Source organism: Leptonotus elevatus, chromosome 14 (genome assembly GCF_054856555.1).
Source record: "Leptonotus elevatus isolate MCC_2025b chromosome 14, RoL_Lele_1.0, whole genome shotgun sequence".
In the NCBI taxonomy this organism is placed as follows: Eukaryota; Metazoa; Chordata; class Actinopteri; order Syngnathiformes; family Syngnathidae; genus Leptonotus; species Leptonotus elevatus.
The window spans coordinates 471414-752213 of record NC_141252.1 but is presented as its reverse complement, the minus strand read 5'-3'; the positions used below and the strand labels follow the sequence as shown (position 1 = coordinate 752213).

The 280800-nt window shown below is 41.5% G+C and overlaps 22 protein-coding genes and 1 long non-coding RNA gene across 33 annotated transcripts in view; 9 read left to right on the top strand and 14 right to left on the bottom strand.

Annotated features, from left to right (window-relative positions):
- Positions 1-13180, bottom strand: part of galnt16 (UDP-N-acetyl-alpha-D-galactosamine:polypeptide N-acetylgalactosaminyltransferase 16) — a 21366-nt gene extending 8186 nt beyond the window's left edge. The window contains exons 1-8 of the mRNA XM_086094838.1: positions 12744-13180; positions 9246-9427; positions 8184-8282; positions 8033-8100; positions 2787-2852; positions 2065-2186; positions 299-386; positions 59-143 (exon numbers count right to left, since the gene is read on the bottom strand). Of these exons, the coding sequence (XP_085950964.1) occupies positions 59-143; positions 299-386; positions 2065-2186; positions 2787-2852; positions 8033-8100; positions 8184-8282; positions 9246-9427; positions 12744-12953 (920 nt within the window). The 5' untranslated portion in view covers positions 12954-13180. The remainder of the gene's footprint in view (positions 1-58; positions 144-298; positions 387-2064; positions 2187-2786; positions 2853-8032; positions 8101-8183; positions 8283-9245; positions 9428-12743) is intronic.
- Positions 13181-18098: 4918 nt separating this feature from the next.
- Positions 18099-35346, bottom strand: vps39 (VPS39 subunit of HOPS complex). Its single transcript, XM_086095673.1, has 24 exons — positions 34635-35346; positions 33876-33941; positions 33433-33497; positions 33315-33357; positions 33121-33215; positions 32934-33032; positions 32765-32857; positions 31720-31903; positions 31388-31508; positions 30484-30604; positions 30015-30144; positions 29087-29229; positions 28579-28719; positions 27792-27933; positions 26769-26855; positions 25603-25676; positions 25189-25405; positions 24538-24666; positions 23826-23928; positions 23683-23728; positions 23436-23585; positions 21689-21823; positions 20604-20695; positions 18099-19131 (listed from the first exon to the last, which is right to left on the bottom strand). Exons 1-24 carry the CDS (start codon positions 34705-34707, stop codon positions 19053-19055), a joined length of 2628 nt encoding a protein of 875 aa, XP_085951799.1. The 5' UTR covers positions 34708-35346; the 3' UTR covers positions 18099-19052.
- Positions 35347-35890: 544 nt separating this feature from the next.
- LOC147162416 (Golgi-pH regulating cation channel-like) lies at positions 35891-46340 on the bottom strand. Its single transcript, XM_086094639.1, has 20 exons — positions 46134-46340; positions 45546-45603; positions 45137-45234; positions 44958-45074; positions 44384-44431; positions 44253-44294; positions 44060-44186; positions 43921-43982; positions 43637-43820; positions 42558-42657; positions 42305-42398; positions 41023-41094; positions 40812-40920; positions 40121-40179; positions 39923-40026; positions 39770-39849; positions 38122-38186; positions 37991-38043; positions 37294-37324; positions 35891-37212 (listed from the first exon to the last, which is right to left on the bottom strand). The coding sequence occupies exons 1-20, from the start codon at positions 46272-46274 to the stop codon at positions 37171-37173; spliced, it is 1686 nt and encodes a 561-aa protein (XP_085950765.1). The 5' UTR covers positions 46275-46340; the 3' UTR covers positions 35891-37170.
- ganc (glucosidase, alpha; neutral C) lies at positions 45328-58393 on the top strand. Of its 2 annotated transcripts, none has more exons than XM_086094638.1 (24): positions 45328-45500; positions 46729-46822; positions 46984-47046; positions 47782-47884; positions 48419-48546; positions 49848-50027; positions 50108-50129; positions 50205-50265; positions 51031-51127; positions 51329-51500; positions 52039-52159; positions 52646-52881; positions 53229-53435; positions 53660-53803; positions 54749-54845; positions 54913-55014; positions 55099-55273; positions 55357-55425; positions 56134-56198; positions 56280-56356; positions 56419-56493; positions 57636-57749; positions 57962-58074; positions 58142-58393. In XM_086094638.1, the coding sequence occupies exons 2-24, from the start codon at positions 46794-46796 to the stop codon at positions 58365-58367; spliced, it is 2676 nt and encodes an 891-aa protein (XP_085950764.1). In that variant the 5' UTR covers positions 45328-45500; positions 46729-46793; the 3' UTR covers positions 58368-58393. The 2 variants fall into 2 exon arrangements, with proteins under 2 accessions (XP_085950764.1, XP_085950763.1); XM_086094637.1 differs by lacking the exon at positions 45328-45500 and adding an exon at positions 46156-46303.
- Positions 58394-59518: 1125 nt separating this feature from the next.
- Positions 59519-70767, top strand: capn3a (calpain 3a, (p94)). 2 transcript variants are annotated; one of them, XM_086094543.1, is made up of 22 exons: positions 59519-59947; positions 60230-60299; positions 60951-61069; positions 61171-61304; positions 61523-61691; positions 61990-62073; positions 62145-62239; positions 62320-62397; positions 62517-62677; positions 63419-63588; positions 63934-63945; positions 64045-64253; positions 64501-64581; positions 65072-65108; positions 65396-65473; positions 66191-66248; positions 66864-66937; positions 67863-67931; positions 68011-68089; positions 68224-68340; positions 68445-68503; positions 68632-70767. In XM_086094543.1, the coding sequence occupies exons 1-22, from the start codon at positions 59696-59698 to the stop codon at positions 68656-68658; spliced, it is 2232 nt and encodes a 743-aa protein (XP_085950669.1). In that variant the 5' UTR covers positions 59519-59695; the 3' UTR covers positions 68659-70767. The 2 variants fall into 2 exon arrangements, with proteins under 2 accessions (XP_085950669.1, XP_085950668.1); XM_086094542.1 differs by lacking the exon at positions 64501-64581 and having other exon boundaries at positions 66864-66928.
- Positions 70768-70934: 167 nt separating this feature from the next.
- Positions 70935-88338, bottom strand: znf106a (zinc finger protein 106a). Of its 2 annotated transcripts, XM_086095486.1 has the most exons (21): positions 88204-88338; positions 86810-86889; positions 86607-86668; positions 84689-84883; positions 81232-82854; positions 80123-80525; positions 79959-80028; positions 79112-79269; positions 78791-78851; positions 77192-78107; positions 76105-76142; positions 75901-76016; positions 75695-75829; positions 74752-74868; positions 74487-74678; positions 74322-74384; positions 74084-74203; positions 73915-73986; positions 73766-73837; positions 72427-72570; positions 70935-72349 (listed from the first exon to the last, which is right to left on the bottom strand). In XM_086095486.1, the coding sequence occupies exons 2-21, from the start codon at positions 86861-86863 to the stop codon at positions 72296-72298; spliced, it is 4665 nt and encodes a 1554-aa protein (XP_085951612.1). In that variant the 5' UTR covers positions 86864-86889; positions 88204-88338; the 3' UTR covers positions 70935-72295. The 2 variants fall into 2 exon arrangements, 1 of the variants encoding a protein (XP_085951612.1); XR_015097156.1 differs by lacking the exons at positions 70935-72349; positions 72427-72570; positions 73766-73837; positions 73915-73986 and having other exon boundaries at positions 74133-74203; positions 74322-74399; positions 74488-74678.
- An 882-nt stretch (positions 88339-89220) lies between these two features.
- Positions 89221-94066, bottom strand: pacc1 (proton activated chloride channel 1). 2 transcript variants are annotated; one of them, XM_086095077.1, is made up of 8 exons: positions 93835-94066; positions 92962-93061; positions 92504-92713; positions 92047-92201; positions 91840-91979; positions 91264-91405; positions 90375-90482; positions 89221-89933 (listed from the first exon to the last, which is right to left on the bottom strand). In XM_086095077.1, exons 1-8 carry the CDS (start codon positions 93862-93864, stop codon positions 89772-89774), a joined length of 1047 nt encoding a protein of 348 aa, XP_085951203.1. In that variant the 5' UTR covers positions 93865-94066; the 3' UTR covers positions 89221-89771. The 2 variants fall into 2 exon arrangements, with proteins under 2 accessions (XP_085951203.1, XP_085951201.1); XM_086095075.1 differs by having other exon boundaries at positions 91840-91982; positions 93835-94065.
- Positions 94067-94921: 855 nt separating this feature from the next.
- Positions 94922-97758, bottom strand: LOC147162411 (nucleolar and spindle-associated protein 1-like). Of its 2 annotated transcripts, none has more exons than XM_086095773.1 (11): positions 97554-97758; positions 97380-97445; positions 97140-97286; positions 96905-97073; positions 96739-96828; positions 96554-96657; positions 96321-96460; positions 96087-96214; positions 95884-95994; positions 95715-95820; positions 94922-95291 (listed from the first exon to the last, which is right to left on the bottom strand). In XM_086095773.1, the coding sequence occupies exons 1-11, from the start codon at positions 97626-97628 to the stop codon at positions 95204-95206; spliced, it is 1224 nt and encodes a 407-aa protein (XP_085951899.1). In that variant the 5' UTR covers positions 97629-97758; the 3' UTR covers positions 94922-95203. The 2 variants fall into 2 exon arrangements, with proteins under 2 accessions (XP_085951899.1, XP_085951900.1); XM_086095774.1 differs by having other exon boundaries at positions 96905-97052; positions 97554-97755.
- Positions 97759-97970: 212 nt separating this feature from the next.
- Positions 97971-100700, bottom strand: LOC147162410 (protein GVQW3-like). The gene is made up of 4 exons (XM_086095775.1): positions 100111-100700; positions 99966-100031; positions 99729-99846; positions 97971-99050 (listed from the first exon to the last, which is right to left on the bottom strand). Exons 1-4 carry the CDS (start codon positions 100183-100185, stop codon positions 98695-98697), a joined length of 615 nt encoding a protein of 204 aa, XP_085951901.1. The 5' UTR covers positions 100186-100700; the 3' UTR covers positions 97971-98694.
- Positions 100701-101228: 528 nt separating this feature from the next.
- On the top strand, positions 101229-110188 carry fbxo30a (F-box protein 30a). The gene is made up of 4 exons (XM_086094460.1): positions 101229-101440; positions 102949-103351; positions 103810-105315; positions 106161-110188. The coding sequence occupies exons 2-4, from the start codon at positions 102977-102979 to the stop codon at positions 106362-106364; spliced, it is 2085 nt and encodes a 694-aa protein (XP_085950586.1). The 5' UTR covers positions 101229-101440; positions 102949-102976; the 3' UTR covers positions 106365-110188.
- Positions 110189-111298: 1110 nt separating this feature from the next.
- Positions 111299-115173, bottom strand: stx11a (syntaxin 11a). The gene is made up of 2 exons (XM_086094466.1): positions 115027-115173; positions 111299-112913 (listed from the first exon to the last, which is right to left on the bottom strand). Exon 2 carries the CDS (start codon positions 112905-112907, stop codon positions 112020-112022), a length of 888 nt encoding a protein of 295 aa, XP_085950592.1. The 5' UTR covers positions 112908-112913; positions 115027-115173; the 3' UTR covers positions 111299-112019.
- Positions 113827-128432, top strand: LOC147162406 (uncharacterized). 2 transcript variants are annotated; one of them, XR_015097047.1, is made up of 7 exons: positions 113827-113916; positions 118392-120387; positions 121494-121652; positions 122149-122321; positions 123327-123436; positions 123942-124034; positions 126196-128432. It is a non-coding gene; the product is annotated as an uncharacterized LOC147162406 (long non-coding RNA). The 2 variants fall into 2 exon arrangements; XR_015097046.1 differs by having other exon boundaries at positions 122146-122321.
- Positions 116526-122787, bottom strand: marc1 (mitochondrial amidoxime reducing component 1). The gene is made up of 7 exons (XM_086094463.1): positions 122182-122787; positions 120170-120340; positions 119931-120093; positions 118409-118552; positions 118214-118275; positions 117572-117643; positions 116526-116926 (listed from the first exon to the last, which is right to left on the bottom strand). The coding sequence occupies exons 1-7, from the start codon at positions 122427-122429 to the stop codon at positions 116800-116802; spliced, it is 987 nt and encodes a 328-aa protein (XP_085950589.1). The 5' UTR covers positions 122430-122787; the 3' UTR covers positions 116526-116799.
- kcnk3b (potassium channel, subfamily K, member 3b) lies at positions 123759-128562 on the bottom strand. Its single transcript, XM_086094462.1, has 2 exons — positions 128150-128562; positions 123759-127124 (listed from the first exon to the last, which is right to left on the bottom strand). Exons 1-2 carry the CDS (start codon positions 128430-128432, stop codon positions 126256-126258), a joined length of 1152 nt encoding a protein of 383 aa, XP_085950588.1. The 5' UTR covers positions 128433-128562; the 3' UTR covers positions 123759-126255.
- Positions 128563-130431: 1869 nt separating this feature from the next.
- On the bottom strand, positions 130432-139287 carry ezra (ezrin a). The gene is made up of 12 exons (XM_086094461.1): positions 138401-139287; positions 137322-137405; positions 136059-136154; positions 135530-135804; positions 135358-135441; positions 134245-134391; positions 133613-133709; positions 132463-132757; positions 132233-132393; positions 132055-132147; positions 131706-131951; positions 130432-130788 (listed from the first exon to the last, which is right to left on the bottom strand). Exons 1-12 carry the CDS (start codon positions 138410-138412, stop codon positions 130624-130626), a joined length of 1755 nt encoding a protein of 584 aa, XP_085950587.1. The 5' UTR covers positions 138413-139287; the 3' UTR covers positions 130432-130623.
- A 158-nt stretch (positions 139288-139445) lies between these two features.
- On the bottom strand, positions 139446-140964 carry nenf (neudesin neurotrophic factor). The gene is made up of 4 exons (XM_086094467.1): positions 140781-140964; positions 140651-140711; positions 140043-140146; positions 139446-139889 (listed from the first exon to the last, which is right to left on the bottom strand). The coding sequence occupies exons 1-4, from the start codon at positions 140922-140924 to the stop codon at positions 139713-139715; spliced, it is 486 nt and encodes a 161-aa protein (XP_085950593.1). The 5' UTR covers positions 140925-140964; the 3' UTR covers positions 139446-139712.
- Positions 140965-141889: 925 nt separating this feature from the next.
- ndufaf1 (NADH:ubiquinone oxidoreductase complex assembly factor 1) lies at positions 141890-144835 on the bottom strand. 2 transcript variants are annotated; one of them, XM_086094464.1, is made up of 5 exons: positions 144595-144835; positions 143799-144314; positions 143545-143730; positions 143378-143452; positions 141890-142131 (listed from the first exon to the last, which is right to left on the bottom strand). In XM_086094464.1, exons 2-5 carry the CDS (start codon positions 144285-144287, stop codon positions 141991-141993), a joined length of 891 nt encoding a protein of 296 aa, XP_085950590.1. In that variant the 5' UTR covers positions 144288-144314; positions 144595-144835; the 3' UTR covers positions 141890-141990. The 2 variants fall into 2 exon arrangements, with proteins under 2 accessions (XP_085950590.1, XP_085950591.1); XM_086094465.1 differs by having other exon boundaries at positions 143799-144311.
- Positions 144836-145783: 948 nt separating this feature from the next.
- Positions 145784-153235, top strand: rtf1 (RTF1 homolog, Paf1/RNA polymerase II complex component). Its single transcript, XM_086095680.1, has 18 exons — positions 145784-145953; positions 147069-147179; positions 147258-147408; positions 147731-147932; positions 148302-148419; positions 148645-148756; positions 149031-149175; positions 149259-149436; positions 150254-150336; positions 150597-150684; positions 150768-150875; positions 150978-151055; positions 151282-151403; positions 151485-151542; positions 151621-151698; positions 151797-151898; positions 152211-152325; positions 152416-153235. The coding sequence occupies exons 1-18, from the start codon at positions 145870-145872 to the stop codon at positions 152520-152522; spliced, it is 2040 nt and encodes a 679-aa protein (XP_085951806.1). The 5' UTR covers positions 145784-145869; the 3' UTR covers positions 152523-153235.
- A 320-nt stretch (positions 153236-153555) lies between these two features.
- golga5 (golgin A5) lies at positions 153556-161666 on the top strand. 2 transcript variants are annotated; one of them, XR_015097167.1, is made up of 14 exons: positions 153556-153792; positions 154551-155195; positions 155895-156104; positions 156179-156398; positions 156470-156593; positions 157160-157363; positions 158594-158764; positions 158861-158989; positions 159074-159172; positions 159936-160161; positions 160252-160351; positions 160432-160495; positions 160991-161053; positions 161150-161666. XR_015097167.1 is itself a non-coding variant. In XM_086095683.1 (13 exons), the coding sequence occupies exons 2-13, from the start codon at positions 154559-154561 to the stop codon at positions 161228-161230; spliced, it is 2265 nt and encodes a 754-aa protein (XP_085951809.1). In that variant the 5' UTR covers positions 153557-153792; positions 154551-154558; the 3' UTR covers positions 161231-161666. The 2 variants fall into 2 exon arrangements, 1 of the variants encoding a protein (XP_085951809.1); XM_086095683.1 differs by lacking the exon at positions 160991-161053 and having other exon boundaries at positions 153557-153792.
- Positions 161667-162045: 379 nt separating this feature from the next.
- Positions 162046-183312, top strand: trip11 (thyroid hormone receptor interactor 11). Of its 2 annotated transcripts, none has more exons than XM_086095464.1 (20): positions 162046-162444; positions 163446-163522; positions 164625-164735; positions 165085-165384; positions 166253-166321; positions 166409-166574; positions 166797-167164; positions 167224-167322; positions 167605-167808; positions 168578-170077; positions 171104-172420; positions 172513-172653; positions 173627-173820; positions 173901-174064; positions 175014-175117; positions 175199-175298; positions 176761-176842; positions 177714-177828; positions 179784-179906; positions 181093-183312. In XM_086095464.1, exons 1-20 carry the CDS (start codon positions 162306-162308, stop codon positions 181417-181419), a joined length of 5700 nt encoding a protein of 1899 aa, XP_085951590.1. In that variant the 5' UTR covers positions 162046-162305; the 3' UTR covers positions 181420-183312. The 2 variants fall into 2 exon arrangements, with proteins under 2 accessions (XP_085951590.1, XP_085951589.1); XM_086095463.1 differs by having other exon boundaries at positions 163443-163522.
- A 200-nt stretch (positions 183313-183512) lies between these two features.
- Positions 183513-193734, top strand: fbln5 (fibulin 5). 2 transcript variants are annotated; one of them, XM_086095674.1, is made up of 11 exons: positions 183513-183645; positions 183718-183772; positions 184655-184703; positions 185050-185415; positions 188886-189008; positions 189375-189491; positions 189766-189882; positions 191569-191691; positions 191794-191920; positions 192005-192200; positions 193293-193734. In XM_086095674.1, exons 1-11 carry the CDS (start codon positions 183599-183601, stop codon positions 193452-193454), a joined length of 1482 nt encoding a protein of 493 aa, XP_085951800.1. In that variant the 5' UTR covers positions 183513-183598; the 3' UTR covers positions 193455-193734. The 2 variants fall into 2 exon arrangements, with proteins under 2 accessions (XP_085951800.1, XP_085951801.1); XM_086095675.1 differs by having other exon boundaries at positions 191859-191920; positions 193293-193441.
- A 714-nt stretch (positions 193735-194448) lies between these two features.
- tc2n (tandem C2 domains, nuclear) lies at positions 194449-203896 on the top strand. The gene is made up of 12 exons (XM_086094910.1): positions 194449-194556; positions 195037-195108; positions 195661-195834; positions 196523-196702; positions 197233-197297; positions 197402-197471; positions 197673-197767; positions 198162-198278; positions 198446-198637; positions 200596-200710; positions 200785-200987; positions 202133-203896. Exons 2-12 carry the CDS (start codon positions 195039-195041, stop codon positions 202235-202237), a joined length of 1386 nt encoding a protein of 461 aa, XP_085951036.1. The 5' UTR covers positions 194449-194556; positions 195037-195038; the 3' UTR covers positions 202238-203896.
- An 8830-nt stretch (positions 203897-212726) lies between these two features.
- Positions 212727-276588, bottom strand: hs6st1a (heparan sulfate 6-O-sulfotransferase 1a). The gene is made up of 4 exons (XM_086094830.1): positions 275719-276588; positions 217423-217645; positions 215782-216030; positions 212727-215700 (listed from the first exon to the last, which is right to left on the bottom strand). The coding sequence occupies exons 1-4, from the start codon at positions 276216-276218 to the stop codon at positions 215347-215349; spliced, it is 1326 nt and encodes a 441-aa protein (XP_085950956.1). The 5' UTR covers positions 276219-276588; the 3' UTR covers positions 212727-215346.
- Positions 276589-280800: the final 4212 nt, after the last annotated feature.

Sequence of the window (280800 nt, the reverse complement as noted above, 5' to 3'; positions counted from 1 at the left end):
ACAGTTAGCAAATTAGCATTTTGTTTCCGCCACCGACTCAGCTCGCCGCCATTCGAACCTGATTGGCTGCGTGGGGTCACTCCTGGCCATTTTCTGCTCAATGGGAATCTGCTCCCATTTAAAATGGAGACTCCAGTCAAATCCTTGTGAGAAACAACGAGAGACATCCGTCACACAAACGTTGCGTATCATTTTGGTTGATCATTTAAGTGAGACGAGAGGGAACTTCCTCCTCCTCGCCAGCTGCGCTCGCAGCTGTTGCGTTACCGCGCTGGGGGATTTCAGCGTATCCTCTCACCTCCTCTCAAGTCGGCCGAGGCGGCCAAGTAAGCGAAGTTGTCCAGGCTGATGACATCGATGATGGGGCTCACCACTCGCGTATGGTCCTGCAACAACACGGGCATCGAGGCTTAGTAGCTGTTCCTAATATTTTGACCTGCGGTAAGGGGTGCTCGGCTGCGGTTCCATGCCCAGCTGTCTCCACTTGCGCCTGCTGTTGCATTGTTTGTATGAGACCACAATCCTATTGCTCTCAAGGAAAGTGCGTCTCATGGCACTTATAAACATGATGTGCTCAATGCGGATGACATGTTGCACTCTGCTTCTCGTTAACATTCCCTTTACAAAAGCGGGATACATTTCGAGTCGAGGGGAATATATTGACATGGGAAAGTACTGGTACCGGGCCCCGGAAGAAAGCATTTCTAAATCATTATTCACAAGCCAGTTAAATCATCAGTTCATTCTGAGGGGTTTTTCATGACCGAAAAGACACAGGAGGTTTGTCATTTTGCCTTGAAATGCACATTTAAGACAGGCAGCACGATAGAGGACCCACAAAAAAAATAAATCTCAAGAAACCATGAAGGCTGCCATTTTGGTACCCATTTCGGCTTGTTAGCAACTTCTAGAACTTTTTTTAAATTATTATAATTCAGCCTCCTATGCTACTTCACTTTGTAACATAAAATTTGTCCGACTTATCGAGATCCACAAAAAAAGTGTGGAGAAGACATGCCTGAAAAGACAAAAGACTGCAATTTTAGTTCCGTTCGGCCATTTTAGTCATTTCAACCAGTTTGTTTGACCTGTCCTTTAACTCATTCACTCCCAGACATTTTCACTGAAGCAACCCCCTTCGCTCCAGGCTGTTTTGCTGGATTCTGACAGATTTTGCAAGGCCCACAGAACATTGTGTTCTATTGCTATAAAAACATGGAAGCTACCAAAAGAAAGATTAGAGTCTCTTCTTTCATCAGGATTTTTTTTATATTTCTATCAGTTTCCGTTTTGCAGCAATTAGCATTAGAATATAGCTAAGTTTCATCATTATTCACAAATCTGTTTAAAACAGTGGGGAAAGAGCTTTTTTTTTTCAACATCACCCTGGTTGATCTCTTATACTCTGCTGCCACCTGCTGGCCGTTTTTCTAATAACTACTATTGCTTCAACCATTCTCTTCAGTTGAGAAGCTGCACTAAAGCCTTCTGTATGCGCTAGCATAAAAATAAAAATAAACGTAAAAAATATATAAATACGTCTTTGGAAGCATGGTAAAATTTAAAATAGAACGTATTTATCCGTTTTTGGGAGCAAATGAGTTAAGAATCGATGAATTTGTCCTTGGGATTTCCAGCCAGTGCATGGAATGTGCTGTACAGTCTTCCGACTTCCACGGCTCTCACACATGAACTACACAAACCCCCCCCAGGAAGTTCTCTGACAACAATCCCTTCAGAATAACCAATTTAAGCCGTTTCTCCATTTGTTTTGTGGGCATGGACTGTGTGTGAGTGCGTGGGGGTGTGTGTGTGGGTGTGGGTGTGGGGGTGGGGGGGTGTGTGTGTGTGTGAATGTGCTAAGGGGGAATGTCGTTCCCTGGCGGTTTGCCTAATCCTATTGGTGGGAATCTTTCTGCTGCATTACAGAAAGACCGAAATGAAAAATAACATGCAGCCTGCAGGGATGTGAACTCTACATCACTAAACAACACAAATCACGACAACGGAAGACAACGTCGTCTATGTGTGTGTGTGTGTGTGTGTGTGTGTGTGTGTGTATACCTCTTTGACGCGCTTGATCATTGGCTGCAGCCAATCAGTGTTCACCTCACAGTGGCTGTCCAAGAAAGTCAAGATGGGGGCTGAGGCGGAGTTGGCTCCTCGAACGCGGGACCGGATAAGTCCTAAGGGGACGGAGGTACAAGTGTTTTGTTTTGGACAAATTTTGTATTTTTGCTTCTCACAACGTTATCATTTTGCTCCAGAGAATGAAATTTCGCTTTTTCCCCCCCCGCACCTTTCTTACCCGTTCAAACAAGTTAGCAATTTGTTTGTTTATTGAACATACAAAACAAGCAACAGAATACATTTTGCTCAAAAGTAAAAAGAAAGATTTTAAGTTATCATTCCGTTTTTTTCCTGAAATAATTTAAAAGTAAGAACGAAAATGGTGTCTCTTACTCAACTTTCCGCTCACTAGCGTCTTGAGAGGTTTGGGGTGAGGGTGTGACAACTCTGTGGAGATGTCGAAGGGGCCTGCATGTCTTAAGCAGCTCAGGGAAAATTTGCTGTCAAGTTGCGAATATTTGGTCCATGATGTGCTTGTGTGTGTGTTCGTACAGCACCGAGGCCTCCGGCAGCGCTAACACGTGCTGACATGCCGTTACCTCTTGTTTGTTCTACGTTACAGCAGGACAATTTTTGACACCTTTCGACACCTTTTTCGCATCATCAGTGACACGGCGTTGCTAAAGTTGCGTTCCATTAATTACGCACACACTTACCCTCTCTCCTGCCATTCCTCAGGCAACGCACTTTGGGGATCTGAGCAAGCAGCTGGCAGTCGTCGGCTGAGGAAGACAAACAGATTGTGTCAAGGCGGAAGGCAGACACGCACTGAGAAAGCTGGATTGAACACCACTTAATTGTATACAAAATGTCTGCCAATTTGGTTTGAAGCGGACATTTTTGGCTCAGTTTTGCACTCTAGAACAGGGTCAAGCAGCGGGCAGGGACAATGGAGCGTATCCCAAAAAAAAATCTCCCGTTCCCACAGTCAGCATTTTGTTCACAACGTTAGACTTTTGTTCATAACAAAATTAGCAATTTGCTTTCTTGTGGACACATTTTGAATGACAAAGTTAGCATTTGGTTTCCTTGTGAACACCTTTTGAAAAACAAAGTTAGCATTTTGTTTTTGACAAAATTAGCATTTTGTTTTTGACAAAATTAGCATTTTGTTTCCCGACAAAGTTACATTTTTTCCGACAAAGTCAGCTTTTTGTTTGGGCAGCAGTTAGCATTTTGCTAACAACAAAGTTAGACTTTTGTTCATACAAAGTTAGCATATTGTTTCTTTATGCACACATTTCGAAAGACAAAGTTAGCATTTAGTTTTTGACAAAATTAGCATTTTGTTTCTCGACAAAGTTAACAATTTTCTCCCGACAAAGTCAGCTTTTTGTTTGGCCAACAGTTAGCATTTTGTTAAGGAATACAAGACTTATGAAAAACGAACCAGCTATTCTGTGATGTGGTTAATTTCAACTCTTCCCTGAAAAATAGTAAATTTATGTTGAGCGATGATGATTTCATAGCACTTCTTATGAATATTTTTGCATTAAGTACAGTATCAGCCATTTTGGACAGTCACGTGATCATCGTGACGTGTCGCGTGCGTAAAACACGCATATATGACATGGCCGCTAATGACAACAAAGCCACTCACGAGGAATGATTGCGTCCCACAGCGGTCTTCAAAGGTGGAATTACGCCCTGTAGCAAAGAAGCACTTCTTCAAAAGCAGTACAGCCACGGAGGACTCGCCAAAGATTTGTATCCAGCCGAAAGCCGGATGAAAGTGGCCGACGCATTCAGTTGGCCGGCTCATAGCAAGTCGAATTTGGGGAACGTCTACAAGTTGTATGTTACAGAGGCTCAAATTACCAGTCAAGTCACCGTTGACGTTGTTCACTCTGGAAATTTAATTTATGGACGGTCCCTAACCTGGACTGTAAACATCCGGGTTACTTTTACTCTGCTACTGCTAAGCATGCTTCAGCCCACATTAGGAGAGGCCACCCCCACACGGAATGACATGAAACGTGATGTGCTTGAGGATTTTACTCTGATCAGAATTGGCGCAGTAATTTGGATAGAAAAAAAAAAGTAATTTGGATAGAAGACGGCCTTTTTTCCCCCCCATTACGTCAGCAAAGTCCCATTGAAATAAATGAAGGCGGCTTTTGTTTACGCACGGGAGATACGTCATCGCGATCACGTGACCAGGATAATGGCGTTCACCATGGTAAGTTCTTATTTTGATAAATGATGAATGATTTTAAAAGAAAATTCGGGGAATAAGATGCCAGAGATTTTTGCACTTTTACTCTTTGTACACAATGCCTAATCCAATACCGGAAAATGAGTTATAAGTCTTGTATCGCTTTAACAACAAGGTTAGGCTTTTGTTCATGACAAAGTTAGCATTTTGTTTCCTTGTGAACAAATTTTGTCTGGCAAAATTAGCCGTTTGTTTTTTACATAATTAGCAGTTAGCTTTATGACAAAGTTAAAAAGAAAAATTTCTCCTGGCAAAATCAGCTTTTGTTTGGTCATGAACTGTGAACACACTTTAAACAGCAGTTAGCACTTTTGTTTACTACTACTTTTGTTTTTGACAAAGTTAGCATTTTGTCTCCTCCATGAACACATTTTAACAATAGCATTAGTAGGCTATTTTGTTTTCAGCAAATTTTGTATGAACAGCAGCGTTAGCATTTTGTTCACAACAAAGTTAGCGTTTTTGTTTTTGACCAAGTTAGCATTTTGTTTCCTCATGAACAAATAAAAAATTACACATTTAGCAACATCATTTAGCAGTGTTTTGTGTAACTTTGTTGTGGTAATTCCCGGAATACCTAAAAAAAAAAAAGGCTCACTTTCTGCATGAGTCTTTCGTTCAGGCATAAGAACAGACGCACACAAATCAACGCACACACGCGCACAAGCAGCTTAGCATTAAGAGAGAAGCAGCTGATGCATTGTGGGTATGTCCTCGTGTCCTCGTCCTCCCTGCAAGCGATACGTCCATCCACACTTGTAATCCTCACTGATTGAATGAGATGTACGCACACTACTGCTTTTTTTTAATTTTTTTTTTTAAATACTGCTTATATCAGACGCGCGTGTGTGCGCGCATGAGACAGGAATGGAAGCGTACTCGCGTCGCAGCGATACTCCATAAGTTTGTGTGACAGCTGGTGATGTGTGTTCTTGTACACTGCTGCTACACGCAGCCTCGTCACATTCTTACTCTATCGTGTCACTTCATAAATAGTACATAGCTCGCAAATACTGAAAAACCGCAAGTAATTGACAATGTGCTTTAAAGTTATTGACTATATTAATAAATTAAAATCGTAACACACCGCAAATTCTGTAATGGAAACTGTTATATCCCCAACTCAATAGCATTTCAAACTCATCTTACATTACCCAAACTAGGCTCAACTTAGCTCCTCGAGTTCAATCATCTTTCGCTTGAAATTAATAATAATTCCTATTAATCCATTCCACTCCCACATAAACACCAAAGAAAGTAAAATTAGCACTCTACAATATTGAACTTTTGTAAAATTATACAGTCTTAACCTAACCAAAGAGAATGTGCACACAAAAAAATCAATATTTTGTGTATCATGATTTCACTGGCCATTGACAATGTGCTCCTTCAGGTGTATAAACATTGACCACCAGGGGGCAGTATAATACAGACAGACATAATACACAAAGAAGAGTTTCACAGTAAGCTGCAGTAATACTAGTCATTTTCCAAAGAGGATACAAAAACAAAAAAAATATTTTAAATTATATTTTTGGGTGAATTCACGAATCGGAAAATGCCAACGTTTGACAGCAAAGACATTAAAAAGTATTTTTTTCAATACAAAAAGTCCCCTGAAAACGATTTTCAATTTGATAAAAAAAATAATAATGCAGGTAAGTAAGAGGAATTCTACGAATGGAATGATAAAAAGTCATGATTATTTTTACACTCGCATTAAACCAAGTGTTGCTGGTTTTAATCAACATCAGCTAACAACGTGAAGAGCCCGAGGCGCGTCAGTCTCGTTGCCGGTGGACGGATCGCGACGGTGTGCTAATTAGTCCTCTCTGCATTAGTTGAACGTGAGCTAACGGTTCACACGCCCTGTAATGGCCTCTGCGCGCATGCCGTGTGTGCAGCTGAGTTACAAGCGCACACGCTGAGAGGTAACACAGCCAAACACACGTTTAAGCACAATTGTGCATTTGCAGCTCCGATTAATGCCGGGTTTATATGGAAATAGCAACCTAGCCAAAATACCAAAGGACTAGCAATACAACACTCACTACTGTGACTACTGTTGTTGTTTAATTCCAATTTAAGCATAAGGGAGACGGTCGTTAACTGCACTCGGTACTTTTCCCGATTCATCATTGCAACACTGGGCCAACCTCCATTTCCAAGATGACCGCTGTAACATCCCAGAAAGTTGAGTTTCAGAGCTCGATAGAAGACTCAGAAAGTAAGTGGTGCTTCAGCTTGGTCGTGTAAGTGGATGTTATTTATCGCCTTTCATGAAATATTCATAGTTTAAGGTAGAGTATCGATTCAAATTTCCTCAATCGATTCGATTCACAAGAGCTCAGTTCGATTCGATCCAATTCACTTCAATTCGATCCGAAATTGATTAAATATGGCACATCAATTCTTCTTAATGTCAAGGACATGATAAAAAACTCCATAAATATTAAATTCCAAAGTAAGGCAGGAACTGGTTAAATGAGTTAGTTTATAACGTGTTATAATCACTTAAGTGTTACACAAACATTGACATCAGCAAGGATGAGATGAAAATATTTTCATAATCTATTTCAATAATTGTAAATATAAATAAAAAAAATGTCTGGTCTTTCATACATTTAAGGAAATACTTGGAAATTCATAAGAACAGTCAAATTTCAAGAAAAAAATTGGCCTTTAAAATTCTATTTTCTTGAGAATTTATGCGAAAAAAAAGAGATATATAAAATAATCGATTCATGGTTTTATGAATAGATATCGGGCCTGAAAAGGAAAATCGATTCGATATAGATTCTTATTTTTTTTATTTTTGTTTAACCTAGCCCTAAGTTTTGACATGTTTATGGACTTGGACCACTATTGCACTAAATCATTTGTGTCGCCTACTGTGCATGATGCCGACTGAAATTCCAAAATCTGAAGAAAGTATCCAAAATTTGTCATCATTGCCAGATAAATCACCAAAATATAAAGTTGTCATTTTAATGATTTTAAAAATGATGTCGTTTTAATGTGAAATGTTGCACCATGTGAAGTATATAATGTGCACTGCAGCTAATAATGCTGTATTTGAATAATTTATCATGAACATTATAAAAAAAAAAAATGTAAATAATGTCATGATAAAATTTAAAAAGTGGTCATTTTTCATAATTCCTTTGACTATAATTATATTGAAGGTGAATTTTCATCCCATATTTGCCAGCCCTGAGAGTCCATGGCGCCTTTAGCATCTGCCTAGCTTGCCTGGCGGGTGGCGCGGCCCTGCTTTATAGCGAAAGGACAGGGAGAGTTGGTCGCTGAGCTGATGTTGATGAGATGTGAGCGGTGGAAGGAAAAAAAGATGAGGCAATAATCCTGTTAAGTCTCCACTTAAATCACTAGGCGGCCAAATCCAAGATACATGCCTTGCCCTCACGGTGCACACATTAGGAGCTACATGCTAACTTTCTTAAATAGTGGCCTGTATTGAATCCTGGGTGTGGTAGAAAGTGAACAACAGCTATTTGTTGATGTTTTTCACAAATAAATAAAGAGAATAAAATATAAAACATAATCTATAATCACTCCACTCCAAACTTGTGCTTTACACCAACACCGAGCCGTTTCTGCGGTTATCAGACACGAACCCCCGCCATGCTCACTGAGCTGAAGTCTTGACGGGATTCGCTTCAAACTCACCGTCGGCGCTGAAGTCGTCGATCAGGATGATTTCGTGAATGAGCTGCGGAGGACTCCGCATCAGGACGCTGCCGGGGAAACGAGGAGCAAACGTTGGCCCATGCAAATGGCTGACGCGGCTAATGCTAAATGCTAATTGAGGCGCTATTACCTCTTGACGGTGCGCAGCAGGGTGGAGCGGGCCTCGTTGTGGAAGGTGATGATGACGCTGGTGGCCGGAAGGTCGTCGTCATAGTTGAGGGAAGCGCACCTGTGGAGGGGAAATTAATGAATTACTTTCTATGTCTATATTAGATATAACTTGCAATATGAGATGTTTCATCTCTAATTGATTGTGCTGCCATTGTTGTCATCTAATTGGAGTCTTCACTGTTGCCTGGGCTTCTGTCGCCACGTCGATGAGAAAATGTCTGAGAAAATGTCCGCTTTAAAATGTCATCTGCTTCCGTAAAAATATGGGGGGGGGGGGGGCGGGTTCTACTAACATACAAACTATTGCGTCAACTCAGCTTTACGCATTATAGAAGTGTTTATTTAATTTTTATATAAAGAAATAAACACATTTCATTTCATTCAAATATTTTAGGAAAAATACACAATTAATAAATTACATTATTGCATTTATTTTTTTAAATATATGAATGAAATTATTTATTTTAATGAATCTGTTATTTTTTTAATAATGAAGTAGAAGAAAAATGCAATTAATTTAATTTCAACTTTTTCTCCAATTATTTCATAATTGTTTGATATATGTGAAAATGTGCCTAGTTTACTAATTCCATGCTACTATTCACACCAATTAATAAATGAGATAAATGGATTAACAATCTATTTTTTTAAATATTAATAAATTTGAATGTTGTTGAACCAAATGTAGGGAAACTATAATGCAATTGATTTAATTTAAATTATTTTACCAATAATTTTATATTTGTAATGTACATTTTTCATTTGACTAATTACATGCTGTCATTAACAATAAATTCACTTACCAATCTATTTGATGGCTGAATAAAATACATTCTAATAATAAATATCCATTTAAGCGACAAATAACAAATACGACAGCACTCCTGCTAATGAAAATGCTCGGTGGCCGGATTAAAACAATGCAGTGGGCAATGCCCCCCCCCCCCCCCCCCAACCACCCTGCACTTTCGACACGATTGATCTGAAGCGTGATGAGCAGGTGCAGCGCGGCGTGTGTGACCTGTAGTGTCTGGTGTCCCTGAGCGGTCGCTGCGCGCCCAGGCGGTGGCTCTCGATGAGATTGAAGGCGTGCTCCCTGTACGGGTCGTCTCCGGGCCTCAGCTGCTTGGCGTCCAGGTATTTGTTCTCGTCCAGGCTGCCCAGCAGAAGGTCCTGATGCTCGCCACGCGGGGGCTGGCTCACCTGACCGCAGCACGGGCGCAGACACACACATGGAAATAAAAGCTTTTAATAAACTGACCACAGCCCGAATGGAAAGTAGAAATGTGTGCAGGGCGGGCAGACGACCGCGGTGTATCCCAGCGGGTATCCTCCAACTGTTTACAAGCTAAACAAAAAAAACAAAAAGAAGACATTTTATACAAGTGCATGTGTCGTTAATGGAACCTGGAGAAAAAAATAATAATAATAATCTGAAAAAAACCAACTTAACAAGCAACATATTCACAAATTATCTAACTAATCAATCAACGGCTAAATGAACCAAATAATAATTGTTTCAAATTAAGTAACCAACTAACGTGCAACTAACTGACTGACAGACTGACAAACTCACTAATAAATGGAAAAGTAACAGATATACACACACTAACAACTAACTGGCTGGCTATCTAACTCATAAATGGACGAACAGACAAAGAAATTGATACACTAACTAACTAATTGGCTAGCTGACCTAACTGGCTAACTATTCTGGCTGATTATCTAATAAATAGATGAATGGAAAAAGAGATGAATACACTAACTAAGTTAGACTAACTAACGAACTAACTGGCCAGTTAACTAACTAACTAACTCAGAATTCAACAAACTCAGTAGCTAATTAGCCAGCTAAATAACTCACTCACTGTCTAACTAACTGACTAACTAAAACAGTAACTAACTAACTGGATGGATGGCTGACTGACTGACTAACTGGCTAAATCATTAATAAAGGGATGAACAGGCAATGTAATGCATACACTAACTAACTAAGTTAGACTAACTAAGTGACCAGTAAACTAACTAAGTAACTAGCTAATTAGCAAGCTAAATAACTCACTCACCCACTGACTAACTAACTGGCCAGTAAATTAACCAACTAACTCAGAATGTAACAAACTCAGTAGCTAATTAGCCAGCTAAATAACTCACGTACTCACTGTTTAACTAACTGACTAACTAACTAACTCAGAATTTAACAAACTCAGTAGCTAATTAGCCAGCTAAATAACTCACTCACTCACTGTTTAACTAGGCACATGTAATTAATTAACGAATGGACGGACAAATAAAATGAACAACTAACAGACGAATCAACCAACCAACTGCCTGACTAACTCACTCACTCAAAGGTAAACTACTGTAAAACAAACTAAGTAAGGAGGTAGAGATGGAGGTGGAAAATGAGTGGATGGATGGATTCTGTTCGTACCGCCTAATTTTCAGAATGTTTTCATTGATTTTCACATGAAACGTGATTTGCATAGAAAAGCATCTCCGTGATAATGGTTGTTGTCTTTCACGATAATGCAGCAAAAATAAAAGAATACTGTATGGACAGATACAGCCTCATCAAAGTGATAGTATAAAGAAAATACCGACGTCGCAACTTCAGTATTTTCAAATTCAGCAACATCTAAATACCCTAAAACCGTTGAAACCTTCTCGGCACCAAAATGTGTTGACCAGCGTACTGCAACCGCTCGGTGGACCGAATGAAAGAACAGAGTGGGCATTATGTGACCTTGCCCGCCAGTTCAGGAGCTCAGCAAAGGCACAAAGTGATCGACTTTCCGTGCGAGTCCGAACTGACTGAATGCCATTTGTCTTTTTCAGACCACTTGAAAGCAGACAGCGTCTTCATGTTTCATTCATGCCAACTGAAAAGTGGCCGACGGCCTCGCCGAGATGTTTTTTTAGGAGGATGGGTGACGCTTTTCTCAAGGTAGTGAGACAAAGGTGAAGGACCTTGCGGTGGAGAGCAAAGCGAGCGTGCTCGCCTTCCAAAGGGCAGCTGTGGTTGCGTAAGGTTTTGCACACATTCCAAGCAGCTTTGTGAACGGGAATATTTTTGGAGGGGGTTCGGTTTTCCCTTCCCTTAAATTGTAATGCACAAACTGTTTCATGCTATACATTCTATGCAATTATGTTACTATTTTTTCTTTTTTTAAATAGAGTACAAAATTATAGAGGACGGGGGCGAGGCTGGAACAGATTAATGGCATTTCTATTCATTTCAATGGGGAAAAATGATTTGATATTTGGGCTTAAGAGTTTTTACAAATTAAAATCATATCTCAAGGTACCACTGGAGTGCTGCCTATATGTTAGCATCCAAGTGATTAATCGGTCGAAGTGCTTTTAAAAAAACTTTTTTTTCAGATGTTTACCAATTTATTCATTTTATTTTTACATATTACAGCTTAATAGATAACATTAAAACATTCCTCTGCAACCCAATAAAATTGACAAAAAAAGAAGGCCGATTTTTCTCTCTCTGTTGTTAAGTTAAACAAATACTAAAGTATTGCAAAACAGTCAAATCTGCCTGTAATTTATATATTTATTGTTTTTTTATTGTCGCAACTGAATTAATAAATTAACTCAATTCACTGCCATTGACGGCTACAGACGTCAAAAATTCATTTGAACTATTTCATTTATTTATACAATACATACATACATTTGTACAATATACATTTTTTTTCACTTTTGTTAAGAGTATGAAAACCTAGAAAAAATATATATTGTACGTTTAGAACAGATATAAAGTTTGTGATTAATCGTGAGTTAACTAGTTAAGTCATGTGATTAATTACAATTAAAAAATGTAATCACCTGATGCCCCTAATAAAAAAGAAAGAAAAAATTATTAAAAATTAGGGGCGTCAGACCATTAAATTTTTTTATTGTAATTAATCGCATGACTTCACTAGTTAACTCACGATTAATCACAAATGTTATATCTGTTCTAAATGTACAATTTAAAAATATATAGGTTTTCATACATTTGTTAACAAAAGTTAAAATAAAAAAAATTAAGTGAAACTAATGGAAATAGTATTAATATTGAATTTTTGACGTCAATGGCAGTGAATGAGTTAATTAATATACCGATTAAAATGGTTTTTGGAATTGCATTCCGCCAAAAATATATATTTTTAAAACAAAATCCTTATCGGTCAAGCCCGATATGTGATATGTATGCATTTTTGGCCGTTGCAACACTTGGGCTTGTTTCACCGGGGCCGAAGGTGCGTTCACGGACACCTGACTGCAACGCGACACGGGGCTAAACAATCCACCAGCTGGCTCTGCGTGCAACCCGAGAGGCGCCCACCACAACAGCGCCGCGTAACACCACGCAGGCAAGACTTAAGGGAAAGCCTCTTATGCAGGTGCCGGCGGGAGGCAACATGCACTTACCGCAACAAATAAACAAATACAAACATCAATCACCATCATGCATGCAGCACGCACTTTCCCGCAGTACAACCCCAATAACGCACGGACTCACTATGAGCGGGATGGTCCTGTCGTCCCGGTGGATCTCCAGGCGTCCACCTCCCTGGCGGTGGTGGTTCCCGGCTGACGAGGGCGCAGACGCCGCCGCCGCCGCCGCCGCCGCCCCCGTCGCCGGCTTGCTGTCCTGCCACAGGTAGTAGAAGGTGCCCAGGATCCAGGCGACGGTCAGGATCGCGATGGCGTTGGCCCGAATCCTGCGCATGGTGAGCCCATATAGGGGTGGGGGGGGGAGCGCGGCGCGGTGGGGGGGGGCCGCTCCGGACGAGGCGGGCGTACCTCAGGCTCCTATTTAGTCCAACTCGACAATAGAGGGAAGGAGAAGAGGAGCGTCGATGGCGATGAAGAAAGGAGAAGAAGGGGGGAGAAGAGGAGGACGACGCTCGCTGCCTCCCTGCCTGGATGGAAGGAAGGCGGCTGGATGGGGGCGGGTTACGCGGTCCTAGCGCCGACGGGTTCAGGCGAGATGTTCGAGCGGTTATGATGGAAGTCTTCGCGTCCAATCCTTGTTCAAATGCCAGGTTTTTGCGGTGTTAAAAAAAAAGACAAAGATTGACTTATTTTTGATTAATAATTCCCCCCGCACCAGTTCTAGCTGAAGAAAAACAGCTCCAATGGAAAAAAAAAACTAAAACATTCAAGGCAACAAACTTGGCTATAATTTTAAATTGGACAGTCGAACAAGTTTTTTTTATTTGAAAAATGAGGTCAAGCATGTGACGACAGAAGCATCAGGAAAAGCAGACTAGAAGGTGAGCTTTATTTGAGGTTAGTCAGAACCACTCCCAGGTTGTTTTTCTTCCGTTTGTGGGACTTTTATTCATTCAATGTGGAGGGAATTATGAACAGTTCCAAGTAGCGCATCACAGTGTCAATATTTGATCCAGCAGAATCAGTATCACTATCTTTAATGCATAACAAGATAGAACTAAAATCAATATTGGCCCAGTTGTATCTGCAAGAAATAGCGATTGAATTGCAATAGAAACATTTGATGGAAATGAACTGCAGGCGAAGCTTTTTTCCTTTGTCAGACGGTTCAGGCGCAACTTATGAAGTGTCTGGTGACCGCTTTACATCTTTCCGCACAGCAGATGAACTCGTGTCAGAAGAACACTTTATCTCCTAACTTATCACTTGCATTTATTAAAAAAAAAAAAAAATACCTCTGTTGATTTATCTGTGGCTTGGCAGCCATCTGCAGAGCTTGCAGAGGTCCTCAGTGCACATGCAGCTTAAAATGGCATATTTCAGACGGCCAGATTTTACGCTCTGTGAGGAATTGAGCCGCTGAGAACTGACGCTGAATTGGCGAACTCCCATCCGTGTCATTTTGCAGAAGATCGATTTAAAGAGAGAGAGAGTCATTTGTGTGGAAATGCTGACTTGTTTGGGATGTTTGTTTTTTACAGAAATGGTGGTTTTCCTCAGATTTGAACAGAAATGTAACGATTTCGAAGCCATAGCCGCAACTGAGGTGCCGTCTGTTGATCGCGGTTAGCATCATTCTAGGTTGCCTAAAGGAAAAAGAAACAAACTTGGATTAGAACAAAAGCTTAGTGCAAAATCCAAATAGTATACAAATCTATCACTATATCATGAAAGATGAGAAATGACGTGTATATATATATATATATATATATATATATATATATATATATATATATATATATATATATATATATATATATATATATATATATATATATTTTATATATATATATATATATATATATATTTTATATATATATATATATATATATATATATATATATATATATATATATATAAATATATAATTTTGAGTTAATTTAAAGTTCCTTTAACGCCACTCATTTTTTTTAGCGCACGATTAAATACCGCCCCTTATTTGGAAAGCCGGTGCTGGTGGAATTCCAGTCGCAACGCAGCAGACACATCCACATCAAAATTTTGCAGTATGAAATGTAATAATAATGCATATATTTGTGGAGACAAATGTGCAGAATTTCACAAGTTACTTTGTGTTAAAGATTAGATAGCTCTTAATAGGAAAAATAAAAAATGCACTGAGCTGTCACCAATGTCTTACAAATGCAATTATGCCATCTAGTGGCAGAAAAATGACCTCGACACAAATCAATAACACACTCGTTTTTACAGTACAGTGCATCTTTTTTTTTTTTTTTACTCATTTTTATGAATTATTATGAAATGACTGTATCACTTGACTAAAAGGTGCAGCCATATTTCTATTAGTTAAAAAAAAATCACATTTATATTAACAAGATTAGAAAAAACAATTTATTGTATGTTTCATTGTACATTTAGGACGTTATAAGATTTGCGATTAATCGTGAGTTAACTATTGAAGTCATGCGATTAATTAAGATTCAACTTTTAATCGCCGGACAACCCCTAATATATTTATTTATGTATTTATTAGTGTCAAAAACCAATTTTGAACCACCCTTCAATCACATCACAGCCCATGTTTCGAGATACTTATCGAAGGAAATACAATATATACATATACAACTATCTATTCATAAAACAGTACATTTTTTTGTTTGTTTTAAGTTAAATGAAGTTTTCAATACAGTCTATCACGAAAACACGTACAGTCGTGCACGAGGCTTGCATGTCGCGTTTCGACACATCGTCAGGGTTGTGGCGCTGGTCGAAATCTCCCAATTTAAACTCTCACAAAAGAAAAAAAAAGAGAAAAGACAATAAAAGCAGCAGCGGGCAGCGAGGGCGGGACAGGAAGGAAAACCAAGACGTCCCGCTGAAGATTACGGGGTGCACACTTGTGCGGTTTGCGGCGTGCAAAAAGAAACAAAAAAAAAAAGTTGTCCATTTTGTATTTGAAAAGAATGCTGGCGACGAAGTGGCTCGGACGCTTACCACACTTCCTCCGATGCTTGTTGCTGGGCAGATTTTTTATTTTTTTTGTCTGTTAGCAAAAACGTAACCACTAACAACAAAAAGCTGATTTAAAAAGTGAAACATTGGTACGCGCACACACACGCGCGGAGGCTGACATGGAATTCCTGCATGATAACAGTGCAGCTTGGCAATATTTACAAGTTCAGTCTTGTGTGTGTGTGCGTGTGGGTTACACTAACAACAGTGTTGTCAAAGAGCAAGCACTAATATTTGGACACACACGATTGTGTTTTTGTTTTTGGGGGGGGGGGGGGTCGGTTCCATGCTGTGATGATTTAGAGTGTTGACACCGAGAAGACATTTCTTTAGCAAGTCCTCTCGAGCTGACGTCAAAGTGTGACATTGGAAGGCACACCACAACCAGAAGGACACGCATACACATGCACGCACGCACGCACGCACTTTCTCCATTGGAAACAATGGGAATGTAACTCATTTGTACAGACAGCAATAAAAAACAACAAAAGACAAAAGATGGCCCATTCGGCCAACTACATTTTTTAAAATTATTATTAAGAAATAAAACCAACAACCCCAAACAACATGGCCAAATTAATCCAAAACAAAAATGTGGACTATTAATTTTTTATTTTATTTTTTTAATCATACATTTTTGGATTCTATTTTCCCAGACGTGTTTTAAAGCGATCGGCACATTCCCGCGTCTGCTGCGTGAAAGCGGGTGGAGGATAAAAAAAAGAGCTGCCGCATGACTGTGCGCACTCACTTCTTGTATAAAAAAAAGAAAATATTTTTTTTATTATTAAAAAAATACTTCAATACTTCACACACAAGGGCGTGATGTCGTTAAAAGCCTGCTGGGACACATCAGATGTTAAATTGTAGACCTGGATTACAGTGGATATAAAAACGCGACACTCCCCTGATCAAATGCCAACTTTTTTGTGATTAACATTTTAGCTGTTCACAATGGGGATACTCGTCGTTTTCAGACTGGATTCGGGTTCTACTAATAAAACAACAACAACAAATGTTGCCACTTTTTGTTAAATGAAGATGACATCACCTGCGCTGAGGATAGGTAACGACCAATCATGGCTCAGCTAACCAAACTCAGAAAACAGGCGAGCCGTGATTGGTCGTTAACTATTTCCCCAGCACAGGTGATGTCATCTTCAATCGACAGCAAGTGGAAAACTGTGTTTTTAAAGTTGTCAATTGTGCATGAAACATAATGAAGTTCTCAAATTACATCTGGACAAAATATTCACTTTTTTTACTTTTGAAAATGGCTTAATGAGTCAAGTTTCCCTTCAATGTGGAGCGAGTTGTGAACGGTTCTAAATAGCAGTTAGTAATAACACAAAATATGGAGGCTCCTGCTCGAAAACAATATCGGAAAAGGCCTCCTAAATCAGCTGTAATTTAAAATGGTGGCAAATTTGAACATTCCCATGAGAAAAGCATTCACATTCAAGTAGCTTTTAAAAAAAAAAAATCACCCTGCCACACTTTTCGCTCATTTTGTTCCCATTCCAAATTGATGACAAACTCGAAAGCAGACACGGTTGTGGCAAAATCTCGCTTTTTGCTGGGCTCTATGTGAAAAACACATGCGGGAAAATCCTGGCTGTCTCGCCAATTGTATGGAAAGTGTGTGAACGCATTTGTTGAGGGAACGACTATTGAGGCAATCCGGTGAAAGATGGGCCAGTTTTAACACGCGTGGAAACAAACTCCCTGTCTAGACACGCACACATTTACACACCTTTTCCCGCTTGTGAGCATCTGAAGGGCACCTGCTGCTTTGTACAGGACAGACGGCAAGACGTCAGATTCCACGCGAAGGCACCAGTCGGCAGGAAGTGACGTCATCGGTTGCCGGGGAGTCCAGCGTGTTTATGTGTGCGGTGGTGGCGGTCCAGCTGGCCTGCCTCGGTGACAGCTGCGTGTTTTCCTTTGAAACCGCCACACCGCGACGGTTATAGCAGACTGTTAGAGGAACGTGCTGACTCATGGGAATCACGTTTACTTTCGAAGCGACGTTTTCATCGAGTATGAATAAAAAAAATAAAAAAAATAGAAACGTTTTTGTAGTTGGTAAATGGGGTAGATGCCACGGACTTCCGAATTTTATCACATCAGCGCAGTTTCCGGCCACTGTTGGCCGCGTTCCAACACCCTCACCACCAACCGCTCGTCTGAAATGCTCCGGACACTGAGACAGACACTAACTACACACTCGCAGCCTCGTACCAGTCGACGGGAACGCGCAACCGAGGGGCACAAAGGCGGAAGCGCAAGTACTGGGACGTGGCCCGCGCGTTGCAAACCGGAAACGGAAACAAATTTGATGGGTGAAAACCCGGAAGTCCCGCCTCCTCTGTGGCATATAGTCCATTGAGCAGAAACAAAAAAAAACGCTGAATTATTTAAGAATTTAATAAAAATGATCAAAATGCTCATTTACAATCGAAATGCTTTATTAAAAATAAATTAGCATTAACATACACAAATTTACATAAAAAAATACTGGTGCTACCAAGCTAGCTAGCATTCCAGCTAGATAGCCAGACAAAGAGCAATGCATAATTCAGGACAATTTCCTTCTAAAATCATCCACATATCACTCGAGTAAAACTCAAAACAAATTTTTTTTTAGGTGCATTTTCACATGAACAGCACTCTGTATTTGCCATCGATTTGCTCTGTTACTTTATTGAGTCTGGAGGATAACAGTCAAACATCCTGCTGCAAAATGTTTATTAGAAATTAAAGGCAGACAAACACGCTTGAAAAGAAGATACAAAAGTAGAGCAGGACGTGTGCAAACATTTACCGTAGGCGTGTCGGATGCGGTGAAGCGGTTCAAACAATTCAACGACATTCAGTGCTTGTAACAGTGTTTTTGTTTTGTTTTGTTTTACATAACAATCACACACAAAAGCACAAATTAAACATTAGTCATTCAGATTCCGAGTACCTCTCTCCAAGCAATAAATAAACCTCGTAAAGTGCTGCACTTGAATGATCCCGCCGTTGGGGTTTCCTTTGCAGACGTTCCAGGGGGGGAAACGTACAATTGTCTCGAGGGTGAACACGATGGATGAAAACTGTTAGCAGGTCTGGAAATTAAAACGCAGCAAAAGTTGATTCTTCATGCTAGCAGAAAACAAACTGCCTCGCGTACAATCTTGAGTCAGGAAAAGGCGGTAACAGTCGAGCGTCCTTATTCACGTCCGTGGCGTCCATTTTAAGTCACTATCCTTTTCCTTCCTCTTGTTGTACGGCTACAAATGTCCGCTTCAAAAAAAAAAAAGTCTCGTTCCATGAGTGTTTCCAGGCGGGCGGTGTTGGCAACGGATATTTGATTCCATTTCTAAGTTGTTGTGAAACGGGAGAGTGCGTTCGGATGTTACTCGGTGGGACATGCGCTGCGGTCTTTACAGCAGAAGTAGTGCACCACCACGCCGTTGGGATATCTGGCAAACGCGCTACGAGACACAAAAGCAGCCGTTGGGCAATGTTGCTTGCAGAGAAGTGGATGCGTCGTTGCAACGGACATTGATGAAAAATTGACTTTTTTTTAATGTTTGTGTACGAATAGTTGGGTAAATGGAGTGCCTGCCCAACCATCAAGCGTGAAATGAAAATATCAAGTCAAATCTTCAGTTATCTGCTTATTTCTGAAAATGTGTCAGTGAGAATTTATGCACGTCCACCTCAATGCTACCAAACACTCACTCGCTACATAAACAGAATAAGGAGGGCCCAGACAGGGTTACAATAGTTTGGGACTTCTCGTTACAGTTGTTTTTTTGTTTGTTACTTTTTTGTTTTTGTTTTGGACTTTTCATTAGATTTTTTTTCTTCCCTTTTCACTTTTGTTTTTAAAATGTAGTTTTGGACTTTTCATTACAGTTTTTCTTTTTTTTTTTAACCTCCTAAGGCCCAAGCTGGTTTTTACATGCAAAGTGCTATCCACGTATGTGGCCACTAAGCCTTAGGAGGTTAAAATGTAGTTTTGGACTTTTCATTACCATTTTTCTATATATATTTTTTTACTTTTCTTTTTTAAATGTAGTTTTGGACTTTTCATTACAGTTGTTCTTTTTTTATTTATTTTTTTACCTTTTTTTTTATGTAGTTTTGGACTTTTCATTACAGTTTTGTGTCTTTTTTTTAACAATTTTTTTTAAAATGTAGTTTTGGACTTTTCATTACAGTTTTGTGTCTTTTTTTAACAATTTTTTTTAAAATGTAGTTTTGGACTTTTCATTACAGTTTTTCTTCTTTTTTAACTTTTTTTTTTAAATGTAGTTTTGGACTTTACATTACAGTTTTTCGTCTTTTTTTAACTTTTTTTTTTTTTTAATGTAGTTTTGGACTTTTCATTACAGTTTTTCTTCTTTTTTAACTTTTTTTTTTTTTTTATGTAGTTTTGGACTTTTCATTACAGTTTTGTGTCTTTTTTTTAACAATTTTTTTTAAAATGTAGTTTTGGACTTTTCATTACAGTTTTGTGTCTTTTTTTAACAATTTTTTTTAAAATGTAGTTTTGGACTTTTCATTACAGTTTTTCTTCTTTTTTAACTTTTTTTTTTAAATGTAGTTTTGGACTTTACATTACAGTTTTTCGTCTTTTTTTAACTTTTTTTTTTTTTTAATGTAGTTTTGGACTTTTCATTACAGTTTTTCTTCTTTTTTAACTTTTTTTTTTTTTTTATGTAGTTTTGGACTTTTCATTACAGTTTTGTTAACTATGAACTCCTGCTCAAAATCACATTTAGCTAACTTGGTTGTTTACAGTAATTCACACTTGACAGGTAGGCAAGCACTCTAGAGACCCAACTACTTGCAATACAAGTAATTAAAAAAGTCACCAAGACGAGTCCCTAAAGACGTAATTTGTCATCAAGTGACCATGAAATATTATTGCATTTGAATATTTTTTAAAAAAGTTTACCTATTTCCTATCTTCTTCTTGCACACTCTGCACGTCTTCTCCTCCGTGATGACACATTTGACCTGCTGGTGGAAGATGCGCTCCTCCTGCACCTGAAACACAAAAAACAAAACTGTCATGTTCAGTTCTTAGTTAAATGGCAGTGACAAGAAGCTTTTTTTTTTCTACTCAAAACGTCCCATAGGACAGTCTCAATATGATCGTAAAACTTACATTTAAATGTTTCCCCATTGGAAAACATGTAATGGAACTAAATCCTTTCTGTGGGCATTTAATATTGCGTAACTGTACCTGTATTGTTTAACTCATTCACTGCCATTGACGGCTATAGACGTCAACATTTCTTTTTAACTATTTCTATTAGTTTAACATTTGTTCTCACTTTTGGTAACAAGAGTATGAAAACCTAGATTTTTATTTTATTTTATTAGAACAGATATAAAATCTGTGATTAATCGTGAGTTAGCTAGTAAAGTAATACGATTAATTCCGATTACAAATTTTAATTGCCTGACGCCCCTAATTTTTAATAATCTTTTCCTTATTAATATATATATTAAAAATATTTAAAATAAGGGGCATCAGGCAATTAAAATTTGTAATCGGAATTAATCGCATGACTTCACTAGTTAACTCACGATTAATCACACTTTTTATATCTGTTCTAAATGTACAAAAAACAAAATCTAGGTTTTCATACTCTTGTTAACAAAAATGGAAAAATATGTTAAACTAATTAGAAATTGTTCAAATGAGTTTATGTAAGAAATTGACATCCTTAACTGTCAGGCAAGCATAAAGGTCATGTATAATATACCAAAAGTAAAGTAGAAAATACTCACATAAAGCTTGATATTAAGTCTGTCAGCAAAAAACAAAAAACAAAAACAAAAATCGAATATGCTTTTTAAAAAGCATTCCCAGAACAATTTATTTAGAGAAAATAAAAATGGATTAAAATCCTAAATCACACTTGTGATGAAAAAATATTGGACTTTTTATTATAAGGCCATAACGCACAGCCCTGGGTTCCATGGAAATGAACAAAAGAAGATCCTCAATGGTAGAAGCTGGTCCACGCTTACCCTGAGGAACTCCGCCTGCAGGAGACTCTTGAGCACCTGGTTGCAGCGTTTCCTCTGAGCCTTCTCCTCAAGGACACTCTCCAGGAAGCCTCGGATCTCGAGGATCTGAGTGTTGGCTGGCAGCAGGTTGATGGCCTGGACAAGAACAAATCAAATAGGAGTCAAATATTTCATGACACGCCTCAAAGTCAGAGTTTTTCCTCACTTGAAATTATGCTGGATTGGGGATTTTGTGAAAGACTCTCTTGAAAGTTTTTTGTCCCCAAACAAAAGTAACAAAGCCGAGTGATCTGTTGTCATCCTCTTACGGCATTTTATTTATTTTTTGTTGAATCAAGAGCAGATACTGACCCATATTTTCACTGCTATGGAAAGCAGCGGAATGCTTTAGGTAAAATTATATTTTTTTAAATACATGACATTTAATTTATTTGAATGAAAAAAGTTATTCTTTAATTTAAAAAAAAATATGCTAATTTTTTTTAAATGTTGCCACAAAATATGAAAAAAAAAAAAACTACATCAATCTGTAACTTAATTAACTTATTCACTGCCATTGACGGCTATAGACGTTAAAAAATAATTTGAACTATTTATTAGTTTAACATTTTTTCACACTTTTGTTAACGAGAGTATGAAAGTATTTTTATTTTATTTGATCGGAACAGATATAAAATCTGTGATTAATCGTGAGTTAACTAGTAAAGTCATGCAATTAATTACAATTAAAAATTGTAATAGCCTGACGCCCCTAATTTTTAATAATCTTTTCCTTATAAAAAAAGATGATTACAAATAATATAAAAAATATTAAAAGTTGCCGGAAGGTCTCTGTTGAAATCGTGACTTAACTCATTCACTGCCATTGACGTCAAAAAATCATTTGAACTATTTCTATTAGTTTAACATTTTTTTTCCACTTTTGTTAACAAGAGTATGAAAACCTAGATTTTTTAAAATTGTAAATTTAGAACACATTTGTGATTAATCGTGAGTTAACTACTGAAGTCATGCAATTAATTATGATTAAAAATTTTAATCGCCTGATGCCCCTAATTTTAAATAATATATATATTTTTTTAAATTGCAATAAATTTTTTACGTCTATACCCGTCAATAGCAGTGAATGAGTTAAAATACATTTCAATATAAAAAAATAATATATATATATATATAATAATTATATTTAAAAGTAATTAAAATATTATTACATTTACATCTAACACATAAAAATGTAATATACATAATGGAATAAATAAATAAAAATATCTGACAAACAATATACAGTATTAAAAAACAAAATTTAAAAATAATTTGGAAAAACTATACAACTATATCTTCCACAAAAAGACACTCAATTCAGTTCAAAGTGAAAGATTTAAAAATTTCATTGTACTATTTTTTTTTAACTCAAACCATTTAGGCCTGCTGTACCCTGAGCAACGTTGGCAAATAGTGTGTGGGGTTCGGCAACTAGTTTTCCTAAGATTGCTCTCCGTTTGATCGCTGAAACGCAGTGGGAAGTCAGTAAATGGTGATTGGTCATTGCCAACAGCCTTTCAAAATATCCACAACCATTCACTGCCATTTCCTCTTCTTTGTTGCCATCTGTTTGTTCCTTGACAACTGCACCATGTTTTCCCGGTTCAATAAAAACTAATCCAGCGCATCATATTCTAAGCAGATAGAGTCAAAAGTTGACACCCGCATGAATAAACACAAAAACGCACATTTCCACATGTTGTACCTTGGTGGTGTTGAGCTTGCTGTGGTGCAGTTCCAGGACCTGCAGGGCGGCCTGGAGGTTGGCCTGTGGTTCCGACAGCTCCATCTTGATGGGCCCCAGGCAGTGCGCGTCCGGGGGGGACAGATACATCCTCAGCAGGGACAGATACACCTGCAGGGCACCGAGCGCAACTTCGTGAAAACCTCCTTTTTTGTCATATTGGATCATTTTTAGTACAATCCGGAACTGAAATTTAAAATCAACCCACGTCTTTATCGGCTTCCACAGAGCTGCTGTAATGGCTGTGACAGTATCTGTGGAGAGGAGACCGAAAATCTCTCATTATTTCTACAAAGTCAGCATGTGTGTGTCTGTGTGTGTCTGTGTGTGTCTGTGTGTGTGTGTACTCACTCCTCAGCCATGCGCGTGTCCTTCAGGATGTGCACGTAGATGAAGAGCGCCTGCTCGTGCTTTCCCATGCGACCCAGCAGCAGGGCGCGTTCCTCCAGGAGACCTTGGGCGAGATCATACATATTGTCCATGTCGGGCGGAATCAGCTCCCATATTCAAAATGACTACTCTTCAAATAATAATAATAATTAAAAAAAGAAACGCATCTTGCATGAGTTACCAAACACTTTGCTCTTGTGCACCAACATCAACAACGCCACCCCAATCGCTAATTTAAAACACTAAAAAAAAATTTTTTTTTATATAAATGGATAAAATGACTAAGCAGCTAACTTAGCCTCGTGGCTAACAAGTTCCGTCTGACCCAAAATATGACAGCTATCCATTTTCAACAAAACAGATGTATCTAAGCTACCTATTTTCATTTGTTATGCATAATAAAAAATAATAAAAAAATCCAGACTTTCAAACTTGAGGCCACAAAATACTGCACAGCTCCGGCGGAGTAAACAAAGAGGCGGAGTTTTAAACACTTCTCAGACAATTTGAGTTAGTTCCCAAGACTTTAAATTTGTTAATTGAGTGTAAAAATTACAGACCAATAATTTTGATGAACCATATTTGGGCATATGATTCTCACCAACAGTGACCATGTTTTCCAATACTTTAGTCCATGTTTTTTTTGTTCATGTTATTTTCCCCTTTTGCTTACCGTCAAAGGGGAAGTCGCTGATGAGTTGTGCCGGCTCGTAACTGGTGGAAATATCCAGAAAGGACAGCAGCTTGTTCCGGAATTCTCCCAGCTCACCTTTCTCCATCCCCGCCGCCACAGCTGCAACTCCTGACATTGAATTATATTCAAATGTTAAAAAGTTTAAACCTATCAACTGTGTATCAAGTGCATTATCCTATTTTAAGTGTGAACGGTAACTTTGTGGTAATTTATTAACTCATTCACTGCCATTGACGACTATAGACGTCAAAATTTCATGTGAGCGAGTTCTCCAAGTTTAACTTTTTTTTTCATTTAATTTTTTATGAAAACCTAGATTTTTTTATTTTATTGTAAATTTGTGATTAATCGTGAGTCAACTATTGAAGTCATGAGATTAATTATGAATACAAATTTTATCTTAAATTAGGGGCCTTTTTTTTTTTTTAAATCGTAATTAATCACATGACTTCCCTAGTTTACTAACGATTAATCACAAATCTTATATCTGTTCTAAATCTAGGTTTTCATACTCTTGTTAGCAAAAGTGGGGAAAAAAATGTTAAACTAATAGAAATAGTTCAAATGAATTTTTGACGTCTATAGCCGTCAATGGCAGTGAATGAGTTAAGTCACGATTTCAACAGAGACCTTCCGGCAACGAGTTGAGGTACTGCTTCATCAGGCCTTGAACCCTCTCCAGGTAGAGCTGAATGAGGGTGTTGTGAAACTCGGGGCCCTTATCGTCCCACACGTAGATGATGTGCTCCAAGTACGGGATGGCCAGCTCCTTGAAGCCGTCCTTCAGGAAGTTGAGCACTTTATCCCGGGGCAGCGTCTCCACCTCGGTCAGGTCCTCCGTGAAGATCTGGGGCAGAGAAGATGCTTGCTTGTTAGGATTAGCGGAGCTTAACGAACGGCGCTACAGTTACATCTTTTTTTAATTTTTTTGGGATGTCTGCATTCAGTTTCATCCCAAAAACATAAAAATGACAAAAATGGACATAAGTGTTTTTTTACATAGCAGCGACGATATGCTGTACGTCCAAGTTGAATAAAACGTACCTTCAGCCCGTCTTCAGGACAGATCTTCAGCACCCAGGGAGCAAACTCAAAGATCATGGCCAGATTTTCAACTCCTGTGACGGGAATCACAGGAAAAAATGTTCCAGGTGTCTTTCAAACACAAACTTGTCCCATAGATTTTGTCCTTTTACTATCAACTCTTCACTCGCAGCCATTTTCACTGAAGCAACCCCCTTCGCCCCCAGTTCTACTGGATTTTGAATGATTTTGCAAGGCCCACAAAATATTGTGTTCTATTGCTATAAATATGAAACCTACCAAAAGAAAGATTAGTCTCTTCTTTCATCAAGAAAAAAACTTATATTTATATCTGTTTCCACTTTACGGCAATTAGCATTAGAATATAGCTAAGTTTCATCATTATTCCCAAATCTGTTTAAAACAGTAGGGAAAAGAGCTTTTTGCAACATGGCCCTGATTGATCTCTTATACTCTGCTGACACCTGGCCGTTTTTGTAATCCTTCCGTATGCTCTAGCATAAAAAACGTATCAATACGTCTTTGAGAGCATGGTGATATTTAAAATAAAACGCATTGATACGTTTTTGCGAGCAAATGAGTTACATTTGATCCACGTTTTCAAAGATGACAGAGAGGCTAGGTTAAATTGTGAAAATGTTGACTTTGTGTTGTATTTGTGTATTTTGCATGGCAGCAAAATTGGATGACTCACAAACTTATGTAGCTGTAGGAAAGTGATCCAAGTCAAAAACATGCCAGCTGAAATTTGTACCATTCCAGCACGCAACTTATTAGGACATTAAACAGTTCCAACTCTATGAAGTGCTCTTGCCAAACTGAAAAAAAAAAAAAAATCCCCACTCAGTCACTGCTAACGCTTTCAATTCTGCCAATAACTTGAATGCATGCAACAGTAGTAACAAGCTGGATAGGATGGAAACCGATGTAATGGAAAATGTTACATTTGTTAATAGCAAAACTGTGAGATAGCCACACTTGCGTTAATTCAATCATTCAAAGTAAGACGGAACATTTATTATTAAATATAAATCAATGAATAAATAATGAATCATTTATATATATATAGGTCTAAAAATCTTGCTGCCTGTCACTATGTTGACTGCCTGACTTCTTTGAGAGTCATTTTTTTGCAAGTCATTTTTTTTTTTTTCCAAGACGCTCACCCAATCTCTGGAGGTACTGCACGGTGCGCTCGTGGCCCTTCAGAGGGGAGTTGGCCTTGGTGGACTGGTCCAGCAGAACCTGCAGAGCTGAAGAGGAGGCCGACGAGAAGTGACATTGGTCATCTGCTTCCCATTACACGACTAACTGTGTAATTGGTGCAGATGGTTCGAATCAGTGGCAGGGTGGAGTAGCGGGTCTCCAGAGGAATGACGTCACACGATCACAAGCAGGGGGAACAAAACGCTTAACATTTTTAATTGTAATTAATTGCATGACTTCAATAGTTAACTCGCGAAAAAAGAAAAGTTTATTAAAATTATTATTTTTTAATTAATAAAAAAAAGAAGAAAATATTATTAAAAATTAGGGGCGTTAGATGATAAACATTTTTTGTAATTAATCGCATGACTTCACTAGTTAACTCACGATTAATCACACATTTTATATCTGTTCTAAATGTACAATAAAAAAAATTCTAGGTTTTCATTGTCTTGTTAACAAAAGTGGAAAAACATGTTAAACTAATAGAAATAGTTTAAATTAATTTTTGACGTTTATAGCCGTCAATGGCAGAGAATGAATAAAAAAAGAAAACATTAAAAATTTGGGGCGTCAGGTGATTAAAATATGTAATCATAATGAATCGCATGACTTCACTAGTTAACTCACAATTAATCAAAAATTGTATATCTGTTCTAAATGTACAATAAACAAAATTCTAGGTTTTCATATTGTTAACAAAAGTGGAGAAAAAAATGTTTAATAAATAGAATTAGGTTAAATGAATTTTTGACGTTTATAGCCGTCAATGGCAGTGAATGAGTTAAATGCAATTAACTGAAATTTCAGATTAAGGGTCACTGTGCTAGTAAAAAAATAAAAAAACAAAAAGTCTAGAAACCTGGCAACCACTGTTACTGTTACTGTTGGGTACACTTCTGTACCGTAGCGAAAAAAATCCAAATCCAAATCCACATAGCATTTACACACTGACGGTGTTGTCGCGTGCTTGAGTTTGATACCTTTCTGGTGCAGGCCTTTCTTCTCGTAGAGAATAATGAGCTCGCTGTACTTGTGCGCCTTCTTTAGGACGTACTCGCTCTCTTCGATGTGGCAATGGTTGTTCTCCAAGCGCAGGAGGGGCGAAACCAAGGCTACGTTGGTCTAAAACACAAAACAAAAACGTCTTTGTCTGAACTTTTTCACATCCTTCACCTTTAATTAAGCTAAGGCCACTGACGATACCGATTATTAGTAGTCAAGGAGACCGAGAACTCATATTTGGGGCCAGTATTTGTTTGCAGTAGAACATAAAATTGTGGCATAAAAATGATTGTTTGCATCACTCATGGCTCTAAGATCTTTTTTTTGTGCGGGGGGGGGGGGGGGGGGGACTTTGTAAAGATAATGAACCACAGTTGGAGTCTAGGAAATAAAAATAACCGGCGGGCCAGCGGTTTGGACACCCTCGCCTTCGGGTGTTCCACCTCCCAGAGTGGAAGCAGGTGACTTCTCTGATTGCCTCACACAGTGTGCTGCTTGTTGTCTCCATAATCAGATGCAGACTCCTGACGCAAGCCTCCAGTAGCCCCCGGCCCGTCCCCCCTGATTAGATCGGACTTTGTGAGTCTTTAATGGGAATCAACTTGGATTCCATTGCGCATTGACTTGTTGACAACAACTGACGAAAGATCCCTGTATCCGATGTCCGGCCACATTATTAGGTACACATCCATGGAAATCAACACGACAGCCGTTCGGGGAAACGCCCGCAATTCCCGACGGCCAGCACGAGCCTCTGGGACTTACGTGCAGGTAGCACTTGAGCAGCGTGGTGTCGATGATCTGCAGCAGCTTCTTGCGGCTCTTGATGGTGGGCGTGCCCTCCATGAGCGGCGATGTGGTGGACGGGTCCGGGTCGTTGAGCTGTTTCACCAGGTGGCTACGTTTCTAGCGGGGCAGGACAAAACCAGATTGAATGACAACTACGTAGAACTGGCAGATATTTTTCACTAAAATCCAATTGTAATCTATTTTTTCTCCCTTTACTTATTTGGGGGGGGGGGGATTAATGACACCTGCATACTTTCACATTTTTTTCAATATATATATATTTTTCACCATTTCCCCGAATTTTTCATGGAAAACATATGTTGACTGTTTATCAGGCTTTTTTATTTTTGGGGTTTTCTTTTTTATGCCCCCAATACATTTCAATGATCATTAATTACACACAGATTTTTGTTATTCACATGCCAACAAATAGCTAAGGTCCAATGTACGCAAGTTTTGCTTTTTGTTTTCGTCCCCGTCACACCTGGGTGAGGTAATCGATGAGTGCCAGGTGAGCCTTTTCCAGCTCGGCCCCTGACAGCGCCGGCAGAGGGTTGGGGTAGTGCAGCTGCCTGCGGTAATCGGATGGCAACAGGTCTGGGTAGAGGCCGATCACGTGAGTGGGATCTACACGACATATATAGAGGAGAAAACATTTGGAATGGTTTGCCCTTCGGCAAGTTTGAAATAAAACTTCAAATTGATTAATTAATTGTTCAATGTAAGGCCCGGGGGGGACCTTCATTGAGAGGTTTTTAACTCATTCACTACCATTGACGGCTATAGACGTCAAAAATTCATTTGAACAATTTCTATTAGTTTAACATTTTTTCTACTTTTGTTAACAATTATTGATGATGATTAAAATTATTGATTAATTGTGAGTTAACTATTGAAGTTATGCAATTAATTACAATTTTAAAAAATTGTCACCTGACGCCCCGAATTTTTCATAATCTTTAAGTCACGTCAGGCGATTAAAATTTGTAATTAATCACACATTTTATATCTGTATTTCAAAAAAAAAACATTCTAGGTTTTCATACTCTTGTTAACAAAACTGGACAAAAATGTTAAACTAATAGAAATAGTTCAAATTAATGTTTTATGTCTATAGCCGTCAATGGCAGTGAATGAGTTTTAAAAAAAACATTAAAAAAAAAAGAAATTAACCTGAATATATCAGATTGTTAAAAATATATATACATTACAAGATCATGCAACTTTTAAATTAAATAATGTAAAATATTGCATCAATACTTTAAAAACTAGTAACCTACAGCATTATGTTTTTTTTGTTTTGTTTTTTAGCATGCTTTATAAAAACAAGGTTACATGGGCCCCTCTGTCATCCTATTTTTCTGCATGTGGCCCTCAGTGGAAAACCGAGTTAAATCACAAGTCCCACCCACCTGTGCCCAGTTTGGCAAAAACCTGCATGGAGTCGTCAAATCGCTTCTGGCAAAACAGATTGAAGGCGTACAAGTTCTGGATGTGATGGATCTGCTGCTTCTTGTCACCGTCCGAGTCGTCTTTCATCATCTGGCGGGAAGGAAAAGGAAAAAACTGAATTCAAGCTGGTAGTGGTGATGAACGGGCCATAGCACCCCTTTTTCATGGCCAATCCAATTTGCTTGCTTTGTTTTGGGCATACATACATCCTCGAGATTTTTTTTCGTGCTTCCTATTATGACAAACACGAGACCTCATTTTGAGTAAAATCGGTAAAACCGGAATCCGACTTGGGTCAATTATTTTCTAACTTTCCAGTGGCCCACACACATTTCTTAAATTTTACTCTGCCTAGCAATATACGTAAATCTCGATCATCAGGTCAGATGCGATGAATGAGTCCGAAGACAAATGGGTTTGTTCACTCACTGCCAGCTGAAGCGCCAGTTCGAACTGCTTGTCCTCCAGCAGCTGCCGGATCTGCGTGGCGATGGACACAGGCAACAGGCGCCACACAAAATGGTTGCTGGCCACGTACACAACGTTTGGACTAAGAAAGGGGCAACAAACAATTTGGAAAAATAATCGAATTGTGTGGTTTTTTTCTCCCTCAAAAGTGCGATTGTGATTCAATGTTCAATCATATTTTCAAGGTCCTCTTCATATTAACTTATTCACTGCCATTGACAGCTATAGACTCTTTTTTTTTTTAACTATTTCTATTAACATTTTTTTTTCCATTTTTGTTAACGAGAGTATGAAAACCTAGAACATTTTTTTGGTACATTTAGAACAGATATAAAATTTGTGATTAATCGCGAGTTAACTCATGCGATTACAAATTTTAATCGCCAGATTTTTGATAATCTTTTCTTTTAAACAAAAAAAATAATTGTGTTAAATTTTTTTATCCTTTTTTTTTAAGAAAAGATTATTAAAAATTAGGGGCGCCAGGTGATTAAAATTTTTATATCTGTTCTAAAACAAAAAAAATATATATTCTAGGTTTTCATACTCTTGTTAACAAAAGTGGGAAAAATGTTAAACTAATAAAAAAAATTCTAATGATTTTTTTACGTCTATAGCCGTCAATGGCAGTGAATGAGTTCATCTGTATTATAATAAACAACATGAGATTTATTGTACATAAATGTCTTGATCTCATGGGTTAGCAGAACTTCACAAAATACCACCAGGGATTCCCCCAGCGTTTTATTAGCCTGGCAGCCCGCCGGGCTATGCCCCGCCCCCGCCCTTCGACAACTAACCTGAAAAGCTGACTTGAAGCTTGATTTTTTTCCCTCCTAATATTATTTTCTGAGGTGCAACTTACCCGGCGGACGTGATGAAACGAGGCCTCTGCAGCTCCACGCTCTGCACCAGCAGCCGGGGCTCCAAGGTCCGGATCTCCACATAGCGGGGCAGCACCGCGATGATGTACGGAGGCTGGTGCTCTGGAGTCGGGAACACACACTAGTCAAACGTGATAAGGTTCCACTGTATATTATTGATCCTCTACAACGATGACGACGGTAGCAAATTAAACTCTCATTTCAAGGCACCACTGTACGCTTTTAACATTTCACATCAGCTTATTTGCATTCCCCCTCTGCCATAACCCCACACTGGGTCTACGGGGCTCCAAGTGTACTGATGTCTTCTTACCCATAGCTATGGGGATATCGGTCCAATTCAGGGCGCACTTCTGGGTGCAAGTGCCCTCCTCGTTCAGGACCACAGTGAGGTGGTCCTGCCCAACGGCGACCTTGCCGTCGGCCAGCGGGGTGACCAGCGGCTCCAGCTGTTTGCCGGTAGGAAAGAGCTCCTTGATGGTCCCGCGCCCGTCCATCTGGAGACAACCACGTCGTTTGATTACAAATATGAACGCTAGGGCTCGGTGAGTATTCGTTTGAGTTTAATTTGTCAAAATGATTTTTTTTTTTTTTATCATTTAGCGGCTTCTGTAGCTCAAAGGATTTCCCAATTGAGTCAATGTCGCTCACAATATTCATTGACTTTTATCACCCAAGTATTTTTTTAATGCTGAATTAGGGCTGTGCAATTAATCGAAATTCAATTACAATTTAAATGATTACACTCCACGATTAAAAAAATCAGCATGATCGTTAAAAAAAAGATTACTAATACTAATTTTGAGTTGTTTAAATTTATACATATGCACCTTTTTATTTTATTTTAAAATAACTAATTCAATAAATTTAGTTTCATCCAAAACAAACTTGCTTGATTATAGTGTTTGTTATTTTTTTTGCGTTTAAATATTTTCTTGTTTTGTACCCAAAATTAAATAATCGTCCCAATCATGATTTAAATTATTATCAATATAATCGTGATTAATATATTCTTAATAATCGAGCAGCCTTATGGCTGAATGTCATTACCTTTATGTTGAAATGTGTAAAAACAAATAAAAAAAGAGCTAATAGGTCAGGCCCCAATATGAAACAAGACATGCTACTACTAAACAACTAATTTTTTATATATATATATATATATATATATATATATATATATTGTTAAAAAAAAAATGGGGGGGGGGCAGCAGGATTATTTATTTATTTATTTTTAAGGCAAAATTTGTTAAAAACAGAAACGTGTTTGGGTTTTTTTTATGAAAAAACTGTGGAGGCTTTATTCGATTTTGCCCAGCCCTAATGGACACAATGGAAGTAACTTTATTTATGCATACCCGGATTAGATAATAGTCTCTTTTGAAGCCAACGCAGATCGAGTTCTCACACCAGGCCATGGACTTTGGAATATCTGGAGCACCAAAGTCGCCCTGATTGCCAAAAAAAGAAGAAAGGGTCAGTCGGAAAAGAATCTTAAAACAACCAGCGACACGTTTCACTTTCTACCTGCAGCTCGTGGAACTCTCGATCCTTCCAGTAGTACATCTGCAGCCTCTTCTTCACGGCGACACACATTCTCAGCGTTTCCTCTCCAGAGCTGCTTTGCTGGAAACCAAAAGTCCCCCCCATTCGAATCCTGCTAGCAGTTTCATAATTGCAAAATCCCCCCTTTTTTTCCGAAAATGTAACTAACCTGCAGGTCACATACAAAGAGCGTGGCTCCCTTTGCTTTGGACAGCACGGTGATCTGCTGGAACGTCAACAGGTCGTGGACGTGGATGTTGTTCTCTGCGGGAAAACATCGACAGAGAAATAGAAGCGTCTATCAATAATCAAAACTACACGACAAGAAATTCAAAATGGAAGGTGGGTTTCGTAGTGTCTTACCCAGAAGACTGACAAGTATTTTGTACTGCGAGACGACGTAGAGCTGCCAAATGCAAAATAGCAAATGTAAGATCAGATCAACTCAGGCTACATTATTGAGGCTTCAGCATATCGCTACCTGTTGGATTTTCTTGGAAAAGTTTTTGTTGGATTTCTCAAGTGTGACTTCGAAGAGGTTGGTGGCTAGGAAGAAAAAGAGTTACAATCAATTAAGCATTTTTTTGAAGGAGAAATATACTTTTTTTTTGCTCTTGTATATCAGTAGTCCCCAACCGCCATTTTGGCCCACAAAAAGCATGTGCTAAGCATTTGTGTTTGCACCACTGTTGCATACAAATAGTTGGGTCTCAGGAGTTTTAAAATTAAACAACAAAGTACATATTTTGTTAGGACACAATGGAAGGGACTTTATTTATTTCTTAAGTTAGAAAGATAACAGTGCTCCATGACAATGCCTGTGGTTGTCATGGTAACGAAGATACTTGGGATCAGTTCCCAATATTGAAAAAATATATATATATACTAACATTATACATCTTTAATAAACGTTGGCATTCCTACCTGGATCCTTTTTAATCCGGTACAAAAGGAGATGCCCTGGCTTGGTACCGACTAGCAGCCAGTCCTCTGTAAAAAAGAAAGCGAAACCACCTTGGTCATTTCACTCATTTTCCAGGAAAATTCAAACAATTTTTGAGCAAAATTTCCAACCTTTACCACACAGGTAAATTAGACATTTTAAACTCCAGTGGCACCTTCAGATACAAGTGGCCAGCTTTATTTCATACAAATGGTTGCACATACCTTTGCTCCCCAGGTAACAAGCCAAGTATTTTGTATTTTACATATGCAATATTTACTATTTTATGTTTGCATACACATCTTTGTGGGATGATGCATGACAGAGCCGCCTCTAAAATGAGCCAATATCACCCTTTCAAGATATAGGTTTTAACAATGTCAATAACTTTTAATTCTTGGTGTGAGGTTCTTTTTTTTTTTTTTTGTTATTGTGAAATAGTGCATAGCATGGCATGGTGGACGAGCAGTTAGCTTGTGGAGTTTCCATGTTCTCTCTTGCTTGCGTGGGTTTTCTCCATGCTTGTTTGTCTAGAAGTGCCTGTGACTGACAACCAGTCCAGGGTGTACCCCGCCTGGAGTCTACTGGCATAGATTCCTGCTCACTCAAGACCCTGGATAATAAGCACTTTAAAACACTGAATCTCAATGGTAAAGCCCTACTTATATATATATATAAAAGTCTTCCCAGCACCATTTGATTTGTATAGGTGTGGTTCTGTGGTTGAGGGGGTAACTCACCCCAGGCCGCCATACAGTCGATCTGGAGAGGAAGCTTCTCCAAAATCGGCACCGGCTCGTAGGCGTCGTGCATCTTGACTGACAGCGGGGCAGCCCGTCGATTCCAAGCCGGGAGTAAGGCGAGGCTCGATGGGGGAGTGCTCCACTGGGTGGCCCCTGGTCACGGTGGTATTGGTGCATTCATCAAACAACCGGAGTAGTTTAGCGTTCACGAACACACCGGAATAGTTTGAACGTCCCACAAAAGTACGTCAAAAAGACACAAAAGGAAGCTGGGGTTCGTCTTGGCTGTCAACTATGTGCAGGACCAAAACAACTGTTAGCTCCCGAGCTAAGAAGTTGCAAAAATACTAGCACTTCGTTCCAACACCTGCAACAACATTAACTCAGTCCACGAACTTATGTCTAAAACTACGACCACGAGTGAAAAACTTAACTTGTCAATAAAAATGAGCGAGACTAACGTTGGTATTAGCTGGCTAGTTAGCCGTGTTAGCTCGGAGCTACTTCCTCCTGTCTTCAGCTGACTGGAAGCTGCACGTGACTCGCGTCACATCTCGCTCACGAGGAGCGAATTAAAGACGCAGGTTAAACACACGAGCTGGTTTTGACGTCAGTATCTGTTTCAAAATGACATTGTTTTGTGAAATAACGATAAAGCTGAAAATGTTTTTATTCCTTGTTTGGCATGTTTTCTTTAGTTGTGTCTCAAAACAAGCCTTTTTTTTTATCTCGCGATAAGCGCCGGAAAGGCATTTAGTACGGTGGCCCTGAAGTGCAAAACGCAAAACCAAAAAGCGGAACACTACAGCAAACAAAATAAAAACGAAACACTACAGCGAATCAAAAACCAGAAAGACAAATAACTACTTAAAACACACACAAAAATCGCTAACACAAATCAATAAACACAAAAACATAACATAATCACTTACCACTCAAGTGAGTCCAAAACTTTTATAAATAAATGAATAGAATTTAGTACGACCTAGGCTACTAATGTAGACAAACACAAGTTATGTATTTTCATTTATAAAACAAAACAAAAAACACATCTATTGCAAAAATACCCAGACAGACATCTCTCAAAATTTCTAATACATTATGGATAGATAGCCTTTTAGTCCAAAAATACTGGATTATTTTTCTTCTTCTTTTTTTTTTTTTTTTAAAGATTCCCAGTTTGCTAGCACTGCAATTCAGTTCTTGTCATCAGTCCTTGAAAGTGCATACTACAAAAAAATAGACACACTTAATTTAAGTCTTTCAATAAAAACTTTATTTGCTGGATATTTACTGCTTGACATTACACATTGCAGACCGGCATCCAGAAAGTTAGGTTTTAGACAAAAATAAATGATTTGAACAAGATAAATAAGCATAAATGAAGTCATTTGTGACACCCATATACACATATGCACGTCAGTAGATTGCACAGGGGTGTGATTGGTTCAGACACATAACAGAAAACCCCAATGTCATACTTTATGACAATGCTGATGTGTGAAATTAAAAATGTAACATTATGTGCAGTACATCTGGATTTGAGTACCACAAAAAAAAAAAAATCCGTATGTTATAATAACATGTGAAACATATTTGACTTCCATTTCAGTTTGTTTTATGGGGGTTTTGTGAGGGAGTGAGTACAGGAGTGTCAAGGGTGGAGCTTACTATGTTATGGAAAGCCATTAGAGCCGTTCTTTCAACATCCTTGACATCCATTTTAAGGTCCATGTACTAGTACGCTTTTTTGCTAGTAGGACATCGTGGGGGGGAAAGAAAGCATGTGAGCTTTGTGAATGAATTTATCCGTTAGCCTTGATATGTAGGGCAACTTGGGCATTCTATTAAGACAACTATGTTACTCATAAGGCAGAACCGCGCACGAGTCGACAACTGCATGCTACTAGTACTAGAAGTGATGCCCAAATTTTCGACTAGTTAACATCCATCTTCACTAGTAGTGTTAGCAGCACGTAACTGTCAACTAGTGCAGTTTTGCCACACTAGAAACATGTAAGACGCATATGGAGAATTATGAATACTCTTACTAGTAATATATTTGTCCACAATTGCCTTACACCGCTGTATGACATTTCTGCACACTCGTTGGACAACTTTGGGCTATTATCAAGGATATCGATTAAATATTCAAATGGATGGCCATACCGTGTGTGATGATTTCAGTGATACGCTTCAAGTATGGAAATACAGTAACTGATTACTTGTGGGTAATGTAGTGCATTTATTTACTTTATTTAAACATTGCTCCCTTTAGTTTGACCATCTGTAAAATCAATAAAATGGCTGGAAACGTCGGCTCATTTGTACTGAATAATATAATCTAATCTTGTGCGTTTCCGCTTCACCTGATTTTTTTATTTGTATTTTTTGGGTTGGGGTGGAGGATGGAAGGGTTGGAACGTGGCAGACGACTGTAGCGCAAAGTCAAAATGTACACACGGACACATTCCAGATGGCTTTCCAACCACTTTGGGTCACTTTGGAGAGAGTTTGTCATGTCCTCCTGTCATCACTCCATTTTGGATCGCTCCATCTTCGTTTTCAGGATTTCCTGCAAGAGCAACTCGGGTTGGTGAGTGATGTCAGCGCAGAGAAATATTATAGAGGGAACACTGGGGTGTGCATGCATTACCTCCTCCTCATCCAGCATGGCAGGGAGAGCTCTGCCGAAAGAATAAGTGGCGATAAATCAAAGGCAGTAACCGATAGATTCACTTAGTAACACTGTGATACACTGACTCTCTTGCCTTGCTAAAATTAGCCCATTTTGAAGTGTGACGACTAGCTCACGAGTGTGGGAAATAAGCAAGCGCAGTCAAAACAGGGATTGTATTTTCCTTTGTGTGTGCAGCACTTCATCACTAAGCGCGCCCCAAACTAGACACTTCAAGTAAGTCAGTGTCGTGAAACCTGAGAGGACACATTGCCAGAGATGTAAATCTCGTTACAGAAGTGCCTTGAGATAGCGAGGGGCCCGGCAAAGATGATACATGCTAATAGGAAAGTAGTCATTGTTAATTTGACAAAACAAGCCGCCAACCAGCTCAGTGGCCTTGTGGTAGAGTGTCCGCCCTGGAGCTGGGAGGTTGTGGGTTCATACTAAAGACAAAAAATGGGACCAATGCCACACATGGGTTGGAATTGGGGGGTTAGATCACCAAATGATTCCCGAGCGCGGCCCCTGCTGCTGCTCACCGCTCGAATTTCGAATTAGCTGGGTTTCAATTCCATCTATCCATTTTTATTCAAATTTTCAAGCAATGCAAAAATAAAACTGAATGGAAACGCTAGAAATGAGGAAAGGAAAATGTGAATTTTAGCGAACTTACACATCAGCAACTGTTGTTGGAATGTTCTCCTCGACCCATTTCAGGTCTTCATCCTAGTCGTGGTAAAAACAAAAATGAGTTTAAAAAAAACAAAACAGTCCAAACGGAACGAAACATGAGTTATGACATACCTCTTTACTCAAGAGCTTCTGAGAGCTGTTGGCATCTTGCTTGGGTCCTCTCATCTTCATCCCCTCTTTGAACAGTCAGGGAAAAAAAAAGCACAGTGAGATCTAAAGCATGGTATATTTAAAATCATCTGGTGGCCACGTTTCGACATTGTCGGTAGCGTCAAGATGCGCAGTGCGACAAAACTGGTGCGGGCCAGAATGTCTGATTGTTCTCAGACGGGAACATGTTTTCAATTGGCGACTCCAGTCTTCTCTGGAAAATGTCGTTGGCGCTGTTGCTCATCAAAACGACGGCAGTGAGGACTGCGGGATTAACTTGACGAGTCCGAGCTACAGTTAATCCGCAAATGATTTATAACCTGTTGATATTCAAGAGAATTTTTCTGTGTCTTCTATCTTGAGATGACACATGAAAGAAGGGGGAAAAGGGCAAGATGACGGCAAGTTCCACCTCCAAAATGATTCTCACTATTGTCGAACCTTCAGATGCCTTTTGTTTTCAGGAATGCGAGTAGCTGGCTACCCGAATTTGTCTTCTTAATCAAGAATTAGTAAATATGCTGACCTTTACTATTTTATTCAGTTTTTTTTTTTTAAACGGGAAGTCAATCCACAAAAATATTTTTGGGACAATATTACTGTATGTGACATGTGACCTCACTAGTCTAAACATGACATTATGATTAATATTAAATTTGTGGAATATGAGTTAAACAGCAAAATCTAGTCATTTTTATCCACAACCAATCACAGCTCAGCTTCAGTAAACAGGTGAGCTGTGATTGGTCGTTGCCTGAGCCCTGAGCAACACTGATGTCATCTTCAGTCGACAGCAACTGGCAAAATGGCCGCCCTCTGTGATGGATAAAAAACTGCTGGATTTTGCTGCATAACTCATATTCCACAAATGGAATATTAATCAGAATGTCATGTTTAGACTCGTGAGGTCACATATAACATATTATTGTCAAAAAATGTTTAAGGTTGACTTCCACTTTAAAGCTACATCTGACAAATAACAATAATAATGCTATTTTAGCATTAAAAATACAATTAAAGAGCTTCTACATGGGGCTGTATTAACTCATTCACTGCCATTGACGGCTATAGACGTCAAAAATTAATTTGAACTATTTATATTAGTTTAACATTTTTTCCACTTTTGTTAACAAGAGTATGAAAACCCCAAAAAATAAAATATACTGTACATTAAGAACAGATATAAAATTTGTGATTAATCGTGAGTTAACAAGTTAAGTCATGCGAATAATTACAAAAAAAAATTATCATCTGACGGCCCAAAATTTTTATAATATTTTCTTCTTCTTTTTTTATAATTAAAAAAAAACTCATTTAAAATTTAATTTTAATAAACTTTTCCTTTTAAAATAAAATAAAAGATTATTACAAAATTAGGCGCATCAGGAGATTAATTTTTAATCATAATTAATCGCATGACTTCACTAGTTAACTCACGATTATTCACCAATTTTATACCTGTTCTAAATGTAAAATAAAATAAAAAAATTCTAGGTTTTCTCAATAGTGGGAAAAATGTTAAACTAATAGAAATAGTTCAAATGAATTTTTGACATCTATAGCCGTCAATGGCAGTGAATGAGTTAAAAACAAACATCATAGGTCTTACCAAAAGCTTCGTTCAACATGGGTTCTTTGACCTCCTCCTCGTCTTCATCCTCATCATCGATCAGAGGCGAATGGGAGAACCTGCGAGGAAGGAAGCGTGAAAAAAAGAGACATGATTATGAGATTTCATCCAACTATGAGGAATAAAAGTGACCTCTGGTTGTTGGCGGAGGGCCGCAGCAGCACCATGATGACGAGCAGGATAGTGGAGAAGAGCAGCCGCCAGAAGGCGTCATCCACCCATAAATCCCTCCAGCTCTGGAAGGCGACAGATTATTAGCAATACTTGAACTTTATTTAAAAACAAAACAAAAAACAAAAAACAGTTAGGGTTACTACCAGTTACACAAACCTTCTGGCAGTCCACCAGCTTGAAGACTTTGGTGGTCCAGATGATGAAAATGATGGAGGCTGTGGACGCGTAACAGTTCAACAACTTTAATCTTTAAATACTGTTCATTTTCCTTGGAAAATGTTCTGGGCCACTTTGCCCAAGCCAAGAATAACCTCCTAATTTGTCAATCAAATTATGAACTCATCCACTGCCATTGACGGCTATAGACGTCAAAAATTAATTTGAACTATTCATTAGTTTAACATTTTTCCCAATTTTATTAACAAGAGTATGAAAACCTAGAAAAAAAATGATTGTACATTTAGAACAGATATAAAATTTGTGATTAATCGTGAGTTAACTATTGAAGTCATGCGATTAATTACAATTAAATAAATTAATCGCCTAACGCCCCTAATTTTTAATAATCTTTTCTTAAAAATATATATATATATATTTTAAAAAATGTCTAGGTTTTCATACTCTTGTTAACAAAAGTGGGGGGAAAAATGCTAAACCAATAGAAATAGTTCAAATGAATTTTTGACGTTTATAGGCGTCAATGGCAGTGAATGAGTTAATAGCATGTCTGAATTGCTGAATGGATTATTAATATTCGAGAAATTACAGACCATTAAGTATATGTTTATTGCTAGCAAATTTGAAAATATGACCCGAACAGTCTGTAACAGCCAAAGATGTGCCTCACCCAGCATTGAGAAGATGAGCGTGTTGGTGAAGTGCTGGTACAAAGAGAGCTTGACCACATTCCGGCGCAGCTTCAGCAGCCGAGTGGTTTGCGACAGGCTGATGAAGATGTGGATGGACGCAAGTTATGGAGAACATTTAAAAAAAATGAAACAGCATAAATATTCATTCTTGAGCGAGGACCCGCTCTTGGGGCTTGTCTGGAAGGATATCCACCACATGACACAGGAGTCAATGAGGGAGAGACTGAGGTTGGCCACTAGAGCCACCGTACCATAGAAACCCTGGAGAGAAAACATAAGATTGCAACAATAACTCTAAAATATACACAAAAGGAGACATATAATTAGGGATGTAACGATAATGGGAGTATTGCGATATCGCGATATTAAAATTGTCACAATGTCGTCGTCGTCATGTCACGATATTAAAAGCAGCATATCTGTTAAAAAAGTCAAGTTGATTTCCATTTGCGCAGTTCTAGCACTCTCTGGTGGCTAGTTTAAAAAAAAGTGCAGTTTAATTTTCATAAGGGATGTTTTGGCCCTTCTATGTTTAAAATCCACACTAATGGTCAGATGAAGTGGAACGTAATATGCTCGTGAAGCGAGTCAATATGTGGAGGAACTCAATGTGTGCGTGCATTAGTAAGTGCCTCAATATTATTAGTAGTTATTAGAGATCGTGGTGGTTTAAATGTATTGCTGTAATGTACAAAGAACATTGTTGTTGTTTTTAGTATGAGTTTGTTTTTTGTTTTTTTTACAATAGTTTTTTTATATCACCAACAATAATAATAATTATCGTATCGTGAGCTTCATATTGTGATAATATTGTATTGTGATGTTTGCATATCATTAGTAATGATCCATCCATCCATCCATCCATCCATTTTCTTAACCGCTTATCCAAACATAATGTAACGATTCATTACACCCCTACATACAAGTAATTTAAAAAGTCACATTACATTCCTATATACAGTATGAAAAAAAAATACAACAAAACAAATTTAAAAAATTCCCTACATAGAAAACTAAATGGACCTTAAACGTTACCCTGAGGAACTCCTCCAAAATGATGTCTGACTGATTGTTACCGAGGACTAATGCGGGGTGTATACTATACTAAACGTACTTAGTATATTGCATTATGTGGACCAAGAACAAAAACTAAGACTAAAACAATTAATCAAATAACTTGATACCAAAAACAGCCGCAGCAAAATCTCTGCTTCAAAGCTTCACGCCAAGGCTCCCTTCTATTGGTTATTTTATCTGTCTTTTCGAAAATAGATTCTTGAAACTTTTTTGGCGGGTCTCTGACGATAGACAAGCCTACCCAGATTTCATGTTCCAATTCAAACTGGCTTTGTTGCGCGGATTTTCAAGAAAGGCCACCAAACGTAGATTTTCGACAAAGAAATACCACAATTTGAAAATAGTGAAATAAACTATTAACTATTATGTACACAAATGGAGTTTGGACACTTACACCCGTCACCCTGAGAACACCTTCCACAGATGAGAAGAGCAGGTAAAGCAACCCGACGGCAGCCAGCCGGTGCACCGTGGTACCCAACCTGGGCCTGAAGGAGAGACAAATATGCAAATTAATTAATTAATTAATCAAATGAGCTTGCTGCTTCGCCATGTCTAAAAACGTTATCATCTGTTTTGGTCAATTTCCATTACACAAATAAGCAAAATAGTGCGCGTTTGTTACATTGTCTTTGTCCGACTCTTACTTGACGATGCCGTAACCCAGGCTGACGATGAGGACCAGGATGCGAGCCAGAGATCGCTTCAGCGCAGACAGCAGCTCGGCAAAAATCACGGCACCCTCAACTGGAACAGGAACAAAACAAATATGACAACACCAGGCACGACTGAATGGACCTTTGTACGCCTTTGTTTTCAAGATAAATCCTCAAAATGATCAAACTTTAATGCCCTGCTCATTTGGGTAAATTCCCTAGCATAGAAACCTATTAAGAGTCATTTTAGGCCAAATCAATTACAAAAAAAACTGTCTTGAGCCGCAGAACAAGATTTTGATGAAGGAAACTGTGTTAGTGGCCCAAGAGCTCATTTGAGCTGCTCCACAACACAAAAATATGACAGCAGCATCCAATAAATAGACTTTCCTCTTCCCTTTTTGGAAATTTTTTTGGGGTGGTAATTTTTCATAAATTTTTAGACTTTTATGCCTTTCTCTAAAATTTCTAACATTTTTGGAAATTTTATAGACATATTATGGTCATTTTCTGCCTTTCTTCCTTTTTTGGCTATTTTATGGCTTTTTTTCCCCCTTCCCTTTTTTTGCTATCAATTTTCTGACATTTTTGCAAATTTTGTGGATATTTGATGGTCATTTTTTGGATTTCATCTTTTGTTTTTGGACATTTTATTGTTACTCTTTGAACGTTTTCTGACTTTTTTTTGCAATTTCATGGACATTTAATGTAAAATTTCTACTTTTTCATCTACCTTTCGTCTCCCTTCAAAATTTGAATGCCATTTTCTGAGCATTATTCATTTTTTATCGAAATCATTAATTAATTTAAACATTATATCTAAAACAAATATTTTTTTAAACTATTAATTTCTACTCTCTTTTTCTTCTTAATATATATATATATATATATATATATATATATATATATATATATATATATATATATTTTAAAAAATATTTTTTTTAATGGTGCAGTCGTCAAAACAGTTTTTTTCTAAATTGTCCCTGGGGTCCTACTGAGTGAGATTTGTGGCCCTTGTTTTGTGGACCCCTCACGCAGTGATTCCCAACCAAAACAAACAAACAAACCATAGTCTCCTCTGTAGCGTATGTTCTGGTATTCGGAGTAGAAGACAGCCTTCTCCAGCATGCCCAGGATGATGACGCCGCCGATCCAGAACTGGACCCTGAGAAGGTCCCGCCAGTAGCAAGCGCACCAGAAGAGCCATAGGGCGCCGAAGAACACGTAGACGATGCACATGACCATAAAGAACTGCCAAAGAAATCAAATATACGTTTTAAATATACAAACATTGTCATTTACAGCATTTCAAACATTATTGCTGATCCTGATAAACATTTGAAGTACATACCATCATCTGGGGCCAGTCAGCCGGGGAGGAGTAGTCACGTGGTCCCTTCATCTCCACTTTCACTGCACAAAAGTAAGCAAAATTCAGAATGGTTTTTTTCGGTGTTAATTTCAAGGTCGGGCTACGTCATCCTCCTCACTGGTGAAGGCAAAGTTGAGCTGCTCGGCCGCATAGTCGTCGTTCTCCATGCCACGGGAAAGCGGCCGCACGTTGACGATGAACAAGTACGGGCTGTCCTCCCACGCCTTGGCGACGGCACCCAAGTCCTGCCACGGCCAACATGATGAGGACTTTTTTTTTAACATGTGAACTGCCGAGACAATGTTTCTTACCGGCTTGTCGGGCCAAACAAAGCTCTGATTTGAAGCTTCGCTCTAAATGAGGAAAATTAAAAGATTAAGTAAAAAAAAAAAAAACTTTGTTTATTGTTTTTTGAATTATGAATGAATAGGATGGGAATCACCTTTAAGCTGGACAGTGGTTGATATGGATAAAAATCTGCATAGTACACCTTGATGGGAGGGACATGAGACATGGTTATATTACCTCCACCAAGGACAGTCGTCGATGTTTTTATTTTTTTGCACATTTTTTTTAATATGGTAACAGTCACTTGTTTAGTTTCACTTAAGATAAATTATTGTTGTTCCTTTTTTTTTGTTTGTTTAATTCGTTCCATGACCACGCTCGAAACTCAAAACACTTCAGGCACAAAAAGAGGAGTTTCACAACTACTGTAAGATATTCAATAAATGGCTTGTTTTTCACAGAAGATAAAGAATCCATTTATGTGCGCATTACCACATCGTATGCATTTGCGTCACAACATTTATAACACCGCCACATGGATGCTATTCATTAGCCCATATTTTATGCTAGCATTTAGGTAGCATATCTGCCAAACTGTTCACTGCCACCATACAACGTCCGTATGTCCAATTTTTGCTCGCAACATAAAGCAAAAAATTAATGTAAAAAAATAAAAATAAAATCAATCACGTAACAACCACTGGAAGAAATTCAAATGCAGCACCGACCTTGGGCAAGAAGAGAGCCGAGCAGTTTTCAAAGTAGACGGAGCCGCGACTATAGTAGCCGCTCCAGCCCTCCTTAAGCATGTGCTCTATGCCGAACATGTTGGTGGCCTTGTTGTCCTGCGTGGGAAGACATACCGTGAGCCGGCTGGCCTGGACGACCAACATGGCAGGATACTTACGGGCGTGTTGAAGATCTCGTTGTAGCACACAGAGGAACGCAAGTACCAGCTGATGTTGAAGGCCACGTTTCGATCGCACGCGCTGACGTTACCCTGGACTGTCGGCGAGACGGCAAAAAAACAAAACAATAGTGATACAACGGTTGGGCGTTGAATACTTTTCACCGATAGGTGCCAGTAAATTATTTTCTACTTGGGATCACCATCCTCACGTTTTCCTTTAGCGACTTCAAGTGTGTATAGCAGTGTAGCTTCAAGACAGAGAATTTGAGTCAAGTAGTTTCCGTGCCCGAATCATTTGAATTATTTGATTAATCGTTGCAACCCTAGTTGCAGGACAGCTGCTTTGAACAAAGCGCGAGAAGTGAGTGTCAAAAGTGTTGAATTTCACAAAGTTGGCACTACTCACACTTCATGAAGACAACGGTGTTGGCGTACAACGTCTTCCGGAAGACTGCATACTGCATCTGAAAACACAAACAAGTCAGATAAATCTTATCCTTCTACTCAGTGTTGTCACCGTTTTAGCAAGGCACTATAATAACAAATCTGACGTTTTATTGTGTTTTGGGAATTTTTTGAAGACTGTGTGACACCCTCCATAGAAGGAAAAACTGTGCACTAGTAGACATCCACGCAATACTTGTTAAGTGGTACTCAATTAAGTAAAACTAGTACGAGTAGTGCTTTAATCTCAACTAGTGCACAGGTATTATTCATTACCAACGCTGTCAAGTTGTCAACTATGTTCTAATATGCAGAGGTTGTCCTACTAGTGTGCAAAAATGTCACTCTACTAGTGCTTGTTTTCTTACTGAAAACAAAGCGCGTACTAGTACACGGACATCGTGGATCTCGAAAAAAATATTGCTGTCGTACGTCAGCGTTTGTTTGACAGCTAGCCGGCTAACTAGCTGGCGAGCAGGCTAACTAGCTAACGGCGCTTTTACAACAAGCACTCCTCAAAACGAGGCGTATAAAAAAAGGTGACACTGACCGAGTTGACGTCCACGTTCCACACGGACACCTCGGCCGTTCTGCCGACGGGTAAAGCCGCAGCGAGGCACAAGAAAACGCGCAACAACCGCGCTGCGTAACTTGGCATCTTCGTGGCTTCGGGGTTCTGGAGGGAGAGCATCCGCCTCCTTTCGTCACGGATCCGGCTAGGTGACTTGTTAGCGTAGTGCAAAGTCTTCACACTAGATGTCGACAGATGACGTCTAATGTACCCTCAATACATTAATTCGTCTATCAGATGTGGCAAAGTAGTCATACGCTGCTTGGAGCGGTACATCGAATTGGATTGCATCGCAGCATTAATGGCATTTTCATTCATTTCTACGGGGGAAGGTTATTTGAGACAAAAGTGTTTTGAGACCTTTCACATAACAAATAAACTCGTATCTTGAGGTACCACTACATTGAAAAGTTAATTATAGTCATATGTCCCCTTTAAATGGATTAAAAAAAAAAAAGCAATGCTTTTATTTTGAATTAAGGCACCGGAAATGTAAGTGCCGTCGTAGTAGTTTAACTTACATAGCTTCAAGTATAAAAAGCACACATGTAAAGTTGTTTCTTTGTCTTAACAGGTGTTGATCTGACTGTTTTGGCAAGAAATTGTGTCACTTTCTTCCTTTGCTCGTCTTCGCTCGACATGGTGGACGTGAAACAGCCCATTCCCGGGTATCATTTGGAACTATTACTATTAATAACACATTAAATTTAACACCGGCGTCTCACAATGACCTTTAATGCACACTATTCTTTTGAGCACTGCAAATATATATATAACTTTTCCTTTTGAATTTATTGTTGTACTATGTGTTTTTGTTGTTGTTCGACAGTGGTGTGCCTGGCGGTGATGGAAAGCACAAGTTTATGAAAAGTCATCAGGTTGCCTTTTACAGGTGTGTCACTTCATCATGATTCCAAACTTTATTTACTTGTACAGCATATCATTTTTGGATATCGTTTTGTCGAGCTAACGTTTCATTATATTATTATATATACTGTATATTAATATATTATTTTACTATTTCTTTAGAAAATGTGTAATATGTTCATTTGAAATTAAATTATGTGTTTAAATAATGTTAGCATAATTTAATAGTTGATTTTGTGTTTGTGTGTGTGTTTAACTTACATTACTAACATGTGTTTTAGTTTGATAAAATGTAATTTTCAAAAAATTATTTTGCGTTGAAATAACATGGATTTAATAGTAATACTAGTTCATAAAATTTGCTAACTATGATTAAATACATAATTAGTTTTTTCCTTATATTTTTCTCATTTATTAACTTTTTAAAATATTTATGTCTTAAGACAATGTTAATGGATTTGTTTCGTACCTTAGTTAAAAACAAACGTAATATTTTTTTTAACATTACAGATTTTACTTTACCTTTTAATTTACTCCATTGAATAAAAACTGAATATATACATTAAATTTCCTCATTGACAGAACAAAATTATACTGAGTGTGAATCAAAAGAAGCACATAATTGAAAAAATAAAAATAAAATATAATAATACATAATATTAATTACATTAATATTTAAACTAAGTTTTTGATTTGTTTTTAATATATATAGCATACCATACATTCAAAGTCATGTCCCTTTTACCATTTTTTTTGCAAGACGGCAGATGCAGGGACCCAAAATGCAGTATCAAGCCCTTTTGGATACACTTGTCCTCAGCGAAAAGGGCGTCCACTTTGAGTTGCTGGAACCCAAGATACAGGTATGTAGGTACATAAATGTAAAGGTATGTATATCATAAACAGTAATTCCCAACCAGTGTGCCGTGGCGCATTGGTGTACCGTGAGAGATCGTCAGGTGTGCCACAAGAAATTATCCAATGTCAGTTATTTGGATGAAAAACAATTTATTTTCTATTGAATTTTTTTGTTTTGTTAAGCTATCTATCTATGCCATCCCCTTATGATAACAGGCAAAATTATTAAATTGATTAATTAAAGCACACTAAAAGAAGGTACATAACCTGTATATCTACTTTTTGTGAACCGTTTTGCTAAGTGTGCATGATTTATGCGCCTTGGCTCAGGAAAAGTTGGGAAAAACGGACTCAAAAGATCTTACATGAAAATAAAATATTCAATAAATAAAAAGACGGACTAGACTAACAGTCAGAAACAAACACTCCTTTATTTGCCAACGGGTTACATTCAAAGCATGTCGCTGCTCTATTTACTTTTCCCATGCATTTACTGGGGACCAAAAATAGTTTGTCCTTGTTTGTTTGTCGATCTGCAGAACAAGTTGCTCGTGTGTGTGTCGCCCTGCAAAAACGACACGGTCAGGATCGTCATTGACGAACGGAATCCCATCAAAGCGCGCTACAGGGTCCAGGATGTGCTCACCCAGGAGCCGCAGTGTGAAAAGTGAGGCCGGTCACCCATGGCGCGGGTCAAATTGACCCGGTTTAAGGGTTAAAAATCACAAACGGTTTCATCAAAGCGCCTGTTGTGTATGAAATTAAAACAACACAACACAAATGTGACAATATTTCTTGTCATCACACACTACTGATGTCACTCTACACTATGATGTCATTCAACACCTCCTTGTCGTTGAGATGTCATTATCCAACTCTTTGATGGCACCATGCATCTCTTTGATGTTATGTGTGCCTTTACATCTCACATTACCTTTACTATTTAATGTCATTGCAAACCTCACTGAAAACATTTACCTCTTTGATGTCACCCTTCTGACTCAAGCCTACACCTTTTGCCATCACCCTACACCACTCTGTAACATTACGCACCTCTTTGATGTCATCTTTGATGCGATTGCAAACCTCACTCAAGTCACCGTGAACCTCTTTGACATCAGCGTACGCCTCTCCGACACGACCCTATGCACATTTTGTCATCATCCTACAACTCTTTGCATCATCATGCACCTCTTTGACGTCATCCTACACCCCTTTGCTGTCTGATGTCATTCTGCTTTTTGATGTTGCCCTGCACCTCTCTTGGATGATATGCATTTACATCACCCCACTGTTATCATACACCTCTTTGATTTCATTGTAAACCCCATTGAAGTTGTCATCAATCTCTTTGACATCCACCTACCTACCGTCATCCTTACACCTCTTTGTAACATCACGCACCTCTTTACACATCTCTTCAGTTATATCCACCTCTTTGACATCACACTTATTTTTTTCTGTTTTCCTTATACCCTCTTTAACATCATCCTACACTTAAGACACAGCCCTACACCTCTTAACTGTCATCCTGCAACTCATTGTAACCCTCGTACACCTCTTTGATGCCAACCTACACCTCTTTGTTTATAAGATGACTGGACTTTTTGAAGCCACCGCACACTGATTTGGTGCCATCCTACACTGTTTTGAAGTCATACACCTCTTTGATGACATACTACACCTCCGATGTCGTCTTGCACCTCTTGGATATCACCATGCAGCTCTTTGATATGTATCTTGTGCCACGCGACACTTCAGCATGCACCATTTTACTGTCGTCCATGCCATCATACACATATGCACCTCTTTGAGGTCATCACACCTCACGATAAACTTCCTGAATGTCCTCCTCACTCATATGCCTCTTTGACGTTGCATCACTTCGATATTTTCCCACACCTGTGACAATCTTACGCACCTGCTTGACTATTGTCACACACCTGTTTGACACCGTCCTGTGGGCAGGGTGAGACTGGAGGAGCAGCAGGCAGACTCGGTGACGCTCTCCTGGGCCTCGGGGCTCTACAGGTGCCGCGTGTGGCGCCAACCTTTCCGCATGGAGCTCCTGTGCGAGGAACAAGCGGTGGTGACGTTCAACTCGCAGAGCAAGCTGTGGTTTGAGACAATGCGAGAAAGTCCCCAGGAGTGAGCGTCTCATTTACATGGCAATTAACATATAGTATTCAACATAACAGACATGTTTGCTTTTGGTGTGTTTCTCTCAGGGCCAAGGAAGAGAAAAGTGAGGTAAGGACACCACAAAATGGCCATAGCCTCTTGTTTTATTATCGTTTGATAATAAATGTCTGCTCTTTTTAACAGATGGAAGAAGACAACCTATGGAGAGAGACGTTCAGGAACTTTGTGGACATCAAAGCGAATGGTTTGGGTTCACCTGGTGCTAATGATGTTGCAAAAATAGGCTCCTAAATGGCAGTGCCAAAATGTTAATATACTTGGCTGACTTTTTTCAAATTTGCATTTTTGTGTTTGACGTTGGATTGCATGTTAATTATATATATACATATTTGAAAAAATTATATTTAGGCTCACTGAAATTTGGTCTTTTAGTTTTTTATATTTTTGATTGTTCATTACCTAAACTTAGCTGAATTTGAACATATTCCTTAAAACTTACATAAACTTAAAAACAATAAAAAATATTTTTTTTTATATATATATATATATATACACACATACACACACACACACATATATCTATATATATATTTATATAATTGGCCATTTCATATACCATATTGGCTGTCTTTGGTGTAGCGAGCCTGTTTGGTACCGGATATGTTTAACAAAATATTGCTAAAGAAATCATTTATAGTTAAACAAAGAAAGTTACAGTTTATGTATTTGAATCATATTTTTAATATATTGCAATTAGGTAACAGGGTTAGAAATGAATGCTAATAATTTTGCTAAGAGGTCTTGCTAGCTTAGCTGTGTTAGCAGCTGTGCTATTTAGCCAAGAACAAACTTTGGTATAAAATAAAATAAATATCACTTGTGCTGAGTCATATTTGCTGAGTCAAAAAGAAGTGATGTCAACAAATCATACACCCAAAAAAACAAATATATGAGTTGATATGCAATGAACGTTTTCTTGAAGTGCACTGCTGTGTGTTTTACCTTATAGGACCCACTAGCATTGGCGCTGACTTGCAGCTCCACGGATTCCACGATGTGTTTGGCGTGCCAGAACATGCCGACAGTCTCCGCCTGGCAGACACCAGGTCAGTGAATAAATGAATCCTTAACTTGTACATACCGTCCTGTTTTTGCCAAATTTGTTTGTTGTGACATTAGTTATTCTTTCACTCTGAAATTTGATGACTTTTCGAGGGAATCTCAAAACAGCGAAAGAGTAAAGCGGCATCAGGATTCACAAAGAGGTCACAATTGACAGCCAAGTGTCTGCTCCAATGTCCCCCCAGAGATGACGAACCTTTCCGACTGTACAACCTGGACGTGTTTGCGTATGAGATCAACAGTCATCTGGGCGTGTACGGCAGTGTCCCGCTCGTGGTGGCTCACAAGCAGGACCGAACTCTGGGGGTCTTTTGGCTCAATGCCTCAGACTCGTTTGTACACATCAACTATAGCCAGGTACTGGTAATCCAGTTAACGTTTTTACTCAGAAGACTGTATTCCTAGTCCTTGGTCTTGTCTCAGTCTTTAGTCCTAAATCCTGGTTTAAGTCCACTTTTAGGCTTTTGTCCTGAGTTCTAAGTCTTTAGCTATAAGTCTTAAGTCCTTAGTCTTCTTTTATTCCATCCATCCATCCATCAATTTTCTGAGTCCTAAATCCTAAATCCAACTTTTTATTTCTAATTCTTAGTCCTTAATACTGTGTTAGTCTTTAGTCGTGTCTTAATTTTTCAGTCTGCCTTGTACTAAATCCCAGTTTGCAGTTCAAATTCTTGGTCCTTAGTCCTGCTTTGGTCTTTATTCCTGCATGAGTCATTTACCGTGTCTTCATTTTTAGTACTGAATCCAAGTCTTTTGTCCTAACCTCTAATACCTAGTCTTTAGTCTTAAGTAGTAGTTCTTAGTGCTAGTCCTTAGTCCTGTTTTTTTTCTCGGTGCTGATTCAGTCTAGCTCTGACAGACAATTATTTAAAAAAAAATGTTTTACTTCCTGCAGGAAGACGATCTGCTGCCCCACACCGACGTCCACTGGATGTCTGAGAGCGGAGTGCTAGACTGCATGGTCCTGCTGGGTCCAACTCCAGCGCAGATGTACCGACAGTACGCCGAGCTGACGGGTATGCGAGCAACAGATCAGAAGCACCGATTTCCCAGACGTAAACGCAATGGCCACAATGTAGACGCTGCGTTTGGAATCCTTCATTAAATCACTCCCTAATCATGACATATGACATTTTTAAGGGACGTCTTCGTCAATTACAATCTGTCATCCTTCTCGTAGGTCTTCCTCTTGCTCTCTTTCCTGGTAGCTTCATACTCATTAAACTTCTGCCGCTATACTGCCTCTCTCCTCTGGACCTGTCCAAACCATCTAAGTCGGCTCTCTAAATCCCCCCCCCCCAAACCGTCTAACCTTGGCTGTCCGCCATTTCCAGCTCTCCTTCCCGCCATTTCTTCAGGGCCACTGTCTCTAATCCGTACATCATGGATAGCCTCGCCACTTTATTTCCACTTCATCCTAGCAAACTCATCTATCACACGACACCCCTGACACGTTCCTCAACCCATTCCAACCTGCTGCGATCTGCTTCCTCCCGCTCCAGGTTACCAGGCCCTCCCGCCTCTGTTCACCCTGGGTTACCACCATTCGCGCTGGGACAACGACACCCAAGACGACGTGGCGGAGGTGGATGCCAAGTTTGACCACCATCGTATCCCGTACGACGTCATGTGGCTGGATATTGAACACACGAATGAGAAGCGCTTCTTCACCTGGAACCCCAAGCTGTTTCCTGACCCGGCTCGCCTGCAGCGCCAACTAGAGGAGAAGAACAGGAAGGTTCGTCACCTCTTTTCTTTCCTTAGTCCTGTGCTATTATATCGATCTGTCTTCATCTTAAGTACCAAGCCCCAGTCTTTAGTCCTATGTCCTAGTTGTGGTCCTAAATCTTACTCTTAGTTTTCAGTATTAAGTCCTAGTTACTAGAACTTACGAGACCTTAGTCCTATATACTAGTCTTTAGAAAGTAAGTCTGTAGTCCTAGCCCTCGGTCTTACTCCCGGTCTTTAGTCCTAAATCTCATTTCTTAGTCTTGTTTTATTCCGTTGTTCCAAAGTCTTTAGTCCAAAGCCCTAGTCTTTGTTCAACGTTTTTCCCGACCCAGCCAGTCTGTTTTCTGATTTCAGTTGGTGGTCATCATCGATCCACCGATCATGGTTGATCCTGATTGGTCGCTGTACCGCGAGGGGCTAGAAGGAGGTCATTTTGTCATGGACAGAGAGGGGCAGATATACAAGGGCACTTCCTGGGCGGGCGACTCGCATTTTCCAGATTTCAGCAGCCCACACACCCGGGCCTGGTACGCCAAATGCTTTTCCCTGGATCGATATAAGGTTAGTGTGAAAATGATGTTTCGGCCCACTTCTTGTACCACTCTGGTCACGCATCGGGGTCTTTTGTTCCACTTCTGACACTATGTTTTTTCTGTCTTTTGACACCAATTTGTCGTAAGAATTCCTGTCAACTACGTCAAGCATAAGTCCTAAAAAATGACCTAATATGGTTACTCCCTTAAGACCCGTTGGAATTGCTTTTTGTGATGTGTTTCTCGAGGTAGGGCTCGACACCATCGCTGCACGCGTGGGCTGACATGAACGAACCCACTGTGTTCTCCGGGCCTGAGTTGACGTTGCCTAAGGATGCGTTGCAATATGGGGGCTGGGAACACCGCGACTTGCACAACCTGTATGGCTTTCACCAGGTGAGGGGAAAATAGAATAATAGTAAATTCTCAATAGCGTTACTCTAACAAATGTTGACTTGAATGGCATGTTTGAACAAAAAATTACAGTCAGTAAAAGCGGAAAGCTGGTGGAACGCACCTGAGGCTCTAAGCTAACATTCGAATGGAGTCAGTTGGAGGTGTCAAATAGACTGATTATGTATTTTGTTGTTGTAATTTAACAAAAAATAATGATTGAACATTGGTCTTTCTAGATATAACCTTAGCAGTAATTTAAGAAACTAATTTCGAGATTTAACACTGAAAGCTAATGTTTGAAGCCAACTTTGGGAGCTAACTTCAGAAGCTAACTTTGGGAGCTAACTTCAGAAGCTAACTTTGGCAGCTAACTTTGGCAGCTAACTTCAGAAGCTAACATGGAACGATATCGTTAGAGGTAATATTGAAGCTAAAAATGAGAGCTAACAACGTGAAATAATGTTGACGCTAATGGTAAAGCTAAATGCGGACGCTAACGTTGACGCAAACATCGAAAGCTAACATTGGTCTTCCATTGTTCTAACGTCAAAGATAACTTTGGAGCATTAAGCTGTGGCCAACTGAATCTACCGCGTGAGTGTGCTCATTATGTTTTACTGTTCTCCCGACATTTTGTAAATGTCTAAAAAGTGCATCGGTGTGTTTTCACACGCGAACGTTGTATGGTAAATATGCTATAAAAAAAAACATTTAAGACAAAATCGTCCCAAATGAAAATGAAAACAATGAGCCGATTTACGCATCAGATAATGTTAGCAATAGCTCACAGCCATTCACACACAGATGTCACACACACACACAGCACACAACTGGCTTCGCCTCTTAAACTTATTGAACATTTTATATACATTTACTGTACCTCTTCATGCCTCACTACTTTTAAAAACTGGCAGCTTGTGACTGATGCAATTTCTTCTCTCCTAGCAAATGGCGGCAGTGGACGGCCTTTTGACTCGCTCCGGTGGCACAGAGAGACCTTTCGTCCTGTCCCGGGCCTTCTTCGCCGGGACTCAGAGACTAGGTTTGCGAAACAACTTTGGATTCTAGTACAAAATGGAGTCATGAGCACCAATTGTTTGTCAACGCAGGAGCGGTGTGGACTGGCGACAACCTCTCTACTTGGGAGTATCTGAAGATCTCCATTCCCATGTGTCTGTCCATGTGTGTAACCGGCCTCTCATTTTGCGGAGGTGAGTCCCATAAAAAAAAATAGTTACTCCAGTCTGGATCCCATAAGACGACAATGTGTTGCATGTCAATTTGTGCCATTTCAGCCGACATCGGCGGCTTCATTCCGGAGCCGAGCACCGAGTTGCTGCTCCGTTGGTACCAAGCCTCCTACCTGCAGCCCTTCTTCCGAGGCCACTCGTCGATGAACACGGTGCGCCGGGAGCCCTGGCTGTTCAAGAAAGAGGTGACCGACATCATCCGAAGTGTCATTGAAGAACGGTACAGTACCACGGCCCCTTTGCCTCCAATTGCATTCAACTCACTTGAAATGCTAACTAAATAACAAGCATCTGGATTCTCAGCTACCGCTTGCTGCCATACTGGTACACAATCTTCTACCGTGCTCACGCCGACGGGCTGCCGGTGCTCAGGTAAGTGCTGCTGTTGCTGTTGTCCACCATTAAACCTTTAGTAACTGTACTTGTGATGTTTTAAGTAGGAATTTGGGTTAGTTAGTTAATTTTAACCACCATAAATGTTTTACTAACTGTACTTAAGTTGCATTGTGGGTTAGTTGTTTAATTTAGTGAGGTTAGTGGGTTTGTCCATTTTCACCATCATAAGACCATTTACCTAAACCGCTAATGTTTTCAGTGACATTGGGTGAGTTAGTTAGTTAGTTAGTTAGTTAGTTAGTTAGTTAGTTAGTTAGTTAGTTAGTTGCCATCATAACCTTTAGTAACTGTATTTGTGATGTTTTGAGTAGCATTTAGGTAGTTTGTTGTTTAGTTTAGTTGGTAAGTGGGTTAGCCCGTTTTCACCAACGTGAAACCATTTGATGCAACCTGTGATGTTTTCAGTTACATTTTTGGGTTAGTTACTTAGTTGTCACGATCAAGAAAAGCTCTATTAACTTCATATATGATGTTGGAGTAGCATTTTGGGTGGGTTGACCACTCGCTTGTTTAGTTGGTTAAAGTGGTTGGTTAATTTTTATACAGTTGTACTTGAAAGTTTACATACCCTAGGGAGTTGTGACCCCCCCAATCAAGATTGAGCAAATTTAACTCCCATAAAATACTTTAGGGACACCCGTAAACTTTTACGGGTGTCCTTAAAGTATGCCGCTTTATGTGAAGGCCTCTGTGGATAGAGTTCCCTCAGGAGAAGAGCATCTTCAGCGTGGACCACCAGTACATGCTCGGTGATGTCACACACATTTTGCACTTTTTCACTCACCGCCAACGTTCTTTGTTCCATTAATTTATGTTCATGTTGAACACAGGAGATGCACTGATGGCGTGTCCTGTCACGGAATCCGGCGTTGCGGAACTTGAAGTCATATTTCCTGGAGCGGAGCAGGTAGCTTCAATATTGGTCCAAGACTTTGACTGTCAAATATATTGATTCTTCTTGTATTTTAGCTTTGGTATGACATCAAATCGGCGGAGGTTCACCAAGGAGGCGCGACTCTGAGCTTTCCAGTAACCTTGGAAACGGTAAATGTTTTTTTTTTGGATCTTGCCTCAATTATGACGCCTCAGTCAACATGACGCTTCCCTGCAGAAATATGATCCAATATTTATATAGAAAATAAGTCATGTAGACAGAAGCCAGCATAACCCACAAACTGTTAACTGACGCACTGACTAAATAATTGCGCACTAAAAATTGGTTCTAAAACATCACAGGCACAGTTTATGAAGATTTATGATGGCAATGACTAACCGACTACAGAATTGACCAACCTAATAAACTGACCAACTAATTAACGAATCAACCGACTGACTAAATAACTGACTAACTACTGTAAAGAATCAAACCAACTAACGACCCAACATGACTGAATACTAACTAACGAGCCAACTAACCGTCTAACTGACTAAAGAACCAATCTAACTAATGACCCAATCTGAATGACTGAATAACTACAGTAACTAATAAAGCAATCAACCCACCAGCTAACTGGCCAACTTTCCTGACTGACTGCCCAATCAACTAACAAACTCACCAACACCATTAAACTGACTAACATGATGACAACCAACTAACATGACAACCAACTTACCAACCAACCAAATAACTAACTGATCAACATGAGGACCGACCTGACTGAACTAAACTCAACCAATCATCTCAAAATACTACCCAAAACATCACACTTAGTTAATAAAAGTTTTATGATGGGAACAACTGTCTAACTAACTAACTAATTAACTAACTAACTAACTAACTAACTAACCAGTTAACCTACCAACTGTTATTCTGTAGGTGGCAATAAAGTGCTTTAAGTGTTAAAAATGTTACTCAAAACATTACAGGTACAGTTTATACTGTAAATGTTTTATTACTAACTAACCAACTCACCAACCGTCTGTTATTCCGTAGTGGCAAAACAGTGAAAGCGTTTTTTATTTTCTGACAACTAACCAACCAACTAGCTAGTTGGCTAACAGTCTCCAAAAAACAAGTCGACACGTCACGGAAGGAAACAGTTTCTTCTCCGTTTACTACTACAATCCTTCGAAAGCAAAATGCCAAAGACCACATGGAGCTACCTTATCAGCTGGTCATCATCTTCCTTTAACTAGTTCAGGGGCTATCTAACCATTGCTGTGAACATTTTGTGCAATGTCATCAGATTCCGGTGTTCCAGCGAGGCGGTACGACGGTGTGCCGCGCCACAGCGGTCGGGACTTGTACCGCCGACGTCCAGAAGATGCCCCTTGCCATCACGGTGGCTCTGGACGCTCAGGTGAGAGGAGCAAAGTGGATCGTCGCAGCATAGCTAGACCACCAAGGAGGAGAGCCCGTATGGATAACTTAAAAGCATTTATCAAGCTTTTGCCTTTTGATGCAGAACCCAGCGAAGTGGCAACCCCTGTAGGAAAATATTTCACCTTTGCTGGGTTCTGTGTGAAAAGCACTGCCCCCTAAATTCGGTTTCATCTTTCCAATCTCCTGCAGGGTGCCGCCAATGGTGAAGTGTACCTGGACGACGGCCGCACCTTCTCCTACCGCGACAAGCGGGAGTTCTGCCTGCGCTCCTTCCGCATGCTGGCAGGACGCCTGCGGTGCCGGTACGTTCTGCCCCTTCCTCGTTATATCTTCGTAACAACGTGACATCGCAACTTTGTCACCCGGCAGCCCCGTCGGCGAAGCGGGAAGCTACAAGTGCGGCATAGCGGTGCGCTCGGTGCACATCTTGGGGGTGCGGGGCGAGCCATCAGCGGTGCAGGTCTACGTGGCGGGGGCGGCCGAGGGCGTCTCGGTGGAGTACCAGTACGAGCCAGAGCCAGAGCGGCGCTCGCTCAGCATCGGTAACTTGGAGCTCAGCTTGGACGACGACTGGGACATACAGATATTGACTTGATTGAGTTGAATTATGGGCTGCTCAAAAAATAAATGACACACTTAAGATTAAGATGACTGATTTCCTGTCTTTATTGCATTTATATTAGGGATGTACGTCTCTCCAATAAAAGACGATTGGATACGCACTTTATTGCCACCTACAGAATAGCGGTTGATCGGTTGGTAGGTTAACTGGTTGGTCAATTGGTTGATTAGTTAGTTAGTTAGAAAGTCAGGTCGGTTCTTCCACATATAGTTAAAATTAAAAGAATGTGCTGTACGGTAAAAACGAGTGTGATATTGATTTGTGTTGAGGTAAATTTTTCTGCCACTAGATGGCATGATTGCATTTGTATGATGGTGACAGCTCAGTGCATTTTTCTTTTCATGTTAAGAGCTATCTAATACATGAAGTAACTTCAACTTTTTAAAATTGTACAATACAACTTGACCCCAGTATCCACAAATATATAAATTATTATTAAATGTATTACTGCTAAATTTTGATGTGGACGTGTCTGCTGCGTTGCGACTGGAATTCTCCCCGTATAGGCTTTCAAGGGTGGGCATTAAAAAATTAAGTGGCATTAAAGGAATTTTAAATTAAGTCAAAATTAACGCACTAATTTAGACACCCCTAATATATATATATATATATATTTTTAAATATATATATATATATATATATATATCCTGTCTCAACATTTTTGGGGTAAGTTTCAGACTCTTCAAAGCCTGCAAAAGTCTCACATGCTTAAAATGTACTTCAAACAAATGACACGTCATGATTGTGAGTCTCCTCTATCTGTGCTGCCCCAACATTTTTTGGGTACTTTTCCCCATTTTTTTTGTCCCTTTCGAAGACAATCTGGCGCAGCTGTGGAGGACCGGCGTGCTCCAAATGGGTTCTTGCTGAGACTGCTCGACTCTGAGCTCCATTGAGAGGCGCTTGAATGCCTTCTGCTGAGGCAGGGCATCCAGCGGCCATGCTTTGGATGGCCTCCGGCGTGGCCCGTTGGCCTTTGTGTCACCCAACAATGACCAACGCGCCATTGTGTGTCGGCCCAATGGTTACACACACACACACAATGTATGCGTATGTGTGCGTTATGTGCCATTCTGTGCATGTATGTTGGCTGAATTTACTTTTTCTGAGCGTTCAGAGGGGGAGGCTGCGTCACCGCCGCGGGGAGCCAATCAGGCACTTGTTCTTTGGATTTATGCCAGCGTGTCCAGCTTGGAGACTTTAGTCCAAGTGGCAACATTGGAGAAAAAACCCACGCTTACGCACAAACTCACGCACGCCGCACCACAGAAGGTGAGCGAGAGAGAGCGAGGGGAGACGACATGCCCTACACACCGTCTGGCTTTTTCTGCGACCGGCTCATCCGGGAGCGAGAGCGGCGCGACGGCGAAGGCAGCCTCAACAAGCCGCTGCGCTTCAACGGCCAGGACTTTGGCGCCCTGCGGCGGGAGTACGTTCAGCGCGGGACCCTCTTTGACGACGACTCCTTCCCGGCCAGCGTTGAGTCGCTGGGCTTCAGAGATCTTGGACACAAGTCCAACAAGGTCAAGAACATTGTTTGGAGGAGGCCCAAGGTAGGAGGGAGGGAGGATGAATGGATGGATGATTGACAGGCGGGGGCGGGGTTAATCACGTTGGGGTGGGTGGAGGTCTATGGAAAGCAGTTTGAGTGAGTATTTACACTATTCCATATTTTTGACATCCAGCTTGGAATGAGTCTTACTGGTAAGGTTTTTTTCAACTGCTACCTCATTTATTAGCAGTAAGTTCATATGTATATATAGAGGTTCAAACTAAGACGCTTTTACTTTTTTAATAAGGATAAATGTCCCTTTGGTTGTTGTATTTTTGTGCAGGAAATTAGCGAGAACCCACAGTTCATTGTGGGCGGGGCTAGTCGTACTGACATCTGCCAGGGAGATCTCGGTGAGTTCAACTGTTTTGTGCGTATTGTGCCGGTACTTAAAAATGACAAGTTAATGTACTACAAGATATTACTTGCGAAATTATTATTATTTTTTTTCTTCATTTTAGCATTTTAATCATAGCATGTGTGGGATTGTTTCTGGAGCACCTTTTTTGTCAAACCACTATACTTTCAGTAGGCCATGTCCACCATGTCTGTGGAATGTTTATAAATACTTCTATACCAAAAAACAACCTTATTCTCGTAAGATTCGGATTTGTTAGATTTTTCAGTCAATTTTGTCAATGCCTGAATCAGACCACGTACCCAAACTCCATGTGCCCTCCCCGAGGCAGGCTGTGGCCTCCCCCACATTGTTGTTTCTCTTTTGGAAGGGAATCCAGCCAGCAGCACTTCTCATTGTTGAGCTCGAAAAGGTACCACAAAAAAAAGAATCTTTAATGTTGCATCAGCGGACAACTAACTGGATGTGGCAGCAACCCGAGAAGCGAGATGTCGCGTGTTGGGTCGTGCATGTGGTACCTTGGCCTTCAGTTCATACCACCACTTTCACAATTATTAGAAATGATCAATACTGCACAAAAACGCACTTTAGCAGGATGTTCATGGCTCTGACCTCCCACCTTCTGTACCCACCTTTTTGCGTGCAGGTGACTGCTGGCTGCTGGCCGCCATCGCCTGCCTCACCCTCAACGAAAAGCTCCTCTACCGGGTGGTTCCTCCAGACCAGAGTTTCACGCAGGACTACGCCGGAATCTTCCACTTCCAGGTTGGCCAAGGAGCTTCTGATGACCTCGTTTTTCACCTCGTCTCTGCTTATATGACCAATCTTACCGCTTCCCTGATCTCGGTCCTCGACTTCTTCCACAGTTCTGGCGCTATGGCGACTGGGTGGACGTGGTCATCGACGACCGCATCCCCACCTTCAACAACCAGTTGGTGTTCACAAAGTCAGCGGAGAGAAATGAGTTCTGGAGTGCCCTGTTGGAAAAGGCCTATGCAAAGTGAGGCGTCTTTTAATGGAGAGAGATGTCTGAAGGAAAATCTACATTTACAGATTTCTATATTGTAAAATAACAAGTAACTAAGTCCGTCTGTATTCCGCAAACTCGGTCGTACCATATCGAAACAAATCGTAATCCCACTGAATCGAACAGAGTCGTTCCACTTTAAAAACTAAACTGCCCTTGAATTGTACCCGACTCATGCCCCTTGTGTCCAGGCTGCACGGGTCCTACGAGGCCCTGAAGGGTGGCAACACCACCGAGGCCATGGAGGACTTCACAGGCGGGGTGACCGAGTTCTACGAGATGAAGGAGGCTCCCAAAGACCTCTACAAGATCATGAAGAAGGCTCTGGAGAGGGGCTCCCTCATGGGCTGCTCTATTGATGTGAGTTTCACATATCTTTGACCCAAGGTTGGGTTAATGATTTTGACCCCAGCAGATTGGGTTGAAGATTGATATCGGCAGATTGAAGAGAATGAGAATGACGACAATAATGAAATGCTTTAAGTAGAAGGAAGTGGGCCACTAAGGTATGTTTGCCTGCAGATTATAATATCGACAGATTACACAGTATAGTCTTCTTATTTTATTTTATTTCATCACTCTTAGACCTTTGGAATTCATTTTGGGAACAACATTGATGTAACTACAGTTTTTGTGCGGCTACGTTTGTATTCCGCAGTCCCTCGTCCCTGCTCGCTTCGAGACCCGGACGGCCACGGGCCTGGTGAAGGGCCACGCTTACTCCGTGACGGCGGTGGAGGAGGTAAAGACCGGCAGCATCGCTTGCCTCACTTGATCAGGAGAATTTACAGGACTTTGTCTTGTCTTTGGCAGTGTCGGCCCTCGCAGCACAGAGAGACTAAAGTGCGCCTGGTGCGTCTCAGGAACCCTTGGGGCCAAGTGGAGTGGAACGGACCCTGGAGCGACAAGTCAGCATCCCTACCGGAGGAATTGTAGCCCAGTGTGTGGAATATTGGCTACTTTAACAGTTTGCTCTTTTCCCTTTCAGCTCAAAGGAGTGGGCTGCGCTACCCAAGGCCGAGAAGGAGAAGCTACAACACCAAAGCGCAGAGGACGGAGAGTTCTGGTAACGCGGAGACCAATTTTCAATACACGGACGGATTTTAATGAAATACATTTGTTCTAGAGAAACACGACTTATATTTTCAAGTTTTTCTGAGGAATACTAGTGTTCCCCCTCTCCAGGATGTCCTTTGAGGATTTCAAGAAGAACTACACAAAGATCGAGATCTGCAACCTCACGCCTGACGCCCTCGAGGACGACAAGATCCACAAGTGGACAGTCTCTGTGAACGAGGGCCGTTGGGTGCGAGGCTGCTCGGCCGGAGGATGCAGAAACTACCCTGGTATGAAACGACATCGCTGAGCCGAAATCCAAAGGCGCTCAGGGCATGTCCAACTGGGATGAGGTCACGGGGCAGATCTAGAACACGCTGAAGGAACTAAGGGCCTGATTTACTAAGATGCCAAATAGCAGCCACTAAATTGCACATTCTGTGTATTATTGCTTTAAAACTTGCGACAGCACGCCTGAAAAATTGCTCTGGGAGAAGCCAGCAGCAGTTGTCACCGTGTGCTGAAATCACTCAGACACAAGGAAATGCATAGTTGAGTTTCATCAAAAGTGATATGGCATGACTCCTTGTGCCTGTCATGTGACAATCAGCACATGTTCATTCTGACGTATGTGCTCAAATGTCTATCTCTGCGGCCCGTTACCAAATGGCCCGTGGACCACTGCTCTAGTGCACGACTAGCGTCTAGTCCTACCTCTTGCAGAACCGCCAGCCTGTCTTTATCTGTAAAATGACCATCATCGGGTCTAACCCACCTCCGCACAGAGATAAACCACGTGCCGCGTAGGATTTACACCAGTCACGAAAACAGCCTCAAGACTTACAGCGTGTCTAGGAAACCCCTTGGTTTCCTCAACCCGGTGCTACTCGAGGAGGGTCCTGGGTGGGACCAGTCTAGAAAACTTGCTTAGACAGCTTCCCCCAAAAAACTGACCTGGATAAGTGGCACTTTGAACCACACCAGTAATCTTTTTTTTCCCTCTGACAAAGCTCTCGTTTTGATCCCCGCAGACACTTTCTGGACCAACCCTCAGTACCGCCTTCGATTGTTGGAGGAGGACGACGACCCGGAGGACAACGAAGTTGGCTGCACCTTCGTGGTGGCTCTGATGCAGAAGAACAGGCGGAAAGAGCGCAGAATGGGCGCTAACCTGTTCACCATTGGCTTTGCCATCTATGAGGTTCGTAAAGCCAGCTTCTGCTTTGGATATTTGACGCAGAAATGAGCGGTAGATCATAACAATGGTAGACTGCACTCGGTCAGGTGGTTCCTGTGGTCTGGAACTCTGGGTTTCTGAGTTAGGTGCTCAGTCCTTTGCAGAAGGATTCAGAGTAGAACAGCTGTTCTAGAGCCTTTGAAGTACCACCTCAAAATTTTGAATGATGAGGCTTCAAAAACATTTTTCACGTACCACTAGAGGTACCACATTTTCAGAATTACTGCCCAAGAAACCTGTGGAGCTTCCATTTCCAAGGGGAAGGAGGCCAGGTCCTGATTTTTAACCATCTCCTCTGTCTGTCCACAGGTGCCAAAGGAGGTAAGTACGTCCCCACCCAGGATTCGAGCTCTCAGGTGAATCTTTCTCCTTAGTCTCGGGAAGGGGTTTCCCACCAGAATGTTCTCCGTCCTCTTCCAGATGCACGGCAACAAGCAGCACATGCCCAAGGACTTCTTCCTGGTCAGTTCGGCCAAGGCGCGCTGCAAGTCGTACATCAACCTGCGCGAGGTCACCCAGCGCTTCCGTCTGAGCCCCGGCGAGTACGTCATCGTGCCGTCCACTTACGAGCCGCACCAGGAGGGCGAGTTCATCCTGCGCGTCTTCTCCGAAAAGAAGAACACCTCAGAGTGAGTGGTTGCTTGATTACAGGTTCCTTTTGGGGGTCGGCTAGGACACTAATTGGTAGTTATAAATGTCTTCAAGAAATGAATGGCAGCTAACAGCGTTGGGATTGAACCCCCATAGGTTTGCGGTTCAAATACGAAAGTAGACTTGAGGGTTTGTGAGTGGGGTGTCATGGTTTGTGGGGTGGGAGTGTGGGTTTTAAGGTGCACCGCCAAGAACGAACCATTTTAACGGAGATTTGATTTGTAGAGCTGGAAGAAAGCGGCCCCAGTTCGAGGCTGTTATGGAATCTTTTTTAGGACAAGCCACTCCTGTCTGGGGCGATCTGCGGTAAACGTTCAAAAATGTCTTCACTGAACCACCGCCGACCGTCACTGGCTGCCCTCCGCCGCCTACCGTGGGCCTCGAGGACCAGACATCCGCCTGACGAACTGTCGGAGCCTGCACGGGAGTCCGCAGTCAACGTTCTCCAACTGGGATACTCACACATGCTACATGCTATTATTGACGATCATAACTAGGGACGGGCATGTTGAATCGATCATTAGGAATTATCGATTAATTGGGTCTGCTACGGGAAGTTCATCATTCGAGTGCAATACAACATTCACACAAATTCCTTGATTGTTAATTACCCAATCAAAATGTACTGCATGAAATGCATCAAATGCCCCTCCCTAATTATAACCGGGGTACGGTTCACATTTTTCTTAGCATATGGCGTTCAGCGAGTGAGCTGACAGGCTCGGTAGTCCACACGTGATATGTTATTGTTGTTGTCAGTAACCATGGTGACCTCTTTTTGTTGCTCTGCTCTCAGGGAAATAGAGAACAGAATCGAGGCCGACCATCCCGTGGTGAGTCGGTGTATTTTTTTTCACGACCAATTTGCACCTCTACTAAAATAATGCTCACTTTTGATCGACATTGTCAGAGGTATGACCAGGGCTGTCGTCCCCTTCACCCACCTTTTGCATGCCCCCGTTTTGGTCATGTTTTTGGTTTTTTTATTTCACAAAAAACGTTGCACAGGACAGTGAAGACTTTTATGCCACGTGTGAAATTTCTCACCGACTCCATTGTCCCCCATGTTTGTCATGACTGTGGTCCCGGCTTACCGCAACCTCCACCTCAACGCCACCAGCCAGCGCCAGCCTCAGCAGGGGAGGAGAGCGAGGAGGACCAGCAGTTCCGGACCATTTTTCAAGAGATTGCTGGCGACGTGAGTACAAACGAGCCAGAGGTGGCATAAGGACTCACAATTTGTACTCCAAATGAGGAGTTTACAGTTTGTAAACTGCTATCAAGATTTAAATGTAGCCCTCACTTCACTAATCTCTTCCATCCCTCGAGTCTCTGACCAAAGTGCATAGTTGTGATAAATAGTCATAGTGAATGCTACCCAGCTATAGCAAATACTAAGCTAGCATTAGCACTGTAAATAAGCAAACGTTAGCCACAGCTGCTATGTTTGTAGCATGACTTCTTTGCAATGGAGTGTTACTACAACAATAAATATAACCTGTTTGAAGTTGTACAATCAATTCAAAATAAATAAATAGAGGAGATAAACGTGCATTTCGAGCGAAAATGTTGCCAAACCCACATCGCTTCTGAATTCTCAGGAGCTGCTTGAGATCCCTTGCTATGCTTCTTTTTGCTGGCGTTAGCATGAAACCCAAGTTACCAAGTGAAACGGTTGTTTTTTTAATTATATGATTTTTTTTCACATTAAAAACAAAGTAAGGAGTAGAAAGTACACCAAAAATTATGGCAAGAAAATCCATATTCAAGTTAAGTACGTACATATATACCGCATATTTTTCTAAATCTACTTAGGGACAGTAATGAAGTATTAGTATGAAGAAGAAAAAAAACAGCAACAGGCCGATTCTGGCGTATGTCAATAAAATCACAGAGGTGACTTTCCCTCATGCAGGACATGGAGCTCACGGCCAACGAGCTGAGAAAACTTCTCAACAGAGTCATCGTCAAACGTGAGTTCATCTTATACGGTAAATCTTTTCACCGTGGCGTCACACGTACTTCCAGGTGGCAAAGTTAGTGCGATCAACAGGTAAACTAATTTTAAAAAATGAATGTGATGGAAATTGATCGTTAACATGATTTGAGTGACTAGCTAATGAACAGACTTTTCTGTTGCTGGAATGAATGGCATTGGTGTGATCTTGACACTGAAATAGCTTGTTTGCGCTGGCGCTAGCTAGTAGGCTAGCAAGTGCCACTACACTGAAATAGCTTGTTGCGCTGGCGCTAGCTAGTAGGCTAGCAAGTGCCACTACACTGAAATAGCTTGTTGCGCTGGCGCTAGCTAGTAGGCTAGCAAGTGCCACTACACTGAAATAGCTTGTTGCGCTGGCGCTAGCTAGTAGGCTAGCAAGTGCCACTACACTGAAATAGCTTGTTGCGCTGGCGCTAGCTAGTAGGCTAGCAAGTGCCACTACACTGAAATAGCTTGTTGCGCTGGCGCTAGCTAGTAGGCTAGCAAGTGCCACTTGGAAGTACCCTGTCGCACTATGTTTACACAATAATGGTCTATTGAGAACAGTGACGGTGAATGAAGATGATGGTTCTTTTCTTATGTGCTACAGACAAGAGATTGAATACGGAGGGCTTTAGCTTGGAGAGCTGCAGGAGCATGATAGCTCTGATGGACGTATCCTTCGTATCAAATGCACAACAGGCCGACACCTGGGCCACATTATTTATTATTATTATTATTGTATTATTATTGGGGGTGTCAAAATGAGTGCGTTAATTTAGTAACTTAATTTAAAGTTCCTTTAATGCCACACTTTTTTTTTTTTAACGCGCGATTAATGAGCGCCCCTTACTTGGAAAGTCTGTACTGGGGGAATTCCAGTCGCAACACAGCAGACATGGCCACGTCAAAATTTTGCAGTAATAAATTGAATAATAATGCATATATTTGTGGAAATTGGGGTCAAGTTGTATTTTACAAAAAAAAATGTGCAGAATTTCACAAGTAACTTAATGTTAAAGATTAGATAGCTCTTAAGATGAAAATGCACTGAACTGTCAATGTCGTACAAATATGCAATTATGCCATCTAGTGTCAGAAAAATGACCAACACTAATCAATATCACACTCATTTTTTACAGTACAGTACATCTTTTTTAATTGTAACTCAATGTTATGAATTATTATGAAATTATTGTATCAATGACTAAAAGATGCAGCCATATTTCTATTAGTTTGTCATTTGTTTCCACTTTTATGTTAAGAGTATGAAAAGTTGGAAAAAAATATTTTATTGTACATTTAGAACAGATATAAAATTTACTGTTAAAATTGTGAGTTAACTATTGAAGGCATGCGATTAATTAAGATTAAAAAAAATTATCGCCAGACACCCCTAATTATTATTATTATTGAGCCTGCTCTCTAATTAAAGGAGCTCTAAATATTAAAATTATATATATATATATATATATATATATATATATATATATATAGATATAGATATATAGATAGATATATAAAATTAATTAATTAAAATATGTACTGTATATAGCATATACTCATATTTGAAGAAAAGTACAGTTATGTCTTAACTGGGTGGGCTAAGATGGACGGGACGAGTCGCCTCAACCTTCAGGAGTTCCGCCACCTGTGGAACAAAATCAAACAATGGCAGGTCAGCAAGTATGGAAACGTCCTTGACATTTTTAAAAATGTTCTCCCACGCTCACTTTTTCCCACACTCTCTTTTCCAGGGAATCTTTAAGCACTACAACCCCGACCAGTCGGGCAGCATCAACAGCTACGAGATGAGGAACGCCGTCAACGACGCAGGTACGGGATTCCGATTCCTTCGCCGCCTTTCCGGCCTTCATCGCCGTCACCCTCGCCCGTGCCGACGTTCATGAACTCACCCTGTTGTGAATGTTCTTGTCACTGTGCAGTCATGTGTCTTATGTCCCGCTCAGGCTTCCGCCTCAACAACCAGCTGTACGACATCATCACCATGCGCTACGCCAACGAGAGCATGAACGTCGACTTCGACAGCTTCATCAGTTGCCTGGTCCGCCTCGAGGCCATGTTCAGTAAGTTCAGAGTTTTCAGGAAGTTGGATAAGGTCAAGAAGTCAACCGTGTTCGGCAAGTGAGATTACCGATAATGTCCTGTGTGCTTTTTGTCCTGCCCGTAGGGGCCTTTCAGGCCTTCGATCAGGACGGAGATGGTACGATCCGACTCAGCGTACTGGAGGTAAGAACAACACACGACTTATAAAATTGATTTGTATTCAATAAAAAAAATGGAAAGAACACATTTTCTCACCGTGCTGGAGCTGCATGACACACCTGAGTCAAACTAAATGGATGTCATCCCCGCAGTGGCTCCAGTTGACCATGTACGCCTAAGGAAGAGGGCCGCACGAGGACCAGACCTGCCAAGACTTTACCTCATGACTTCCTGTGCCGCTTCTCGTCTTCCTCCTCAATTCAGGCCATTTGCATCTATTCTGTGCTTTTGTCCGACTCCCATCCCTAACCCGCCCAAAGAAATCACTATCACCCGTCTTTTTCATGCATGGAGATACCTTTCCTCCCATTCCTACAACACTTCTTCCTCAGTTCCGGCCATTTGCATCTATTCTGTACTTTTCGTTGTTTACCTCAACCCGCCCAAAGAAATCATTCTCTCTTTTGTCATTTTCATTCATGGGGACATCTTTCCTCACATTTTTAAGAACAGTCCTTTTCCCTCTATTCTGTGCTTTTTTCCTACCACCACCCCCAACCCGCTCAAAGAAATCTTTTTTTTTAATGCATGTAGACACATTTCCTCCCATCACACCAACACTTCCGCTTCTTTCACCCCCATTAGCATCCATTTTTGTGCTTCTGTTCTACCACCTCCTACCTGCCCAAAGAAATCTCTCTCCCTCCCTTATCTTTTTCATGCATAGACACACTCACTCCTACCATCTATTCTGTGCTTTTGGCCTACTCCCATTCCCAACCTGACTCACTATCACCCATTTTCTTCATGCATTGAGATCCCGCCAACACTTCCTCCTCAGTTACGGCCATTTGCATCTATTCCGTACTTGAGTTATTTTTCCTCAACCTGCCCAAAGAAATCACTCTCCATTTCTTTTGTCACTTTCATTCATGGGGACACCTTTCCTCCCACTACTTTCCTCCCATTTTTAAGTACAGTCCTTTTGCCTCTCTTCTGTGCTTTTGTCCTACCACCACCCCAACCCGCCAAAATAAATTTTTTTTTAATGCATGTAGACACCTTTCCTCCCATCCCACCAACACTTCCGCTTCCTTCTCCCCCATTAGCATCTATATTCTGTGCTTTTGTCCTACCACTTCCAACCTGCCCAAGGAAATCTCTCTCCCCCTCCCTTATCTTTTTATGCATTGAGACACTCATTCCTACCGTCATAATTTCCAACTCCATCTCTTCCTCCTCCATACAGGCCATTTGCATCTATTCTGTGTTTTCGTCCTACTATCCCATCTTGACCAAAGAAATCAGTCTATCACCCTCCTTTTTCATGCGTTGAGATTTCGCCAACACTTCCTCCTCAGTTCCAGCCATTTGCATCTATTCTGTACTTAAGTCGTTTTTTTCCCTCAACCCACCCAAATAAATCACTCACTATCTCTTTTGACATTTACATTCATGAGGACAGCTTTCCTCCCATTTTAAGTACAGTCCTTTTGCCTCTATTCTGTGCTTTAGTCCTACCACCACCCCATCCCGCCCAAAGAAATCATGTTTTTTTTTTAATGCACGTAGATAGCTTTCCTCAAATCACACCAACACTTCTTCTTCCTTCTTCCATTAACATCCATTTTCTGCTTTTGTCCTACCACCTCCAACCTGCCCAAATAAATCTCTCTCCCTCCCTGATCTTTTTCATGCATGGAGACACTCATTCTATACCATTCCGCCATCATTTCTCACTCCATATCTTCCTCCTCCATACAGGCCATTTGCATCTATTCTGTGCTTTTGTCCTTCAACCCTACCCCAACCCGCCCAAAGAAATGACTCTCTCTCCTCTTCACAGAGACACCCCTTCCTTCCTGCCACCTGTGTACTTTTTTTCACTCAGGCATCACTACACACACACACAACGACCTCTTTTGACATCTGTCACCATACCTCACAGAGCCTCACCACCTCACATACGCAAACACACACCTGTAGGTGTAGGTGAGGACTCACAGTGGACAACTTGTCGATCTTTTTTTTTTTTCACATTGTTTCAGTTTCCAATAAGGAATTGAAGAAGAGAATATGGCTATAAAAAGGTTGGACTGCTGCTTTCTTGTTGTTGTGATTTTCCTTTTTGGTATTTTAGGCTTTGGTCACATGAGTGTATTTTTTTTTAAGCATTTCATTCCCACCAATAAATCAATACATGTTTTAAGTTACACGCTTGACGTTGTTCACCAAGAGTTTCGAGCAGTAGACCTCTGCAAAGGCCATCTTCATGTGAAAAAAATGTAATAAAAATCATACATCAAGCCTGCCACTTACAGGTTGTTCTGATGTTTTACATGGATGTTAAGTACATTTTTTTGTTTTGGTGAAATGGTACTTTCCATGTTGCATTTACTTTGTTGATATGCACACGTGTATACTTGAAGTGAAAGAAAGAATCAGACATTGTCTATAGTGTTGCATATTCTTTTTTATTATTATTAAATGTCTTTGATTGCACGGTACAAAAAAAATCAGGTAATATTGAATACGTTGAAAGAAAGTCAGTCATGCCAGGCTGGAGGTGAACGCCGTGTTTTGCTTCCTTCCGATGCCAGCTGAAAACTTTGTGAAAAACGTACGCCGACGAGGGCGACTGATATTAAAATTAATTGTGACATTTTTTTTAATGATAAAACCGGGATTTTTATTAGTAAGGGATGTGTGAGTGGGGGGGGGGTATGGCATGGGAGATAATCTCTAAATTCTTCCACCTGCTCCATCAAACACATCCTCCTACACGTGCCTTGTCACCTCCGCGCGTTGCCGCACCGCAAATATGTTACCAAGTTGGAAGTATGAAAAATGCAGTGCTACAATGTATCCCATCCTCCGGAGTTCATAACAAAACAGCTAGAATCCAATTATAAAATCAGCTAAAAAATGTCACTTCAACTTGGCCAATGTTGATGCCTCAAGACGTTCACACGGATAATTTCCTGCCAAAACCGTTCGTCTTCGCTGCAGAAAAAAACGGCCACACGACACTGCACCAAAATCCCCCCAATGTCTTGAAAAAAACGCTGAGCAACGACAAAAAAACTCCCGTAACGAAATAATGGCAATAAAGATTTCCAAATCATCCAATCATGCCATAAACCAATTCTAAACACTTAATACCTACCGCCATTCATTCAGAGTTAAGCATCGTTAGGTAAATGAAAGTCACTTTTTGCCAAGATGGATCTCGCTCCTTTTCCAATTATTTTATTATATAAACAGAACCCAATAACCAATATAGCGAGATAATGGGCTCAATATTTGACAAGATGGATGCCACTGTCAAAAGATTTATACGTTACTACAGCTTTTTAAACTATTGTCAAGTGGTACCTAAAATAAAAAACAAATAAACAATGACGTTATCCTAACAAGACGCAATACGTGCAGGAGTCCACTTCAAAGGAATAACAGCCATTTTAATTAAAATGTTAAAAAAAAAAAAAAGAAATACTAGGATGATGGTGTTGCTCACAAAGACACATCACAACAATAAATAAAAAAAATTCCCATGCCATACAGCGCGGCCGCCGGAAACAGAAACACGGCGTTTTCACTCTCAGCGGCGCTGACATTTTTTCCTTGGAAAAAGATAAGTTGTCTTCGTTTTTGGTCAGTGCAAAAAGACGCAGGGCGGCGGCACGAGAGGTTGTTGCATCCGCCGCCGCACTCTTCCGGCGACGTAGAAAAAATGGACACGGAGACACTTGAACGTTTGATTCCAACATGGAACGCAAAGGTCCCGAACTTCCGCCCAATATGGGAGATGGAAAGTCAAGGCTCCGGTTGGGCCTCGTCGGCGTGCTTCTGCGCGTGCGCGAGCATCGCCTGAACAGATAGAGGAGATCCGTGCGCTCGCCACATGTAGCGCTGAGGGCTAATTCCGAAAAATGAGAAACATTTACCTGCTTGGAGCCGTTGCGAGCGCCGAAAATCTCCTCGCAGTCCTTCCAGCGACATCGGAGCGTCTGCTGGTTGGCGGCGTGGTCGGCGACCACGTGCTGCTGCAGGTGCGCCATCACGCCGAAAACCAGCGAGCAGCCGTGCCACTGCGAGCACAACACAGACAAACAACAGCTTTAAACAGCACCTTTAGAAATCGTCCCGAAAGTCAGTCGTTGACTCGTGGTTGCTTGGCCAGGCCTCTTCAAGGGATATGTAACTTTTGGCATAACTACACTTAAAACCGGTTTATTTCTTTACATAAATTTAAGACCAACCTCACAATGTTCACAAAGTCCATGTTGTCCAACATTGCAACTAGTGTTAATTTCGCAAATGAAAACTAAATATAAAAATGTTCATCAACACAATTTTTAAACGAGACTAGAATATATAAAATTATTCTAAATAATAAACATAATAAAAAATAATAAATAAAATAAGCAATAATTGGGACTGAATCAGTATGCATTTTCAAAGACGAAAATGTAGCTCACTTAATAAAGACTGGACATTTGAGTTCATGAAAAAAGACGAAAATTATGATTCTGTAAAATCCTGTCCCTGCTAATCTGTCACTAACACACAGTGACACACCCACTTTCAAATCTGCAGCGAGCGAGTGCAACGTAACTTTAATCCAACAGCGAGAACGTTCAAACAATGTTAATCCGACCACTAACTAATGCTAGCTAACTTAATACCTTGTAGCGTGGAGTCATAGCCCCTTTGTTGATAGACTGTATTTGTGTGTGAATTTGTTTTATGTGAAGTAGTTTTAGATTAGACGGAAATGTTCGATATTATCTGCTGACAAAAAACGATTGTCCTGACTAAAACTACACTAAAATGTCGACAGTTTCTGTTGACTAAAATTAGATGAATACAATTATGTCTTCTTGCACTAAAATAAACACTATAATGTTTGATTTATAGTCAACTAAAAGGTGACTAACTAAAAATGGGATGAGACTGACTATGAAAAAAAAACAAAAAAACAAGTGTGATTGAAATGGGATTAAAACTGAAACTAAATTTTAAAATGGCTGATCAAATGAACACTAATTGCAACAGTACATAAAACTTAACATAATTGTGTGATGTTATCATGAGTCATTCGGTATTTTTTATGGTCAATGTATTTTGAGATTTGACATCCTACATTTTTGCCTTGCCCAGTCTAGGGAACCTCACTCCATCTACTTTCCACCCGCGCATGCTTTTGTCCAATACAGAACCCCATGTCGGTGGCCAATTACCTGGAAAACTCCACCCTGAAATAAATAAATAAATAAAAAATACCCTGCAGCGGTAGTTCTGCGTCAGGTTGAGCTCGATGGCCTGCACGCTGCCGTCATAGCAGCCGGTGTAGATCTGAAAAAGCAGAAAAGACGTACGGTTACCAATTTAAAAAAAGTCTTGCATCCGACAACAAAAAGTATGCGACTCACCTTCTTCTGGTGCACCGCCATGCTCGTTACCATGTCCGAATATCCGGTGTACACCTGCAGCTGTTCTTGAGACTGTGGAGGATGAAAAAAATAAAAATAAAAATCAGTCTGGGGAAACTTCAGGGATTTATGATTGTTGACGGTCAAAAAAAGGGGGGGGGGCGCACACCTGCAGGTCGTAGACGCGGACTTGCTTGTCCAGGCAGGCGGTCACCATCGCCTTTCCCACAACCGTCACCACGGTGACGGCGTGACTGTGACCCTTGTAGACACGCAGCAGCTCACCGCTCTGAACGAGAAATGTTAAGACTACTTCATTACCGTAGTCGTAAATCCCACAAAATATAAAGTCCCGTAAAATACATACATTCACCAGGACAATGTAAATCATCTGAAAATGGACTCACGTGTATGTTGTGTGCATAGACACACTGGTCACTGGAACCGCTGAACACCAGGTCGTTCACAACCTGAAATCTCCCCCCAAAAAAAAAAAAAAAAATACAAACGATTTTTTTCCCATCATCCGCCGTAATATCGTTGCTTTTCGCGGGAAGACGGCGCTGGCGCACCTTCATGCAGAGGACGGTCTTGGCGTGTCCCTCCAGCGTGCGCAGCAGTAGTCCGGTCTTGGCGTCACGGACGCTGATGGTGCTGTCGTAGGAGCCCACCAGCAGGATGCGCCGGGAGCCCTCCTGTGACGAAGCCAGACAGCTGATGGCCCGCGGGGCGTGGCACTCAAACACGTCCCGCTGCTTGTTGGTCTGTAATCCAAGTATAAGTAAAAGTACAATTAAAAGTAGTACTTTGTTACTTGCCGATACTGACGTTACTCACAGTTAGGTCAAAGGTAACCACAGTGCCGTTTGCCAGACCGGCATACAGGAACTTCCATCGGTTGTGCAGGCACAGGACCCGATCTGCCAGATTGAACTGCTGCTCTAATTTCTGCTTCTGCAAGCAAGCACACAAGCCCAAAAAATATGACAACTAAAACTTAATAAAATAGATTAAAGAAAAAAAAGAAACCAAAGTGCGTCTGTATTATTTCTGGATTTAAGTTTGCTATTTAAATTTAAAATGTAGTACTAGTTATTTTGTGCAGGCATCTGTCTGGACATCTATTTATTGAGATGTTCCAAAACTGTAAACAAGTCATTTAAAGTGTCAAATTGTATATATCAGTCTTAAAAAAAAAGAAAAAAGATTCATGAACTTTGATAAATATATGACAACTTAGTAAAATAGATTCAATAAATTTGAAAAAGAAAAAAAAAATTCTTAGAAAATAATAAAATACACCAAAGTGCTTGTGTTTTATTTCCGGATTAATGTTTGATATTTAAATTTAAAATGTAGTTATTTTGTGCCGGCATCTGTCTAGACATCTATTTATTGAGATGTTCCAAAACTGTAAACAAAAAGTCATTTAAACTGTAAATATTAGTCTAATCATCGTTAAAAAAAATGTTGAAAATTTTGATAAATATATGACAACTAAAACTTAGTAAAAATAGATTAAATTAAAAAATAAAAAGAAGAAGAAAATGTTCTTATAAAATAAACAAATATTTTGTGGCACCACAGTGCTTGTGTTTTATTTCTGGATAAATGTTTGCTATTTAAATTTAAAATGACATTATTTTGTTCAGGCATCTGTATGGGCACCTATCACCACTCGTTACGAGACGAGTTCTACACTCAGTCATTAAAACATTAACATTATTCAGTCAGTATAATAAGATAGCCCAGTCAACAAGGTGGCCTTCAATGACCTTACCTTAAGACTGTAGCAACGTATAGTCTGGTCACTGGAGCCCGAGTACAGGCGGTGCGGCAGGCAGGCCCCGGCCGACACCAGCAAGCAGCTGACTTTGGACGTGTGGCCGGAAAAGACGGCAACGCACTTGCGAGTCTGCCAAAGGCGGAAGATAGAAGGTCATTTGCATTCTGAAACGCGGGTTGGAATATTTTGTCGGCACCCACCAGCAGGTCGAAGGCTTTGACAGTGCGGTCTCCTGAGCACGTGAACAGCAGCCCGTTGTGGATCTGCATGCCGTTCACAGCCTCCTGGTGGCCTTCGAAGATACCGGATGACGCAGCTGCCAAAAAGGCACACAAAAACGTTTCTATTTACAATAGGGAAAAAAGATACAAGTGATAAAAAAAAAAATCGATTGTTAAACTTACAGGGAGGGCTCCATGTAATCGTTGGAAAATATATTTCACTGCAGAAAGAAATGGAGGAGGGGTTAAATGTTGATGAAAGAGCCCTTTTCACAGCAAATCCTCATAATGATCATCAAACTTCCGCCACTTTACACAGCATAGGCAAAAAAGATTTAATATTTTCATTAAAAGAAACCCCAAAAGGATATAAATGACCATAAATTGTCCGCTACAAATCAAAATGACAGACTTTTTTTTAGTGGTTCTACTAATGATAGACAACTCTCTTAAACATTCATGCTGTTAAGTTAAACTGGCTTTGAAGGCAGATTGTATATATATTTTTTTAAATGTTAAGTGTGCTACCAAGCCAAAATGGCCGCTTCTTACCAAAATGGCTGCCTTCCTGCGTTTGTTAAGGTAGCCTATGGGTTACACCGACTTTTTTGTGGTTCTACTCATGAACTGTGTTGACATGTTGACCAAATTTCATGTTGCTAAATGACAATATTTTTTGTAGGTGAATTTTCTTTCTTTCAAGAATTATGCTATTGAACTTAAATGTAAAACAAAAACAACAGATTCCTATGTGCTTTCAGGCATAACTTCTGACTATTTTGGGGCATCTACACGTGATAAGATGTGCTTAACAAATTTCATCTTGCTAAGGCTTTTAGGACTGAATTATGGTTGGCATTCTAAACAACCTACTCAAAAAAAAGGGTGACCTTCTGTGTCTTTTCAGGCATGCGCTCTTGTCCTTTTTGTGCCGCTAATTATGTAATACATGTTTACCAAATTTAATGTTGTGAATGTAAAAAATTGCGTTGAGGGCGGGGTTTTCTTTTAATCTTGAACCAAAATGGCTGACTTCCTGTGTATTTTCAGGCATGGCTTCTTCAGACAATTTTGTGGGTCTTCGAATGATGAACATGGCAACCAAATTTCAGGTTGCTAATCAAAACTGAATTTTTATTTATTTTAAAGGGCGCTACTAATAGCAACCTGACAATAGGTCTCAAGAACAAGTCTTTCAAAATGCTAAGTCTGATCGTAAAGGCCAAGATGAAGAGGGACTTCTTTTTTTTTTTGTATGTAAAAGCTTCACCTCTCTGACGATTTACAGATGTCCATGTCGCTCGTGGAGGTGACCTCATTGCAGGCCAGGCTCGGCTGCTCACATCTGGACGACTTCGGGGTGTGCGCTGCAGCAAAGAACGAGGCGGTCCCAAGGGGCTGCTCGAAGGTTGCGCCCGTCTCCATCTTTACCTCCACTTCCTGTTTGAGAGGCTTGGCATCTTCCTCCATCTTCATCATCTTCACGTCGCCCCCTCCTGGTAGCGAGGAGGTGCTGACGTGAGTGCTACCGCTGCCGCTGCTGGCCCTCCTCTGCGCTCGGGTCCACCTGGGCCTGAAGGCCCCGGCGTCCATCTCGGTGTCGCTGCTCTCCGGCAGCGCGTTGCCGTGAGCCTTTTCCAGTACCTTCCTCTTCTTCAGCTTCCTTACGCGCTTGCAGCTGCGTGACTCCGAGGGCGAACCGGGCGAGGCGTTTGGCGCTTGGGGTGTCTCGAATGCCGGAGAGTGCGAGCGATCAGCGAGGCTGCCCGTCTCCGAGTTCCTCCTGATGGCCAACAGCAGCTTCGTGTCGTCTTTGGAGTCAGGGAGGAAGGTGGCCTGAACGGCTTTGTCAGTGGACTCCGCCGATGCCGAAAGACTGCAGGTGTCATCTGCAGCTTTTAGGAATGGCTCAGGCATTATTTGCACAGTTGCTATTGGCTCGGGCCATGTTACGTTCTCTCTCTCCAAAAGGTCCAACTCGGAGCTGACTCGCACGGGGGATACGGGTTCCTCCTTGATGGCTGTGGCGCTGGAGAACGACGGCGGTGGCGAGGCATTCCTAGCAGGAGGTGCAGTGCTTGCAAGAGAGCGCAATGGAGCCACAGAGGCCAGCTCTTTTTCCGCGGGGTCCATCTTTTCCTGTTTCAGTCGGATCGGAAGTACTTCTGCCACTTCCGTGTTGCTTGCTTTTAAAAAAAACACACACACATTGAGCTACTGTTAAATTGCACAAAAAAGCTCAGATATAGGTTAGTTGGTAAAGTGCTACTTTGTGGGGAAGTCAACCCCCAATTTTGTTTTCCTGAAAATAATATGTTCTATGCAGCCCCACTAGTTTAAATACAGAGGGAAATTAGTTAAGCAGCAAAATCCAACAGTTTTTTATCACTATCAGAAGGCGGCCATTTTGCCACTTGCTGTCGAGTGAAAAGTACATCGCAGTTGCTCGGGTCTCAGGTAACTATCAACCACAGCTGAGCTTCGGGAAACAGGTGAGCTGTGATTGGTTGCTACCTGAGCAACTGGGACGTCATCTTCAGCTGGATTTTGCTGCATAATTCGTATTCCGTAAATGTAATAGTAATCAGAATGTCATGTTTAGACTCGTGAGGTCACATATAACATATTATTTTCAAGAGATGTTTAAGGTTGACATCCCCTTTAATCAATCTTTCTTTTTAAATGGGTATTTCAAGTAAACAAAATTTATAGTTGTACACCTTTGTGTTTTACCGGAGGGCCAGGATGGATTCATGACAGTCATTTATTTCAATGGGGAACCATTATTTGAGATATGAGTGTTTTGCATTACGAGGAGCATGATCATGGAACAAAATAAACTTCTGGTTCTAATTAAGTCTAGGCATACCTTGCATCCCTTTTAATAACTCAATGCGTTTTTCTCTGAGTGTGCTCATTTCGGTGGCAATCTGAAAAAAATAATAATAATCAAACACTTGCAAAACAATCTACACATCTCGTACATAGCATAGAAGAGAGGATCGAGTCCTGCAGGTTTTGGATGTTTCCCTGCTCCAACGCAGCTGATTCCAATCAACAGGATCGTTATCAGGCTTACGCAGAGCTTGCTGATGAGCTGATCATGTATCAGTTGTGTTGGTCTTGGAGAAAAAACAAACATCCAAAACCCTCGAGGACCGAGTTTGCCCACCCCTGTTGTAATGTATACCTGCTGTTTGACCACCATGGCTCTCTGCACCTCCATGTAAGCGGCCTCCAGTGCCGTCCGCGCTTGGACCAGTTGGGTTTCCGCCGTCTGCAGCGAGCGACTCAGCTCCTCCTCCCGCAACGACACGGCCAGAAGCTGGTCGATCTGTAAGCGATCCGCTTCACCGCCAAAACAAACACTAAATTATGCAGTGCAAATTGCGGTGAGGCACGTTAGTTGTGTGAAGTAAGCAAGGGCCGATAGCCAGTTTGACAGTTTATAGTTGAGCGGTTTTAAAAAGTCAAAATTTCAATAACCGCTAATGCTGGATGTCACAATAATGAGCTCTTCTCTTTTTTGAGGGGACTTCTAAGCAGGGAATAATAGGATTGGTTGCTTGCAGTTGAGTAAATGAGCTACCTCTTTGAATTTAATTGCCTCCAATTAACTTTTTGGAAGACGAAAGAGACACTGTGCAAACACTGTGCATTTTTGCGCTGTTGATCAATGTGGATTGTCCTGTTTTTCCTTTGTTAATGGTGCCAGTGGGTACTAGTTAGCCAAAAGGACAACATAAGTAGCCCATGGGCCTGTTCTAAAAATAGCTCACCAGTGTTGGAGACTTTTAAGAAGACTTAAAAGAGCAGAAGAATGTTAATATTTATGTGTTCATTTCAATTGTACACTTTTCTGTACTAACTGCATGGGCCAATATTAGATTCTGATGTTATGATAATCGTGAGCAAAAATATTGCGGTACCACGGTTTCACAGTATTTTTACAGTATTAAAATTATTATTTGTTGTGATTATTTGGGAGTGTTTAATTAATCAATTATTTTAGATGAAGTTCCATAAAAGAGACAAACCGGTTTTGGATTTGGTCTTTCTTCTTTTGGTGTCACGTTTCGCACCTGAAGCCTCCAGGCTCTGAGCATCCTAAAGAATAAAAGCAGGAAGACAATCTTCTCATTTTAAACAGAAAGTGGCAAATTGCTATGGGTCGTATTCCACTAAAATATCCTGAACTGACCCCTGGTGTTTTTCGCCTTTTCGCTGTTCCCTGTCCGTCCATCTGCTCAACGTCGGAGCTGTTCTCTTCAGTCAAGCAGTCGGACCTCTGGAGAGCCTTGGCCTTTTCCAACATCACCTTATCTGCCCGCTTTTGCGCTTCCTCTAACGCGAGGATCAGAATCTGCTCCGCGTCGGGCCGGCTGTCGTTCTTCTTGGTGATCGAGGACCTCCGCGGCGTCTGCTTGGATTGGAGGCGCGAGCACTCAGACGCCGGAGCCAGGCTGCTCTCGGAGAGGGAGCGCTTGCGGGATGTGGCAGGAGGAGAGGTGTCCACAAGTGACTCCCAGGGGAAGTTCTCCAGCATTGTCATGTCTTCGTCCTCCTGGCTCAGGTCTTCGTTTGGTACCATTTCAATACCGAACCTGGAGGTAGATACCGAGAAGGTGTGAGTCTCCGCTCAACATGTTTTGATCTAACAGTCCTTTGTGTTGTGTAGTGAGCAAAAGAGAGCGTGAAGGATCTGTACTGCTAGATAAGAAGTGGATGAAAACTAGGGTTAGACCGATTATCGGCCGGGTCGATTATCGGTGCAGATATTTCAGTCAAACATATTGAGACAATTTTTCACTGTCTGCGAAGATCTTTTGGAATCTTTTACGAACCCTGACAAAAACCCCAATTTAGCTACATTCGCATGCATTTGTCACTCAGTGAGATACAGAGAACTTTTCATATATGGATTTATTTAAATTTCCACCTTATAAAACATGATGCTGAAACTGGGAAATCCCTACACTTTTTTTTTTTTTTTTTTAATCTAAAATATATATAATTTAAAAAAACATTTTAAAAATGTTGTTTACATTTTGGGGATTTTTTTTTGAGTAGAACTCTTTAGGGAACTATTTACTTGCTTAGTTTTTTATTTAGCTTAACACATGCTGATGACCATGGACGCTCCCTGCAATTTTTGTTAGAATTTTTTTTAACAAAACTGTCAATTCTTGATATGTTTATAATTACAAGAAAAAGTCTACTTTTTACATTTTGACACAAATATTTTCAACTAATAGCCTTAAAAAACCCATATCAGTCTATCACTAATAAAAACAGTTCTTTCGATTTTACCTGGGCATTCCTTTCCCCTTGTCCTGCTTCTTGCGCACCTCCTGGTACACCTGGTCCCAGTTGACTTTCCGCCGAGAGCCAGTGGAGCTGATGAGCTGCTGCACAGTTGGCTTGAGTCCGGAGTCTTTTTCGCTGTCGGACCGCCGCGACTCGCTCAGGTTACGGACACGCCTGGCGTTGTGGAGGTTGGGTTCGTGGCCGCCCGTCTTGGTGCTGATGCGCTTGGTCAGGTCGCGTTTCAGGACGGGGGGCAGTTCGAGTTTGGTCAAGCCAGACTCCTTGGGGCATGTTTTGTCCGACCCGGTGGCCTTCCCCATGGAAGCATGATCTTTTTCCGCTTGCTTCCCTGCTTCGTCGAGAGGTGGCGAGGTGAGGGCATCCTTCGCATTTTCCGGGTTGTTGCGTTTTGAGGTTACAGGTGACGCTTTCTTGGCGGTGGAGGTGCTGACCTGCAGGGACTGGAGGAAGTGGATGCTCTCAGAAGTGGACGCTGCAAGATTTTCTTTGGCCACAGATGGAGAACTCCGGGCTGGGTTGCTTGATTTCGGTTTAGCTGCGTTCTGCTGGCAGTTGTTTTCCTTGTTCTCTGTAATTGGACCCTGCACCAGATCCTTGGGCGGCTCCCCCTCGGTGGCGTGCCGAGGTGTTTCAAGCAGGGGGCTGTCCAAAGAGCTCCTGCTTTCAGACTGGACCAAGGACTTCTTGGAGGTTTCTGGTAACTTTTGTGCTTGTCGCGATGGCAGGGCTCCAAAAGGAGGCGTTCTGATTCCTTGGGGTTTTGGATTAATTTCGGCTTGACTGTTGGAAGGGCCATCTTTGCTCCTTTTTAAATGTTTACTTTTAAGCGTCTCCTTCACTTCCTGCCCAGTGCAGGTGAATGCTTCTGCTGCATGTTCCTGGCTTTTGGGCCCTTTTGGGTGGTGTTCTGCTAGGTTTGACAGGTCGTCCTGGCTGGGTAGCGAGTCCGCTGTCTTGCTGGCGTGATGAGGAGACCAGCGGCAGGTCTTGTCCAGCTTTGGGTTGCTGCCAAAGTTCTGTTTGCCAGGAGGTTCCCAGTTGGCTGTTGGCATCCCCTTGCACTCATCGGCCCTCGTTTGAAGGTTGCTCACAGGACTTGCAAACAACCGCGGTGGCGGAGGGTACAGTTGATAGGACTCTATGTATCTGGGCGGACGCTTATTTGGTGGGAACTGGGTAATGTTATTCCTGCCGTACATACCATAACTGCTGCCTTGGTTACTGAGCCAGGGCAGTCGACTGGGGCCGCCAAATGAACCCTCGTGGGAGCCCAGAGCATTGTCCTGCGAGTAGCAGCGACCGCCCTGCAAGTCGCCCGGCGCCCATTTTTGGTAGTTGGGGGGGCCTTGAGCATGCCAGGTGGCGCTCTTTCCTTGATTGTTGTTCCTGTTGTAGTTTGTGGGGGGAGAAGCTCGGAGGCCTCTCTGCTGGTCGTTTTTCCAAGCGTATTGTTTACAGTTCCAAGCGTAGCCATGTGGGAAAGTCTGGCCACCTCTGTCCAGCTGGTAGCGTTCCTTGCTTTCGTTTATTCTCTGCTGGATCTCCCTTTTCTTTGCTGCCGCTGCCTCCAGAGCCAGCTTAGCAGCCGTCACCTCCTTTTCTTTGCTGTGGATGCAGACCAGATGGAATAATTCAGTCACTAAAATCAATGGTTTTTAACTGAACCCCACCAGTTTCCTACGTGCATTCACCAAACACTGCTTTATTTAAAAATAGGCTTTTTTACGGGTAACTACGGTGTTCGTTATGGGATTTTTTTAATAGGTTTTTGGTGAACTAACGAATACACACGCACGCACATACAAAATAATAAAAACAATTTTTTTTAAAGAGCAATGATGATGACATTACTGAATGAACAATACTGAGCTCTTTAAAAAAAACAAAAAAACTTTTTTTTATGTTTTTTTTTTCAAATTCAAAACAACACTGGCCATCTAAGATGTTTTTTTTCTCCAAATTGTAAATGGTATTTCATTTATATAGTGCTTTTCCACCCTACAAGGCTCTCGGAGCGCTTTACATTTTGACTACACGTTCACATACTGATGACGCAGCATCAGGAGCAATTGGAGGTTCAGTATCTTGCCCAAGGACACTTCGACATGGTCACAATGGCCTGGGATGGAACCCGCAACCTCAGAGTTGCGAGATGACCACTCTACCGTTAAGCTGACCTCCGAATTTGACGGCTTCCGATGTAGTATCAGAATCTCCTTTCACACTGGCCATCGAGTCATAACTCGATGTCCTGTGTGTAAGGTACCGATACAGGATGGGGGCGAGTTGAATGACACCCGACACTCACAGATAACTCCCTAATTATCTGAAAACAGGAAGACGCAATAGCAGTGTGTCCCACCTGAGTGAGTTCTGTCTGAAATGAACAAGTGAATAACTGACATTTCTACAATTACACCGGCTTTAATGCGGCAATTTGGCGTTTAGACAGTGTGAAACGGGGGCTTAAAAAAAGATCACCGCGGCAGAAAATCCCCCTTCAGTTTTTTTGGCTGCAGACGGGAAATTGGAGCGTGGTCCAGATTGGACTGAGGCAGCAGCTGAAAGGAGCCTGTGAGTGCTCACGATAAGAATGTGACTATAGATAGCATGCGAGCACACTGTACATGGTCTTTACAGTCACACAGATTCATCAATAAGAACCACATACGGCATCAATCAGTTTTTGCATTTTACTCAAGATTATGAATTAGACAGAATCACCATCAATCTTAGGGATTTTTTTTTTAAACTAAATCAGAAGTACGATAAAGCGATGGTGCTTTTTTTTTTGCATATAGAAGCTATGCCACATCTTTATTTAGACCACATTCAAATTTGGCATATTTGCAATAATACTTGATATCCTAACATGGGTGTAAACTATATTTTTCTCAGTTTTTAAAATTAAATCAAATATTTTTTCCCTGGTAGATTCAATAGAGTTTGACATTTGAGCGAGCCTTATTATCGGAACGTGATACATTTTTAGAACTACTTATATGGAGACTACACAGTAGGGTGGGTAAAATATGGCCCGCAGGACACGGCTCACTAATGTCTATAACGCAGTCCTTTGAGCATTTAAATGATAAATTCTTACATGTGTTGGGTTAATTGGGTTTTCCCTTAATTTATGTTAATTTGTTCATTAAAAAAAATTTTTTTAAATTAATTTACCTTTATTTTATTCAAAAACAATTTTTTTCCCCAGCATAATATACATTCTTACATACAAATATAGCACACTCAACATTGCTTTAAAAAAAAAAAAAGATTTAAGAATTGAATAATTAGACTTAATTTAATTATAAACAATACAATTCAAAACAAGAATGAACTCATATTTTATCATTCAAATAAAACTATTTCACATCCATATTTTTGCTTTTTTTGACCAAAAAAAAAGAAAAAAAAGAATGTACAACATCCATCTTACCGTATCTGCTCTTTCCTCTTGTAAACGAGCTCCACCAGCGTCTGGTCAAAATAGTCCTCGTCGCGATTGACGCCGCCAGGCGCCTTCTTCTCCTTCTCCACGTTTTGCTTGTGCGCGGGGCTGGAGATGTGACCGGCGTAGTCAGTCAGGCTCACCAGCGACACCTTGCACACTCGGCACTCGTGGCCGCAATCCCTATCAGGGAGGAGAGGCGACAGAGGGCGATCAATGCTACCTTCGGGCATGGTGGCGGCTTTTTGATGAGCTTCTTCAATGTCTTGGGAGAGGAGTGTACTCAACAATCCCTTGTTTTCTTAACTTGTCAAATTCTCTATTTGTTGCAGATCAGGAGGTCACTAACTTAAATTTTTTGTCAAAGCGTGAAAAAACTAAACGGTATCTTCCTGATCCAAAAAGTGTGCGGTTCCTTAGCAGGTCATTAAAGACAAGGAAGCAGGAGCAGGCGGAAGCAGCCAGGCCCGGTCGGCGCGCTAATGGAGCTTGCCGGCCATGCAGCTCAGGGATGCTCAGCCTAGCGTTTGGTCATGATGGCGCCCGCTGCACTCTGAGACCTCGCTCTGGTGTCAGTTTTGGAAGTATCACGATTCACGAACCTCCTCCTCCCACCCTCTTCATCTCGGTGACCAATCCCAAGCAGTGTAACCCGAGCCGGCAGCTGCTCTCCACCTTTGACCCCGAGCCTCTCCCAAATGTGTCACCTTGCACTCCTGTCTTTTTTGGGGGCTATTTTCTCACCCCTTGAGCACTTTTCCGCTGAGGTTCTCAACTGTTGTCACCCTGGGACACATATTTTCCCCATTGACATCAAGTTGTGACCTACTTTTATACAAGTCAAATAAAAAGCAGTCCATCCATCCATCCAAGTAAAGAATAATAAAGAAATGTATTATATATGCTACTCACAAAAAGCGAGGGATATTCCCTTTTCGGGTAAAATGTTAGGGTGAAGTTAGGATGCCCTATAACCTTTACACGTAACCTTAATTTAACCTTCTTAATGTATATGTCCAACTTTTCAATGTTTCAGTACTTTTTGCACAACTTGTTCTATAACACATCAAATTGCAAAATTCTTAAAAGTCTCAAAATTTTCTGGTTCAATTAGAGTCAATATTTAAACAGCTCTCTGCATCATGCTGTATTTACATTTCCAATGCTGACCGAGAGGCATTCAGTGTTCAACAGCAGACAGTCAGAGCCGGGATTTGACAATAAAAATACTTCATTGTTTTTAGAGCAAGGTTATTAAAGTTAACTAAAACTGACAAAATAAATACAACTAATATTTAAAAAATTAAATTAAATTTTCGTTCAACGAAATAAAAACAAAAATGCCTTTAAAAAACCAAAACTGACCAAAAACGTCATATTACATTTAAAAAACAAAATAAAACTAACTATAATTATATCAAAAATGTCTGCCAATAGAGGGTCCATGACCCACTTTTGAGTTTAATCACTTTTGTGCACTTTGGTCTTATCACTTTTTATCAGCCTGGAGGGAGGCAGGGGTAAAAATATTCAACATTGACGCCTGGCACACTTTTATCAAAGCGTCACGAGCAAGCCAACTGCCTTCTATCGGGCATCCGGGCAAGCTTGCGTCTAAATATACGCGTCACAGTTGGAACAGCTGCATGCAGCTGAAGCCACTGAGTTCGAGCACTGACCGGCACGTGCCTGTGTGAGACTGTGCTATCATTTGTGCTATATTTATGGTTTGGACTGTAAATGTAGGCAATTCTAAATACTTTCAGTAGGGCAACAAATAATGCCATCATTATCATTATTATTATTATTATTTATTACTATTTGCGAAAGGGATTGAATAGTGTGTGTGGGTATAGTTTAAACACAGCAAAACAACGCACACGGGACACCTTTGCAGATGACTTACCGCCCTTTGAGTTTTTCCAGCTCGCGGTGGTGCAGCATGCTTCTCATGTGCTCGTCCATCTCCTATAAATAAACAAAATAATAATAACAGTTGAGATGACTATCCATCGCAATGTGCCGTTTGCTCCTAAAAATCCCCCGTAGTTACAAAACGTCCATATTGAAAACTCAATGACGTATCATAATCATTGGCAACTGAATTACCTGCTTGGAAGCGTGGACCGTCTCACAGAGGATGCATTTCCTGTCTCTCGTCATCTTGACTGAAGCAAATTGGCCTGTAGCTGACAACACAGAGTGAACGTTTACATTTGCCTTGGCATATGAGTGTGCCATCTTACGAATATTCCAAGATAATAGCCGCCACCAGATTGATTTTTTTGCTTTGGGTTGTGAAACATTTTTTTTTACTTATGTACCATTTTTATCGACTAAGCCACTAGATGGCAGCAGCGAACTTCACAACCTTCCTTTTCTCCTCAAGCAAAGGGGTGAGAAGGAGGAGGGAAGAAGCAAGATGAACTCAACACTAAAAACACGCATGCTTTTTTTTGCTCTGTTGATTAGGTGCAATGTCCTGAAAAAAAATTCTGCCAGCAGGTACTTGGTAGCCCCAAGGACACCATGGGTAGCACACAGATCTGTTCTAAAAACTGTTCACCAGTGATGAGACACTGTGACACCGTCATGAGACTTGTTTTTCATGTAAAATGGAAAATTCCGAACATCTGCCCAACGCTTCCTTTACACAGCGAAAACAAACGGCGTATTGTATTGCTTTGGCCTGTGACTAGCATACAAACCAAGCAGATTGTTTTAGTAGTCAAACATTTCATCACATTTTGAAATCAAAGTAATCCTCACAAATCAAAGTCCAATGCTTTTCAATGAGCGGAGAGCTTCCTTTCACCGAGTAAGACCGCCATTTTAACTTGTGACGTGAGCTCAGAATTGTCTCATGGGAACATAAAGGTTGGGAAACCCTAGTGTACGTAATAATGTGACGTAGGGCTACAGTGACATCACTGTATCAGTGATTAAAGTAAACAGAAGGGAAAAAAACATGGAGGGTAAACAGGTAGATTACAAACGTTGCCCACCCCCCAATTTAGGAACGGGTAAAATGCCAAACCGTAGAGTAAGCTGAGGAACAATTTTTAAAACCACAACCAAACGCGTCTTAGTTGTGTTGTGTTGTCAATTTGCTAAAAGGTTTGTTTATGACAAATTCGTTCAAATTATGCTGTCGCTTAAATAAAGGAAAGCACATCATTATGGCTATTTGTTTATTAGCATACCTTATGCTAACTATACTGTTTTTGTTACCAAACACTGGACGCGTCCTCGTACAATATACACGAAGAGCACATAAACTAGTCCAGCAAGTGAACTAACAGTCTCCGGGCATTATACAACAAACATTGTGTTAATATTTATAAAAACGGGGAGCAAAACTGGGCTAGTAGCCAGCTAGCACGCTAGCCACCGTAACGAAGGTAACGACCGGTTTCCTTGAACGCAACAGTGTCAAATAGCGGCTGGGCGCAGCTACTTCAAAACTTTCTTGTACATTCGAAAAGTAAATAGTAGTTCAATACCTTATAACATCCGCGAGTGTCCGGGAGTCCAAATTCTGTCCTCCATCGCGGACACAGTTAAAAACATCCTCATCCAGCGAACCAGGCGAGCCCCCCAGCGTGCTTCACGATAACGGAAGTTACGTTCAAGAAAACGTCGCTGCACAGTCGGACAAAAGGTTCGCTAGTTTGTCTAACCGCAGCGAATCGATTTAATACTTTATTAATTAGCTCACTTGCTAAAAAATAAATACTAATAAAACGTCTCTTAATGTAAAATTTCAGTGTGGAGACGTGAGAATTTATACATTACAAATGTAATTGCAATTACAATGTTAGGTCATAAAAATAATGTAAGCATTAATTGGGAATTTTGTCTATGAAAGTGTGGAATACTGAAAGAAAAGACAACTTGGGTGATGTGAAAATTGTCAAATGAAAATATCTCTTAATTTTGGAATTTGTGTATGAAAATGGGGCGTACTGGAATACGGAAAACAAAAACAAAAAAAGTTCCCAAATTGTCCTGAATGAGCGGAACAGTTTTAATTTGGATGATGAGATGTGTAGAAGGATTTTGTAAAAATAGCAACATTTCTGCATTCATTTTTTTCTGGACAAAATGAGTCTGGAATATACCGAAAAAGTTGTGTTTGTGGAATGTGAAAAATACTTCCGTAGATGTCCTGAATGAGCTGAACCATATGAGGTTGGAGACAAGCGGTTTGACTCGGTCGCGCAATATGGAAGGATTATAGTTACCAAATCCTTGTACTTAATTTATATATATTTGTAGTTCATTTATTTGAGAATTTTGTTATGAAAAACGTGAAATACTGAGTAAAATTTGAATTTTGAGAAAGTAAAAAATACTCTCCAATGAATGAAATTGGGAATTTGAGGTATGATTGTGCAAATGTCCTGAATTAACGGAATTGTTTTTCTTTTAAAATGGTTTGAATCCCTTTCAGAAATGTGGATGTTTAAGAAGGACAACAAATGTGGTGGAATTATTCTAAATAACAGTTAAGTCTAAAGTTTAGGCATATAAAGATTTTATCCACACATAATTTTCAAAACGAAATACGAGCACACAAATTCATAAAATCACAGACACAAATTCAAGCCATTTTGACACAAATGGACACAACAGCAGGACTAGATAAGGCTTCAGCGTGACAAAACTGAACTGCAGATCACCAAACTTTGATAAAAATGAAATGCAAAGGATCCCCTGTTAGCCATTTAAAGACGGCAACGGGTCATATGTGTAGTTGAGACACATGAAAATTATTCATTCATGTTCATTTATGTGCACGGGACGCATACGCAAAAATGCTTGTGTAACAGAGGTCGGAACTGAAATGTTTGACTCTGAGAATAATAGATAGGCCAGAAAATGGTCCATTTGTTTTTACTTACCACTCAGAACAGAAATGTGTAATGAGAGATGAAATTCATCTTGTTTTGAAACGTTAGAATGACTAAAATAAACACTGCTCTTGATCTAAAGGACCATTTTGAACAATTGCTGATTGGGCTGCGCTTAAAAAAAAAGAAGACGTTTTTTTCATTATCCTCCCCAGTGTTCAGTTTATGATGCCCTGTTGGCGGGCTTTGTTCCTCAGATGGCGCTTGCGCATTCTGATGATCCACTGGACGGTCAGCTTGGCAAAGTTGGCCGCCTTGAAGAGAGCCATGAAGACGCCGCAGAGAATGGCTGCCGACGACCACAGGTTTGCCGTCACGATCTGTTTGAATTCCAAGAGAAAAAAAAGCCATGAAGACTCAGCATAACTGCCCCTACACTCACAAAGAAATGGAAATTTGATGTAGTACTTCTTGTGTAATGTATTTAGGATGAAAACACAAAATACATTTACTTTTAGTAATATAAATATAAGCGTATTACATCTAAATAATAATACAAGAATATATGCCTGTGAGTACTGTGGTATCCGTCATTCAAAAGGTGAAAACACAACAACTATAAATGCTAAATGTTAGCATGTCAATTGTGTTTTTTGTTTTATATTATGTTAGCATTAACCTCATTAATGTTTGGTGGTTGTTAAAACTGTACAGAAAATCTAATTCTCTTAGTTTTAGTTTTACTTCAACTGGTAGTGCCGTAAAAGCTTGAAGATTTGTAAGAAGGGTGCATGCCATCTCTGTCGGGATCTTGAACCTACCAGTTGGATTTCTTGTAAAAAGGGATCACGCCACTCAAAGACAACAAAGAAAAGCTGGTTGCTCCTTTCAATTTCAGGCCTCTTGTCATTGAATTTGACCACAGCGGACTGAAAGACAAATCAGCGATCATGAAGACCCCACGGACGCATCGTGGCCGCCGATCATTCTTACCTCGAGGTCCCAGCCATTTTGTTTGTTAGTTTTTTTAGACCGATGCTGATATTTGTTAGAAAAAAGTGTAATATACTCAGGAGTTTATCGGATTGAATGGAGTCAGAGCTCTAGCTAGTGGACAAATGGCGCAAGGGCATATCTTAGTGAGTCAAGCACAACTAAGAAATATGAGTACATCGGCATTTAACTCATTTGCTCCCAAAAACATATAAATACGGTCTATTTTAAATGTTTAAGTGTCCCAAAGACGTATTTATACGTTTAAAAAATAAATAAATACATATTTTTAATGCTAGATCATACAGAGAAGGCTTTAATGCAGCCTCTCAACTGCAAAGAACGGTTGAAGAAATGGTAGTTATTACACAAACGGCCAGCAGGTGGCAGCAGAGCAACAGAGATCAACCAGGTGCCATGTTGAAAAAAAGCTCATTACTCACATTTCTAAATAGATTTGTGAATAATGATGAAACTTAGCTATATTCTAATGCTTATTGCTGCAAAACGAAAACATGATGAAAGAAGAGACTCTAATCTTTCTTTTGGTAGGTTCCATGTTTTTATAGCAATAGAACACAATATTCTGTGCTTCAGTGAAAATGGCTGGGAGTGAATGAGTTAATCCGCAAAACTCCGGCCAATTATAATTATTATTTAAATGCTATAATATCAGCCAATTTTATCGGCAGACTGGTTAATCGATCAGACACTTACCTCTTGGCGAAACTCCACTGATTGGTTGCTTTTGCCTGATGTCCTCACCAACGACATCTTAACCCACGTGCGGAAGCCCCCGGAGAAGGTCCACGTGGAGTAGTTCCTCTCACAGTCCCTCATGAATTCAGATTTATTAAAACTGGAAAGTCACATTTGAAAGAGTCAATAATGTGCTAATGTCACTCTAATGGGTTTATATCGGCGTAATCTGATTGGATGGTGAGTAAGGGCTATGAGCTTCCTGCAATTCTGAGACATTTTGAGTTTTGTGCATAATTTTTTCCATGTTCAGTTTTAGTCTCATTGGTGTCCGAATTAGAAGATAAAAACGACTTAATGAGATAATGTCGTCTCTAGGGCTGGCTTTTGTAGGATTCGGAACAAGTAAATTATCGGGTCAACATCATTCGAGCACATAACCAATAACATCAATGTGGTGTCTATAAAAACAGTAAATATATATTTTTTTGGAATAATTCTGTCATACCGATATATGTCAAGGAATTTAGTTCAAACTGGAGTCGTAAATTCATAAATCAGATGAGCAATTAGCACTACAAAATGTAGCGTTACCTGTAGTCTAGGTCGCTAAACTTGGCGAATAGCATGTAAGTGATTGCGCTGAAGTCCTCCTCCGTTTTGTTCAGACTGAACTGCATAAAGATCAACTCCTTGCTGCGGACGTCCGACGGTCCTCGCACCACCAGCGCCTTCTTCTGCGACACAGGCGCTAATAACAGTTAGCTTGTTTTCAAAGAGGACGCCATATTTACCGCGCACCTTCGTTTGATTCGTGAAGAGCCCGTAATAGGTGACCTCCTTGATGACGCAGTCGCCCTCTTGAGGCTTCCCGGGGTCCACCAAGGGAGGGATGTGGTCGTGGTAGTGGTGCCGGCAGCTCAGCAGCCGGGCATTGCCGGGATACAGAGCGATCCCTTTGACCATGGAGAGTTTATCAGAACAATCCATAGACACCACGGTAGTGCTAATCTCATGATATATTGCTGTGGTTTAAAACTAAAAATTCTGTTAAAAAATGTAATGCAACTCTGAGAAGACAGGAAAATCACTGAAAGGCCTTTAAAAAACAAAAGTCAAAACAAAATACAAATCTAACTATACAATTCATAAAGCTATTTTTGAGATCATTATAACAATAGGCCAGAATGGAAATAAGACTACTGTTGTGAACTTTCAGAAAAAAAAAATCCCAAACTATTATAACCCTGATACGCACCGGGTGGTGAGAAGGCATCCACCTCCTTGTAGGTGACTGACATGACGGGATGGTTGAGCTTCTCGAGGAAGTCGGAGATGGTCTGGTAGGCCAGGAAGGCGGCCACGGTCGTCAGCAGAAGGTAGACGAAGATGAGCACCACCGTGAACACGTTCTTCAGGCACGCCTTGCTTACCCGCATGGGCGGCGTGCTGCCTCGAGCGTCTTCCTCTGAAGAAGCGGGAAAAACACAATTGTTAAAAAAAAAAAAATCATGATAACACAGTACACAATGGAAAGAAACGCAAGTACGGCTTACTTGGTTTTTTGTAATAACTGCCAAATTTAAAAATAGAAAAAAACATAGAAATAATCCACACACTCAAAAAAAAGTTGGTGACTCCTCTCACCAGTTATTCATATATAAACGCAATCAGTACAAATAATCCACATAAAAATAAAGTAACAACTGTTTGCACCTGGCGAAACGCTCTCATGGCGCTCCTCACCGTCTTCCACAACATCACGGAAAAAGTCCGGCGAGTGCATTTCTTCACTGTGGTCGTCCTCATCGTTGAACTGTGGCATCAAACAACAGCAAGGACAAACACATTTATTGGATAACAATTAGCATAGTTATAACCCTTTAATCAACAGATATTTGAACTAACGCAACAGATTTTAGACAAAAATAAATAAATATCACTGGCATATGTGACCTAAGTCACAGTGACCTGAGGGACGAGTGACCTATACAGTATTTCTGAAATGAGCCTTTGGCATAATCAATAAGATAATGATCTCAGCTTTCCAATGACATATCAACCACTGACAATGACGCCAGAGCTGCTCAGGTAATGACCAATCACAGCTCACCTGTCTTGTGTGCCTGGTCATGTGACATTCGCAAGCTGAGCCATGATTGGTCGTTAACTGAGCAACTGTGATGTCATTTTCAGTCTAAGTGGCAAAATGGCTGCCCTCTGAGATGGATAAAAACAAGGTGGATGTTGCTGCTTAATTCATCACATCCACAAACACAATATCTATCTATCTATGTATCGCAATTAAACAAACATAAACATGCATTTTGTTTTTCAAAGTCCAGTCAGCTCAGCTCGTTCACTCAGGAAGTTTCTTTTCCTGCACTTGCGTGCGGATCACATGACGTCAAGTGTGCGCTGCAGGACACACTCACACGCTAAATAATTTAAGAATTGTTGGCAGCGCGCACACACACACACACACACACACACACAACTGACGCGTTAGAAAACGCACAGTTAAGCGTCTTGGACAATTGAGAAAATAATTTTACAAACTTGTGTTTTTAATCAACTGCTTTGACGTACCTCTCGATAAGTGCTGTCCTTTCCGAGCATTCCGTAAATGATCCTCCTCTTTCGAAACAGCACTTTTTGCTGAATGTTCCACCCTCAACTTTTTGTCAACATTTTGAGACAGAACGCTCAAAAAATGAGACTCGGTGGACACACAAAAAGCAGATGAGGTTTTGAAAAGACCATCTCATCTCATGACACGAAGAGACGTAAAACGATCATTAAAAAAACAAAAGCTCGCATACGGGGTTGGCTTTCGTTTATGTACCACCCAGCTTTCCTGACGTCCTCTTCGTGTACTTTTGGAGGAAAAAGTAACTACTTTAGTTGGCGTAAATGACGACGTGGGGGCCAGGGGTGGCTTAATTATGGCCATAGCATATTAAACTGTGGTGACAATATACTAATTTGTGGACACGAAATTTTAGTTTTGTTTTTAATATCCTCATGGAAACTTGGGACGTGTGTTTATTAAAATGGAACGCACCTTTGCCCGACAATGCAACGGTGAAATCCTGTACCATGCCGCTTCAGGAGATGGTGCGCTTGATTTGGTTACCAACTTGTCCAGAATGTTATTTGTCTTTGTGAGCACATTATACCTACTTCAAACATAGTAATTTATAAGCATGTAAGTTATACCTAAGCTATGGCCACATTTGAATTACTCAAAGGCCCATGTCATGTCTGGGGATGAGAGAGAACGTAATGTGAATAGGGTGCTTATAACTTATATATTTAATAATTAAAAAAAATATATATATACATATACACACACACACACAAATACACTTGTGTCAATAATTTCAGTTCAGTTTGGGAGATTTGAATGTTTAACCATAATTTCTAAAAGGTACAGTATATTTGGTGCAAACACACTGCTCATCCCCAAAAGAACAATCTACTGTAACAAGAGTGAAGCATGCTGGTGGCAGCATAATGTTTTGATGCTGTTTTTCTACCACAGAAACTGCGACCTTAGGTAAGAAATTAATACTTAATGGACACTTTAAAATAGCACTCACTTGTAATTAGAAATCTGAAGATTTTGTGCTCGGAAGAAAAAAATGTCAGGAAATTCTACTAAAACATCTGAGCATTATTTGGGGTTAAGAGACACTTCCCAAACTTTATTAAGCAAATGCATAGTTTACATAAGAAAAAATATGAACATACTAAAACAAAAATAGTCCAAAGACTATTCTGCTAACAGAATTGTGAATTTTTTTAAAACAACAATACAAAAGCAAATCACTAAGTAAATACAGTAAACTTCTAACATTGAAGCTAAAATTCAAACAAGCTCAAAATTGCAGATGCTAGAACAAGATAGCGGCAGACAACAACATATTTACAAGAAGAAAAGCAGCAGTCCAAAAGTTTACGTCATCACCAGGCCTCGTCGTGCACATACTAAGTTTGACTTCTTTTCTTTGCGCTCTTCCGCCCGTTTGGCTTGTCTCTCCTGCCTGGAAACGCCACAAAACATAATTAGCACATACAGCCTGCTATATTGTGGAAATCTGTGAGTGTAAAAGTTTAGAGCGTGTAAGAAGGGACAAAAAAAGTTTAGGTCTTGTATAAAAAAAACAGGGGTTGAATGTACATTTAAAATTTTACTTATTCTTTAAAAATAATTCACAAACAAGAAATATTTAAGAACCTTTATTGTACTGCATGACACACTACAGTACAACTAATACTGTAAGCCTACATTATTATTATTTTGCACTTAACCAGGAAACAGTCTATTGAGATTAAAAACCTATTTTTCAAGGGACCAAGGGCCAAGAGGCAGCAGCAGTTACATATTGAACACAGAATTTTAAAAACGCATTACGGGGGGGGGGGGGGGGGGGGGGGGGGGTGTGTGTGAATATTGTGGAATTTACCTGGTCTGCACTCTGTGCTGTTTGTAGTTTTTCTTACGAGACTCGACAACCAAAGACTTGTTGGCTGCTGTGTCGTCTTTGCAGTCGTCGAACGGCTTCAGCTTGCCTATGAGCGCAAACGGACACAGTGAGACGAGGTTGTGCGACGAGAAGGCGGACATTTTGTTACCTGTGTGAGGCTTGTAGGTGAGCGGACGGGACAGGCTGGCCTTGAGGTCGAAACCGGGCTTTTTCTGCGTTCCCGGAGTTGCGCTCGTGTTGCCAGTGAACACAAATGATGCTTGGGGGGGAGACGAATGCTAATGTTAGGCTATTTTGTCACATACAACCCCAAAATGTATTCATATAAAGTACTCTTGTATATGCAGTTACATGAAGCCATGTTCTTTATTCCAGGCGTCTGCTTCTTGGGTGTGCTGGTGGCCATGGCGAGCGACATGCGCGCCGGCGTTTTTACCAGCGACCTTTTGTGCTCGTTATCAGGCATCGCCTCGGAGAACCTTAACAAATGTATTGTATGTATTTTGATTATTTTTTTAAATATTCAATTTAAATACTGCCCCCCATCTGCAATCAGATTACGTAAAAAGTATGTTCCGCATTCACCTGACATTGATCCTTCTTGTGGAAAGCACAGAGGGCTTGAACACATCTTTCTTTGTCTCTGCCATCTTGTCTTGAAGAAGCTGATTCTTGTTCCTGTAGGTAGCGGGGCTGAACAAGGACTCACGAGTAGCCTTCGCCACCTGCGTCATTCCACGACATGCAATGTCACTTTCGCCTCACTCGGTCGACATATTAGCTTTAAAAAAAAGAGAAAAAAAGACGCCTTTGTGTACCTTTCCCTCTTGGACAGGCTCCATCTTCCTCTTGTTCTTCCTCTGCATATAGTCATCGATGGATTCCATCTTGTTGAAATTAGCCTCGTGGAGTTTTTGGAAGTCTGCGCAAGAAAAGGAAAATATACTAATGCGGGACTGTTTTCTGATGGTACTGGCGTGTTTTAAGGAAACGGAGCACCCACTGGGAGTGACTGGTCTCAGGGCTGTCCTCTTGCCCTGCTGCCCTTTGGTGCGAGGGATCCTAGTGGATTTGGCCACACTAGGAATGTTACCTACAAAAACAAACCCCCCCCCCAACAATCATTTTCAACATCAATGCCTTTCATCAAACGCTTAGGAGTTACTGACCTGCTTCATCCTTGTCATCACTCTTCACTCGATTGCTCAGGTCTGAAAACTTGACTGCAGGCTCATTCTCTCCATTCTCAATTTTGGATAAAGAAGACAAACGAATCTTCTTGTGGGCGTGGATTTCTGGGACCACTTCACTGCCTCCCTTTGAAGGAAAAAGTATGTTCTGTGAGAAAAATAAACATTCAGTGTTGCGTTCGCGTACGTGGCTTTTGGGGCACGACGTCAATACCTCATCATCCAACTTGACATCAGAATCACTGGCTCTTTTCTTTTTTGCTTTTCCTCGACGTGTGTTCACAAACACTGAGGAGCTGCAAACCACCTCCGTTTCTGTCTTCACCTCAGCGGTGACATAAGCCTCCATATTTTCTACCTCCTTAACACGAAAAAACAACAATACAGTTCTTAAGAGCTCCGCTCAGTTTTTTTTTTTTTTGTCGGGCCGAAACACAAGACTTCAAATGTTTACCTTGTGTTCCTCGGTGTCCGTTTGTTGCTCCAATTGCTTCTTGATGGCTTTTAACAACTTGTCCGCCTATTTGCACACGTATATAGTAGTTAGACGTGTACTTCTGAACAAAAACGTAGTGCATTTGTATTCGTTAGGCTAAATGTTATCGCCAAAGAAATTTCGTTCCCTTACCTTTACATTAGCCTTGAGACCCAGCTGCTTCGCCAGGTCGCGTAGCTGGGCATATTTCATTGAATCCAAATCCATAGTTTTGTGTGACTAATAAAGTGGTGATAACAAGCGTAAGGATAAAAAATTCGCACAATGCTCGTCGAGCCTCAGTCTCTACACCAAACAGCGGTTAACCGATTCAAATCAGGGGCGCGGGCGCATGATTGGTTGATGGCGCAGGGAAAGGCTCTCGTCCAATCAGAGACGCGGACATACGGAAGCCGTCAGCGAATCGCAGAAACATGAATGTCCAAGTGTAAGTAATGTCGAATTTATTTTAAACGTTGAAAAAAAAAAAGCAAGCTGCGCCTCTAATTATTCTGCGAAAATAAATAAAAACACACAGACACCGACGGGGAGTTTGATTGTTTTTGAACAAATAAGATTTATTTTATTCTTTATTTTTTAGGTTGCCCATATTCCCATTTCTAAAAAAAGAGGACACTTGTCCCGACCTTGAAATTGTGGTACCAGTTGCAGTTGTACACAGTGTACGCAATGCCAACAGGACGTAAGAAAATGTCTGTCATCCCAAAAGAGGCCGTTTAGTCACCCTATTTTTACTATTTAGTACTTTCCCCCTTTACACTGCTTTTAAATGTCTTTAACTCTTATTTGCAAGTGCTTTTAACTGTTAAGCACATTGAGTTACCTTGTGTATGAAATGCGCTATAAAAATAAAGCAGTCTTGCCTTATGTCCAAAATAGTGTGAAAAGGCACCAGTCTACTTCCTGCTCGGTCACTTAGCAACCAGTGTTAATTATGGGCACGCTTGCGCCGTCTCACACCGGCAAAGTGTGCTATAATTAATGACTTGTCCAACCAGTAATTACTGATCAACTCCACATCGCACAATAAAAATAAACACAACTATAAATAATACACAAAATGAAAAAAAAATCTTACATATAGAATGTACTGTGAATATAAATTTTCCCTTTTGTAATAATTTAAAGAGACAATTTAAAAACAGTTTCCACTATTTTGTCAAATGGAAAAAATAAAATGTACTGTAAAAACAAACAGCCGAGACATATCCAGTTGCACCAGTGTACAAGTACTCCTATAACTCTCTACATTTGATTAAAGACTAGAGATGTGTCAGACTTTCTGCATGCCCAAATCTTCAGTGATAATCTTCCAGACGTTGTCCCGGTTTATGCCCAGCTCATTTGCGATCAATCGAACAGTCAACCGACGATCGCCACTCAGCATCTGCCTGACGCGCTCCACGTTGGCCTCAGTTCTGCTGGTTGTAGGCCTTCCGCTCCTGGGGTCGTCTTCCACATCCTCTCGTCCCTCTTTAAACCTCTTGCACCACTCAAAAACACGCGAGCGTGACATCGTCTCATCTCCGTACACTTGCTGCAGTAATCCCAGTGCTTCGGATGGACTTTTCCCCAACCGGACCAGAAACTTCAAGTTTGTTCGTTGCTCTGTGCTCCCTGTTTGACAACCTGACACAAGATACAAAAACACTCAAGAGCATATATTCTTTATCTTCGGTGAAAACTAATGACTAATACAACTGCAGTAGAAAGGTGACAACATTTGCCAAAAATTATAATCTGTAATGCAAAATCTGGTTGCAATGTCCACTTCAACCTGAGTACAACGCACCATTGTACTGTATTGTCTTTTAAACGCCACATTTATACCTCTAAAATTGTTTCATATTATTCTCAAATATTGGCCTCCCATCTAACAGATGCCATCACAACCCCGTAGTTCAATAAATAGATTTCCCCAAACATTATTTTGCGTAAATACAGGACTGTAAAACCCCCAGGGCTGCAGACTGCCCTTAAATGGTGACATTTTGCTCCAGGTAAAAATATTCCATCTACTCGCATCTTTGCAACCAGTAAATTCACGGACTTTATTTTCAATTACTATTCTTAAATATTTTTTGTTGTTGCTGATAAACATCTACAACACACTTCAGCCCATTTATCAGTATAGTGAAAATGAGTGGGGTGAATATTTACTTTGCAAGTCAATTAAAGTGTGCACCCCTAAATGTTCTACTTACGCCCCTAAAATTTCAGGATATGGGCCACTTTGCTCCTAGTAATAAAAAAAAGTGAGCCTGGAGCCCGGAAATTATTATGATGAATATATTAAGGATTGCTGACCTGCTTCATCCTTGGCGTTGTTCTGCACGCTACTGCTCTTGTCTGAAGACGAGTAAAATACCTCTTTGGATTCGTCTGCCTTCCCATCAGCAGTGACGTCGGCCTCCATCTCTTCAGCCTAGATAAAAACAAACAAACAAACAAACAAACAAACAAACACAAATATAATAATGAGATCGCCGCTCCACTTTGACGAATCTGCCGCGCCAAAACATTACACGTGATTCAAAAGTTTACCTTGTCTTTCTCAGTGTCGTTTTGTTGCTCAAAATGCTTCTTAATAGCTTCCACTAACTCGTCTGCCTATTTGCACACGTACATGTTAGGCGAGTACATTGTTTAATACAGTACATGTAAGCACGTAGGAAATGTTTCCCCTTACCTTCATATTAGCTTTTAGACCAAGCTGCTTTGCTAAACCGCGTAGCTCTGCATATTTCATGGATTCCAAATCCATAGTTTTAAAATAGAGAAAAGGGAGCAGAAAATCGCGCACAGTGTTTTTGTCGGTCAGCGCCCATATGTATTTTCATCACGTGTCGAAAACAACTCAGATTCTTCTTCTGCGTGTAATGACGGTTGGCAAACCAGCGTTCAGATGCATTACCGCCAACTGTTGGACTGGAGTGTAGATTCGCAACAAAAATACATTTAGTGGCAGATTTGCGAGGGGGGAAAAAAAACTAGAACTACGCGTAGCTCGACTGTTTGTGCCAATACTTTTCGGTCGGGTTTCCAAATGAGATTGCTTTAGCAGAAATTAATCATATGATATTTAGCATTCAGTCTTTGAAGAGTTGTGTACGGCCACTGGCCAGCAACAAAGACGCCTCACTTTGCGAAGATCCACACCCGGATGATCAAGCATTTAAGTTAATTTGTTAAAATGTATATTTACTTGTACATTTATGTTTTCAGAATTATTATTTACACGTTCATACATGTTGGTATTTTCTGTAAAAGTATCTAAGTTCATGTGTCGAATCTGCTGCCCTCCGTCATTCACTAGCATCTGATTGGTTAGTGTTAGTCAGCTGTGCTGATAAGGGATCAGGAAGTGTTGTCGCTCAAGATGCGGTGAATGACGAGTAAAGTTTAAATTTAAGAATGAATCCGTCTCCATCCTGCCGTTTCATTTTATAAACAGTGTCCCATTAACCACCAACGAATCTTCACATGATGAGACTATAGCTACTCTACGTGTATTTCTCGTAAGCTTCTGAGTTTTTTCTCTCGCAAATCTGCCACTTTATAAAGTCGTAAATTTGCCACTTTATAAACTCGCAAATTCACGATTTTTTTTCGCGCAAATCTGCCACTTTCATATTATAAAGTGGCAAATTTGTGAGTTTTTTTCACGGAATATTGTCCCCGCCCTCTAAAAAATTTATTTATACATGGCCGTCGTATGAAATGAACGAAAAGAGGCATAAAGACATCTGAGCGCTGTGATTGGTGGAAAACACCACTACGCACTTTTCGTGGTGACGTCATCGCACGGCGCCCCAAAGAAGTCGTGCAGCTCCATCCCGGTGAAGCAGAAGAAGAACTGATCGTGCGGCTACATTTAGCGCACTCACAAGATAGTTGGGGGCTTTAAATACACCCCCAGAAATGTGCGCCTAGCTGTCGGCGCCGCATTATTCACGCCTACGGAGCTGACATAAATCTACGAAAAAGTTAACATACCAGACGACGCGCCGAAATTCCGGGTAAGCTGTTTGGACAAAGCTAACGCGGCTAACCGTGGGTCGGCTAACAGGTGTAGCATGCTAGCTGGGCTTAGCCGTGTTGTTGTTCTTTTGTCCGACAAACTTCTCAAATGTGACTTTTTATAGCCGCCTGTTTTGTCCAAACGCCGTAATGTTAATAAGCATAGACTAACGTGCGAGTGTTGCCATTGTACGTATTGTTGGTTAATTGAGTGAAATGCTTGTTTTAGTTGGTACACAAAGTTGAACAACAGCTCTCATGTGATGGATTATGGTATTAATCGTCCGTGAGCTGTTCATCCTTTAAAAGCCGGTGCTTTTCCCAAAAAACAAAAAAACAAGAAGTGGAGGAGGGTCAGCCTGGAAGATCCGCCGAGTTTCCATGTAACCAAATAGCGGCGTTGCGACATGTTAACTCGGTCGGTCCCTTCAGTAAACACTCCCAGGAACTCTGTTTATGGAACACACGTGTATATGTATGTGCAATATGTTGACAAGGTGTGTTATTGAAATCACATGAGCTTTTGCAGAAGTATTGGGTAACGACAGAAATGTGGTCGTAATTTGCGCAGCGGTCTCAAGAATTTTATCCAAATTTCGTTACCAATAAAATAAAATAAAACGTTTAATTATAAACTATTATTCCTTTTCCTGAAACATTGCTTTTGGTTTGAGTTACATTACAGTAGTAACTAATGTAATTTATAATGTAATCATTATACTGAGTATTATGTTGGGATACCTTGTTTTGATTAAATAAAAATGACAATAGTCGTGATTCCCCCCCCCCCCCTTTCTTCTTCCCCGTCATTGGATCGGGACTCTGTATTGGCAGATACTCAAAATCAAGTGACTCAGGTGCTTAAAAAAAGTCATATAGACACCTCGACTTAAAGCATTTGAAATATTGAATATTGAAATAATGTTTTTTTTTACAGTATAAATTGCTGAACTATCTTGTATAAATAAATGTGTTTTCTTTTTCTTTTCACCTTTTTTAAACTTAGAAATATTTTTGTTTTTAGCTCAAATTTTCTAAATGTATATGTTTTTGTTTAATAAATTGTTTAATTCATTAGCTTTGAAACGTTATTTTTTTTTATTCTTTCTAAAAAAGGTGTTTTTTCAAGTGTTTGTCTTTCTTGAATGTTTTCTTTTTTTGTATACAACATTTTCTGAAACATTAGTATTTTTTCATGTAAAAACTCTTTCTTTTTTCCCCTGAAAAGTTTTACTTTTTATAATTTTTTTCCTGAAATATGTTCCGTTTTTTCAATCTCAACATTTTTTTATATAAAAAAAATCTTGAGCGCACTTTTTTTTCTAAAATACTTTCCCGTTTCAATCAAACCCTTTCTCAAATGAGTTTTATGACGTTATATAAAAACTTAAGTGGTTTCTAATTTAGTTTCTGTTTTCTCGAAAATATTTCACTTATTTTTCTAATAAAAAAAATCACCACAAAATGTGACTTCTAGGTACAAATGATGTCATTTTGTGCATTCCAGGGTCGTGCCCCATCTCATTTCAGAGAAGATGGAAAGTCTACACCCGCACTGCCTTAAATGCATCAACCGGAGGTGCATGGTGCGGCCGGAGGCGGGTCTGTCCTGTGACCTCATTGGCTGCCCGCTGGTGTGCGGCGCCGTCTTCCATGCGTGCAAGCTGCCCGAGCACCGCCTGCTGTGTCCGTACGAGCGCCTGCCGTGCCTCAACAGCGGTTTCGGCTGCCCCTTCGCCGTGGCCCGGGCTAAGATGGCGCAGCACTTGGAGACTTGTCCCGCCAGCATCGTGTGCTGCACCATGGAGTGGAACCGCTGGCCAGTCAGCTACGCTGATCGCAAGTCCTACGAGAACCTGAGTCAGGATTTTGACGAGGTGGAGCAGCTGGACATGGCACTGGCCCTGCAGGTACATTTGTAAAATTTCGGGAATGAAATAGATGTAGATGGAGTGATACTTATTCACTGTGTGTTTTGGAGTTTATGATTAAGTCACACATACGACAGAGAGTGAAACATTGTTAAACACATGTTCAATCAAATCGTGTCATGAAATGCTGTTGATGGACTAATGGACATTAGCATACAACATCACTCACAGGTTTGTATTATATTCTGTGCTCCGTGGGAACTATAATTACTGGAGTTTAGTCTGCGAATTTCTCTGCCTCCCTAAGTTCAGACTTGCATATATAATGTAAAAAAAAATGTTTACTGGTGGTGGTCCGCATTCTGCAAGATGAACCGTGATATAGTGGTGATATCACCGCATTTACAAAATTCCACGTTAAATCCCTATGAAAATTCAGTGGAAGCCGTGTGTGAAATCTCGGAAAATGTTCTACCCCTTTGCAACTCTACCTGCAGGACCAGCGAATGCTCCTGGAGTCCCTCAAGGTCACCACCACCGTGTCCAAGGACGGCAAGGGGGACAGCGACAAGATGGCCACGGCTCCCAGCGGCGAGGCCACCAACGGAGCAGTGGAGATGGAGGAGGAGCCATATAGCGACTTGTACCGAGCCTCGGTGGAGACGAGCCGGAGCTTGGCGGTGGCCTTGGACATCCTCACGCACCCCAAAGGCGTCGGTCTAAACGGGGAAAACGGCGGCGCGGGGAAGAACGTGGACATGCGCGAGAGTGACTCGGACTCCGAGTGCGAGCTGGGGGCGGTGGGTGGCGCAAACAAGGACGACGGGGCTCTCGCTTGGCCGGAGGAGGATTTTGTAGAGTTGTTTTTTGATGATAAGGAAGATGCCATCGAAGACCCGGTAGAGGAGAAAGAGGCGCTGGAGCCAGTGTGGCCCGAGGCGCCTCGGGACTTGGTACCCGCCATCATGCCGGTCCCCCACCCGCAACCGCTGGCTGCACCCATGCCCTTCCTCCTCTCAGACCACGTGAGGAACAACTTTTTGCACCAGCTACCCACCGAGCTCAGGTACCGCTGCCTGGAGCGCAAACTCCAGAATGTAGAAGTCCTGCGCGGGATCAGCATGTTTACATTCAACGGCCGCCGCGTGCTTCTCTCGGACCCGTACCTCTTCCGTGCCAAGATGGAAGACAAGGCGGTGGACACGTCGGACCTGGAGGTGGCCGACGACCCCATGGGTCTGCACGGGATCGACCTGATCACGGCCGCCTTGCTCTTCTGCTTGGGCGACTCGCCCGGCGGGCGCGGCATCTCCGACAGCCGCTTCGTGGACGGCTATCACATCGACTTTGGCACGCAGACATTTTCCTTCCCCTCCGCCATTCTGGCCACCAACACCATGGTGGGTGACATCGGGTCGGCGTCAGCCTGCGACCACGCCAGCCCGCAGCTGTCCAACCCCAGCCCCTTCCACACGCTGCGCCTGGACCTGGTGCTGGAGTGCGTGGCGCGCTACCAAACCAAGCAGCGCTCCATGTTCACCTTCGTGTGCGGCCAGCTGTTCCGTCGCGACGAGTTCTCCTCGCACTTCAAGAACGTGCACGGCGACATCCACGCCGGGCTCAACGGCTGGATGGAGCAACGCTGCCCCTTGGCGTACTACGGCTGCACTTACTCGCAGAGGCGCTTCTGCCCGTCGGTGCAGGGTTTCCGCATCATCCACGACCGCCACCTGGGCTCCTTCGGCGTGCAGCCGGGCGCAGACAAGCCGCCGAGGAACTGCCGCCCGGGCTTCAAGTGCGACCAGTTTAGCGGGCTGCCCTTCGAGGTGCTGCAGCACGTGGCCAGCTTCCTGGACAGCTTCAGCCTGTGTCAGCTGTCCAGGACGTCGCGCGCCATGAGGGACGTGTGCGCCAGCCTCCTCCAGATGCGCGGCATGGTCGTCCTGCTGTGGAAGAAGAAGCGGCGGGAGGACGGCTCGCTGTCGTGGCAGATCACGGACAAGGTCGGCGTTGCCTCCGTTATGTTGTCATTGACGTGGATTTATTTCTCTGTGTAGATTCCAGTGCTATTCTAATTGACATCTCAATGTAGTAGAATGCAATTTTCAAATCAGAAACACCGCAATTGAGGGGAAAAAACGGCTTCATTTCATTTAGTCGGCTTTGTTTTTTTAGATGTAAACTGTAACTATATTTAATTTATTAATTTATGTAGCGTCTAGTTAAGCACTGTCCACATTTTTACATATCGTCACTTCTATATAAAAAAAAAAAACACATGTCCATTTTTTAAAAATATATTTATTTTTACGTTTTTGGGATGAAACTGAATGCAGACACCCCAAAAATGTTACAATAAAAAATGAAGGGAAAAAATGGACATAGGTGTTTTTCACATAGCAGCGACGATATGGTTTTATAAAACAAAATGTTGAAGCATACAAGCCACACATTAAATTAATTAAATTTTACATCATATTTGTTTGAAAGAATTTTAAGTTGTTGCAGTGAACGCTTAAAAATAGAGGTGCAATGGACCGGATTAATTTAAAATTGTCCAGCTACTCAACAGTAAATCAGATTTCTGTAGTCTATCCAAAAAGCAGTTTGATTATCACTGGGGTTTTTTTTTATAAGAAATTTGCAATCATCTGCTTTTATTTTGGAAAGCAATGTTCAGCATTTGTCCTGATTTTTTTACATGCTACGGACCAAACCAGTAGTTGAATCATAACTCATTTAAAATAAAGAGATGGGATTAAAACTTAAAGAAAAATCTATTTAATCAATAAACTAAATATCCTCGCCAGCATCTTCTTTTGCCGTGACGCTCCGTCTACTTCCACAGGTGTGGCGCTTCAGCACGGCCTTCGGCACGGTGAACGAGTGGAAGTTCGCCAACATCACCAGCATGGCGGACCACCTGAAGAAGTGCAAGTTCAACACGGTGGCGCGGCGCGAGGAGGCCATCCCGCTGCCCTGCATGTGTTTCACCCGGGAGCTGACCAAGGAGGGCCGCTGTTTACGCTCTGTGCTCAAGCCCGTGGCCTAAACTCCTCACCGTCAACTTCTCTTACTTTATGGAAAGCCCTTTGACAATCAATTCCATATCCTTGATATCCAATTTAAGGTTCGTGTACTAATACACTGACCCGTCCTCACCGGGAAGAAAATTCATGGCGCTAGTAGAACGAATGTGTTATGAATGAAATTTTCAATTGTCAAGGATGGCAAATAACTTATTTATTTGCTATTCTTGAAATCCATCTTATGGTTCATGTAGACCTACTAGGGCACCCTATAGTAGAATGGCTGCCTTACTACTAGTGCCACTTTTGAACTATTAATATGCAATTAAACCTTACTAGTATATTAGCGTCTTGCGTTAGTGACACTAATCGTTGAACTTAGGCAATACTACTAGTAACATACAATGCTAATCGTTAACATCTAGTGATTCGCTAGTAGTACAAATCATGTGCAGATGTCAACTAGTGTAGAGTTTTGCCTCACTAGTAACATGGGGTTGTCAGGCTATTATACCAAGTTTGTTCTACTATTGACAGCAAAGATTTTATTAGTACATAGCCCTTAAAAGGGGCAGTATGCATTGCTAAAACTGCTAGCATGATTTGAATGTAGCTTCAATTTACTACCAGTTAGCCTTCCCCGATAAAGTGCGCAGTCGAAATAAATAGCAATACTAAGCTGGCATTAGCAATGTAAGCAAGCTAGCGTTAGCTATGGCTGTCTTCATCGTACGTGACTTATTTGTAATGTAGTCTTACTTTCACTCAATCTTACTGTTAGATGCAATATGAAGTAAAAAAAGAGGTGATAAACGTACCCGCCGAGCAGAAATGTTGCTAATGCCGTGTCACTTTGGGCAAAGTTAATTTTCTGCGCAAACTAGTCCAAAGTTCAGTTCATAATTCAAAATATTGAACTAAGTTCACCATTCCAAAAATGAGCTCGTTTATAGGTTTGGTTTTTGTTTTTACAATATGTTTCTGTGGGACTCTCAAAATACTGGCATTTCCCCATTGTTGCCACTCCATTTATTCAACACTAGTAGACAACTGCAACTTTCATGTGAAGCACGGGTGGCAAGTCCGTTCAAACGCACTTGTCGGCTAAATGCTAAAAACGTAGCGTTCCCCCCCATGTGGCGGTGTATTGACTTGCGCATCCATTGAACTTGTACAACGCTGTAGAACACAGTTCTACTAGTGCGCTGAATTGTATGAACTCTCTCCGTAGTGAGTCCTTAGGCCGTCTAGCAAGGATATGGAGTAAACACTCAAACGGCTTTCCATACTCAAGTGTTTACAGAAAAACAACACCCTGAACCCCTTCTCCTTTCCCTGAAAATGAGCACATCCACAACCACGCCACTGTTGTGTAAATAATCTCACGCTCTGATTTTTATTTTTATAGCAAACAAAAGTCAGTACTGTGCATACGTCGTCGGCGGAGGACGTAACTGTCGCAGCTTTATTTCTATACAGCAACACAGACCAAACATCCGTGTTGGCAAAATATTTGCCGTGGTCAAACACTTTCACCTCTGCGATGTCACCTCCAAGCTAATCGCGCTGGCACGCTAAGCTAAAGGCGAGGAGCGGGCCACCAACAGCCGACTTCAATCTGAAAATGTAGCAGGTAATAAACAAAGAAAAAAAGAAAGAAAAGTGAATGTAAACCATCGGAGTGTTTTCAAATGGCGAGCGTCAGAAGAAGAAAATAGACAAACAAAAAAACACCCGCAGGCACGGGGCGGCGAATTTTAATGAACCTCGCTCGAGCTTTTGTAGCACACTCAAATAGTTAGCGGGAGCACGACAAGATGTCTTTAAAGTGGGAAAGAGAGAATGAAAGGTAAAGTGAGATTGACATCGTAATTATTAAATAATAATGGGGTAAAAACAAAATCTTGGTTATCTGCATTTTGTTTTCCTAATTTTTAATAAAAAATAACATCAAATATGTTTTTTTTGTTTTAGTTTTTTTGGGAGGGGCCGTTCTAAATATTTGGCCTGGGAAAAATGTCAAAACATTTTTCGGATAACATTCTGATATTCTTATTTTGATCTGATATGATATGTGATATGTGGTGAAAAGACATGCATGAGAGTTTTTGGGGGATGTTGAGATAGGAAAAGTTGACAGCAAAAATGTGAATGTATTTCTCACAAAAAAAAGTTTTCTTTTGAGCCAATATTTTGTGGGGGAAATAAAACATTTTGTGGCTTTTGGTATGGTGGGCAGGGGAGAGAAATGATTATCTGTTTAAAACATATTTGTAGGGGTTGTAAAAAATAAGCTCCGGCTGTGGAAAAATAACTAAATATCTTTATAGTTTTATAGTTTAAATGTTTTTCTTTTAGAGCAAAAAAATCTGAAATTCTCATTGGATTAAAGCAAAAACTTTGAAATAACTTTTGAGTATTTTAGAACCATATATCCAAAATTTTCAAAAATGTGGCCCCTGCTAACTTAATTGCAAATGATTGCTAAAGTAAAAAAATAAAATTAAAATAAACGATGTTAATCTCACATTACATCTTATGTTAGCTTTAGCGGGTAGAGGAAGTGACGCGAAGGAAAGAGTGGGTAAGGTGACTTTGCTTATTTACTCTTAAAGTGACGAGGTCTCAGTGTTATATACAGCGTAGAGGTGTGTTGCAGTGTTGACATGAACAGATTAACTGTACGTTTTTAATATCTACTACTTTGATTTAGTTTTTTGAGTGAGAAATGTAAACAAAAAAAGAGAGAGAGAGAGATGTTTGTTTTATTTGTCAAGGTGTCAGAAAAGAGCGTGTGTGTATATATATATATATATATATATTATACATACTCACTCTTCCTGGTACTCTAAAAGCTGCCTCTGTAACATCCAGATGAGTATTTTACATTTTGTGAATTATGGATTTGCACTTGAAGCATGTACTGTATAACGTTTAGTTATTATTATGCATGTGGGTTGTCGACTTGTTTTGTAGTCAGTCGCTGTCGGGCGGAATCCCCGCATTTCCAAAAAGATTATTATAAACTCGGCATTTTGCCTAATACTGCTATACGCTAGCCTGTTGCGCAATAACAACACAACTCAAAATCATGAGCAGTCGTTCAATCAATAATTTAAGACGCTAAAAAAAAATTGCTAGTTTCTTATGCTGTAATTGATTAAGATAGTAGAACATGGTGTCGGCAGTACTCATCCAAGTTTGTGTCATACCACATAGCTTCTAAAACTCTTTTTCAAAGAGCCATGAGTGATGCTCTGACTAAGCAGTGTAATGGGTAGCCCTTTTTTTTTAAATCATAAAACAGGCTTACTGAAATGTATCTGACTAATATATTTTTACTCGTTGTTTAACAAGACTTCTAGACTGTCAATCTTGAGGAGACATAATGCTGCACAGCTTCCGCAGAGTGAGGGAAGAGGCGGAGCTTTACAACTAATTGCTGAATCATTTAAGGTAATCAATTTGTTCTCAAGCTATTTAAAAAAAATATATATATATATATTTGTTAATGAGTTAAAATAACAAATGAACCATATTTGGATTGATGGGGTTTCTACCCGACAGCGACAAATTCATTGATAGTGTTCAGTTCTCAGGCACAGTGTGATGTTAAAACTGTGTGTGTGTGCGTGCGTGTGTGTGTGTGTGTGTGTGTGTGTGTGTGTTTTACTCCATTTAGTTAATTTTTTTAAACGTTTGAATCTCCATTTTGTTTTTCTTTGTACTTTTTCTCACTGGCGTTCTAAAGCCTTTGTTTTCACTCCAGCTGTGAAGTGTGCTTTCACCACAGGTTGCCAGCTTTTCAAGCGTTTTAATAAAAAGAATAAAGAGGCTTTGCAATGCAGGTTAGCGTGATCTGGTGATTTTTCAAAATATAAAATTCTAGGTATTGTTGCTATTCACATTTTTCAGAAATATTTTTTACTTTCTTGTCATACAAAAAAAAATCAATCTGAATTTTTTTGGTAGGTTATTACTTTCAATCAAGATTCGTCTGAAATATTTTTTTCAAGTTAAAAGTTTTTCTAAACCTTTTTTTTTATGTACTCAACTTTTGTCTTTTCCTTTTCTGTAATAATTTTTTTCTTATTGTCTTTCATTTAATCCCCAAATTGTCAACTTTTCTTTATTTTGTCTAGATACAATCTGAAAATATATTTACAATTGGCTGCTCCTTACTCCCCAAAAATCTGACATGGTTTCAAAATGTGACTTTTTTTTTTCAGTTTCTTTTACTCCATTTTTTTCCAAATATTTTCAACACTTTGCTTTCCTTCCAAAATAATTTCATTATTTTCTTTTCATGCAAAATATTTCCCACCCCAAAAATATTCTGAAATAATTTCCGCATTTTTTCCTTTTTTTTTTTAAATCACAAATTCAGAAGCTATATTTAACAATTTGCTGCTAATCATTCTCTTAAAAAAAAAAAAAATCTGTCCAAAATTTCTCAGCATTTTTTTTCATCCCCAAAAAATGATTTGCAATAATTGAATGAACAATTGCACAGTACAGTTTTTCTTTCAATTCTGCTCGTCCATCGACACTTCCTGCCCAGACGTCATATTTTCCTTTGTATGAATGCGAATTTGCGATCCTGGTAATGATGTGTCACCCTTTCCCTTTTTAACTTTATTGTTGCAACCACCACGTTGACATAGCAACACAGCTGTCGGTATTGCAGCCCACATAAGAGGAAGTGCAACCATCTCATTTTAAGTGCAAAAATTCCCCCAGTGACTAACAAACTGCCCCGACCATCAATAAAGGAATTTGCAAACGACAAAGATGGATGCACATACTAACCAAGGGTTTTCTTTCAAATTTAAGATTTCAAACAAGGGTTTGGTTTCAAATTGAAAATGTAATTATGCAAAGCACATTGTGTTACCTTGTGCACAAAATGTGCTATATAAATAAAGATGACTTGCCTTATACGAAATTATTAGGAAATTTCAAACCAACCCCTTATTTGAAACCAGAACCTTGGCTTGAAACTAATTTGAAACCAAACCCTTGTTTGCCAATATTAGCTCTTTTAAAATTCAAAAAAATCGGCCATTTTTTTAATATAAAGCAACTTTCCGTTCGAAATTGGTCGATTTTCCTTTCTTGTAAAGTTCAATACTGAAAGACAAAAGTATTGTTAAACACTCAAATGTCCATCCTGTAATTAAAATGTGTATGGGGTATATGCCACGGAGGAGGCGGGACTTCCAACTTCCTGGTTTTCACACATCAGCTTTGTTTCCGTTTCCTGTTTGCGAGGTGTGGGCCGCGTCCCGGTTCTTGCGCTTCCGCCTTTGCGCCCCTCGGTTGCGCGTTCCCGTCGACGGGTGCGAGTGTGTAGTGTGTCTGTCTCAGTTGGGGTGCGAGTGTTGGAACCCGGCCATCAGTGGATGGAAACTACGCTGATGTGAGAAACCCGGAAGTCTGAAGTCCGTGGCATCTACCCCATTGCTTTTATTGTTGTATGCATTAAGGAACAAAAAAAGTTATTTTATTTTAATTAATCGGGCGATTAATCTGTTATCAAAATTTTATTCTGGCCCATTTCAGCATCGGCCTAAAAAAAATAAAACCCTAATCCCGGCGACGATGACGGCACAGTGCCATAGTAGATTTGATCCTTGGAGGACGATCCCAATTTGTGTTCCAGGTTTGACTTGTTGACTTCAGTGGCAGCAGGGGAAACAACAGCAGAAAATCTTCTTGCAAGGGTTCTCCTTCTTGTACCTGACCGCCTGGCACACGTGGTGACCAGCGGCGACCACGTAGTCCCGGGCGCCTTGCACGTTTGCCTCGATTTGGTCCGCTTTGCAGCCCTGCTCCTCGGCCAGCACCGCCACCTGAAGGAAGAGGTCGCGCACGTCCCGTATGCGGCCCTCCAGCTCCACCAGCTGCTGGCGGCGGCTCTCGATCTCGCTCAGCGCCGAGCGGGCGCCGCGCACGTCCGACGCCATCAGCAAGCCGTCGCCCGCAAACATGTCCCACTTGCCCGTCTCCATCATCTCCTCGATCTGGCCCCGGCTCACCTCCTTCCCCACGATGGCCGCCTGCCGCTGGATGCGCGCCGTGCAGTTCTCCCGCTGCGCCATCTCGGCGCAGTTGTAGTCCGTCATGGCCCGGTGGAAGCTCCCGGTCAGCGCGGCGAGCTGGCATCGGGCCGCGCGGGCCACCACTGAGGAGTCGCCGTGCTCCCGAGCCAGCTCCTCGCTCAGCCTTCCGAGCTTCTCCAGCCGGGCCACGAGGGCCTCCCCGCGGGTCTTGATGGCGCGCCCCAAAGCGTTGGCGTCCCGCTTGATGCTGCTGAAGCGCCGAACCGAGGTGATGAAGCGACTGCTCTCCTTGCCCAGACGCTTGACATCCATGGTGAGGAGCAGGATCTCCTTCCTGGTGGCCTGGACTTCCCTGTGGATGCCATCCATGGCCACCTCACCGCCGAAAAGCGGCACAGTAGACTCATACTGCTCCGGATCCTCCCGGTTGTCCCCCAGGCTGTACTCCACCACATCTGGGGGCTTGGAGGCGACGGTGCGGAGCTCGCTCAGTCTGTCGATCATCTTGCCCTGATTGATGATGATTCAGTAAAGATACAATTGTTTACTTGGAACTGCTTGATCTTCAAGACCGTTCCACTCATACTAAACGTGATCACAATGGTCAGGACCCTAAATGTTCTCCCATGGAAACAATTCTCAACTTTTTGAGATATTACAAGGTCTTCAAAGCCGTACCACATATATTTTTTACACATATACTAAACTCAACAATAGTTATTATTATTTTTTTTTTTAATCATTTAAATTCACACTTCACTATGCATCTTGAAATAAATTGGAGTATTCCACAAGTCCCATATGGTCCACATGAAGTTATTTCATTCATGTCCAGGAAGGCCAAAACTATAAGTTCACTATTTTTCTACATATTTTAATATAGGCTAACTGCGCGGGCTAAACTCTCAGCTCAGGCCTACTACTACAAATTTTCGTAATGTTATATCATAATTTGTAAGTGATCCACTGTAGTGTCAACATGCTATTAGCATAAGGCTACATTTCATGTAATTGTGAATTCTCTGCTAAAATCTCGCTCTTGTGTTTGAGTAACTGACTTTTAAAAAAATAAAAGATTCCTGAGGTGCCTTGAGAAATTAGACCAACTCGCCACCTCCATTCACAAGAAGCAGCAGTTTGGCAACTAGTGAACAAAAGGCTTCAAGCTGTTTGTTGCCACTCCCACTTAGTGTTTATTGTCAAATTAAACAAAACAAAGACAAGTGTGTTATGAAATGTAAACAACTGAACAACTTTGCCTTACATTAAACATACTCCCCGCTAGCTTAAGGCTAAAATGCTAGAGTTGGAGAGAGAAAAAAGAGGCAGAAATGTATGTTTATTATTTATGGATGGTTTGTCCAGCAATGCTCATTTAATGAATTATTATACAGGCCCACCCTGCCCACTAAAAATAAATAATCAATTTGGGACTTTTATTTTGAAATGCATTTAAAGTCAGGAGTTTGTATCATCCACAAGACAAGATAGAACCCATGGAAGCAGCTAGCAGGTTTGCACTGTCTCACAACTATTATGTCAAAAAGTTCCCCGTTTAGCAACTGCTATGTAGTGGTCATATTTGGACATCGTGTGGTATATGACCTGTTAAAAAAAAGTGTCCAACAAATATATATTTTCATTATAATTGTACTTGTGTAGCCAGCTCCACTCGGCTAGCTAGCTTGTTTTGTTAGCTGGCTAACTATTAGCCTTATAACTTTGGTTTAAGTTGAAAATATGTGGTGCGACCATTGTAGAAAGCTTTTTCCATGTCCTAAATTATATATAATATTAATTAATAATAATGAATACATATTTTATGTGTTTTTATTATAAATTAACTGTGTTGGGTCTGCTTAAATCCTTATCCGTCAATGACACTTATGCAAATTGGTCCTAATTTGGCGAAATGGCTTATTGTGATTGCACTGTACATCCATGTTGCAAACATTTCTATACAGTTAAACACACTCATTGTTTCCGGTGACAAATGCTGAGTAACTGTGAGCATGAGCTCAAAAGGAAACTGACACGTTACTTGATGACTGTACTGGACATGCATTTAATCACGTTCCTCATACAGATACTTCATTAGGTAAACCCGTACACTCTACAAGGACATCAACAAAAAAAACAATTATTTAAGATAATTTACTAATCTTTACTATGTATCGTTAATTCCAGAAACCGTACCTTGAAACCCTGACCTTAGTTTGAAACCTAAACATGAAGCCATAACCATCTTATTCTCATTTGTAACCTTTGACCTTTTGCTTGAAACCCTCATTTGAAACATTAACTCAAGTTAAATCGCTAATTCTGTTTTGAAACTCTAACCCTTGTTTGCAACCTAAACATGAAACCTTGGCTTGAAACACCCGATGCCATGCATTGTTGTTTCATATATTCTATACAATTGTGATGTCATTTGTTAGTAGTGATAATATGAGGTGGTTTATTTTTTATTATTTTTTCTATTTTCATCTTATGTATATATTGTATATACTGTGTGTATATATATATTATCTATCTATCTAGTGGTAGAAAGTATTTTTAGCATACAAAACAACTGATTATTTATGATTACAACGGCAATAAAACAAAATTCAGATGCAATTACCTTGTTCTCTTCGACAGCAGCAGCAAGTCACTCGATCTTGGTTTCCTCTTTTGGTAGATTCCGTTATACGCGAGCGCGTTGCAACATGTGCGCACTAAACTAGGATGCGGAAGATAAAACGAGTTTATTTTTAGAAAATGTCGGTCTTAAAGTGTTTTTTGTTGAAATATATGCCATCGCATTCCCCTGCAATGAGTTCAACGGCGACCGATGACGTCATTGCCATCGAATCGCACCAGTGAAAAATCAATATTTTCCTATAAAAAAAAAGTTGAAGTTGTCAAAAAGAAAAAAAAGTTGTGACTTATTTTAACGACCAGCAGGGGGAGACAAATCCTGCTAAATTGGCCACTCATTTAACAGTTCATTTACTACGGAGGTACTGTACGTCAATGTTGATATAATAGGGTTTTAAATAATCCCTTGCTTGATACCCTATATCCTATATATACATCAAGCAAGGGATTTGGGAATAGAGTAGGGTTTCAAATCGACGTGTCAAGCTTGGATGAGTGTGACTGTGAGAATGCCCAGGTAGAGTTTTGAATTAGGGTTTCGAGCCACATTTAGAATTGATCATAAAGCCATGTTTGCAACTAGAAATGTTTTGTAAGTTACCAACTCTAAATCAGTCAATAAATCAATGCATGGTCATTTGCCTTTATTCTAGCATAAGACAAAACAATATTATATACATTTAAATTAATTTACTTGTTTATTTAAAAAAAAAAGACTTGAACAAATCTCAAATTAAAGGGCGTGTGGGATTTCAATCATACACTGCAAAGGCAGTTTCAATGGTTTTAGATTATTTTGATGTAGTTGAAACTGAAAATGGCAGATGCTAAAAAATATGCATGTTGGCATTATCCTCCTTTCAAACATTTTATTTTTAATGCAATATCATGAAAAATGGCAATCGTTATCGCAGAGAGCCTTCTTTATGCATATCATGTGGAAAAAAATTAGTAGCAAAATTTGTAAAAATTTGGCAATATTAACAGCAAACAAATGCAAAAACAGGTGAGGTCAAAGCACAAACTACTTTTAGTAACAATCCAAAGTAGAGTCCATACTCTGCCCCCACCCTAAAAAATACAAACATTTTCACCAGTTCATTTGTAATAAATCCGGTTTTACTGAATTTGTTTATGGATTCTTGGTTAGTTTGTGGAACTTGCAGAACTACATTTACACGGCTTGCAAATACCTCGGGGCGTTTAAAATATGTCAAACACGAACGAACAATTTTTGTGCTTCCTTCATATCAGAGGCAGGAAAAGACGCCGGCTCGTACAAGATTCAATCGTTTTTGTACATTGTTAGGCTTGGCATTGAGACTAAATTGTTTTTGTTTTCACGTTGCCTTTGTTGAAGACAAAATCATCTTTGATGTATAAAAACACAATGCATCTCTCCTTTAAAGAATCAGCTTCGACGTGAAAAGAAAATACAAAAATGAGGTTCATTCAACTAACCCGTCTTTGCTGTTTACGAACGTTTGTTCAATATACGTAAGGTTTATTGAAGTCTCTCAACTGGACATGTTTACGAAAAAACACACTAAATATTCGAGACTAAATTGTCACCTGTGGACAAAGTTAAAAACGTTAAGACAGATAATCCTTAATGATGTTTGAGGTTATGAACACCGAACTCTAATAGACATATTTCATGAAGTAGTCACACTAATATATATATATTAAAAAAAAAATGTTTGTGCCATTATGATCTTGATTGTAGTGCTTGGTCCGAGTTGGCTCTTGTTTTTCGTCAGCGGCTGATCTTGTAGACGTGATCGCCCACCTGCATCACGCCCGTCTTCTCCACGCTAAGCAGCTGTCCAAACAGCGGCGCCGACTTGTAGATGTGCTTCTCGCTGGGTTTGCACTGCCGGTAACTGCGCGGCCAAGAACACACAACCATTGTCCCCCAAAAAAATAAAAATTAATAATAATTCAAGAGTCAAATGTAATTACAGCAAAAGACATTACATTTCAAAAAGTCAACCCATCCATTATTTAAACCGCTGGGGCGTTTTTTTTCCTCTCCCTTGTGTTTCTCTTTCATTTTGAGAAAACGGAGCGTTGCCTGGCAACTCGTCAAGCTTCCTGTTCTGTCTCATTCTGTTGGTCATTTTTTTATTTTGTTTGAGTGTCTCTTGAACGCTTTGTAACTGTTAAGTCAATTTCGTTGCTCTGTACTTATGAATATGCAATGATAAATTTGATTCCGTCCCATATTGAACCTATTTATAACACTAAATTATGGAACTTTCTTTTTAAATTGTTTCAATCATTTAATTGTATTTGTCAAACTTCATTTTTATGTTTTATTATTTCATATTAATTTTGCATTTTAATTTAATTCAATTTGTATTTTCAATTATTTAATGGACTTTTGGATTTACTTTACAACGTTCGTATTTAACTAATGGCATTCCCATTTGCAATGACTAAATTATTGATTTAATGGCCATTTGTGACGATCGAATCAAAATATTAGAAATGGTGGGCCCTGTTTGCAAACCGCAACAGTGCCATACCTCTTCAGTGTTTCAAGAGGCTCCTTTCTGTTGATGATTCCAGTTTCGGGGTCCACCGTGGTGAAAATGCACCTTGACGAGAGGACAAAGTTTGCAGGTTAGCATAGGAAACAAATTGGCTTCACTGTCGTAATTTGCTTATGTGTAGCGTACATTTAAGGCTTAAATATAAGATGATTCCTCTCTGCTGTGAAATAAATAAATGAATAAATAAATGAATAAATACATAAACTACTAAAGGTCAAAGTATTGTAAAATAAACCAATGTTTTGCCTGGAATTAATTTCTTTGTTGTAAGTGTTAGAGGACCCCCCCCCAAGTTTTATTTATAAAAAAAAAAAATCGGATGATTAATTTATTATTAGATTTTTTTCCCCCCTGCAAAATATTGGAATCAGCATCTGCCAAAAAAAAAAAAAATCCATATCGGCCATGTCCTACATTTAACCAAACTGCACAATTGACAAAAGGCCAAAACCCCATTGATGGGCTAACAAAATTAGCATTGATGTCACTACTGTAGTTAGTTATAACCCTTTACGCAACGGATATTTGAACAAATAGTTGCGCAACACGTGTAGACAGAAAGATTTTAAGAAAAATAACAATTGTTTTCCACCCAAAAAACAAACAAGAAATTACCTCCCGCATGACATCACCCGCCGCAGACGAGCGTTACCAATCTGGATCTCTTCCCATGAATCCTGTGCGCGCACACCCACACATAAAAAAAAAGAAGCATGTTGCTGGTTGAGTCGCGAGTATTATTAGTCCTCCGCCTCCATAGCACATGATGCTATTTTTTTCTTATTGGCGACAGAAGGAGGCTGGTCGTACTTCGGCAAACGCTTCGCAGTCGCTGATGACGACGTTCGGGCGGAAGCGTTCCACCGTCACGTCCTTGTCCAGCTTGCTGCTCAGGTGCTTGACGGACGCCTCGGACAGCAGCATGATCGGACCGCAGTCGGAGTACACCACCTCCTGGACCACACCCACAAAAAGGCATGGAAAAATAATGTAGGGTGAATTATGTCTTACGATTTTCACACACACACACAAAAAATAATGCACATCATCACGTTTATCTTTCGCGCTTACAAAAACGGTTACTTTAAAGGAATATTACAAATTGTCTTGTTTTCCCCCCCAAGAATTCATACGTTTGACTAAGGCCTTTGATGTTCACAAATTCAACAAAGACTATAAATTGTCTTTGATGTTTAGAAAAATCAAGGCTTGTCTTTGATGTTTGAAAAAATCGGATTCATTGAAAGTAGTCTTGACGTTAACGAAAACATTGGTTTGGTTTGTTATTCTAAATTGATGTTTACACGTACGTTAGTTTAGATTATACGTTACAAAAACACTTTGAGGTCTTTGATGTTAATGGAAATCCATACATTAGGCTCGTTGTACAAGACTCAAAATGACATGCAATAGGTTCATTAAAAACTAAATCGTTTCTGAAATGGAAGATTCAAAATGATGTTTAATAAAACACATTTTTTTTTTTAAATTAGCAGAACACTAAACTGTCTTTGATGCTTCCAAAAACTGTCAGTTTAACATTATTATTCCAAATTGCTTTTGATGTTCCCAAAATGGCATACATGATTAGACTAATGCTGATGAAAACACATAGTCTAGGTTTATTTAAGACTCACAATGATGTGTTAGGTTTATTAAAGACTTTAAATTGTCTTTGATTGTTACGGGAAAAAAAGATTCAGAACAGTCTTTGATGTTCACAAAAATGTGTTACATTCAGTGAAGTAGTCTGATACAAACAAAAATTGTATGTTAAGTTAGTTCAAGACCAAAGTCTCGGATATTTATCAAACACATTTGCCGTACGTTTGAGAACTGTCTTTGATGTTAAAAACATTTTTTTTGCAATTGCATGGTTATATATAAGGTTCATCAAAGACTCAAAATTGCTTTGATATTTACAATATACATACATCAGATACATTGAAGATACCATTTGTTGTTTGTTTTTAAGAAATCTATACGTACATGAGGCTAGAAGACTCTTTGACGTTTCCGAAAAGAAGCATGCTAGGTTTGTTACTGTAATGTGTCTAAACTATAAATTGTCTTTACTTTTCTTGTAAACGCCTTTTTTAGGCTAGTTTACATACGTTATTTTCAATGACCATTCCAAAACGTCTTTGATTTTCAACCAAAACACAAACATAAGGTAATTAAGGTAATGTTTGTGAAAACATGAGTTTTAAAGACTCATGAAATAATTTCATAATTATTGCCTTTTATGTTTAATGCCATTGTTGAAAACTAATTTGTCTTTGATGATACAAAAACACGCGCGTGTCTTTATTGCAAATTCCTGTGAACTGACCTCCTTTGACAAGAAAAGAGCTTCTGCGTTCATCGCCTTCCTGGCCTTCATGTGGGGCTCAAAGTGTACCAGGCGGAAAATCTTCTCCGCCTTCAGATAGCGGACCAACCAACGGGAGGCTTCGTCCCCGCAGTCCCGGCCCTGGATGTCAAGACCAAATATTCTGCAGTCACAAAAAAACAACAAAGGCGTTGAGTGACAAACAAGACGACGATGCCATTCGAACGTTAGCGACGCACCTGCACTTCATGACGTCGTTGTTGGACTGATTGATGGGGAAACGCAGCTCGGCCATGTCGGGCCCGTTCAGGCACACGTCACCTCCCTCGCACATCAAAGACACCAGAACCAGACGAGGCTCCTGCCGGCCCGTCACCACGTGGCCGTCCTCCTTCACCACCATCCATTGGCTGCAGGCACAACACTGCCAATAATCTTTGACGTTCACAAAAACACGGTAGGTAGCTTAAAAAAGTAGTTTTGGATGTAAACAAAAACTTGTTTGTTGAATGCCCTAAATAGTCTTTGATGTTTACAAAAACGTATTTTCATTTTCATGAATGCCGTCTTTGATGCTTACAAAAATCCGTTAAGGCCTTTGGAATCTTTGTATTTATTTATTTACAAATCACTATTTGTTGAAGACTTAACCGTCTTTGATCTTGCACATTGGTTCTGAAAATCATCTTTGATGTTTACATAAATGTCAATTTGTTGACTCAAAATCACGTTTGATGTTTAGAAAAGCGCGTACATTGTGTTAATTGAAAACTAACAGTCTTTGATGTTTACATAAACATGTAAGTTTAATTCATTGAAGACTCAAAATCATCTTTGATGTCTAGAGAAAAACCTACCATAATTGTATTAGTTCATTGAATACTCTTATTTGTCACTGATGTTAAAGTTCGGCTACTGCTCTATGAATGGCTAGTTAAATATAAACCCAGTTGGGCTGTGAGAGCTATAGACTAGGATCAAATAGTGGAAACAATAGTTCAAACCAAACATGGTGAAGCAGCATTTAGCTATTGTGCTGCACACAAGTGGAATAAGCTGCCAAAAGAAGTGAAGTCGGGAAGGTTTTTTAAGTCCAGGTTAAAAACTTATTATTTTTCTCTCATGTTGACCACTGAGCCCTTTGAAAGCATTTCTGAATAATTTTGTCGAATCTTTTTCTTGCAATGTATGTTCTTTTAGCAATTTTACTCAGCTGTCTTTTATTTCTGTACCGTAGTTTTAATCATGTAAAACATGTTCAGTTACCTTGTGTATGGAATGTGCTAACTGCTTCGCATAAGAAGGGTAATGGGTGAGCTGGAGCCTATCCCAGTTGACTTATGTGAAAGGTGGGGCAAAGGCACGCCTGAGACATTCACACTCACATTCACATTTACAGACAATTTAGAGTCCCTAATTGAACTGACCACCACTGTGCTAAGCACGAGAGGCCACCGTGCCAACCGGTCCAAAATGTAAATCATTCATTTTTTAAATGTCCCTTTATAGAGATTTTCATTAACTCATGCATGGTTTTTTTCTTTCTGTCTTGATCTTGTGCAGGAAAGCACACGGGGGAAACAGGATAGCTAAGAAAAAGTGGTACATTGAGACACGAGACAAGCATACAAGGAAATGTGACATACAGCAAAGGCAGCGGTGACAAAGACCAAAAAAAATAGGCATATGATGACATGTATGCCAATTTGGACCGTAGCGCAGGTGAGAAAGATCTTTACAGACAAAAGAGATAGAGATAGGAAGGATGTGCAGCAGGTTAGAGTGATTAAGGATGGAGATGGATTGGAAATGTGTTAACTGGTCAGTAGGTAGTGTGCAGGATGGATGGTAATCCTCTGATGAGTTAATGAATGAGGAAAATGAGAGAGAAGGAAGAGTAGAAGAGGCAATTTTAGTGGACCAAGAGGTGCAACGATTGGTAAGGAATAAGTTAATAAGGTACTAAAAAGGATGAAAATTGTTAAGGCAGTTGAATGGAATTTTTTTTTTTTTTAATCCAATTAAAAGAGTAATCACTAAAAATTATTGACAACTGATTCATTTATTAAAATAATCGTTGTTGCAGCTCTATAAATTGTTTAGGATACTTTAGAGTAGTATATTTTCTCTTTACAGTACATGCTAAATAGATAGATGACATAATAAAAACAACTCTCGTATAGTTTAAAAACACATTAATTATCGTCCACTCCAGCAGCCATCCAACCTCTGGATGTTGACATCGACTCACCGGTCCTGCATCTGCCCGCACTTGAGGCCCATCCGGAGGCACTCGGCGAGCGGAACCGACGCCGCTTTTCCAGACTTCAGCGGGTGGACGAAGAGCTGCGACACGACGCCCACACGCACACGCGTCTCCGGCTTCTTCAGGTATTTATATCCGACGCCCAGAGCCGCCACCGTGGCTGCCCCGCCGACGAGCAGAAGCGTCAACTTGTTGTTGTGGTACAACGCTTTCGCGGCCTCCATCAGCTCCATTTTGGAAGTTTGCTCGGACTTCGGACTTCGGACTTCCGCGGGGAAAGGACAAGTGCCGTTTTTTCGAACGGTGCGGTTTCCGCTTCTTCTTCTTATGATTATTATTTCCGGCAGACTAAGCACTGCATGAGCATTGCTGCCCCCCACCAGTCAGACATTGTCCTCACCTAAGAACCGCTTTATCCTAGCAAATAGCCCAGTGTCACTCAAATAATGTAACAACACCCTCCGCTTCCCCGGTGAAGTCCCAGGACCCATCAACAACCGCAGACCAAGCTCCCGTCGTGCACTAAACAATAAACAATAAACATCACCCCCCGCATACAAAGGACAGTGCAACAACACAAGGCAATCACCCCGAAAGGTTCCCGTTTATGCGACGTTCAAGAACACAAACACCCTTTTCGGTTAACGGGGTTTGGAATAAAAAATATACGTATTCTAATTTGTTGCCCAGATGACATTGATCATTTTTCCCCTTCCCCTCAAAATGTGCTATTTTGAGACATTCGGACTATTTCATATGGACGTGTGTTTTTTTTCTTTCGTATTAATGTTGTGGAACTCTGAAACAAGAATTGTGAGTTTTCTGCTGTTATTTCCCCACTTTAAAAAAGTTACAGTATTCACCAATATATAAATGATCTGCCATCTTTCTACTCTCGGAGATAGAGAGACCTGCTACGAAAATGTAATTAATGGCCCCAACTGTTAAATATGCTTATTTTGAACTTAAATATATGACTCCATCATTCCAAAACACTTCAATATACAATGGTGCCTTGGCATACAAATTGAATTATCCCGTGCCCACTAATGTTGTTGTTTTTTAAGCAAGAAAAATGTACTTAAAGAAATAAAACATTTTTACCACATTTTTTTCTCAATTCATTTCAGTGGACATTGTGCTGGTGTGCACATCTTGGCCACCTGGGGGCGTTGTAGTCCAGGCATCGGGACCTACTGTAGCCTACATGGCAAAAGGCGATCTCAGTCTCAGCCCCGCTGTAAGTCACATCACAGTCATTTTTGTTGTAGGATAAGGAATATAGGCTGTGATTATTCTTTACACGATCTGTCTCAATGAGTTGCTCCACTGTTGGATTCAAATATCCCTTGCTTCAATAACGCCGCGACACTGAGGCTAATCCATCAATGGCATTTCCCGCTATGCGTTAACATTAAGCTAGCTGACTTTAAGGGAAAGTTATGTGGTTGTTTTATAAACAACATTTAATCCTCAATAATACCTCAAATGATGGCTGCCAAACCACCTGAATACCACCACATTTGCGGCACCAAGTGATATTGTCATGAGTATGTTTTCCCAAGTATTATGTAACAGGAGCATTTATTAATCAAAAAGAATAATCATGCATCATAAAATTCTATCATTCTAAAAAATATAACTTTTATTTAAAAAAAAAAATGAGCATACAGTTGAATAACTGCAATATTTGTCACCAATTACACAATGACACAAGTAACACTCAAACAAATATATTTTTTTAGGGGACTACATTTGACATGAATTTTGGCAGATGCTCTTTTTATCCATCTTGGCTTTGGAAGAAGCAAAGTGTCATGTGGAAGCTACACGAAAAGGTATGTGGGCTCAGCAAAGGTATCCCAGGAGTACGTGCTGCCTGGTACATTTAAAATAGCTCCACTTTTTTGGGGACCCGATGGTGCATTCAGTGTTCAATGGACGTAACGCGGAGGCTGACCTTCAGGGGGACTATTTTTGGGCTCTGACAGAGATAGTCGGATCGGCTGCCAAAAGCACAAACAGCAGATGCTCGGCCGGCGGGGGTTCAATACAGGGATTTGTCCAACGGATGCTCCTTCTGTCGTCGGTTTAATGGCCGAAGGCGGCCTTCGCGGGCACGTGGCCAGGCCTCGCGAACCACGATGTGGCGGAGACGCGCCGTGTTTGTATGTCCGGCTGTGTTTTTAACGGTTTCCCGTCAAGGGTTAGCACTCGGGTTGTGCATCTCATAAAAGACCAATTTGATACGTACGGGGTGCGCTACGATTCAAGGACGGTGTGTTTTAAAGTGGAACGATTTGATTTGCTTTAATTTGAGGTACCTGTACTAACATTTTAAATCGAAACCGGTTTTGCGATTCAAATTTCGTTACACCCCTTGTGAACATTGTCACCAATGGGGCAAATGCTGCTGTACGCTGGTCAATAATTACATTGCGCTGACTGCGCTTGTTAACATTTGACGTTTCTTCATGATACAACACTACACTACTGTAGCTTTACCCACTTTGTGGCTTATTTCAAGTCATTGGCCAGTTCTATCGTACTATACTTTAGCACGGTCACCCTCCCAGGATCCCATCTCTGTCCCATGTTGGCCCACAGTAATATCAACTAAGCACTTTTACATGACACTGTGTCACCCCACTCACTGCATGTAACGAGACTGCTGTAGGTTTTCCGGAACTGGACCTGGGTCAGAATTCCAAGAGGGAAACCATCTGGATTGCACTACGCGGGTTCTATACATAAAGACTTACTGACAGTAAACAGTGTTTCTGTTTTTCATTATGTATGGTTTACACTTACTGAGTGATTATTAATATTTTTGCTATTAAAATAGGAAAACACAATGTATAGTGTCCCTATGCCTTTCGTGGACTTTTCTAATTACTGTCTATCGGAGTCTATGTCAGGCACTGATTGACAGCTTGATAATTATCCTTTGTGCTAACATGGCAAAGCTCCTCCCATCTGCCAATGCAGACCGACGCTAAAGATAGTCTCTAAAAATAGTCCTCTTACCATCTACTACTCCCACCTCTCCTTTTTTTTTTCGGGAATAACAATCACTTCATGATAGTGAACCAGCTATGTCGCGTATTTTGAATTGTGTTGTTGTTGTTTTTTTACAGTTCTCATCAAACAAGCCATCCCGGAGACTCTTTATGATATTGCACAACTGCCACCTAATTTGAAACCCTGAAGTTTGCATGCATGAAGAATACCTGGAGTTTATAGCACCACAAATTGAGCAGCACTGACTGCTTATTTTGAGTTGTATCATCGGTATGGTTAGGAGCGACCTAAAGACTATTAGACCTGTTCCAAATGTTTCCAAACCGTGGCAGGGTTTGGCAAAGTTCCTTGTGTGCTATCGAGCTAATCGGCAAGGTAAATGAGCTCCGGCTAGCTAGCTTGCTACCTGTGGCTAATGCTAAACTGTGGCAGAAAAAAACCCTGCTGGCTTTAGCCACAGGTGCTTCTACTCAAACGGCAAGTTAAACGATTTCCCTAGGAGCTAGTGAGATTAACCTGGCAAGGTAAATGAGCTCCTGTGGCAGGCTTTGGCAAATTTCGGGTCCAGAAAGTATACCTGCCAGTTTGGCTTTAGCCACAGGTGCTTCTACTCAACCGGCAAGGTAAACAAGCTCCCGAGGAACTAGTATAAGCGAGCTAGCATCTGTGGCTAACTGTGGCAGGTTTTGACAAATCCAGGTCCAGAAAGTAAAAACTCTGCCACACTTTTGCTTTAGCCACAGGTAAACACGCAAGCTCGTTTAACTGCCGGTTGAGTCAAAGCACCTGTGGCTAAATCCAAACTGGGGCAGGGTTTTTACTTTTTGGACCTGGATTTAATTGCCACCTCCGAGTCTGCATCACTGCAACTTTGTTGCTTGTTTCGAGTTGGTTTTGCTTTTTAAGTTTGTAGCCTACACCTAAAGAAGACCTGCAATACAACTGTCAAGTTCACTATTTGTGTTTTTGTTTGCTTAGCACCACAAGTTGAAATCTCCCACCGAGCGCGAGTCGTCCGCTTTTGGCGTAGCTTTGCCCCTACACGGAGCTGCGTCTCATAAACATCCGGAACGGCGAGAGAATGTCCAGGCGCCTCTTCGAGCGCCGGCGCGGCGTGCACACGCAACCCGTGGACGCCGTCTCGGCGAACCTCGTCCTGTCCCGCGGCAGGTAAGCGTCAGCGAAGCCGAGCTCCCGGGGGACGGCGTCAGAGGGTGCCCGGGGCTTGTCCTCGCTGCGGTACCACAGGCATGAGCAGATGGTCTGGAAGTGCAACACCTCGGTGTAGACGTCTTTAGCCTTGGGCGTCGACGGCGCGGAGGCGGCGGGCGGCACCAGGCACGCCATCTCCGAACCGGGCTTGCCGCCGCCCCGCGTGGCCCCGTGCCTCCGGGCATCCCTCCGGGCATCCCTCTGGGCATCCCTGCGCTCGTCCTCGGCATTCATGGTGAGGAAGCGCAGCACCACCAAGTTGAGGAAGGCGCCGATGACCGTCAAGCCCATCAGGATGTAGACGAAGCAGAAGGCCACGTAGCGCGGCTCCTTCTGCAGCGCGTCGTGCCGCTGCAGGGCCACGTAGTCGCCGAAGCCGATGGTGGTGAGCGTGATGAAGCAGTAGTAGAAGGCGTGCAGGAAGCTCCAGCCCTCGCTGCGGGAGAAGGCGGCCGCCCCCACGCACAGGGTGCCCACACAGGAGAGGAAGCCCACCGCCACCATGTTGGCCATGGAGACCTCGGTGTGGCGCAGCGCCAGGCACTTCTTGACTCGGTGCAGCAGGTGGCGCACTAGCGTGTTGATGCGCTCGCCCAAACTCTGGAACATGACTAGGGTGAGCGGGATGCCCAGCAGGGCGTAGAACATGCAGAAGACTTTCCCTGAGTCCGTGCTAGGGGCCGCGTGGCCGTAGCCTGTGGGAGACACAAAGCAACGCTTGACTGGAACTCAAAATGCCGGTTTTGGAGTTATTATCTGTGCCGTACAAGTCATCTCAAAAACTTAACCTTTGCTTGAAAGGTTCACCATGATTTAAAACCCTACTTTGAAACGCAAACCTGGCTACCCTCATTTGAAACCTTAACCATTACTTGGAAACTTAATTCTAAAGACCTGAGTCTTGTTTGAACCTCAAACCATGTCTTCAAACCCTAATTTGAAAAACGGACCCCTTTTTTGAAACTCCAACACAGGCTTGAAAACCCCAATTTGAAACCCAATCCCATCTTGAAACCCTAATTTGAAACACTAACCATGTCTTGAAACACAGACCCTTGTTTGAAACCCTCACTCAGGCTTGAAACCGTAATTTAAAACCCCAATCTTTGCTCGAAATAGTCACCCTGATTTAAAACTCAAATTTAAATCCCATCTCTGCCTTGAAGGACCAATATAAAAACATAGTATTTTCTTGAAACCTTGACCATGATTTAAAACCCTACCTCAAAACCCAACCCTGGCTTTAACCCCAAATTGCAAAGCCCTGCCCTTGATTGAACCTCAAACCAGGCTTCAAATCCTATTTCAAAACCCGAACCATGTCTTGAGACCCCAATTTCAAACACTGACATTTGTTCGAAACCCAAGCCTGCCTTGAAGCCCAAAACGTAACTATGAAACTCAAAATCCTAATCTTTGATTGAAACATTCACCGCCATTTAAAACCTCATCTTGAAACTATCACCTTCAAGCTCTCTGCCTAGTTTGAACCTCTAACAAGACTTCAAATCCTGTTTTGAAACACTGACCATGTCTTGAAACTCACATTTCAAACCCTAACTTTTAGCCTAACACTGCCTAACCTTATGGGTTTGAAACATTAACTGTCTTGAAATCCTAATTCAAAATCTATTTCAAAACTAGACTTGATCTCGAAACCCAAATCCACGCTCCCAGCCTCAAAACCTCACTTTGAAAGCCTCGGTCGCCCCTCACTCACCTATGGTTGTGATCACAGTGATAGCGAAGTAGAAGGAGCCGGCGAAGCGCCACTGCACGCCCGCCTTATGCGCGCGCAGCTGGGCGACCACCTGCTCCAGCTCGTCAAAGTTGACCCGGCTGAGGTTGAACTTGCGCATCATCTCTTGGCGCAGTACCTCCAGCCGCCGCTTGTGGCCGCGCTCCTCGCGGGACTCCAACGTCTCGAAGACGGCGGCGCCCAGCACCAGATAGGTCAGGATGCTGACGATGAGCGCCAAGGTGCGGGCGTTCTGCCGCTTCATGGCGCAGGAGGAAGGAGGGAGGCAGGGAGGGAGGGAGGGAAGGAGGGAGAGCCTGCCGGAAAAGTACTCTCAAAGTCGGGCTGAGCGTCCGGGCGCAGCACCGCCACCGGAGCTCTTCCTTCACATCCTCCTGTTTCTGCTTTCTCCCCGCGGTACACGTCACCGGACTGTTTGTCATCAGCGGCTATTTTGGAGGACCACACCAATGGGCAACCCCACGCTAGAAGAGGAGGAGGAGGAGGAGGAAGACGAGGAGGAGGAAAGGATCACCCAACTGTCTTCAAAAAGAGCAAATATTGACCGTGCAGGCTGTCTGGCAAGCTACGCTCTACTTGACAGATGCTAAAGTCAATATTAAGTGACATTTGCATTTTTTTTTTACAATTTGCATCATCTGGGCTGTTAGTCCACTATCTTCAAACTCTAACCCTACTTTGAAACCCCAGCCAAAGCTTGACATTTTATTTCGGAAACATGACCCTATAATGAAACCTTAATCCGTCATTTGAAAGCCAAACTTTAAACAGTAACCAATGAGACTTTGTAAACCAACTTTGAAGCCCTAACTTGATTTAAAACCATAACACAAACATGAAATGTTAACCCAATCTTGAAGCCTGACTTAAAAATTCCAATACTGATTTGTAAGACAATAAGCCCTATCACTATGCTTGGTATAAAACGTTAAAACCAGAACCCTGGCTTGAAATCTTAACCGAGCCTCTGACGAGTGGACTAATCCAATAACAAATAACAAATAAAAAATCATTTTTAAGTGCATAAGTGAATAAAGAAAATGTCTTATCTTCAGATGAATACTGGTGTCAATCAAGCTTTACTTCTCATTTTAACAGACAGGGGGCAGTGTAGTATTGCACTTTTTTTTCTTGACTCCCATGTTGGTAGAAGTACAACGTTATTTGTCCTCTTTCTTGAAGTATTAATAATTTGGTACACACTTGGGCTTGGTCCCTATTAACAAAGATCTATTTAACCCCCTCTAGTTCTCAGTGGCTCAATTTGAAACCCTAATCCGGATGGAAAACCCTCATAAGAAATGTACCCCCAGGTGAATCCACTCATGATGCCAAGCTTTTCAAGTTGATGCCAACTTTTTGAAAGGTGAGAACAACGCGGCAGCTCTTCCCGTTCTATCAGTTTGTGTTTGTTTTATTAGGGGTGGGGCATTTACACGTTGCCTTCAAGCTTTGCCCATCTGCATTATCATGGGATCGTCTTCTAAAAGTAGCACCGACAGCTTTTGTCTTCATCTCCAGGAAGTAGTCGGTGCCAACAGAGTATAAAGCACGCACGCATGCTAGGTTTTCATTAGACTTAATTCATTGTACATTTTAGTAAATAATCCCAAAAATGCTCAAATTAAGGCTGCAAAGAAAGAGTTTCAAGATAGAGTAAGGTTTCAAATTTGACATGCGAGTCAGAGTGTTTCAAGCAAAGGTTAATGTTGAATTAAGGTTTCAAGCCAGGGTTCGAGATTTGAGCAAGAATTAGGGTTTCACACAAGATTTGCGGTTTTCTATGAAGGTTCTAAAAATAAGATAGAGTTTCAAATTAGGGTTTCAAGTCAAGGTTAGGGTTTTAAATTAAGATTTCAAGATAGTGATTCAAAATTTGGGTCCTAAAGGCAGGATTGGGGCTCAAATTAGGGTTAAGAGTTCAAACGAGTTTTGACACTGCAGTTTTTAAGACGGGGGTAGGGTTTCAAAGAATCCTTAAGTATGAGTTAAGGTTTTAAATTAAGGTTTCAAGCCAGGGTTATTCAATTCAGGTTAGTGTCTTAAACCTGGTTTAGGGTTTGAAACAAGGTCGGCGGTTTCAAATAATTGTCCAAGTCATTTTTTTTGCTTGTGATGCAAATGGTTCCGTTTTTTGTGTTTCCTGAAACATTTGGGGGGAAAAAAGACAGTCGATTATTTTAAGATGGCGTCGAAATGAGAGTTTAATGTTACTTCGGTCACAAAAGCGACAACAGATAAAACAAGTTGAAACAAGTTTTATTTTAACATGGAGAGATTGAAAAACGAAGCTCTTAGGCCAGCGTAATAATAAAAATAAAATAAGGCTAGCAATTAGACTTCGATTGAGTTTTACGACACGAAGACACACGCACACGCTGCCGAGTGCGCGCGCTGTACAGTGCGGCCGTTTGAGTGCTTGGGTAGGTTTGGCGTTACAAGGCCTCGAACTCGTCGATCCTCTGCTTGGTGTTGCCCATGCGGATCTGCCTGAGCGTCTTGTACTTGTCCCGGCCGGCGCGCACGTTCTCGGCGTGCAGAAGGTCGCTGGCCGTCTTCTTGTTCTGGTCGCGTGACTCCTCCAGCTCCGAGCTCAGCGCCTGAGGGCCACATGACAAACCGGGTCAAAAGGTCAAAAAGAGGAGGTTGTCCAACGCACCGGTCTCCAATTTCTAATGCTAATTTAAAAGCCTACTAGTTTCAAACCCTAATTTAAAACCCTAACCCTGGCCTGAAAGCTTCAGAGCACAATTTTTAAATCTTAACACAACTTTGAAACATTCATTTAAAACATTAACACTTGTTTTAAGATCTAATTTGAAACCCTTATCCTAATTTTGTCAAAACCATTACTCGAGCATAAAATACTAATTCAAAACCTTAACTATATCTTGAAACCCTAACTGGTTTAAAACCCTATTTTGAAACACTAATCTTGTCTTGAAACCCTAATTGAGAACTCTAAATTTGAAACCATCAAGTTTATCTTGAAGACCTATTTTAAAACCCTAATCCAGATTGTAAACCCTAATCTGTGACCGTATTTAAAAGCCCTAATGCAAAACCTTAACCCCCGGTCTTGAAACCCCAATTCAAAGCCACAACCCTACCTTGAAACCCTAAACCTGATTTGAAACCCTCAAAGCCCTAACTAGCTTGAAACCCTCATTCAAAACTGAAACCCTATTTTAAAACCACATTTCGAAACCCTAAACCTGGCTTGAAAACTTAATTTCAAACTATAAACCTGTCTTGAAACTCTAATTTAAAACTGTAACCATAGCTTCAAACACTAATTTAAAACCCTAACTCTATTTCAAAACCCTATAACTGGCTTCAAACCTAAATTTGAAATCCTAAAACTAGTCTAAAACCCTCATTTGCAACTCTAACCCTGTCTTGAATCCATAGTCCATGACCCTTACCCTAGTTTGAAACCCTAATCCAAAACTCTAACCCTGTCTTGAAACCCTACTTAAACCATATCACATTAAACCCCTCCCCCGCCCCTACTCACCCTGAGCTTTGCCTGCAGGCGTTCGTTCTTCTCGGCCTCGGTGAGCCTTTCCTCCTCGCGGCGGTGGTCGTTGAAGCCCTGCGAGTGCAGCTCGGCGCTGTAGGTGCTGTTCTCCTCGCTGTGCTCGTGGTCGCTCTCGCTGTCCGAGGAGGACGAGGAGGCGGCGACGGCCACGGGGGCCGAGCTGGTCATCACGGTGCGCAGCTCCTCCTGCGTCTTCACCAGATTCTCCTCGACCTCTTTAGCCTGGGGACGGGGGACGGGGGACGGGGGACGGGGGACTTGGTCTCGAGTCCGCCTTCACTTACAAAAGCCACGTCGCGCGGCCGTTTGCTCGTCCGCAGCTCACCTTGCAGTGCCACGTCTCCGCCTCCTCCTCCTTCACCCTCTTGGCCTCCTCCAGCAGCAGGATCTTGGCGCTGTACTCGGCCAGCTCCGTGGCCTTGGGGGGGGAAACAGCCACAGGGACATCTCGCCAAACTGGCTCAACGTGACACCAAGGAGGTGGGGATCTACTGGGCTCTCACCAGATGCTCCTGGCTCTTCATCTGGTCCTCAGCCTGCCTGGCCAGCTCCTCCTTGGCGATGATGGCCTCCATCCTCTCGGCCTCCAGCCGGGCCGCTTCCTGCTCCACCTTCCTCCGTTCCTCCTCCAGCTGCACGGCTCGGTCCAGCTGCTGCCGGAGCTCTGTCAGACAGCAGCGGGTTATGTGGTCCGTCATCAAAGTGCGGCAAATACTACAGTCCGTAGTCTCACCCCTCTCTGCTCTCTTGGTGGTCTCCTCGTACTGCTGGAGCTTGGTCATGAGCTCGCGTTTCTCCCGCTCCATCTGATCCTTCTCGAGCTCGATGGCCTCCCGCCGCTTCTTCTCGCTCTCCAGCTGGTCGCGCTCCATCTTCTTCTGGAGCCGCTCCTCCTTGGCCTGGGCTTTCATCTGCTGCACCTCGATGGTGTCCGTCTTGCGGCGCCGCATGTACAGTTCGTGGTTGCCCATGCACAGCTGCAGGATGCGCTTGTTGATGCGCAGCCGCGGCGCGTAGAAGATGAAGTCCTTGATGGGGAATAAAAGATGACAAGATTGCCATTGTGTGCCGCCTGTGTTGAATGATTAGCGCAGTTGTGTCTTTGATGTCTTTCCCAGGCGAATAGCTTTTTGTTCTGATTATGTTGACCCTGTCTTCTTTCGATGCTAGCCAATCAGCTCCTTCAATATCCTAATGTCATACACACCTTTGTCTCATGTCTTTGATGTTTTTTTCCAGCAAAATCGCTTTTGATCCTGACTGCCAGCCAAAAATGTTGACCACTGTGGCCCTCAGTTTGCCCCAACGTCCTGCCCACTTGTGCCTTGTATGTGATTAGCTTAGCTGGGTCTTTGATGTGTTCCCCAAGGGTATCCGCTTTTATTCCTGCCTGATATCCACTTCTCTCATGCTCATTGCCTTCACTACCCATTGTCTTATCTGTGTCTTTGATGTTTGTTTCTAGGGAGCCATTTTTGTACTTGACAGCCAGGAACTACTTTGCCAACTTTTTTCCATGCTAGCCAAACAGCTGCCCTCACATCCTACCCACCTGTGTCTTGTCCATGTGTCGCCGTGTCTTTGATCTCCCCAGCTGAATTGGTTTTGCCTGCCAGCCAATCAATTCCCTGCCTCGTGCACTCCTTTTGTCTCAACCAATCAGCTTCTAACTATCTCTAATGTCCTGCATACCTGTTTCTTGTCCATGTGATTAGTGCAGTTGTGTCTTTGATGATTTTCCAGCTGAACCACTACCTTGTCTGCTGTGCTCCTTCATTTCAATTATGGAGCCAATTAGCTTATTACTTGCCCTTGTATCCTACCCACCTGCATTGATTAATGCAGCCGCGTCTTTGATGGTTTCCCAGGAGTGAAGTACTTACAGGGGATTTCTTGTCGATGGGCTTGATGATGAACTTTTTATCATTAAAGGAAATGTTCCTGATTTCACTCCAGGGAAATCCAATCTTTGGGGTCATCCTGAATGAATGAAATGAAAAAAGTTAGTAACCATAAAACTGTATCGCACTTTATTTTTTTGTTTTTATTTTTTATAAAGGTACAATGTGAATATTTCAACAATAAAATGTAAATGCACGCAATTATATACAAAAGGCAAATTTTGTATTTATTGGTAATAAAGAATATATATGCACATGTAGAAGTTAGTCATGGCGCCCCACAGGGATCCGTGTTCAGACCACTGTTTAGTTGCTACATGCATGCGTTCTTTAGGCAGTATTATTAGAAAACAAAATACAGATGCAATATTTTAAACAAAATACATCTCCTCCAGCAGCGCCTCCTAGTAACCTGTTGCAGGTGATCTCAATTGAATGTGCAGGTCTGGCCTGGTCAGGCCATCACAAATGTGCATGCCGTGTTGTAGAACCACACGTAAGAGTTCAACGACCTCGCCAAACAAATGCGGTCAGCAGAACGAGGTCGACAACCGGAGGTACAATGATGGCGCGTGTGTGTGGCAGGATGTCAACACGCACACTAACAAACCCACCTGTCTTCCTTCTCGTAGATGTTGAGGCCCAGGGCGTCCACGCCCAACCACAAGTCGGTGCTCTTCTTGTTCTTGATCTCAAAGTAGTTGACGCCGTACATCTCCAGGTCCTGGGCGATCTTTAGGTACTCGATTATGGCCTCGTCTCTGCGTGAGATGCAAAAATGTTCACGCTGTTGTGGGGAAAAAACATGCTTTGCAGTTAAAAGGATGATGTAAGGAATGACTTCCAGTATTAATTTTAGGGAGAGCGTGTATGTGATTGTTTTGACACTATGAGTGTCGTATTGTTATGACTATACTAGTGTGTAATTAATTGTTTTCATTTAATGAATGAGGGTTGTTTTTACTACTCAAAGAGTGATTATTTAGACTACATGAAAGAGGGACTGTTTCAACTACGCAAGTGAGTGATTGTTATGCTTATACATGAGAGTTACTATTTTGACTACATGAGAGAATGATTGTTTTGACCATACCAAAAGTGATCGCTTCGATGACACGAGTGACTGTTTTGATACACGAGAGTATGATTGTTTTGACCACGAGAGTGGTGGTTTTGACTATTCAAGTGAACGATTGTTTTGACTACATGGGAGTGTTAACATTTTGACTAACGAGAGTGATTGTGATGAGTGATTTTGACACGATTGAATGATTGTTTTGTTTACAGGAGTGCACATGCTTTGACTATATAAGTGTGCGATTGTTTTCATTGTATGAGAGAGTGATTGTTTGACTACAGGAATGAGCGTTTGTCGACTACTACTGTCAAATACACAAGTTACTGAATGTTTTGACAATATGAGGGATTGTTTTGGCTACACAACAATTACTATTTTTATGACTAAGGATTGTTATAACTACATGTCATGACAACAGGATTGTTTTGACACCGTTTTGGCTACACAATAATTACTATTTTTATGACTAAGGGAGTGTATGATTGTTTTGACCACACCAAAGAGCGATTGTTATAACTACATGTCATGACAACAGGATTGTTTTGACACCAGAACGTGGATTATTTATAGTGCAGGACTTTGCACACAGGCAGATGAACCAAAAGTAGTAAAAACTTGAACTTGGCGGAGGTTCGACAAGTAGACCTACTTGAGCATGCATCCGTGCTCTTCATGCCAGACCTGGATCTTATCCTCCCATTCCTCCTTGGACAAGCTGTGTTGCTCCAGGACGCTGCAAGAGTTAGCAAGTTAGCATTGCTAAGGTAGCTAGCAAGTTAGCTCATGTTTTCGTAGTCTCTCGGCGTCCTGCAATCACTAACTTGCGCGACATGATACGCTCCGAAGACATATAGCCCGGGTGGTGCACCGACTTCTTGTACTCGCCCAACTTTGCCTGGATGGCGTAGGAGGCTATGAGCACGGCCGACTCGGGTGGGCAGTAGATGTCCTCGTTGAGGATGTCCTCCTTCACCTGCAGGTAGAACAGCCGCCGCGTCACGTCCTGGATCAGCTCCTCCGCCACGTCCTCCGGGTAGTACTTGGCACGCAGCTTGAACTGCAGCGGCGTCTCTTTGCGTACATCCTGGGACATCACCTGAGGAGGGATCCAAACGTTTGTTATTGATGGATTTTGTGGCCTTTCTTCTGTCTGTCCACGCCCAAACTCCATATACGTTCCATGGTAAGTGAGTTCTCAATTATTATTTTTTTTATTACATATATAACTGAGCTTCCTCAAACGTTCAGAGATTCTGAGAGAACGGGCCGGCACGCAAATAGCAAAAATCCGCGTGAATTTCACGGCTATTATGAATGAGTTGGGATCTACAAAAAACAAACAAAAAAAACCTTCTTCTCGATGTTGAGCCAGGTGAGGAAACCTTTTCCATCGACAAATTGGAGCCCAAAGTACCAAACTTCACGCAGTCCAATTGTCCTGGCCACCTAAAACAACACAAACAAAGCAATAAATGTCAAAAACTTCTCACCATCCATCTACTGTTCTAATAACAAGTCATAGTAAACTGTATTCATTTTTGGGGGTAATCCTGAAAAGGAAACTAGTGATTATTTCCACTACATAAGAGCATGATTGTTTTGACTGCACAAGAGAAAGTGAGAATTAATGATGTGTCCAGGGTGTGGTCCGCCTTTCAGCTGAAGTCAGCTGGGACCCTGAACAGGATAACAGGTATCGAAAATGGATGGATGGAGAAAGAGTGATTGTTTTGACTACACGAATGAGTGATTGTTTTGACTACCCAAGTGAATGATTGTTTTGACCATACAAGAGAGTGATTATTTGTGTTGACTCCACAAGACTGATTCTTTTGACTAGAGAAGAGTTATTTTACATACATCAGAGCGATTATGATAATGTTTTGACTACACAAGAGTGATTGTTTTGACTCAACGAGAGTTATTATTTTACATACATGAGTGTGTTTACTACACAGGAGAGTGATTGTTTTGACTTCACGGGAGCTATTATTTTACATACATGAGTGATTATTTACTACCCAGGCGAGTGATTGTTTAGACTAAATGTGAGAGGGGTTGTTTTGACTAAATGAGTGATTGTTTTGACTCCATGGGAAAGTTATTATTTTACATACATGAGAGTGATTGTTTCCTACCCAGGTGAGTGATTGTTTAGACTAAATGAGAGTGATTGTTTAGACTAAATGAGAGTGATTGTTTTGACTAAATAAGTGATTGTTTTGACTTGGCGGGAGTTATTATTTTACATACATGAGTGATTGTTCACTACCCAGGTGAGAGATTATTAAGACTAAATGAGAGTGATTGTTTTAACTACACATGAGAAGTATGGTTTTGAGACTATATGTATGTGTGTGTGTGTGTGTGTGTGATTGATTATCCCTGGATATATTCCTATTATTCACTATGAACACAAATTTTGGGACACAAAATGGAAATATAAGTCACCCCTCTGTAGGTCATAACCGCTCTTGAAAAGACTTTCCATAAGACTTTGTAGTGTATGTACATTTTTGGATGCTAACCCCAATCTCTATTGTTCCTGTACAATAGAAATCAAGCCCAAATCATTTTTGGAGCCACTTTTCTACTTTACAGTGGGCCTCCGACCTGGTCGAAGAGCTGCTTCCCAGTAGTGTTGGGGTGGAAGGAAAACTCCAGCTCAGCATCCATGGTGGTGACGCGAACGTTGACCTGCGGAGGAAAGGTTGTTCAGTCATGTGACACGGTGACACTCTTCACCCTCCTCTCTTTATACATGCCTCGTGATGTCTATATTCAGACCAGGCATCTTCTTTAAACTTCAAAACACACACACACACACACACACATGCCATTGTCCTCAGCAGAAATATTGATTATTCAAAAAGAAACACAAGAAGTGTAAATAATTGCCTTTTAATGTGGAAGTGGTTTGCTCATAAGCTATAATTGCTCACTATCTCATTAGACTTTGGACTGCGGTCACCAGGCGAAACTAGCACAGCGGTCGCTAACAACTCGCCGGCATTAGTGTTAAGTCTCCTCTTTTTTTTTTTCTGTCTCTCTTACGCTTGTGCCACAAAGGGATTACTTTTGCTTGCCAAAAAGTGTTACAAAGAACAAATAACGAGGATGAGAAAACAGCATGTGGCCCCCCCACCAACTCCTTCTGCCCCGGATTGGCTTACGCAATGATTTTATGAACTTGCGCTAACGCACGCCCCAGGCTGTCATAAAGATAAACCCAGTGGAAGTTGGGCAACAAAAGGTGGAACTCTTTCCAACATTTGCTCCGTACGCATATATGTAACTTTAACTTCCTTTTAGTTAATCATTGCAAACAGAAAGACAAAAAAAAATCCATCTTTAAGTGACATTTTATCTAAGAAGGCAGCGAGAAATACCTACGACATGACTCATGACTTGACGTCATTGTGACCTCTTGGGCAAGACTTTCTCCGTGGAGGGTCTCAATGAGTATACATCGAACATCCTGTACGTATGGTCTTGTTACACCAATAACGTCGGACACATTTTTCTAAAGATAAACTGACAAGTGAGAAGACTATTTGACAGTTTGCGATGTGTGCGGCAACCGGTCAAGTTCTACTTTTGGTTAATGAGTAAAAAAAGCCAAGAAGGAAAGAAACTTGATGTCAGCTGGATCACAGAGCAAACACAGAAAAACGTTTATCCTCCGTTCTTACCGTTTTGGGCATCTCGGCGTTGGTGATGGTCGTCCGGTAGTTGAAGAAGGAAGTCAGGTGTTTCCCAGGAGGACTGAGGAAGCAGCGGAGCGTCCACCTGCTAAAGAAGACGGCTGGGCTGTGGTTGGCCGAGTGTAATAGGGCAGGGCGTGTACCCTTTGAACCACGGGGCCTGTGACGTAGCGCCTTTGACTTGGTTACTATCGCGCAAACAAGAAGGAGACTTACGCCCAAAATGTAGCCGAGAGGGCGACCTTCGGTCAGAGCCGCAGTACATAAACCGACGTGCTGATTATATGACACTTCGGAGATGGATGCTCATCCAGGGATCAAGATAACGTCACCGCTAAATGCTGCTATTAAGTAAATTTGCTGTTTATGGGTTGACGTCCATGATATAGTCGGGGAAAGCAAAACCATATACAGCACAACAATCCCTGAACATTGGAGGAATGTTTCGTCACGGGTCAAAAGTAGCAATATGCGCTTTGTGACCTCAGCTATTTTGGCCATCTTGTTTCAGATAACCATCAAAAATCAATAATGTTATTTTTCCTATACAGAAAAACTACCCTGAAAATCTTACTAAGATCAGTTAACGTGTCCAGAATTTTGTTTTTTAAATAGATTCCCTTAATAATAATATTATGCAACTAACTTACTAACTAGATCATCAGAAACATGCCTTGATACTGGTGTACATGTTTTTTTTTGCCGTATCAGAATAAAGTGCACATCCATTACAGTAGGTGGCAGTGGTGCTCTCTTTCTTTTTTTTTAGTTTTCAGGCAAATGGATGTACTTAAAATCTTTTTTTGTGATAGACTAAAAAAACAAAGTCATTTATTTCATTCTTCTTTTTTTCCTTTAAGGACGGGCATTGGAAATTAGCATTAGCTACAAATGGTGTGTTGCTGTGCATTAGTGATTGTTTTTCATTCGTCTATGTTGTGGCATCTGTCCCTATTCAAATCAACATGAAATGAAATGAAATTTAATGCGAAATGTTTTCTCCTTCCTTTTGTAACAGAAAATAATTGAGATATTTCTGCATTACAAAACAGATTTATTTTCCTCAAAATTTTACATACCATTACAGTACACCATGATGACAATCTAATTTTTTTAAGGGGATTTTTTGTGCTAATTTATTAAAAGTATTATTATGGGGAATTTGAATACAAATGACCTAGAAGTGCGTTTTCAAAATGCTAGGTGTGTTTATTTAATGGAAGTCAGTCAGTCACATGTTTCAAATGTACACAGAAGTGTTAACAAGGCTAAATTCAAGTAGAAGAAGGTGGAGATGAGGTTAAAACTCATCTTTGATGTTAAAGTGCGGTTGGTCCTCCGGCTTGAAGTCCTCGTTGGGACTCCCGTCCTGGTTGAGGATACGTGCGGCCGTGTAGCCCACGATGGGGTACTTGGCTTTGTACGTACCCTCAAAGATGCTCTCCAGCGACCGCAGCTGCTCCGCCGTCAGGCCCGACTGTCGTGGAAAAGTTGGGAGAAAAAGAAAAACATTACCTCCGCGGGTGGGGGTCACATTCTAGTCTTTCAGCGTTATTCTTGCTAACAATGTTGAATAAAACCTCCTTGGTGGAGGTAATTGAGGGGTGCAGTAAAGTTGTGCAACACTCACGATATCTGATGTCAGGTCTTCTGCCTCGAGCGACATCTTGGCCACGGCTCGAGTGGAGTCCTTGCCCACTAGTGCGTTGTATGGCCCGTTATTGCCGTAAAACTCTGAAACAGGTGGAAAATTCTAATTAAATGCATTTTCCACTTTTTTTTTCTGTGTCTGTTCTGCTTCAAGGTTATTATAGTTAATAATAATTTAAAAAAACGAAATAACTATAACTAAAATGGGGGGCCGGGTTGTTGGGGGGGAGGTGGGCAGAAAAATAAATAATAATAATAAATAAGTGTCAGGAAAAAAAGAAAACAACTAAATAACATTCTGAGTAACAAAAAAAATAGTACAAAAAACGGGGAAAAAAATCTATAAAACTAAAAAACACACACAAAAAAAACAAAAAACAATCCGAAGTCCAAAAACTACTACTAAAAAACGAAAAAATCCCCCGAACCCACCTGACAATTTTAACAAATGACAGTTTTTTGTTTTGTGTTTTTTTTGTAGTTTATGGCAAACAACTCAACTAAAAATATGATAAAATGTGTGTGTACAATGTTTAATTGGTCAGGAACTTTATATAAGGACTAACAGGTGTTCCCACCTTTCCGCACCTTTTCCTTTAGTGACGTCGAAAACCACCCCTTTTATCGCCATGTAGATGGGCTCGCCCTCCTGTGACAGTGACATACTTTTTTAGCGAGCATACTTTTTCTACCCCGGTTGCTCAGCAGTTGTACGTACGCGCTTGCCGTCATACCTCCGGAGCTCCTCCTCAGTAAATAGTCTCACGGGTTTGGTGGCCGCTTTGTACTTTAACTTGTCTGCTAAAGACACATTTAATAGCGCCACAAGCAGCACAAAAGCGGAGCTTGTTGCTGTTGCCATGGTAGAACTCTTGTTTGTGTCTTTCGACCGGATCCGGAAGTATCAAGGCTCATTGCCAATTGTTACTTCCTTGTCACTTCTATATATGGTCATTGGTGCGTTTAAGGAAGAAGAAAATACGGGAATTATGAGCGTTTATTTGGCACGGCCTAAACATTGTACAGTACTTTAATGACCTCATTTCCATATTATGGCAAACCTTTAACATTTAAAAGATAAGTGTGAGTGTCATTGTAAAATGGTGTCTAAACATTGTAGATAACGTACTCCTTTTCAATAGTTGCAATTCAATAGTTGCAATTCAAGTTAAGTTGAAACAACAGGTAGCAATAATTGGTACTTCAATTTTGCCTAGTCAAAACTGAACTACAGATAATCTGCAACGTCATTTTGTCTAGGACAAATTATGCCACTTTTACAATTCATTTGTTTGGGGTTTGTCATTAACAGAGTTGACCACACAGACCTTTTACCTACCTAGAGCCCTAAATAAATGTTATTAGTTCGATTTTACTTTTTTTGCTAGGCTGATTATTTTCACATATCATTTATCACGTACTACTATCAAGTCATAATGACCGTTTGAACAAATGTGACAAAAAGTGATTTTGTACATTCAAACATTCTTCTCCTAATAAGGGCAATCACTGGAGAGGGGAAAGCAATTGTGTGGCGGATAAATAGTAGTTAATTTGGGGAAATTTAGTTAAAAAGTCTTCACACTGCAGTACAGTATTACGCACATATGGGACTTCAACATACTGTATTAGCAACAAAGTCAATTTATTTTTATGTTAGAATGGCCAAATACAATGAAGTCCTTGTTCAGCTTTAATCCCATGAGATCAATATTTAAAACAATTGGTATATCTCCAAGCAGCAAATTACTGAGGCGTCGTCACCCATCGCTCCACTTTGTCACATCCAATATGGCAGCGACATAGATGTACAATTCAGATTCCAAGGAGGTGTTTAAAGATGTCTTTTATTGATGTTTTTACAAAGTCAGCATTTTTCAGTTTCTTTTCTTTTGCGCCAAAACAGGATATGCGTGTAAATGTGTTTGTCAAACTTCTGGATTCCTCTTATACAGCTCATAGGCAAACTCCTCCGTGTGCGCATAGTCCTTGCTGATGCCAATGTAGTCGATCTCCAGCTGGAAGGGACCGTCCACTTTATCTCCGAGGGTAAATCCGATAGTGTTCATCTGTACGATATAAAAAAAGACTCATAAAGTAATATTTGATGGCTGTGACAGCACCTGTAATTCTCAGTATCATTACCTCACCACCAGTTGCACAGTACATGGGCTCCCTCTAGTGGAACATGAAACAATAACTTGCTGTTTAATCTTTTAATAACGGTTTTAAAATATGTGTTTTTTTATTAGTATTCATTGAACTTGCAATGTATAGCAGTATATTATAATTCAATCCTTATGTAATGTTCATACTGTCCATGTTACAGTGGCTTTAATATAAAATTATTATAATATTAACAGCAATATTACCTTGCCTCTTGACTATGGCATATAAAGTAAAGTAAATTAGTTATTAAACGAATCTTTTGGCAATTAAACAATATAATACATGTTAAGGAAAACACGCCAATTGTACTAGCAAGTAGGCTATGATTATTAGCTGCATCGGGAAGTTTTACTTTCACTTTCAACTGCGCTAGGTGCATTCAAGTACTGCCAGCAAAACAGGACATCCAAACGCAAAAGAAAAAACTAAACACTCAATAAATTCCACCAGATGGCGCAAAAATAATACTTTCATTGCTTTGGCCTGAGCACAAAAAACAGCCAAGAGGCGAGAATTTCAGCGAAAGTTCAAATCTGCTCATATACAGGGTTTCACTGTATATATCAGTTGGATGATCTTTAACTCATTCACTCCCAGCCATTTTCACTGAAGCAACCCCCTTCACTCCCGGCTGTTATTTGCTGTACTTTGACTGATTTTGCAAGGCCCACAGAATATTGTGTTCTATAGCTATACATGGAACCTACCAAAGGAAAGATTAGAGTCCCTTCTTTTATCAGGAAAAAAAAGTATATTTCTATCTGTTTCCGTTTTGCAGCAATTAGCGTTAGAATATAGCTAAGTTTCATCGTTATTCACAAATCTGTTGAAAACAGTGGGGAAAAGAGCTTGTTACAACATGGCCTTGGTTGATCTCTTATACTCTGCTGCCACCTGCTGGCCGTTTTCGTAAACAACTACCATCGCTTTAAGCAACCTCTTCGGGTCAGAGGCTGCATTGAAGCCTTCTGTTTGCGTTAGCATAAAAACAACAACATATAAATACGTTTTGGGGACCAATTTAAAATAGAATGTTTTGATACATTTTTGGGAGCAAATGAGTCAATGTGCAAAACTATGACACGTTTTAATTCTAGCTATAGTAATTGATTTGTATTTGTAATTAACTGGAATAGCAATGTGTACCTTGTCCATCCAGAGAGGATGCTGATCATCCTGAACTCTTCCCCGATGTGTGAGGAAAAACTTTGAAAAGGGAATCTGCAAAGATGATTGATTTTATTATTATTATTATTATTATTAGTAACAACATCTGAGCTATTTCTTATTTCCCCATGCATCACGCATTGTACCTTGACCTCCTGCCAGTAGGGCCCCCCTCTGGTATACAGGAAGTAGCTATAAATGTCGTCTTTCTGGTGAGAGAAGTAGGTCTCGGCGCCGATGATGACCACCCACGGCCGGCCGTCACCGCGCACGCGCAGATTCAGCGTGTTGAAGCCGCTCCAGTCGTAGTGTTTCTTTCGGTCAAATGATGCCTTGGTTGGAGATGTAAGCATAGTGTGTTAGTACTTTTGCACAAAATATGACATTTAAAAGTACTAACCTGCAGTTGCTTGGTGCGCATGCTGCAGTAGCCACTGTAGCGTGTCTCTCCGTCCTTAGGGGGCGTCGTTCTCAGCGTCCCAGAAAGAAAACACGTGTTATTGTTACTCCCGGTCTTCAAGTAGACCTCACTCTGGCCTCCTATCTCACGATCCGATGACACGATCCACTGCTCCAGGCTCTCTGGCCCTCGGAACTCCCACACCACCTGGTTCTGCTCCAGCAAGTGTTCTAAGAAGGGCTTCCCCTGGGGGCCCACCCAGCGTTCAGAGAATTCCTTTTTCAGCAGTGTCATGTGCTTGAGAATGCCGTCCAAGCCTTTGGAGAAGCTGAAGTTGATCTTCTGCCACGGAGGCTTGTCTTCTCTGGGCTTGCCGGGCCTTCTGTACTCGTCCCGGGACACGCTTCGACTGAGCACAGGACGGAGAAGGTGCTGATGGTGGAGGCATCTCAAAAGCCTCATGGAAGGAAGTCGAAGAACGCTGGACATTGTGTTAGTGATGTGGACAGTTTACTGCTGGGAGGCAAAACATGGAAGTTGAGGGTGCGATCAGAATGGAGCGAGAGAGGGTTGGTCCTTTTCATTTAAAAAAAATATATAAATACAAGTACCTACGACAAAACGTGTGTGTGTGTTATTGCAAACTCCCTCTTTAAATGCGTAAATCCGGATCTAGTCTGAATGTGTTTCGCATTAACAATTTGATCAACGCCGATGAAAACTCCATCATATGTAAACATAATGACTGAATAATGAATGTTTTATTTGCTCCGATTTGACATTATTTTGCACTTACCATTCTGATGCCGTATGACACAGGTTTGCTTGGGTCACGTTGTCCTTGGATTATTTCAAATGATTTTTGTACGTACTTGATCCATACCGCATACCATATACGAAACTCTGAAAAACTTCGAATTTATAATTAAAGCTTGTGAAACTGACGTTGAACGATGGAAAGATTTGGTCAACTTCGTTAGAAGGTACAGGGATAACGTGTGCACCATCTATTTGTTTCCGGAAGGATATGTTGATTGATGACAATGATTCCGGCTAATACATTTATGTATTTAGTTTATTCTCGACGTAAATAAATAAAATTAACTACATGATACGTATTAAAAAATCTATATTTAACTTTTAAATGTTTGGCTTCATCTATAAAAGCTCATGTCGACGACATGTGTGCACCAACTATTTTTGTCCGGAAGGAGGCAAGGCAAGGAACAACTCTCGTTATCTGTTTATTTAGTTTATCCAGGAAATTATTTAATACATGCAACTACTTGACTTTTATTTTTATTTTTTATGCTTATAAAATAAAACGTAATTTCTACCGAACACACACACAAATAGAACACTGGATTATAATTTTTTCTTTTTTGCCCGAACTCTCAACCGTTCTCAACGCTTCTGGACAGATAAAAAAAAAAAAAGGATATCGATAAAATCAATATCGTTACACAATTTGAACGGTGTCATATTATTTTATTTATGGACGACTTGTAATTCTCTATTTCATTGTGCCAAATGCAGGAACAGTCAACACTCATTCTCATCATTTATTAATGAATTAAAACGTTTTTTATTGTGCTTTTTTATTTTTTAACAAATGTGCTCGAAAACAAGTTTAGACATTGCTTGATACTTGTTCGTTGAATTTTAATATCTTGTTTCTTCAATTGGATGTAAATTTGAACGCCTAATTTTAAATGCAAAATGTGACGTTATCGATTGCGCGCATGATCAGTGACGCCTTGGATCCAGCGCTACTATTAATTTTATTCAGGATGTAATTTTATGAAAGTAGTCATATGATACGAATTCAGAAAATGTTATTTCATTTTTAACTAATTGCCTTTTCAGCCGAACATGTGCGAAACTTGATTCTCGGGACAAATCTGACGTCATGACAGCGCGCATGCTCAATGGTGCCTGATTACTGACTTGACCCCCCACACACACACCCCGCCTCCTCCTTAACCCCGCCTCCTCAACTAACATAAGGCGACACCACCGCGGTAGTGGTGGTTTTAGCAGCTTAGCTTGGCCCACTGTGCACGTTGTAACCATGGTGAACGTAAAGAAGCGGAAAGGTCGCGTCGTTATCGACTCGGACTCCGAGGACAGCGCCAGCGACGACAACTTAGATCAGGTGATGGGCCTTGCAAGTTGTCAACACTTTGGTGCTGGGAAACGAATGTATGCTAAGTAGTTAGCTCATTTTGGCCTCCTTCTCGGAGGGAGGATAAAAACAACCGAAAGTAGGCTCATCTTGTGAAAATTCTCCTACAGAAGCGCCACAAAGTCTATTAAATTGTTTGTTGTTTGACAAGTTTTATCCCACTTTGTCCATATTATACCAAATATGCTGCGCGTGTCAACAGAAGAGCAGTGTTAGCTTAATGATGCTAAAGCTAAGGTGAACGTTTCAGAGGCTGCACCCTTGTGATAACTACTAATATTTTAAGTGTGGTAATCACTTTGATCGTATGTTTATATAGTCCGTCTAAGCATTGTGACCAAGCTGGCTTGAATATGACATGTCTGCAGTGATGTTTTCTACCTCTACTACCGCTGCTGATGGCGGCGCCTCGTCTTAAATAGCGAACCTTAACGCTCCAGTGACGTCACCGACGTGCTATTTTGGTGCGTTGTTGTCAAACAAGAGCGAGCGACTTGACAGAGTCGTAATCTTTCGAACGTCCCATTTGCAGGAATATTTCTTTATTAGTTATGCTGTTGTTAGCATCTCAGCATAAATATCAACTATGGAAAGCCGTTCGAGCATGTATTCGATATCCTTGAACAGAGGTGGAGTCAAGTCGCACATGTGCAAGTCTCAAGTAAGTTTTAAGTCCCAAACCTGACGAATCCAAAGGCATATCTGGTCATTCAATTAATCTCTTTATTTGTAGAGCACTTCAGAACAACTGCAGCTGTACCAATGTGCTGTGTACACGATAAAGATTAAACATCAAACATGAACCACAAGAAGAAGAAAAAAACAATAACACAGTACTAATAAATCAATACAATATTTTCTTAGTAAAATATACTTTTTCAAAAATTATAGGTCCAACAATAATTAATCCATTGACAATTAACAACTAATTGACACGAGTTCAAGATGCCACTATATATATATATATATATATATATATATATTCAGTTTTACAACAATACTTTATTATAGCTATAGTTATCATTTCATATGCATTGTCATCTTCACTGGTTCCCTTGTGACTCTTATCATCTTCCCACCCTCAGGAGTTGCTGTCATTGGCAAAGAGGAAGCGAGTGGACTCGGGTGAGCAGGAAGAGCCGGTGAGCAAACCAGCAGCGTCCACCGATTCCGAGACGTCAGACAGCGATGACGAGGTAGGACAGTCCTCGTTTGTTTCGTGTGACAAAATAAAGCTCTGGACCTGAAAGTGTTTTACCATTGCTTTGGTCTAGTGGACTGTTGGGGGCACCAAAGGGAAAAAGAAGGTAAAACAAGGAAAAGGTCCTGAGAAGAAAAATGCCACCAAGAAGAAGCTTCATAAGTCGACAGCATCTGGAAGCTCAGATGGAGCCAGCTCAGGGGAGAGCTCTGCGCCAGAGGAGGGTACGTCGAATCTCAAATTTGATCTATCCATCTTCAACAAAATAGCAGCGCCAGCCATGCTAAGCTCGCATTTGCTTGACCCCCAATTATCCTGAATCATACTTAAACAATGCGCCCAGGCTGTTTTTGTCTTTGACTGACATCCCTAACATCAGATCAGAGAGAAAAAAAAATCAAAGGTTTTCAAATTAAAGAATAAAAAAAATTATTTTGGGCTGCTCATATACTGCACAACATAAACTCTACACTTGTATACACCAAAGTGACGGCTCATTGGCTCAAATGCAAAAAAAAATGTGATGATGCTCCACGTCTTTCTCAGGCGAGGTGTCCGACTCGGAGAGCAACAGCTCCTCCTCCAGCTCAGATTCTGACTCGTCAGAGGATGACGTCTTCCGGGACGGCTACGACGACGACCTGATGGGCGACGCTGAGGACAGAGCGCGGTTGGAGCAGATGACGGAGAAGGAGCGCGAGCAGGAGCTCTTCAACAGGATCGAGAAGAGAGAGGTGCTCAAGAGACGGTGAGACACAAGCAGTCACATGGTGTGCTTTTTTTGTTGTTTGTTTTACTATTATAGTCCCTTCATAACTTTGGTAAAAAAAAAAGAAAGAAAAAAAGGCACCAGGATACTTCCAGTAGAAGTAAGTGATGGCCTACTGCTGGTTTAAAAGGTTTAGGGATACTTTGGTTTCCTTCAAAAATTTGATCCAGCCGAAAGTTATCAGTAGGGATGGGCACCCAAATTCCTGGTAGTAAATTGCCCTGGGTCTGAATTATTCACTTTCTTTGTTGATGATGACTCTACCCCCTTAAAAAAAAAAAAAGCAGCCCATTAGTGACCTCATGGTAAATAAATGTGTATTCACTTGATATGTTTTTTTTGGAAAAGGTTTGAAATAAAGAAGAAACTGAAGACGGCAAAGAAGAAGGAGAAAGAGGAGAAGAAGAAGAAGCAAGAAGAAGAGCAGGAAAAACGCAAACTATCTCAGGTTCAAGACACCCAAGTGGTGAGTGCCAAACCAAGGTTGTTTGACATTTATGGCGAACTCTGACCTTGAATTTGACCTTAGTGTTAAGGATCATTTCTGTTTGATAACCACCTCTGTCCAATAAAAAAATGGACCACAGAAGTCATCTTGCACAATAATAATAATAATAAAAAATACTAAGTCTTTAAATATATTTAAAAAAAATGTTAAGGTAATCATGTTATATCTCTTAATTATCTGTAGGTGATGTCACATAACAAGGAACGGCGGTCCAAGCGCGATGAGAAACTCGACAAAAAGTCTCAGGCTATGGAAGAGCTGAAAGCCGAGCGAGAGAAGAAGAAGAACAAAACGGGTCAGTGGAATTTTTGTGTCGTTGATCCCGAAACTTCACCTGATCCATAATGCGTGAAAAAGATCAGGGTTTTTTTTTTTTTATCTGCCTTGCTCCACCCCGAGTGCTCGCTTTTCCATGACACTTTTTCGAGGCTGTGCGGTTACAGCAGAACTGCTTTTCAGAACCTCCTCCAAGGCGGTTTTACAACCATATTTACCAACGGACGAAATAGTGAAGCTTGTGCTAACTTATTTATTTTTCAAATCCTCCTTACGTTTGTGTGGCTGAGCAGCAGAACTCTTAGCCAAACGCGAGCCCCTGAAGACCAGCGAGGTGTACTCTGACGACGAAGAGGAGGAAGAGGAAGACGATGACGACAAGTCCTCCGTCAAGAGCGACAGGAGTTCGCGCTCTTCCTCGTTCGACGACGACGACGAGTGAGTGTCGTTTCGGACCTCCCCCGCTGAGCCGAGCCCTCTTTACGTGCCGAGTAAGCGCGACTGTCGTCTTTGTTTGACAGAAAAGAAGAAACGCCGCCGAAATCGCAGCCCGTGTCGCTGCCCGATGAGCTCAACCGGATCCGCCTGTCCCGGCATAAGTTGGAGCGCTGGTGCCACATGCCCTTCTTTGCTAAAACCGTCACCGGTTGCTTCGTCAGGATCGGCATCGGGAATAGCAGCAGTAAACCAGTCTACAGGGTAAAGTGAAAAATGACATCCTTAACCTTTCTTCATTTTTTTGGTATATTTTCAGTTTGTCCAAAGCCATTAAAGACCACATACAGTATTTTGAACATTTGCTTATTTTACTGTTATATTTTTCACATCAGTTATTGTCTTAATTATGTAGGCATTCATTTTTTTAACCCTTCAATTTCCACTTTGTTTTACATCATGTGTAGGTTGTGAAACAACATTTAAAAAAAAAAAGTACATAGTCTCTGCCATTTTTTATTTTATTTATTTAACTAAAATTACAGTCTTTCCACAGTCAGCAGAGAAAAATGTAAACAAATGTAGTTCTTCTCTGTGGTCACCAGAGAGTCTCTTCATTTTTAAATTAAAATTCATTTATTTTCTTCATTGGAGTGTAGTCGGCCATTAAACTACACACATTACATAAAATTGTCCACTTCTCCAAAATAATGATAAATGAAGAATAGTGATAAATAATTAATAAATAATATAATATGTATAATAATTAATAAATACTAGATACATTAAAAAATGTAGAAAATTTAATTTGTTGACTATATTGAAACCTTTTTTACTCATTGTTTAACTAAGTTGGGCAAATGAGATGAAAAAAAATACTTGTTTCAGTTGGCCTGTAGTGTCCGCGATAGAGCCAAAATGAACAATTTGATGTAAATATTATGTATGCATTGACATTGAAATTGAATTCATCTCATCAGTGTTGCTTGGCGAGCGCCGGGCCTTAGATGCGGCTTCTTTTAAACCTGCGCATATGCTATTATGGCAGAATTCTAATGTACTTCCACGACTGTGTGCTAAGGTCGCTGAAATTATGGATGTGGTGGAGACGGCAAAAGTTTACCAACTGGGCACGACGCGGACAAATAAAGGCTTACAATTACGGTAGGTAAACGAGTCACGGCGTTGTACCGCAATGGAAAATTATATTTGTTATTGCTGCATGTTTTTTTTTTTTAAGTACTATGCTGTATACAATTATTTTTCTGACTAATTCATATGTAGGAACAGATTAATGCTATATCAATTCCTTTCAGTTGAGAAAGCTGATTTGAGTTACAAACTCGGTCACCTAACAAATTAAACAAGTGAAAGCGCCCGTGTAAAAGTTTATTATTTTGATACCCTGTCATTGTATTCGTCAGGCACGGCGGCGACATGCGCGTCTTTCGGCTGGAGTTTGTGTCCAATCAGGAGTTCACGGAGAACGAATTCATGAAGTGGAAAGAGGCGGTGAGTTAGCGCGCGTGTGAATGACAAAACCACCGCCACCTAAGATGGCTTCTTCATTCTCGCGCTGTCCGCCTTGTCTCCAGATGATTATTGCCGGCATGCAAGTGCCAACGCTGGACGAGATCACCAAAAAGGAGCAGTCCATCAAAGAAGCCATGAACTACAAGTTCAATGACAAAGACATAGAGGATGTCGGTCCTTTTTTTTTCTCTTTTCTGTGCTCTCGATCATTTTCGGGCCTCTTGGGACTAAAACCATCATCGCTCTCTCTGGCTCGCTCTCTTTTGTTGCAGATCGTCAAAGAGAAGGACAGATTCCGAAAAGCACCACCAAACTATGCCATGAAGAAAACTCAGTTACTTAAAGATAAGGTAGGAGTCTCACATTACATGCTGTAAGGGGCTCAACGTAGTACGTTAAAGGTGTATAAACATTAAATACTTTATGCATTATGGACATTTCAGTGAATCATTCGCTTACCACTAGAGGGAGCCCTTTTATCCCAATTTGGGAATCACTGAGGAATAAGCGGTTAAGAAAATTAATGGATGCATGGATGGTATAGAGTTAATCACTAGATTTATTTTTTCTCGAAAGGCCATGGCGGAGGAGAGCGGTGATGGAGACAAAGTGAAGGTCATCCAGGACGAGTTGAATGAGTTGGAGGAGCGAGCAGAGGCGCTGGACAGGCAGAGAACCAAAAACATCTCCGCCATCAGGTTTGAAGGCTTTTACATATTCATTTGTGTTGCTGGCTTCTCTGCAAACTTGACACTGTTGTGCATATTTTTTGTGTGCAGCTACATCAATCAGAGGAACAGAAGCTGGAACATTGTCGAATCAGAAAAAGCTTTGGTGGTAGGTGACCTCGTCATGTATGCGAAAATGCAATCCAATAACAGTGCAGCAAGACTTAAATTGTGTGTGTTCTGATAGGCCGAGGGACAAAATGCCAAAAATCAACAAATGGACCCGTTCACTCGGAGACAATGCAAACCCACCATGGTGTCAAACGTAAGGCTTCTATGCGTATGCCACATTGCTGGTGAATATACATTACATATTTATATTTGTGTGGACTCGTCATACTCGTGCTTATGTGGATCCCAAAGGCCAGAGACCCGTCAGTACACGCCGCCATTCTTGCTCACCTGAACCAGAAATATGGCTCTGGATCCACGCCGGACCCTAATCCTCTTGAGAAGAACAAACAGGTCGGACACTTCCCCAAAAATAATATCTTTGAAGTATCAGTTTGTTTAAAAATTACAAATGCCTCACAAGTTTGAAAAAGGCGCAGTTAAGAGTGATAATGCGCTACATAAAAATCCTGAAAAAGGAGCATAGCATGACATTGTGACAGCAATGCGGTGAAAATGAAGCACCGAGCGAGAACATGACAAAACCTGAACTCGATATGTTACTCGAAAGCTTAAAAAGAAATGTAATGTGAACAAAACATGACAACAGTGCGTTCCTGAAAAGAAGCAAGCAATGGGAAAATCACTTATTTACGTTTACTACAGGGTTCCACGGACCCGAAGGACAAAGACGTAAACAAGGCAACCACTGACCTCTCCGAAGACCTATTCAAAGTTCATGATTTTGATGTGAAGATTGACCTTCAAGTTCCTAATGCAGGTGAGTGGAAGACCAACCCCCGCCCACACTCCTACAATGGATGCTATGCTAACGAACAATGCTAACGTGTGCCCGTCTCCCCTCGTGCAGAAGCAAATTCTCTGTCGGTAAGCTCCAATTCGCTGCCAGTGAAAGACGGCGCCCCCCGCCGATCGCTCAACCTGGAGGACTACAAAAAGAGGAGGGGGCTCATCTGAAGACCACCACACTGCGTGAGGAACAGGCTGTGAAAGAGCGTTTGTGTGAGCGAGTGAGTGTGAGTTCATCGGAGGTGTGCGAGCGTGCGTGTGCGACAACAGACTTTTTATCAGAGGACATACTGATCCAGACACGGTTTTCTCAATATTTCTTTTTTCCTGCATTGTTTATTTTAAGTGTTTTCAGAGATCCACCCCCCCACGGCGCCCCTTCCCAAGAGAGAACTCACTGGCGCTGGACAACACTATACTACATTGTTGTTTAAAGTTACTGGACACTTAATAAGTTTTGACCAGCAGCTAAAATACACTTTCTGTACACCCTGCTCACAATGCCCGTCGTCCATGTTTTTCAAATATCTCCCAAAATTTAAATGGAGCGGGAACTGTTTGGTACATTATGACATCTGTCACTTTGTAAATGCTTTGAAGTTGGCCTGAGGTTGAAAAGTAAATGTGTTATTGTTTAGTTTTTTTTTTTTTTTTTTTTTTTAATTGATGTTGCTTCATTCCTCTTGTATATCTTGTTAGGTTGCTTAAAATGGTTTTTAAAAAAAAAAGACAACAAAAAAACACCCTTGTCCTTAACTCCCAGAGCAGATTCTATTTGTTATTGTCAATAGTCGGTTCCTGTATTAATGTGGCATGCCATGTAAATATGCATTTTGGAGTGAGTTCAGGAGGAACAAAAATAAAAAAGGCACTGTTTCATATATGTTCTCAATCTCCTTGGATACTATAGATCCATATCATACTTCCTGAGAGGAGAAAAGCTTTGCAGTTTTTTTTTCATAGGATACCTTTTGTTGGAATGCAATTAATATTTTTATTTTACGCAAAGGATATTCCTCGTAAACCTTGTTGAAAAGGCGTCTTTTTTCTGATCAGGCACTATTATAGCCACACTTTTATAGCGTCCAGTTCTACGTCGAAATCAAATATTACGTCATATTATTTGTAAATACGACGACATACTTCAGTTTTTCTCCAAGTTAAATTCCATTCTTAAGCATTCAAGGCTTTTAAAAGCCGTTTTGTTTTTTGATAAGGCTATTTTGTCGCCACCCGTGTTGAGGGGTCCTTGAAGTTTACTTCCTGGTCCACGTAGAAGTGATTTGTTATTTTTCCCAATTTTTTTTTGTAGTTATCATACAATGACATTTGCTTGTTTGTACCCAAACGACATTACGCTCAGTTGCTCACCAGTTCAGCCTCGGAGATAGCACGGTGGCAGGAGACAATTTTGGACATTTGGACGACGTTTAAAACGGTAAGATGGAGGTAGCGTAAGGTAGCTTGAGCTGGCCAGCTAAATCTCTTAGCATTACCACAATACAATATTACATTCAAGCGCCCTATTAACTGTTCGGTCATTGTAAGGAAAAAAAAACATTTACATAAATGGAGTTAGTCCACGGTATTTGTCCGTATGACAATCAACCCGTGAGAACTTCTTGGGTTCCTTGAAAAGGCGCTACGGTGACGGTCATCACCTGCTGGTAGTGGATTTTGTTTTTTTCTGCAACGCGTTAAGATAACTTGTTACAGAGAGCCTTGTGTTAAACTTGGGGCGCATGTTTTTCTAAATCAAATAATCTCATCCATTTATTTTACCCGGCTTTGTTGCAAGATGAGTTTGAAATGGTGTTTTGGATACAAATAATAACTGTTGGCTTTTAGGCAGCTTCATCACCTTTTTATAACTGCATGGAATGTTAGTTAGCAGGGTAGTTTTCACCCTAATGACTTATTGACAGACAGTGGCCTCTTTTAAGGAATCTTAACGACTGTCGGTTTGCATTCCAAAAATAATGATACCATATGTGGTTTGGGGTGTGCCTTTAACTCTTAAGAACAAATACTTCAGTTTACCCCCGCCCAAAAAAAAAAAACTAGGATAGTGCTGTCATACCTAGCCTTTGCATGAACTGATGAAGCCTGCTTGGAAGAGATGCATAATGTCTTGTAAGGCAACCAGACCAATCCAATTGCAATCAAAGTGAGTTAATCTTCTTTGTTTTCCATCAGCATGTAAAATGTCCTGGTTTGTCGAGTTTGCCGGCAAAGCCGAACATTTCCTGAATCAAGTCGACCAGGGGGCTGCCACCGCTTTGAGCACAACTCAGACAAAAACATCCTCCGTTACGTCATACTATGATGGAGATGACGCAGCGGTCGATTCTGAATACAAGGTGGAGACCAGTGACGTTTCTACCTACGCGTCGAGCTTCATCTCTTCAGCGGCGGGCAACATCAAGAAGGCTGCACCTGCTCCTGTGAACGCTTCGGCTCACAAGCAAGCTTCGGGAAAAACTTCCAAGGCCTTCATCTCTGCCTCCTCTTCCTCTTCCTCTTCCTCTGGCTTTGCGAAGCGCAAAAAGAGTGCGCTTGATGTGGACGATGACATGCTGTTTGACTTTTTGAACAGCTCGGAGCCGCCAGTCAGTACCCGTCGCGAACCCAGGAGGGATTCTAATGTTAAAGTGGCGGTCGAAGAGGCGAAAAGCCAGACTCCGACTCCGACTCCGACTCCGACTCCTCCGTCTGCCGACCTGTTGCTCCCGTCCTCACCACCATCGATACATAGCATGTCCCGGGCGTCCAGCCTTGGTTCTCTGTCCGCTCACAGCATGAAAGCGTCAGAGGAGACCCCGGAGAAAAAGCAAAGCCAAGGTATGCCGCACATTTTGAAAGAATTGAATAGGACGTGGATTGCCTTTTTTGTCAAATGAGATTCTATGTGCCGCCTCCTCCGTCAGCCATACATACATGGACTTACACCCACCCAATTGAAAAATTATGAATGCATATTTGTTAGAATAGAACATTTTATTTTGTCATTTAAAATATGAAAATGATGCATGTTGTCTGTTGCATGTATAGTATGCATTGGATTTTTTCTGATATGCAAGAGCACAGAAATGTGAGAATATTTACTGCTCTGAGGCTGAGATTCCCAGGATTTGGACGATTTTAAATTCAATAAGGTCGATTTGATTAGCAAACTATAGATTCATTTGATAATCAATTAGTTGGCGATTAATTTGTGCACCTCTGGATATACGTTTTAAATAAAGAGTAAACTGCAGTTTTATATAGCAAATGGGAATGCTAAATTTTGGAGTGTTATTAAAATAGAAAATATGTACTTTCACATTAATTTAAACAACGAGGGTTAAAAATATATCTTTTGAAATGTAATATAATTAAGTAATGAAACTTTAAATAATGAGGTATTAATTAAAAGTATAGTCACTGAACAGAAAGGTTAAACTCTCTAAATTTGGTCTGTTTTTAAATTTGCATCCATTTTTAATAAAAATCCTCGCTGTTCAATGAAAATAATTCCATCTTATTTGTCTGCCATCTCAGCTCGGCCAGACTCAGCTGAGACTTGGGACTCGTCGGGCTTGGCTACCTCTCAGGAGTCCGGCCAACAGCAGTCATGCGGTCCCCCAGAGGAGCCGCAGGGCCAGGTTCTGTCCAGCCTGCGTCTGGAGAACCAACTCCTGCGCAGTGAGGTGGCCTCACTCAACCAGGAGATGGCCTCGGTCATCCAGCGGTCAAAAGACATGCAAGAAGGTAGGACTGATTTTATTGACCTAATGCTAAGTTTCCCAGGCTGACATCTGATCCCTGTCGTGTCCCGCACGCAGAACTGAGCAACACCCGGCTGCGCGCCGACAAACGCAACGCCGAACAGTCCCAGAGCGACCGCGCGCTGCGGGGCCTGCGCTCGCAGGCGGACGACCTCACCGAGGCGCTTGCCGCCAAAGACGGACAGCTCGCCGTGCTCAAAGTCCGACTGGATGAGGCCGACCAGCTGCTGAGGAGTCGCGGCGTGGCGCTGGAGGAGGCGCAGAAGGAAAAGTCCAGGTACGAGCTCTGTTTTAAGGTCAGGTGCATTTTGGTGAAAGAAGTGTCGAGGACGCTGCTGTGGCGTTTAGGATGTTGGAGGACAGCACAGAAGGAAGCAGCATGCACTCGCAGGCCCTGCAGAGCATGCACGACAGGTTGCGAGAGGCTGAGCAGGCCATCAAGAGGGAAGAGGACAACTTTCGACAAATGCAGGTGAGGTTTTTTTTTTTCTCATCCTTTTGAAATCCTCTCCCAGGTTTGGGGGCCAAAGAAGGATTCTTTTGACCTTTTAAAACAACCTAGCCCTCTACACCTTACTTGTTACCCGCTTGATTTGTTTGTAGGGGTGGGAAATCTTTGACTGTTTCATGATTCGATTCTGATTTCCAATTCAAAATGATTTCTGCTTGAATCTATAGATACGCAATGATTCGTCATGCTCTACTCCAGTCCGCGTTGCAAGACAGAATGACAAATGGAGACATTTAAATATATATTTTTTTAACTCATTTGTTAAATTTTGAATTGTAAGGAAAGTGCCCTTTTCTACAAAAACACCACAACTGCTACTCTATGTAGCTAACTATAAATTTGATAACTTTTATAGTTATGTCCACCCCAAAGCAGACTGAATTTGGCAGATAGTGAACAGTCCCAGAACAGTATAAAATAATTTAAATAAAATCGATTTGGGGACATTTTATATGGATTCTGAACCTTAGTAATCTTGTGAGAATCTTTTCTTCTTCTTTTTTTTGGGCACACCCCTATTTGTTTAGAGCGAATACGCCGGCCGTCACTCACGTTTGGAGTGCGAGCGGGAGAGCCTTGCCGAAGCGTTGACCGCGGCGGAAAAGCGCGCCACCATGGAGAAGCTCCGCGTGGACGGCTTGGAGCAGCAGCTGCGGAGCGCCAGAAGTGCCGCTGAGGCCGCTAAGCACGAGCTGCAAGACTACAAGCACAAGGCCTCGCGCATCCTACAAGTAAGCCTGCCCTTCAACGGCACCACTTAACAGTGGTTCTCAACTGGTCCGTTGGGAGCCTAAAGAGTCATGGACCGGAAGTAAAAAAAAATAATTCGAGGTTATGTTTTGTTGCCTAGAAGTTTATATATATATAGACATCTTTAAAGTAATTATGACTTCACTACTAGGCCTGTCACATAATTACTATTAGGGGTGGGAATCTTTGAATGTCTCACGATTCGATTCCGATTTTTGGGCCTGCGATTCGATTAAGAACGATTTTTTTATTCAAAATGATTTGATTGACAATGATTTTTGCTTCAATCTAAAGATGTGCCAGGAATTGTAATGATCTACTCCAGTCTGACTCGCTAATGCTAATTAGCGCGCTACTCGCGGCACTTTTATCACTCAAAAGAACTCCACGCTGAAAAAAACCCAACTTTTGTCGGAATAACTTGATCGTGACTTTTTCCTTCTACTCTCTAATGTGGCTACAACTTAACAGTGTATTAGACCACGTGGAACCACACTGCCCCTCAGTGGCCAAACCGGGTACAACATGAACAGCGCTCCAAATAAAGGCACACACAGATAAAGGCAAGACAGTATAAAATAATGTAAATAAACTTGATTTTGGGACATTTAAAATAGATTCTAAATTGTACTAAATAAGAATTGCGATTCTTATAAGAATCTATTTTTTTGGGGGGGCACACCCCTAATTACTATATCTACTTATAGTTCGATAAATAAAATAAAATTGTTAAGAACCACTAATTCACCGGACGTGTGTCTAATATCAATCAACGTTAAAGGGGAAGTCAACCCCCGCCAAAGTTCTTGACAATAACATGTTCTATGCAGCCCCACTAGTCTAAATATGGTGTTTTGTTTAATATTGCGTTGGTAGAATATGAGTTCAGCGGAATAATTTAGCAGTTTTTATCAATATCAGGAGGCGGCCATTTTCCACTTGCTATCGAGTGAAAATGACATCACAGTTGCTCAGGTAGCAACCAATCGCAGCTCGGCTTCAGAAAACAGGTGAGCTGTTATTGGTCGTTTATGTCATCTTCAGCAAGTGGCAAAATGGCCGCCCCCTGAGATGGATAAAAACGGCTGGATTTTGCTGCATAACTCATATTCCACAAATGTATCATTAATTAGAATGTCATGTTTAGACTAATGAGGTCACATATAACATATTATTGCCAAGAAATGTTTAAGCTTGACTTCCTCTTTAAGTCCAAAGAGAAGCTGATCAGCAGCCTGAAGGAGGGCTCCGGTTTAGACTCCCTGGATGGCAGCAGCGCGTCCATACTGGAAATGGAAGAGCTACGCCACGAGAAGGAACTACAGTTGGAGGAGAGCCAGAAGCTGCAAGGCCAAATGCACTCGCTCCGGACTGAATTACAGGTAAGGGAAATGAGTAGAAAAGTCTCATCGCCCAGATTTAGTCTGATATGATGAACTCGACGTACGGGGATCTCGACGTATGGATGCGACCTGCAGGATTTGGAGAGCCAGTCCTTCGCCGAGGCGGAAACGTGGCGGCAGCAGACGGCGCAGTTTGAGGAAGAGCAGGCGGCGCTGAACCGCGTCAAACAGGAGCTGGAAGCCGAGGTGGAAAGGCAGAAGCAGGTGAAAAAAAAGGGGTTGATGACGTCATATCATCTCAAATGGGGAATTTGATGTTTTAGTCAAACTCTTGATGGTTGTTCTCAGGAGCTGCGCTATGTGGAAGAAGAGCAGAAACGTGCTAAAAGCACCCTGCAGAGTCAAGTCAAAGACAGAGAAGATGAAATTCAGAAACTCAGGAATCAGGTCGGTCTGGCCACACGTCAATCACCGTGCAATTCAGAGTTGTTGTTTTTTAACTTTTTTTTTTTTTTTTTTAGCTTATTCGTCTTTAATTTTTGCTAATGTAAAGCTTTGTCGTTTTTTTCTTTTTGTTACCCATAACATATCTCAGTCTCTCACTCTAAATTGGCTAATAAGGTCTCCTGTATACTTTTTCAATGTTCATTTTAAATAGCTTTTATTTATATGCTATTATTGTATGTATGTATTTATTAAAAATTTCATTGCGTTTTATTTATATAGGATTTCAAAAAGATCTGTTTACTTTATTATTTATTTTAATTTAATTTGTTTAGATTCGATTTTTTTGTTAATGTTATTTTTCCAGAAGTCAACCACAAAAAAGGACTACATGTTCCATTTTTTAAATTTTATTTTATTAATAGTTTTCAGTTTTTATCTGATTATTTTTCACTAATTTCAAAATATATTTGGAATTTATGTGTAGTATTGCACTAGTTAACCTCCAAAATGTATCCACAAGTTTATTTGATGATTGATTTTATAAATCATTGCAATAATTTTGTTGGAATTTTTTTATTTTTAGGTTTCAATCTTTTTTTTTGTACTTTTGTTGTCGTGAACTTTTGTTTACTTATTTTTGAGAAGTCAACTGCAAGTCATAAGGTTAAAAAAAAGAAATAAATAATTGCAATATATTAGTTGCACCCGACTTCAATTTCACGTACTTGTTCATGTGGATGCTTATTTTTTTCCCCCTTTCCAGTTGACCAACAAGACGCTGAGCAGCAGCAGTCAAACGGAGCTGGAGAACCGCCTGCACCAACTGACCGAAACGTTGATCCAGAAGCAGACCATGCTGGAGGCTCTGGGCACAGAGAAAAGCTCGCTTGTCTTCCAGCTGGAGCGCCTGGAAGAGCAGCTCAAGAACACCCAGGGGGGGGCGGGCGCCGGAGGACCCGCCATCAACATGAGCGGCGTCGAGGGGCCAGGTAACCTACTGTCGTGCTCGCCGCTTTTGACGACCAATAAAGTTGTTGTATCCCCCCCCCCCCCCAAAAAAAATTTTTTTTTACATTTAGGGGCCAGACAAAGGAACATTCCAGTGCTTTTCAGCAATGAAGAAAATCCTGGTGTTTATGGGAGAGTACAAAAAGCGGCCAGCACCATTGACCGCTTCAGGTAAAAAAGCGTGAGTCCTGAACATGAGACTGCATTACCCACAATCCACTTGGGTATAGTTTCTCTTTCTCTCATTGCAGCATCAGATTGGGGATCTTCTTGAGGCGCTACCCCATGGCCAGGGTTTTTGTCATCTTGTACATGGCGAGTATTTGTTTGAAACCATTTTGTTAGGTTGGAAATATATATATATATATATATTTTTTTTTATGGGGGACAAACGCAAACTTTTTGAGTGAAGGTATTTTATTATAAATTATTTAAATTCAGATAACTATTTTCTTCATTAAAAAAATATAAAAAGTTAAGAGATTTTGTTTTAGTTAGATTTTTTTAAATTTCCCATTTGCTAGGTTTATTTAGGTTTTTAAAAATCAACCACAAATATGTATTAGAAGCTAAAATGTAAATTTTCAGTTTATTATTTTTATTTATTTCACTACATTACTGTTGTATTGTTTTTATTCATCTCAAAATAGTTTTATTTCTTGAAAAAAATTTTTTTGCAGCAGTTAAATTGTTCATTTAATTATTTATTCATTTTAATTGTTTATATTTTTATTCTATTACTATTTGTATTTATTATCAAATTTAGATTTTATTTTATTGTATTAAGTCATTTCTGTATTTTTTTTCCAGTAATTGACCACAAAAAGGCCTGTCCATGTTCTACTTCCTCTCTGCAGTGGGTCACATTGACCCGTGAGCATTTTTTTTGTGTAGCATTGTAAACAAAGATTTGGACGCTTGGATGAAAGGCGTAGTTTGCACCCGCTAACCTATTGACTGATTTTGCAGGCGGTGCTGCACCTATGGGTGATGATTGTACTCTTGACCTATTCTCCGGAAATGCACCACAGCCATCCTGACGGAAGCTAGGTGAAAATGTCACCGGCAGCTTTACTGTGTGGGGCTCCGGGATCAGACTTTTTTGTTTGTTTTAGCTTGTTGCACATATAGACACTTTGAGTTTTATTCTCCCATTTCCCCACCGACAACAGCATTTCGTTGCAACAACATTACTGAGAGGTATTCCACTTCTGCAGTCTCACGAATAGTAATTGGGATCAAAGCTGCCCTAGATCAGCAGCGTGCCGATAGCAATGTACACACGTTGAAGGAGTATCTGTTTGTGTTCAAAGGGGCATAATCGTACAAAGATGCTTCCGGGGGCTTCGAAAGCAGCTATTCATCCTGGACATCTGTGTTTCGCACGCTACTGCCCTGTGTTACTGTTCTTCCCTTGCTGTCAGACTTTTGAGAGATTGTATTTAACAATGTAAAAAGATTATTTTAATAAATGACCGAAACATTACAGTGTCAGCTTGTGTTCATTTAGTGGTCTAGGTGTGGATTTTAATGGGTTTTGCGTTTGTGGAAATAAACATATTTTTTAAAACTTGTCTATTTGGTTTGAAAATGTTAGCAGGTCAATGTGACCCGTAAATTGCTTCTTTAAACGCTTCCCCTAAAAATTGTGGGAGAAAAATGGAAGACTTTGTGGGTGTATTTTTTGTTAAAGAACGGCGAATAATATATGCCCAAAAAGGGGGGTGGGGAGGGGGCTAAAATATTGATTTCATAAAATTAGCAACGCTCCATTTGACGTGTGCTCACTGGTCCTTTAAAAATGGTTGGTCCTTCATGAATCCCACAATGCACCGCGGCGGTTGTGTCCACGTCACAGGTGACAGCCAGCCGGCCCCTTAATGGCTGCCGCAGCCGAGTTGGCAGTCTCATGAACCGAACGAGTGAAACCTGTTTTCTGTTATTGTCAAGGTAAACTACCGAGGAGCTAAATTATCCCATAATTTTGTATTGACAGTTTAGCTTTATGTCCTAGTTCGCTGGCTAACCGAAGCTAGGCTAAGCTAGCCCCCACCTCCCCGGTCGCCCTTACCGACCCCCTCTTCTGTTTTGGTCCGGCGGTGTTGTTGTTGAGCCACCCCCAAAGATGTCATCGTGGCTCGGCGGAATCGGCTCCGGCCTCGGCCAGTCGCTGGGCCAGGTCGGCGGGAGCCTGTCGTCCTTCACTGGGCAGATCTCCAACTTTACCAAAGATATGTTGCTGGAGGGAGTGGAAGAAGTCGGAGGTAAGTCGCCACATCATCATCATTAGCAGATCACTTTACTGTACACTCTAGTTAGCCAACTAATTAGTTTATTTATTTATTTATATTCTTTAATGAATGGGTGGTGTCGAGGATGGAATCACATGGCTACGCAATGAGTTTGTAACTTTTTCTCGCTTTATTTATTTTCCTAAACCTTTAGCTGCTGGAATCACATGGCTGCCTATTGATTTCTAGTCGCCTAAATTGATGCACAAAATGGAACCACATGACTACTTAAATGTGTTTGTCAATTTCAAAGGCTGTAATTGTTTCCCAAAACAAAACAATATGAAGGATAGGATCACATGGCTACCTAATGATTGGTCTCGTCCATAAACAATGTAGCCACCCTGTACGTCACATGGCTACCTAATGAGTATATAACGCACTAGTTTCTCCAAAATATTTAGGATGTGAAATCTAATGCGTGTCACTTGTTTCCCAAAGCAATGCAGAGGACGGAATGCATGTATTTTGTGAAGTGCAGTGATACAAAGTGCTGTTTTTCTTACATAAAAACAGATTAGAGAAGTTTTTATTGGTGTTTGTTTTTGGGAAACCGGAATGTATTCAGGGCATTTCCATTTATTTCATGGGAACGGATGATTTAAGTACAGTACATACACGCAAAGTTAAAGTTAGTCAAGTTAGCCAATACAAATCTAGAAATATTTTTTTAAGTGTGCAAAAAATCCTTTGCTGCCTTTATTTTAATTTTATGTTTTTATATATTACTTTTTTATTTGGGTGATTTTGTGTGACTTAAAACTACAAGGCAAATTCAATATATTGACTGCACAGGACCATCAGTGTGTTGTTTGCTTGTGTGTCATGTGAGGATGTTAAAGCAGATCTCATGTGCTGTGAAAGACATGCTCCGTGTTTGTTTCCATTCTGGAAATGCATGACATATGTTGATGTGTTTGTTTCAGAGTGGAAAGAAGATAAGTGACTGTTTCTCTTGTTCCCATGTAAAGCAGACGCCGCCACAGAGTTGCAGTTGTCCAGTTCCAAGCTGGCTGATGTGGAGGCTGCCATGTCCTCTCAGAAATTTGAGGTTGGATTATTATTATTTTATTTGTATACCACCTTCTTGATAACATTTTACTTTTGCTTGCAAATGGATCTGCCCGTCAAATTCAGATTCCGTCTAGAAAGATAAAGGTGGCATACAAAGACAGTATTTTCACCTGTATTTGTTTCATTTTTTTTAACCAGCAAAACAACAAAAATAATACTTTATGTATTTACATGCTAATACAAATTTGGTCAAGTTCATATTTGTCGCCTCAATACTATTGGTCAGTCCCCATGTGGCTTTCTTGTATTTTATTTTATTGTAAATCATTAAACAAGTCAAAGGGCTGAACTTACTCTCTTCAGCGATACAATATGTAATGACTTAAACAAGATGGCATGTTTTTAATTGCCTGAAAAACAAATGTTTTGGAAATGCAAGGACTCCGCTTGACATTGACAATCTATTTCTGTTTTCATTCATTCATTCATTTCTCAAACAAATTAAAATATTTCTACATAAGAAACAACTAGATAATTTCAATATAAATTTATCATAACAAATTTAGTAATTTATTATTTTAATTAAAAAAAAGACAAATATGAATGTATTTATTATAAGATTTATTCAAACTAACTGGCAAAATATGGATGCATAAGCTTTTTGTTGGATGGCGCAAATTTATTACCATGCATAAATATAATAATACAATTACAGTACTAAAAACTTCCTTTCTATATTTGTTATTCAGGCTTTCAAATGTTAAGCATTTTCTTTGAACTGCGCCATAAACAATATCGTTTACATAAGCCACCTTTTGCTCTGCCATTGTGACATGTGATGACTGTCAGTCGTTTTGGTGTAAAGTCATTTTAGTCACCTATTTGTAATGTAACGTTGCTACACGAGGTACGGTTTGGCATCACGGTGCAGGTTGTAGTGTACCGTGTTAGCGATAAGATTATCATCAAGCTGTTGACACGGTAGGAATGTTTAGCATATCGTTTGCTTGCTTTCTTGCCATTTGGCTAACAGCCCGCGGGCAACTGACAAAAACGTCTGTTGACATTTTTTTGTGGTTTAATGCTGTGGAAACGGAAACCTATTTATAAGCAACTGTGTCCTTTTTTTTTTTTTGAAGTGCGAAAGGTTGAAAAAGTTCCGCGCTGAGCTGGAGGAGAAGCTGGAAGCCTCAGAGATCCAAATCAAGCAGCAGTCAGCCGAGTACAGGACACTTCTGCAGCAGAAAGACGTATGAGAATCAACTTCAGTACTCTATTTAGCTTCTCCAAGGGCTGATATTGCCTTGTATAATGTTTGGGGGGGGTTTTCCCCGCAAAAAATCCAATGTCCAATATTAATTCTGTCCCCGTTTGCTTATGGAACAAACATTGCACGGATAACGTTTCCATTAGCAGTTAGCTAATTTAAATTACGATTACCACCACCAGTTGGAACACAATGTAATCTGGCTGCTAGTGGTCAAAGGTAGACACAGCTGCCAGTTCTAATCTGAGATAACAGTAATAAATTGCACAAACTTACTGCAAAAAAAAAAAAAAAAAAAACTCCATACACTGAGGTCCCCATGTGTCATCCAGGTGGAGATCAGTCACCTGAAGGCCCGACAAAGCGGCCTCCAGGAGGAGGTCCAGAAGCTTCAACACTCGGTCCAGTCTGCTTCTGCCGGCCCCTTGCTGCCTGTCACCGCGGCCTCTTCCAGCGTCGCCACCACGGCGTCCTCCTTCCTGTCCCGGACGTCTGCGTCTCACCACCACGGCTTTCATGGCGATGACATGGACATCGGTGAAGTCATCTCGTCCCAGCAGGAGATCAACCGGCTGTCAAGCGAAGTGCTGCGACTGGAGGCGGAAGTGGCGCACTGGAGGCGCATGTCGCAGGTGAGAAGGAGGAGGAGGTTTGTTAGTTAGTCAGACTAGCGTCCCGAGCGTCTCTGGTTACATTTACAATCTCATTTTGCTGATTGAATTGAATGGAATTTCAAATTCACTTTCAAATGAAGATCACAAATTTGAAATCAATCTGTTTAAAATGACTTATTTCCAAATTAGTTTAAAAAGGTCATTATATACAGCATTATAATTTCCCAATTTTAAATCTAATTTCTAAATTGATTTGGTATTACATTTCCCAATTCTATGTAAAATCTATGTAAAATCACACTTCAATTTGAAATGAAATTCCCAAAGAAATTAAAAAAATACCAAACTGAAAATTCAGTTAGCCAAGTGAAAGTTCCATTTCCAAATACATTTGTGTTAAATCACTATAACATTTTTAACTTTTTATTTTGTGTAAAATTCACTGTAGACCTAAATTGACAGTCAAATGTCAGTTAGAGAAAAGTTAAAGAAAAACTAATAAACTAAATTTACATTTCAGTTGAATTTGACTAAAGTTAAATGATGGATAAAAAATATTTAAATTCTCAAGATAATTACAATTAAATGTTTACACTAAAATTAAATTGGATAAAAATGAAAAACAGTTCAAATTAGAAATTAACTTATAATAAACATAATTTCAAATTTGATTTAAGGTTTTAAAATTCAAACCTTTGTAGTTCATTCAAACATGTAATTACATTTTAATACAATAATCCAGTTACAATTGTATTAATTGTATTGTAATCTTATTGCAATTAATGTGTAAATTCTAATGAATGAGAGTACAATTTATGTAAATACCGTACATTAAATTCAATATTTTGCCACTGATTAAGTCACAGTTTTTGAATTTCTCCTTTAGGCATCGACAGCAGTGGGGGCAGGTCACTCTGACCAGGGTGAGATTCTGAAACTTCAAAGAACAGTTAAGGTAAATTCACTTCCCAATAAATTGCAAAACTGGCTCGACACTTTAGCAGCACTGTGAGACTTGACCTTTGGTTTTGTATTTTTGCAGGAACTGCGGGACAAGATGAGCCGCGAGGTGGACGAGCACCAGCACGAGCTCGCCGCCCTGCAGGACGTCCAACGTCAGAAGATGTCCGACCTCAGCCGGCGCCACCGGGGGGAGCTGGCCGAGTATGAGGAGAGGATCGAGGAGCTGGAGGAGCAGCTACAAAATGGTCTGCATATGTTTCTGTATGTGACCACTGCTAATGAGGTTATAGTGAACCCCTGATATTCTCGGTGGATTGGGATTGAGCCTTACCGCCAAATCCGTGTGTTCCATTTGAGCCCAGATAGATATTCATCCCATGAAGGAAATCAGATGTCAAATTGCGCATATGCAGAGCTTCACTTTATATATACATTCATCAGCTAATCTCTAAAATGTCCTTCTACAGGCACCTCCGCACCCAGCTCGCCATCAAACCCCTCCATAGAGCTAGAACTGCAAACCACTGTCTCCGCCCTGCGCCAGGCGGCCGAGGAGCGGGAGGCGCGTCTCTCCGAGCTGTCCGCCAACCTGGAGGAGGCGGAGAGGGTCCGAACCTCGCTGCAGTCGGAGAAGGACGACGCCCAGGAGGAGAACGCGGCCCTGCTGCAGAACTACGCCCGGCTGCAGGCCTCCGTGGGGGAGCTTCAGGAGCGGGTGCGGGAGCAGGAGGGCAAAACTGTACAGAAAGCCCAGTTGGAGCACGAGATCCAAGTGCTGAGGGACAACCTCGCAGGTGCCCAAAAGGAAACGGAGAGAATGAAAAGTGTGCTTCAGGTAAGCGAGTCCTTGGTTCGGACTACTTTTACATTTCTGACATTGCTCTCCCAAATCAGGCAGAACCAAAGGAGGAGGTCGAGCATGCCGATATCTTAGAATTGAACACCATCATCGGCACACTAAGAGAAGAGAAGGAGGTTCTGGAACAAGATAAGGTGGGATCATATTTAAATTGGGTTCCAGGTCGTGAAACCGCCATGTCACCATGTACTGCCTCAAACAACTTCAAAATAAAAGCGTACTAAAGCACTGCTATGTTACTGTATTTAAAAATAATAATAATAATAATTAAGTTGGCCTGTTACCATCACCTTCCATAATAAAAACACGACCAGTATAATAATAATAATGATGATAATCCAAGCTTCTAATGCCGTAGTGAAAATCAGACCCATTGTCATCAGATCCTAAATTCATATTTTGTTTCCCTGTCAAAGCTCACCCTGCAACAAAGACTGAGCGCGGCCGAAGAGAAAGTCACCTTGGCGAGCGCGGCTCGACCAGCTGAAACCGAGTCGATGGAAGACCTGAAGGAGGCGCTAGAAAGGCGAGAGAGGTCCCTGAAGGCTACACAGGAGGAACGAGACACTTTGCTGACTGAGCTGGAGGAGCTAGACCGGCAAAACCAGGAAGCAACGCAGGTCCGAGCAATATTAGCAAACTAACATGAACGATTATCATATGTGCTATTGTGTTAATATTTTTATTATTATTCTGACACTTTTCTCTGTTTCTAAAAATTTCTCAAACCATTCCAACGTCCAAAAATTCAGGACATCTGGTCATCATTTTATTTTATTTATGTATTTTTTTACATTCCTTAAATTTTTCATGGCAGAAACCAAATTGAAGTTAATAAAAAAACATTTTCCATTATACAATAACTCAGTATTTACTTCCACTTTTGATTATTAGACTTATTATTCAAGCCATTCCCACTTCAAAATGTTTAGTTTATTCCTATTGGAAAGTATTCTTGACATTGCCAAAAATCCCAAATTGTTCAATATTTCACATTTTCACTGATAAAATTCCCCAAATAATGGAGGCTTTTTACAAATGTACCCAAGCCTTACTTTCCATTCAAATTACCATTTTTGCAAATGTTGCAATACCTACTGTTAACCTTTGAACCCCAAAATCTCAGAACTGGAGCCAGATGTGTTGAATTAGAAAATCACATACATCGTACCAGTCAGACAAAAAGTTGGTTATAAGATTTTAAACAGGAAGGCATGACACGGCAATCCGAATAATTTAAAGAACAAGTGAAAAACAAAAAGATTGAAAAACTACAATTTTCTGACGTTTGCATTCTACATTCCAGATCTTAACTATTTCAGTGACATTTCACTTCATCATCTTATCAAATCTCCTGTCCTAATTTGTCAATCTTCCTTCCTTTCCCAGCATCTGATCTCTGTGAAAGAGCAGCTAAAGAAGGCCGAGACGGAGCATAGCGCCACCAAAGATCGGAATAGCGCGCTTGAGCGGGAACTGGAGGCCCAGAAAGAGAAAATCAGCCAGAGTGCGTTCACACTCAACGACCTGCACATGAGCAAGCAGCAGCTGGAGGGCGCTGTCCGAGATCTGAAAGGCAAATTGAAACAAGCTCAGGAACAGAGCAAAGAAGCCCGTAGAGAAACTTCAGAACTAAAGAAGAGCAAGCAGGAGAAGCAGGAGCACCTGTCGGCAGCAAAACAAGAGCTCAGTCATACCGAAAGGACAAAAATGGATGAAGGAGAGCTGGTTTTGAAGGAGAGGGAGCTTTCGGACCTTCGAAAACAGCTGGAGAAAGTGACGTCGGAGGATTTTGAGTTGAAGATGGAGAACAGGAAGTTGAAAGAGGATGTGAGGAAAACCGAGGACTTGTTGAAGGAGGACCAGACGGTGGCGAGCAGGGCGTTGCGGGAGAAGGACACGCGCATCGAAGCCCTCAAGCTTGAGAAAGAACAGCTGGATTGCGAGCTGCAGCGGTCCGAGCGCTCGCTGGCGGAAGGGGCCAAACAGTACCAGCGCACCGTGGACGAGCTAAGCCGAGCGCACTCCATGGACGCCTCGGCCCTGCAGAAGGAGCACGAGCGCGCCGTCAAGCTCAATCAGGAAAAGGACACCGAGATCGCTCAGTTGCGTCTCGACGCAGAGCAGCTGGCGGCCGACCACCGGGACACCAACGAGATGCTCGCCATCACCGTCGCCGGGCAGAAGCAGCTGACCGACTTGCTCCAGGAGAAGGACGCCTTCGCCGAGACGCTGAAAGGGAACGCGGCGGACGCGAGGGCCGAGCTCGAGACGAGCGTCGCGGCGGCAAGGAAGGAGGCGGGTGCGCTGAGGCGAGCGCTGGAGGAGAAGGACAGACAGCTTGCGGGCATGAAGGAGGACAACAGCCACTTGAAGGAGGAGATGGACCGCGCGCAGGATCAGCAGAGCAGACCTCCTCGCACCCTGGACATCATCACCGAGCTGGAGGCCGAGATCAACCAGCTCAAGTCATCCAGAGGTGGCCTGGAGGAGGAGGTGCGGGATCTTCGGCAGAGTTTAGAGGAGCGGCAGGCGGCGCTTCTCAGCTCTCGGAGCGAGCTGGAGCGGGCCACGCTCGACTTCGACGGGCTCCTCCAAGCCAGGGACCAGCAACTGGCCGGACTACAGCGTACGCTGGAGAGTCGAGGTCCCGCGGAGTCCCCGATGGAGCGCGGCGACGTCATACTGCAGGAAGACAAGACGGTGTCTCTGAACCAGGAGAACGGCAACGAGAAGCACGACCTCTCCAAGGTGGAGCTGGAGCGGCTGGTGAAGGGCATGAAGGAGAAGGAGAGTGAAATCAGCCAGCTGAACGAGAAGAACTTGTCTCTCACCAGGCAGCTGGACCAGATGGCGCTGTCCCGGGACGAAGTGGGGAAGCTCTCCCAGGTGATTCTGAAGAAGGACCTGGAGATCCAGGCCCGTCGTGTTTAATCCTAAATTTATCCAAAAAGTGGAAGTCAACCTGAAACATTTCCAGACAAAAATGTTATATGTGACCTCACGAGTCTAAACATTTAATTCCGATTAATATTACATTTGTAGAATATGAGTTATGCAGCGAAATCCAGATGTTTTTATCCATCTCACGGGGCAGCCATTTTGCCATTTGCTGTTGGCTGAAGATGACATCAAAGTTGCTCAGGCAACGAACAATCACAGCTCACCTGTTTTCTGAAGCTGAGCTGTGATTGGTTGTTACCAGAGACCTGAGCAACATTGATGTCATTTTACTCGACAGCAAGTGGCAAAATGGCCGAACTAGTATCATAGAGTTAATCAAACCACCTTCAAAGAAATATTTTAATCATGTCTTTTTATTCATCGACTGTTGATTCAGTGTCCGGAAGAGCTGGTGGTTCTGTATTTTGCTCAAGGACACTTCAGCAATGTCACAGGGTCTCAAGATTGAACCCACAACATTCGAGTTGGGAAATGTTTGTTTGTTTTTTCACACAAAAAAAATAATATTTTTTTGCGAGTATTAATGAAATTATTTACATTTCTTTTTCTTTTCTTTTTTAGGTAATAGTTTTTTTTTTCTGGTCTATTTTTTTCATGTTTTGGTGTTTTTCTGATGAAAAATAATCCGCCGATCTTGGCCTTCACTACACATAAATCTTAAATAGCTGATTTGTCAGTTCAGCATTCTTCTTTGACAGATTACTACTTTCCTTTTAGCTGGGTTTAGGTGACGTTTTTGGGCTCTATAGAAAGAGCACAAAATTACACCGAGGACTGTGAATAGGTTTTCAGCGAATACCAAATCTGTTTGCCAAAAGTAATCCGGAAATATGCAAGAATTACTATAAAGGCTTCTTTTTGTTTTTATGTGGAATTTTCTAAATGGTCTATCGTGGTAGTAGTACTTTTTTGTTGTTTGTTTAATAAGTGCAATGTTTTGGGGAATCGCAGGTGATCCTGCAGAAGGATCTGGAGATCCAGGCCCTTCACGCGCGAGTCACTCTGGGCGGCAGTCAGGACGTCCTCTTCCTCCAGCAGCAGCTGCAGGCCTACGCCGTGGAGAGGGAGCAGGTCCTCGCCGTCCTCAACGAGAAGACCCGGGAGAACAGCCAGCTGCGCTCCGACTACCACCGCCTCATGGACATCATGGCGGGCAAAGAGGCGGCGCTACTCAAGCTGCAACAGGAGAACCAGCGTCTCTCCAACTCGAGCGACCCTTCGGGAAGCCAGGAGATGTTTAAGGAGACCATCCAGAATCTCTCGCGCATCATCAGGGAGAAGGACATCGAGATCGATGCGCTGACGCAGAAGTGCCAGACGCTGGTGACGGTGCTGCAATCGTCGGGCGGAGACGCCGGCGGCGGCGGCGGCGGGGTCAGCAGCAACCAATTTGAGGAGCTGCTGAAGGAACGCGACACGCTCAAGCAGCAGGTGAAGAAGATGGAGGAGTGGAAGCAGCAGGTGATGACCACCGTCAAGAACATGCAGCACGAGTCGGCGCAGCTTCAGGAGGAGCTGGTCAACCTCCAGGCTCAGGTGTCGGCCGACGGCGACGCCGGCTCCAAACTGTCGGTGGATTACGGCAGGCTCGTCCAGAGCTACGAGCACAAGGAGCAGCGGCTGGGCAGCTTGAGCGTGGAGCTGGCCCAGGTCCAGAAGACCCTCAGCCAGCTCAGCACCACCAAGGATCTCCTGCTGGGCCGTCTCGACCCCGCGGCTCCCGAAAGCAAGGCACGGTCGAGCGCGGTGGACGCCGCCAGCCAAGACCTCGCATCCCTTCAAACCCGTCTGACCGAGCAGGAGAACCTGATCCGGACCCTCCAGGAGAACAACCACCGGCTCTCCTGCTCGGCCTCCTCCTCTGAGAGCGAGCAGAGGAGCCACGCCGCCGAGCTCCAGCAGGTCCGAGCCAGCCTGGACGCCCTGCAGAGGTCCGTCCGCGACAAGGACCTGCTAATCAAGACCAAAGGGGACCAGCTGGCTCGGGTGAGCGAGGCGCTGCGCAACCGCGAGAGCGACAGCGAGGTGCTGAAGCAGGCCGTCACCAACCTGAAGGAGCGCGCCCTCATCCTGGAGATGGACGCCAAGACGCTGAAGGAGGAGAACGAGCGGGTGGCAGCGCGCTCGCGGGAGAAGGAGTCCGAGTTCCGCGCTCTGCAGGAGACCAACATGCAAGTGTCCATGCTGCTCCGCGAGCGCGAGTTTGAGCTCAGCGCCATGAGGGACAAAGCCGCCACTGTGGAGAAGATGCTCAAGGACAAAGAGCAGGTCAGTTGTCCATCCACTCGCCACACTTCAAAGTTTCCTTCCACTTGCTCGTGAGCTCATGCATGGTTTGTTGTCATCTCTCTCTGGCGCAGGGTAAATCGGGTGAGCTCAATCAGCTCCTGAATGAAATCGAATCCATGCAGGACAAAGCGGTGGCGTTCCAGCAGGAGCGCGACCAGGTGGTGATGGCGCTCAAGCAGAAGCAAATGGAGACCGCGGCGTTGCAGACGGAGGTGGGAATGTTCAGTTCATTATACATCATTGTTGAAAAAGGGAAACTTGTCTTGCAGGGTAAAAGTAGGGCCCGACTTATTAAGTCAAACCCGCTATAAAAGCACTTTATAAATAGTTTTGATTAATTGGTTGATATGGCAGGATAAAATTCCGATAACACATTAATCGGCCTGTTACCAGTAATTATATATAAATAAATAAAAAAGTACAATAATTAAAATAAAATAAAACAATTCTTCCCTTAATGCTTATAACAATAATTGCCTTTCTGTTGTTGTTGAGGGTAGAACGTTTGAATGTCATTATCTTTATCTTATGTTGTAATGTTAAAAAAAAAGAAGAAGAAGAAGAAGATAATATTGGCCAATTTCTAGAGCACTAAAAACCGCAGCTACAAAATGCTGTACATAAAACAAAACACAATAATTATAATAATAATAAAACAATAATAATACAATATTCAAGTCTAAATATGGTATTTTGGTTAACATTGCGTTAGTGGAATATGAGTTAAGCAGCAAAATCCAGCCGTTTTTTATCAGGATCAGAATGCGGCCATTTTCCACTTGATGGTGAGTGAAAATGACATCATAGTTGCTCAGGTCTCGAGTAACAACCAATCACAGCTCAGCAGAAAACATGAGAGCTGTGATTGGTCGTCGCCTGAGCACTGAGCAACTGTGATGTCATTTTCAGTCGCCAGCAAGTGGCAAAATGGCCGCCCCACTAAGATGGATATAAACGGCTGGATTTTTCTGCATAACTCATATTCCACAAATCTAATATGAATCAGAATGAAATGTTTAGACTAGTGAGGTCACATATATTATTGTCAAGAAATGTACCCCTTTAAATAAATTAATAAAATCAAATGTTCTGTCCTTATCAAAACATACAAGACCTCCCAAACACATGGATTTAGTGACCGTGGGAGGTAGAAGAGAATAATGAGTTGTCCGCGTGTCCACACAGCTGCAGCACGTGCGGGACAAAGAGCAGCGCCTCAACTTGGAGCTGGAGAGGCTGCGAAACCACCTGCTGGAGATCGAGGACTCGTACACACGGGAGGCCCTCGCCGCCGAGGACCGCGAGGCCGAGTTGCGCCGGCGCGTGGCCTTGCTGGACGAGCGGCTGGCCACGTCCTCCAGCGCGGTGGAGAGCGCCAGGTCGGCATCCGACCCAACTGAGTCGACTCAAGCGGAATCTAAGGTCATTGAGATGTTTCATGTTTTCATCGTGTTTGTAGCCAGCAGGCCAGCATGCAGGTGGAGTCGCTACAGGAGCAACTGAGCGGCGTGGTTCAGCAGCGGGACGACGCCCTCCTGCAGCTCGGGACCTCCCAGGAGCAGGTCAAACAGTATGCAGTTTCCCTCTCCAACCTGCAGATGGTGCTAGAGCAGTTTCAACAAGGCAAGAGTCAATGCGGCGTCTGTGAAATTTGATATCCAGCAACTACATCGAGTTACTTTTACACAATGAATCAAACCAAGGAATACAATTACTAATTATACCATATATTTATTTTACAATAATACTCATATTTATAATGTCAAAATTTTGCAGTAGTATTTTTATGTGATAGAAATTTTAGGAAATGCATAAGGGGAACATCTGAACTTGAGTTGCGGTTGAGGCACTTTAAATGGTGGCAGGTGTGCAGACTCCCGTTTAACATGAATTTGAATATGACTGATTATTTCTGAACACAGCTGCGACCTCCATTTATAAAATTATAAGAACTCACCTGTTTATTTTTACTTACCCTCTTTATATTATACATTTATTTATTAACAAAAATGGCAGTTTTACAAGGGTGTGTAGACTTTTTGTATCCGCTGCATATATTCTTTTTTTTTTTTTAAGTATATTGTTTTTCAATGCAATAGATATTTTCTTTTAATGTATTTTTTGTTTTATTGAAGGAGTCGTATTATTACTTTTTTCTGTCAATGCAACGCTGTATTACAATTTTAGAATGTTCTTTTATTTTTTGCTGTAGTGCTATTTTTTTTTGTTACACGCGTCAAAGCCACAAACGAAGCAGAGCTGCAGTATTGTCGGTTGCACCGATTATCATTGTATTCTGATTTCTCGCACAAAATCTCTCCACTCGTGACTTTGAGAGTTTCCCAGGAGAAATTCTGTTCTATTGTACGTGCCTCTTTACAATCAAGTAACAAAACGTTTTTTTAAATAAGCGTTCTCTAACATCTCGTTGCATTTGTGACTGTTCAACTAGGTTGGCAATCTCATCTTGCGTGCTTCCCAAACTGCTGCTTTCAACACGGCAGCCAGAGAGGGCAGTCAGTGTGACTGTTTTGACCAAAGCATGTCTCAAAAACTCTATGTGTCATTTCAGAGGAGAAAGCCATGTACTCGGCGGAGCTGGACAAACTCAGGAAGGAGAAGGAGGAGTGGCAGAAGAAGGCGGACAAGCTAGAAGATCAAGCGTCTGCCCTTCAGGTGGGCTCATCGCTTCACGGTTGAATTCCATCTCAACGTAAAGTGTCAGCAAATGTGGGAAAAATGATGCTCACGTTGCAGATGAACCTGGACGAGGCCAACGCCGCTCTGGATTCGGCGTCTCGCCTCACCGACCAGCTGGACTATAAGGAGGAGCAGATTGAGGAGCTGAAGCAGCAAGGTGAGGTCGTGGGCAGTTTTTATGTTTTATGTCCGGCGTGATTAGACCACAACAGTCTTTATTGTCCCCTCCCCGTCAGGGAAAATTTCCATCTTACACATATTGGCAACCAATTTCCATCATTTTTTTTTTTTAGTTGGTCCACCTCCAGACCTTAACCTCGCCCCTCTGCTGCCTTTGGCCTTCAGTTCTGACAACAATAAAGTTATTTTCTTTGGGCTTAGAATAAAGCAAAAGACCCAAGGACTTTTCCAACATCACATGTGATGGCCGCCTCGTGTTGGGTGCAAGTCTCTCTCGGCCTCTTTCTGTCTCCGTCAAATGTATTTTTCATAAATCCAAATCTTTTTATCACTCATTCTATTTTTCTCTCGCTTGCTGAAAGGGGGCGAGAGAGAGTTTTATAATTATTAGTGCTGTCAAAGTTAAAGCGTTAACTGATTAATCACAAAAAAATTATCGCATTTATTATGAATTTACGCAAATTATCCTTTAAGCGTGACAGCGGATGGCTACGTTTAAGGTAGCACAGGTTGCGTTTTAGCAATAAACATAATTACATGCATTAAAGTAAAGCATTTCATAAATGTTTGCGTATCACATTCTGAATATTTGTTCATGACAAAATATTGGTCATTTTTTCCCCATTTTAAATTATGCAAATAATTAACTGATTAGAAAAAGAGGACGATGAACGTGTGCAGTGGATCCAAATTTAGCAGGATTTTTTTTTGATAAGTCTTTTTTTTAAATTAAGCAATTAATTATGATTAATCAAAATTAAAAAATTTGATTAATCTGATTAAAAAATTAAAAGCTCTAATAATTATATATATTATATTATACTGTGTTATATTTATATCGAAAAATGTAATTAGCATCTTCAGAAAACACTGCAAATCCAAAAATTTCATTTGGGACACATTCTGGCAAAACATGGCATTAAAAGTGTCAAAAATATTGCTTTCAAACTATTTTTTATTAGAAGCAATTATTACATTCTAAATAATAAAAAAATGCTAATAATCAGTACAATTATTAGATTTAAAAAATTTAATTCAGTGGCGTATGTATGTCTTTACCGTCACTTGATGAAATTATAAGAAAATGACCCACATATACAATAATTTAGTGTTTCATGGAGTTTTTTTTTTATGTAGGGATTGTTGTTATAAAAACGTAATATTGTTAAACCTAATATTTGTTTGAAAACAAATGACCCCAAGGACCTTTCCGACATCACCTCCTTGTGCCGGGGGTGAAACTTTCTCCCACGCTTTTGTTTAGACTTTAACACCACATCTGATACGACTCAGTCTTGATCGCTTGTGTTTTTGTAGACCTGCTGTATGAGCTCATTTGTTTTCCCTTCTTATCTAAATGCCACTTATGGAACATGTAGAATATTATGTGTGGCGTCTATGAATGCGTCGGCTAACGTGCTCCTTTGTGTTGTTTGTAGTGGCCATAAGACAAGAGATGTTGGAGGAAGCCCAGAAGAAACTGATGAACCTTTTGAACAGTACAGAGGGCAAGATTGACAAGTAGGTGACATGATTGGCAGCGGAAGAGATAGACCGATGTTTTTTTCAGGGCAATACCGATACAAAATTTTAAAAGAATAATAAAATCTCCAGCACTTGCCTGCTTAAATGCCTTCAAGGACATGTTTATTTAACAGCTTTGTGATTTGCAACATGTTAGAGGTTTTTTGTTTGCCATTAGCTTTTGCACCAACTTTTATGTGGCTACCGCACGCTAACTTCCAAATAGCCGCTAATTTGCGGTCTAACCATTCACCCACACGCTAAACCCGGCATAACTCCCAAATAGCCGCTAAAAAACTATTAATTTGCAAGCTAGCCGGTTAGCTCGCGGGCTAATAGCCGCTAATTCGCGGGCTAACCATTCCTCCGCACGCTAACTCCCAAATAGCTGCTAATTCGCGAGCTGTTAGCTTGCCGGCTAACCGTTCACCCACACGCTAACCCCGAGATAACTCCCAAATAGCCGCTAAAAAATGGCTATTAGGTTAGCCCGTGAGCTAACCGTTAGCTCGCGGGCTACTAGCAGCTAATTGCTGCCTATTGGCTGTTAGCACAGCACGAGCAATCAATCAGATGGTGCTGTGGGCAGGCCAATGCTGCAGGGAGTCAACAGCGGCTAACAGTTTTTAATATATCGGCCATCAAAACAAAAAAACAGGCTGATGCCGATATTCATAAAATGCTGAATATTGTCGGCCGGCCGATTTATCTATCCCTTAGTGCAATTGTCGTAATCGTAATGCTGTAATGCACTAATTTCATACATTACAAATGAAATGTCGGTAAAATGGGATCAAATGCCAACCCTCAGTCTTTATTTTTGTACATTCACTACCCACCAAGTTGGATTTTAATTTTGTGTCCCCAGGGTCCTGATGCGTAACCTGCTCCAGGGCTACTTCCACACACCCAGAAACAAGCGCATGGACGTGCTTAGGCTCATGGGTAGTGTGCTGGGCTTGAGCCGAGAGGACGTGGAAAAGGTCAGCGATTAATTGATGCCGTTTTCGCTTCAAATGAATGATGTCATTGTAGTACCTTTTGCACGCTGGAATAACGCCGCTCCTGTTGCGAGGCGCCTCGTAAACTCACAAGCACTTTGTCGTTGTGTGTGTGTTCAAACGGCCCTTTCACTAATGTTCCATTAATTAACGCAATATACTGTATAAATGACTTTTATAAAGAATTGCAGGACACTTAACACTAGTTGAAATCGCTCTATTTGGGGGGGGGGGGTGAGTATAGCTTCCATTGTGGGCGGAGCTAGGGTGTTGTGATGAAGCGAGGGCTACCCGGTGTTGCCAATGCCCCTCTAGCTTTTCAAAATGCCGTTGAGAAACTTTTTTTTTTCCCCCCAGTACATTGTGAAAGTGAACTGGAATTTTAAGAGTTAAATAATGAACATGAGTGAATATTTTATGACAAGAACTGATGTTAGTTAAAAACTAAAAAAGCAAAAATCCTAAAATAAATAAATAAATGGCCACAAATAAGCTGAAAGGGTTATAAAATTGAACTAGGCTTGAATCTAAAAAAAAAAGAAGAAAAAAAAAAGCCCTGCAGCGAGCTTGAAACAGACATTTAGAAATGTAAATTAGTCCTTCGCAAACCACAAGAAACCCAAAAAACTTCCACGAAAGGCAGGGGGGAGATTTTCATTCTTATCCAGAAGGTCTGGCAGCAGCCCCGCGGAACCATTCCAACCCTCCTAAAGGGAAACAGATACGGCAAATTGGATTACGGCGCCCCCAAAGACAAATATTTTTTTTTATTGTGTTGCACTTTTGTCATGGTGGGTCCCTTGCCTCTTTTTTTTATTTATTTTTTTAACAACATTGTCCCTCCCTGCTCGTGTTTACATCCCCTTACGGGATCGCAGCGCGCTCTAAGTGCATCCAGCTGTGAGCAAGCGTCGTCGACGACGAGGGAGGATGACAGCGCGGTGAGACCGCTTCCTCTCGCAACGACGTGTCGAGTCAGCAAAAAAACACCCCGCGGAACTAATTACGTGGACGTGTGTGTGTGTGTGTGGGGGGGGGGGGGGGGGATAAGGCCCATTATGTCTTCGTCAACTTGTCTGAGGCCTCTACCGCAAAATTGCCGCAAAAGATCTGACATTTTTCAGCCATGTGGTTTTTACGTAGAACCTGACGAAGGAGGGATACTGTCGCTTTCACGCAGAGACACGGCGTGCCGCTAGTAGATAATTAGATGATGTCAGCATTACACGCAGTTTATCGTTCAAGCCTGATTTGGAATCTGTGATGATTTTTTATTTGTATTTTTTTATACAGTTATAATTCTTAAATAAAAAATATAAAATTTTCCTCCTGTAAACATCATTAAGCATATCATTTATACATGTATTTAAGGCAAGTTGTAAAATGTCTGGTATCCTCTTGTTTATGTTGAACAAGTTTAAAACATCATAAATCATGCTGTTTCTACTAAGTACTCTCAAATGTTCTCCAATTTCAATACTGTAAAAAAAAAAAATTCTTGGGAGGAGTAAAATGGCGGCCTCGCGGCTTCAAAAGTCTTGTCTTATGGGCTATTCAGTAATATAGACAGATCAGTGCAGTGAACACACAAGGCAGCATTCCGCTAGCTTAATGCTAACACACAATGTGAACAACCTTGACAGGCTAATAAGTAGCATCGCTAGTTGTGAAGTGTTATATCCCTTTAAAAGGGGATTTAAGGCAAAAGTTGGATACAATCTAAGGTCCGGATGATTCATTTACAGTAAAATCGGCAAAAATCCAATTATTATTCTCTTGTTATATATCAGTTGCCTATAAACTTGTGTTTTTTGAAACAAATCTCTGAATTCACTTCTTTAAAATATTTTATTGTTCAAGGTTAAGGTCATATCGCCCAGCCCTAGTTATAACTGATTTCCAGATGTCTTTTTTTTTTTTTTTTTTTTGCGGCCCAGCTGCTGGAGGAGGACACGGCTCGCGGCATGACGGGCTGGGTGTCGAGCTGGCTTGGTGGCCGAGGCGCGCAGAGCGTCCCCACCTCTCCCCTGTGTCCCGCCAGCGAACGCCGCTTTAACTCGGTAAGAAGAAGAAACAACAACGCTGACACATGCTGCAGTTCACTTCACCACGATCCCATTGGGTCTGATTGTTTATGGGAGGAGTTGCCAAAGAGACCTAATTTAAATGCGAGAGTGAAACCCTGAACAATAAGTGACGCCCATTCAATTGCACATGGGGGGGGGGGAGCAGTTTTTTTTCCCCGATAATATTTGTTAAAGCTGATAGACATCATTTATTGTAAATTAGGGGTGTCAAAATGTGTGTGTTAATTTTGAGTTAATTTACAATTTTTTTTAACACGCGATTAATGAAAGCCTGTACTGGTGAAATTCCAATCGCAACGCTGCAGTCACGTTCACATCAAAATGTAGCAGTAATAAATTTAATAATAATGCATATACAGTATTTAGGGGTCAAGTAAAATACAACTTGAAGTTGCTTCATGTTAAAGATTAGATAGCTTTTAATATGAAAAGAAAAAAAGCACTGCGCTGTCACTAACGTCTTCCAAATGCAATCATGCCATCTAGTGGCAGAAAAATGACCAACACAAATCAATATCACACTCGTTTTTTACAGTACAGTACATCTTTTTAATTTTAACTCTATTTTATTATTACAAAATTACTGTATCAATGACTAAAAGATGCAGCCATATTTCTATTAGTTTAAAGGGATACTTTACTCATTGAGCCATTTTCAGCAGTAAAAAGTTAATATTTTGTCTATAATTAATGTGATACTTTCATTATTTTTCATGAACAATTAAATACCTTTAATAACAAATTTTTCCACTTGCTTTCGACTGAAGACCTGTGCTGAGGAAGTAGGTAACGACCAATGATGGCTCAGTTTGCTGACCAAACCCAGAAAACAGGTGAGCCATGATTGGTCGTTACCGACTTCCTCAGCACAGGTGATGTCATCTTCAGTCGACAGCAAGTGGAAAAATTAGATGAAAGGTATTAATTGGTCATGAAAATTAATGAAGTTGTCAAATTAATTCTGGACAAAATGTCCAGAATTAAAGTAGCTTTTATGTTAACAAGAGTATGAAAAGAACAGATGTAAAATGTGCGATTAATCATGAATTAACTATTGAAGTCATGTGATTAATTACGATTTAAAAAATGAATTGCCTGACACCCCTATTGTAAATCATTTTGCTTCCCTCAAGAAAAATCCTCTTTTCGTCTCTCTCAGTCCTTCTCAGAGATGTTTGTCAAGTTCCTGGAGACGGAGTCGACGCCGTCGCTTCCCGCGCCCAAGCTTCCCCTCCTGGATATCAAGCCTCTGAGCGCCCCGCCCTCCAGGAGAACGACGGCGAGCGGCACGGTTGCCGGCAAGTCTGGCAACCCCTTCCTGGCTCCGCGCTCCGCCGCCGTGCCGCTGCTGGCCGCCGGCGCCGGCGGGTCGGGCGGGCACCTGCTGATGAAGCCCATCTCGGACGCTTTGCCCAGCTTCGCGCCCGTGCCCGTGTCGGCCGAGGCCAGCGGCGGCGCTGTGCTCAAGGACCTGCTGAAGCAGTGAAGTGGATGAAGACGATGTTTGTCCTATGCAGATGAATCGAAGTGCTTCCTTGATAAAAATCGGAAATGCGCCAGAGCGTTTAATGCAAATGGTTCAAATGGCTGAACCCTCCAGAATGTTGGCTTCAAACCAAAATGGCCGACTTCCTGTTTGTCTTCAGGTATGGGTGCTTCAGGCTGTGTTTGGAATCGCATTTTTCACTCTGTAGTGGTGCCTTGAGGTACAAGTGACCCGACCTACGACTTTTTCAAGATACAAGCCGTCAGTCAGCCGATTTCTTTGCTTTGGCAAATTGGAATACGCACTTTGACAAATATGGAACAATTGTTCCCAAAAAGCTTGAAGTTAAGGCTTTGCGTTGCTTATTGTCTAATTAAACATAAAGTAAAGAGTATTACACATTGTTTATTTAAAACAACCACTTTACCTTAATGTCCACTAGCTTTGGCTAAAAGTTTAATTCTTTAAATTCTATACAATTTCTGTATGTATTGTAAAGTGAATCATAGAGTGATATTTCTCTTATTTAAAAACACACTACACAAAAATGTTGTTGTTCTTCGGGGGAGACCTGGAGCAGATTAATGGCATTTCCACTCATTTCATTTGGGAAAGATGATTTGAGATACACGTTTTTTTGAGTTAAGAACATACTCATGGAATGAATTAAACTTGTATTTCAAGGCACCACTGTATTGAGGTTTTTATGGAGTGGACTATGGAGTTAACTGTAAAGTTAACTTTTGATTCATTAACAATTGACATGCCTTTCCAAATTCACGTTTGCTAGGGGTAACTGGCTTATTTGAATCCACCCACTGCGTGCTAACAATCTACCACAAAAGTCCAAATGTGGACTTTTGTGGTAGATTGTTAGCACATAGTGGGTAGAAAAAAAAGCAGATTGCCTGCCAAATTTCATGTCGCTGAGGGAAACTAGCTTATTTGAATTGACCCACTACGTGACAACAATCTACCGTAAAAGGCCATATTTAGAAGTGGGGGGAAAAAAAAGTTATTTTTGTTTCATTAACAATTGACATGCTTCCCCAAATTCACGTTTGCTTATGGATATCTGGCTTATTTGAATCCACCCACTACGTGCTAACAAACCACCACAAAAGTCCACATTTGGAAGGTAGAAAGAAGCAGATTGCATCCCAAATGCCTGCCAAATTTCATGTGGCTGAGGGAAACGAGCTTATTTGAATTGACCCACTACGTGACAACAATCTACTATGAAAGGCCACACTTAGAAGTGTTAAAAAAAAGTTGTTTTTGTTTCATTAACAATTGACATGCCTACCCAAATTCACGTTTGCTAAGAGTAACTGGCTTATTTGAATCCACCCACTACATGACAGCAATCTACCATAAACTGTCAGAAGGGAAGAAAAGCACATTTTCCATTTTAATTAGATTTTTAAACTTTTCCCGCTGCGTCGTTTCTCAACCCAAGTGACCTTGTGAACGTCTCAATTTTCAACGTTTTTTTTTTTTTTACTTCTTATTTTATGACAGTGATGTCGAGCACGCAAGTAAACGGAGTTGCCAAGCATTCTGCGGTTGCGGTCACCCGCACAGACTACACAACAACACGTGTTCAAGTAATAAAGGGCGTACGTAAACGATGCTACTATTACACAGTTGTGCTTGTTTATTGGGTGGGATTGGTTTTTTTTTCCTTCTACATACGGGCACTACTTATGAAGTAGGACATCCAAGTGCCTGTTATTTTGTGCAAAGAACTTGTATAATCAGGATTGTACATGCTTGATAGAAATATTTATATTTACAGACTTGTTTGTACATTTATGTTCATGTAAATCATGGGATGTTTTTTTGTAAATTGGAGAAACAAAAAAAATAAAATAAAAGTACTTCTGCCCCCTGTTGGTGGCTTAGCTTGATGTTCGCTGAAGGCATGTGAGGGGGGGGGGGGGCGTCCCTTCCTGGTCTGATGGGATCCAGCTGTGGAGTGAAGCAGAAGGCGGGGGGGCAAAGCAAATTCAACGTTTTCAAAAAAGTGGCGACACCAGTAGCGCCTCGGTCCACTTTGGGGGTGGGAATGGGGGGGGTTGTGTATGACATCGTGCGGGTGGGGGTCTTAGCTGATTGAGGCTGGGGTGGGGGGGTCAACGTTTTAAGGGTCGTCGACGTGAAAGGAGCTGGGGAGGAAATGAAAAACACGCTCGGTGACATACGTGGCTTCACGCTTTGCGCCAGGTCAGTATTGGATCTCATTTTTTTTTAAGTTTGTAGTGCACCCTAAAAGTGATCTAACTTCTCTTCTTGCAGGATGGCGGCAGCTCTGCTATTTATTTTGCTTTGTATCCAGTCAGCATACAGCCAGGTAAGCACTTCTCTTCATATATTTCACCCCAAAAAAATCACGCCAGCCAGTTTTGCGCTGTTAACATGACACATTTGGTAAGAACATTTCAAGTTGTAAAAGTATTTTTTTTCAGTGTACTTTTCATTCATTTGAACTAACAAACATGATCTATAGGTGTATATATAGATCTACAGGTAGTGCGCACACCGTTGGCGACTTAATATCCATTTGGGAAATGTATGGAAAAATACTGGATGTTAAGGAATGATGCTTGTAGATAGTTATAAATATCATTGATAAACTGTTAGGTAATGAGTCATAGTTAATGATTTATAACTATATGTACTAAATGAGTAATAGATCATGAACAAGCTATTAGTAAATTACTAGTGACTTGTTGAGTATCAGTTAATAGTTTATATATGTTATTGGAACATTATTCTTAAATTGCAACTATTCCTCATTAACGGTTAGTAAATAACTCATTAGTTAACAGTTTACTAATGATCTATTAACCAGTTATAATGGATAGTTATCATAAAGTGTTACCAAAAAGGGTGACTGTAAGAAATAGAAGACAAGAGGAACATTTTTAACCATTTATGACCATTTCTACAGTATTTTCCCCCCAAAAATAAAAACAATTATTGTACAGTAATCGATATTTTATGTGGCACTTAGTTTAAATCTTTCCTCAGCTCTTTTTAATGTGATACATCATATACAGTAAAATACTGTAAGTCAATGTTAAAGGAGCTTCAATGTGTGAACAATTGCTGAAATGAGTTTTGTGAATGTTTTTTTTTTTTTTTTTTTTTTGCAGTTAGCAGTAATACAATTATTGCAAAAGTCATGATGTCCTGTACTAATAAGATTCTATTTGTATTGGCGACCACGCAGACGTGCACAGATGGCTTCAGATACGACCGCAGGTCAAGACAGTGCATGGGTAAGTAAAGTCACGATTTAGTGTCGCCTGTCTCTTGATAGACATCCGAATGTTATGTTGCAAAATGGAATTAGCTACATTTTTAAAACAATTCTCAAGGGTGCAATTGAGCTCAAATGGTTGCTTCAAAACAAAATGGCAGATTTATACAGTAGTAAGAAAAATGTCCAAAATCTATTTATCAGGAAGTGAGACAGCATAAGAAACTAGAAACCAAATGCCAGGATGTAGAAATAAGTCTTCAGTCGAGAATTCCTAAAGGGTTCTAATTCTCTGCCATTTTTGTTGTTGTTGTGAGTAAACTTCAAAAAGGATTAACACTCACGTGAATGTGTCCATCTTGCAGACATAGACGAGTGTCGGTCCCTTCCCGACCCCTGCAGGGGCGACATGCGTTGCGTCAACCAGAACGGGGGCTACCTGTGCCTGCCCCGCGGCCTCTACAGCCAACCCTATGGGGCCGACCCCCCGCAGGTGCCGCAGGTGCCGCAGGTGCCGCAGGTGCAGCCCGAGCCGGCCTACCAGGGTCGCGGTGGCGGCGGCGGCACATCTGCCGGCACATCTGGCGGCACATCTGGCGGCACATCCGCCGGCTCATCTGCCAGCCAACCGGACAGCTACGTGCCGGCACCTGAACCAAGCTACCCGCAGGTGAGCTACCCGGTGCCGTGCATCCTGGGGTACACGCTGGCGGACGACGGAACCTGCAATGGTGAGTTCTTTTGTTTTGATGTTTGTGTGTGTGCCAATTTTTTATTGTTTTGTGAGTCATTATTTTCTATCAGTTTAGTGGTTCACTGATTTTCCTGCATGGGCTCCCTCTAGTGGCATGTGAAAGAATCACTGAATACATTTTCTTACTGCGTAATATTACAGTGGCGTTTTCTTCTTTTTAATCCAGCACAGTACAATAATTTTTCTTTTAATCCTTCAGAAATGCTTGTTTTAAAAAAAATTTTTTTTATTTTTTGCATGCAATATATTTTAATTGAATCATTTAAGTACAATTTTATTTTCTTTATTTAAGCTGTGTTAATATTTAAACTGCATAATGTTACTGTTACAGTGGCTTGTAATATTATTACATTTTTAGTATTTTTTTTTATAGACAAGGCTACAATACTTTTGGTTATGATGGTGGTACTTGGAAAAAAAAAATTTTTTAGGTGGTACTTGGTGTTCAAAGTTTAAGAACCACGGCTGTGGTTAAAATAAATCATTATTTAAACAAAAAGTTGTTTTTTTTTAGAAAACAAACATGCATATAAAATAAGATTTAGTTTTTATCAAAAAAAATTCTACGCTTTTAAATTTATATTTTTGAGAAATTACAAAATAATAAATGTCTTAAAGTGTAGTATTTCACAACAATTTCTTATGTATTTAAAAAAATTCTGTAGTTTTGAATAAAGAATAATTCCTTCAAATGTATATTTAAATGGTTTTGAATTTTTTTTTTTTTTTTTTATAAAAGATTTAAAAGCCAACAACTATTTGTTTAAATTTCCTTTTTACGATGCTATTCCAACACACCTGTGCCTTAATCCAGCCCTGCATACAAACTAATTTTTTTCTGGATAAAAAAAAAAAAAACTTTTCCGAGCCTTAAAATTGTCAAGGACGATTTTTTTCCTAGCATATGTCAACCAAAAATATTACAGTACACCTGCATTGAAATATGCCTTGACAAGGATAATAATGCTCATTTTTTGTGCAGACCGTTTTATGTTTCCAAAACATTACAAAGAGCTTTTTGTATGACTGCAACAATAACGACCACACTGTCACATTAAAACTGTATTCGACGACTGCACTGTTTTTCTGTTGTATGTCATGAAGGGCGTCCAGGTGTACCTAATGAAGTGTTCCTCAAAAGGGCGCTTTGTCTTGCGTAAACGACGGCGTGCCAGCGGCAAACATGAAGTCATGTTGCCATATTTGTATTACGTAGAACAGGCCCTCTTGTGTATGTGCGTAATGAGCCAATCAACGTCGACCCCGCCAGTGTGTTATGATGTAATGACGCCACTTCCAGACTTCCTGTCTGGATGCGGAACAAACGCGGCTTTGAGGGGAGCGACGGCGCAGTTTTCGCGGCCTGTTTTGTGGAAGCGGACGCTGGTTATCATCAATAGAAGTCCTCATAGAGATATGAAGATACTAAGGGAGATTGTTGTCACATTTAGGACAGACGTAACCAGTACTTGCCAGAAATCCCTGCAGCTGCTGTTATTTGAGGGGGGCGGGGGGGGGGCAAGTTGGGAGGCACTTATTCTGTCTATGGGTTTGAAATATAACAATTGTGCTTTTGCTTTTTCTTTGGCTTTTTTGCCACTTTCAAAGCCACTTTTTTTTTTAAATCCACAGTAATAGTAAAACAATAAAATGCTCTGTTTGATCTTTTTTTATTTTATGTTCACCATGCATGTCGCTTGCTTTCAAAGTTAAGTGGTTGACTTATTTTTACACTAAGTCATAATAATTTAATATAGTGCTAATGTATATAAAAAAAAAAATGTATATAGTGGCTAACTTTTTTTACACTTATATGACAGTTACAAGTGTTAAAATGTTACCAAAAGCAATGCCTGAATTGAAGTCCTGTTTATAAAATATGTATTATATATAATAAATAAATATAATAATATATATTTCCTATGGAGGAGGGTTTTTTTTGTTTTAGACTCTCAGAACCTGTCGGACTGTATTTCCCCCCCCCCCCCCCCCCTTCTGCTTCTGTACAAATGACTCAAGCATCCAATGACAAGTCTCTCCCATAATTCCTCTTGAATCCCTTTTCGGCGGTCCGACTCGGTTCCCTGAAGGGCAGCGCCCGGGGTCCCGCTTATCGCCGGTCCAAGCCGCCTGAGCAAACAAGAAGCCCCCGCCCTCAGCTTCCCTCCCGCCCGCTACATTTTTGTCATTGCCTCTTAAGGAAGTCGGAGGAATTATGCGCGTAATCGCAGCGATCTGTTAATGCGGAACGAAAACAAAATAGGGGCTGATAGCTGACAGCGCCGACCTGGAATGTTCTTGAAACAAAGGCCGGAGGGTGGGGGGGGAAAAAACACGGCGAAGAAGGGGGCGGGGAGAGGGGCAGCTGGGACATTTCTGGGATTACTTAGAAGAAAGCGAAACACCTCCAACAATACTACGACTGCACAAATGGAATTTTGACAAAAGCCCCTTTCACTGTCTACATGACAATTATTATGCACAGCTCCAGTCATCTGTTGTTTTAAGTCGATCATTTAATTACGTTTTTATTTTATATATAATTTTATTTTAACAATTCTTAGGAGTTAAATTAATTATAGGGCTGCAGCTATGGAATACTTTTCAAATCAGGTATTATTATAAAAAGCGATTTTGCATGATTTTCAACACATGTACATGTGAGGTAAAAATATTATTTTTATCCCATCTTCATGTTCTAATGTTCTTTGACTTTGGGTATGTATGGCTTAAAAGGCGGGGCCTTGCCTAGTGAGTGACATGGGTGTCAGCAAATGAAATTTTGCCATGCCCTTTTTTTAAAAATTGTAATTCAATTATTATAGTTACAGATCAATCATTGCAGCCATAATTTATTCTACCCATAATCCATCAACATCTGATGCTTAATTTTTCTGCCCGTTTGTGACTGATTATGATTGCGAATAGCGATTTTATATATATATATATATATATATATATAGGATTTGTCTCAGTCTCTCTCGGTTTTTATTTTATCTATAAAACACAAAAATATACTTTTTAAAATTTATATTATTATTTTTTAAATACCGTAATGTTCACTATCACACCGCTGTTCCAACATGGTGTGTCTCTTTTCGCTTTTAGAATGCAAGTCTTTCTTTAGGCAGCAAACACTGACCCCTGCTGGTCAGGGATAGACATTGCACCCTATTATGACATCCCTCGCTTTCTTTGTGTTTATATTATTCTGCATTTCTTGCTTTGCGTAAAAATTGTGTTTATCTTTTTATTTTTTATTTACAGTGTTTCATATTTTTTTAAAATTGGGGAAGTACTCTCTTGTTCAGTTTGATTGTATGATGTGAACAATTAGATTGTGATTAAAAAAAATAATTGCACCCAGCTTTAGTTGAAAGCAAATTATTTTCACACCTTGTACCAGCACTTTTTACTCCATCTTGTGTTTTTGTCCCATTCTTTCAGACATTGACGAATGTGAGACCAACTCCCACCACTGCAACCCCACCCAGGTGTGCATCAACACGGCGGGGGGCTACACCTGCTCCTGCACGGAAGGCTTCTGGCTCATCGGGGGCCAGTGTCAGGGTGAGTTGCGCTTCTGTGGTCGGCCTACAGGTTAATCGAGTCGTGGCACACCGCGCCAGTCATTTGCTGTTCAACCATTATTTCCGCAAAAATGGAGGTTCACTTAAAAAAAAAAAAAAATACAATATAAAAAGTCCCCTGCAAAATTAAAAATACATATTTTTTAAAATATATTAAAATAAAATCAGCGTGTGTCCACTGTGCCCCATTACAATACCAATCAAGACTGTTCTTCTGTTTTTTTTAAGGGGAAACAGTGCCCTCATGTGGCCACTTTATGTAAATGCCGATTTCTTGCCAACTAATGCTCACAATTTGATAAAAACAGATGATTAATTCGCACCATGTGTACTGTTTTGTTTACAGATATCGACGAGTGTCGCTACGGTTACTGCCAACAGCTGTGCGCCAACGTGCCGGGCTCGTATTCCTGCTCGTGTAACACAGGCTTTGTCCTCAACCCAGACAGCCGCAGCTGCCAAGGTGCGTTCGCTGACATTGCGTATTTCCCCTACTCCACCTTGTAACCACAATCTTAGCCAGCGTGTGGTGTTTTATGATACTTTAAAGAAGAAAAAAAAAACTAACGATAAGACATAAAGTCGAAGGTTGTGATGTTTCCGGAACGTCTCCGGAGAATCGCTCTTACGCAACCTTAACGACATGCAAATGCACATCATCTGTTTGGAAAGATTTCCGGAAAAAGAAGAGTTCCCGGAATTGTTGCACAAACTTTGTGTGTGTGCGTGTGTGTTAGATGTGGACGAGTGCGCGGACGAGCCGTGCAGTCACGGCTGCTTCAACAACCACGGCTCCTTTATGTGCAACTGCGACGAAGGGTTCGAACTGGCGGCCGATGGAACCTCATGCAATGGTGAGCCGAAACGTAGTACAAAATCAAGAATAATACTTATATTTAATACACAAGAAATGAAAGGATATTTGAAATAGTAGAAATTAAACACATTAAAAAGAATAAAAGACATAATCACGAGAGAGCGTAATAAGTACATGAAGTAACTAAGTTACTTTTAATGTGAAGTAACTACTTTTTCATAGTAACACTGACAAATAGCATCAAGTCAGTCTTATATAACCCTTAACCAGATATTTGAACACAAACAGTGCATCAACATATGTAGATAGATATAATATATTAATACAATTAAGTAGCGAATTAAGTAGGATTTTCCCATTTGAGTCAGAACACATCATAGTATCTTTTCCTTGAAAGCTACATACACGGGTCATTTGAGCGGACGCCTGGAAGTAGTTAATAGCAGGATGTTGGCTAATGCTTCGCTAGCTAAAACCGTTCAAGCAAACGGGACTGTTTGGCTGGCTAGCACGTTGCTATTGGTCGGGCTAACGCCGTGTTAGCAACAAACAAAAGGGAGTTTGAAAACGACAAACTAGCTTAGTGCTAGCTAGGATTAGTATATTTTTGTTGAAAGCTACATACACGGGTCATTTGAGCGGACGCCTGGAAGTAGTTAATAGCAGGATGTTGGCTAATGCTTCGCTAGCTAAAACCGTTCAAGCAAACGGGACTGTTTGGCTGGCTAGCACGTTGCTATTGGTCGGGCTAACGCCGTGTTAGCAACAAACAAAAGGGAGTTTGAAAACGACAAACTAGCTTAGTGCTAGCTAGGATTAGTATATTTTTGTTGAAAGCTACATACACGGGTCATTTGAGCGGACGCCTGGAAGTAGTTAAAAGCAGGATGTAGGCTAATGCCTCGCTAGCTAAAACCGTTCAAGCAAACGGGACTGTTTGGCTGGCTAGCACGTTGCTATTGGTCGGGCTAACGCCGTGTTAGCAACAAACAAAAGGGAGTTTGAAAACGACAAACTAGCTTAGTGCTAGCTAGTATTAGGCTAGTAGCAACGTAGACAGATTTAAAATAGGACCAAAGAGGGAAAAAACATCCTTTGTTGTGCCGTTGGCTCGGGTACGACGCAAGATAATGGTGGTTCAAGTAAGTTATTTTAAACTAAAAAGGTAATGATACACTGCTGAATGAGATATGTAAATATAGATCTATTTACCATTTTGATCAAATTCGATTTTTCCTTTGTTTGGACTATGACGTTCATTGAGCAACACTTTCTAGTCAGTTCAGTCATTCGGTGGCGAGTCTGAGCTCTACTCGCAGGCATACGTCTTTAATCCTATGCAAAAAAAAAAAAGTATTTACTATTACTACAGTATGTTACAGTGCATCCCAGCTGTGAAAGTCTTCTTTATTTTGTCTTCATGACTGCATTATACTGCCTCCTGGTGGCCAAGGCGTGCACACCAAAAATTGTCTCAACGAATTAAATACGATAGCCAAATGATTTAATTCTTTATATTCTATTTAATTATGTCAAATGCTGTATAATGATAATGATTTTTAAATTTACACATTTAATAAATACAAATTTTAATGTAGTCAATTAAAAAAGTATTGCAACAAAGCAAATGTATTTCCTGCTTCCCTGGAGTCTTTCTAATTGCATAAAAAATTAAAAATAAATTACATAAAAAACCTCACATTTTCTTCTTGACTTCCTGCAGACGTGGACGAGTGCAGCTTCTCCGAGTTCCTGTGTCAGCACCGATGCGTGAACACTCCGGGCTCCTTCAACTGCATCTGCCCGGCCGGCTATTACGTCTTCGAGGACGGGCGCAGCTGCGAAGGTGCAATTGCAAGCCGCTTCCAAACCAATCAAAAAGCCGCTCCCGTGCACTCCGATGTTTGAACTGACCCCGAGTGGTGTTGTCGTGTGCTTGATTTTGAAGATATCAATGAGTGTGAGAGTGGTAACAACACCTGTACACCCGACCGAGTCTGTTTCAATTTCCAGGGAGGCCACACATGCCTGGCTCCTTTACAGTGCCCGCCTCCTTACGTCGAAGTGGGCGACAAGTGAGTGCGGCCGCGCGCTTCTTAAATGTAACGCGGCGCCACTTAAGCGTCGCTCTCACGCGCTGTGCTCTCCGGTGTGCGCAGTCAGTGCATGTGCACTACGGGCAACCCCGCGTGCGGGGATCAGCCCTTCACCATCCTGTACCGACACATGGACCTGTCGTCCGGCCGCAGCGTCCCGGCGGACATCTTCCAGATGCAGGCGACCACGCGCTACCCGGGCGCCTTTTACATCTTCCAGATCAAGTCGGGCAATGAAGGTCAAGAGTTCTACATGAGGGTCAGTAAAGCTGTCGCACGTCATTCGCAGGTTTCTCGCCGGAGCAGATTTTCATGCCCTGCAGTGAGAAAAACTACCAGCAGGTGGTGCTAAGACCACTCACTGGCTCACTATATTTCAAATATTCCTCCTACTTTTTTGATGAGCGTCTCCTTCCACGTTATTCATCCAATTCATACTATTCTATCTGCCCAAAATTCACCAAAATAATTCCACATTTTTCACCAATATCATTCCATATTTTTCAACAATATATTGCTCATTTTTTAACAATATATTGCAAAATTTTCACCAATATATTGCACTTTTTTTCCTATCATTACACATTTTTTTGCCAGCATATTTCCCCTTTTCATTCCACATAATCCCAAATCATTCCACTTTTTTCACCAATATATTGCACGTTTTTCACCAAAATCATTCCACATTTTTCACCAACATATTTCTTGTTTTTCCCCAATATCATTCTACATCATTTCATATTATTCATTATCATACCATATTTTCAACAATATATTGCACATTTTTCACCAATATCATTCCACATTTTTCACCAATATCATTCCACATTTTTCACCAATATATTTCCCTGTGTTCATTCCACATAGTTCCAAATCATTCCACATTTTTCACCACCATATTACTTATTTTCCCTCTGTTCATTCCATATTATTCAATAACATTCCACATTTTTCACCAACATGTATATATTTTACCAATATCATTCCGCATCATTCCTTCACTTTACAGATTTTTCACCAACACCTTTCCATATCATTCCATTTATTCAGCATCATTCCATTTTCATCATTATCATTCGTCGATATCATTCCGCATCGTTTCATATCATTCAATATCATTCTATATTTTTCAATATCATTCTATATTTTTCAACAATATATTGCAAATTTTTTCACAATATACTGCACATATTTCACCAATATCATTCCAAATCATTCCACGTTTATGCATTTTTTTTCCATTTAGAATTTCAGCATTCACACTCAACTGAAATTGAAAAATGTCTCACTATAAATGCATGCGATGCTTTACGTTTGTGTTTTCAACACGTATTTTCCTCGTCTTCATTAGCAAACTAGCAACATGAGTGCCACGCTCGTGCTGTCACGGCCCATCAAGGGTCCCAGAGAGGTGATCCTGGACCTGGAGATGGTGACGGTCAACAACGTCATCAACTTCCGCGGCAGCTCAATCATCCGGCTGACCGTCTTCGTGTCGGAGCACCCCTTCTGATGCGCCGCCACGGTCGGGAACGAGCCCGACGGAACGCACCCCGCCTCGCCTTAATGGACTCTTAAGGCGGCAAGATGGACGCTATAGCGGGATGCGTCCGGTGTACAATTTCTGGCATCCTTTTCTTAGAGGCACCACAAATGTTGTATTCTCAGCACAAACGCCGCTGTATCTTTTTTTTTTCTCCCTTCAGATCAGCTGTGAACAAGACTTTTATTGTTTCATCAAATATGAATTATTGATTACAATAAACGTCTGTATGAGCAGGCCACTGAAGCCACTGCAGCGCCTTTTTTTTGCTTTTGTTTCTTTTACAATTCACCTCATCCATTCATTTCCCCGTACTTCTACTGCTGAGCTGAAAGACTGAAAGACTGAAAGCAAACCATTTACCAGTCAAATATTTTGGACTTTCCAAGTCGATCTCTAAACTTAAAAGTCTTCAGATGCCAGGTGAGCTGCGGAGCGAGGCAAACGCGTTGGCCCGCTTGAGCCTCAAGACGATCAAATAATGAGATGACATCAGCGTCGAGGCAAAGGAAATACATTCCGCTCAAAGTAAATCTGTGCTCTTTGCACTTCAGGGAAGGCGGCACAAACGCAGCATCAGTCCGGGAATTCAGACACGTCCGCATCAAGAGAGGAGGAGGAGGAGCTTTGGACATTTGCTCTTTTAAAAGACATTTGATAGCTTGTGTCGTGTACATGACTTGAGTAGCAAGTCTTCTTGATGATTGAAATATTTTTAAGTGAAGAAAAAAAAAAAAGATTGATTCACAGTGAATGAAAATCATGAACAATATGTCCCAATTTATTTTTTATATATATTGAATCATATAATTCAGATCCACACGCTCAGTTTTGACATTAGGACTAAATTCCAAACGACAGCCATCCACTTTTCCCGTGAACAGATCTAAAAGATCCTAGTATGGGAAGGAGGGAGGCTGGAAGAAAGGAGGCGGAGCATAAACGTTGACCGGCTGGCATTTCTCGTCATTCTTGTGTTGACTTTGACGGGCCTGGAGGCGCACCAGCAGCAAAAAAGAAAAAAAAAGAAAGAAAAAAAATCCTCTCTTCAATGAAAGAACACACAGTCTGGGTGAGTCTTGACTTTTTATTGATCTTTTTTTTGTTGCAAACCACACATTTGGGATCAATTTGACATAATGTTATGCTTGACTAATTCTTTTAATTGCAACTTACTTTCACTTCTATGCGAAATACTGCTGTTTAGATTTTATGGTTATACTGAAGTTATAGTTAATTCAGTCATTCGTTTGATTATGTGTTAACTTGATTGCGAATGAATTCATCACAAACTTTTGATGACCTTTTGGAACGGAGTCGGCAAGTATATACATTTAACATTAAAAATATATACTCACCAATTTGTGATTTCAAAAACAAAAAGAAAAAAAGCCTAGTAATTCATTATTTGATGATTTTTTTTTAAAGTTAACACTTTTTCAATATGTTTGGGGGGTTTGTGTGTTGAAGAAAGAAATTTAATTTAACTCACATATTTGGTATATTGCTAATAAAAATGCATATTTGTGGAAACTCTGCTTATTTGTTTCAGGCATGGAGTGCATCAAAAACTGCTGCAAGAAGCTCATTAAAAGGCAAGAGAGCGAGCCAGAGGAGACCAAAGGTGAAGTTCAACGCAGCGGCGATTGTCAGCCTCGGGGGCAGCGGGGCTCGCTGCCCCACCTGGTAGAAAAAGGACATGCTCATTTTTGTGAATTGAGTAAAAAAAATAATAATTCTGGTTCTGGGTTAAAGCGGGTAACTTTTATTTAGGGCATTCCACTAAACTATTACACAATTTAGTTTTGTAATTGTTTTTCAGTGTTTGCGAATGCACCATTGAACAATGGTCGGCGTGGCTCTACATTTATCCAAATGCCGCTTTACGGCTTTTGTGTATGAGCTCTTCATTTTAGAAAACGTCACATTGGCTGAATGTGGTGGGGCACTTTGCTGCTTGCCCGTCACGCAAATAAGCAAAAATAATTCTTGGTCAAACAGATTTGTGTTGTTTGTTAGGCAGAATTTGATGCACGAGTATTTTAACGCACAACTTAACACTCAGTATGACATCTTATGTAGAGGTGGGGCACTTCGTCACTTGCCCCAAAATCCCAATTCACCAATAAAAACAATAATTTAACTTTTTTTGGGGGGGATCATTTATCTCTCAAAGGCATTGCGGTGCAGCTTCCCGTCACCCCCAAACAATGGGGGGTTCAAGAAGACTACCTCCTGTCCAAGATGCCCTCTGACGGCAGGGAGGTCCCGTTTGTCCTGCCAACCTTGAAGGCATCGTACGTGCAGCCCGAAGCCGACACTTTCTCGAACCTCCAGTACGGGACGCCCGGTATGTATGTTTGACGCACAATTTTTCCTCCTTTTCTGTCATTTATCAGCAAATAAGATTCGTCAAATGAAAGCAGGAGTACACGTCGGGCCTTGGGGGAGGTCAACTTTCCATTTAACACTGCAGACAGGCTTCGTGACAGTATTTTAAGTAACTTCCTTTGTATTTAATGACACACTCACACACCATGCATGACCTTTATAAGGACAACAATGCTTTCAACATTTCTTTTAGACCAATTAAATCGTCCATTTTGTTCTGCCTGGGCACGTCACACATTTGCAATGTCACTTGGCAGGGACACACATCTATAGCTAGCTAATCTGTCTATCTATAGCTATTTAGCTAGCTACAATATGTATGTAGCTGGCTATACCTGTATATTTGGCTAGCTAGCTAACTATCTAGCGAGCTACAGTATTTGTCTATCTGTCTGTCTGTCTATAATTAGCAAATAATTATTATTTTTAACCATTTTGTTCTCAAAATCTGCACAATACAAGGACATTGAGATGCTAAGATACAACAAAGCCCTGATGGGTCTTGACTTTGATTAAAATGTGCTGAGAAGTCACTGAGGCGTGACTCAATGGTGCGAGCAGGATGTCCTGTTTGGACGTTTACCTTCTCTCTGTGTGGTCACTCGGTGGGCAGCGCTGACCTCCTTTGCTACTTTTTTGTGCTCAAGGCGCAGCCCGCTGCACTTACGCTCAGAGGAAGGCCGAGCTGTTGACGCCCGCCGCCGCCGCCGCTCCGTTCAGGTACAGCTCAGAGGCCAAGATGCGCACCGACGCTAAAGCCACGGGTCCCGAGAGGGCCTCGTCGGGCCTGAACCCTCGGGAAATTGGGACCAACAAAAGCTACTCGGGTATGAAGACCCCCACCAAAACTAATAATGTTTTGATTCTATAACATATGAGTATGAATTTTAATCCTGTCCGATGTAGAGGGGCACTTCCCATCTTGCCCCTAATACTATTAGCTATTAGCTAATTGCCTTTTTTTTCTCTCTTTTAAAAAAATTTTTTTATACACTTTAAGTTGTTCCCAACCTGAGGGTGTGAAAATAACATTTCAGGAGGATCTGACAACTATGATTTGATTGTTGTCATTTTTATTATAATGTCACTTGTTGCTAGGCAGAATTTGCTAGGGCACTTCCCCGCTTGCCCCAATTGAAATTATACAATAATATTTAATACTTAATAATACCAAATTAGCATTATTTTGTTGCTAATTGATGCACTTAAATAAAATGTATGCAATGCCACTTGTTGCTAGGCAGAACGTAGTGGGGCATTTTCTCGCTTGCCCCTGATGCGTATTTGCTTTTTTTCCCCCTTATTATTATTTTTTTTTGCAAGATGAAAGTAATATTTGCCTTTTTTCTGGCTGCAGACACGAATGAGCGACTAAGTCGGTCGATGACTGAGGTCACCAACTTTCAGGGTCCTCACATCAAGGTTAGACTCCTTCCTATTGTTTGGTCTTTTCCTATCAAAGTCCCCCATTATGCACATTACGTACACGTTGCGTAACATTACATAACATACTTTGTCTCTTGCAGAGCTTTGATTCCATGTGCAGTGTCCTCAGCAGTCCGGCTTCCATCACTGACGCCGTTGAAAGCAGCACAGGTACAAAAGAATACAGGAATCCCCCGTCCATTGTCGGGGTTACGTTCGTGAAGTCAAAAACCCCTATTTAAATACTCTCTAGGCAATGTGTCCGTTCTTAACAATGTCACAGGTTGCTAGGCAAAATTGATGGGGCTCAAGTATGTCCGCCCCCGAGACACACACGCGCGCACTTGATATTACGTTCCTGGTACCTTGCAGAATCTTTCTCGCTGCCGGGTGACAACCTGGGGAAGTTGTGTGTCCGACTGAGCTACCAGGAGGAGATGGAGCAGGTGTGGATCACGCTGGTCCAGGTAAGATTTCCCTATTTGGGTCCCCACCGGGACAATGGCGTCCTTTGTTGAGACCCTTGGGCGCATTCAATGGACCCTCTGTGTTAACGCTCACAATGAAACATAAACGGCAAGCGCAATGGATCGAAGGACAAGGCACTGCTTTCTTACCTGAAATCTACTGTTGGTTAGCTAGTGCTAAAAAAAAAAAAAAAAAAAAAAAAATCGATGCTATTTCCTTGGAAAATTGAGATAAAGATGTTGCTGAGCATATTAAAAGGCATGTTAGCAAAGCAGGAACAGGAAGAGGCATTTCAAAAAATGACTCCAATTAAAAGCTCCGGATCCGGTGGGGCAGTGCCCCAAATGTCAAAACAACCCAATAACCGTCACCTGTTTTTTCCCCCCTCATTAGTGTTCACAACTCAACCTGCCGGTGAAAGTCGGCCAGAAGCTAAAGATCCAAATCAAAGGCGTCATCACGCTACCCAAACCGGTCCAATTCAAGACGTCCATCAAGGAATACTCTCAGGTACGGGAAACTTTTCGACATTTCAGAGGTACAGGAATGCGTGTCAACATCGCTTTGGACTCAACGTGTTTGCTAAGCTAACCCGCGCTGTGCACTCAGCTGTTACCGCCATTATTCCGAAGCTTCGTGACCTTTTTCAGCCATCTTTTTCCTTTGTCGTCACGCAGCACGCGTCCTTCATGGAGACTTTTGTGTTTGTGCTGAGCCTGGAGAGCCTCCGCTCCAGCGCCCTGCGGCTCAAGATGCAGACGCGCGGGGCCAGGAAGCGCACGGCGGGCGAGTGCGTGCTGTCGCTGCGGACGCTTGGCCCGCACGAGAGCGAGCAGTGGCTGCCGCTCAGAGCCCCGTGCAAGTCCCCCGTGAGTACCGACAGAGCGGGAAATCACACTTGGATGAAATGTACAGGGTCAAATCAAGTTCAATCCAGTTCTGATCCCCTTTTGCACTTTTGTTGCAGTGTAAACACAACGCAACATGGTAAACCTCGTTAAATGTGAACCAGACTTGACCTTAATGTAAATATAACATGGAAAATATCTTGTAAATTTCCATCACTAGTAAATTCATCATTTTGCATTGAAATTTGGTATTTGTGCAGTTTCATGGTCAAATCAAAAAATTAAGTTCAAACTAGATCTGATCTGGATTGCTCTTTTCTTTGCCTTAATGTAAACGCAACATGGAAAATATCTTGTAAATTTCGATCATTAGTAAATTCAACATTTTTACTAAAATTTGGTATGTGTGCAGTTTCATGGTCAAATCAAGAAATGAAATTCAAACTAGATCTGATCTGGATTGCTCTTTTCTTTGCCTTAATATAAATGCAACATGGAAAATATCTTATAAATTTCCATCATTATTAAATTCAAAATTTTTACTGAAATTTAGTATGTGTGCAATTTCATGGTCAAATCAAGAAAGGAAATTCAAACTAGATCTGATCTGGATTGCTCTTTTCTTTGCCTTAATGTAAATGCAACATGGAAAATGTTTTTGTAAATGTCCATCATTTGTATATTCAACATTGTTAACAAAATTTGGTATGTGTATGCAGTTTCATGGTCAAATCAAGTTCAAACTAGATCCAATCTGGATTGTTCTTTTGCCACAATGACAAATGTGACATGAAAAATCACTCGCTCACTTGTAAATTCAAAATCTTAAATGAAACCTGAGTTGTGGGCACACAGCTAAATCTAGTTGAAACCAAATGCAATCCGGAATTTGTCACAATGTAAACACAACATGGAACATTATATCGTTTAATTCAAAAATAATACTAAAAGTGGTAACAGTCAAATGAAGTTGAATCCAGATCCAATCCGGTTTGCCAAAACCGCAACTGGGCGCTTCCCGTTGTACATTGCTGCACGTTTGTATGAGCCAGGCTAGCGATAGATGACGACGGGCTAATGTTTGCACACAACGTGTCAGCTAATCAGCGCCGATGATGGGCCTCCCTCATAAACCAGTTTTATTCTGGGCTGTGGTGAAATGCGGTCCGACTCGCTGCACAGCTGTTGCAGCCGAACACTCCTTCCCGTTTCCTTACCCGTCAGAGGGAACATTCCGGATCGACTGGTCGTTTATCTTTGCAAGATGCATGACACGGCAATTACGTATTCTGAAGAAAAAGTTTGTTGTTATTTCGACTTCAAAGCACATCAAGAGCGCGCGTCATTTTTATTCTGTTGATAAATGGCGAGGTTTATGGCGTGCAAACGGTGAATCATCATGACATACTCGGAGGAACAGTGTTTTTTTTTTCTCGGCCCCATTCGCCTTCCCAGCACACACAAGAGCTCCATTTTGTTGCAATCACTGCAGTCATTTACTTGGAAGGGTTCAAGATGGAAGGACTGCGTCTTAGATAGCGACCTAGAAAGTCAAAACAAGAACAGAAGACCTCCGCCAAGGCTTCAAAGCGGGGTAGTGAATCATTAATGTCGACAAAAGAGAAAAATTGAGGTCCAGATTGGGGAAAATGGCAAAAGTGGGATGTAAGCATGTGAAAATGTTTCATGAGATTTTCCCATACCCTGTTTACATTATGGCAAATCTGGATCAGATCTGTATTCAATTCGGGTTTGACCACCGGCCCTGCATTCACATAGCAAATGTCATTCAAATCAGATTGAATATTACATGAGATGATGATCATGATAATTATCAGCCAAAATAATACAATAGAAAATACGAAACGTGATATTACATGACATGATGATTCGTCATAATATTTTTTTTGTCTAATAAAACCTGCAAAAAATTTTTTTTTATTATCTTCCAAACGAAGGTTGCATTTGTTGTTATTCAGGGGCGAGGATGCCAGCTGCATGTGTCAACCTGCTTCCAGCCCGTCTGCAGACGCATGCAAGTACGAGTCCTCGCCGCCCAAAACCTGCCGGCCTGCTCCTCGCCCCTCCCGCCAGGTAACCTGCCACGTCCTTTTTTTCACGTCGGCAACATTTCATTCTTATGATCATGACGAGGATTTCTCCGGCAGCGTATGCGGTGAGCGTGGAGATGCACGGGGCCGACGGGTCGCTGGCCAAGAAGAAGACGCGAGCGCTCAAAGCCACCAGGGGGCAGTGTCAGTGGGCTGACACCTTTAACTTGGACATGGACGCCCCGCACCCGGCCGTATGCGAGCTCTCGGTCAAACTCTTCAGCTGCAGCTCGGTCAAAAGGAAACAGTGTGTTGGACAGGTCAGTTATTGGTCGGTCTATAACAGTTTTTTTTTTTTGTTACTGGTCAGTCTAATACACTTGAGCTAATGGTCGGTCCAACACCGAGCGACATTGTACGGTGTAACGCACATACTGACAGGTTTAAGCTGTTAGTTAGTATAAAAACATGTTTGGTCTAATGCACTTGAGCTATTGGTCGGTCCAATACGGTTACGTGTTCAAGTTATTGGTCGGTCTAACACACTTACTAACACACTTGAGTTATTGGTCAGTCTAATAAATGTAAGTTATTGTTGGGTCTAATGGGCTAACTAATTCAAGTTATAGGTCGGTCTAGTTATAACATTTACTAAGGGGTTTGAGTTATTAGTTTTAGTCATTGAATTATTGGCCATTCTAATACATCTACTAATAGGTTTGAGTTATTGGTCCATCTAAAACACATACCAACAGGTTTAAGTTATTGCTCGGTCTAATACACTTGAGTTTTTAGTTAGTCTAATACATTTACTAGCAGGTTTGAATTGTTGGTCCTCTAATCCACTTCAGCTATTGGTCGGTCCAATGCGGTTACGTGTTCAAGTTATTGGTCGGTCTAATGCACTTACTAACAGGTTTGAGTTATTGGTCAGTCCAACAAAATGGTATGGGTTGTTGACCAGTGTTCAAGTTATTGTTCGGTCTAACACACTTGAGTTATTGGTCAGTCTAATAAATGTAAGTTATTGTTAGCTCTAATGGGCTAACTAATTCAAGTTATAGGTCGGTCTAGTTATAACATTTACTAAGGGGTTTGAGTTATTAGTTTTAGTCATTGGTCGGCCTTATCAACTTGAATTATTGGCCATTCTAATACATCTACCAACAGGTTTAAGTTATTGCTCGGTCGAATACACTTGAGTTTTTAGTTAGTCTAATACATTTACTAGCAGGTTTGAGTTATTGGTCCTCTAATCCACTTGAGCTATTGGTCGGTCCAACACGGTTACGTGTTCAAGTTATTGGTCGGTCTAATACACTTACTAACAGGTTTGAGTTATTGGTCTGGGTTGTTGACCAGTCTACTAAACTTAACTTAAGGGCGCGTTGGAGTTATTGGTCAGTCTAATCCAGGTGGGAGTCGGTCCATGTTGCTGAGGTTGCATTTGTGGTTGATTGCGCAGGTCCGGCTGGGACTGGACAGCTTCACGCAGGAAGCCGCAGAGCACTGGAAGGACACGGTGGAGCATCCTGAGAAAGTGGTGGCGGTGTGGCACACTGTGACCTAAAGTGACCTTTTTTTTTCTTTTTTTTTGCACCACAACACACAATTTGTCACAATGACTGACAGCTGGGACAGAAAAGACTGACAACCCGCTCGTATTGCCCCACATTCACGCACTTCACATGTTCACCGGCGTACTGTAGGAGCAGAATATTATTACGCTTGAGTTATAGGTCGTTCTAATATACATGACCTACTAGTTGGACTAATACATATACAAATAGGTTTGAGTTATTGGCCGGTCTTATATACTAACATGTTTGCGTTAATGGTCGGTCCAATTTACTAAAAATGTTTAGTTATTGGTCGGTCTTATATGCTTGAATTTGTGTTCGGTGTAATGCACATATGAATAGATTTGCGTTATTGGTTCGGTCGAGTACACTACAGTTTTTGCTCGTCTAATACTTTTACGATCAGGTTAGACTTTTTGGTCGGTCTAATTTACTAATGTTTCAGTTATTGGTCGGTCTACTACAGTTAATTCACTGGTCAGTTTAATACACGTAATATGAACAGGTTTGAGTTATTAGTCGCTCTACAGTACAGGAATTGGCCGTCCAATACTTTTACAAGCAGGTTTGAGTTTTTGTTTGGTCTAATTTACTTACATATTTGAGTTGAATAGAATGACTTCCTGGTCTAATACACAAATGATCAGATTCTTGTTATTGGTCTTTCTAATAAGTTATTCACTTGCTGCATGTACTGGTCCGTGTAATACTGTACACTTAATAAGATGTTTGCGTTATTGGGCGGTCTAAAGCCCTTTAGTTTACTGCCCGTTTGAATAACTTACTAACCATTTGAATGTATCGGTTGCAGGTGTGAGTTATTGGTCGGTCTAGCCACACTTATGAAGTAGATTTTGAAACATTTCATTCCATTGTCGCTTGAATATTGCGTGTACTTCTTGTTGTTGTAACTTGTTGAATATTGTTTACATTCATGTTTGAGTAGTATTCAAATTTTAGTTGTCGTAAGCACTTTTATTTTTTGATAGCGTATTGTATTATTCCGTGCAATTAAGCGCAGGCGTCATTGTGTGCCCGCGCTTTTGTTGGGACTTTGACGGGAAGCGTTCGTCACGCGTTGGCGGCCATAAAGGGAACAGGACTCTTTATCATAAAATAGGTCAACAACTGCCAATTGAGAAATGTCAAGACAAACAGCAAGAGAGAAGAAGAATAATCAATTCCTCCAGGCCATTTTTTTTTAGTATTAGATTCCGTAAAAGCGCCAATTTCAGCGTCATTTAATGTTTTGGGAAATGGCCACCAATCATTGCGCAAGAATGGCGGAGGTGTCGATAACCAAACGACAGTGACACAAGACAAAATGGTGGAGCGCTGTTTTGCAAGAGTGACACCGTCACAATCTCTGTGTTTATCTATCTGGTTTTTGCTGCCCTCAAGTGGCCAAGGCATGAACCACCAGAATGAGCACCACATTGTCCATTAAATTAAAGAAAAACGTGGGAAAAAAAGTTAAATTTCTTTACCTTCCATTTAATGATATCATCACTGTATGCTTTTTATTCTATTTGATAAAGTACAGCACAACAATACATTTTTATTTTGCCTATTACAAACAATTTTGTTGTTTTTTCTGGGGACGCCAGAATGGATTAACGACATTTCTATTAAAATAATTTGAGATATGAGACAGTTTTTGTTCTTTTATTTCAAAGATTAATAAATGTTTGTTTTATTTCAAACTATGTCAGAAATGTTAGTTTATCATTATTAGATTCAATAATAAAAAATATATTAGATTCAATTAGATTACAATATTATTAGAATTGAGATATGTCATTAATTGTATATTATTATTATTATTACGATTACAGCGCAAATATTTATTCGATTATTATTGAGATTATTTGTTTCAATATCATACAAATTTTTTTGTAGCCGTTTTTATGTCATTATAGTTAATATTAAGTGTTTTTACTTTGTTGCTTAAAGTATTACCTCCAAAGATGATATATGTAGGCAATATTGTTTATCTTTAAATACTGTATATTTACCTGCTTAGCATATCTTGCCTGTCTTCCTCTCTTTAAGTATATTTACCTGCTTAGCATTAGCTAGTTAGTAGTAGCCTGTTGAGCAAGCAAAAATGTGAAAAACACCAGCGTCCTGAACGAATTTTAATTATTTTTATTTCATTTTGTGCGCGTGGTGAGAAACTTCCTTTTACTGGTAGTCTGGTGTTAGAGCACCCTCGTGTGGTCGTTAGCTGAATGTTCAAGATGGACAAACCCACTCCGTTTGGGCGCATGTCCATACGTGCAGTGAGGGAAAATAGATTCGATTAGATAAAATAGAGGGAGAGAAAACATCGAGTAAAATAAGATAAGCAAAATTATATTTTTTACATATATTTGTTCCTGCTTGTATTTTACAAGTGTTTCATTGGGCAAGGTTCTGAAATAAAGATGTGTACATTTTATTATTTATTATTTATATTAAGTGCGCCGAGATGGTCGTTACCATAACCCTTCGGCACTGTGATGTCATTTCCATTCAACAGCAAGTGGCAAAATGGCCGCTCCCTGAGATGGCTTAAAAACAGATGGATTTTTTCTGACTTAATTTATATTCCACAAACATAACACGAATCGGAATATCGTGTTTAGACTAGTGGGCGCACATAGAGCATATTATTTGTAATTTTTATTTATTTATTTATTTGAATTCATATTTCAGAAACAGGTCAGAACTAAGTGGGGTGAGGCAAGGAGTGGTGGTGGGGGGGGGGGGGGGTCATTCGGTTGGCTGAAAGACAGATGACAGTGACAGAGGGAGAGAAGTGAGCAGAGTGTCAGCTCATCCATCACGGGGCGTTAGTGTCATTATTCAATTACCGGCCATCCTTAACACTCTTCATCACGCACAACGTGTATGTGCGCGCGCGTGTGATGAGGGTATTAGCCTATTAGCCTTGCTTGCATACAAGCTTTCAGAGTAAGGACCCTTAAATCCCACTCATATCACGCTTTCGCTTCATCTTTCTCCACAATGTACCATCAGGCTTCCCACACTAGTGGCGGACTTACCATTAGGCAAAACTAAGCAGTTGCTTAGGGCCTCAAAATACTAGGGGGGCCCATAAAATTCCTCATACACTAATGGTCAATACAGTTGTGTTGCCTTCACGGCTTTTTCAATGTAAATAAGTTCATTGCTTCAAATAATAATGTTAAAAACATGTCTGTTATTAACGAGAGTTTGTTAATTGTTTGGATGGTAATTGACAATGTTATTTATGTTTAAAGGAAAAATATTATCGTTTAACGTACTTCCAATTTTTGATGACGCACTTCCGGGACGCCATCTTTTGCGAACAGAGAAAACGCAGGAGCGGAACCTAAACGCGATCTCACTTAAAATTATCGGGCAGGAATGCCGTTTGTTTTATTTTATTATACTTTATTCACACTAGCATGGATATGAATGCTTATTTTCGTCGAATTTTTATCGTAGTGTCATCGATGCACTTTGTGGGTTTTGTTGTATTGGCGTTACAACGTGTGTGTAGCGACTTTATTTTTGTATTTACAGTTGTCACCACATGCTTATGAAGACAATTAAACACGTCTTCATTTGTGGTTTTGCATCTTCGTTGAAAACACTACCGTTTTTACTCATTTGCGCACATTATTTATCTTTTTGATTAAAATCCTTTCACCGAACCGCCAGCAGAATGCGTCCCGTATCGTATGTGACTTTCCAAAGGGCCCCAATGTCTACTTTTGCCCGGGGCTCCCAATTTTCTTACATCCGCCTTCTACACGTGCGATCCTTGACGGAGTTCTACTTCAACGTTGCAGCAAATCCGTCCCGCTCTCGTCTGACTTCACCTTCCCCGACATGCGTCTCTCATTTTTCCCAGCGTGTCTTCTTCTCCTTTGTGAGGTTGTTAGAACAAGCGCTCCTCATTAATAACCTACACGCTCACAGGCTTTGCAGGTGGAGCGTGACTCCCTTTGCTTGTGTGGGGCGGCTGGGACGCGTACGTATGTGTGTGCGCGCGCGCGCGCGTGTGATAGCCAAAGGCAAAAGCTTCCCAACAGGGTCAAATTCAAGGTCGCGTGTCATGTGATGCGCTTCATCCACATGCAGATAGGAAATACAGTCACGTTTGATCTGTCTTTCATGTGCACACGCGCGCACACACGCCTTATGGTTTATATGCTTCGCGGGGACGGTGGGGGAATCTTGGGCACCCCCTTGTGGACAATGGCTGTAAAGTGTATATATATATATATATATATATATATTTATTTATTTATGTTGGAGTGCTGCTTGTGCACTGTGCAGTAGTTTTTTTGTTACAAAACAAGAAAATGTTTACACATTTAAAAAATATTAAGACCAATAAAAAAAAAATAGAAATAATATAAATTATGTAAGTTCCTTTTGGATCTAACATAATTTATAATAATATATATTTATAATAATATTTATTTATTTATGTTGGCAAAAAAATTAAGTTGGAGTGCAGCATGTGCACTGTGGTAGGATGATCATTTATTTTTTGGTACAAAAAAAAGTTTAAAAGTTGGATGAAACAAAATTTGATTAAATTAGCTATTTTAAAATGCATAATTGAATTAATAATTTACATTTTATTTATAATTTAAAAAATGCTGATTTTGTAATTGTGGAGTGTGATCATTGAAATTGTAATTGAATTTCGATTAATTGTACATACCTACGATATCTAGCAAACTTCAGATCCCTGGTACACAATTAATGTCTATTATAAATTTGGAGAGAAAACAAAGTAAAAGTTTGGATGAATTGACAAAACATATTGCTCAACTGAACACTAAAACAGGCAAAGGGTTACTACTGAGGACCAGAATGAAGAAAAAAAAAATAGGTAAAGTGGTTTGGGGTAAATTTGTGTTTGGGTTGAGCTCATTCCCCTTTCTCCCCTCGCACCCGATGCCATTGAACATTTGTGCGCGAAATGGGGCAGAAGAAACAACAGAGTGGAAGCCATCTCACACACAAGTGTCGTGAATACAATATCAGCAGCACATCAGTCCGCGCACACCGCACGGCAAGCGGGACGCGCCTTATGAATATTACACGCACGCGTCTCTCTTTTCTGGATGCGTGTTAAAAGCTTTTTGCGTCCGCATGACATCAGCTGCACGCTTGCTCCACAACTGTCAAAGCGTGCCACATATACGTTAGAATCACACGCACACAGCTCGCTACCCTATGAGACTGCTGTGTTAGGATGTGAAGTGATAGATGAACGCGTGCGCGTGCGCGTGCGCGTTCGCTGCATATCCATAAATGCGTCTGCTCAGAAGCACGTCATTAACACGTACTGGAAGTGCAAAAAAGAATATGTGATGCGCATTAAAAATATATTCATTCCTGCAAATTAGGCTGCATTATACAGTTGCAAGAAAAAGTAAAGTGCATCTGGAACTTTACCCCCCCCCCCCCACCTTTATTAAAAAGTTATTACATTACATTGTTGGTAGATAAAACTAGTAAATATATTTTAAAAAATCTCCCCTGAACATCTTCCATTTATGGTTGATAAATTATGGGGTGTTGTGTGTACAATTTGGAGGTATTCGTTAGTCTGCGCCTCGATCAAATTCACCAAAATCGCGTGACACCACAATTTAGACCTGCTTTTAGCTTGTCTAAAATGTAGTCTATTTTTTGCTTACTAAATTGCCAGATGCGCCGGGGGAGTGCAATAGAACACGGTGGAACCCCAATCGAGGCGTAGTGCACACTAGCAAATTCCCAAACACGCTAAACTACACTTGCCCTTGAACAAAAATGGAAATGCAGCCATTCTTACGCCAAGCACATCGAGCGCTTGTCTATGAAAATAGCCACCATGCAAACCCTTGGGACAGATTTGGATTTGTGCCGAAATTAGGGTAACCAAATGTAGAAAATTAAACGATGGTAGTTTTTCACAGTTTGCTGAACGCAAAATGTTAATAGAAGAAATCATTATCAGCCAATGCTTGTTTTTAATTGGGCAGGGCAGCTTTAACCAACAGCACCAATCTCGTCACCTTGATTGGAATCTAGGTTAGCTTTTGTCGATATATTAGCAGCTCACAGTGACAGTACAATACAAACAGCAAAAAACAAGTCAGCTGTGATTTAGTGTGAAGCGGTTCGCCTCTCTCGGAATAATCTTTGACTTTGGAATGAGATGGGAAAAAAATACTCCCTTTTGGAAATAATCTGTTCCAAACGACAACTTCCTCCGTAGCTTTCATTAGATTTAATTTTAGGGGAAAGAAAAGACAAGAAGAAGCGACCTAGGTTTGACATTTTCCAATTTAAAAGCCATCCTGCCGACATGACACATTTGGGTTGTTATTAATCACAAAAGTGACAACTCCAGCCAAAAGCGCCGCAAATTCCCCAAACATCTGTTCATAAGACAAGGATATTTACTTAAAAACACACCCGGCTCGCTATGGTTCAAAATCACTGTGAATACCTTACAGACCCGTGAAGAACTATTTGTTGTGAGACGTTAAATGCACACGCACTGCGTCATCGTGTCATCCTGGCCACTCCACTGAAAAATCTTACTTTACAGTATACATAAAGATAAAAGTAAGAATGTTTAGGTTTGATGCTGAACGTCTGAGCACAAGCCAGAAATGCAAAATGAGTTAAACCCACAGAGGCCGCAGTTACCTGATCCGGTGCCAGTTGGGCAACCGTCCAATTGCCTGCCTGCAAAAAAAAACAACTCTTCACTTATGATTTATCTCCATTCATAATAAACCATAAAAAAAAATCATCATCAAAATTTAGAGGACGTCTGTCTGCAGGCTTTGTTATCATTAGAGAAGGCTTTTGCATTAGAGATGCAGCAGATGGCAATGCCAATAGGAAATTTATAGTTGATACAGAACAAAGCAAGGTATATATATATTTTAACATTTGTGTATGAGTTTGTATAAAGTCATCCAAGTACAGTGGTAAATAAATGATAATGGAGCAATTACACTCAGATACTGTATTGTATTATGTATATATATAAAAAAAATACATGTCAAATCAGTGCCATTAACTTGAAAGTGGAGAAAACAAAAATAAAGAAATAAGTTCACCTATTGCATGCAATTTAGAAAAAAATGACAACAAATTTAGTTTGATCAACTTATTTTTCTTGTGTGATTTTCAATGTTAGACTATTTTCACACTTCTGCATATTTTCAATACCAACTCATTCAATTTACTTTCAACTTCAAGGCCAACTGTCATTGTCAAGAACAGTTTTATTTGCCAAATTTTAGACAATACGGGAACTCTTACTTTCTAACTTCCTGTTGGGCGGAAGTTTTATTTTGGAGGAATTCGGAAATAGCGTATTACACGTAGAAACAGTAAAACAGTAAAACAGATAACAAATTAATTCCACAGATACAATATATATTCAATATGGTTGAAAGTGGTTAAAGTTAAATAAATGTGCTTATCTCTTAATAGGTTAATGTTTGCGATTACATTACACACTTTATCTGTATGGAGGTAATGTGAACATGTAATGACTGACGCTGTCAGACCACCAGTAAAGAAAAATTAACGTGAAAAACAGGAATTTGAAAGAGCAGCAACAAAAACATTGATCAACTATGGACATGGACATAGAAAAAAATAAAACATTGTATTTTTGTAGCACCACAATAATCACCATTGCTCTATAAGCGAAGTGCGCATCTCGACTGCACGTTGCATTATGGGTAGTGGCGTGGTGCATTGTGGGTAGGCTAAACTACCACCATACGGTCATTGAAAACGAATTGGATCCAATGGAATGAGCTCTGATTTCTAACATTTCAACTGCTGGAAAGTAGCTGTTTTTTTTATTTAATGTATTTTAAACATACATAGCATGTGGTTTACTGACTTCGAGGGTTGACTTGCAAGCTTTAAGGGGTACAGTTGCGCAAAGACTGTCACCACTCTCATCTCCGCCATTCAAATGACGGTGAGTTGGTAGCCTTCACGCATGCGCAAACGCAATGCGCACTTCGCTTATTAACATCTTATTGAGGTAAATGTGCGTGTGCAGTATTTGCGTGATAGGACTGTAATGATGGGAAGTTGCAAGCACGACAACAGTCAAGTGTGTAAAAATGAAATATTTTAATCGGTGGCTTGATGATTCATGGTTGCAATCAGAAGAACCAGAGCCAGATTGATGATGAAGACTACGCATACAGGAAGAGCCTAAAACAGACTGACAAGTTGAACAAAGTCTCAATCACTCGCTTAATAAAAAAAAATAAAAAAGAACAAAACAAAAACAGGACAGCGCTGGGGTTGCTTTGCTGTCTCAATGGAAACTTATTAAGACATCATTCTGGAATCATTTCAGTGAAATTCATTTGGGATCTTTTTGCGAGTCGGAGCTTGGCGTCAGATTGAGCAATTGTACAGGAGTGCCTTGAGATATGAACGATACGACCTTTTGAGTTTTTCAGGATACGAGATGGCGCAACATGTAAGCAGACAAAAAAAAAATACTCATAGGCATATATTCAAAATACAATTTAAATACAACTCATATTATTGCAGTTACAGTAGTTGTGAAAGTCTTCTTGCATTTTCTTTATTAAAACATACTTTTTTTTAGGGAGACTAATAGGAGGATTAATAGCATTTCCATTCATTTCAATGGGGAATTATGATTTAACTTGTATCTCAAGGCACCATTGTACGTTTTGCACAAAGAAATCTTTCAGCTTGTACTACATTCAACGTCACGACCGCGCTAATATATCGTACATTCGCTTCTTCTTAACGCTTGTTAACGTTCAACACTTGAAGCTGGGGTTGGGTTTTGACAACTTGTTTTGGACACAATACAAATCCTCTCAACAGGGTTCGCCATAAAGATATCAATGATGGATGATTCAATGGATCCTCTGCAGTTACTTTTCATGCCTCTTCTGGTTAAAGTTGGTTTGGTACGACACTTAAATTTTTTTAAAAAAAAACGCTTTTTTTTGGGGTGTCAGTCGCACAAAAAGCAAACAAACAAAAAAAGGAAAAATATTCCCAGGTTGGTTTAAGTTAAAAACATTAAATGTCCAGGAAAATCAACTCGACAAAACAACATTTGCGAGTTTATATATTAAGCATTCATTGTGATGTTTAACAAAACAAAAACAAAAAACTATCGTTTGGAACCATGCGACAAAAAAAAAGTCAGCATTGGTTGTTAATTATTTTCAGGGCAGAATCTAATCAAAATTAAATATTGTTGCATAGTTGGCCAAAGTATTTGTCCTCTGTTTCTTTGTCATATATATTTTCCAAAGTACTAAAATGTATACAAAAAAAGTACTGTAGATAAAAGGACTTCTAAAACATACATTTTCATTTCAACAAATTTTGTGAAACCTTTTTTTTTTGTTTGTTTTTGCAGCAGCATCCCAATTTTAACCAAATATGGCACATTTCCGTTTTTAGCTTGCTTCCTAAAATATGGATTTAAAAGATTCAATACTTCATTTGAAAATTGTTGTTTCTCTCCAGTTCATCCAGTGAATTTTTCATACAAAATCATTTGATGAACCTATGTATTTGTTACACACATATTAGGAGAAAAAAAAACCCAACATGCTAGAAAAAAAAAAAAAAATTCCTCAACAACGCCATCAGAACCCAACCCGGTCATTTTCCAAGATTAAACATACAAACTGGGGGCAGATTCACTAAAATGCAAATAAAGACATAAATAAGGATCATAGCGGGTACAATCACCTGACGGGGGAGGAGTAAATTGGAGGATTGGTCGTTATGGCAACGAGGTCGACCACCACCACCGCCACCGATTGAACAACAAAAAAGTTATATTATTAGTCATGAAAGTCGTCGCTCATTCAGTCAAGCACACTATTTACAAAGGCATCACATTCGCCGGTAGGAGGCGTACTCTACATATTATTTACACGCACACGCACACACATCCGCGCTGGGAGGAGTCAAGAAAAATGACTTTAGAACGTAGAATGTTAACTGGCAATTGTATTAGAAACCAGTGCAGTGATTCCCAACCGCTGCGGCAAAATGAAATGTTCAGATTTCACAATAAATCAATTAAAAGGAGATTATTATTATTATTATTATTATTTCAGGAGACAGCTTTTTGGGCTCTCTTCCGTCAAAAACTCACCCAGTCAATGCTCACAAGATGGCGCCAAAATCTAGGCTAATAGAGAAAATAGGTGCCAAGGAAGTAAACTGAAGTGATACGTCACAACTCGATTAGGAGCTTTGCATATTTGGGAGGAGCTACAGCATGTTTAGCCTGGGTTGTTAGAAACTACAGAGAGTCTTTAACTCATTCACTGCCATTGACGGCTATACACGTCAAAAATTCATCTTAACTTTTTCCATTAGTTTAACATTTTTTTCCCACTTTTGTTAACAAGAGTGTGAAAACCTAGATTTTTTTAATTGAACATTTAGAACAGATATAAAATTTGTGATTGTGAGTTAACTAGTGAAGTTATGCGATTAATTACAATTAAAGATTTTAATTGCCTGACACCCCTAATTTTTAATAATCTTTTCTTTTCTTTTTTTTTTAATTGCGTCAGGCGATTACATTTTTTAAATTGTAATTAATCACGACTTCAATAATGAACTCACGATTAATCACAAATTTTTATATCTGTTCTAAATGTACAATATGTATATATTTTTAGGTTTTCATACTTTTATCAACAAGAGTGGAAAAAGTGTTAAACTAACAGAAATAGTTGAAATGAATTTTTGACGTCTATAGCCGTCAATGGCAGTGAATAAAAAATCTAAATCTAAATCAAATCATGTGCAAGTAATTTCAAGGGTAATGTTTTTGCCCAAACCCAAAAGCTTGATTTTCTTTTGATGCATGGCGCCAAAGCACTACTTTTCTATCGGACAGCATTTTAGCCTGCCAAATGGAAGGTCATGTCATTATAGTGTCTTGGCACCAAGATGGCGCCGAAGCACCACTTTTCTATTAGACTTGTGGCATCTATAAGCTATCATAAACATTTTTCTGAATATGCTTTTTTATTTTTTAAAGTAAATATAATGAAGCATTGGTCAAAAAAAAAATTATATCAAATTGCCAAATTGGCGAATCCGTGAGTAGGGAATCATGAATATGCAGATGATCACTAAATTCATTTTATAATCCAGTATGCGCCTTGGCCAAGGTTGGGAATCACTGAGCTAGTGTAATATAAGATCAGGAGGGGCGCTTCCTTTTTTTTTTTGGCAGACAACATCAGATCGGGTCCTAACGCTCTCTGCGGGGGGTCCGCAAATGGCCCACACGCCGCAGTTTGGCCGCAACATGACGACAACGCAGCCCCTGCGTTTAAACGCTGTCAAATAGCTAACGAACCGCTCTTTTGGTCTGGAGAGGAGCAGAGAGAAATTCAAAAACATAATGAAAGGCTCGGGTCGCCACGGCGACCGCTTCTTCCCTCCTCGTGTCTGGAGTTTTAAGGCCTTCGCCGCGACTTTGAAAGCTCGCCCCCGACCGGTGTGAGCCGTGCTAATTGGCTGTCAAGAGTCTGCAGGTGTAAGCGGAGGGAGCGCTCCCTCAACGTCGGCGCCGGCCGGGCAAGGATTCGGTCCAACGGACATGGGTGCGAGGAGGCTAACTCAAATCGCAAAAAAAAAAATCTAGAATACCGTTTGAGCATTTATTCGATATCCAGTAGAACAACACTGTCTTATATAGGAAGCAACTTTTTTTTCTCTCCTAATAATATGACATTTCGTTACACTAGTAGCACTACATGTTCCGGATGAGGCAAAACTGCGCACTACTTGACATCCGTCTGCTACTAGTACTGACTAGAAGAATTTGACAAAATCCCTAGTAGTACTAGTATCGCCCAGTCATCAACTAGTGCAGAATGTCGCCTCACTAGTAACGTAGTTGTCCTACTAGCATGCTAAAGTTGTCCCACTAGTGATGACATTTGAGCGTTATGTGATATCCATCTTCAGGTCAATGTACTAGTATGCACTTTTTCCTCAATAGTAAGACAATTCAGCGCACTAGTACAATGACTACAACACACTATTAGAATGTTCATGTCTTACTAGTAACATTTGTCAGTTCATGTTATTTGTTGTTTGCACGCTACTAGTGCAACAGTACTAGCAAAGTAGTAGTTATTAACAAATAGGATTTTATGTCTGTACTAGTACTAGAATCATGCAGCTGTCCAACTAGAGCAACATTTTGCCTCACTAGTAGCATGTATCCTACTAGTACGCCATAGTTGCACGACTCGTGTGGACAAAAAGCATACTAGAACTACATGGACCTTAGATTGGAGATAAAGGATATTAGTAAACGTTCCAATGGTAGAATGACTGTCTAGTATCGCCCCCCCCCCCCCCCATCACGAGTGCCTAGTAGTGTTACTAGTGCAGCACAGTAGTTTGATAGTAATATTTAATTGCATATTCGTGCACCATCAAATATAGCCAATAAATGCTCAAACAGCTTTCCATATTTTGACCATTTTTCTTGTGCGCTAAATTGTCTTAGTAGTGAGGACAATGACCGCACTAGTATACTGACCTTAAGCTGGACATCGAATTCGGTACATTTTCAACCAGCTTTCCATAGTAACAAAAACAACAAAAAAGGACTCTTCAGGCAGCCACGATGGTCTCAGTGTTATTACAATTCTGCTTTAAAAAAAGCATGAACCCACATAGAATAAAAAGGGAGACATAAAAACTAAAATGGTCCTAAGAGTGATCCTTGTGGCTTTGGAGCGAGCACACGGTCCAGGAAATAGACGGACCCTCCACCATCTCATCCAATCAATTCACAGAAAGTTGCATGTCAGCGCCTTTAAAAATACCCCTCAGTCGCTAATGACGGCGGGAGACGCGGAGGAACTCAGCGGGGGGGTAACGGGCGAGCGCTAATAAATGGGCGAACCCCAGCCAGCCAGTCCCTGGTCGCCATAGCAACACGCAGCCCCTCTGCCTTATATCTTCTTTTTTTTTTTTTTTTAAACGGTCACTTGAAATGCAAAAGCAGTCTGAGGAGCGGCTTCTTCGGCCGCTACCAGCGGTTGATGATCTGGCTCATGTAGTCCTCGGTGGGAAGCCGGCCGCCCCCCGCCGCCGCCGCCGCCGCCGCCGCCGCCGCCGCCGCCTCCTCCGTCCGGCCGCCCTCGTCCTCGTCGCCGACGTCGTCCCGCTCCTCGCCTCGGTTGGCTCCCGGGGGCCGGCGGCGGGCCTCGGGCCACAGGCTGAGGCCGAGGCCGAGGCCCTGGCGGCTCTGCTGCATGTGGTTCTTGATGCGCTGCAGCCGGCGCTCCTGCTGCCGGGTGAACTGGTAGCGCTGCTGGAACAGGTCCCGGGCGTAGTCGTACAGCTCCATGTCCAGCTCGTTCAGCTCCTCGATGCGCTGAACCTGAAAACGCAGAATCGTAAACCATTTAACGTGTTCTTGCTCACCCCCCCCCCCAAAAAAAGTTCTAAAAGAGTTCCAAACCGTAGCGTTGTCCAGGTCCACCCCGGCGGCGCGGGTGCTGTTGTACTGCATGAATGGCCGGATGAAGCGCAGTCTGAAGGTGCGCTCGAACAGGAACTGGGTTTTCCTCTGGTACTCCGTCAGGCCGAAGAAGGCCATGTCTCGCAGGTTCTTCTTGGCCGACTCCAGGAGGAGCTGGGCCCGCTTCTTCTCGGGCACCGTCGACATGTTGTAGCAGCCCACCAGGCTCAGGTCGGCCAGCATGCGCACCTGCCGGACAGGAAGTGACAACGGGTGGTTGAAAACGGGTACAATTCTCTGGAGGTATGCGAAGAATCGATGAATGAAGCACTCTAAGGATAGTTTGGTAAAAAAAAAAACAACAACCCCATTATCGGTCAAAATGGGGCAAACAACTTGTTGGGTTATTAATTTGCCCAAAACACTTGGTCACATGAATAACCCATAAATAACCGAATTTGGGCAAAAAACCCCAATATGGGTCAAAAAGGAGCAGAGTACTTTTTGGGTTATTTAATTAACCCTAAAGGTTTGGGTAAATGAGTAACCAACCACATTTACCCAATGTGGGTTAAAAAGTGGCAGACAACTTTTGGGGCTATTCATTTAACACAAAATGATTGGTATGGATGAATACTCCAGACAACCCAATTTTGGTAAAAAACAAACAAACCCAATATGGGTCAAAACGGGGCAGAGACAACTTTTTGGGTTATCCATTTAACCCAAAAAGTTTAGAATTTGTTCAAATTATTAACACACAAACAACCTTTTTTTTTTTTTTACTTGTTTGGTTTCAATGAATAAGCCACAACATTGACCCAATTGTTTTTACAGTGAATTTTCAAAGTGTGCCTTATCCTACAGAAAGAAAAATAAATAAAGAAAATACTATAATGAAAAATAAATATTAAATGTAGACATAGACTATTAGATGGAGAACAACAATGTTAAAACCCCCCCCAAAAAACATTAAAAAAAGGAAAAAAAAAATACAAAACAATAGACATTGGATGAAAAATTTCCAAACTGACCCCTAATTTTTTTTTTGAAAAACAAAAAATCCCAAAACATTAGATTTAAAAAAAAGGAAAAATACAAACGTATAAAAACAAACAAAAATATTAGTCAGAAAATATTGTGAAAAAAATACAACTACTAGGAAAGATACTAAAATATTAAAAAAAATTGCTGTTGCGACATACCCAAAGAGCCCAAAGATAATTACTGCTCTCAGCTACAATATATACAAGAGTAGCCATTATTAAAAATGAAACGGAAAAAACAACCATCTGTAATGTTATCACTGTTCATCGATAACGCGCAACTGTATGCGGACGCTGTCAAACATTTCGAAGATAATGCGGTCAATGATGATGTGATTGCAAATGACCTCCACAGCGTGTCCACTTTGGACGGAGATCCCGGCATGAGAGACGGCGAGAGACAGATACAAATCAGCTAACTCGGCTTAATTTATTACTCATGTTTGTAAAACAACAACAACAACAACAACAACACACACACACACACACACACACACACACATTGTAAGAGAATCTTGAAAAAAATGATCGCATATTAAATCGCAATATTGAAGATCACGATTACATTCTTTCTGAAAAATCATCTGAGCCTCACCTGTCTGTTGTTAGCCAGGTTGTAGGGACAGTCCATGAACTGCTGCAGGGTGCACCCCGACCAATCGGAGCCCTCGTAGCAGGACGGCAGCTCCTCCGGCGTGGGCGTGCGCCCGTCGCACATGTGTAGCGAGGTCTTCCACGTGGCCCCCCGCTGCACGTGGCGCCACTCGCTCAGGTAACGCGACACCGGGTCCCTCAGTAGCGTGATGTAATAGAACTTCCTGTTGGAGGAAAGACCAAAAAAAACCACAAGGTGAGCAAATTGCACTGAAGATTGCGCGTGACAACAAGGTTAATCAATAAGCTAACGGCCGCGTTTAAGAGAGAGTAAAAACAAGAGGACGCTATTTAAATTAATGACTTAGCTCGCACCGAGTGGCACAGCTGAAATGAGGGGGGAAGGGGGGGGGCAGTGGTGACATGATAATAAGATGCAGTTCTCTTTGTGGCCAAGCGGTGGCGACGTTTACTGCACAACAAGCTAGCGGATATTTCAGTATTAAAAAAAAAAAAAAAGGCCAGATGATGATGCATCTAACAAATGTGAGCAGCAGCAGACTGGAAAACAACATGGGAGACCACATTTGACAGGAAGTGCGTTTGGTCAGTCTTCAGGTCGCAAAGAAAAAAAAGAAAAGAAATAAAAACGCTGGCACAATCACATTTCACGCCGTTCGGGTAGCAAAAGCCTTGGGACGACCCCACAGAGGGATGACTCATGCTGCATACAGCGTTTATTCTTCTTTTAGGGGATGTGCGTGTGTGAGTTTTGTTGTGTTGTTGTGTGTGGTTGTGTACATTGTGTGTGTGTACTTTAAAGTAGGGCTGTGCAATAAAAAAAGAAAAATGTTAATACTAATTTTGAGTGGTTTAAATTGAAATTGCACTTTATTATTATTTTTTAAATAACTAATTAAATAAATTTTGTTTCATCCAAAAGGAACTTGCATGATTATAGTGTTTCAGGGAATTTTATTTGTCTTAATAATTTTTAAGTTTCAAATTGTTCTTGATAAATGAATAAATTCAATTATTACCAAAATAATCGTGATTAATATTTTCTTCATGAAATAAGGTGTCAAAATTATTATTATTATTATTTTGATAATCAATGAATCGTTTGGCGCCATCGTGTATCTTAAAAATTGTCCAAATCGTCTGATTTCTGTAGTCGTCCATAAAAGCAGACTGTTTTGTTTCTCTGTGTTTTTTTTTCTTCCAAATTCTCAAACATCGGCATTTACTCATTAATTCATGCATTCTTGAGCATTTTCTTCACCGTCAACTTGAAATAATGTTAAGTGTTTGACTGAAGGGGTGGAAAATAAAACATGTTCTTAATCCAATTAAATCGACAAAATAGTCATCAGATTAATCTATCAAAGTAATCGTTAGATACAGTAAATAAAGCTGCCTTGCCATGTTTATTTTTTATTTTTTGGAATGTGTTTGTTTTGTTGGCACAATGTTGGTGTGCGGCTTTTTGTCTGCATTTGTGCCGTTTTCCTTTTGTTTGTTTGTGTGTTGTTAGTGTGTTAATGTAGCACATCAAACGCCTCCGGAAGGGAACCTCCCACCAGAGCCGAGACCTTTCCAGGACTTCAAACTCCACCTAATTACTGCAGTCTAATCAATCAACACGTCCGCATTAGTGTGTGTGCGTGCGTGCGTGCGTGTGTGCGTGCGCACGCAAGTGATGGTATGGATTCATCCTTGAACACACACACACTCTCTGTTAGCATCCATCCATCAGTAAAGCTTTGGTTTTGACAGACGCCGAGTTGTTGATTACACACAAGCGTGTCATGCTAAAAACCTCATGTGCCTCCATAAACCTCACAAAACCTCAAATCGGATCAAATCTAATTTAATCGGGGAGATCCCAGCCGACAAACCAGGCGCAACCCAAATGTGTCTCCACAAGAAAAAAAAGAAAAAAAAGAAAAAGTAATGCACATGGGGGGGATCACAGATTATGATGAGTGAGCCCTAAATCCAGTGGCAGCTGGGAGATCCTGGGCAAAGAACCAAACGCACCCTGGATCCCAGGATGGCGCAAGAAGAAAGATCAAAACTGAAATCCATCAATCTTGTCCTCATATCTAATAGCGGGGCGAAAAGTGCTGAGTGGCGGGAGGCCCAATCAAAACGGGAGCTGGCTGCATTGTCCGGATTCCTGCGATGACACGACCACCATTCCTAATTCTCCCCACAGTGCACCACGTGCGAGTGTGTGTGTGTGTGTGTGTGTGTGTGTGTGTGTGTGTGTGCCTATTAAATCAGCGGTGACATTTCCCTTCCCATTCTCAGCTTACATACCCCTGCAGAAACTCGGCACCGTTTGGCGAAGAGGAGGATGAGGAAGAAGGTTAGCGGGGGTTGTGGGTGGGGGGTGGGGGGTGGGGGGGCGGATGTGAATTTCAATTAGTTTTTTCTAATACTATGAAAGCAGCGAGGGCCCCGAGTCCAAGTGATTTATCAAAGTTATGGCTGCACCTATAATGAAGGCAGCAGCGTATTAGCAGACACAAATAAATAAAACACACTAAACTCTGCTTGGTCTCACTTGCTCACACCAACTTGCTCGCTCAACACACACACACACACTAGTCACTACCTCACTCATTCACTTGGGGTCACACTCCAAATTCTGCTGGGTCACTCACATGCTCACTCGGACTTAAGTGCGTCTTACTCACTCACTCACTCATTCACTCAAACTCCAAATTATTTTGGGTCACTCACTCACTCACTCACTCACTAAATTCTGCTGGGTCACTCACTCACTCATTCACTCACTCACTTACTCACACTCCAAATTCTGCTGGGTCACTCACTTGCTCACTCGGACTTAAGTGCATCTTACTCACTCACTCACTCACTCACTCACTCACTCACTCACTCACACTCCAAATTCTGCTGGCTCACTCACTCATTCACTCAAACTCCAAATTCTTTTGGGTCACTCAGTCACTCACTCAGTCACTAAATTCTGCTGGGTCACTCACTCACTCAAACTCTAAATTCTGCTGGGTCACTCACTCATTCACTCACTCACTCACTCACTCACGCTCCAAATTCTGCTGGGTCACTCACTCACTCATTCACTCAAACTCCAAATTATTTTGGGTCACTCAGTCACTCACTAAATTCTGCTGGGTCATTCACTCATTCACTCATTCACTCAAACTCCTAATTCTGCTGGGTCACTCACTCACTCAGTCACTCACTCACTCACTCACTCACTAAATTCTGCTGGGTCATTCACTCATTCACTCAAACTCCTAATTCTGCTGGGTCACCCACTCACTCACTCACTCACTCACTCACTCACTCACGTGACGCGAGTCTTCGCACGGAAGTGGCATCCGCCCGCAGGCGCCAAGTCTTATGTCTTTATGTGCAATAAAACCATGATGGGGTCTCAATACGTCATGTGACGCTTTGTCACAATTGGGGCGCGTCAACCAGCAGCTGCTTAATGCTCTTATGCAATATACACTCAGCAGACGTTAACATTCGATCCACTATTCATTCGCAAGATCCAAAATGAGAGCAGCATATAAAATTCGGTCGGCTTTGTCAAAGTTAGCCCAAATGCATCTTTCCAAATATTACATCTGCGAGCCGCCTCGAAGCCACATTTGCCACTTTCATATTCGTGATACGGCGGAAACAGCTGTCACCACAATAAGACAATTCATATGGTTAGAATTCATACAATTATACGCGTAGTTGCTCTTTGTCTTTTTGGGCATCATTCGTTTGACAGTTTTTTTTCCTACCAATTTGTCAACTGAAAGAACTCTCGTGTATTTTTGGCGTGCACGCATGTGTGCGGTGTCAAGCAAATCAGCCGGCACTTTACAGTATTGATTCATCTTTCTTTCTTTTTTTTTTTTTTTGTCTTCGCAGTGCAAGTGCTGCGCAGCTAATAAAGTGGGCGTTTGGCACCGACGAGTGCAATGCGGCTATTTTCTGAGCCATTACTACTTTGGCCCTTTTGTGTGTGTGGTGTTTTTGTTTGCCGCGACTGAACAGAATCGAACCTGCAAGTGTGGGCTTAAATCGTGCCATATGTGAGGCAGACTAATAGTAAAAACAACAATTCCACTTACTGTATCGTCGGCCATTATTGCTTGTCGACTTGTCTCAAGTTTTGAAAGGACACAAATGATAAGGATGTTTTTTTTCAATATTTGGCAGAATAAAATACCGTTAACCGATTAATCAGACAATAAAAAAAAAAAAAAACTTAATGAGTGAATGCACATTTTCACACAACGAAAAGTCATTTTAGGGAGGCTTTTATTTATCCAGAGTGGTGAAAGCAGTTGTTGTCGATCTGGCATCCACACGCATTCAATTATCTTAAAACAACCCGCATCTGCTGCGTGAACTCACACTTTCAGACTCGGCAAATGTGTTGTCTGCCAATTAATCCTGGTGCTTACTTTTTATTTTATTTAGGGAGGCGTTTATATTTTTAGAGTGTTGACAGGAATTGTCATTGCGCTGATGTCAACATGCGTCTTATCTGATTAAAGCATCTGCTGCTGAATGGGCAAATTTGTACACATTTTTTTCTCTGCAGATGAATCATGGCGATTTATTAGAGGAAGGCGTTTATTTTTTAGAGATCTGTATTGAAATGAATTGTCATCATGCCGATGTCACCGTGCCTCCAATTATCTTAATAGATACCTGTATTGGCAGCCAGAACAGGTCCTTTCCAACAATGCATTTTCTCAGTGAATTAATTGTGGGAGGCATTTATTTTTCAAAAGCATTAGAAAAGCAATTGCCACACTGACATCCACGCATATTTAATTATCTTAATGAAACAAGACTGCCTAAATGGGCACTTTCAGACAAGGTGAGTTTTTTTGGCAAATAGATCCTGGTGGCTTATTTGAGGAAGGCTTTTTTTTTTCTTTCTAGGGTGTTAGACGCAAATGTCGTCGTCGCATTGACATCATCCACCAACTGAGCGACTTACAATGGCTGCCTGAATGGGCACTTTTGGACAAGGCAACTTTTCTCAGTGAATCCATCGAGTGGCTTATTATAGGAAAGGCATTTATTTTTTCTAAGAACACTTTGCGTGTGGCCACGTCTGAAGTGCTGTCAAGGAAAACATACTCGCGGAGGAGGGCGGAGGGAGTTATCCTGAGAATCCCAAATGATGACTTCTAAAACCTCTAACCTCTTGTGGTTTTAAGTTTCTCTTAATCACAGCCTCCCTCCACCACTAAAATGACTCATGTGTGCGCCACCAGATTACCCCAAATTTGCCCTTCGAGGCATTGGGTTGTGTTCAAATGCTGTTACGATACCGCGACCGAAAGCGTGTGCTGCAAATCCAGGGACGGATCGCAGAAGAAGATTAGGAACTTTTGCATTACACGTTTGACAGGTCGAGTTGAATGGTTTGACTTTCTTTTCGCCATATTCTAGCACGGTTCTTGTTGTTCCACTTTTAATATGTTAATAAAATAAAAAAAACTGTCCGCACAGTGAATAAAGGTTTTATGAGGATAGGATGACAGTTAGAGCATGTGAAATAATTAACTTGATATTATTTCCTGCGGGAAACGGTTAACGAGAGGGCAGGACAACCGGGGGTGGCTAGCGGCTGCACAAATCACCAGCGGACAAAAGTGTCATTTTAATTTAGGGGCGGTGTTTAAATTTGAGCGTCTGGCCTTCAGAGCGACGTACGGGTGCGCATACCAAACTAGCAAACAAAATGGTGACGAAGGCCGCCGCCGCCACTTATTATTTGTCTGCGGATGTTTGTTAAAATTTAAACTTCTTGACTAAAAACGGTGGCAATTCAACTCTGCCTTGAAAATCCTTGAAAGGGCGTCACTTCCTATAGATCCCACAAGATGGCGGCAGAGTATTTAAAACGGAGACTGGTATTCTGTTCAGATTGAGTAAGTTACTGTGGCCTGTAACCGCCATCACGAGGCTCATCAATATTTTTTTCAATTTGGTCTTTGTAAAGGTAATATTAATAATAATTTGATTAATTTTCTGAATACACAGACATGTTTTAGACAAAACAAACAAAAAACAATACTTGTACTTTGCGGCGCCACGGCCGACGCTCGAAGGAGGTGGATGATGACCACGACAGATGGGAGAAAGTTAAGTAGGATCTACCAGAGGGTGGCAAATGACAAGATAGCTAGGTAGCTAGCTAGCTAGCTAGCCCGAGAAAGGAGGCAGATGTCCCTACAAGTGAGGATTTACTGCACCAAGACGGATGTAAACCAGCCGAGGTGGAAGTTGAAAGTAAAAAGAAAACTTTTTAGAGGGAGGTGAAGCAGCCAAAACACGCCAGCGTACTCCCCTTCCCAAATAACGTGTCCAGTTAGCATACGGACGCGTGCTATTTATCTTGAGGCCGCCATTTAGATGCGCAATGAAAAACAATGAGGCACATTTAACCGTCAAATAGTTTTAGGGCATCGTACATTTTAAAACGCCACACAGATGGGAGAATGTGACTGAGGCAGTCTGTGGGATCGCGAGCACGTTGCCAGATAGCCGAATGTGCCAACCCTCAATTACAGCAAACAATTAGAAACAGCTCTAAATCCACGGTATCGGGAACCAGTTCGAAAAGGGTTCGACGGGCTTTCCCGTTTGTTAAGCCGAGGGATTTGTTGCATTTATTGATTCTCAGCAGGGACTAGAGCCAAACTATCACTCCGCCTTCCAGCAACGAGCTCTTTCTAAATTTGTGCCAAAGCTTTGTTTTAAAACGATATCTTTCTTTTTATGAGAATTACAATTTGTTTATATACTTAGAACAACTCAATCGGTTGTCCTAATATTCCCACTTCAGTCTGATAAAAAGACATTGTATTTTTTGAAACGATACCCTTTAATCACTGGTACGACAACAAAACCACTTTCAATCTAAATTGGGCGTGCGTATCCGCGCACAGTATTTTAAACTCGGGCACCCTCGTGCGGAAAACGACATCAAGCCGCCCCTCGCGTACAGTATGTGTGGAAACTGGAAATGTAAGCACACTGCTCACCTGGGAGCCATTTGCCTTCAGGAGTCCGTAACCGGGGCAATTGCTCAAGAAAATGCAGCTGCCAGGGTCACGGGAAACATCTCCATAAGGTCGCGAGTGTTGGCGAGGGAGGCTAACGGCAACGCTGCACATAATTTCACGCATTGGAGGACGCGGTCACGGCTGCGGTGGGTCGGAAAAGACTCCGAATCGGCAGCTGTTTGGAAACCGCAGAGGAATATTATGTTTTAGTTAATGATGTTCAACAAAACTGATTGAAAACGACAGTAAGCCCTCGTTGAGTCGTAAATCATCACCCGCAAGTACAGAAGGGTGAATTTGTCTACTTACTAAGTTGACTGTCTTCCGAATCATTTTTGTATACGGTGTTTCAGCATGGGAGATTTGGATTGTTTTTTTTTCATTTACCTGCTTTTTTTTGTCCTGCAACTTTATTCATTCATTCATTCAAAATAACCACAACTTTTCAAATGATATTATACTTGAGCATTTAAAGTATTAACATGGGCAACAATTCTATATTTCTTTTTGCTCAGGGCTTGGTTCCTAAATGCCGGTCGCATCTGTTTAGGTTTCACGAGTGTGGCGTCATTTTAGGGGAAAGCCTACGGACTGCCCTGCCGCTCCCTTAGCTTTCCAGGGAATGGCCTTGTGGAATGTGTTGGCTGAAGGACAGATGATATCAGCCCTGGGTGCGTGCGTGTGTGTGCGTTTTGAAAAGAGAGGGAGAGGAGCAACACGTCTGGACTTGATTGTGAATGGCGGATCAACGGAGACATTTAGGTTTTTTCTTTTCTTTTTCTTTTTTCTTACCGCAAAATGCGTCATTGCCTCATGATCAATGTACACGCACACAAAAAGTTAAAGTGTACATAAAGGTCTTCTAGATTTGACACATCCAAGAAAGAAATCAAGTCAAGCCATGTATATAAAACGAGACTTTAGCGCTAATTGCTAGCTAGCTTGCGAGCTAACTGGCTTCCGCTGCTCCTCTCGGCTGGCGGACGAGTGGCAGGCTTGGCCATTTAAATAACGACATGAGCCATTCTGCAAGTTGTTCAGTAAGTTTCTGTATGTAGCAAGCAATTAGCTAGCTAGCTAGCTAATTGCTTGCTGTAGTGCTAGAAATGGGTCCGTTTGGATATGGACAATTTTGAATTAAGCAAGGTCTATAAATGATTACTCAATTATCACAATATTTATAAATTGATTTGCTATTCAATTAGGTGTTGATTAATTGTTGCATCTTTGAACGCAATAATCATATGATTCACCATAAAAAAGTGGTTTGAGGCCCTAGGCTTTAAATTGATCCAAATTAAAAAAATAATAATAAATAAATAATGAAATTGTAAAATCACTCATTTAATACGACATTCTAGCGCTAATGAGCATATGTAACAGCGACATGTTACCGTAACTGTACATGAAATCGAATAAACAAGAGTCAGCATCAGACCACCATTGACTTCTGTCCAATAATGAGGCACCGAGACGGACAGAAATAGACACCTCGGCCTCAGACAAGCTCCGGGGTCATGTTTTCTTCCGCCCGTGTAGCGCTTTGACTCTCCGCCTCCGAGTCGATCGATGGCAGTCTCCAGGCTCAGACAACTCGATGGTTTGAGTTTTTTTTTTTTTTTTACTTTTTAAACACACAGACAAGTGTGAAAAATAAAGCAGAGACAAAAAGAAAGGCCAAGGGCAATGTGAAGCTTTTGCAGTACAGATGTCGGCATTTTCTTTCCATTAGAAAAATCCCGACAGACGCATCTTTTCAGACAGAATCGGAGGAATTTTTAAAGGTGAATGCCGATTTCGTTTGTTTTCAGAAATTGTTTCTTGAGACGTTTTTTTGTGGGTCATAGCGACATGAAATTTAGTAGACATGAACTGGCGGCTTTGCGGTATGATTTTTTTTTCTTTTTCTTTTATTTCATCGCATCTACTGAGACAATTTTTCATTCCAACAGAAGGAGCCTCAATAACAACTGGTTTCAAAGAGAAGCAGAATGCAAGAAGGGAAGAAGAATAAACAATCAGCCCACATGCAATAAAGCTTACCTGCCACAAAAAATACACATTTTCACAATTTACCATCGCCCATCCATCTAGACAACAAGGTTCAAATACGGTTAGCAATCAGAAACAAACTCTAGTAGTTCGTCTTCAAAAGACTCCTGGAAACGGACAAAATAAAATGTCTCCTTCGAACCAAAACAATTGTCTTTGTCTGTATTTTTTTTGGTCATGGCTTCTTAAGACTTTTTTTGTGGGTATATTCACGATAGACATGACTACTACATTTGACTAGCATGAAACTAGAATTAGGAGGTTTGTCTTTGAAGGACACCTGCAAAAGGTCAAAACGAACCTTTAAATGTCCTTTTTAAATTAAAATGGCGGATATTATGAGTGTTTTCAGGCATGGCTTCTTGAGACTTTTTTTTTGTGGGACTGTTACTAATTGATTACATGTTGCTAATTGAAAGTGGCTTCAGGGGCCACATTTCTAAACACGTTCAATGATTACAGTCGGTGGTTATGATGTCCGTAGCACCTCCTTTTTTTGTTAATTTCCCACATAATCATCATTTTAAAGTCATTTAAAGTTGTGTCGTACCTCCAGCGGCAGACGTCCATCAGCAGGTCGGCTCACTATCAGGCGCGTCACATTTGCGTGTTTATAGCTCCGCTCTGTCGTCCGTTAGCAATGAATGTCCGTGCGGAAACACGAAATATTGCTTCCGGCTCGCGCAAATATGTTTTCTGCATAATGTGTTATGATGTAAATATCGACTTTAACGGGGAAATCGGACTTAAGCCGAAATTCGGGTTACATCGCCAGCGTAGGAACGGAACTCCGCCGTAACTTGAGGACTCATTACATTTGGGAAAGATGGACGGAGGGGTTGAGGGGGATTCATTAAAAAAAACAGAGAACGAGCAGGGGTTCGGGATAGAGCCCTGACCTGAATAGCATCCATCCATCAATAATTGACTCCCCCAAAATGTTTACATAATTGCCTATATTAATAATTTAAAATCTAAATATATCCCAAATTATGACCACAAAACGTATCTACTGTATAATAAATACAGTGTAAATCAGTTCCAGGGACTTTGATAGTATCTTAGCAGGTTGTTTTTAGAAATAGGTCAAACCCGAGTTTTTCAGCAGTTCAGCGTAAGTCGAGTATAACGAGACAAAATACAATAAAATGAGCAGAAAATCGGAATCTGAACAGTGATGGAAATCTTGTCAAAACAATGTCATATTGTTTGCGTGTTTCTTTTCTAATCTGTGGCACATCTAACATTTGTCTTATTTCCATATTAGCAGTTTTGTTCCGAGAAGAAGGAACTGATTGGCTTCAAAAAAAGAAAAAAAAAGAAAAAGCTTTGTTGCCCAAGCGTTGGGCTTTATCTTTGGTTTTGCGCCAAATGATGATAAATAATAGCGAGTGATTGCCTTTGAGACGCGGCGGGCAGCCCAAGCACATCAATTCATTCATTATTTTCTGGCTATTGTTTCATGAGGAGCAATAATGACAACAACAACAAAAAACATGCTGACCAACACGTTGCGCACACACTGTGGACTCATTCATCAGATTAGTGAGGTTCAAATACATCGGTGAGTTCAAAGGGGAAACAATTATAACATTCTAGTACATTCAAAAGGTGTTTGATAGGGTTGAAGTTGGGGTTTCGACAGGTTGTTTCATAATAAAATCTGACCGGTCGAATCCTAACCCAGATTGATTTATTAATTGGAGGTTTTGTCAAACGTTTTGTTTGTATATAGTACAGTACAGTACATGCCCACTATTTGTGCATTTATTTGCATGTATTTTTCAAAACTGTTCATCTATATTCGCACTATGAAGGATCCATCACATCATTTCATCGGCCTGCAAAAAGAATCAAGTGGACCGTCTGATTCCTCTCTGGTCGGTCATACATCGCGCCTGATAGCGAGGCCAAAACCATCAACGCTGAGATAATGCTATGACTGTGCAGCACCACCCACCCGGGACCACTGCTTAATATGCACCTGCACAGTATGACCTCACTCTGCCGAGGTGATGATGTCACTTATCGCCACGTCCTCATAGATCGTTTTTAGCCCAAAGGTGGAGGAGATAATGAGGAGAAAATAGGCAGCGAGGAAGAAGAGGGAGGCGAGCCAGACATCGGGGGCCATTAACGCCTGGGTAAAAAGGGGGCTAATGAGGAGGATACCAGGGTGCCTCTCTCTAAAAAAAGAGAAGCAGCCACACCCTCTTCTCCTCTGGCTGGGATTAAAGTGTGCGACAACCCCCCCGCTAATCAGTTGTCACATACCAGACTGAAGGCAACAGGGTGTTCACTGTGTGTGTGTGCGTGTGACTGGAGGGGAGAGTGTGAAATTAGACTGATAAGGTAGAAAAACCTCCCCACCTGCCCTCTCGCACCCCCATTGAACCCAAATCACGCACACAAATTTGCATTGGACACATTTAGAGTAGACCTGACTTATTCATTTATGATAACGAAGAGGGGGCCCAGTACAAAACCCTGCAGCACCCCCTTTCGTATTTACACACGTTGTAAATTTGAATGCCACACTCAATGAAATCAGATGAGATCAGTTCTCCAAATAAGAAGCAAAAAAAAAATGCTAGTGCTAATGCTAGCAGGCAATGTAAAGTCTCATTGATGCGGTAGAAAATCAGCATTGAGTTCTCGGAGTGACACGCGAACGTTCGTGCGACGCTTCCTATTCACTAAGAGTTAAGCAGCAGTCTCAACAATTCCCCGCCAACTCGGCAAAACAAACAAAGCGCAGTCAAACGGAGGATTCCTCTCGGAGGAAGGGCATCCTTGAAAAGCAAAAGCAAGAATTGGAAAGGGAAAAAGATAAAAGGCCACGAAAGACAAATAGAAGCGAACAGAGAGTCAGGGTCATTGGCTCACATTGTGACATTTAACTGTCGGCGCGACAAGGGAGCTGCTATGTTTCTTTGTCACGGTTATTTGGTTCCGTTGTGTTTTCATCGCGAGCCCAGAGATGACGCAAAGTCGATGCAGAAAAGCCGATCCAGACTCAGTGGAGTCAGCCGCGAATGAACACACATTTTGACAAAGCGACGCGGCATCGCACAATCAATCATTTTTCACACATTCAGTACTTAGTCTGTTTATCTGCAAATAGTTCATTATTTTCCCATAAAATTTTTATATCTTTGAGTTTTGTATCCAATTGTATTGTTTATAATAATAGCTTTTTTGGCAAGTATGTTTCATATAATATTTTTGCATTTTTCGTTTTTAAATTGCATCCAATATTTCTCCCCCAAAAATGTCTTCCCTAAAACTATCCAAAAAAATTATATTTGGGCTTTTAATTCAATATTTTTTGTATTCCCTGACCCTTGTCTTTCCTACTTTGTTACCCCCGCATCATATACTACATGGGAATATTTTATTAAAGGGATACTTTACTTACTTATCTTCAGCAGTAAAAAGTAAAATATTTTGTCCAGAATGAATTTGATGACTTCATTATTTTTCTTGTACAATTTTGTATAACTTTAAAAACGAAATTCTCCACTTGCTGTGAACTGAAGATGACATCACCTGTGCTGAGGAAGTAGGTAATGACCAACCATGGCTCACCTGTTTTCTGCTAAAAATGGCTCAATGAGTCAAGTACTCCTTTTAAATTTCCATGAATGACTATAAAGAAAATTATGAATAAATCAGTGAAAGAAAAATGTTGGCCAAAAACAGAAACATTAGGAAAAAAATACTATAGTATGGGGATAAATACAAAAATATTCAATATATATATAAATACATATTAATAAATAGTACGTTTCGTGAAATAAATCTCTGATTGATGTGACTCCAGGAATTTCTTTTAGCATTTTTGTGCCAATTTCCGGACAATCTTCAATGAATGACACACAATGACACGCTGGCACAAGTTATACTGCGCACTCTACTCCGTCTGTCCCATTGTAGTTAGAAAGAGAAAATGAGTGTTGCAGAAAATGAGTGTTGCAGAAAATGAGTGTTGCAGAAAATGAGTGTTGCAGCATGGCCCCTGTCACTCATCCAGTCCCTGCGGCGGCCATTTCCACTGACCAGCCCACCAACCACAAACTCACCCTGGGGAATCGGAAGGCGGGAGGACAATTGGCTCTTTAAGAACTGAGGAAAAAGTGTGAAGCCAGGCAGAAGAGGGTGAGGGGGGGGGGGGGATTATATGCGTATGTGTGCTGAGTGGGCAAGGGGGTCTTCCAAGCCCAATTCAGAGACATGTGAGGAAATTATTGCTGAAAACGTGCAAAGACTGAAAACTATGTAGGATATTGCGCAATGAGATAGCTCGCTATTCAACCGCGATTTCGAGGAGCCTGTGACCTCGCGAGCTAGCTCATGGCGGCGAGTGCGGAAAGGCTCATTGGTGACTTATTTTTGTGGCTCAGATAAAAGAAGTATCAACCTTTTTTTTTTTCCCCACGTTGGTTGCGGTTTCACGCATTTAAGCAGACTGGATACTGCTTAAATTGTTCATAAATTTGAAGCCTCATATATATACTTGGCAAAGTTGCAGATGATTAATTACTTCTCGTTGGTGTTTTCAAATTTACAAGACATTTATATTCACTTCACAGGGACTTTTAAGACAAGGCCAAGTGGCTAATGAGCGCTGCTTTCAGGGAAGTTGTGGGAAGCAAGACAACGGGGCAAAGGAAGTTCCAGGGAAGTAAAGAATGAAGACAACATCCTCCGCTTCATTATGCAGCTGCGCCGTGTCGCCACCATGCCGGAGCATTTTCCCCAAGCAGCCATAACAATTAAAAGCAGCAATGTCAGGATGAGGGACGAGAAGGGGCGCCCTAATGAAATAGCGAGAGCCAAATATTGTGCACCGGGCGCGGCAATAGTTTGGAGGACATAACAACACGTCTGTGTTGTGTGCATGCGAGCGCTGCTGAAAGCAGCTCATTGTCTGGCAGCCCTTAAAGTCGCAACCCGACTCGTTTTGTCCTCCTTTAGTCCTGGTTCACTTCACTATATTCGGAGTAAGATGACATTACAGTTGACCGTATTTTTAAAAATGGATCCTCCGTTACTCGCTGTGTTGTGGTCCTTGAATGAATGAAGAAGTGAAACTTGTTACTATTAGCTCGCAAGCTAGCAATGTGAATTTAATGACAGTTTGTGTGTTAATGTGTGAAGCTTGTTATTTAGCCTGTTGATGAGCCGCACGTGAAGGTAACTTGTTTGGTGTTGAATACGTGATGTACTGATTCCGTCGATAGTTATTTAGCATGGGTTAGCATGTGCGTGCAAGGTACATTCTTTGTATTGTTACAGGCCAGAGTATCTAAATAAGGGTCTTTAGGGGGGTGTCAATTATTTATGGATTTTCACAATTTACGGTAGGTAGGTAGCTTGGGCATGATTCCTTTGAATAATGGCGGCTTCGGTTGTTCTGAGCATTCCATTAAAATTTTGGAACAAAAACGCGGCAAAATGGCCGCCCTCTGAGATGGATAAAAACGGGTCAATTATACTGCTCAACTCATATTCCATGAAAACGGGTTTACACTAGTGGGGCGGCATAAAACATATGGTATAGAAATGTTTTAAATAATTTTTTTTTTTATAAAAATTTAACAAAAATAAATGTTTGAAAACAAACAAAAACATTACACTTAAATACAACGGAATTATAGAGGATTAAATAAAGCTTAGCCATCGTAACATAATGCAGTTTGAAGAAATGAGTTAAATACTCAATGTACCACAAGAGGGAGCCCGCGTGCCACGAGTGCGACACACGCCACACTTTGAGAATCACTTGTTTGCCGGTTCACATCTAAATGACCAGTGCAATGAGAAGAATTGCACGCATTTTGCACAGAAGCTCACATGCACACAAACAAACGCGTAATGCGCGCTGGCAATTGGCAGCTGCTAACCTCGGGATTAAGTCCAGCGTGACAGACACGATTTCAGAGCGCATCTGTGGCAGAGCAGAACAAACGCACGCAGCGAAAACGAAGCACCGAGCGGCAGCGTTTGGTCACTGGCTTGCGAAATGGGAGGAAAAAAAAAAAAAAAAACACAGCAAAAGAAGAAAAACGAGCAGAGCCCGGGCACCATCTGCCAGGTGCACATTTGACTGCAACGCTCCCAGATTTAAAAGCCTACTTTGAATTCTGCACAGATCTGAAATGTGTTCAAAAACATGAGAGAGAAATGTAACCACCTGGGGAAGACGAGAGTTTGGTGGTGGTCTCGCTCTTTGGATGAGAACAAGAAAAGGGATTACCGAAAGTGACGCGATGTTTGCATTTGATCAAAACATGCATTTAGGAAAAAAAAATCCTGGCCTTGGGTTGCTGCGAGGATTGTATTAGATCTCTGTTTAGCCCCGTTCTGCCCCCCTTCCCCCCCCCCCCCCCTCTCATAGCATTACGTATGACGGCAATAAGAATTGAAAATCCTTCTCAGCCCAGCCACACAACTTCAAAACTGCATTTTCAAACAAGGGAAAAGAGTGTGAGAAGGGGGGGGGGTGCGGTTTCATCTTTGATATGACAACTTGATTTTCCGCAGCAGCCTATGGGAGGGCATCCCTCTGTTATAAGGCTTGTGACATCTGGCCTCCACAGAGCATCAGCCCCACCCTGCATATGTGTGTGTGTGCGCCTTTAAGAACATGCGCTCCACTCTTTGTATGCGTGCCCATCCCAGGCATCGTCTCCCGCCACTCGCTAATCCTGGATGACATGCGGAGGAATGCCGAGTGGCGGCAGCTGTTGGCCCGGTGACGTTCCCCGACGACCGACAAGAAGCGACTTGCCAACGGTTCTGCCCGTCATCTTGCGGTTGGGCCTTCATCATGTGGCTCTTGGATGGCGAGTTCACTCAACGGTTGTGAGGGTGGGAAACGTACAAAGGGTCACGTGAGCTAGCATGGTGACTTGACTAGGCCCGTCGCTAACGAATCTTCTGGGAATCGATTATCCTATCGATTTCCAGTAATCGAGTACTCGATGAGAGCTCTGTAATTGCATAAAACTTTAATTATGTCATTTTTCAGTTTGAAGTGACCTAAAATAACTTAATCTCCAAGGACAATTGTTGCCGGAAAAGTGCGTCCGCAGCAACAAATGTGCCGGAAACAAATGGCTAAATTTTGGTTCCGGATGCCTCAAATATTTTTTTTATTTTAAAATGAATAATTATAGTTTCAAGGCAGAATTTTTTTGTGGACGAATTTTTGTGGTCAACTTAAAGCAACACTAAAGAACTTTCAGTTTATGTTGATTATGGCGGCGCCATATGGACAAAAGCGGTAATGTTATGCCTGAAAGAAGACCACAAGCGCATTTTTGAGCTCAAAAAGATGGGCCAATGTTGATCCTGGACTGTCCTTTAATACGGGTAGCTTCCCTTTTGCTTTTTTGGGAAAGGAGGAAGTCACGTATGCCATAAAGCAGTCAGCACATTTGTATTTTTTTTGCGGGGCAGTGTTCCTACCATCCTCGTCAAAGTTGCTTAGTGCCAGTAAAAATGATACAAACCTCCTCAGGCCATTGCAAAGGTACCATTCAACTAGTTTTAAGTCGATGTTTCATCTGACGAGTTATGAAAATATTTTTATTAAGGTTGAAAAGTTCCTTCGTGCTACTTTAACAGTTAGACTTGGCTAATGTGTTCTATTTGTTCAATGACCACTTGTATCTCAAATCATCTTTCCACGTTGAAAAGAACACAAATACAGTAGTAAGGAATGCATTCATGCTATAAAAGCATGAAGCATTTAAATAGGGTATCATTTCTATACGGCAGATTTCGCTAATTGCGAGGGTTGTTTGGAATGTAAACCCCCGCGACGGAGATATTGTATTAGGGCGAGGAATGCAGGATTGCAGCAGCAGCTGTCGTTCTTAAAAATGCACCCTAATGGGATAAAAAAAAAAAAACACACACAAACTTTATCAGCATGCCGTCATTGAGGCGGAGGACCCCTCCGACTGGAACGGCATTACCTCGCAATTCAAAAGCGGGATGGATCTAAAAGCCGGAGTCCTGAATTAGCATCTAGTACATTTGCCATCTGGTTAGCTTGGCAAGCCGCGGACTCGTTTGCCTTCTAAAAACAAAACAAAAGAGGCATCGGGTCCCCTTTTCGGCCAGCACAAATTAAGCCAGGGCTTTGCCGCTTTTTAGAAACAGGTACATGTGAAATTCTCCAATATAGTTAAGTATTACTGTGAAACATGACGTATATATTCACGTCTCGGTGTGCGGTGGGTTTAAAAACCCTTCTCTTTAGTGTGTTGGCCTTTAGCCAACATATTGAGGTCTTAAAGGGCTTAGGCCGCTACTGAAGGGAGTAAACACATTAAGTGAAATGTGTATTCTCTGCCAGGCTAACAATAGCAGATTTTGTCTCCTCTGAAGCTATCAAAGGCGCCGTGGGCGGAGGCTGATATGTGATTAAATGCGTCCAGACTAAGGAAACAAGTACAGGCAAGCATGTGTGAAGCTCCAACAAATCCAGAAATTGAAAAACGAAAGAGACGTCTTAGGGCGCTATTTAGCTTGTTTTCATTGGACCCTAGTTGGTTTTCCCACTTGGTGTGGTCCAGATCGTATGGTGGGAACACAGCAAAGTTTTGTTCATTTTTTTTATTTATCTCAATAGATGGGGCCATAGACGGTTGATTTTTTTTCACAGGTCATATTCATTAATGCTGGGTACTGCCAAAAACTCCACGTTACAATGCGTATACAAAAAAACAAAAACAAAAAAAACAATGCGTATACAGGGGTCACGATACGATACGTATCGCGATACACATACTGTATCTCGATACATGACCTTCAAGGCGATACTTAGCCCGACATTTTACATTACTTTACATACAGAATCATGAAAAATAAAAATCAATTATGTTGGATGGCAATTTTTCTTCTTCTTCTGATGTTAGCAGCACTTCCGTTTTGCCGCCAAACTGAACGCAAAGGACACATTTCATGAATATGCATGTACACGTAGCATTTTAACATTGAAGAATGTCAAAGAGGCTCTGGCATCTTTTGATGTTTTTGTACGCAGCCCTCAGTGGTAACGTTTGGACGCTGCCGACCAAGGGTTTGGAAAGGGCTCGGGAAGTCAGAGACGATTGGCTGGCCACTGAGTACATTGTGGGACCAAACGCCAGGGGAACGATACGCCACGCAAATGAGGCTCCTCCATATGGCGAGTGGAGTGAACGCATACCGAAAAAGAGTCCCCCAAAGGAGGACTGAGCGCTTTTCCACATTTCTATGCTAAAATCTGCAACGCTGATGTAGCGCCGCTCAGTAGGAGACTTTAAAGGAAAACAGGATGCGAGGACTGGATGGAGATGGACGGCTGGAGGAAGCGGCTTAACAGAGGAAATTAGAGAAATGTGCTGATTTACATTCTGTAAGAAGCAGAGCAAACATGACCTGCATAACTCCCACGCAACGGGTCACCGTCGGTTTTCCTTCCGCCCGCTTCTTGTTATCGGTTCAACCACCCACACGGGTGCATCCCTAAGAAACATTAATAATCGTGCCGACCTCCAGACGCGCCATCGGCCAAAATGCCCGCAGGACCGGTCTTGCTCGCATAACCCGCCTTTGTCTCATCTTGCGGTTGGCCTCCACCAGGCCCCCGCGGGTGGCTGGCGCAGCACTTCGCAAAACGATTAAGTGATTAGAGGTAGCGTTGCGCAGGTGAAAGGTCAGATGAGTTTCCCCAAAAGAGAATTAGCAGGGTTACATTGGGAAATAATGTCGTAACATTGCAAGAAAAAAATACAGTATTTCTTATAGAAAAATTACACATTGTAAAAAAAATTATTATTATTTTTTAATTAGATGTATATACAGTGGACCCCTGGAGTTCATCACCTATGAATTTACCTACGCACATAACCCCCCAATATTTTTAAATATTTTTATATTTTTGTGGGGCAACCCTCGTTTTTCTTGGAAACACAAAATGGAGTTTTCTTCATTTTTTAAATCTTTTTTTTGGGGGGGGGGGGGGGATTAATGTATTTTTCCCACGTGAGAATCAAGATAAGACATTATGAGAAAAAAAAATCATAATCACAAAATTACCTGAAAATACTGCAATCTTGACAAGAAAAAAGTTTGGAAATTATAATGACTCAAACTTTCAGATACATCTGGCATATCAGCCTTTGTGGAGGAAAAAAATTGCTCAAACTCATGTTGCGTAACGGTATGTAGCCACCCCACTTAAACCGCGGCCCCACGACTTCACGATGCCTTTTGAGTGATTACAGAAAAAACGTTGCGCAAGTGGACGGTCTGACGAGACTCAGCGAAAGCAATAGGATTCTTTTGCCTAACCTCCAAAAGGGACGCGCGGCAGTTGGCTGTTGCTTCCAACTTGCAAACGTAAATCCTTGTAAATGTAAATAACACCATCTGTAAAGGTTGGGAGGGAACCAGCTGGAGGTTAAATCTCACTTTTAACTCCACCCTACGACTCCCTTGATGGTTACACCAGCGGCAATGCTCCACTGCTATGTGTGTGTAGACATGTGAGGTGTGTGTTGTAAAGGAGGTAAACAGCGGCGGGGATGATAAGCCTGTGATTTCCCTCTAGGCTGCATCTGGCCCGGTTGAGGAAAAGGCCTCCAAAAGCAAAAGCCCCATCCCAGCATTCCGAGAGCATTCCAGTGACATTAATCACCCGTTCCGTGAAGCCCCTTTCAAGTAACTACTCCCCTCGGCTCGGCCTCCTTTCTCTCCCCCACTCTTCACTTTGACCCAAAGAAGCTCAGAAATGTCTAGAATGTCTTATGACAAGGATTCAAGAAAGCCGGATCTGGCGGCGGATCAGATTTTATTATCCACCGACTCCGCCTCCTCCTTTAGGCTTTGACTAAAGAAGAAGGCCTCACAAATATGAATGTGTTATGGAGAGGCTTGCCAGAGAAAGAACCTGAACCCGAGCCACAACCAGATTGCAATCCAGTGCTCACTATGAATTTCTCCTCCCGCTTTTTCTTTCCCCAGCCATCGTTCATCTCTCTCTTCCACCTCTTGGGGGATTTTCGTCCCTCTAATAGAGGCATCGAGCATGTCCCGCGAACCGGCAGAACAGCTGGAGCCCGGATGCGTGTGGCGCTCGGGCCCGATACGCATGCGTGCGTCGGGATCGGGCGAAAAACATCTGCGCCGCGAGGAGCGACGGGAGATATGATGCTGTGAACGGCGTGCCAGGGATATCCGTCACACTCTGTCACATCAGCTCGTCCGATGGCGCGCACACAAGGACTCGCGCTGACCCGGCCAGCCGAGCCGAGCCGAGCCGAGGGCTGCTCTTTATCGCACGCTGTAAATCAGACATCTTCTAATTGTCCCTGACTTCCCTGCTCTCTGACAATCTGCTCCTTGACAACCGGCCCATATAATTGACGAACGGCGCCTTGGACAACAGGCTTTCGGGGTAATTGAGTGTTTATCGGGCGAGGGCCTCCATTTTCCCGCCTTTTTTATTTTTTATAGAGACGTCTGCTTGGCACATCCCATAAAGTTTGATACGTTGCGTATGTAGTGCCAAACTAACTGAACCAAGCAAGTTGTTGCATGGTGAAGTTAAATGCGTATACCGATAATCAGAGGTCGGCGCGTCAATGAATTTTGAGTGTCCGTCACTCGGCAATCGTCAACAGTCAGGACACCCTTCCGTCATCGTCAATCCATCAATATTCCATGACGAAACATCAACCCGTCATTCGTCGATTCCTGATCAAAATAAGCATGTTTCCGCCATTCGAAGTGGACATCTGTCAAAGTTCATCGATCGTCAATCCATCACCAAAATGGGTCATTGACGGATTGTCGAATTTATCGACGGATTGACGATTACATTGACGGAGGAAAAACCCCTTCCGTCAATGCTTAAGTTCGTCATCTTTCGAAGTTTCCCGTCAATCGTCATTGACGGACCTTCCGCCGATAATCTGCCTCATTTGAGCATTTTTTTCACCTATTTTGAACCAAAGTCACCCCCCAAAAACCTCACTCCCAATCCGGGTCATAGCATCCACTGCTGCCACCACGTCACCGGCTTGGAAGTGACCGTTGAGCTAAAAGCCCAGACAGTCAGCAGTCAAGAACGATCTTTGCGAACACGAGAGTGAGGTTTTTATTAACGCCCAATCGCGCAGCGCTTCCCAGCATTCATTACACATGGATGTCATCTCTTATAGTCCAAAAATCGGTTAAGACGTTAAAAATCGGTATGTGTGAAGCTCTGCTTTATAGCGCGAGGGGAATGATTTCCGCGGCGCTCCGATATCATCCCCTTCGGCATTGAAACAATACAAGCGCTGCTCATCGAGACGGCGACGTCAAAGCAAGAGTAATGGATCCTAGCGGGAAACCCAAGCCAGATAGTCGGAGAAACAAAAGCCCCCATTGTAATCGCAGGCTCTCCTGCTCGCCTCTTGTGCATTCATCCCATCGTTAATCCCTTTCATATTACTCAGCCTCAACTGTAGGACATTAGAAGAGGGGAATTAGGATTCTACTGCCGATCTCTAATCTCCATCCATTCTCTTATGCTCCCTGGATAAATCAGCACACCAAAGACAACACGGAATAGAAAATAATATGCACGATCCATCGGAAACAAATACTAGCCTAGTTTTCCGTGTAGCAAATATCAGCGCATAGCTCAAGAGCTGGAAGCCTGACACGCCGGGATGGTGGGAATTAAAAGCGAAGGGTTTCTCCAACTTTTTAGATGGAGACTCATCTGTGGCGGTGAAAATGGCAGCTGATTAAACAAGCTCACCGTAAGGTCTGCGGAGCCGCTTCCAGGGCTTTGCTATGATTGGACACGATCTCGGTCTTGTTCTCGTGCAACGGTGCTTTCCGAGGATGAACTTTTACACCCCACGTCCCGAGCCAAAGTGCGTGAGACGGAAAAAGCGATATTGATAATCGAAAAAGTGATAAAAAAGACACTTGATCATGTAAATTCTGAGAGGGACTTTTAGTGTTACAGACGAGAATAAAGTTGCAAAGCTAGCAGGCAAAACGTAGTCATTCCCACGAAAAATACTAGAATATTCTGCGATAAAAGTTGTTGGGGAATGCTGTTAAATCAAGTCACACTCGTGTTTGGGATTGTCCGATTATCTAGCGCAGAGATTTCCAATTTGTGGAACCTATTCATACCTTTGTGCAATGTGCAAAGAAACCATTAACCTGCCGTATATACACACACTATGTTCACGATTAAACGTTTTAAGCTGTCGTAGGGTCGCAGCCGTCTTTTCACTTATTCCTGGTGGTGGATGGGATAACAAATAAAAGTTGACGGCATACCACGGGGATTACTATGAAAGTGGAATGCATTTCAAAAGCAAAAAAAAATATGGATTTAACATCAGTCGCAAATAATGTGAGTGTCAGACTTTGGAAGCGGCTGGAAAATTTTGCTCACTGGCTATGTCCCAGCAAACCCCCCTCCCCCCCTCCCCCACAGACTTTTTTGCAGAAAACCTCATGATGGCTTTGAATGTCATCTGGCATTTGTGTGATAAGTTTAGACATCAATACGTCTCACCGCGAGGGTAACCGCACGTACGGGAAGTTATTGATTACACTTCCATAGATTCATTGCCGCTGAAGTAGAACTGGTCTACAGGGGAAGAACGGGCCGGGGTGGAGAGACCAGCTCGAAAAATAGATGGCAACTGTGATGAGCGGCATCTTCTGGGGGCCTTCGGTAGGACATCCGGGTTCCTTCTGAAGGCAGGTTTTGTTGGCAATTGTTACCCAAGTATGTTGAGGATGACGATGTGGTTGACCGATGCGGTATGTCGACACATTTAGGATCGATCACAGTTTGGAGCCTGACAATGCCTGCTTCGAATACGCTTTGCGGTTTTCTGGGGTCACTCGCATCGAGGCTTGAATTCCACATTTCCTGAGCATAGCTTTTCAAGTGATCCTTGAAGCGCTTTTATTGGCCACTGGCTGAATGATTCTGATTATCAGCTATCTTGAAAAGATTATCCTTGGCGATTGTTGCGGGGTTAAGAGTCAAGCCTCGATCCCAATCTGCTCTGAAAATGGTTCAGACGGCCAACAACTATAAATGTTAAATCTGTTAGATATCTACGCTGGCAAATAGCAAAGTCTGCGTTCAACACGCATACCGACGATCAGGACAAATTTGAACATTTTCTCTTTCGTTGAATCCATGTCAGCAAAGGGCCAAATGTCACAAGATTATCATGTGGCGTGGGGTGTGCCAAGGCTGATCCTTACTCCCTGATCTGCTTGGAAAGCAGCTGGAGCGGAGAATCGCAAACCTGTTCAATATTTACAAAAAAAGCAAATCCTGCTCATGCCGAACAATCCATTCACCACAATCTAAATGACAAGAGTTTGCAACCAGATGAGCTAAGAGTCTTAGTTCTATGAAAAAGACATGGTTATGTGCGCGGTGTGACAATCTTGAGTGCACCACACACTACGTAAAAGCAGAAAGATCACATGGCGAGATTTTGATTGTTGTGTGGGTCGGTCACATTTGAGAAATGTGTGAGGCGGAGGATGCTATGCTAACTGCTAGCTATCAAGATTTGACTGTAGCCTCATTTCAATTGATTGTCGCACTCACCTTGTTAGTCACAAATTCTGTCCCTAATTGGTTTCTTACCAAATCAGAGGTACAAGAAAGATCAGGCCAGGCAAGCTAGAATTTGTTCATAGATCGAGATGGAGTCCGGAAATCCAAGCCCGGGTACTTACATTGTGTGTTACGGTAATGGAGGGTCTGAAAATTGCTGGAACTGAATGAGTTAAGAGGTTTAAAAAAATAAATAAATGTGAATGTTTGCGCTCAAGGCAAGAATATTGAGTACCTTTGTGCATCAACGCCAGAATAACACTAAAGCTCGCTAGCAGAAATATGTATAAAATGTTTCAAATTAAGGTATGGCCCAAAGCGTTGAGTCTCTCGAGCCTAATTATGTGATCATTGACGGTATTGTGGCTTCTCCAGGTCCATCTCCGAGGCTCATCCTGTAGCGCCCCCGAAGCATTTAGATGAGGCCAATTTGCGACATTCCTTGCCAAGAGTGCGATTTCAATGACACAATCTGCTAGCTGAAGGAGTCATTGGAGATATTCAAGTACATAACGGCGCTGTTCATGCTCCCTTTAGTTCCACATTGCGCCACACTTTCCGATGCTTTAACTCAAACAAATGTCCTCCTTGTCAATGATGCGTCATGCGCATGCTTCAGTCCACCTGTAGCTGAATAAACAATGAACATGGACTCTGGAAGACCTCAAGGACCCTACCGCAGTCACTTTTTTTTTTTTTTTTCATAAAACACATTCATTCTCAAGGATATGATGTCATGGTTGGATTTAATTTGCCATTGGAGACGTGTCCCAAATGTGTTTACAACATATTTTTGAAGGGCGTGATGTCATAATTCACGATGTGCAGCCTTCACTCGTCAGCTGGGACGCGAGAACAGACAAGCAGCAATTTACTGCAATGGTAAAATGAGTCAAATGTTGGAATGAGGCAACATTTTGTAAGCTCATGCCAACTCAATTTGATAAATGCAATTATTTTTGATGATTGTATTTTTGGAATATTTAGAAAGGAGAATTAAAAAAATATATACAGAAAATATTATGAGAATTAAGTTAAGTTAAGTTAAGTTTTCCCCCAACAATACAGTGTTCTAAAAGTTATGTATGCGTTTTATTGAGGACACGGTATAATATTGCTCTTAATCGATGCTACTGAACTCTTATGAATTGTAAACACATTATTGCAACGTGCAAACATATTTCCTGAGACCAGCAGGTGGCGCCACTGCAGTTTTTGCAGCATTTTTTTTACAAGACGACTCAAATGTTTCTACATCTGCCAAATTGTGAACATAGCCAGCATAAAAAAAAAAGAAAAACACCGCACAAAGCCCAATTTCCTACCTTCAAGGAAGCCATTAGCTGCCATTCAACTTTTGCGTCAGATGAAAAACAACTTCCAGAGCAGGATGAAGTGTGCATGAGGCGACATGAGGCTTTCATTTTTTTTTAGCCAGCTCTTCTGCAAGTTATTGTTATTGCAGCGCGCCTGGACGGAGGACTGCGGCATTCCTTTCTGCTGCTTCAATGTCAATCACTTGACATTCCCATGAATCCAGGAACGTTTGCCAGGAGTGAGGCATGCACACTGCAAACCATGTTTTCTTATTTGGGAGGGTGGGAGGGGAGTAAGTCTCAAACTGGGCTTCGCACCAAAAAGCTGTATTTTGAACAAATTAGCTCCGGCATGTATAGTTCTCTTCAGATGGAGGTGGAAAGAGTCGGCCTTTCATTTAGCCTCGGCTTGGATGTTGGGACTGAGAATTCAAGATAAATTCTGATATATAAAAGCCACAGCAAAGGCATTAAGAAAATGAAGTGTCACAAAATTACCTTTTCAAAGGAAGATCACTGCAAAAGTCTGATTAACGATACGTTCACGTCAACAGTTCTGTAAAAAATGTATTTTGTAAAAGTCCACATACTGTACAGATGAAAATGTCCAAACAATCTCCTATCATAGTGTAATTTGCATTCCAGACCAGTAGTTGGCAACGTAACTTTACAAACAACAACCAACCAACATCCGAATTAGGGATGGGAATTTGCGTATATATTTCTTTCAGACTGGGAAAATTAAAGATTGTTATTTTTCTTGACTCTACGGCCAAGCTTTTAACTTTAAATGCCATTGCAAGTAGCTTTTTCACCGTGCTCGTTTTGCGATGATAACCAGGTTCGCATCATGACATTTCCAATGTGCTAACAAAATAATAATTGAATAACTTGAATCGGCCTTCACATATAGGCTAAGCTAACGCCATATGCAACTTTGATACAGTTTCTGATGAATTAAACGTTTTTAAACAAACTTGCCGTTATGATCAATAAACTTCAATAAGTTCCCAAGAACTCTCAACAAACGTTCACATTGCGGGAACATGTTGCTACAGCAGTCACAAATTGCCGAATTCTTACGGTTTGAAAAAGCTGACAGAATTTCCCGGCAATTATGCAGCCACACCATTAAAGTATGCTGTAAAAATTCTCTAGTATCGATAGAAAAAAAGTAGCCGGATGGTTGAGTCTCAGTTGCTCCAACAAGTCAACTTGCGATTGGATGCGCTAAGAGTCGCAGAACTCCCCTAAAATCCTCTCTTGATGCCTGCAGCTCCCCAGACTACGCAGGCTCAGGGTGATTCAGTCTGATCTGGCCTGATCCAGCTTCGCAACAGGCCGCCGTGCGACGCTGGTCAAGGACAACCCAGCCCAGCCTCCACCTGTCGGCGCGGGACCGCAGGGGAGGGATTATACGCAGAGTCGAGGAGGATAGATTAAAGGGCGAAGCAAAGAGAGATCTGGAGTGCCAATCTGCTGAACAGCAGGGATCCCAAACCAAACCCAAGCCCCACCCCGCCCTCCATCCGGGGTCGGCGCGGAGACGATGTCACATTCTTTCAAATTCCCAGGTCTGGCTGCTGAGAGCGATCACGTCTGCACGAAAAGGCTAGTTGCATAACTTTCTTCCCGTACCATCCCAGGCCTCGCCAACACAGCCCCGAGTCATGACACAACAAATCACAGTGAAGATGAAATAAAACTTTGCTACCTCAACTTGGGGCGTAGTTTGAAAGCTGGAGCAGGCTCAGGCCCGGATGTTAATGTCTTGGCTCGGTTTTGTCTGCGGAGCTATGACTTGGAAAAATGGGTGCCACATTTGGATTAAAAAAAAAAAAAAGTGCTTCCATGGGGTGACCTTTCACATGATTGACGCTTTTATTTCATACGAACGATTTCAGGAATATTTTTTGGAGGTGTAGTTTAGGACAACATTTATTGAGCCAATGTACATATTTTACGTTAGCAAAATGTCAAAACACAAAGCAAAAATGTCCCAAAGTGTACATACTGTAAAATCCAATGAATAACATACATTTTTTTTTTTTTAATTTTTAAAAATCAAGGGGGCAGAAAAAAATGCTTTTAAATGGTGATTTTAGTGGGGTGCATTATACATGGGTTCGCGATATTCACGAGATTTTATGGTGTATCGAAATAATGATGACCTCATCTTAATTTGCTCACAAATTTACCTAGTGGGTCAAAAAATAATAATCAGGAACTTGTTCTCGTCAAGCATTTATTTTGTGGCAAGTCTAACGATATCCAAACGTCATATTATCCGGATATGAACCTCACAATAAGATCATTACCATGACGTTGTGGAGAGGTTGGCGATATGATAAAAAAAAAAAAAGCCAACAGTACTGTATTAATAAAATCACAATATTGTAAAAGATTGCAATCCCAACCTCTGAGTTTTCTGCTAAATCTATGCCGGTAGCGTCGCCGCTCTCCGCCATTTTGAATTACTACGTAAACCACACGGCGCGTTTATTCCTATTGGCCCCTCGGCGCAAAGCATCATGGTCTGTGTAGTTCGCAATGCTGAAGCGGGTGAAAAGTCGACGGAGATGCGCTGCTTTTAATATCCTAACATGCCAACGACATCCGAACTCAGGAGTTGAACTGTCTTGCCTGGCATGTCACGACTTTTCGGGAAAGTTGATCTTTTTACAACAGTTAGGCCTTGGTAGAGGTCTGTGCGCTCCAGCGAGAGCAATTCGGGGTCCATATCTTGATCCATTTGGCAGTTTGCAATCAGTGCGGTATGTGAATTTCTGCCTCCTGCAGGGCTCGAAATCAACTTTGACCAACACTTGAGTTCTCTGACCAGGCTCGCGGTTTAGCCGCTGATTCTGCACAAGGCTTGGCAGAAGCACACGCTCTTCCCGACTGCTCCTCTCCATATTTGAATTCCAGCTGCTTCCCACTTAATATTCCCCAGCTTTCAACTCGCAGCTTCCCTTTTTCCCCACCATTTAGTAGCACCTCACTGTGTTCTGACACCAAGCATGAAAGCCGTTCAAATAATTGTCATTTAATTGCTTGGACTGCAATTCGTGCATACCAGAAGAAACATTGAATCGCCCGCTTCCGACGGCGTCTGGCAGCTCGGCGAGCACAAACTGCGCTGGATAATGCAACATTAATGCAGATTGTTTAACGGGGGAAAGCATTCCAGCATCACGACGCTCCATAGATGGCCATTTGGCATCCGAACGCTGACATCAGTGGAAAGTACGCACCGCGCACGCTTCTAATTTGCCACTAGGGGAATGTGATGCTGTTGATGTTGGAAACTGTCTAAAGTCACTCAGGAATAAGCGTGCGTAAGAGCAAGGCGACGGAATCCAGATGGCTTCATAAAGCTACATGAGAATAAGCACAAAGTTTGACGAGACGATTTCTCGTCCTTATCGCTTCCGCATCCCGTGTTTCCGCTCAAGTCCTCCCCTCCTGCTGGCCGGGAAAGAAATTGAGAAAAACACCCCCGCCTCCAAACAATGATTTAATTAGCTGATTTAATTAACTGATTAACAAACTTCCATTTCAATGCTACAAATAGCGGCCAGCGTTTCTAATCTTTGTGGCAACATGGCTGCACTTCCCGCCGCGTTTGCAGTCGGGCAAACAAGGCTGCTGCCCTACTTACACGGCATATTATATTCATACACACTTACACACACACACGTATCGCCGTGCATGAAGCCCAATGCGACAGATACTGTTAAACAAATAAAGTTGGGATCTGCGATGAACGGGCCCTCGCACCCCCCAAGCTTGTTGGGAGGCCATGCGAGGATTTAATGCGAGGATTTAATGCGAGGGTCCACAGTTCGAAGGGAATCAGAAAGGTATCTTTGCATTTTTGCCAGTAGCGGCCCCTCTCGGTATTATTCGATTAAGGACCTTGTCAACTTGAATTATTAGAATTTGGTGGCGACTTTTGCATCTTTCCTGCCATGCTCCACCCACAAAATGCCGAAAAAAGGATTACAATTTAGCATCGCACATCTGTCCTGTGTATGTGGTTCAAACAATTGTAGGACAACCTTGTATTTAATGTAGGAATGTTCAATAGCACTTTTTTCACATTAATACCAATATGAGTATTTACCAATATAGAGTACAGATTTTTTTTTTAACCCATTGACAAAAAACTGTGAACAATTTCTGACGCAGATGATGATTCGCCGATGTGTCAAACTGCTGCAGTGTAGCGCCAACTACTGCCAAGGAGGACTTCCTGAATGTCTTTTTGTTTTTGTTTATTTTTCCTTTAAGTATCAGTGGCTTGAGTCGGCAGCCTCCCTCCACCTGACATCTGAAAATAAGGCCGGTATTCGCTCGATACAGATCACTAGTCTTGGTACTTGTCCATCTTGAAATGCCTAAATGGCTTCCTGTGTCTTTTCAGGCTTTTTTGAATTTTGCTACTCACGCACAAAAAAACAAAACAAAAAAACAAAACGCTTATTCCTAGTTTTCTGAATTGAACATCACCCATCTGTCCAGCTTCAAATTTGGTAGCAATTAGACAAAATTTCTCAAAGGAATTTTGACATTGAGGCACCTCTCAAAATGGTATGTTCATACCAAAATGGCTGACCTTGGTCATTTGCAACTACTGGTACTAAATTAAATGTTGGTAAATGAAACTTGATGAACAAAATTTTCAAGACAAGTGTGTCCTTGACGGACATCAGGAAATGCTAAACCCTAAAAGGTCCGTTCCAACCCAACATGGTAGGTATGACATCGTAAAACGTTTTTGTGGGTCGTCATGATGGATATGTCCACCAAATTCCGTGTCGCTAAGTGAATATGGCATTGAGGGTTGAATTTTCATTTCGACAACAAAAGGTTAGCTTTTCCAATGGAGTGGAAAACTGAAAAATCTGGTGAGCATGTAAATAAAGATTCATTAAGTCAACAAAGCCGTCTGTTTGACCTCCAATTTCGTTGTCTATTTTTTATTATGTTATCTTGCGGTGCGCGTTTTAATCACTTTGTCTATGAAACCGGGGGGAAATATATGGCCGACAATTCGGAAGAACTTTTGTGTGTGTTCGTTTGTGCACCCAAGTCTGCGATTTTTGTCCTCCAACAAAGGAAAGAATACGTTCCCGTTGAATTAGCAAGTTTCATTCCATCAACGTTCATAATTATTTCATGAGCTCGTGAATATTTGATGTACTGTGAGTGAGCGTGTGTGTCTGCGCGCACGCACATCTGCGCCCCCCCGAGTTTGTGTGTATGATTGTGTTTATGAAGTCTTCGTGTATGTTCGTGTGTGCGCCGGGACATTAAGTATTAACCGAGCTAGGGGGCTCAGCGAAGGACGTCCGGGTCCTCTTCTTCTCCCCCAGCATGCTCCGCCGCACACTTCTGTCTCGCCTTTCCAGGATCGGAGCCTGGGGAGCTGTCAAGGCACACTGCGCCGCTTTGTGTGTGCGTGCGTGTGCATTAAAAGCGTATTGTCTGACAACATGGGGGAGACGACTCATGCAAAACCCAGATGAGTTAATAATGCTGTTTGAGGGTCCCTCTTGTAAAGGCGTACGGATACAAAAATTGACGCAAAGACGGTGGTCCCTCCCCCCGGCCCCCCGCATGGCGCCTTCCATCTGTCCCTTCCCGTTCCCTTGTCCTTTTGTTCCGAGAGAGCGAGAGGAAAAGACAAATTGAGGCGGCGGAGGAAAGAATGTTTTGATGGAGCGCCGGCGCCAAACAGGTGTCAGCCCGTAAATCTATCGACCTGTCAGCCCTCCTTCTCTTTCTTTCACCGCTTTCATTCGTTCCTCCTATCTGGGTCATCCTTTCTTCTCCTTCCCGGCGGCCGGTGCACAGGATGCACGGGAACGAGGAAAGGGAGTGAAGAAAATAATGATAAAAGGGCGGCGCTGGCGGGGTGGGGGGATAGAAAAAAGGACCTTGGGATATTTGTCAAAGGGCGGCCACAGGTGTCCACTGCTCCCATTAGTGGCAGGCGGTGCGCATTTTCCAGTAGTTGGGATCTACTTAACCAGGAGAGTTGCTAACGATATGAAAGACTAGCTTGCCTCCAATACTTCTGATTAATGTACATTGTCAAAAAAACAAAAAAAACATGGTGCCAGTATGTACTAGTTATCCCCAAGGACAACATGATTAGCCCACGGGTTTGTTCCAAAAAAAAAAAAAGAGCTCATGCTGTTTTTATTTACCGATTAAAAATAATAATAAAAATTTAAGGGTCATTTTAGAGCTGCATTTTTTTTCAATGCCCTCAATGTCTACTCGGATAAAAGGTGTCTCCTTGGATAACTCAATACTAAAAGACACACTTCGTCCACCATACGCGTGCTAGCATCTTCCGACCGACGCGTTCAATGCGGCGTGTATTTTGCACTTTGCAGCAATGTCATTTTGACGCGGAAAACATAGAAAAACAGAAAGTGTATCGTCAGTTTTTTTCTTCGAAGTGAGGCACAGATTTCGACAAACAACATCAGTGGGACCCTTTCCCATGCGTCAGAGAACAAGGACAAACACACACACACACACACAAAGTTGTGTGGGAGGAAGCAGGACGCCGGCCTCTGCACAGATCGTCAAAGGCAAGAGTGCTTCGGGGAGAAAAAAAATGAAGCAAAAGACGAGAGCAAAATCAAATGATAAGTGGCACAGGGTGCAAAGATCCATCATTTGTAATGAGCGCTAAATTGGAAATATGGATTTGTATGTTTTCAGTAGCAATACTGTCAAAATCCGATCTCATCTCTCATTCATTGCGAGCCGCTTGATGCTAAACAAAAAAAGGCTGTGCTGTTAAAATACGTCCTATGTTTCTCTAATATAAGCATGCGCAATTAGTGGTAGCATAGGTCATCTCCCAACCCGAAGGGTGTGGGTTCGATCCTCAATCTTCAATCTGTCAAAGTATCGTTGAGCAACATACTGAATCCCAATTTGCTCTCAGTGGACCAAGCAGCGCCTTGCAATGGCAGCAGCCTCCCGTTGGTGTATGAATGTGTGCGTGAATGGGTGAATGTGAGCCTTTGTAAAGCACTTTGAGCACCCTGTGGTGTAGATGAAAGCGCTATAAATGCACTCCATTTGCCAAAAGCAAAAGTGGGAAAAACTCATCGTAGTAAGCTGCAAACCGCTGCCAAAAAATTGGCAAAAATCAGGGAGAAAAAAAAACACTTTTTTTTGGCCGATTTTAAAAGATCAGTCAGGCCCTAGTATTTTTGTTGTTGTTTTTTATTTACATATTGTGACTATTTAAAGTATTATAAGTGACTTACACAATTATAGTATTAGGCTAATATGTGATTTACTAAAATATTAACGTGACATTTTTTACATAATTTGTCTCTGTTCTGAGTGGGTAGTCCTGCCTCATGCAAATGAGTCACTGCTCACCCCACCCCCTCTACTGCTGGGCCAATGCTTGGTACAGATTTTGTTACCATGAAGACTATGAACTATTAAGCTCAACTTGAAAAATAAATAATAAATAAGCTCATAATTCAAATGTACTGTTGTGTATTTAAAAGTTAGTGTAAATCCAAATGACTATTATTTAACACCCCCCCCCCCCCTACATAAAAAAAAAATAAATATATATATATATATATATATATATATATATATATATATATATATAGTGCAGTACTACCCCTACATTCATACACATGTTGACCCAGGTGTTTGTTTCTTAGCTGCAAAGAGGAGATAAGCGACCGGAGGGATGGAAGTTGCCAGCAGAAACAACAAAAAACACAATATTACAAAATGGGCCCACAAGCAGGATGAATGAAAGGAAGGAAGGAAAAGGGTCAAAATCCCGCCTGGAATAACACAGACGTCCCAACAGGGGGAGAGAAAACGCAAACAAACACTCTGCTGGGGCGAACAAATAAAGACACGCAGACCTTCGGTCCGTCAAAAAGTCCAGCTAACGTTTAACTAGCTTAGCAAATCAACACTTGCATTGTGAGTGTGTGAGAGTTCAGACTGCGAGTGCTTGTGAAACCAACAAAGCGTGTATGTGTGTAGCACATCAAGTTAATGTGTGAAAAAAGCACAAAAACAAACAAGTGAGACAAAAAAAAAAAAGAGAGAAAGAAGGTCTTACCTATTGGAGAAAAGGTTGAAGAGAAAGGCATTGGCGGTGCACGGCCATGAAAGAGAGAAAAAAACAACAACAACATGGAGGGTAAATAACGAGGCACGTTGATGAGGGGGCGGGCAAAACATGTTGAAAGTAAAAGGTTTGCTTTTTAAATGCAAATCCACGACTGGAATGCTCATACATACTGGATGAGAGGAATCGGCTTCTAAATAAACAACGACGGGCTTGCTCACGTCCACCCGCACTGAGGCTCTGATTTATTAAGAGCCCAAATATTGGCGCTAAATTGTGTGTTCACTCACTCTAACAGGTAGAAAAGTGAGGGAGACTGCCACATTTAGAAGAGAGCTTTGCACGCAATAGAAGAAAAACCAACAACCTAGGGGCGGCATGGCTCAGTGGTAGAATGGTCGTTTCCCACCCGTGAGGTTGTGGGTTCGACCTTCAACCCTAGTGACCATGTCGGAGTGTCCTTGAGCAAGGCACTGAAGCCCGATTTGCTCCCAGTTGACCTGGCATGGCAGCAGTCGACAATTTGTGTATGTAAATGGATGAATGCGAGTCCATTGTAAAGCACTTTGAGCACCGTATGGTGTCGATAAAGCGCTATATAAAAAGCAGTCCATTTACCTTCGCTTAGTGTTAGTAGTCTTTATTTCATTTTAATTGTATTTAATTTTGTCCACTATGGATTATTTTTTTCAGGCCAATAATACCATTAGTTGGCTGAAAAAAAGGTTTACAGATTAATTTACTGATTAATTAAAAAATACATAACCAATTTTATTTATAAAGCACTTTAAAAACAGCACAGTCAACCAAAGTTCAATACATAAATCAAACAACAACAATTGCAAAAAGTATAAAATAATAAAACCGTAAAAGGCACAGAAAACTAAACATAAAAACTATACAAGTAAAAAAGTCAACTCTCAAGCCGGGTTAAATGTCATTGAGAATAAATGAGTTGTATAATGCATAAATAAATAAAAAATCAACCCCGCAATGCATTTCAATGAGCGTCAATTGCGGAATATTTGCTATTCACGGGCCAGCCTGGTCCCTCTTCACCGAAAATAGCGGGTGTCAGCTGTAAATATATTGTTTAAAAAAATGACTAAATAATCACTAATAACGAAAACTATTAATGCAGAAAATACATCCTTGATTTTTGTTTTTGTGGTGTCCAATAACATGAAACATGGCCACATTTTGCCTGTACGAGCTTTAACTGCGGGCGTGTTTTCGGGAAACTTTTTAAAAATGAAAGAGAGCCACGTGGACATGGCTGCAACCTCTGTGACAACTGGTATTGATAATTCCCCGCAAGCTTGCTGAGGAATGAACAGAGAGACAAAACAAAACCAAAAACGATGACCTATTTAGTAAACAAAAGCTATGATGGGCAGGACAGAAAAATGTATAAACTGGCAGGTGAGGAAAACATGACATGTGGAGACCGATTTGGAGACAACATGCCAAAATCCATGACCGTGTAAAAAAAAAAAAAAAGTGTTGTGAGTGTTGTTGGTGGTGGTGAGGATGGCTTGACACCTCATTATAAATGAATGAGAGCTCAGGGGAGAAAGAGACAAACACACAGCGAGAGCTCCCGGCCTCCCTCGGATGAGCTCACCAGATGGACAGGTAAGAGAGAGATACAGTACAGAGGAGTGATTCCCAAATGCCGCTTTCGTCTCTTTCCAAATTCTCCGCCAGGTGGGAGGCGCCCGTTTTTCAGATGGCGATCCAAGTCCAACTGGGGAAGAGGGGAGGGGTTGATGAAATTGAAGCGAGTGGTGACAAGCGGAGGGGAGGCGCGAAACAGAAGCGAGAGGGTGACGGAAGCCTGCCGGCATCTGTCGGCATTGACGTAAACGGGGAGTTTGTGGCTTTGAAACTGCTGGAGCAAGATTTGGATGTAGCTAAAGGTTAGCCACTGCTGCTACCTCGATGGCATGATTTATTGTAATGGAGTGTTACTGTAAAAGGAAATGTTAACAGTTGCAAGTTTTATTTTTGAGAGTGTACAATCGATTACAAATTGAAAAGATGTGATCGTTTTACATTGAAGCAGTAATTCTGTGTTAATTTTGAATTCTCAGCTGACCCCACCCCCAACCCCCCACCCCAAACAGTTTAAAACAGATTTGTAAATAATGATGAAACTTAGCTATATTTTAATGCCAATTGCTGCAAAACGGAAACAGAAATATATATTTTTTCCTGATGAAAGAAGACACTCTAATCTTTCTTTTGGTAGGTTCCATGTTTTTATAGCAATAGAACATAATATTCTGTGGGCCTTTCAAAATCAGTGAAAATCCAGTAAAACAGCCAGGAGCGAAGGAGATTGCTTCAGTGAAAATTGCTAGGAGTGAATGAGTTAAAGGACAAAGTAGGATAAAGCCGTCAAATGTTCAGCCTGTAATATGTTAGTTGTTGCAAGCAATTAGGGACCAAAAGGACATTATTTTATTAATAATACAGTATATTCTTCAAATTAATCGTCCGATCAATCGGTTATTGAAATTTCAGTCTGGCAAATTGTAATTAGCATTAAAAATAAAATAAAAAATCATACCATTCGGGCCCTTGAATTTACTGTTAGTTTCATTTTAACAGACAAATCTTCCATCAGGTGGCAGTCGGACGCTTTTCAGATGGCGAGCCGAGTAAAAGCGACAGCGAGGAGGGACGAACGAAATTGCACCGAAAGGCGACAAGCGGAGGGGAGGCGCGAAAGACAAGTGAGCGGGTGTGTGCCGTGCCTGATAGAAGTCTGCTGGCATCTGTCGCCTCGCATCAGACGGACGGGGGGAGATACGGAGGAAATGACAAGAGTGGGAAAGGAGGGAGCGTGTGGAGATTGGAGGGTGGCAAAGGTAAGACGTGGCGGGACAAAGAGAGGGATGGCGAGAGATGAGAGATGGCATTTGAAATTCCGTGGGACCGCCGTTCCCGCGAGACGCCCACAGCGGCTCAAAGCTGTCAGGAAGCATATTTCCTCCATGTTGCTATGCGTGTACGGTGGAAGGTGAGCATGCGGCGGGGGGCTTTTATTCTCTCCCACCAACGATAAATTAATCAAAAGATAGGACGACAGCCGACGTGTGTAGCGCCATGCATATACATCGCGCATTCAAATGGCGCGGTCCTATCAAGGTGGGGCAGCAGTTGACACGGCGTGGCCTGGAAAGAGATGTGACTCACTTCAAAATATTCACCCAAAAAATAATTATTTTTTGGAAAAGCGAGGAAAATTCCTTCACTGTTAAGTGCACCACTGTGTGAACTTTTTCTTTTTTTGTCACGAGCAGTCACTGTCAATTTTTGATGTAAGTTGGACCCCAGCTATTCGCCAGCTAGCAACAAACAAAAATTGCACTGAATTGTCTTTTTGTTTTGTTTTTTAATTCAAATTTTTGGGGAATAAGTAGGGATATACTGTCAATGAGAGTTTTCCACAAAAAAAGATGCCTACTGCCTATATTTTTTTTTTTTGAATCTGCGAAAAGATGGAATCAAGTATGCAAGGGTGCACTGTATCACTGAGCCAAAATTGCAATAAAAATGGCTAATAGGAAAGTAGTAAAATGGGTTCTTTCGACTCATGTTACACCCCTTCGTAAATATTCATGGCAATTGGCTATGTAGTTCCTTTAGTGCAATTCTGCTAACTAACAAACAAACAATAATCAAAACAATGAATCTCACATTGGCACAGGAATGAACAAACACAAAAGGCGCATTCATGTTTTGTTTTGAATTAGCAAAAAAAAACAGGTCGAGCTTATGCAATTAATAGCTCAGCAGGCCATTATTTATGACATCCCGTTTGTCTCTGCGGCTTTCTCTGCCTTTAAAAGGCAAATTTAACGAGAAAGCAGCATACTGTGAGCGGGCCGAGCGCCCCGTCCTCCCAAAACGAAAAACAAATGTTCATTTTTAGCAAACGCCGCGCGGGGAGGCCCTTTCTCTGGAACCTCACGCAGATTGCGTTCATAAAAGCGCATTCTGAATGTTTTGACTCTTTGCCTGTTGTGTGATCTAAAAAGGCCTTTTTCTGCATGCCAAAGTCTGCCTCCAGCAACAGAAGCCCCCCCCCCCCCCCCCTCTCTGAAGTCTGTGGGAAAAACGGCCTGGAAATGCTGAAAGCATAAATTAATGGCAGAACGGGGAAAAGAGGACAACTGCAAAGCAAATGACGAGTAGACTTAGTTATGATGATAATGCAGTGTATAAGTGAAAGTTTAAACAGGCAGGATAATGCACCCCTTGTGTGTGTGTGTGCGTGTGTTATTTACTCTCAAGCGCTTCAGGCTCCAAAAGGGCTCTATTTCTTGCATTATATTGTTGCAGCATCATTAAAAGGTTAGAGTTCAGTGGTGGTGCCGCACAAAAATAGCATCACTCACTTCCCAGGGTGTCACATTCCCACAGGCAGGGGATAACTACTTGCTACTTTGCGCAACAAAAATCAACAGAACTACTACAAATGATCCACAAAGTCAAAAAAGGTCCACCACGTGCACAGGCTAATACATATGTGCAAAATACATCCAGTCATTATTTATGTGATTGCGTCACTCACCAGATATTATTTAAATAATTGCAAGTAGCACCCCTAATTGTCACACGCTTCAAACCGTGAAATTGCTTGAATGCCAACTTTGTCTTTTGACTCCATTTTCACTGCGTCCGTCGCTTCCCATTCAGACCTGCAACCGCTTCGTATCTCTCGCTTTTTGCTTGCTCGCTAGAGGACAATTTTCACATCCCGCCACATTTTCTTTTATTGAGTGGTCGCCGCATATTTTTCCGGCTTGTGTTAAGGTTAATGTGTCCCGTGTGTGTCGTGGAGGAAAGCAGTGGCAGGTTAGTTTTTCCCCACCGGACCCTGACTGGACCCGATCTGTTCACATAATTGACACTGCCAGCTAGTCATTAATTACAGCATTTGCATGTGCAGCTGCACACAAGAAAAGAAAAAATCTCACAGGCAATGAGAATTGAATGACAAAAAATGCTCAAAATCTTGGTCTCAACTTGGTTCGAGCCTGTCTAAGTCTTGGTCACAATTCAAGCCGTTATAAGCTGTCCAGCTGTCAGATGTCTCCACCACTAAAATTCTAGGACAATGGTCAGAAATGTACAGATTAGTCTAAAAAAACTATGTAAAAAAAAGAAAGAAAAAAAGAATCATGATAAAATTGTGATTGTGATTTTTTTATTTTTTTTAATCATCATATGGGATTTTTGCCATATCGTCCACCCCTACCTCAAAGTCTTTGTCTTGACTCAGGGCCTCAAAGTCTTGGTCTTGATTCGACCTCAACCCCTCTAAATTTTGGTCTAGCCATGGTTTAAATATCCCAAAGTCTTGATGTCGATTCAAGCCCTCAAAGTCTTTGTCTCAATTCATTCTTGACCCCTCAAATGTTTTGCTTCGTTGCAAAGCCTCAAAGTTGTCATCTCGAATTGAGCTGAACCCCTCAAAGTCTTGGCCTCGACTCAGGCCCTCAAATTCTTGGTCTTAATTTGGCCTAAACTCCTCAAAGTTTAGCCTTGGTTTAAATCTCTAACAGTCTGGACTCAAACCCTCAACGTTTTTGAATAAACTCGGCCTAAACCCCTCAAAGTCTTGCTCTTGAATTGCTCTGAAACTTTCAAACTCTTGGTCTCAATTCAAGCCCTCAGAGACTTGGTCTCAAATTAGAATTGACCCCTCAGGTCTTGTTTTCATCCCAACCCCTCAAAGTCTTTGTTTTGAGAAAGACTCCTTACTTACAGTCTCGTTCCCAAGCTCGCAATTTCACGGTCACGAATGCTTTAAAGTCTTGTTCTCAAATTGGGCTCAACATGGCAAAGTGTTTACAGCGTATTGCATGTGCAGCCAAAAAGACAAGTGATAATGTCCATCAGTTTTGTCACTGGCTATGAGGATGGAACAAAAAGAAAAAGAAAAAGAACAAGGTGTTCCATTAACTAAATCGACACATCTGCCGCTCAATTAAGACCTGCGATTCACGCACAGCTGCATCATGTCAATGTTTCTCGTGGCGCTGGCATGTGTTGGCACACGGCCAAAGACGCCTGCACAGAAGAAGGCTCTAAATAAGTACAAAGTATCAGGATGTAGCCATTTATTTCTTTAGAAGGGACATACTGCATTTCGAAAACTTGACTTTCTAATGTCTTGTATACAAATAGTCGTGACATAAAATATACATATTTAAATGACGTGCAAGCCAGCAAACCACATTTCTTTAAGCTGTTGCTGGAGTGAAACGACTGCGGAATATTAAGTTGTGAGTCCAGGAAGGACATTTATCAGTCCCTCCCTGAAAAATTTGTGAGAAATTCAAATGATCTTTACAGGCCGGGGCCTGGGTGAACCAAAAGAGAAATTAATTCGATTTATGCTCTTAAAGATGATAATCTGTATTCATGAATTGAAGCGGCCTTCCTCAGACCAATAAACAAAAACTCCGGTTGGGCAGAGGCAGGGTGAAAGGTTCCAAACCTGCTCTCAAGCGCATGGTGAGTCATAGAGCAACACTTTTCTCCGGCAAAATGGCAAAAATAACAACAGGCACAAGGAGCGTGACAAGACTCCCCCCCCCTTAACAATTATTACTAAAAGGGAGAGAAACATATCAACAGCATAATAAAAGCCTGAAAATCTGACGCACATGTAAACAAGGCATCTTTTGTGAGCCGGCCGGCTGCGTCTCGCACAAAGAGCGAAGGTGACATACTTGTTTTGTATGAGCAGGACTGCAGCTGACAAGGGACACAATAACGATTCCCAATGACCTGAAAAATAGCGAGCCACCTGAGAAAAACAGCAATATGTGGCAAAGGGAGAAAAAAAAAGAAGAAGAAGAAGAAGAGAGGGAGGAGGGAAAATGTCAGTGAACACAAAAGGTGAGATTGTCGAATGCCCTGCCAAACACAATAGGCAGGTGCAGATTACTGGAAGGCTTTGTAGTGTGAGAAAAGAATAAAAGGGGAAGATGAGATGGAGGAGAGTTAGAAAAAGTCAGTAAGGTATCAAGTTATCAACATTTTTCAGGTCAAAAACTTTTGATTCTTCATATACAGGTACTGCTCGACTCGGTCTATCAAGCCCTCAAAGTCTTGGTCTTGACATATTGTGGCTGCTTTTTAGGCTGTGTCTCAACTTGGTCTCCAACCCTGGAAAGGGGCTCGCTCTCATCCGCTTGAGATTGCCGCAAGATTCCCTTGCATTTAAAAGTAGATGATGATAATAATAATTTGTTCAATGATATTAATTTATACATTGATTCAAAGTCATATTTAGGAATGAATACGATGACATCCACCGCGCGTCTAAGGAGCGCAGAATCGGTCTGCCTGTGCCTCGATCAAGTCCACCAAAATCGGGTTACGTCACCAATTGTAGTCTAATCTTGAACGCCAAATTGTCAGGTGCGCCGGAGGCGTGCAATAGGAAACGCGCTTTGTCTGCTGGATTGCCCAGCGAGGCTTAACGCCTTGGCCTTGAAATGGTCTCAAACCCTCAGTCTTGGAATCTACTTGGTCTCAAGACATAAAGTCTTGGTCTCTGCCTTCAGAGTTTTCGTTTTGACTTCGACTTGGTCTCAATCCTTAAAGTTTTGGTTCCAAGCCTAGTTTCAAGTCTAGGTCAGGGGTAGGCAACCCCGGTCCTCGAGAGCCGCATTCCTACGTGTTTTCGACGTGTTCCTCCTTTCAAAAGTCTTGATCATGACTGATTCAAGTCCACCTAGTCTTGGGGTTTTCACCCCCCTCAATCCCTTCAAATGAATGGTCTTTTTCACACGAGAATATATTGGTCACATCAAATTCTTGATCTGGACATGGTCTCAGCCCCTGTCCTGGTCTCAAAATTGGCCTTTTTCGTGACTCTCGTGAATGCAGAGGTCCACTGCAGTCAAGAGCAGATCTTTGTCTCTCTCCTGCCCAGCTTCATGCACTTATCCTCCCCGCCCCACACCTCGTTATTTAATACACTCAATCTCAATCCCCTCCCTCTCTTTTAGCGCCCTGCTCTCTTTCTGATGAGTGACTGATGAATAAAGTGGCCCTTTGAAGTCAAGAGTCGAGGCACGGCTGGTCAAGCGTTAAGGGATGCGGCACAAAAGACGGCAGGGACAGAGAGAGAAAGGACGGAAGGGGAGGATGCGAATAAGGGCAGAAGGGTGGGGCGGGGGCTGTATATATATTCAACAAAGAGAAAATGTCAACCAGTGAACATCCATAAAGTCAGCGAGGGACTGCAGAGAGTATGCGTGGGAGGAAAGTGCAATTTTGCATGAGTGCCTCAGAGTATTTGCAATTTTGCATTGTGGCGCTCAACATGCAAAAAGGCTTGCATCACGAAAGCCTGCCTGACTTTCTGGAACGGGCCCTTGAGGGTCTGCGGGGACCGCCTGGAGCTTTTTGGCATTTGAGGGGGTTCAGATGCCCCCCGCAGTTCTTTGTTGTGTTCACCAAATCAATACAATGCATCTGGGGTGCATTTTCAAGACACATTCCACCACCAAACAACCGTATCTTAATTACTTACGCCTTCTGGTCTGAAGCGGCTTTGGTCTCGACTTTGTCTCAAGATCGCAAAGTTGCGGTCTCGACAAGGTCTCACACCTACAAAGTCTTGGTTTCAACTTTCGACATCTGCCGGTCTTGACCCCTTGTCTCAACCCCTCAATGCATTGGCCCCATCAAAGTCTTGGGTCTGGACTCAGTCTAGCCCTTCAAGGTTTGGTCTCGTCTCAGTCTCAAGCCCTCAAAGTCTTGGTCCTAACTTGATTTCAGATTACATTTCCACACTAAAATGTCTAAAACAGCTTTTCCCACAAAACTTTCCAAATGAGAATATTCATTCCAGAGGAATACTCAAGCCTTTAACATATCCCACCACCTAACACCAGCTCCAGAATAATTTAAAAGCATTTGTCTGGAGGCTGTTGGTTGCAAAGTTTTGTTGGCAAACGTTGTGATTTGTAGGGCTTGGCCATTATTGAAAAAAATACAAATAATAATCACGATTAATAAACACGATTATTCATTGATTTCCAAATTTACAGTAGTGTTTATCCATACTCTTCTCATGCTAATTCTTACTAGCCCGTCAATAGGGTTTTCCATTGAAAGCTAGCAATAAGCAATGTCTGTAAAACTAAGATCAGTTTGTGTTGGATTTAAACACACGCGTGAAATTCTTTTTGCCGTTTGTTTAATACTTTTACAGTAAACTCCAACTGGGCGTCATTAAGCATCTTAAAGCGCGCTCAGGGAAGGAGAATAACATATGCCGCGAGAAGCCAAAATCGAAACGATGATTCAATTTGTATAAATTTTCTAGCCCTAGCTATTTGGAGTAGATCACAGATTATTAACTAATTATGCACTTCATGGAATGAAGATACTAGATTACGCACAAACATTTCCATGCTTGCTATATAACAAATGAGCTCCCTGTCCCTCTAAACATGACCAGGCAGGACGCTTCCATAGCCATGACAACGCAGGCAAACACTTCAATAGTTTTCATCTCAGGATAAAAGCAGTAATTGCTGTAATTTCTATGGATCGCAACATTATTCCCCATTGCTGGGCGTCTCATGGATCGTTTAGAATCCCAACTCATAACATTGTTACATTGACATGGTAGTCTAGTGGTGATCTTAACCGCTTCACACTTCTGAGGTTGGGGGTACAAATCTGGACTCATGTGGCGTTGTCACCCCCACCCCCAACATACTCCAGCTTCCTCACATATTCCAAACATGTTTTTGTGTTAAAAGAAGGCTCAAAATTGTAGTTGCGAATGTCAATGCAAATGTTTGTTTTTAGGTATAGTATATGCCCTGCGATTGGCTGGCAACCATTCCAGGGCGTACCGACCTTTCACCAGAAGCAAGCTGGGATACGTTCGAGCTCAACCTAGTGAGGCTAAGATGTACAGAAAATGGATGTATGAATAGATATATGGCTTGGAATCAAGCGTATGAGCGACGGATGAATGGGATTTAGCATCAGCGTGTTTGCACTAGAATACACAGAAGCCTTTCAGATGATAGATCCAACACTGGCTGGGGAAATGGCCTATTCTCAGCGGGATGGGGTTTTTCTTTCCTATTAAAATCCTAAATTGACAATCTAGGTGCTTGTTAGGGCAACCCAAGGCAAATTCTGAAAGATTCATATAACCTTTATCGATTCCTTGGACTTGTACTGTGATTTATCAAAAGAGTTTAGTCGTGTCGAAGGGCGCTTTGTGCCTTTTCTCTCAGAAAAACGGGAGCAGGTTTGGGTTTGTTTTCTTTCACAGATGCTCGAGTCGATAATACAAAACTGTCGGCACGCATACAAATTAAGTCTGCCACATGAACTTTTAGATTAGGACGTGGAACGACAGGGTAACTCATGATAACCCTATCATGATAATGATCAAGATACAAATCGTCATCATACTGTATCACTTCACATAGATGGTGTGACGATTGAAGTTGTGGAAGAAAATCATCTATGATTCATCGCCATATCGATTTAACGGAAGAAGGGGAATGCATTGAATAGAAACAGTTGCCAAGCATACAGAAAGTTATTTTCGTCCGAAATGTCTGAATATCGATAGTGAGAGCAAAGCAAAGTGTTTGCAACACCGCACAAACGACGGTAATTAAATTCCATTGAGTACCACAAATCTTAAACCTTCTCTTGTCACAGTCATCACATTTGTTTTCTAAGATCTAAGCGGACTGATCATAACTACGTCTTCATATGATTAAATCACATCACAAACAAATGTAATTTGACCCCCCCTCCTTCCCCCCACAGTCATTATGTTTGTTGACCTACACAGATCATAATGACTACAATTTAATTTTCTAAAGTCTAATTTAAATACAACACAATGGTAATTAGAAAGTTTGTTCCAAAGCCATCACGTTTGTTTCTAAAAGTTAAAGTGGACTGATTGTAATTAATAGGATTTGCTTAAGTTAGATTAAAACACAACACAAAGTAATTACCCCCCCCCCCCCCCCCCCACAGTCATCACATTTGTTTTGGAATGTTAAGGATATCTATATAAAAAAATATGAATAGGTAAAAATAGGTTAAAAATATATATATATTTCAAGTCATAGCAGAGTCCCATCCTATTAAAAGGGGAAAATCATCACAATGCATTTGGTGTCGGAAAGCTAACATTAGCAAAGTGACAAGCTGTCACCATCGTTGTGGAGTTTTCAACAAAACAGAGAATCAGCATGTCAACACGGTTGAAATCGCAACAAACTCACGAAAAACAATGAACTACTAAAGCGCATGGCCTATTTTACGACCCACCACACTTCAACACAATGTTGAATTTGCGTTATCTACATATATTGTGATTACACCATCATTTACTAAGCAATTTTTTTCCAGCATTGCTTTCGTGATTTGGCAGTCACCAGAAGGTTGCCGTATTTGTTCTGTCTGTTGGATATCCCCGCCCAAAAAAAGGTGTGGAGGCTCTCGAGCCTGCGCATCCCCCCAAGGGCAACCTCGCTCATCTCAATCTCACATCGGATCAGATCACTTGGCGGATAAAAGCACTTCCTGGCACATCACTTCCTCTCTCTGGAGGAAGCTGACACACGCTGGGAACCCAAAATGACAGCGGTGGCAGTTTTGACAGTGGTTAAAAAAAGAAAGAAGCAGCGGGGGAGAAAGCGAGAGAAGCAAAGTATGGGTTAGTAGAGGTGAAGGATGAGGGAAAAAAAAAAAAAAAAAGTACAAGGATGAAAAGTACGATCTCGCTTCTCGAGCGGCCCGGTGCCACAGATCCGTGTCGGTTGAGGAGGCAGATCAGAGCGGGACAAAGAGGTGAAGACACCAAGAACAGCATAACTGGATTAGCGTTTAACAATGACCCTCATTCTCGAGGGTGACAGTCTCCTGTTCTTTACAATAACCTGGCCTGGCCTAATACTCTCAGAGTACGCTCATACTCGGGTTGGAAATCTCTGGCGATACGCAATCTTGATACAGAGGGTTGCGATTCGATTCAAATACGATATTCTAAAGGGGGCGGAACGGTTCAGTCTGGGAACAAAGCCATTCCATATGGTGTGTAAACGATGTGACAGTTTGTTGATGTAATGTTAATCATAAATACTGTAACCCAAACCTATAAAATGACAACATATATCTCAGTATTATTTCTTTATGGTACAGTAAAAATGAACACCGAAATTAAAGGTCAATGCATTTATTTTTAGAGATGGATTACAAAAAGACTTCTGACTAAACGAAAAAATAAAATATAAAAAAATATATAATAAATACATAAGGACAGGACATATCCATACTCAAAATATCATAAATACTTCATCTTAGTCTAAAAGTGGGTTTTTGTTGTGTGCTAGCACTGTTAGCATGCTCCTGCTTGTTGCTTAATTTTCATTATTCTGCTACCAACACAGCCTATCTGGTTGTATCAGTTAATTGTCGCTAACCTTCATTTTTAATACTTTGTTTTTATTTCTATTTCTATGCCAGGCGGCGGGCCATCGAGCAATAAGGTTGGGCGCTGTCGTTTACAGAACTTGCTATCATTAACTGGCTGCCAAAGTGAGGCATGACAGGCTCGAGTTACATAGCAGTAAGTTCAAGGGTCAATTGAAACCAACATATTTAAAATAGACCTGCCAAAATAGTGTGTATTACTGTGAACAAAATAGGCAAGACTGCTACACCATTCCGTGGCTGCCGCGCAACAAAAAAAACAAACTTGGATAACAAAAGATGGATGTTGTTTTAAAAAAAAAAAAAAAAATGCACTCTTCACACCAATGTTGCGCAAGCAACGCGGCCGCAGCGTACACATTTAGCCCTGCGGTTTACCGAAAAACGCATGCGTCAAAACATGGTAGCGACTTGTGAACAACAAGACAGACGCCGCAGCGCATGCGACCGCTGCTTGACTGCACAACATAAAAAAGCAAACTTGAGAGGCAGACTAAGCTGTGGTGATCTACACAGACTCTGCCCTGAAGCGACGCAGACAAGTGTAACAGAATGAAAATCTCCACCCCCCCCCATCCCGTCGTAGTCTTTCTATGAATGGTATCGCCATCGAAGCTTTTACTGTGGGACAAAAACTCTTGCGTCCAGCGAAGGCGTGATGCGCAGAAAATGGTGTGGAAACAACAACAAAATATGCATGGAGGGACACTGAAACAATACAATCATTCACTTGGTAAAAGTTAGCACCCCCTATCAGATAAAACTCCTCCCACAATCTCAAAGAGCCACGACGAGATTTGCATTTTTCCCACAATTCAATTAACACGCTTGTCAGCTTCTCCCTCTTAGTTCAAATGCCTTCTCTGGCCATCGCGGAAAGATCATGAATAGATGCTTTTATTAATAATTAAATGCCTACAAGCTGTAAACAAGGCGTTCAATTTTTTTTTTAGCTTACGGGTAACGTGAGGACTGTCACACCAAGACGTTGAGAATCTCCTGGTTCACATCACGCATGGAGTTTTTCATCTACCAGTCCAAGTCAAGACAGGATGGGCAAACAAGCATTATTCTTGGAAACTCTGGATGAGCGAGTCCTGCATTGGGTTTTCCGGATTTAAAATCTGGACCTGCACATTTGATCTATTAGTACTACAACCCAACTTGACCAACGCAAATAAGACTTTGAACTGACCTGGATCTAATAACGCTGTGTCTGGTCCTACTCTGATTCGAGTATCTATAATTTACGCAGCGAGCTACTAAATATTATAGCTTCCCGACAGAGACACTGACAGGCTGTTTCTTTCTGGGGAAATTCTTTGGAAACCGCAACAGGTTGCTGGCAACCTACGACAACAACAAAAATGAAACTCCATCATCCCACAAGGGTAGCTCTAAGCTAGCGCTATCGTACACTCACTTCCTGGTTCTCCCTGGTCACAAAAAGAAAAGTGCTCTGCGATTGGCTGGTGACTAGCCCAAGGTCTACACACTCTTGCCTAAAGTCCGCTGGGATAGGCTCCATCTAACTTGTGACCCCAATGAGGAAAAGTGCATAGAAAATGGATGGATACCATTAATATTATACGGGATGCGCCCGCAGACTGCACAACTTTATGCGAATCTCTGCACTGACTTTGAAGATGCTGACGGGAAAGGACAGCGAGCGCCATCAAGGAATGAGGCACCACGGGGTAGGGTATTAAAAGACTTTCAGGGGCGATTTGTAGCAAGAGAGCAGATGACAACAACAAGGCCAAACTCAATTTAGAATGCTGGAATCATCCCGCAGACACACTGACATTGCCGCCGGGCCGGCTAATGACTTGTGCGAGCCTCTTGTCTGATTAATAGCCCCTAATCCCATTCTCATGGCATAGCGTAGCATTCCGCAGCACTACTCATTACCCATTTATAGATATGGCCCCCCCCCCCCCCCCCTCTCCACCCTTTTCACTTGTGAGGCCAATGCTAGGCTAGCCTAATCAATAGAGGCTAATCCTGTTGGAAGAGCCGCGTGGCACTCCCTCATTACGGGCCATAGAAATGTCTGCTAATCATGTGTTATTTGTTCACGGGCCACGGATGTGCGGGGCGGGGGGAGGCATTTACTGGCGGGGGTGGAAGCGACGGCGTGACACAGAGAGTCAGGGATGCTGCGTAATGTTATAAGAAACGCTTCATCACTCTTCATTTAGACGCTCTCTGTCGGCTTTGCTGGGCGCACCGGTCCAGGAGTAAGGCTCGGTTCTGTGCGCGTGTCATTCAAGGCTTATCAATCAATGAAAAAGCCATCCAGCTCCATAATGACTAATCAATGGCAAAGGCTGGCAGGTCGGCTGGAGATAACCCCAACAAAGGCTGAGCGCATTCTTGGGCTCGTCTCGTCGTTACGATGACGGCGGAAGAAAATCAATGGCGACCTTAGCTCAAGTTGACCGGAGCGGGACGGCACATTGACGAAATGGTTCAACATCAACAAGCTACAATTTTTTTTCCCACCCATTTTCCAGCATCGGCAACATTTTAATCATCCCACTTCACAGTGCCTTGGGCTGTAAGAGTCAAAATAAAGCCAGGAATGTTTAGCAAAAAGAGGGGCCCCCACACCGGGCAGCCATTCTTCAGCTTTTACTGGCTCCCACATGCGAGTACGCGCGTTGCGGTGACCCGAGCCTGAACCAGAGTTGAACTCCCGGAGACGGAGCAGCAGCGATGTTGCCTGTCAACGCTCGCCTCAAGCGATAGACAGGCAGGAACACAGGAGGCCTTATCGTACCCTTTCATGTCACGACCATTCTTTTCACTCCAATGTGAGAACATGACACTGAGTGCTGTTGGCCTCAACGACCACCGAAGGGTCTCATGAAATTATACACTGCTTTTTTTTAAATTATTGTTATGGATTAATGTATTATCTTTAGCATAAGGTTCCCAACCTGTTTAGGCTTGTGAGTTTGATTTTTTTTTTTACATTTAAGTCCCTGTGAGACGAGAAGTCCTGTACATATGACAAACCACAGAGAAGAGTCTTGTTTAAAAACACTGACACAATTCGAATGATTTAAAAAAAATGGCCATGTATACAAAAATTTGGTTTCAAAAGAGTGAACGTGTAAACGTGTCCTTTTAACGCCGAGAAACCATTCTCAGCTCTATTGTCCGCAGTCAATCAAATAAAATACCACACGTCTTATGCCTACACATGTTTGAGCAGTGAAAATGGATCCACTTAAAGCCTCTGGCGGCTGGAATATATCCCGCCGGGTGGGTTGACAGCCACTAGCTAGCTTGTGAGCTAACTGCGGCCCCCTCTCGGTCGGTGGGAGAAGCAAGAATTGTATGTGTTGTAACCTCCCGACTTGCGTGTCGGTCCACATGACGCAGACATTGGAAGGAGTGTTAACAGTTTATTAAACATGGCAGCACATCATTCAACACGACAGACATTTGAGTGCACACTTTCTGCTCGTTATACATCCCACAACACTTTGCGTTCTAGCATGTTACGGTAGAGTGAACAACGCAAAATATATTGCACGCTGTTGTGTAAATTGAGGCATCCAGGGAAATGTGTTTTTGTGGTGTAGGCATAGCTAGCTAGCTAGCTAGCTAACTGCATATTGTAGTTTTAGAACTTATACAAAGGGGGAGGGAAGACTTCATCACTGGGCAGCTCAAGTTCTTATATTAGTGGCAAAAGAGCAATTTATTGCGTCGCTGAGCACCGTTTTAGTTCAAGAAAACTGAAAGGGTTAAAAACAAAGAATAATTGAGGACGTACAGTATGAGAATTACTTGAGCGTCACTTAGCAACGGACATATGTGGAAATGGATATGTCAAAATGACAAATGTGGCAAAATGGCGCACGCTTCAGACGACCCTGACGTCTGCGCTACGTCCACACGACAGCAACTACCCAAATGGCTCAATAGCATTGTGTGCTTTTTCTCTGGGTACTTTGCCTTCCTCCGACAAAAGCATCCACGATATTGACAACCCATCCTCGGTTATTTACTGAATAACTCGCCTATTCGCCGTTTTTTTGCGCTAAGCTCAAAGCTATTCCTAAAAGATTTGCGTTGGCATGTTAGTGCCAAGCACCAATGTTGAACTCAAGGGAGGAGCTTTATTCAGTCTGGCCATAGCTTTGTCTAATGTGACAAAATGTGATTTGCCACCATCTAGTGGCTTCTAAAAGCAATTCCAAACCTTTGCGGGGTTATGGGTGACATAATTCTTTAAATCAACTGATTATTTCCCCCCCAGATTTGAAACTCTTTGAAGCTCTTCTAGCCGGCTAAGCCCTCCATTGATTAGCCCTAGCATTGGCCCTGACCGATTACTGGGAATCGCTATAATGGGAAACGAGAATTACTCTGGAATGCGATGCCATGAGACGAGGATTAGAGGCCGTTATCGCCATGAAATAGCTACAAAAAGCAGGTTACGGCAGTGAAACCAGCCAATCCGAACCTGGTTGCGGTGAAACCGGCAGGGATTGACTGCTCGACCGGCTGCGGGGAACGTTCTGGTCGGGCGACGCTGATACGCGGCGCGCTCGCGGGATGAGTGGACGTAAACCGGTTTTGGAAGCGGCTGGCCCGCCAGCGCTTATACGCGGCTAATCTGATTGGATTAACACCGACCCGCCCGGATGCACGTGAGCGCGCACAGGCACTGCAGGCACACACACACACACACGCGCGACGTGCCAATCAGCCCCTTTCTTGGAGTTCATCTGGATTCTGGGATACTGTTTGCCGCCACGCTGATGGAACCATGCAACGACACACACACACACACACGCACCCCCCCCCCCCCCACACACACACACAGGCGGAGTGCGGTGATTTGTGCTGAGAATCCAAAACAGACCCATTGAAAGAAGAGTAATGCCCACCGCTTGACAAGCGTGCTAATTGACTAGCCCCCACCCCGCCAATGAAACTAAACATTTTCACCCCTCCGGCTTTTATGTTCAATCATTCCATGACAGCCCTCCTCTTCCTCATTCTCCTCAGTCTCGTCTCCGTCCTCCTCCCACGCCGCACACTCGCACATGTAATCGTTCATTAGAACCGAGTCGGTTGTCCATTAGGCAACGCAGCCATTTTGGAAATTGCGGCAAATCTTCCATGAAAAAGACATTTCCTCTAATGCGCTAGCCACGCTCTGGAGGAGGAGGAGGGAAATGGAAGATGAGGGGGGAGCAGAGATGGAGAGGGACAAATGTGAAAGAAGGAGATAGAGGGACGAGGAGGAAAAAAAAAGAAAAAGAAAAAAAAAACTCCTGGCCATAAAGCCGCCGAGCGGAAAGCAGGCCTGCTGTTTGATTAGGGAGTGACACCACCATGGAGGGATGGAGGCAGCGGGAAAGAGCGCTTCGGCGGGAAGCGGAAAGCATGGGGGGGGGGGGTGAAGATGAAGAGGAGGAGGAGGAGGAGGAGGAACAGGCAGTGATTGGAGAGGAGAGTAAAATTAGCCCTGTCCTATCTTTACCTAGACACGCCGGGATTAAACACAAACAGGCGTGAGAAGCACGGGACAGATGGTATTCGTGTTTGGTAAAGTGCGGCTTTGATTTCACAGAAAGCGCCATAAGCAAATTTAAAAAAATAATAATACAAGTACATATATACGCACTTCAGTATTCACTAATGTTTCAGCATAATAGTTTGTGGAATATTTAATGATTTAAACCAGGTGTGACACCAGGTAGACTTTGAAAGCAACCTCCTTAAAGTCTAGTCAAAAATGTTCTTTACAATAATATGTTCTATGCACCCCCCCCCCCCACTTGTCTAAAAACAGCATTCGGATGTTTGTGGACTATGAACTAAGCAGCAAAATCTACCCGCTTTAATCCATCTCATGGGGCGGCCATTTTGCCACTTGCTGTCCACTGAAAATGACATCACAGTTGCTCAGGGCTCGACTAATCACGACTGGCCTATTTTCTGGTTTTCAAGCGACGTTGGCCGACTTGCAAACCTACTCGTTGACTTGGGGGGGGGGGAGGGGGGGGGGGGGCTGGCCCTAATGAGTACCGCCTTCTTTTCTGAGAAATAATTACTTTTTCAGTTGTGCTCCATTGATTCTATTTAGAAAAATGTAATTATTTTTCTCTTTATGTTTACTAAAAGCTCGTGATATGACAAAACAATACATTTAAGAGCTGTAATTGAAATATTGTGAAGCCGCTCACGGTTCTCATAGCATCGCAATGTGGTATTGGCCCATGCTTAATGGTATGTCGACAAGGTACAGGCGCTCGTTAGCTGGCTGGCGCACGACGCATGCCGGTTGATCCTGCGGGGGGGGGGGGGGGGGGGGGGGAGAACTTGTAAGCATGGTCGCATCCCATAACGCCATTGCTTATGTGCACGTCAGCCTCAAAGAGGCGACCGCCAAATCGCTTAACGCACTCGTCGCCAGACGCCCAAAACAGAGTAATATGCACCTGCTCAATGCGAAGAACGCGCATCCTTGTTTCCCTTCAGAGGCTCATTCTTGGGCGGCGCACGCACGCACACACGCACTCACACGCGCACGCCGAAAGAGAGAGAGACACATTGTGAGAAATCAATAAATAATAAAACCCTTAAAGGTCGTCAGTGTAACAACTTCAACACGCGGCAGGTCGATGGCGGCTTCGGACAATCTCGCAAATGTCACGGCGCCCGTCTTCTGCTGTCATTCTAAGGGCAACTGGTGGGCCTGCGAGGGCCATTGCCAGTCGCGTCATGTTAAACAAGTCAAAATGCCTGGTGGCAGATACAGATATAATAGTAAGCAAACATGGACTGTTCCTTGCTTTCAAAGTCACAGTTAGGTTTAGATTCGGCAGGACAAGGAAAGTAAATGTAAATCTGCTTGGCAAATATTCAATGATATAACAGCTTTAAAATCAGGAAAGCGCAACATCAATAGTGAAACTGAAAACCACTACCAGTCAATTCTCCAATCAATTAAAGTCCAATTTGGTGTGTAATTTTAGGGCGGGCGTTTTGTATTTACACTCACTGGCAAAGTTTGGTTCATTCGCCTGAAAAATAATAACAGCAATTCTAAGAGCGCCTTCACACTGCCTGGTGCTCGAACTCTAATAATAAATAGCCCTACATTTCAGCAAATGTCGGTTACACCTTCAAATAAAAACACAAAATAATGTCAGCTACAGCTTGCCCAGCGTTGAACACTTTTTTTTTCTAGAGGGCCTTTTTAGTAAACATAATAAGACGGCCCTCTTTGATGCGCCCCCGTTGGACTAACGGAGATGGCTCCCGTCCATGTTATTTCTGCAGCGTCTAAAAGGTTTTGTGTAAAATCCACACTGACAGCAGGATAAGAACGCGGCGTTGGCAAAAAACAACAACTGAACTGCGGCTTCGTACGGAAATCTCGGGCAGTACAAATACTTTACTACTTGCATTTGAACACATTTAGTATCGTTTCTGCTTTTTACTTGGTCAGAAAAGGCTTGTTACTTTTTTTCATGGAGGATGTCTGTGAAAAAGAAAATAATAAATAGCGCTTAATGACCATAGTGGCTGAGATCTTGATTGATTGAAATCTAGGGGACTTAAAAGTCATGAAAAAGGAAGAGAAGGACTCAGCTAGCATTAACAACAATGACGCAATAAACGACATCCCCCATCCATGCGCTTAGTTTAAAATTTTTTTTTTTTTTATGTTGTCAGGTACTAAAATGATTCATTCACCAGCTTCTGGTGTTAAAAAATGATCTGTCTAATCTTAAAAGACACATACAGTTAAGTCTATTTTTTAAGTTGTTAGCATTAGCTAGTTAGTCAGAAAATGTTGTTTTCATAGCATAGCATAAAAGCCTGAGCCAATGTTAGCTGGCTCTTGGTTAAAAATAAACAGTTTTTGGGGTTGTATCAAGTTAGCTAAAAAAAAAAACACTTATAAACATTCAATATACATTTTCTACAAATAACAAGAAAGGGGGGGGGGGGGCTCCTGTAAATAACCATCCCCAGATTGTTTAACCGCCAATATGCAGGGGTCAACTGTTTCGCAATAAACATGATGATTTAATTTTACTTTTGTATTTAATTGAGACGTTGTATTTTCTATTTTAGTAAAGGAGTCAAATCAGTGCAGAGAAAAGACAGAGAAGCCATGCTGAATGATAAGCTAATCTAAGAATGACCTGGCTAGCGTGTTTAACGCCGGAATTAAGTGCTTTTCAGATGTCTGGCTGAAGAACATCCGACTTTGAACAGCAAAATATCAGGCAAATTAAAAAGTGCCTGGATTTTGGAGAGAAAGTCATGCTCACTAATCAGAACCGTACCCAAAAATCTATTATCTTCTGTTACGGTGTACGTCAGGAAAAGTGGCCTATAAAGTTGAAAAGTATTAGGGGTGTTAGAAAAAATCGATTCGGCAATATATCGCGATATTACAGCGCGCAATTCTCGAATCGGTTCAATATGCGGCCGAATAGATTTTTAAACATCAATTTTTTAATGGGAATATTCAACAAAACGTCTTACTTAGGGTTAGGATTTACACATTAAGCATGGAAGAATGTTATATTAATGGAACATTAAGCCTTAATATTTTATTTCAGTGCTGTTCAAACATGAAACAGACTGCAACCTGAATTTTCAGATCAATATTTTTTTTTTACAAATCTTACAGTGTACATGTACAAGTTTTCTGATTAGTATTTTCTAAATGTCAGTTAAAAAATATTTCAAAAATCGCAATAATCAATTTATAGATTCGTATCGGGATTAATCGGTATCGAATCGAATCGTGACCTATGAATCGTGATACGAATCGAATCGCCAGGTACTAGGCAATTCACACCCCTAAAAAGTATATTCATATCGTATAAAATATTCATAATATCAGTAACGTTATTTTGTTTGTTTTCACAATAGAGTCCTGAATTTCATATTGACTTTTGAGGTCTGCTCAATAAATGTTCTCAATTACATTATAGCAGATCAGATCTTTTCCAATTTAGCTTTGCTTCGAGACTGCGTATTTATTTAATTATTTTGAGCCTTGTTACAGCATGTGAGTACCACTGGAAGTTCCCAAGCAAGTAAAGCGTAATTTTTTAAAAAATAAAATAAAAGCGACTGCTTAACGCCCGCCATGGTAAACATACGCACAGCTGACCCGAGAACTATGCGGACACCGCCGAGAAATCCCTGTAAACAAGCCCGATCTTTGTCGCATTTTGGCCCTTGCCTCTGCCACACTGGTGCGACCGCCCCGGAGACGAATGTTGCAGCAAGAGTGCAAACACACGTGCGTGGATTGACGCACATGTGGACAACACGGGCACTCAGGCTGCGGCGAGCTCACCTACAAAAAGGCTTTGATCGACAACCGAAAAAGTTCTAAAAAGGAGTTGGGGACTTTCATCCGGATCCAGTTTTGAGAACAAAGTAGTAGTAAGACCTGGCAGAAGCAGGACAAATTACAACCAGATATGCTGGCATTTCATTGCCATATGTGGACATAAAAACATAAAATGATTAAACCTCCGTGACTTTAACCTTCCAAGACTTGAGATGCACGAACAAAGTGAAAACAGTATTGATGAAAGGGTGAAACGAAACCGAGTCGAGGAGGCCGCAAAGAGAACTAAAGCAACATTTGGCTACAACAAATTATTCAAAATAAATTGTTTAACTAAACAACTAAATGTGCCCCCTGGCATTATTAATCATGTTTTTAACCATATTTTTTAACAAGAAGTATGAAGTTACGCTAGTGTACTTTTCCACCCTATGATGGTAAACTATGAATAGTCACAAACACAAAAGAACCATGAGGAGCACAGCAAGCCAGTTAGCCAAGAAAACATGTGCCTGCTTGACAATCAATAATAATAATAATAAAAGTAGTGTGCAGCATTTAAATCGACCCAATAATTGTCCCAACCCAAAGTTTGAAAAAGCATATCATTTCATTAACCTCGAGGGGAAGGCTGGGGTTAATGTCACCGCATTTTGTAAGGGTAAGCATGTGACTAATGATACATTCTTGACTCATAAATACATCCAGGGTGAAATTGCAAATATAGCAACATAACCGAGGCAGAGGGTGGAAAAAAAAAACAAAGAAAAGAGGAAGAGAAAGCGCTGCGGGTGCCCTTGCCAGAATTTGCTTCTTGCCATTAAGACGGAGTCGCGCTTTAGGACCCGCGTTAAGCTTACGTCCCATGTCAAGCGGGGCGTCGACTTTTCACATCATAATTAGGATTGGGAGAGAGGACCTAAAATTCATATCACGATACAAATTGCATCCCTTCACCAATATAAACGATGTGTAAAAATGATAATGGACGTATTTTTGAATGGCTTAAATTGTTCATTAAAATAGAAATAACAACAAAACAAACAAACAAAAGAAGCTATCGTGTAATTTAGAGAACATTGATTGTATGGATTTCAAAACTCAGCACTCTCGTGCCAACGACTACATTGCCTCGTCGTGGCTGACGCGTGCGATAATGTACAGATCCTTTCACCGTTTGCTCACCGTGTAGCTGTTGTATTATGTATTTTAGCTTGAGATAATTATGAATGTACCTACTAATTTGCTGCTCATACTTGATTACTCTCCGCTGCAAAGCAGTTACAGGCAGACTTCTGTTCAAGTTCAAAGTACTTAGCACCTTTCTGGTGTTGATTTCACGTTAGTTAGCACTTAGCAGTTAGCATGAGTTCTCAGTAGGGGTTTGCATATCTCCACAAAAGAGGATTCCAATCAATTGGGGTACAACAACACGATTCAAGGGTATAAAGATTCGGCACAGTACACTGTAAGCACAGCCTATTTGGAAAAATAATTAGTGATTTAGAGGGGGCGGTTCTGCGCAGTGTGTAGCCACGCTAGGCGCTAGCACTACACGTAGCTAGTGTGACGCAAGTTAGCTTCATTACCGCAAAGCATTACTCCGGTAATTCCCTAAAAAGGGAAAACATGGAGAATGGATAACTTGTCACTCAAACAAAAGTGCCTGTCACATTACCAATATATGAGAAAGACAAAAGGTACGATGTAGACAAAGAAGAGTAGAAGAAGGAATGGAAGGCTATCATCTTGTTTCGTAATCACAGCATGCGTGGTTCCATCGAATAGTGTGTTTGTTGACCACATGCAAGAAGTTGCCATCGTAATTATTGAACAGATTTAATATGTTCGATTGTTAGCCGAGCAGATCAAGAAGTGGAAAAAAAAAAAAGACAATCGTGCTCATTCAGTCCAAGTCTTGATATGTATGTACCAGCTTGATCTAGTAATGTTGAAAATGCAATGATTTTTTGTTTGTTGTTGCCCCCAACACACCAAACGCCACAGAATAATCACTCAGGACAACTTTCTGAGACATCAGCTCATCTGTCTTTTCTCACAAAGAAGCAAAAAAGCTCAAATCCAGCCCGGTTGTCGGTCTGTTGTGCATTGTGCATAGCATGCGTTAGTCCAGGCTCATGAACCCTGCATCTCCTCCCAAAATGATGATGAGGGCCCAATTACCCTGCGTCCACGCTGATATCTCAGCATGGACGCGTTATCACCTCCACCCGGCGTGGGGGGTGCAGGGTGGGAAAAGACTGACGCCAGCAGCGAATACCAGCATGAGTGTGTGCGTGTTGTGTGTCCCAGCAGTAATAATCACCCGGATTAGAGCAGAGCCAAACCCCTGCAGGGGCAACGAGCCCCGCTTCCCTCCCTTTCTGCACCCCTGTCTGCCTCGCCCAGGCCTGATCCCCCACTTTTTTGGGGGGGGGGAAAGACCCTGGGAAGCGCAGCAGCCGGGACAGTTTTAGTTTGTCTGCGAGGTACGCAGACAGGACACTCTCACAGGTTCCCCTTTTGTCCCCTTGCACACAATCAAATAAATTACAGGAGCGTGACACAAAAGAAGCCCCCGTTGACAGGGGAATCCTTTTCAGCACGCACGGGGGTGCGCTGACATGGAAGTTGATACGACTGTCAATATGTCTGGATTATTATTTATCAGCAGTATGGCATACGAACAACTGTATCTCATTGCCCCCCAACCAACAACTGTGGCTGCTCGAGGTGGGGTGCATTTGTAAGGACCCCCCCCCCCCCCCCTTCCCTGCACTGTTAAAATGCCAATCATAGTTTGCCGTTATCAAACAATCACACCATATTCTCACTGCTGCTTTATTAGTCATAACAGTTGCCTGATTTGATTTATCTTATATATAATATATATTTGTTTACATTTTTTGTAGCGGTCCGATAATATTGGAATTCATCCTCACTATTTAAAATGATGCTACCACAGCCGCTTGATTGGAACCGCAGCACATATTTGGACCTTTTGTACCAGTCTAATACGATTTTCTTTTTAGGTTTCAGGAAAAACAAGCTAGTGATAAATATCATTTCAAACTGATTGTCCAGGTCTATATAGTAGGTAAATGATCAACACGAGGCCCATCGGGTTCAAAAGTTGCACGGATTCAATCGTGGTAAACGCCGCTTTTGAAACGCATTTGTGCTTACCTGAGATTCTTTAGCTTGCTCTCCTTCTTGTTGAGAACCCCCGGCACGCAGTTAGTAAGCTCGGTCCAGTCGGCGTGCAAGCCGCAGCTCCAGCCGGTGGAGAAGCGCGAGAAGAGCCACGTTTCCTTGCGGTTGGGCCGGTAGCAGGTACACTTCTTCTGGCCCGGCCGGCAGTCGCAAGGCACCTCCAGGCGGACATTCTGCACCAGGTGGCGGCCGAACGTCGTCCCGCCGGTCTTCTGGATGTGCAAGAACACGATCACGTCCTCCCCCTTGATTTGGAAGTCGACGGTCCGCTCCAGGTCTCGCACCGGGAAGAAGTACTTCTTGACGTAGTGGGGGTCCGGCGTGGGGAAGATGTCCCCCTCGTCCTCCTCCGCGAAGTAGCCGTGCGGCGAGCCGAAATTGATGACCCCGGGCGCCACGTACTGATAGAGAATCAGCATAAAACACACGGATCCGACCACGATCAACAAGAATTTGCTGCTCCTCTCGACCATGTTCCTGCCCAGTTGCGGTGCCCGCAGTACGCTACCATTTCCCAGTGAGCGGGGCGCTCGGCTTCTTCGTGCCCGCCACGGCTACCGCCGCTACGGCTAACCAGAACCGCCGTCGCCGAGATTCGGTTCCCCGGGAATCAAGAGCGGCTCGCAACCCGTCGGCGAACTTGTCTCATCGTTCGCGGCGCGATGCGTGTGAAAGGCGCATTGTAAACTCCAGAAAGACCAAGGGAGGGGGGGAAAAAAGCGGAGCCCACCCCCCCAGCCACCTCCTACTCCGACAGGCGAGCGACCCTCCCCAGGTTTACTTTACTTCGCTCGGCCGTCGGACACACACACAGCAAGCTCGCCGCATCGCCATGGAGCTGCGGTCCCCGGATGAAGCGAGGACTCCCTTCGCTCTCTAACCCCCCCCCCCCTCTCTCTCTCTCTCTCTCTCTCTCTCTCTCTCTCTCCCTCTCTCTCTCTAACCCCCCCCCTCTCTCTCTCTCTCTCTCTCTCTCTCTCTCTCTCTCTCTCTCTCTCTCTCCCTCTCTCTCTCTCTCATTGGCTCACAGGCAGACCGCCCATTTTTTTTACGTAGACAACCTGGAAATACACCTTTAAAGCTAAATGGCGCTTGGAAAATGACACTATAGGCGTTCTTGTCCTTTCTTACGTCCTTGCAGTCTTGAGAAACTTCATTAGTCGGCCCACGTATTGTTCCAATTGAAAGTACAAATAAATCAAGAACGCTCGAATGTTGTTTTTGTCAGCTAGCAGGATGCATCAAAAGTTGTGAAGGCTTGGCTAGGAAAATGTGCCAAGATGTGTTTCTTGAGTCAATAAGCAACCAACCATTCCAATTTACAAAGAGACTCACTTGCATTCTTAGGAAGAACGTCCTCGTGTATGTTGTTAGGAATTGATCATTCCGAGCTTCCGTCACAATTTAAAAAAATATATATATTTACTCAGAAAATAACAGTAAAAATTCGTAAATTTTACCATTTTTCTTTGTGAATTGACAATTTTTAAAAGTGAAAATAACTACAATTTATAAAATGTCCTATAGATGGTAGAATTAATTGTATTAAAATTTATTTTTAATGGACTTCGAAAAAAAACCCTGTAATTTTTCTTTAAAAATACAGTGAAATAACTGTTATTTCATAGTATTTCATTTTCTTTTACTGTATTTTACAGTATTTTTCTGGCGCCCCATCTGCCGTTTTTTTTTACGATACTTTTTTCTTTTTCTTACTGTGTGGTACTTAGAGAGACTAGTATTTTTTAGGTGGTACTTAAAAAGTTTGAGAAACACTGAATAGACAAATGATGGACTGGTCAGAAGTCAATGTCTGGGCACAACTCAAGACAAACAACGGACTGGTTTTCAGCCAATGTCAGGGTACAGATAGACAAAGGGTATATAAATAAGTATTTGATTATAGCTGTACTTTTGTTTTTGCTGGATATAATGGCTGCTATCAAATGCTCTTATGTTAAATGGTAAAGGCGCGTGCGGCAATAAGATTCACTTCTGCTCCTTTTGGGCGTCAAGTTGCCAAGTTTCTCAATCGCGCTATAAAATAGAATCACACGAATGACCTACTGAATACTAGACTGATAGAAATAGAACACAATCGAAATTTTGATTCTATTTTAGTTTGAAGTAGTGTCACAAAAGTCACTATCCACTTTCTTTTTTCACTTTCGCTCCAGGTATCATTCAGACAGATGTGAGGCTATCGGTATTTAATAGCTTAGGCTTTTGCAGTTTTTGTTAGCCAATCATTCATCCCCTTGCCTACGGCTCTCCAAATGACATTGGAACAGTGTCGTAAGACTGCCAACGGGCAAGAAGTTTTTCTCTTCCCGTCTTGCAGTTCAGCTCCAGTTTGAGAAGCTTAATGACTGTCACACTGCTCTAAAGTCGTACAATTTACACTATCCATGGCCAGTTTCTCCAAATAGGATCTGTTCTTGACAAACCACATAGAAAAAGCCTGATACTTAACACTAATGATGAAAACTTCTAGAGCAGGCGTTCATACAAAGCCAGGGAAAGACTATTAGAATGAATAAAAGCTCACTTCAGAGGTTTAATGGCTTCAAGCCCCCCAAAAATATGATTTTACCTTCACTTCTCTATCATTATCCAAACAACCCTCAGTTCCTGTGGTTCAGTGATGTGAGGAACATAACACGTGGCTACAGTAGAAATGTAGCCTACTTAATATAAAAACAACACACGCTGTTGATATTTTGTACATAAAAATGGGAAAAACAGGAGGCGTTAATGAGAATATTGCAACAAGTAGCTATCCTTGAGGCTCCGGCTGCTAGCTAGCTAGCTAGCTAATTCAATAACAAGATGGCTAGGATCCTATATACAGTTACATAAAGGGCAAACTAAGCCTGAAATTTTAGCAGTGCAAGTAAAAAATGTAGGGGCGCATATGAATCAAAAATGCCAAGTAAATAAATATATATTTTTACAAAATTTCACTATATTACTGATAAATGGGTGGAAGTGTGGAGCAGAAAATTGTCAGCAAAGAAAAATGTTCAAGAATGAAAGAAAAACAAAAAAAAAAATGCAATTTATTTGCAGATAAGTGTTTTCTACGAAAAGCAGTTGATGGCTCACGAGAAAAAAAGGGAAAAAAATCTGCAAAAATTAAATATCCACGGGTGCCGAACCGGCGATGTGAGTATGAGCGGGCGGGTCACTCCCTGTCTCGGCATATTATTTATCTGATGTTTCATTTCCTGTTTCCCTTAAAAGCAAGTAATTGTCAATTTGAAATAATCCTCCACTATAGAAAATCAATTACAAGTATTTTTTAACTTCCTTTTTTTAATGATGTACTTCTCTGCAGTCCATCCTAATAACTCAAACATAAATACAAGCACCCCCCCCCCCCCCAAAACAACAACCGTTTATTGATTTAAATGACAAATATCAATCAGACCAACCCAACGTGATCATTTCTCACGCTACAGTTGGTGCCGAGGACACTTTGCCCCAATATTGAGCGACCCGACATGAATGCTCACCTCTTTAACCACCTGCAATGTTTCTCGCGATGGGCGCGCAATTAAAGCTGACTTGACTGTCACCTGTGGTTTTGCGGCTATTTATCAGCTGATCGTTTGCAAATATTGTGACGTGCAGTCGGGGTAGGCAGGAGAGGCAGAGCAAGATCAAACAAACAATAATAATAATGATAATAATAATAATGTGTAACATGCCATTTTTGGCCCATTTGTCGGGGTCATACTTAAACAAACTCCTCCTTCAGAATGTATCCAATCGTCTTCATACTTGCCGTGTTTCATCGTTAGATGTTTAAGATGAAATGTTAACGAAATCGTTTTATTTTGTCGCACGCCGTTGCCGTAGCGATGCATTGTTTGCAAAGAAAAATGCAGCTTTTTTTCAGGGTTTAAACATGGGTGAAAACTAATGAAACTTTGCACACACATCACATCTGTCATGAACATGAATATTAAAAAAAAAAAATTGTGCAATTTCCAATAAATGGCTCAATAGCGCCCTCTACACATTTTTATGAAGCATTTCCAATTGTACGATTCACCTAGATTTGTGAAAATTGGGAGGCATACCTATAAGCCTAAGACCTACAAAAAAAGTATGCTCTAGCCATATGCTAAACCTAACAGGAAGTCCGCCATTTTGATTTCATTTTGGGAATTGCGCACCATTTTTGGCCTTGGCAAAAACATTTACAGTTTAGACCAGGGATGGCGAGATCCGGTCCTCGAGGGCCGGAGTCCTGCCTGTCTTGGATATTTCCATTCTTCAACGCAGCTGATTCATGATCAGCTCATCAGCAAGCTCTGCACGAGCCTGATAACGATCCTGTTAATTAGAATCACCTGCGGGACTCCAGCCCTCGAGGACCGCAGTTTGCCATCCCTATGTTTTAGACCAGAGGTGGGCAATCTCGGTCCTCGAGGGCCGGAGTCCTGCAGGTATTGGAGGTTTCTCACTTCCAATACAAGCTGATTCCAATCAACAGGATCGTTATCAGGCTTATGCGGAGCTTGCTGATGAGCTGATCATATATCAGCTGTGTTGGAGAAGGGCAACATACAAAACCTGCAGGATTCCGGCCCTCGATGCCCACCTCTGTTTTAGACGGTCCTTATCCCATGTGACAGTACCCCAACGTGCCAGCACCCGGAGATGGGAAATCCAGGTCCAGAAAGTTAAAACCCTGGCACAGTTTGCCGTGAGCCACAGGTGCTTGTACAAGAAGCACCTGTGGCTAAAACCAAACTCTGGCAGTGTTTTTTTACTTTCTTGACCTGGTTTTCTATCTCTGCCAGTACCCCAACGTGGCCAGGGCTGTGAGGGCCCTTTACAGCTGCTCGCAGCTCTACTCAATTTTATTTGTATTTTTATAATTCAGTGATTTTTTTTGGGGGGGGGATAACCACTCCTCCAGATGATTCCGATGCGATCGGACAGCCATGTGGCTCCAGGTGGTCTGGACTAATTCCCACTCTCTTATTCACAGTTTCTTTACTTACAGTGAAGCAGCATCTGCGACTGTCACAGTCGCTGTTAAAC

What these genes read in the sequence shown, in the direction of transcription:
- tc2n (XM_086094910.1), top strand. Translation starts at nt 195,039, where the DNA reads ATGGAGTGCATCAAAAACTGCTGCAAGAAGCTCATTAAAAGGCAAGAG. An exon ending in TGTGGATCACGCTGGTCCAG is followed by an intron (nt 197,768 to 198,161) that starts GTAAGATTTCCC and finishes CCCCCTCATTAG; the next exon opens with TGTTCACAACTCAACCTGCC. An exon ending in CCATCAAGGAATACTCTCAG is followed by an intron (nt 198,279 to 198,445) that starts GTACGGGAAACT and finishes GTCGTCACGCAG; the next exon opens with CACGCGTCCTTCATGGAGAC.
- hs6st1a (XM_086094830.1), bottom strand. Translation starts at nt 276,218, where the DNA reads ATGGTCGAGAGGAGCAGCAAATTCTTGTTGATCGTGGTCGGATCCGTG. An exon ending in AGCAAGCTAAAGAATCTCAG is followed by an intron (nt 217,646 to 275,718) that starts GTAAGCACAAAT and finishes TTCCTCCAACAG; the next exon opens with GAAGTTCTATTACATCACGC. An exon ending in ACCTGGCTAACAACAGACAG is followed by an intron (nt 216,031 to 217,422) that starts GTGAGGCTCAGA and finishes CCTGTCCGGCAG; the next exon opens with GTGCGCATGCTGGCCGACCT.
- ganc (XM_086094638.1), top strand. Translation starts at nt 46,794, where the DNA reads ATGGTGGACGTGAAACAGCCCATTCCCGG. An exon ending in TTTCCCTGGATCGATATAAG is followed by an intron (nt 53,436 to 53,659) that starts GTTAGTGTGAAA and finishes TTCTCGAGGTAG; the next exon opens with GGCTCGACACCATCGCTGCA. An exon ending in GACGGGCTGCCGGTGCTCAG is followed by an intron (nt 55,426 to 56,133) that starts GTAAGTGCTGCT and finishes CTTTATGTGAAG; the next exon opens with GCCTCTGTGGATAGAGTTCC.
- trip11 (XM_086095463.1), top strand. Translation starts at nt 162,306, where the DNA reads ATGTCATCGTGGCTCGGCGGAATCGGCTCCGGCCTCGGCCAGTCGCTG. An exon ending in GAATGAAAAGTGTGCTTCAG is followed by an intron (nt 167,165 to 167,223) that starts GTAAGCGAGTCC and finishes CTCCCAAATCAG; the next exon opens with GCAGAACCAAAGGAGGAGGT. An exon ending in GCTAGAGCAGTTTCAACAAG is followed by an intron (nt 174,065 to 175,013) that starts GCAAGAGTCAAT and finishes GTGTCATTTCAG; the next exon opens with AGGAGAAAGCCATGTACTCG.
- LOC147162411 (XM_086095773.1), bottom strand. Translation starts at nt 97,628, where the DNA reads ATGGATTTGGATTCAATGAAATATGCCCAGCTACGCGACCTGGCGAAG. An exon ending in TGATGACAAGGATGAAGCAG is followed by an intron (nt 96,829 to 96,904) that starts GTCAGTAACTCC and finishes TTGTTTTTGTAG; the next exon opens with GTAACATTCCTAGTGTGGCC. An exon ending in CACCTACAAGCCTCACACAG is followed by an intron (nt 95,821 to 95,883) that starts GTAACAAAATGT and finishes TTGCGCTCATAG; the next exon opens with GCAAGCTGAAGCCGTTCGAC.
- LOC147162410 (XM_086095775.1), bottom strand. Translation starts at nt 100,185, where the DNA reads ATGGATTTGGAATCCATGAAATATGCAGAGCTACGCGGTTTAGCAAAG. An exon ending in GTCTAAAAGCTAATATGAAG is followed by an intron (nt 100,032 to 100,110) that starts GTAAGGGGAAAC and finishes GTGTGCAAATAG; the next exon opens with GCAGACGAGTTAGTGGAAGC. An exon ending in CAACGCCAAGGATGAAGCAG is followed by an intron (nt 99,051 to 99,728) that starts GTCAGCAATCCT and finishes ATCTTGTGTCAG; the next exon opens with GTTGTCAAACAGGGAGCACA.
- stx11a (XM_086094466.1), bottom strand. Translation starts at nt 112,907, where the DNA reads ATGATCGACAGACTGAGCGAGCTCCGCACCGTCGCCTCCAAGCCCCCA.
- rtf1 (XM_086095680.1), top strand. Translation starts at nt 145,870, where the DNA reads ATGGTGAACGTAAAGAAGCGGAAAGGTCGCGTCGTTATCGACTCGGAC. An exon ending in GAAGAAGAAGAACAAAACGG is followed by an intron (nt 148,757 to 149,030) that starts GTCAGTGGAATT and finishes GTGGCTGAGCAG; the next exon opens with CAGAACTCTTAGCCAAACGC. An exon ending in CCTTCAAGTTCCTAATGCAG is followed by an intron (nt 152,326 to 152,415) that starts GTGAGTGGAAGA and finishes CCCCTCGTGCAG; the next exon opens with AAGCAAATTCTCTGTCGGTA.
- pacc1 (XM_086095075.1), bottom strand. Translation starts at nt 93,864, where the DNA reads ATGCTCGGAAAGGACAGCACTTATCGAGAG. An exon ending in GGATGCCTTCTCACCACCCG is followed by an intron (nt 92,202 to 92,503) that starts GTGCGTATCAGG and finishes CCATGGTCAAAG; the next exon opens with GGATCGCTCTGTATCCCGGC. An exon ending in TTTTACAAGAAATCCAACTG is followed by an intron (nt 89,934 to 90,374) that starts GTAGGTTCAAGA and finishes GAATTCAAACAG; the next exon opens with ATCGTGACGGCAAACCTGTG.
- kcnk3b (XM_086094462.1), bottom strand. Translation starts at nt 128,432, where the DNA reads ATGAAGCGGCAGAACGCCCGCACCTTGGCGCTCATCGTCAGCATCCTG. An exon ending in CACTGTGATCACAACCATAG is followed by an intron (nt 127,125 to 128,149) that starts GTGAGTGAGGGG and finishes TGTCTCCCACAG; the next exon opens with GCTACGGCCACGCGGCCCCT.
- marc1 (XM_086094463.1), bottom strand. Translation starts at nt 122,429, where the DNA reads ATGGAGCTGATGGAGGCCGCGAAAGCGTTGTACCACAACAACAAGTTG. An exon ending in CGGGTGATGTCATGCGGGAG is followed by an intron (nt 117,644 to 118,213) that starts GTAATTTCTTGT and finishes CCTCTCGTCAAG; the next exon opens with GTGCATTTTCACCACGGTGG. An exon ending in CCTCTTGAAACACTGAAGAG is followed by an intron (nt 116,927 to 117,571) that starts GTATGGCACTGT and finishes TTGGCCGCGCAG; the next exon opens with TTACCGGCAGTGCAAACCCA.
- vps39 (XM_086095673.1), bottom strand. Translation starts at nt 34,707, where the DNA reads ATGCACGACGCCTACGAGCCGGTGCCGATTTTGGAGAAGCTTCCTCTC. An exon ending in GACACGCGCATGGCTGAGGA is followed by an intron (nt 23,729 to 23,825) that starts GTGAGTACACAC and finishes TCCTCTCCACAG; the next exon opens with ATACTGTCACAGCCATTACA. An exon ending in AAGAAGAAGATAGGAAATAG is followed by an intron (nt 19,132 to 20,603) that starts GTAAACTTTTTT and finishes TGTGTCTCGTAG; the next exon opens with CGCGTTTGCCAGATATCCCA.
- capn3a (XM_086094543.1), top strand. Translation starts at nt 59,696, where the DNA reads ATGCCCTACACACCGTCTGGCTTTTTCTGCGACCGGCTCATCCGGGAG. An exon ending in AGGATGCAGAAACTACCCTG is followed by an intron (nt 62,678 to 63,418) that starts GTATGAAACGAC and finishes TGATCCCCGCAG; the next exon opens with ACACTTTCTGGACCAACCCT. An exon ending in CTCTGATGGACGTATCCTTC is followed by an intron (nt 66,938 to 67,862) that starts GTATCAAATGCA and finishes GGGTGGGCTAAG; the next exon opens with ATGGACGGGACGAGTCGCCT.
- nenf (XM_086094467.1), bottom strand. Translation starts at nt 140,924, where the DNA reads ATGGCAACAGCAACAAGCTCCGCTTTTGTGCTGCTTGTGGCGCTATTA. An exon ending in GGAGGTATGACGGCAAGCGC is followed by an intron (nt 140,712 to 140,780) that starts GTACGTACAACT and finishes TCACTGTCACAG; the next exon opens with GAGGGCGAGCCCATCTACAT. An exon ending in AAGACCTGACATCAGATATC is followed by an intron (nt 139,890 to 140,042) that starts GTGAGTGTTGCA and finishes TTTCCACGACAG; the next exon opens with TCGGGCCTGACGGCGGAGCA.
- fbxo30a (XM_086094460.1), top strand. Translation starts at nt 102,977, where the DNA reads ATGGAAAGTCTACACCCGCACTGCCTTAAATGCATCAACCGGAGGTGC. An exon ending in ACATGGCACTGGCCCTGCAG is followed by an intron (nt 103,352 to 103,809) that starts GTACATTTGTAA and finishes CTCTACCTGCAG; the next exon opens with GACCAGCGAATGCTCCTGGA. An exon ending in CGTGGCAGATCACGGACAAG is followed by an intron (nt 105,316 to 106,160) that starts GTCGGCGTTGCC and finishes CTACTTCCACAG; the next exon opens with GTGTGGCGCTTCAGCACGGC.
- ezra (XM_086094461.1), bottom strand. An exon ending in ATCTACGAGAAGGAAGACAG is followed by an intron (nt 133,710 to 134,244) that starts GTGGGTTTGTTA and finishes TCATTCATTCAG; the next exon opens with GATGACCCCAAAGATTGGAT. An exon ending in GCCTGCAGGCAAAGCTCAGG is followed by an intron (nt 130,789 to 131,705) that starts GTGAGTAGGGGC and finishes TGTGGCCCTCAG; the next exon opens with GCGCTGAGCTCGGAGCTGGA.
- LOC147162416 (XM_086094639.1), bottom strand. Translation starts at nt 46,274, where the DNA reads ATGCTCTCCCTCCAGAACCCCGAAGCCACGAAGATGCCAAGTTACGCA. An exon ending in ACTCCTGTGTCATGTGGTGG is followed by an intron (nt 40,921 to 41,022) that starts ATATCCTTCCAG and finishes GCGTCCATCCAC; the next exon opens with ATCTTCATCAGCCTGTCGCA. An exon ending in CCATGCTGGATGAGGAGGAG is followed by an intron (nt 37,213 to 37,293) that starts GTAATGCATGCA and finishes TTGCTCTTGCAG; the next exon opens with GAAATCCTGAAAACGAAGAT.
- golga5 (XM_086095683.1), top strand. Translation starts at nt 154,559, where the DNA reads ATGTCCTGGTTTGTCGAGTTTGCCGGCAAAGCCGAACATTTCCTGAAT. An exon ending in GAGCGGCGTCGAGGGGCCAG is followed by an intron (nt 160,162 to 160,251) that starts GTAACCTACTGT and finishes TTTTACATTTAG; the next exon opens with GGGCCAGACAAAGGAACATT. An exon ending in TTTTTGTCATCTTGTACATG is followed by an intron (nt 160,496 to 161,149) that starts GCGAGTATTTGT and finishes CTGATTTTGCAG; the next exon opens with GCGGTGCTGCACCTATGGGT.
- znf106a (XM_086095486.1), bottom strand. Translation starts at nt 86,863, where the DNA reads ATGACGAGAGACAGGAAATGCATCCTCTGTGAGACGGTCCACGCTTCC. An exon ending in TCAAAGCCTTCGACCTGCTG is followed by an intron (nt 75,830 to 75,900) that starts GTGGGTGCCGAC and finishes CGCCTTTGGCAG; the next exon opens with ACTCGCAAGTGCGTTGCCGT. An exon ending in CGCAGAACTACCGCTGCAGG is followed by an intron (nt 72,571 to 73,765) that starts GTATTTTTTATT and finishes TTGTGCTCGCAG; the next exon opens with TGGCACGGCTGCTCGCTGGT.
- ndufaf1 (XM_086094464.1), bottom strand. Translation starts at nt 144,287, where the DNA reads ATGTCCAGCGTTCTTCGACTTCCTTCCATGAGGCTTTTGAGATGCCTC. An exon ending in TGCGCACCAAGCAACTGCAG is followed by an intron (nt 143,731 to 143,798) that starts GTTAGTACTTTT and finishes TCTCCAACCAAG; the next exon opens with GCATCATTTGACCGAAAGAA. An exon ending in CCTACTGGCAGGAGGTCAAG is followed by an intron (nt 143,453 to 143,544) that starts GTACAATGCGTG and finishes TCATCTTTGCAG; the next exon opens with ATTCCCTTTTCAAAGTTTTT.
- fbln5 (XM_086095674.1), top strand. Translation starts at nt 183,599, where the DNA reads ATGAAAAACACGCTCGGTGACATACGTGGCTTCACGCTTTGCGCCAG. An exon ending in CATCGGGGGCCAGTGTCAGG is followed by an intron (nt 189,009 to 189,374) that starts GTGAGTTGCGCT and finishes TTTTGTTTACAG; the next exon opens with ATATCGACGAGTGTCGCTAC. An exon ending in GGACGGGCGCAGCTGCGAAG is followed by an intron (nt 191,692 to 191,793) that starts GTGCAATTGCAA and finishes TTGATTTTGAAG; the next exon opens with ATATCAATGAGTGTGAGAGT.